At 40.0% G+C, this 269730-nt stretch overlaps 7 protein-coding genes and 1 long non-coding RNA gene across 27 annotated transcripts; 6 read left to right on the forward strand and 2 right to left on the reverse strand.

The window, feature by feature from the left end:
- Nucleotides 1-15384: 15384 nt before the first annotated feature.
- On the forward strand, nucleotides 15385-110726 carry smarcd3b (SWI/SNF related BAF chromatin remodeling complex subunit D3b). 11 transcript variants are annotated; one of them, XM_088643123.1, is made up of 16 exons: nucleotides 15385-15631; nucleotides 73394-73587; nucleotides 74134-74223; nucleotides 79376-79418; nucleotides 79701-79739; nucleotides 87599-87721; nucleotides 88380-88502; nucleotides 90994-91089; nucleotides 93881-93901; nucleotides 99692-99793; nucleotides 100299-100460; nucleotides 104077-104174; nucleotides 104921-105056; nucleotides 106427-106549; nucleotides 107271-107372; nucleotides 108243-110726. In XM_088643123.1, the coding sequence occupies exons 1-16, from the start codon at nucleotides 15620-15622 to the stop codon at nucleotides 108294-108296; spliced, it is 1518 nt and encodes a 505-aa protein (XP_088499249.1). In that variant the 5' UTR covers nucleotides 15385-15619; the 3' UTR covers nucleotides 108297-110726. The 11 variants fall into 11 exon arrangements, with proteins under 11 accessions (XP_088499249.1, XP_088499241.1, XP_088499242.1 ...); XM_088643115.1 differs by lacking the exon at nucleotides 15385-15631 and adding an exon at nucleotides 56482-56825; XM_088643117.1 differs by lacking the exon at nucleotides 15385-15631 and adding an exon at nucleotides 56485-56801.
- Nucleotides 110727-124079: 13353 nt separating this feature from the next.
- On the reverse strand, nucleotides 124080-143620 carry chpf2 (chondroitin polymerizing factor 2). The gene is made up of 4 exons (XM_088643127.1): nucleotides 141616-143620; nucleotides 132732-133296; nucleotides 128795-128977; nucleotides 124080-125690 (listed from the first exon to the last, which is right to left on the reverse strand). Exons 1-4 carry the CDS (start codon nucleotides 141891-141893, stop codon nucleotides 124419-124421), a joined length of 2298 nt encoding a protein of 765 aa, XP_088499253.1. The 5' UTR covers nucleotides 141894-143620; the 3' UTR covers nucleotides 124080-124418.
- A 2847-nt stretch (nucleotides 143621-146467) lies between these two features.
- On the forward strand, nucleotides 146468-161987 carry LOC148657197 (ATP-binding cassette sub-family F member 2). Of its 2 annotated transcripts, none has more exons than XM_088643128.1 (15): nucleotides 146468-146609; nucleotides 148962-149156; nucleotides 150055-150267; nucleotides 151257-151439; nucleotides 152855-153026; nucleotides 154015-154110; nucleotides 154977-155079; nucleotides 155466-155561; nucleotides 156134-156253; nucleotides 156731-156820; nucleotides 157321-157431; nucleotides 157854-157916; nucleotides 158171-158299; nucleotides 160768-160971; nucleotides 161479-161987. In XM_088643128.1, the coding sequence occupies exons 2-15, from the start codon at nucleotides 149003-149005 to the stop codon at nucleotides 161593-161595; spliced, it is 1851 nt and encodes a 616-aa protein (XP_088499254.1). In that variant the 5' UTR covers nucleotides 146468-146609; nucleotides 148962-149002; the 3' UTR covers nucleotides 161596-161987. The 2 variants fall into 2 exon arrangements, with proteins under 2 accessions (XP_088499254.1, XP_088499255.1); XM_088643129.1 differs by lacking the exon at nucleotides 146468-146609 and adding an exon at nucleotides 146806-146958.
- An 11816-nt stretch (nucleotides 161988-173803) lies between these two features.
- Nucleotides 173804-183184, forward strand: LOC148657198 (E3 ubiquitin-protein ligase TRIM39-like). 2 transcript variants are annotated; one of them, XR_015940893.1, is made up of 7 exons: nucleotides 173804-174186; nucleotides 178735-178830; nucleotides 179441-179692; nucleotides 180016-180038; nucleotides 180278-180414; nucleotides 181237-182249; nucleotides 182422-183184. XR_015940893.1 is itself a non-coding variant. In XM_088643130.1 (6 exons), the coding sequence occupies exons 1-6, from the start codon at nucleotides 174019-174021 to the stop codon at nucleotides 181863-181865; spliced, it is 1305 nt and encodes a 434-aa protein (XP_088499256.1). In that variant the 5' UTR covers nucleotides 173804-174018; the 3' UTR covers nucleotides 181866-183184. The 2 variants fall into 2 exon arrangements, 1 of the variants encoding a protein (XP_088499256.1); XM_088643130.1 differs by having other exon boundaries at nucleotides 181237-183184.
- Nucleotides 183185-185793: 2609 nt separating this feature from the next.
- On the forward strand, nucleotides 185794-218618 carry faim2a (Fas apoptotic inhibitory molecule 2a). 3 transcript variants are annotated; one of them, XM_088643131.1, is made up of 12 exons: nucleotides 185794-185896; nucleotides 198545-198749; nucleotides 201774-201907; nucleotides 202394-202458; nucleotides 202864-202917; nucleotides 203443-203493; nucleotides 206671-206710; nucleotides 207948-207985; nucleotides 208681-208768; nucleotides 211156-211251; nucleotides 212173-212226; nucleotides 212699-218618. In XM_088643131.1, exons 2-12 carry the CDS (start codon nucleotides 198593-198595, stop codon nucleotides 212843-212845), a joined length of 924 nt encoding a protein of 307 aa, XP_088499257.1. In that variant the 5' UTR covers nucleotides 185794-185896; nucleotides 198545-198592; the 3' UTR covers nucleotides 212846-218618. The 3 variants fall into 3 exon arrangements, with proteins under 3 accessions (XP_088499257.1, XP_088499258.1, XP_088499259.1); XM_088643132.1 differs by lacking the exon at nucleotides 185794-185896 and adding an exon at nucleotides 196698-196783; XM_088643133.1 differs by lacking the exon at nucleotides 185794-185896 and adding an exon at nucleotides 196796-196916.
- Nucleotides 218619-230158: 11540 nt separating this feature from the next.
- Nucleotides 230159-256177, forward strand: LOC148657200 (uncharacterized). 4 transcript variants are annotated; one of them, XM_088643134.1, is made up of 23 exons: nucleotides 230159-230580; nucleotides 232747-232885; nucleotides 233239-233305; nucleotides 233915-234061; nucleotides 237412-237537; nucleotides 237770-237910; nucleotides 240824-240949; nucleotides 242137-242169; nucleotides 242670-242792; nucleotides 243911-244033; nucleotides 244692-244814; nucleotides 244943-245065; nucleotides 245203-245325; nucleotides 246214-246339; nucleotides 246567-246695; nucleotides 247410-247502; nucleotides 248216-248311; nucleotides 248611-248706; nucleotides 250271-250366; nucleotides 251134-251235; nucleotides 253087-253192; nucleotides 253468-253584; nucleotides 254196-256177. In XM_088643134.1, exons 2-23 carry the CDS (start codon nucleotides 232757-232759, stop codon nucleotides 254272-254274), a joined length of 2424 nt encoding a protein of 807 aa, XP_088499260.1. In that variant the 5' UTR covers nucleotides 230159-230580; nucleotides 232747-232756; the 3' UTR covers nucleotides 254275-256177. The 4 variants fall into 4 exon arrangements, 3 of the variants coding, with proteins under 3 accessions (XP_088499260.1, XP_088499262.1, XP_088499261.1); XR_015940895.1 differs by lacking the exon at nucleotides 230159-230580 and having other exon boundaries at nucleotides 232264-232885; nucleotides 254196-256009; nucleotides 256059-256177; XM_088643135.1 differs by lacking the exons at nucleotides 230159-230580; nucleotides 242137-242169 and having other exon boundaries at nucleotides 232266-232885.
- On the reverse strand, nucleotides 233180-242534 carry LOC148657201 (uncharacterized). Its single transcript, XR_015940896.1, has 3 exons — nucleotides 242443-242534; nucleotides 241300-241405; nucleotides 233180-233317 (listed from the first exon to the last, which is right to left on the reverse strand). It is a non-coding gene; the product is annotated as an uncharacterized LOC148657201 (long non-coding RNA).
- A 1289-nt stretch (nucleotides 256178-257466) lies between the features above and the next one.
- Nucleotides 257467-269487, forward strand: LOC148657202 (alanine aminotransferase 2-like). Of its 3 annotated transcripts, none has more exons than XM_088643139.1 (12): nucleotides 257467-257606; nucleotides 257916-258061; nucleotides 258595-258684; nucleotides 260198-260306; nucleotides 260449-260582; nucleotides 263299-263542; nucleotides 264342-264421; nucleotides 265148-265284; nucleotides 266379-266427; nucleotides 267487-267642; nucleotides 268246-268358; nucleotides 269095-269487. In XM_088643139.1, the coding sequence occupies exons 2-12, from the start codon at nucleotides 257939-257941 to the stop codon at nucleotides 269183-269185; spliced, it is 1326 nt and encodes a 441-aa protein (XP_088499265.1). In that variant the 5' UTR covers nucleotides 257467-257606; nucleotides 257916-257938; the 3' UTR covers nucleotides 269186-269487. The 3 variants fall into 3 exon arrangements, with proteins under 3 accessions (XP_088499265.1, XP_088499264.1, XP_088499263.1); XM_088643137.1 differs by having other exon boundaries at nucleotides 257470-257606; nucleotides 266379-266553; XM_088643138.1 differs by lacking the exon at nucleotides 258595-258684 and having other exon boundaries at nucleotides 257469-257606; nucleotides 266379-266553.
- Nucleotides 269488-269730: the final 243 nt, after the last annotated feature.

The raw sequence follows: 269730 nt of genomic DNA on the forward strand, positions 1-269730 counted from the left end.
ATTCAAATGAGCACATCAGATTGGCAACAGGCTTCCAAAACTACCAAACATTCCAGACAGGCCAAAAGGCTTCCTATAATTTGTAACTTTCGTGATCTTTTCTATACTCTATTTCCTTGTTCTTCAACATGCTTTCAAAAGCAGTTCCCTGGAGGCTACAGTGTTGTTACGATGATAGATCAGGAACCTATGCAGACGGCAGAATCCGGAAGGGAGTGAAACTGACACAGGGAGGAGACGACGTGGAACTGGGCTGGTAGACGAACAGGGGGATGTGACGACTGTGCACCGGTGCTCTGGGGGGCGTGGTCCAGGCGAACAAGTCTGAGGGAGTCAAGGGGGGAAATCTGGGGGAGTCTACAACTGGGAAATCCAGACGAGACGAAAACAAGACACAGTTGAAAAATGGAATGGGATCTGGTGCAGGGAGAGGGAATAAAAATGGGGATAACGGGACCAGGCACTTTGAGCCCCGGACTCAGCTGGGTCAGGACACCAGTAGGAGGCCTGTGCCCTCAAGCTGCGGACGTAGGGAGACTTGGTGGTAGGCAGGCCTCCGGGTGTCTGTCTTCCAATGCAGAGCCCGGAATAGTGTGAGCGTCTGGGCTTATAAGGAGGGGCTGGATTGGTGGCAGGTGCACATGATCAACTAAAATGTGAATGAGCCGGAGTGCCCTTAACAGAAGGGATTACAATCATGACAAGTGTTACTTGTCCTTTATTATGCAGTTTCATGATTTTGCCTATGAATTTCCTTTGACCTGCTTAATATCTGCATTTACATAATTTACAATTGTTTAATAGTATTATCATGGTAATGTTATCAGAAATGTGGGAAAAAATCTATTTTATTTGAACAGATAAGCGATGTATTGTAAGACCTTGTTTAAACACCAAGGGCAGGTGTAAAACAGGTATATAAAACAGGTGATAATTACCACGCTAAACCCTTATATGTCTATGTTCTTTTAAAACACAGTCAGGTTAATGTGATAATTTACACAATCCTAAACAACCCTGATTTAAGATAGTGGCGAAGTTGATCTATGTGAATTTAAATCAGGCCTGCTTCATTTCATTAAAATGGATGAGTTTGTTAGGAATAAAAATAATAAAAAGAAAAGGCTTATGGAAAGAGAGGAGGAAATGGCTGGAAAATAGAGAATTAGAAAAGTGCCAGTTGCTAAGATATACAATAGTACAGAGTTCATACATTCTAATTCAAGACAAAAGGCATAATATTACATTAAATTCTTAAGAAGATAAACATTTTCCATTATCCCTATCAAGTATTGAACACAAGCAAAATGAAAATGCAAACTATATAAGTGTGCAAACTAGAAAAGTTTGGTGTGTTCTTATTGTTTATATTCCGGATAGCAGAGAAGTAAGCGTTGCTGTGGAGTACAGGTAGAAGAGTTTCTGGCTGGAGCAGAGTATTGGACTTTGCTTCCCTGGTGCAGTTGAGCTCTTTGCTACCTCTTCTCCTCGACATGCTGGCTTCCCTTAGTCTTGGCATCCAGTCCTCTTGGACTAACTTCCAAGGGTTCAGCGTACCCTTTTGGAAGAGAATGATGCTAGTGATGTGGCAACAGATCCAGCACTTCATGCATACTTTTACCAGTAAGGACTGAAGGATGCTATTTTAATGGGTCAGAATTCGGATTTGCTATAAAAGCAATGGGAGGGGGTTGTATACTTATTTCTCCACTAGAGGGGTGACTCGGTTTTCCAAAACCTGGACCCTCCGTCAATATGGATGGATCAGAATAATCTGTGCTCTAAATTCGAGATCCTTTCAATAATGCTTGTTGCAATCAGAATTCTGATTGGTTCATTTGTTTTATTATAAATTGATCTTTAATTCAAGACCAGACAAGTGATATTTGCTTGGATACCCTTTGTTTATTGAGGTTTAATGTAGTAAGTTATGTTTCTATTGAGTATAACCATGTGATTTCTTCATTTAATATCAACAGAAAGGTAAAACATGCTGTTTGTGGTACATAGGATAAATATACCTGGCCTCGTAATAATCATTATCTATGGATTGACTTCTTTACTCTGTTCATGTCTTCACTGATAGCTGATGTGTGATAAGGGCACAATTTCATATTCATCAGCAAAGTGTATACAATACAGTATACAGTATAGCATGCTTAAAACAGACATTACAGATTTGGAGGAGGAACATGAGCAGGTACTTTATCAGTTAAATGTAAAAAATTGAATATGATATTTTACCATTTAAGACTCATTTATAAAATAAGATCACTTTATTAACCATATACAATCTCTTGCACTAGGAATTTGTCTTTTTGCATACCCCAGCTCACTCTCCATGAGACTCAGACAGGGAGAGAGAAGCTTGGGTTCAGAGCACAGGGTCAGCAATTTATACAGTACCCCTGGAGCACTTGGGGTTAAAGGCCTTGCTCAGGGGTCCAATGGAGTAGGATTTCTCTGCCAGCAACCTTCCAGCCACAAGCACAGATCCTTAGCCACAGTGCCACCACCCTGCTCACTAGTTATAGTTTGCATGAAAGTGATGGTACTAAAACAGAAGAGGTTCTAGAGGCTATTGCATGTCTGCAAGGAGAACACATCTCCTGGGTTAGATGGATTTCCAATTGGTCTTAGTTGACCTGGGTTGATTGGCCTCCTTGCGGACATGTATAGTGAAACATGGGTCACGACCGCCAGCCAGCAGAGATCGACTCGTAAGCGAGCTAATCAGCACCAGCAGCGGGTTATTATTAACAAGCGCCGCCGCACGAGTTAACACTACCGTGCGGCACGCCGGGTTATTTATACCATTCTAACCTGCTTCCCGTTGCTCGGTATTGAGTTAACTTCTCGTAAGCTCTACCTAGCGGTTCTTTACTTGCTTGTTTTTTTTTTCCTTCCTGGAATTTTGGACTACGGATCTCGCCATGCCCCTCGGATTGTTTGCTATCAATGTCTATATCGGATGTACTGTACTACCGCTCTCTTTTCGACCTCGATTCTGTCTCACGTGTCTCTACCGGATTTCGACCTACCTTACACCTTCTGACTATGATTCAGCTTCTAGTTTTGGTTTGTTAGCTTACTTGCCTCCCTACGACTCCTGCATCTGCATTGGATCCTTTTCACATCTTCAGAGCAGCGTTACAGAAATCGGTGCGGGAGCCGGCGAAACGGGAAGAAAAAAAGCCAGTCGACCTGGTTAGTGAGCTGTTGGAGTGAAGATTGAAGCTGGGTGATAGTTACGGAATGCTGAGGGAGATGCTCATTTTCATTTGTCGATACTGGGATTACATGGGTGGGGGCTTTAACTTGCACCATTTCATTACATGCAGAGAACATGATGCTTTATCTTTTAAATCCTGAAGAATTTCTTAAAACACTCGTTGAAGTACTAGATCAGTATGCAGAAATATCTGTCTGGTTACATAGTGAATAACTGAAATTGTGATTATGGCTGCAAAGAATATAACACAATTGAATATATCTTTTGTGGAATGATTACCAATTTACTTATTGGGGACTGCAAATAACTAATATTTGTGATAATGCGTGGGTTTTAGGAGTGCGTGTTCTACCGGCTTAGTGGCAGTTAGCTCCGAAAGTTGTCTTTTAAGTATTTTAGGGGCAAGCTTAAGGCTCGATTAACAGAGAAAAATATTCTCTTGTTAAAGAGAGAATAAAAAATTCCGTGCCTGCGCTATGGAGCTTGTGATATGGTTCTACGATCAACTTCCAGGCAGCTGCTTGTGTATTTGTTACAGGACTCTCAATTAAGAAACTTAATCTTCACGCGGATGTTAGGATATGAAAGCTAGAGGGATGTAATTGCTGGTGTCTTGGGACACCAGCTTAACCAAATAACCAAACTTATCCTGCAGCTAGGATCACACCTTCCCCCTTCTCTTAACGACAGACTACTATTCTACTAAATTTTCTCCATTCATTGGAAGTTTCATTTCACACCTCTTGACACCTATTCTGACTTCACACCTCTTGATTGGCCTCTCTTTCTGTCCCCTGCTCCTGCCTCTCACCCCTCCTCCCTCCCAGCCTTTGTTCTCCAACTACATTACCTTTGTTTACCGCCTTGTCTCTCTCAAACCTGAAGAAGGCTCCATGGCCAAAATGTTGTTTTTTCTCTTCTTTTTTTCAGCATGGAATAAACCTATTACTTGTTCCTGTATAAATTAGATACAACAGCTCATGTCTAATAGCAATTTTATTCCTTATACAGAATTAGCATTTAATATAAGGTGCTGGTGCATGGGAGTGGATTTCATTTGCAAGTAATAAATTATATCTGCATCTCTGAAAAGGTAAAGTAAGGAGACTTCTATAACATATTTTTTTTTTTTCAGTTTCAGTTCATTTCTGTTCCTTTGACCTTGTGAGTCTCTTGATTTTTTTTTTTTAAAACGGTCTTTTGCTTGCCTCTCATTTAGTCTGCGTACCAATCCATTAAGAGCCAGCACTGTACCTGTGCAGTCCTGAACAACCTTGTTATCAACAGGGATGAGTCATCTGTTCAACCTTCAAGACATTTGGCATACTACACATTATTGGACCAGAGCCACAGGACAGAGAAGGGGCACTGTTATGAAGAACTGTCACTTTTAAAAAGATGGTGATAAAGAGTTTTCTTTAACGCACCCTTACATTTGCTTACACGACATTCTCTGTAAACCCGAATCCCCAATATCCTTGCTTTCTCCTGAGATACACAAGCACAGAGCCCCATTACAATACAAAATACAACAAATCTGTTAAATTAATCCCCAGATGTGACAGAATGCATGTAAAACTTACACCCTCTTTAAACATGTATTTCTTTAATTTCAATTCTCTTCACTCCTCAGGATATCTGAAAATTCACTACTACATTCTAAAGACTCTACTGTACATGCTATTACAGCTACTAATAAACATAGACATTAAACTTCATTATTGATAAATTACAGTTTTATTAATAAAGACGTATTAAACAAGGGAAAAAAGCAGTCATGATGCTCTTCGCCTTTGTACTGCAAAAGGCAACACAGGTAACTTCCAGTGATATAACACATGCAGTAATATAGTAGATGGAGGATAAAATAGTAAAAGTTAAAGGATAAATGAGTATAAAGTCATGATAATCACTTTTGATAAGATCCCCAACTACTGACCACAGCTCTCGCCTTGGCACTAAAATGTTTTTTTCTCACAGAGGATGTAAATGTTATACTTTGGAAAGACAGATGCAATGAGAGGCATTAATGCAACAGGCATTAATGGAACCAAAGAAGCTACAAAAAGTACAAAGTGCTGGCACATGATATGTAGGCCATTATGTATCTGGGTTTTCTGAAAGCTTGTGACTTTTCCATTGAATGACTTATTAAACTTTAAGCTGTGGTGTAACAACATCACTCAGCACAAACAGAGTATGGGTTTAGAATTTCAGTCAAAGACTAAGGCTAGGTATGCATTTTTCAGTTTTTTAAAAGCGTATGATGAACAAATTTAAGAATTAAAACAGTAGGTGGTGCTAAGATAAAAATAGCAGAGAAGTGAGTGCAGGGATGACCAGGCTCTTAGTTTGCCAGCTAAACGGGGTATTGTGATGTCTACCAAAAAGCTATAATGTTGCAAAGACAGCTAAAACTTTTTTTACTAGGGTTTTGAAATTTCAATCAGATTTTGTTGGAAATATGGCTGGTCAGCAATCGTGCAATGGAGCAAAAGTCCTGTTAATTTCCAGACAGTCTGTCCTGTTATATTGAATTAGGCTCTCAGTATTGAGTTACCTTATTACGCTAATTATTAATTGCACATTGAAACTTAACTTCCCCCAAAAAATATTTCTCTATTCCAAATCATTCTTTCTCTCTTCTGAATGGTCATCATATTTCAATTTGCCTAGCATCACAATACAAAAAAATATTATACAGGAGCTGTTACAGTATATTATTGCTGTTATCATTTTTGTAGTTTATGATATAACAGAATGGCCAAATTATGTTTGTTCTTAAATCACTGTCACAAAAAGGAATCTATATGAGCTGCTTGGTGATAATGACTTTTAGATATGAGAATATCTAAAATAATATTTCACACGTATCCAATAATTAATAAAAAATAATAATTAATCTGAAAGGGGGATTACAAAAATTAAATTGAGATCATTTTAAACCAGCAGCCCACATTGCCTTCGGTAAGATAACAAAAAATAAATACAGGTATCCCTGGATTTAGGAACACATTTTGTTCTATAAACACTGTTTGTTAGGCTACGATTTATTAAAATAACATTAGGTTAAAGTAAGATTATACAGTATGTAAATTTCTCCAACTGGTTCTCAAATATCAGAAAAAACAGACATAATTTCCAAAGCTACACAAGCATTACAATGACTTTTTATGTTAATTACACATTGTTACATGTATTACATAGTAAACAAGAAGTGGATTGTACAATAACAGTTTACTATTATTATTAATTATAAAACCTTATTGTAAGAAATAAAAAAAGTATCCGGGACTATGGCACTAAAGTGTATTCTTCTACCTGCAGTACCTAGTAAGATGTTCACCCATAATGTTTGGTGTTGTAGTGAAACCATGTTTGCTTTTTGAAAGTGGGTCTAAGCTTGCACATTTCATTATAGAGAAAATTAGTACATTTGTTGGTTATAAATCAAGGGATGCCTTTTCAGTATTTCAATTTACAAAAAAAAAGTGAGAATGAAAAGCTGAACAAACTGAAGATACTGAACTTGTTGTCATTTTCACAAAAAGGTAGAAAAATTAAATGATAAACCTTTCCAAAGCTTTTTCTGTCTGATTTGTATATTTAACAGTTACCAGAATTCTCACCTGAATGTTTCTTATTGTTTGTCAGTCCAGCAGAAATATTTCTGAATATAGGAAAATAGTATGTGTTCTCATCAGGCCTGGTGGCTGTCACATACCGACAGTATCCTGTACTGAAAGTATGCAAACATGAGGTTTCTCTTCGTATAAGAATTTCTTTAGGCTCATTCTGAAAGTCAATAATCTTGAAAGAAAAGATGACGCACTACATCAGCATTTTAGCAAATAAGCAATTGAGATGTTACTGTTGAATAACTATACAACACAAGATATGGCTTATTTTTGTGAACTTACTGTAGTTTTGTATGTGATGTGAATGAAGAGATTTATGATACGAGATATTAAAGTCAGGGCTTTAGTACAAGCTAGAAGGTAAAAGGACAAATGAACATCCAGACTGACAGCCAACACTGGCCGAACAAGAGCAAGTGTCTGATACCCAGAAGGAATGTTTTCACTACTTCAAAATACACATATTCAGCACAAACTGACTTTGGGTTTAGATTCATAGTAGGTATATCCTTTTCAGGTTTTTAAATGGAAAATAAGAAATAGGTTGTTTGAGATCAATTATCATTGTGCTTCAGATATTAACTCATAAGCACACAACATACACTTTCAAGTAAATTGAATATAGTATGATTGTAGTTGTTCATTTCACTATCAATAATTATTATTTAAAAGCCGAATATAGCATCTTTTAATACAGTTCTTACTAAAGGTTCCAATGTGGTGTGCACATTCAAATTTGAGGATCATGTATCCTCATGTACAGTATGTAATAGAAAAACAATAGGATTAAAGTTTGTTCAAGAGTTGATAAAGAAAATAATCCATCTGGTTTTTCCCTTAAACTCTCAGGTACTGCCCTCAACTAATCATTCACTCAGCTGCACATGCAACTTTTATATGGGTTAAATACTTACAGTATCACCTTCTTTTGCAATCGCTGTCTCTTGAGACTTGAGGTTTACAGTTGACAGAATGACCCAGATTTTGTCAGATGAGGGATCCGCTTCCACTTCGATGATGTATCTAGTCATGTCTTGAGCAGGAGTTGTAACAGTGTTGTTCAAACTGAGATGAGAGAGCAGTGCAGCACACACCTGTGACCACCCTTTATACTATCTTGGTCTCGCAAGTACTGTATGCTTATGACATTTTTCTCAGTTACCCTGTTGCTCAGCATTGTTTTGGCTGCTTTCTATAGATTGTTAGTCCGTTTCATTTTTATCAAATCAAGCACAAATTATCACATATGAAAATCATCTAGTAAGTGACATTACTGAGATCGTGGCTTCCAGGAATAACAATTACTGATCACATGTCGGCATTTTAAAGAGTATAGTGACAAGGAGTAAGAGACAGGTCCACCCTTCTGGTGCAGCTTGTTGCTTGTTGCAGTACATTATCTTCTCACTCCACTCACTATCAATGTTTCTTTTTCCTTCATTTTCTTTCACACTACGCACAACTATCAGCCTGTAAACATAGTTCACTCACTATTTATCTTTAATTCTTTTAAGAATATTGCAGCTCTCAGTCTTACAGTCTGGCAGGTGCTCACCCTGTTACGGTCACCATCCTCTCCTCCAGAGGGCCCTCCAACCTCCTCATGTTAGTACTTTTCTGTGTCTTGTTTTAGCTTCCCTATTTATGTTTACGCCTTCCTGCCTTCGGGGCTCAGCTTCGGAACATGGTAGCCCGATGGCCCGCCTACTACCAGGCTTCGGGAGGAAGCCTGGGGGCACAGGCCTGTTTACGCTCCCCGACACACTGAGCCCGGGGCTTGGAAGAGAGCCCCGGATTTCCTGGATTCTCATCTCATCATGTGTTCCTGTTTGTCTGCGTCTCCTGATGGATCTCCCGGCAATGGACTTATGGACTGCTTCCTGACTCCCCTTTAAACTTCCTTGGATATGTTTGCCTTCGAATTTTCCCCGCACTTTTGCATGAACTTCCCTACTTCACTGTGAGCACCAATAAACCCCGTGTGTCCCCCTGAACCCTGTCTATGGTCCTTTTTTCGGTTTTGTCGCCTTGCATACGGTCTAAACATCATCCTCCCTGGGAGACCATCTCGGCTCCCGAGACACACCCCTCCCAGATTCCTTCTTGATCCTTACAGTAAAGATACAACAGAGAGCCAGGAATAAGGAGGCATCCCCTACAACTCTTATGACACAAGGTCAGACTCATTTCAGCCCCATTTTCTGCTCTCTGAGGTTTACTGCTGCATGTTCACTGTCAGAAAAACTCCAGGCTTCTTGATCTCACACATTCTTTCTCCTCTTGGGAAGATTGTGGGTCTTCCTCACCTGTTGTCTTCCTACCCACCAGTTGTCATGCAAGATCTAGATATGCAGTATAATGTGTTCCGAATATTGATTTCATTGTGATGCACCCTTCACAAAGCACAGTCACGCTTAAGTGTTAACTATTTTTCACAACCTCTTGATACCACAGCTGGATGCATGGGCACTTCTTAGGAATTTTCTATCTAGTAAATAACTGCTTTGTTTCTTCTTACCCATACCTGATATCATATCACTACTTAACCATTTATTATATTACGCATATCATATTGTGTAATAATGTATTGGTAGTGCTAAAGGTTAATTGAAACATTTGGTATTTTAAGGAAGGTGATCCTCCTCACAATGTGTGTGTTCCTGAGACCAGTTCTCAGTTTGCTGCCTTATATTAGCTCCTGAACCTGAAGCTGTTGTTTTTCACCACTAGATGGTGCTTCCACCATATAAAGCATCATATAAAACATGAGACTTGAGGAATGGACAATGTAACAATTCATATGAGCACTGCAAATTACATTATTATTATTGTTATAAAAGCTTTTCTGCTCCTTGCTATTGACCAGGGATCCACTTAGGTTCCGCTATTGTCCAATGGTCAGTACTTTGCGGAGTATGTGGGCTGTTCAGAGGAGAGCGATTTTCTGCACCTGAGCAGCACTCACTTTGCCTGGCATCTCATCGAGGTACTCCAACTACGACTGAGATCACATGTGCCTTTGTGTTCCACATGCGCTATATCTCAATCTCAAGGTCCTTGTATTTGCTTAATTTTTCAACCTCGTTAATACAGACATTTGCGTAATCTGAAACAGCTACATAAATAAGGAAACATCGCTTCTTGCTCAGATCATGAAGGATGATGTCCGGTCGGTGTGCTCCAGTTGTATGATTAGTGTTAACAGCCATGTCATACATGATGGTGATGTTCTCCATCTCCACAACTTTTTCGGGCTGGTGATCGTACCAGTGATCAGGCACTGGTAGACCAAGTTCCTGAAGCATTGACCAGTGCAGGTAGCTAGCTATTCTATTGTGCCGATGCGTATATTCTTTCAGTGTTAGCAAAGAGCATCTAGCAACAATATTGCTGATATGCTCCTCTTGTTGGTGACACAACCTGCATTTGCCATCCACATCTATTTTGAGGATATTACTCTGATGGTAACGAGTGCTCAATCCCTGATCTTAAGCTGCCGTGATAAGACTCTGTCTGTCCTTTTAGCCCAGAGTTTTGTAGCCATCCAAATGCAGTTTTCTATCAACATAGATAGAAGGCAGTGAGGTGGCTCTATGGCTAAGAATCTGTGCTTGTGGCTCAAAAGTTGCCGGTTCTTATCCTGTGGCTTGCAGAGGAATCCTACCCTGTTGGGCCTCTGAGCAAGGCCCTTAACCCCAACTGCTCCAGGGGTACTGTATAAATAGCTGACTCTGTGCTCTGGCCCCAGGCTTCTCTTTCTGTCTGTGTTTCTCATGGAGAGCAAGTTGGGGTATGTGGAAAGACAATTCTTAATATAAAAAATTGTCCAATGAACTGATCTTGTCTAATATAATTGTTAAAAGTCTGTTTGTAAAACTGACCGTGGAGTGGCTTTGACAATAGTATGTTGATTTTCTCTTCGATGAGTGAAGCCTTCATCCTACCCTTGATAGACTCCCAGCTAGATGTTGTTGTATGGGAGCTGATTTCAGGCTTGATGTATCAGCTCCTGATTTCCTCGACGATGTTGACCATAGAGTATTTCTTCTTCATTTTTTCATGTTTTATTATGAGCCTGGTGTATTTGTTGGATCCTCGCTTGATGTACTTGCTTAGGCCATCAATTGTGCTCTTGTATGCGGTTTTCAGCCGAGTGAGCCCATGGCCACCACTTCTCCTAGGTATCTATATTAATTCTACTGTACATCGGCTTTTGGGTGCAAGAGACCATACTTTGTTAGCAATTTTCTGGTCTTCCTCTCCACGTCCTGGATTTTCTGCTTTCTCCAGTCAATGATTCCAAAGCTGTACTGCGGCATGGGCTCTGCTTAGCTGTTAATCACTTGCATCTTGTTCTTCGAGTTAAGCTCAGTGTCATTATTATTATTATTATTATTATTATTATTATTATTATTATTATTATTATTCCTTACACTTATATAGTGCTTTTCTGGACACTCCACTCAAAGCACCTTACAGGTAATGGGGACTCCCCTCCACCACTACCAATGTGCAGCCCCACCTGGTGCTCACCACACATCAGCTATCAGTGGGAAGGAGAACAGAGTGATGAAGCCAATTCATAGGTGGGGATTATTACAAGACCATTAAATTTTTCTAGGACGCCGTGGTAACACCCCTACACTTTTCAAGAAATGCCCTTGAATTTGTAATGGCCACAGAGAGTCAGGACCTTGGTTTTATGTCTCATCCGAAGTATGGCGCTTTTTTACAGTACAGTGTCAGTGCCATCACTATACTGAGGCATTAGAATCCACACAGAGTGAGTGCCCCCTACTGGCCCCACTAACACCTCTTCCAGCAGCAAACTTAGCTTTTTCTATGAGCTGTGCCCACGCAAGTACTGGCCAGGCTTATACCTGCTTAGCTTCAGAGGGTTGCTAGATGTGAATTGCAGGGTGATATAGCTGGCAACAGGCTCTCAAAACACTAGGACTTTAATTTTGGATTCCCCATAGCTATTTGGTCTGACTCCAGGCTTGTTCTCCCTTTCATGATGCTTGCATGTTAATGATATTTGTGTTAGTTTTCTCCATTTTCCAGTTTCCTCTCACCTTCCAAAGACATGCTACTGTTGGTAGACTAATTAGTGTCACTGCGTTGTCCCTGTGTATGTGTCTAAAGATGGGCTGGCATTCAGTGTTATCCCACCTCTGGCCCTTTGCTTCTGGAGCAATTGCCATGACACTTATGGTAATAAGCAGTTTCTGAGAATAGATGGAATACTTCACAGTTTTATGTCAATAATAATCAATATCACCAGATGCAATGCCCTGGCCTATTTAGTGCAGCATATTGAAAGTGTGTTTGAAGTCGTGAATACATACACATTTTTTTCTATATTATTGTTGTGCTTATATGCCAGTGTGTGGGCTGTAGTCAGTGAAGATGGGAGATAAGCCTGTGTCAGCTCCTCAGTAGTTGAATGGGTGTCAAATGGTTGAAGTGAGGAACTAAGATTGACTAAGACTTATAAGTACAGGAGCCAGCCATTTCATAGAGGCTCCTCTGTATATGCTAAAAGCTGGAAGAAATGGCTATGGGACTGCTGTTGGGAAAGACTTACGTTTTCATTCACCTCTGATATTGTATTCAAAGTCAAAGTCAGAATGGACTTCTTCAGAACGAACATTGAGGCACGAACCAGAGGACACAAATGGAGGTCTGTTTAAAACCAAGAAAAAGAAGCACTTCTTTACTCTGAGGCAGGTGGGTGTGTGGAGCAAGCTACCCAGTCATGTACTGTAGTTGAAGCTAATACCTTAGCTTCTTTTAAGAAACAGCTGGGTGAGATCCTGGTTTGATTAGCTACTAACTACCACACAGTTGAGATGAGCCAAAAGGCCTACTATTATTTGTAACCTTCAAGTTCTTTATTATGTTCTTTTTCCTCCTTCTTCAACGTGCTGTCAAAAGCAGGACACTGGAGGTCACATTGTTTCTTTGCCTTTATTACCCAGTTTCATGATTTTGTCTATGAATTTACTTTGACCTACTTAATATCTCCATTTACATATTTTACAGTTGTGTTAGATTATTACCATGGGAATTAAATGAATGTCAGCAACTAATAAGAAAGCTATCTAAAAAGTAAGGAGAAACATCTCTATTACTATAACAGCTGAACAATGCAGTATAACAACTTGTTTACATCTCTCATGTGTTGTTATCAGCCAGAGGAGGTGTGTCCTTTTTGATTTGGAGATGCTTTCTGACAATTTTTTATTGGTCACCTTGACTTGGAAAAGTAGTAAAGACCGTGAAGTACAAGTTTAACAAGATGACATGATTGTGTTTTTTGAAAGTAATAATTTATAGTGACATGTTTCTACATTTTTTTCTTTTTGTGTTTACATGTGCTTTCTCTGCGTGCTACAATTTATTTTTCCTTCCAAATACATGCTGGTGAAGATAGATATAAGATTTGAAAAAGGGGTTAACACAAAGACGTCTTGTGACACAAGACATTTCATGCTTAGGCACCTTTGAGTTATGGCAGGGATGGGAGTTAATTGATATGAAATTCCAAGTGCAAGATAAAGATTCACTAACTAAGGAAAGATAAAACCGATCATTAAAAGTGTTCAAAGTCTTGGGAACGTCCAAACACAGGTGGCCTCCCCATTACCATGGTAACAATTTGTGTCAAAAGCGACTGAAATTTGCTATATAAACTGGAAATTTTGTACCTATATTTCGAACAATACTTGGGTCTTATTGTTCCTTGCATGCAATAAACTCAGTTGTTTAAACTCCATCTCGGGTTCCAGAACTTATTTGTCTGTTACTACACTGGTTAGTTAATTAGTGTTTCTTAATTGTGTCTGGGTGCTTATATGGGTATGTATATTCTGTACATACTGTAGTGTCAATCTAGGGTGTAATCCTGCTTTGCACCCAATGAATTCTTGGGTTACATATTGTAATCCATTACATGGTATCTGTTGCAACTTAGTTTCCAATTGCCTTTCAGATAAAACTCATCTAACAAAGTTCTGCTTATAAACATGTACAAATATTTTTTATTTGGTTAGTATTCCCAAGACAGAGAGTGGTGGTCATAAATTACTCCAAAGGATTTGTAAAGTTAAAGTAACTGCAATCATGATTTGGACTATGTCGCCATTTTTAATGATTCATTTTCAAACAATTTCTCATGGGTAGGCATTTCAGATGCTTTTATCAGCCCTATAACAAGCTCTGGCTACAACTGACTACATATCCTGTTTGCACAGGACCGGCAGTGTCAAGAGGTATTCCAACAAAGCAATACATTTTGAAAAGCAGGGAACAGGGCTCTCTTGCTATCTCTGTCAGTCCTGCTCGTCTGGCTCCATAAGCCCATTTTTTTGGAAGTGCTGGAAGTGAAGAAGGATTGAAGATTGAAGAATTGAAAAGCTACAGAAGGGAGTCTGTACAATCAGGACAAATGAACTCAACAAATCTATTACCCATTTGTGTGCATCCTCACTATGCAAATAACAGAGCACATCTGGGCTCACGTAATGACAAGTTGTCTCAGGAATCCCAAAATTAGATGCCTATCAAGGCCATTCCTAACAACATAAGAATGGCTACAAATAAGAGAAGGCTATTCCACGCTTCTAGCTCCTTTCTGTAGCTACTTCATCCAAGGATCTCATCAGGAAGTTTCTTGAAAGAATCAAGGATATTGACTGTAATTGTGACTGGAATTGCTCATTCCAGACTCCCACAACTCTTCGCTTAAGCATCTGCCTGCCGTTCTTGGTTTTAAATACATTTCACCATGCGTTCCTCTTGTGTCCCCTGGTGGGTGTTTCACACTTGATTCTTATGCTTAGAGTCAATCAGTTAATAACAGATTTATCATTCCCAAATCACCCATGCACCACTTGACTGAGCTAAAATCTGAAGTACCAAATCTCTGATGCAGTTTGAAATTGCCTTGTGGAAACATACATATAAATTATCGGTTTAAACGGCTGTCAATTTTTCAACTAATATGATAAATGAATGTAGCCCTCCCTACACCAAAAAGACGCTTTCTAATGTTGTAATTCTATAAATTATAAATACATGTTATTTTTTGGTTGAATTAGTGTTTCTAATTATTGTTATTCTATTTATATTGTCACAAGAATAGTTTAATAATGGTGAAACTAAAAAGTGCCTTATGACCTGTTTATTTGAAAGGCCTCTGCCTAAACAAAGCACTGTGGAATAAAGTGAGGTCCTTTCACGCTAACGACCCTTTGCAAACAGTGCATTCCAGACACTTTGTACACACTCCCTAATTTATTTAATCTCTCAAGTCTCTGAACATGTCATTCATTAAATTGAACTTCATACTGTTCTTCACACATCAACTTTTCACGCGGATCCCCTGTCTCTGCGCCCCCTTTAACAGAACTGTGTGTGTGTTTTTAACAAGCTCCTTTCTGTCCGGGGGAATTTGACGACGCTCCCTCTTAACCCTCTTTTGTATTGATCGTGTCTCCAGCAGCGCCCGCGCCTGCGCCGCTGTCTCAGCCGCACTAAACTACACCAGACCCGGCTCCATCCTCTAGACTCAGCCCCTTCCGAGGCACCAGCCATCCATCTACCCATACAAACACCCAGGGGGGAGTGTGTGAGAATCGCAGTCTGGAGCCGTAAGGAAGTTCAGAACTAAGCCGTCGGACAGAGACTCTTGTTATTGTAATTATTATCTTGCAGCAGCCTCGAGACAGCAGACTGCATTGCAGCGATGGAAAGAAAGGTAGGCTTTTCTGCCGCGGCATCACGTTATCAGTATTACTAGCTATTCCGCGATGATACATTTTTTCGTCTCTGCAATGCAAATTGTTTTCTGTCCACCATTAGAAGCCCATGCTGCGCAGCCCAGCCCACCTTGGCACGACTAGGCTGACTGCCAGCCAGAATCGAAGGCAAGGGAGTCTTTCAGCTGAATCTGTCAGTGTTCAGCGCAAGAGAGAATTTCTTTTAAATAAAAAAAAATCAAGGAGCAAAAAAATTAAAGGGGTATCAGGGATGCATTGAAATAGTTACTCTGAAAATAAGAATGATAAATATTAGTATGTCCTGTATTAATCATAAGAAATGTAATAATTTTCAATACAACCACCGAATTCATTTCTGTAAAAGTACCAATACCCCCCCCCCCCCCCCAACCTTCCTCCTGAATTCCCCCCGCCCCGTTTCTCCCCATATCTCCCCCCACCCCCACCATGTTCCCCTCCCCTTCTCTTTTCTGTTTAGCGCTGTAGACACGGGGGGCTTGTTAACCTTGACTGGTGAGAAACAGACACTTGAGGAGTAGAATATACTGTAGACATCCCCCCCCCCAACCTCCTCTCCCCTCCCGTCTCCTGAGCTACTGTAGTCTGCAGGCAAGGCAGCAGTGGTACCTGAAGAGACTTCACTCCCAGGTTCTCTATTGCCATATTGTTTTCTGCCTTCACGTACATAAATAAATTATACATTATGGACGCATTTTTTTTTTGCGGCCGTAATGTAAACGGAATTTCAAATTGCATACCTCCCTTCCTCGTTCCGTCCCTTTTTAAATTAGTCTTTTCAGCGGCTGCTGCGTGTAGAATTTAGAGATGTTCAGATTCTGGCAACATGAGTGCGCTGAATGCTCTGTGGCATCTTCGTCAGGCTGCCGACTATAACACCCGAGCTGTTATAAAAATGCAGGACGAAAACCTAGAACGATACCAGACAAAAAAACTTGGCAGGCTGGAGTGGAATGAGGATTATTGATTAACGGCCGAGTGAATTATTCTGGTCTTGCAGAGACTGGTTCATAAATCAATAAATAAAATGGGAAAAGCTTAATCAACAAGGCAGGATTGCATGTGCATCTTAGATGCCTCTGTGTGTGGAAATAAAGCAGGTCAGGAGGGGAAAGGTTTCATTCTTCCTTTCATTTGGGCCCTTAACCTGACAAGGTAGATATGTAGTAGATGTTTCAGTGTATTAACTGGCTATCTGAGGCACCCCTCCCCCTCTCCTGTACATCACTGCAAACTGTCCAGAGCTACTGTACACAGTCTATTAGCAAGCGTCACAATAGCATTCTTCATGTGCGTTTCCATTCGGTTTCTCTGCAGACCTAAATTTTCCATGCTCCTACAAATACTTCCTTGATGCTTATGGTTGAAAGCGTTTGAAGTTACAGCAAAAAGAATCTCATGCTCGAATGCCAATCCAAGTTTTTATGTTTCTGCGGTCTTCTTTTGTTACCCATCTCGTCTGGTTGGTTGCTAGGACAAGTTAATGAGACAAGGTGGTCCTTTTCTCAGCCTGCACTACCTCTGGTAATGCATTTTATGGATAGGTGGGCTTCCAGATTAATTTGTTTCTCTGACACCATGACAGTACATGCAGCAGAAGGAAAACTAAATGGTCTCAAACTTGGTTCCATGTTGTTTTTTTGCAGGCATATGTGTTATAATCTCACTTTATCCATCAAGCAATTGCATTCCCTAACCATGAGTAATTCTTCAAGTAATAATAAACATTAATGCTCACCAAATAACATCCCTACTACTTTGAGCACAATTGTGTGTCTACAGGCTTAGAAGATTTGCTTAACAATGCCTGTCTGTAGGCTTTCCCTGGTCGTCAGTGAAGGTAGTGCTGTGTTTCAGGTTTGGAAGTTAACTGTTAGGAACAGGAAATGTGACAGTGATCCAAACCATAACTGTTAACATGTTACCTGAATGACTGTGCTCAGTCGATAGCACAAGTACAGGTATGTGAATGAGAGAAAAACCATATATTATTATCTTAGTGCTTTAAAATCCCCTTTCTTTCCTCTCTAACTGAGATGACATTTATAATTCCAGGAAAGAGGAAAAACAGCCATAGCCAGTGATGTGGTTTATTAGTGTTATTAGTGCTGTTATCACATGGAAAGCAAGGAATGTAATACTGGAACTGCACTCAGGAATGCAAGGAATAATATTGAGCAGTTTACCATGATTACTACTTACTCTAGGCTTGTGGTTGTACTTTGTTATACATTATCTTGCTTGTAGGTCTTTTTGCTTTCTAAGGCATTGGTTATAAAAGTCTGGGCTGTCTTAATACTTCTGGTACGAGCCACTGCTGTTGCCTGTTATTCTTACATTCTTTTTTGTTTCAGTTCATGGAAGGAAGTCAGTATAGGTATTCTGTGCTTTACTGGTCATGTTTTCACGGTTGTGATCCATAGATTGTTAACTGCATTGCAACTGAGCATTTGAAATATTTTAAGATCCGTGGAGTCACCAATCCAAATGGACACACCTTTTCCCTCTGCACAGACTAAATTATGATGTGTGAAGTGATGTCAGTTCTCCCCATGCACAATTTCCATTTAGAAAAAGCAAAGATTTCATGCAGTTGCAGGTTGACAAGAACAGACAACATTTGTGGTTTGTGGGATATTGTGGGATTGTATGGTTCTATTGGAGGTGTTGCTTTAGGACGTTTGTCATTGTCAGATGGTCACATATCCTTTTGAGACAGATTCCTTTGCTTTGTTGCATGTCACAAGGCGGTATGATAAAAAAAAACAACGAATTTTGCTTGAAAATAAAAATAAATCATCAGGCATATTTTGAATCACCATATTTTGGTGATATTCTGGCTGTTACCTATATGTAGTTTACGGGTGCTCTCTGTTAATATGTAACCTAATTTGCTTTGACTTTTACCTATTCTTGGATGTAAAACCAACTAGCTGTTTATGTAAGTTCCAGTCAAAGGAAGCTTTGATTGGCTGGAAGTGAAAGAGCCAAAATAGTTAACCAACAGGCAGACAAACTAGTATGTTTTGTCTTTACAATGGATCAGTTAAGTGTGAGACTTCTTTAAACACCGGTCTTTTCGCCAACAGGACTTTTATGATAGAAAAAGTAGTCATTGTAGTATTGTAGGTGCTATTAATAGGTTTATTCCATGATGAAAAAAGAAGAAAGAAAACACAACGTTTCGGCCGTGGAGCCTGCTGAACATATCTGCTGAACACATCGCTCAAATAAGGACTTCAAACATATAGCATTTCCCCTCAAGCAGACCTGAGAGGGTAATTAATTCAGTATATGATATTGGAATTGTTACTGTGCACACCTGAAGAAGGCTTCACGGCCGAAACGTTGTGTTTTCTTTCTTCTTTTTTCAGCATGGAATAAACCTATTACTTGTTCCTTTGCAGCCTACACATGCTGATGCAGCTACCCACCTGAACTTGTAGGTGCTATGTAGAACTGAAAGAATATGTTCACAGTTTGCTCATCAGGTAATTTCTAGAAGATGTATTTACCGATGCATATACAATGATGTATAGCATCTTGTGATGAATAAGAAAATGTAGTGTCAATGTCAGTTTCTGTCGGCAAGGCCAGCTTCCTGTTCTGTGAGAGATAGGAAATGTAGGAAGCAGACTGGCTTTGGATCCTGCTGAACACATCGCTCAAATTAGGACTGCAAACATATTGCATTTCCCCTCAAGCAGACCTGAGAGGGTAATTCATTCAGTATATAATATTGGAATTGTGACTGGAGTTTTTGTAAAACAGAACTTACAGAAGCAATGCAAAAGCATGCTGATTGTATAATTTAGCCTTTTGACCTGACCAAACATTACTGAAGAAATATTTAAAATATGTGTAAAATCTTCATTTAGTGGGGAATGCTGTGCTTTTTCAATGTGCTTTGCTTTTTCAATGTGCTTTGCCTTAGTGTTCACCAAATAAACGCTCAGGAACACGTATCAAAGTGCCTTACATTTGACGTGACCTACAGTACAGTACATCAGACCACCTTGCATTCTCAGAAACTTCATAGTAAAGGCCTCTCTGTGTGTAATTATTCAAATTTGCAGTTTGCTTCTTGATACTCTCTCCTCCCTCCTCCCTCCTCCCTCCTCCTGGAGTTACACAATGTGCTCACTAATTTAGGCTGTGGCTTTCTGCACAGTGTGTTTGTGCATTTTCCAAAAAAGGGTGTCTTCAAAACTCCCCTGTTTGATATGTAGTGTAGCTTTCCAAGCTGTATAAAGTGAAGTTGACCTTTAACAGTGTTTACCTGGAAAGTTAGCTAGGTAGTTTTGTGCATTTACTGTCCTTTTCCTCTAAATTGTATCTTTCCTCCACTTTTCTTTGCTATAGCATAAGCTTGTTTTCACTGTTCTTTACACATTAGTCTAGGCTAGAGTTATTTCAAATATTCATTAAAGCATTGAATATTTTACCACACTGATATGGCTGTCTCTCCTCTCTCTAATTACATCTCTGACATAAAAGCATGGATGATTTAATCCTTCCTTCATCTAAACTGTGACAAGACTGAAGGCATGCTTATTGGAGTGCCCCATCAACTGCCAATGTAGTAACCCTGTGTGGATGGTGCTTTAATTGAGCTTCAGTGAAAACTGGAGGATGTGGGGGTGAGTTTTGATCCAGGCTTGACATTTGACCCACATATGCAACATATTGTCAAAACATCATTCTTCCACCTCAAAAATATTGCCAGACTATGTCCTATGTTGTCGCTAACTGTTGCTGAAAAGCCGGTTAAAACTTCAATCTTTTCCCATATTGACTATTGTAAAGCTGTACTCGCTGGGGTATCTAAATCCACATTGAACAAACTGCAGTATGTCCAGAGCTTAGCAGTCAGAATCCTGACCAAATCTATTGCAAGTGATCACATTACTCCTATCTAGGAGTCCATGCACTGGTTTCCTCAGAGATTTCGTGTGGACTTCAAAATCCTCATGCTCACCTATAAGGCTCTGCATGGCATGGCACCTCAGTACCTGTCATCCTACTCCCCACCTCAGAACCTTCTCTCATCTAATTCTGGTCTCCTGTCTGACACCCAAGCCTGTCTACACTCTTTGGATGACAGGGCCTTCTCCTGCTATGCTCCAAAGCTCTGGAACTCTATTCTAAAAGATATCAGAGAGTTACCTTCCCTCAGCTCTTTCAAATCTCAATTCAAAACCTTATTTTTTAGAAGGGCTTTTATTTAATTGGTTCAGTGCTCCTTTGCTCCTGCTGTATTGCATAGTTCCTTCTAATATCTCCTCTCATGCAGATTCAATACATATATTTTGTGTATTTTTTTGTTTTGTTGTTCTGTAAAGCGCATTGAGATGCCACTTTTAAAGCACTATGTAAAAATAAAGTGTATTATTATTAGGGCCATAATACACCAACCATTATTACATAGTGTATTGCAAAAAGGCTGAGTCACCAATGCTTTGAGTTTTTCTTCTATTATTTAAAAAGGACAGGTCCTTTCCTGCAAAGTCATGAAGGGTAACACTGAGATTTTATTTTCCATCAGGAAAAATAAACATGATGGAATTCCATGTTTAAATCGGTATTCATTCAGATGTGGTGTCCTGGAGCTCCAAATAAGTAATAAATGTATTCAGAATACATTTATCAATAAATTAATCAAGTAAACTGAAAATCTGTTATTAGTGTTTCCAAAAAGGGGCCTGAAATTGCATGTCATATAGGGAGGTGGATCTTAATCTCAAGAGATATCACGGCAGAAAGCTCTGGAATGGAGTGGTCGTAGTTGCATTCTGAATGCCAGTTTCCTTGAGAAGTAGAAATTAGAGTATGCCTTGGGACGTGTAACATAATGAAGTCAGTCGTATGAAAAGGAACAAGTCCATGTGATGATTTGAAAAGCGAAATTAAAATGTTATCATTGACCACACTGGTAGCCAGAGAAGTGTCTTGAGAGCCTCAGTCAAGTGTTCAGTGGGATTAGTGCTTATGAAAGCCTCTGGCATGCATTTCTTTACCAGTTCACAGTCCTGAATAACAAGCTGTCATTGTATCCAGAGACAACTGCAGTAATGAAGACTTAGTATAATGAAGGTATGGGTATGAAGCAACATTTTCGATTCAAACTGAAAAAAATCATCACTGATGCCAAGAGGCTCTCTTCAGTTCAGCGATGCAAATGTATTAACTAGAAAATACAGCAAAGAAGAAGGAAAGGTGTTGTTCTTTTCGCAAGCCTTTCTGCACAAGGTGAATCCAAACATTCAAACAATATCATAGGCGCAGTCCTGCGGTGTTTTATCAGTGTTGATACTGTACGCTGTATTTTCAAGGCTGTTAATGACATTTTTGAAACAACATGAGCACAAGTAAGGACCAAACGTTAGGTTGTCAGGAATGAGAGCACAACACCAATGCTCTCTCAAAATGCTGCCATTTTTGTATGTTTCCTTGTTTTGACTCAATGGAGAGTGTTAAAAGCAGTTTGTATTTTTCCCCCCGGTTTTCTTACACTTCTCTAAGCTGGAGCTCTCCCTTTGACAAGCGTGCATCAGGGAGGGCGATAGGAGGCAGCCAGTTCCTGTTTTCACTCTGTCAGTCTGGTGTAGATGCTGATGTCAAGCTGTCATGCTGTGGAAAACAGAACTGATATGAACCTGAGCAGTTTCTTGCTGGCTTGGCTGCCTGTCAGCTGGGGAACACATGTCTTGAAGACAGGAGGTGAATCCAGGACTGATGATCTTCTGTACAAATATTTAGAGTGTCTCTTTTGAGCTCTGCAAAACTGGTTAGTGGAACCAGTGGCATCAGCGATCTAATGCTGATCTTCACCAGTTTACCTTGGCCAGCACTCTCTGGTTACATGGTATTCTAAGTGTTCTTTTTTCTAATCTCAGTGATATCAGTATTCAAAGACCTAGCTTTCCATGTGTCACACCTCAGCCACTTCAGAAAACAGCAGTTTTATTACCACAGTCTTGAGACAGCAACAGATGTGTCAGGGATAAGTGAGCAGCAAAGACGTGATCCTTCCCTTCCACAGTACAGTGGTCTTTTATCGAGCTTCCTGGGAAGAGACAACAGAGATAACCTGCCATCCAACATCCGTGAGAGGAGTCCCACTGGGCAAATCAAACACCAGTTCACAGCCTGGGATCAGACGGATTTTTACAAGGGAAAAGAATGCAAAGAGAAAAGTAGTGAAAAAGAGCACAAGCGAAAGAGGCAAAAAAGAAGCGGAGAGAATGATTCTGACGATAATACGGGAAGAAATCTAGGGCAGCATAAGCAAGATGAGAATAATTGAGGAAAAGGAAGAGATTGTGAATCTGTGAAGCAGGAGGAAGCTAAAACAGTAGAAAGCACAGTAAAGAAAGCATCAGAAATAGAAGAGTGTAAAATTTGGTTATGCTCTGAATAATAGCGTTGCCAACATTTTTTAAAGGCGAAAATTTGCTTTGAAATGATAAAACCGTTTTCAATGAAACATGGTGATCAAATTTCTTAAATGAAATGCTGAATATGCCATGAGATCTTCTTGTCATTATATTGGCAATGTTACACTAGAGTGCAGTTTGAGATTTCAAATGAATTTTAAAAAAGATGAGGAATGCATTTTTACAACAGTGAAATAATGAATGACGACTCAGAAATGTTGAGCATTAGTTCAGTTTCTTTAATAAATACAATGAACATTAAGTTTGAAGTTAATAGCATAGCTGCAGCCTACACCAGGATGTGTGGACTGATGATTGATGGTTGATTAGTATTACTTAAAAAAAATGTTTTTTTGAGAGTTATGGTTACACTTTTTTTTCTCCTGTTTCAATAGCATTTATCACATCTTTAAATCTGCTTCACTCTGGGTTAGAAAAACTAATAAGAATGTTTTCTCCTTTTCTGACCTTTGGGCTTCTCAGCTTAGTCTTTCTTTTCCAGAGTTCAAGAGCTACCTGATATCCAGCAACCTAAAGTGACCTCTAACCTGTATCTAAGGACTCAGACAGGATCAGGCTGTGAAGCGGGTACTCACAGAATCAGCACCTAATCTACACTATTGCTGAGTTGCCAGGATTCTGAATTAAACACTTAGCCATGTTTTCAGTGTGCAAAGAACAGCGCTGAGTGTTAACTAAATATGCAGGTGATGTAAAGGAGAAAGGGGGAGATTGAATTTTCAATATTATTGAATATTAAGTATTAAAATGTTCTTTATAGTTAAGGAATCTGTAATTTTGAATGGCATTTTGCAGACATTACTGACACCTCTTATAAGATCTGAGAAACTTTATTTTATTGAAGTCGGCTTTTCTTCAAACAGTGTGCAAAAGAAAATGACATTTTTGTTCTAATGGGTGAATTTAGTATAAGGGCACCCTCAGTAACAGTATATTTTGATTCTGTTGTACGTTGTGAAAATGCTTGCATACCTGGTAAACAAACATGGTTACCTATTTAAGCAATCAAATTATTATGGAAATTTTGGAAACTACTACCCTAATTCAAGCACGATTCAAGTATGTTCTTGCACTCTTTGTTCAGTCACAATATGAAAGAGTACATTTGAAATATCTCACCTCACTGTGGTGTGTGTCTGGTGAAAATACATCTTTTCTCAGATGCTCCCTGTGTAGGGGTAAGGGTTGACTCCTTTAGGATGCACCATGTTGACTCAATTCTGTTAATGGTGTGGCCTTGAGCCAAGATGGCCACATTATAAGACGCACCAGAGATGAACAACTGTATGACACCCAGAGTGAATGGAACTACATATGAAGGAAAGGAGAGGTTAAGGTAGGCTTCCGTGAAATTATCTACACCTCAGATACTAATGAAGAGCCTAATGAGCGAATAACCTGATGAGGGAATCCGTCTGTGTTTAGATGCCAGCAGTAAATAAGTAATATACCAAACTGCACCTGTGTTGCGGGTGCCGGTATATGTTACTGAAGCACATCCCTCACTGCACAGGATCAGCCTAGAAGGAGAGTAAGTGTTCTGTAGTTAAGAGTTCTTAATCAGTAGGCCTGTGAGGCTTGGTGATCTTTAAGGCAACTTGTGAAGATAAAGATATAGCAAATGCTGTACTGAGGTTAGTCACAGGTCCAAAACAGATGTGTAATTTGCTAGAGTCAGTGTGGAAGAAGTCTGCTGCTGAGGACAGGAGTGGCTTCATGGACCAGGGCTGCACCTGCATGAGTGAGGCATTGCCTTGCAAAGTCGCACCAGTTTTTCTCACATCTACAGACGAAGAAGAGTAATAAAGTCAAAACATCCACCTGTTTTCTTACTGCTTCTTCCAATTCAGGGTCTCTGGGGAGCTGGAGCCTATCCTGGCAAGCAATGGGTGCCAGGCGCAGTACATCCTGGATGGGACGTCAGTCCATCACAGGGCACACACACAAACAAAGATACAAACACTCACACTCTCACACCATGGTCAATTTTCCCAAAAGCCCATTAATCACACCAATCTGAAGCTCACAGGAACATAACTCTCCTCCAAAACCAACAGATTTAACTTTCATTCGTACCTGTAGCCATATCGTTACCTAACATTTGACCTTCTATGCAAATATGTATATGTATATTGTTGATCCTGTCGTTTCTTTTTCTTCTGTCCGTCTGTACACCAACACTGCTGCTGTAAAACAACTCCACCCCCACCCCGGGGGATAATAAAGACTCTGGGGAAAATGTACAATCTCAACACAAGTAGCACCTCACATCCGGAATTGAACCTAGGGCCCCAGCACTACAAGGCAGCAATGCCACCCACTGATTCCCAATTCAGCAGAATGAGAGAAAGAGCTGGGTGCTGTGGAGTAAATCAGAACGAAGACTGTTATGCCTAGTGAGCTAGCGTTAGTATATATTAGAAATATAATAATAGTAATTGCTTACACCCCTACTCTTTTCAAGAAATGTCCTGGGGTTTTTAATGACCACAGAGAGTCAGGACCTCGGTTTTACATCTCATCCAAAGAACGGCGCCTGTTTACAGTATAGTGTCCCTGTTACTATACTGGGGCATTAGGACCCACATGGACCACAGGGTGAGCACCCCCTGCTGGCCCCACTTACACTTCTTCCAGCAGCAACCTTAGTTTTTCCCAGGAGGTCTCAGATCCAGGTACTGACCAGGTTTACACCTACTTAGCTTCAGTGGGTTGCCAGTTGTTAGTTTCAGGGCGATATAGCTGCCGGCCATATACTGTATAAAGGAAGTGTGAGTGTCACTGGTTGAATTGTTGGGAAGACTCTGCATCAATTAAGAGAAGAGTAGAGAGAGCACACAAAGGGAAGACCTAGAGAAGGAAAGATCCCACTCAAGTCTTCCCCAGAAGGAGTCCAACGTGAGAGCTTTGATCCTGGAAGGAATCTGTAGAGAGTGAAAGTCTATAGAATCAGTCTAGCATCTAGCAACATTTAGCATGAGTCATGTGGTTAGGTCACAATGGTACAGTATTAAGGGCTAGAGTTGCCAAACTGCCTCTAAACCCTCAGTAATGCACACATTAACCTGGAATTCTCAAGGTTTCTTCAATATAGATTCAGGCTTATAGTGAGTCCTCCACGACAGATATGATGAAAATTTCACACAGCACTGTATCTAAGGTCAAAATGCTTTGAAAGGTGCAAACTTTTCAATAAATAATGGGGACTGTAGACTCTCTGAAAACTGCTTTGCAGTCATTCTGATAATCATTTTCCACAATGCTGAATGAATGCTTTTTCTTTCAAGCTGTTTGACACCATCTTATATAACGGTTGTTGTATCTTTGTAATCTTTTCTTTTCATTTACAAATTGCTGCCTCTCATGCTTCCTCACAGAATCTGTCATTGTCCCCTTTCTGCCACCATTTTCACCTTTTCTTTCCTTTTGTTTTCACTGTCCCACTTCTCTCCTTCACATTTCTGTTTGCCTCCTCCAAACACTCAAAGGAAGCTGTACAGCCAAAATATTGTGTATTTCTCTCACTCTTTCTTTCAGGCATGGAATTAACCTCTGTTTGTTCTTTTTGCTGCCTCCATGCTGACACAGTTCCCTGCTCCCTAAGCTTTATGGTTTCCTGTGCCTTTTCCATCTTCATGAAAAAACTTTACACATTACAAATATGGACATTTACAATACTCCAGTGTGTAAAAATGCCAGCCTGTACCATGTTGGAATGATTGTGAGCCATGTTTCAATGTCCAGAGATGTGTGTTGGGGATAAACGTTTTATAAACATTATGCAATAAGTATCCGGAGTATTAGGTCATACTATTCAGTAGCTGTTGCTTTTGTATTTGAGATTATTTGCAAGGAGAAGCTCACAATAGTTGACTTCCTTATTTGGTGGGCTAGGGATTTTCAGACTGCAAAACAAAGCAGTGCTTTGTGAGTCAGGAAGCATCCCACAGAATAAAGGCCAGGTCACCAGGACCTGTCTGACTGTACTTTTTGTACATTATAATTTCACAGATCAAGAAACACTGCTTAACTTGTGCAAGTGCTATTAATGAAGCCTCTGATCGTCTATGACATCTTTCATTTCTAATAATTTCCCGGGAGAGTTTAACAGCTAATTGTCTTTGTTGTTAATTAGCTGCAGCTGCCTTTAACTCATTTCCTCCACATTCATGTTATTTGTTCGATATGCACATTGTTAGTTAAAATTATAAAATTGCCTTTTTTATACCCACTGAAAACCCAATGAATATTCCTTTCCAGAAAATCTATCCATCCATTTTCTAACTGATTCTTCCAATTTAGGGTCATGGGGGAGTCTTAGCCTATCCTAGTAAGTAATGCGCACAAGGCAGGGTACACACTGTATGGGAATCGACACATGGACCAATTCACACCAGGGCCAATATTCACAGAAGCAAGTTAACCTACCAGTTTTTTAGACTGTGGGAGGAAACTCACACAAATATGGGGAGAATATACAACCTCCATGTGCCTTGTTAGGCTTTATTAACACTGCTGTACGTCTACCACAGGATCGAATTTGAGATATTGACACAACATATGTAAATGTAGAAATGTTCTTATTCATGTTTGTGGGACAGTTTGTATACTCTGATATATCAAAGTGCAATAACTGCGCAATATTGCCTATAGATTAATGTATAAGCTCTCAAAAAAGTGTTAAATAACTTAATTTTATGAAAAGGAAAATCGAAGGAACTAAGGAGTAAACATTATAAGGGCATGTTACTTTGTACAAAAAGCTCAGCACTAGGGAATACAATGAGTTGCCATATTGCATGCTACAGTATATGTTAAATGTCCATGTGATAGCACTGTATAAGTTCAAATTTTACTTTATTTGATGTAATTTATATTTTTAAACTTTTGTGTAATATACAGTAGGTTAGGAGAACACCCAGATAAGAAGTTGTGCAGTTCTTATTTTCTTCTCTTTTGTTAGCTTGTTGCTTCTCTCAGCCATTAAAATGTAATGATAGTATTTTAATCAGACCAGAATGCTTCCTTTATATAAAACAGGCAAATTAGAAAACAGGGCAAGCTAAAGAAAGATGTTCTCTCACTTTGCTTTTTATTAATAATGTTAGAGCCACCAGGATACATTTCTAAAAGAAAGTGCAAATGAATTACCCAAAATGTGTCTTCTTCATCTTCTTCACCTCTGTTTATCAATTGGTTGTTTTGACTCAGATCAAATCTTTCTTTGTCAAATAACGGTTTTTGTGTTAGCTGTGTTTCCTTTTCTTATATGGGAAGTGCTTTAGTCAAATAAATAGCAATTGGTTCAAAAGATATTCAATTTTAAAAAAAAACTGGAATGCTTGTGAGAAATACAGTGCCCTTGATAAGTATTGAGACAGTGAAGTCAAAATTGCTATTTTTGCTGTATACTCAAGCAATTTGGCTTTGAGATGAAAAGGTGAATATGAGGTAGAAGTACAGAATGCCATGATTTGTTTCCTGTTATTTCTGTGCTTATATGTTGTACCGTTTTAGAATAATGGCACTTTTTGTGTTCAATCCCCCTATTTGAGTCCCTATTTATGCTAGGTGAGCATAAGTATTGGGATAGTTGACTGGCATGTGTTTCTTATTGGTCAAGTGTTTCCTGTTGCATTGATTATGAATGTGTAGTGTTGGAGTTGGCCTCTGCTCTCCTCTTAAGTGTCGGCCTTTGGAGTCAGTAGGCCTTAACCAACATGAAGACTAGAGAAATGTCTATGAAAGAAAAGCAAGTCATTTGGATGCTGAAGGAAAAGAAAAATTCAATCAGAACCATAGCACAGAAACTGGGCATAGCGAAATCACTACTTTGGATGATGCTGAAAGAGAAAAAAAACACTGGTGTACTGAGCAGTTGTTCGAGGAAAACAACTGCTGTTGATGATAGAAAAATTATCAGCTGTGAAGAAAAACTCTAAAGTAACTGCTGATATCACCAACAACCTCCACAGTACAGGTGTGGAGGTATCACAATCTACTCTTCTCAGAAGACTTTGACAGCAGAATTATAAACGTGACACCGCAAGATGCAAACCTCTCATCAGCGCCTTAAATAGAAAGTCCATGTTACTATTTTCTAAAAAGTACAGGGATGAGCCAGTAGAGTCCTGGAACAAAGTTTTATGGATAGATGAGAGAGTGATGGTTAGGTGAAAGTGTGAATCAAGAACTGAACTGCAGATATTCCAAAACATACCACTGCATCATTGAAAGGTAGTGTCATAGCCCACTTCTGGAACTGGCTCTCTCATCTTTAATAATAATAATAATAATAATAATAATAATAATAATAATAATAATAATTGCTTACACTTATATAGCGCTTTTCTGGGCAGTCCACTCAAAGTGCTTTACAGGTAATGGGGACTCAGTGGGGAGGAGAACAGAGTAATGAAGCCAATTCATAGATGGCGATTATTAGGAGGCCGTGATTGGTAAGGGTTAAGGGGAAATTTGGCCAGGACGCTGGGGTTACACCCCTACTCTTTTCGAGAAACGCCCTGGGATTTTTAATGACCACAGAGAGGCAGGACCTCATTTTTATGTCTCATCCGAAGGACGGCGCCAGTTTATAGTATAGTGTCCCCATCACTAACCCTAGCCCACGTACCCGAGCTTCTCTCCCTGTCTGTGTGTCTGTGTCTCATGGAGAAAAGCTGGGGTATGCAAAAAGACGAATTCCTAATGCAAGAAATTGTATAGGGCTAATAAAGTAACATTATCATTACATTATTGTCACTATACTGGTGACAATAGGACCCACATGGACCGCAGGGTGAGCACCTCCTACTGGCCCCACTAACACCTCTTCCAGCAGCAACCTTAGTTTTTCCCAGGAGGTCTCCCATCCAGGTACTGACCAGGCTCACACCTGCTGAGCTTCAGTGGGTTGCCAGTTGTGAGTTGCAGAGTAATATGGTTGCTGGCAATAATTTTTATTTTTTCACCATCAATTTTTATTGATGGTGTACAGTAACTAATGACTATAGCAGCAGAATGACTTCAGAATTGTATAGATACATCTTCTCTGCCTATGGACAAGTTAATGCCTCCAGACTCATTGACTGGCACTTCATTATGCAGCAAGACAATGACCCAAAACACACTACTGACACAAACAAGGAGTTCATCGGGGGAAAGAGGAAAGTCTTAGACGGCCCAAAGCAGTCTCCTGATTTAAATCCAGTTGAGTATGCATTTGCTGGAAAGGAGACGGAAGTCAGCATCTGAAAATGGTTGCAGCAAAGGCTTTGGAAAGCACTTCAAAAGATCAAACCAAGAGTTAGTGGGTTGTAGTTATTTCATTCCATTTTTTAAAAAATTAAACAATTCTTTAAAATATATAAAAAAATATTTACCCCAATATTTACACTCACCTAAAATGGGGGCTATAACATACTAAGTGGTATTATTCTAAAACATTAAAGCATACATTCACAGAAATACCCCAAAATAAAAGGTGACATTCTGTGTTTTGGGCTCAAATTAATCTTTTCATCTCAAATCTGAATTGCTTGAATATACAGTGGGGGAAAATATAACAAGAAACATCTTGTTCAAGTGCTGAAGGAGGAATAAATCCTACTTAAACAAGGCTGCTGTTGTGTTATTAAATATTAATATAATATAAAATCCTAACTTGCTACTTCCTTTTCAGTGGCAGGATAACATTGTTCTAAAATTTCCTAAGTCAACCGTCCTATCCCAATTTTAAGTAGAAGATCTTGGCCTCGACTTATGCTAAATAAGTCTGTTAACAACTGATTGATTCTGAATCCAGAGGTTAGCTTTCTAGCTCTTACTCAACTGCTCTGTGTATGCTCTTACGTCACAGGAAACCAAGTTTTAACAATGTATCATTTTTGTATTTCAATTACTGTAGGGCATTATTTGCAAAAATAAACTTGAGTGGCAAAATAGTGAAGGGTTTTGAAGTTCGCAAGAGAAATACTATGGTTTTGGAAATGGAAGAGAAATAAGAGATTTAATTCAGGAACATCTCTCCTATCATTTCTTTATGGTAAAGGAAGAGACTGGGGTGGGTGTAACCTTCACTGTTTGTAGTGGACCATAGTGTACTGGAAAATACTGGGCACTAGTTTCTCACTTTATACTGAACATACACTCCAAAGAAGTACATCAAACCCCATTCACCCTAAGGTAATTCTTGTATTTTCTGTATCCATTCATTTTGACAACTGCTGTAACTTAAAAGAGTGACAGTGACCTGGGGCCTCACCGGGCAGGCAGAGGGTACAAGTTTCTCCTTGTGTGGGACCCCTGTGTATTTAGATACATTGTTTAACCTAGGTAATATTTTTATGGACTGGGAGGAGAGTAAAGTACCCAGGGACGGATCCATGTACACATTTCACATAGACAGAGACAGATTTTGAACTAAATAAATGGGAGCTGGGAAGTAAAAGCAATACCCACTACACCACAATGCTGTGCTATATTTTCAATACCATTTTAAAGATGCAGGTTAGTTAGTGATGTACTCACAGCAATTCCCTATTAATACATCATTACATGCTGTATAATAAAAACATTAACAATAAAATGTACTTCTTGTATGTAGAATGCCATCCAAAAGAGTTTAGACAGTGAAGACACTTTTGACTGTAATCATATCTCATCAAACTCCTCTAAGTATAATATAATACAAATATAGCTCCTTAGTATTTTATTTTTAAACTCAATTCACTTTTACCTTCTTGGATCAAGTAAACAAACGAATAATGCTGAAACTCTTCAAAATTATTGGGGCAGTTGGCTGATAGGTGTCTCTTGTTTGTCAGGTTTTCGTTGTTGAATAATTAAGTAAGAGGTTAGGCAGTTAGGCACTCATAAAAGAGAGTGTGAACATCCTGTCAGTCTGTCTTGCTTTTACTTCAGTGTTTGGGAGTCTATAGTTGAAGTCAAAGAAATGAAAAACAATCAGAACCACAGCACAGAGATTGGGTGTACTAAAATCAACAGTTAGGAATGCCCTGAAAACAAAAGAAACTGCAGGTTTAATACCAGTCAACAACGAGTGGTAGAAATCTGTAGCTCCCATTGAGAATCTAACATATTTGTTGTTTTGAAACCACTACATCGGAAATCTTACATCCATCCATAATATTATCAGAAATGCTTAGAAGTGCATTCTGTAATACACCCCCAATAGAATTATTCTCTACCGTTAGACAAGATAATTATTACAATAAATATTATATGTAGTTAGTTTTCTTAATGTATCCGAAGGGAGTTCCATCTTATATCTAAAGGTAAAAGATAAGATGAGACTGACAGTGGGGATCTTTCTATATTATGGCCCCTGGTGACGTGCCGGGAAGGCTGGCTTGTGTAGGTAAGACTGGAGCAGTGCAGAAAACTAGAGAATAAACCAGACTGCAGCTTTAAGGCTCCTGCAGCGAATGTCACACTCCACAGCACACAGCACCAGTCTTGGGTCAGCTGCTTTGATGGGGAGGCCTCCGGAGGGGGAGCAGGGCTGAGCCACAGAGTGTTCTTGAAGGCTCCCAAACAGCTTTCGTCTTTCTCCTCATTATTATTAAGCTCTGTTTTCAGCGCAGACCTCTCTGATGACTGGACTGTAAATGCTCACTGACAAATGAAAGCAGGAACAGTAGGTGCTAAAGGTGCCTTGATTTAAAACACAGAGAAAGGGTTCTCTGTGCTTTGAACTGCAACCCATAGGTACTCATAGAGCAACTAAACGCCGAGCTCTTTGTGAAAGTAAGGCATCAGCGCTGCACTTTGAGACTGAGCCCTTTCCAGGCTACTTGACTCACATCAAGTAACAGCTTTAAAGCTATTCCCGGTAAAAGCTGCTCTTTTGGTTGCTCAGCTGCCACATGTTTTCAAAGTCTCCAAATCTGTGATGCGTGCAATCCACAGTTTCAACTGGAATGCACTGCCAGTGTGAAATAAAGATCTTAATCACAACTGAATTGCCGTGCTGGACTATGCAGATATTGTGTGCTGAAAAGAAGCAGAGTTTGTTGAAAGATTAAATGAAAGAAGGTTTTTAGCTTTTAGCAAGTGCCCGAGAGCAAGAGATTTAAACTTTTTGGGAGGAAGTGTCTGTTTCCTGATGTTGCTGTTCCAGCGGCCTAGGAGTTATGCCTTTCTGTGACCTGAGACTTTGCTCAGTGTGGTGTTCCCACCTGTCTGGTGTTTCTTATCTTCTGGTTACAAAGAAAAGTTGAGCGAGTGTTGAGAACCAACCGATAAAAGGCAGCTGCTATGTGCTGAAGTGTTGAGGGGTTTTCTGTGGTCTTATGAAGATACAGTAGAGCCACCACAGGGTTTTGGATTCGGTTACAGTTTGTGCTGAATGGCGGGAGAGGACTGTAGCTCACAATGGCAAAGCTGGTTTGGGTTTTTAAATAAATGAACTGGTCATACATACACATGAACAGTTGTCCATACAGAGCTTTGCGAAAGTATTTACTCTCTTCCACTTTTTCTGAGTTTTGTTTATTACAAATGATGTATGCATTTTTTTTCCAAAGTGAATTTTGTCACTTTTCTGGGTCTTGTGCATGTGAGTCTCTACATGGCTTGGCACCTCAGCACCTGTCTGACTTACTATCATTCTACTCCCTAAGTCATAACTTTTGTTCATCTAATTCTAGTCATCTTCTACCAGACGTCCCCCAAGCTCATTTACATTCTATGGGTGATAGGGCCTTCTCTTGCTCCCAAAGCTCTGGAATTGTATCTCCAAGGATATCAGACAGTCACCCTGAGCACTTTCAAATCAAGACTGAAAATCTCCTAGAAAATTATGTGGGCTTTTATTTAACTGGTTCTGTGTTTGCCCATTTGTTTTCCTGCTATATACTCTCATGGGGTGCTTTTTTCTTACTGTGAAACACTTTGAGAAGCTACTTTTAAAGTTGCTTTATAAAATAAAGTTTATTATTATATTAATATTATGTATTCACCCCCTTTACTGTGGTAAACCTAAATAAATAAGACCAAACTTATTGTGTCAAGTCCTACACAATATGTTGAATGGCTTCTGTGAGTAAAAATAGTGGTTCAAATAATTTCAGAATGAATACACAAGGTATTGAGATGTAAATTAACTCAGGATAGAATATAATGGCGTAAAACCTTCCATGGCAAAGGACATCTGTACAGACTTGATTGATTACATGTAAGTGATATCATCTGTCTTTACACAAGAATCCACAGAGAAAACCAGAAACATCTAAATTAGAATGGAAAGTGTGGGGGGAGAAACCAAAGATAATCAAAAAGGAAGTTACATGGGGAACAAGGATAAAGGGAGAACCAAAGGACAAAATTAAACAAATGCTCAGGTGAATAAGTACTTATACCTAAGTGCTAAGACCATCAGAAACAAATATGATTATATAAAAGCTACTACATTAGCAGGCAATTATGACGTTACTGGAATCACAGAACCCTGGCTAACTAAAAATGATGGCGTGGAGTGTTATATGAGTGGATACACTCTGTTCCAGAGAGACAGGAAGAATAGAAGAGGGGGAGGTGTAACATTATATATTAACAGAGTATTCAGATTAAGGAACTAAGCCAGAGGAATCAATTTAGCTCTGAATCTATCTGAGTGAGACACCAGCTCATGATTAGAGCATAAACTACTATTATCAGGTCCCACCCCAAATGTATTGTACTTTAGAACATTTAAAAAAATATATTTTATAAGTAGAAAAAAAACAGTTAACCAGCTTTGAAGACACATGATAAATAACTTTCAAACAAGAACAAGTTACACGTATTTTACAAAGATAAGATGTAGTTTAACATTGAAAGTAATAAAGAGAAACGTGAATCTGTTCATTTCTAGTAAGACACTTCAAATAGTGTATGTGTCTAGCTAGAAAATGTGGCTGATTTGGCATACCTCTCTGGAGATCGCTTATCCTGCTCTTCTTTTCTGTGCTTCCTTCTCTCAGTGAAAGATTGTAATCTTTCATTAGATGTAATAAAAGATTAATAAAATCGACCATTTACTAGTTTCTGAAACCAAAAGAGCAGTATTCAGTGTACCAGCAGCTAAAACTGCACTGATATTGTCATTTTACAGCAAAGATAAGAGCCATTTACTATATTAACAGTGAAATAAATACTACACTTACATTAACAAAAATATTATATTTTATAACAAATAAATATTAACAGGTGAGATTAGCACAGCATAAACAGAAAGAGCCAATAGAGCTAATTTTTTACTCACATTTGGACTAAAAAAACATGTTGTGTTGCACATTGAGTCCCCCTGGTGACTTCAAGGCTCTAGGCAGTCAACTAGTTTGCCTAAGCCAAGGCCCAGCCCTGTTTTAGGAGTATGCTTTAGGTGACAAAATAATTAAACACTGTATAATCACATTAAGAATTTATTTGCAAAAGAAGAAGTAGTTTTAATGGGAGACTTGAACTTTCTGCACATAGGCTGGGAGAAACCTATAAAAATGTCACCTGTGGAAAACAAATAGACATGATAAATGCACAGCATTTCTTAGCCAGTTTGACAGAGCACCTATAAGACTGCCTGTCATAGATCTTGTCTTTTCAAGCACTCATGACAAATCAAGTGAGACAAATGAAAGTGAGAGAACCATTGTGATCGTTATGTGTTTTGAGTCATATTCTGAAACTACAGGTTGAGTGTAAAGCAAATGTTCACAGTTTCTGTTAAGCACTTTAAAGAAATGAGACAGAGTTTAATGAAGAAGTCAAAATATACCTCTGGAATCAGAAGGACAGAATTCTGAATTGAACAGTGATAGCATAAAAATGGCAGAAGTGTTTCGGGTACTATAAACCACTCAAGATTAATAAATCCCCGAGCCTGATGGTATCTCACCATACATCATTGCCTTATGTACCAACAGTTCATAAGAAAACAAGATATGTTATTCAGAACACATTAACACAACTCTTCCAACAATCACTCAAGACAAGGGTCTAGAGGATTTGTAATGTAGTGCTGACATTAAAGAAGGTGACAAAACTGATACAAGTGATGATAAACCAATAAGTCTGGCTTCTATGACATGCAAAGTTATCGAAACAATTAGAACCAAAATGGAGTACATTCCTTTGAGCTCAGGTATCTGTCTGGTTACTCTTATCTGGACTAATTCCTGAACAGAAGCATCCTTCTTGAATATTCTTATACACAATATTCAAAATGATGACTAGTGTATTGTATAATCTTAACACAACATCCCTTGTTTTAAAATATTTGCTTTTCACTTTATACAGTAAAAGTGATATGTATACAGAATATATAAACACCTGAGTCTTTTTCCGAGTCCTTTTAGCTTGGTATTGCCTATGTACTTAATTACTTTGCACGCTAAATCATTTATGTAAATTAGGGAGAGCAATAGTCTTCTCAGAACATTGAGGTACTCCGCTAGCTACATCACTTAGTTTGAGCATTTATCCCCTAATGAGTCATGTTTCAACATGGCATTATAAAGTATAGTAGAAAAGCATCAATAATTAATCCTATAGTGTGTTAAAAAAATAATTTACAGTGCATGTGAACTAAAACGAAATACGGGACAATATAGCAAAGTACTTAAGTTTGGGTGTCAGACTCAGATTCTTAAAGAATGTTGAGGCATGAGGCATGAGTATTAGGTATATTAGGTAAACTGCAATTCTCCATCCCACATAAAGACCATATGCGAGTGCTGTTTTCATTTCTAGGTTTAGTTTGGTGTTATTGTTTACATTCAACAAACAAGGGTTGTCATGCCTGATTGGTAATGGTAAGCAGTCGAGGTCAATGAGATGTCATGACCTGAATGGACTTGCCAGGGTCATGCTACAGCCTATTCTATGTAAGACAGGACTATGCAGGAGTTCCAGATTGGCCTTATCTAATGCCCGGCTCCCTCAGAGTGTGACATACAGTATGTCTCAGATTCTGACATACAGAAATTAAAAGGAATCTGTAGGATTGGTCTAGAAGGGTAAGTGTAGAATTCTAGCCAGTGTGATTCACAGAGGGGTATATGATTTTTTTTTTTATTCTGAAAGATACCCATCCTTTCTATCCTTCAAATACACTCAACAGCTCAAAGATTTCCAGGAACGGGAAATGAAAAAAGTCAAGTTGCCATGGATACTGCAAACAGGAAATGCCTTCTAGGCTAACTTTTCTAACATTCCTGTCTCTCAATGGAGTCAAGCCAGCTACTTAACCCATTGTGAAAAGTCTCAGTAACTGCTAACTCAACAATAACTCCATTCAGTGGAAAAGGAATATATTGAAGGATCAGCCAAGGATTTGAATATTAAATTTACACTTTGTCCCACCATCTCCTTCAGTATTACACTAAATGCCTTATTCTGCTACACAGCATTCTGCAACCAGATCTAGAAAAACAGAATCACCAGTTATAATCTGTAGTCTACTTTTTGGAAATTATATCCAAAACGTAAGATGCTTAACTTAATAAAATATAAAATTGAACAAGTTTAGAACCTTTTTAAAACTTAATTTATAGCAAACAAATTATTGGTGTCTTTGCCGTTTCCTAATCTATAATATCTGATTCTACCTCAACCTGAATTCTTAATATTTTGATGTTTCAGTCAAGGAAACAAACTGAACTGTGTAATTTCCAGAGCTCATAATAAAAGGCATATTTTTTTAAAAAGGTGGAATCTAAAAATTCTCCCACTCACCTATTTTTATTCAAAATTGTGGGAGCATGTCAGCCTGTGTATTATAACAGATTATAAACATTATATATGCTGTTAATTTTACAATACTTTATTATGTTAATTTTCTTATGTTTTTTATTTGTACATCTTCATTCAGTGACAAACAAGATGATTTCATGTGTAAATTCCTTTAAACTTCATTTGTTTATCACAGCAGCCTGATCTGTGGGACGACCAAAGTCTGTGTCCTTTTGGAAAGTGATGACTTTGTTGTTTATGTAGCATCACCTTGTTTACTGGGACTTGTCATTGTTTAATTACCAAGTCAATAAGGAGAATGTTTCCAAAACGTTCTCATTTAAAAAGATTTTTAGTGGAAGGCACCAGTACAAGTAACAAGTAACGTGTGGCTTGGACAATCCAAGGAGACATCTAACCAAGCTAATGCTTAAGGAGGACTCAATGTCCTGTCATGCTAATGTCACACCAGGTCTTTGGTTAATATAAAAAGTGAAAGAATTATAAAAGTGCCAAAAATGCAGAATGCTTTCCTTTTATATTCTCCATTGGGGTTGACTGACTCACCGATCCAGACGCTGCTTGGGATCTGTATTCAGAATGAATTATCTCATTGATCTCTTTGTAGCTGGGAAGGGTGGAAAATGCAGTTTCACTTCTTCATGTGTCAATCTAACATTTTTCAAGAGCAATTTCCCAGCAACTCCAGCTGTAGCTGTGGCTTTAGTTAAAGGTCATGCCTCCCTTCCTCATGCGAATCAAAGTTACTCTTGAGTCAGGAAAGCTTGATAGTCTTGTGGTGCTGATCTTTTTATAATACTTCTTCTGTTAAAAAGGTACTTTAACTTTTTAGTTAAAGTAAATTACCTTTTCAGTCGATTTTCTTGTTTTAGACTTCTGTCAGTATGGGTGCTGTCTGAAAGTGCTGTAGCAGCACTTTCTCATCTTAAAACAAGGCAGTGTTTGACATTCCCGATGAAAGTTTTGTTAGCAGCTATCTGGGTAAATAAAATACTGAGGGGCCCATGGTTAGGAGCAATTTAGGCTCTTTTCTGTGTACAGCCTTGCCCTTTTGTAGTTAAGAAATTCTTAACGAAGCTCAAAGAGAAACTAAAGATGTGAACTGTCTGGCAAGGAGCCTTCTTCAGAATTTAGTGTTAAGATTTAGTCTGTTAGATGATTTTGCTGCTTGTACTACTGATGCCTGTGTTTTGTGGGGGTTGAGACACAAGTAGAAACCGCATTCATTCTCCAGGTGCCCAATGAGTCTTAAGGCCTTATCAGGAAAAAGGTTTAATCAAGGCATTGTGCCATCAAGGTGCTCTGGCATTAATACAGGAATCATTTTACCCTTAACCAGACCTCTCTCCGTGTTTGGATTTGAGGGAGCTATTTGCACACTGGGCTGATCAATCAATGTCAGAGGTCCAACCAGAAGTGGAATCTGGAAGCTCCTGTAGTGGTGGTTGCAGTAGCAAAGTCGGGCAGGCTGTTCATAAATGTCCATCTTAGGGAGTGTCATGGCACAGTCAGAAAAAAAGGGAAGACTTCCCTTGTACTGAAGAACATTATGGAACACATTTGGAGAGAAAACACATAAAGTATAAAAATATTGTGAAGCTGTTCATTAGCAGCTCATTCAGATCCATGTGAAGTAAATTTGGCTCTGTGTAGTATGAGGCGCGATATGCTGATACAGTAAGCCTGTTGACCTTCCTAAAACAGAAATGTTTAGTTTTAGATGATGCACAGTTGATTTAAGGAGTTTTTTTTTAATTTCTGACTGCTAGGTTCAGTAGACTCTCCAAGTGGGGCTGTTTTTATGTCTAGAAAGTTCTGTTGTGAAGTTTTTTCTACTGAGCCTTTCCAAAAATATAATCAGAAATAGGGGTCCACCCGAAACATATTTTTAAATTATTTTACATTTTAAAGCCGTTTAAATTCTTCTTGTAAATGTTGTGCGTATATTTGGAGGACCAAAATCAGTGCCCCGGTGTTTATCTTCTTATCAAATCTTCTTCAAATCTTCTACCACTTCATAAAATTCCAGCAGCCCTTCAAGGGAATCAGAGGATAATCTTTACCCCCACCCTCACTCACAGCTTCCTTTTAAAACTAACCAATCATGATGTCTCCAAACATTTCACAATCAACACTTCACACAATCATCTGTTGAAACAGGAGTAATGCCTGTCTTGTCAAGTTTGGTAATGCCTGTATGTAAAAAGGGAGATACAACCTACACAGATAAGCCTTTATTGATCCCGAAGGGAAATTGATGTGTTACAGCAGTCCAGCCCAAGACAAGCAAAAAAAAAAACAGACATCAGACTAGACTAAAAATTAAAATACGTACAGCAATACAAAATAAATAAAAATAAATACATAGGTATGTGCAAAATATGCTCATAGTTACTGTAAAAACTAAATGAAATATGTGCAAAATGTGCATAGGTATATACAGATTGAGTGTCCAAAAAAAAGTACAATGGAGCAAATGAAGGGCTAACAGTCTTAGCCTAGGGCAGCGTTATACACCCTGACGGCCGCCGGGAGGAAAGACCTGTGGAAACGTTCCCTTGAACACCGTAGCTGGAGCAGTCTGTTGCTAAAAGTGCTCCGCTGCCCAATAAGAGTCCCATGAAGCGGATGAGACGTGTTGTTCATGATGGCTGTGAGCTTGGTCAGTATTCTCCTCACAGCCACCACCTCCAGGGGGTCAAGGCTTATCCCCAACACAGAGCCAGCCTTCTTGATGAGTTTATTGAGCCTATTTGCATCTCTTGTCATGATGCTGCTGCCCCAGCACACAACAGCGTAGAAGATGGCTGCTGCCATCACTGATTTTAATGATTGCCCCCCTTGATTAACACAGCATACACCAACCATTTAAACCACTGTCAACCAATTGAACTGACCACAGGTGGACTCCATTTAAGTTTAAGAGTGGTATTATTAGGATGCTAGGTGCTCCTGGGCTCAATTTAGTGTATCATAGTAAATGGAGGACATACTCTATTTGTGAAGGGGGGAGGGGGGCAAATTTAAAGGGGAAACATATTTTTATTGTGTAACAAAATTCATGAAAAAAAATCCAGTGTCTTATTGTCTGTATGTTTCGGTTTGAAGTCCTGTTACAACATTAATTGTTCCAATATTTTGCTGACTGAAACAGATTCTCCTCAAGAATGTGCCTGTCTTTGGCTTCATTCATTGTTCCCACAATCCTGGCAAGAGCCCCAGTCCCTGAAACTGAAAAGCACCTCCAAAGATGATGCTGCCGCCACCCTGCTTCATGGTAGGGATGGTGCAGCACACGTTATGAGCTGTGTTCTGTTTGCGTCAGGCAGAGCGCTTTGCATTCAGGTGAAAGTGATCAATTTTTGTTTCATAAGACCAGAGGATGTTTTGCCACATGGTCTCAGGTGTGCCATATGCTTGTTTGAAATCACAAGGCATGCTGTTAGCTTCTTCTCCCATACGTCTGTGTAGAGCTGCAGAGATTGTTGTCCTTGAACAGGTTCTCCCATCACAGCCATGGAGCTTTCTAGTTCTGTGAGGGTGGTCATTGGGTACTTCCCTGACCAAGGTCTTTTTTCCCTAGTTGCTCTTCCCCAGTTGCTCTGTCTGGGAGCTCTCAGAAGAGTCTGGGTGGTTTTATTTTCTTCCCTAAATATGTAATTGACTGTGCTTCTGGGGACTTTCTACATCCTACACCTCCACAGATCTATACCTTCTCATGACTCCATCACAGAGTTGTACAGACAGTTTCTTCATCTCCATGGTAGAGTTTCTGCTCTGACATGCACTGTCAACTGAGGAGCCCTACAGTATATAGATTAAAATCATATTAACCAATTGAACTGACCTTAGGTGGATTCCATTCAGGTTTTAGATTGATCTCACTAGGAAGTCAGAGGCACCTTGGCTCAATTTAGTGTCATAGCAAAAGGAGCGAATACTTATCATATTAAGATATTTCATTGTTTTCATTGAAATTACACATAAAAAATCCATCATTTTCATTCCACTTTTACATTAGAGAATAATTTCTATAATCACATAATCACTGAAGATCAGTGACAAAAAATCCCATACAGTTATATATTCATATATTTCATTTTGAATTTGCAGCATAACAAATTGTGTGAAAAAATCCAAAGGGGGTAAATACTTTCTGCAGGCACTGTATAGACAAATAAGTCTCACCTTTTTTACACATAAGGTTATGGGAATGAAAACCAGAACTAGTGGATCACCTTCATAGGAAAAAGATTCTGTCTTCAGCCCAAGAGTGAAGGTTTTATTGGCTGGATGTGTTTAATAGTGTGGCAAGCTGTTTGTGAATGGCAACAGGGTGAAGTACAGGAGTACAGAGCAAGTAAGACACATGGCTGATTGTCCCCCAGTTGTCTTAGTGCTGCCCTCTGGGGGTAAGCTCTGTAAGTAGGTAGGTTAGGTCACCATTTCTGGCCATAAAGGCCCATGGGGGAATGGGGGGCGAGGGACACCATTTTTCTCAACCAACAATGGAAGTGGAGGTGATGTGGTCAGCATCACGCTCCGGAAGCTCTGTTAGTACTATACTCAATTCAGCTTTGTTTTAACCCACCTACTTTTCAGTTCTTATCATCCTAGAAAAAAAACACTCAACTGGGGCAGTTTTAATGAATAAAGCAATTACATTTTTAATTCATCACTACGAAGAGCTGACCAGTGTGACATGTTGTAAAATGGAGCACAACAGAACTTGGACCTGACTCAGGCTCTCTGCTGTGCGGTGCCGTGACCCTCACCAGGGACAAGAGGTTTCCTGATTATGGACAATCAAGTAACCAACAAGTTTAAAAAAATGAAGTAAAATATTTTAATTTACCAGAAATTACATGCTGCAAGTCAGGTATTACAAACCAGATCCGGATCTTTACCTGTAGGCAGGGTAAGTGCATCACATTATGGGGTAAAATAATTAACACCTGAAGGTGATACATAGATTACTTTAGTACCTTGCAGTTTGTGTTTGTAATTGCAAGTTGCTGAATGGAGAGACAGATACTAACTAGATGTTTGGCAAGCAAATTCACAGATTGTATAGTTGTTGCTAAATACCATTAAGGGTTAATAACATGTTTGGTTGCTGACAAATATTGATTTGTAAGACAAATGTTGATATTATTCTTACTTTCTGTGTGTATTGTTCATATTGATCAGTTTGTCCCATTACTTAGGATTTCTTTAAAAAATATTAGTGGCTGTGGTTTACAGTATGTCATCATAGGTTTGGATTACCAGCAGGGAGGCATGGTGATGCAGTGGTTTAGCATTGCTGGGGCCCTGGGTTCTGTCCACAACTTGTTGTGCTATCTGTGTGGAGTTTGTATGTTCTCCCTGTGTTTACGTGGGTTTCCTCCCACAATACATAGACAAACTGGTAGATTAATTGGCTTCTGGGAAAATTGGGCCTGGTGTGAGTGTTTACATGTCTATGTGTGCCCTGTGATGGACTGGCATCCTGTCAAGGGTGTACCCTACCTTGTGCCCATTGCTTGCTGGGATAGGGTCCAGCTCCCCGCCACCCTGAATTGGATGAAGCGGTTAGAAATTGGATGGATGGATTATCAGCAGCAGCATGGTGTACTGCTCAAGGCTCAAAATTCAGACCCGCCAGCTTGTGGGTTTCAATCCAATTTTAGGGGCACAGCTGTGAAACACAGCTGTGATTCTGTAAGATGCCTGATTGGATAAGTGGATACAGTTGTAAGTAGTATAAAATCATCATCCCAATAATGACTAAATCATTCCTAAAACTGTTTTCGACTGCCCAGTATCCACTTGTATCCTGTACTATAGGCTTTTTTGCTGGCATTGCTTAACACACAGAGCTCAATGGAAAAGCACACTAAAGGTATCTAAGATTAACAGCTCCTCTGGGAGAATATACTGTACAATACATAAGGATTGAAGTTAACATGTAACTTTTATGTTAAGCAGTCATGTCATATTGAAGAGACCTGAGCATACACACAGTAATAGGGATATTCATAAAACATAATTCTTTTATTCTACTTCTTTTTTCACGTCACATTTTGTCAGTGCCACCCATGAGCTGTGGGGCTCAGAGTTGTTGCTCTCCTCCCGTCCACAATTGCTTCTGTTAGGCACAAGAGGGCACTCTAATCAATTCTAATGGACTTTGCTCTCCTTCCAGCTTGATTCACCCACGTTCCATTCCTTTTTATAATGCTCTCATATAATAAATCTACAAAAGTGATTGTAAGGAAACAGAAAACTCAGGCTTACACTATTTACAATACATCTTTTCATATGACTGTATCTTAAAGAGTACATTGTGGGTTACTGTGGGACTAAAAAGACTCACATGGAATTCCACTGAAAGAACCAGTTTTAGCTGTTTGAATAATTAAACAACTACAACAGAGTTAATTATAAGCACTTTGCTAATTAAGGACTTACATTACAGATGCTATCTCATTCTTTAACCAGATGAGTCCGTGAGAACAGAGTCTCATTTAAAACAAATGACCTGGCAAAGAGGGTTAAAGCAGTGTTCCGCTGCAGACCAAGCATAGAAAGAGAGGAAAACCAGGACAGTCAATAACAAATCACATAAAAAGGAAAAGAAAAATAAGCCATGGCAGTGTTAACATGTGCGAGTGTTAGGCAGAAAAGATCACACAACAGAATACTCCCTGAGATAAAAGGTGAACCACTTTCAGCTCACACTGCAGTTTGGTCCATGCATTTGTTTGCTTTGCAGAGAAGGCAGATTGATCAAAGAATAGAAATAATGCAGATGAGCACAGAAGGGGGCTTGGTGATTAACCTTAGGGCTGAACAGTGTAAGACCTCACATAGCGTAGCTTTAGAAGTCATTCTGTTAACCACATGAGCAGTGTGCAGGGTGGGGAGTTCAGACATCTGAAGTAGTGTGTGTCTGGAGGAACACGTAAAACAAGACTTGTCAACGAGATATTGGTCTAGAACAATAGCTCGACTCAGCATCTTCAAGGAGCCAGAGGAGCTGCAATGGTTTCCTGCCTCATTCAGTGGTCATGATTCTGGATTCCCTTATTTATGAAAACATATGCCATCTTCCTGTTGGTACTGCACATGAACAAATATTTAATCTGATGGACATCTTGATGGAATGAAAACTTTGGGGATTCCCCCCCCCCCCCCCCCGAAGGAAACTGTTTTTCAGCAGGTCTTTCAAGGATCTTTTGTTGTCCAGAGTGGAGCCGTAATATTACTTTTGAAAGGAATATTAATGAAAGTGGAATGAATCAAATAAAAACATTACTTTTTTTAATAATTGAGTGCATGCAGTAAAGTAATCCTTTCTGCTAATAGGAAGAGGATATGGAAGATCTTAATTATAAAAATGTGGTATACAGATCATAGTTCTTTTGATTCACATAGGGAATAGTCTCTCATTTCAATTTAAACAGATAAGCACTTATTAAGCTCTCAAAAGCACTGCTCCTCTGATATGATCTAAGAGGCTTTATTAGGTAGTAAATTTTTGCTTCATCTAAGACCTTAAAGAGAGACTTCTGTTGCAGGAGAACACAAATAGATCATATCAGTTGTGAATTTGTCGGTCTGCCTCAGGGAGGCCAAGTGGAGTCATTTCAGATAAAGTTTTCTTTGTAATGCGCTGTAATTGTCTTCATCTTAAAGGAACTTCACTTTTGGGCTTCCTAGATTGAAAAGCAGTTTGCTGAACTAATTAAAATTGGTTTAAGACGATAACAATGGGAACTTAAAGAGGTAGTAATTGTGATTCAGATGGCTTTTTTATGAGCCTCTACAGACTGATTTTACTGTCAGGAGTTCACCGCGGAAATGACGCTAAGTCTTGACTGTACTCTTGTGGGTGTTTTGTTGTGTCGTTCAGCTGAGAGCTTCTGTCATCAGAAAGGACAAAGTTTCCCACAAGACTGCAATCATACATGTGAAAAAGTAAATCTCAATTTCACACTGAAGAGCAGAAAGAAGAAACACCATGTTTCGGTTGCCACCTGAAGAAAGCTTGAGAGCCACAATGTTTAGTTTTTTCACTATTTTTAAGTGTGAAATTTACTTTTGCTTGTTCTTTTGTGGCCAACACACTGACGCAACTCTTCACTCTTACCTCAATAAACGTATAATCCACCGTATTGTGACATAACTCTGTCACTAAGTTTTCTTAGGATGTGTTATTGTTTCCTTCACTCCCTTTTAGTTTTTCTTATACTTTTCTTATACTGTCTCAGGACAGTGACATGAAATTAAGTTGATACTGGAGCTTTTCTTGGTAATTGTTATGATCTAGTAAAACCATCTGACACTTTTATCTTTGTCTCACACAGAGAAACATACTGTTTGTCTCTGCGGCATATTATCAGTTTGGCTCTTTAGATTTAGTCTTGATTGGCTTGAAATATCTTCCCAGTAGACATTCAGTTCTCAGAGGGATGGACAGTTTTTATTACCCAGTGATCCATAACAGAAGTAAATCCTCAGCCTGTCAGATTCTGTTAGTGACATCCTGACAGTATCCTGTCTTGGCAACATGTGGGTGAATCACAGACTAGCAAACTGTGATTCTGCCACAGGCAGCCAGGACAGGGTACTGTCAGGATGTCAGGAGCTGCCCCAGCTGAGCTGGAGAAAAGGAAATCATTAGGTGTTCTTGCACCCAACAATCTGTTAGTACAATAAAAATACATTATCAGTTAAAAATAAATGACTTTATGGGATCATCATATTTATACCTCTGACACCAAATTCCCTTACCACTTTTTAGTTTTTATTACACAGGCCGGGCTAAGCTTTTGTTGTGTTTGTTAGTAGCATGCGTGTGGAGACACAAAGAAGCAACGCCCATGATTTGGGCTCTTTCAGTTTGAGGGCCTCTTTATTGTGCCACTGAAGCTGCGGTATGAATGACATCTCTGAGTGTGATCTGTAAAAGGAGACCAGGTACAAATGTACAAGCAAAGCCTGCTTCCTTTCATGTGACATGTAGCACAGGAAAAATTGAAGAAGAGGCAGAAATGTTAAAACTGTTGCGGTTTTGTCTGCTGAGCTTGGCTATCGGTGAGCATTTGTACTTCTGCGTGTCTGAAGTCATTTCACCTGGGTAATTAATAACTTGTTCCTGTTTTGAACAGGCTCATGCTTCTAATAAATAAAGGCCCCAAAGGCAGTAAAGAAGGAAGCTAGATATTGTCTAATGATAAGAGAAATGTGAAGTAGAAAGTCAGAGAACTCGGCAACACCACTAACTCTCCTACATAAGCAAACCCTCCCATCGTCTCAAACACCCCAAAAATGCAGTGAAACCCAACCAGGATACGACCTTCATCACACTGACCCAAACCTGCTCTTTGCAAACATGCACAGATGAACACAGAGACAAGGAGGGCACTGCATGAAGGATACCCCTAAGGATTTGACCAGTATGCAGACGGTACACACACAAGAGCTAAGCGCTGTGTCCTGCTGGGATGGAATGTGCAGATGAGGACCAGGCTCCTTTCCCCAAGCAGGCCCTAAAGTCGCCAGATAGCTGATTACAGCTGCCTTTGACCGCTAGTCCCTTTGAAGCCTTCCTTTTTTTCTCCCCTCACTGAGTGGGACATTACCATTTGGTGCAGTTGCTTGGTTGAGAGAGGGGTGCCAACAAGGGGGTTTCCGACACACTGCACGTTTTTTCATTCACACCAGCTGTATCTTTTGTCAGAGCTAGACTACAGCAGACTCGTTTGATAAAAGGGAATGCAGTCTGTTTCTTATTATTTGTCTATGGATTGGTATCGCTTGTATTTAAAATTTGCATTATAAACACTTAGTGCAGGTGGATGTAAAATGTTATTGCATAGCTGCAGTAATAATCCTTAGTTTTTGCATTTTACTTTTGCTTTTTGTTTAGAGACATATGAATGCAAAAATGATAAAAAAGAGAGGAGCCCATCCCTCCGGTCTGGCTGGTTTGGTAGTTAGTAGTTAATTGATCCCAGGATCTTGTCCTACTACTTCTTGTAAGAAATAAAGAAGAATTGACTTCTACAATATGACTGGACAGCTTGTTCCATACTCCCACATCCATTTGTGTAAAAATCTTGACCTATTGTTGTCAACTAAAGAAATAATTCTAATAATACACTATTTCCATGCCCATGCCCATGGATGGGATGGCCAGACACATATCAACGGGTTTCTCTTTTTTAAGATGCACACCATTTCTTTTATTAATCCCAATATAAAACGGGCTACCAGAATTTCAAAAGGTGTGCGAAAAGGTTTAAAAGCTTAATGTGAGAGAATGATCTCAACTTTAAAGCGTTCTTACAGTATACAGAGGCCTCTTTTTGAGTGTGATGAGCCTCTTCAAAGAGAAGTGCGAGGTGGAAAAGTACTGTCTTTAGACAAAAGTTCTACGCCTCCAGCTTCCACCCACTTTACTTTACTTTACTTGATTTTGTCCTATTTGGATGAATTTGCACTGTGAAATTGTATAAAGCAAGCCATCTCCTGTTCCACGCTCTCCCCTGATGTATTTGAGACTTAAAGAATGGGCCATTTACAGTTCTAAAATACACACAGCTGTGCAAATTAATTTACTTTCTAATGTCTGTTGATCATGGACTACAGCCTTAATCCTCAGGAAGAGTGAAGGCCCTGCACATGTTCTTTAGATCTGTTTCCAGCTAGGCTTCTCAAAGCTGTATCTGAGCGCAGATTTGTGCTCTGAGATATGGGCTCATACATTAGTTAGATAAGCACTATATAAAGTAAATTATTTGCTGATGTCACTGATAGGAGTGAATTCCAGCATAAGCATGCATTTCTCAAACGGCTCTTACTTCTGTGAATGTGCGGCAATGCAATGCTTGCCTCCCACTCCTGTATCCTACTTATCATCTCTCTGGAGTGAAACAGAAACGATGAAGGTTGTCTCTCGTCATGTGCAGCAGGCAGCTGCCCGGCGTGGCTGTAGTTGGTCAGGCAAGGTGAAAAGGAAGTAGTTATTAACCTCAGGAGCAGTCCGTGCCTGCTTCAACTGGTCCTGCAGGCACCTGGAATAAGAAATCATCCTGCTGGGCAACACTGCTGACACTGTAGAACAGTGGAGGATGAAGTCAGTCTGACCTGCGGTTTGTTTGAGTTTCCGTGATAATTTCCAGTAAAGCCTCCAAGTCGTATTTAGGCTTTATTTGTTCTTTGCCTTTTTATTATGACTTCAGTAAAATTACTCAAGAAAAAAAAAAGACACAGCATGCGCACAAACATCTTTGTCTTGAGCCGTTCAAGTGCTGAGTAGGAAGAGGGGCTTTCTGGAGCTGTTCGGTTCAGATCCAAGACGGTCTTTTTGAGTACCTGTGTCTGTTAGTGCACAGAGCTGATACTAAGGATTTAAAACCTCTGCCCGACACCAGCCCATTCCCCACAGGCCAACACTTCAGCTCCTACTGTCAGGAAAGAGGAAATAAATACTGAGTTCTTGCTCTAATAAACTTTTCTGTACGGTGGTCTATATATACCCACACTCAAAAAACCCTGAAGAAAGTGTCTGAAGGAAACATGTAGGGTTTGGGGAGAATGTTATTACACCACAGCCTTTGCTTGCTAGACCACTCATTTAGTGTTATTTGGTAATATGTAGGTGTGACAAAGGGAGGCCATTCTGATGATCGAGCTCATTTGGTTTTTAGTAGTTAATTGATATTCGGATCACATCCAGGCATTTCTTGAAGGAAAACAGGGTATTGGCTTTGAAAATAAGTCTGGATAGCTTCTTCCAGACTTCCACAACCCTTTGTGCAAAGTAGTACAGTAGTGAGTTTGAGGCTTGATAGGATATTTATAGTACAAACATTTCAAGAAGAAAGAAAATGAGGGGAGGAGGGAAATGCTACCTAACACCTGATACCTCTGTCAGTACTACTAATTCCTTAGTTAGCTAAGAAGGAAATGTCAGCTCCTAAGTGAAGGACCTATGTCTGTGTCTAAAAATCCTATGAATACCACACCCAGTGAACTCATGAGCTAATTTCATGGTCTACAGAGCAGACAAAACCCTTGACTAGGCAGAAATGTACACTTTTTCTGCAACTGGAAAAAGAAAAAACAGAGGATTCAACAGATGCTGACTTTTGCCATTTGCGAGGGACAGTAGAATTACAAGCCACTGTAAGTGTGGTAAAGCCCTATGGGGAAACAGGAGGAACTTTCTCTGTAAGCTGTCAAACAGTACATATCGTACTTGAGGAATGCAAGGGAAGGTCATTGCCAAGTGCAGAAGAGAACTAGCAGAAAATTAACTTTCTTGGCTAAGCTGTTAAAAATATCAAACACATCAAAAGAGCCAGACCATTCAGAGGAAGGAAAATATACAGAAATCTTCTAATTTAGTTTGTCCCGGTGCTTGGCCAGTTGGCAAGGAATTGGACCAGTATCGCTAGTCTGGGAGAGCAGTGCTGTCTAATTGTCAGAGAAGAATGACCGAATGTTAAAAAAGATCCCGCAGAAATCAAGTGAAAACATCATTACTGTAATTCTCAACATTATAAAATAATAAATCATCCAAGATTTATTAAAACCTTGAAGAAATGATCTTTTTGCGACTTTCCTCCTCTACACAATGTGAAGAATTAATAACAAAGGATAACGCAATGTTAGGAAATACAGATAAAAGTGTATAAATCAGGGGAATGTTTGTTAAAATTGCACAATGTACTAGTATTCATCTAGAATACTGTATATAATTTTGGTCTCCATGTAACAAGGAAGAAGATTGCTGCTCTGGAACGATTCCAGAGAAGAGCAACCAGGCACATTCCTGGGTTCGAAAGAATGTGCTACTCTGACAGACTTACAGCACTGAAACCTTTCAGTCCTGAGCAGAGACGACTATGAGGGGATCTCTTTCAGATTTTCAAAATTGTTGACATTGACATTGTCAAGCTATTGCATGTCTACTGAATCCACAATGAAGCTTGAACCAAGACACAACCTCACCCACTGCCCGAGTGTAGCCCCCCTTGGATGATGCTCCGCTGCCCCACTGCACAGCTGTTTAGGCAATGATGTGAAACTTGGGGAATTTAGATAGAATGTTGGCTGTGGGAGCAGCTTCCTTTATTGTTAGTAGATAGGGCATTTGCTTTGCAGGCAGGTAAAAGACAACACAATACACAATACATTTAACATATGAACCCACAACATGAGCCCATTACCAGATAATAAACATACAAGCATTCTGTGGTTAACAAGTTCAAGCTGATAGCTGTGTCAGCATATGTAGGCTGCAAAACACCTGAAGAAGGCTCCACAGCCGAAACGTTGTTTCTTTGCTTCTCTTTTCAGCATGGAATAAAGCTTTACTTGCTCCATGCTCTGGTTTAGCCTTTGAACTCATGACTTACAGGTTGTGGGTTCAGGTTCCTGCTGAAGACACTACTGTTGTAACTTGAGTGAGGTACTTTATCCCAGTCCACCCAGCTATATAAGTGAGTAACAGCATTATTGTGGGGTGATCCCTGTGATGGGCTGGTTTTCTTTCCTGGATGGGTAGTGCTCTCTAGACAGAAACCAGGGTGAACTCTGCCCCTGCTTTTTTTTAAGGTAGGTAAAAATATTGGGGGAGCCATGGTAGCTCAGATGGCAAGGGCGTCTAGCTCCTGACCGGAAGGTCCTGGGTTCAATCCTAGGTACAGGCAAGTAGCTGATGTAGCTTTCTCTAATTCCTTCCAGACGGCTCCCAGGTCCACTCAGCCTGCTTTCCAAATGAGTACCGGGGGTTAATCCTTCTGGGGGTAAGAGGCCAGCCGGAGTGTGATGCTGACCACCTCACCTCCATTTCCAATGTCAGATGGTCAAGGAAAATGGTGGCCCTTGCACCTCATTCCCCATGGGCCTTTATGGCCTGAAAAGGGACCTACCTACTGTACCTTAGATTATTGGGGCTCAGAGTGGAATTCAGCCAGGACATCTGGGCTAACACCCCAGTTATTTTGTAAAGTGCCATGCGGTTTTTAACAACCAGATAGTCAGGACCTGGGTTTTACATGCCATCTAAAGGACAGGAGCTCCTACAGCACAGTGTCACTTTGCACAATACAAGAGCACGACTGCTGTTTGTTGTCGTAGTGAGGACCAGGAGCTGTGGCTTTGTCTTGTGGCACACACGACAGGAAGAGAGAGTTCACTCTTGAGTTGCTAGAAAGAAGACCTTCATGTGCTTAAACAACAAGAGCACTGCTTTTGTCACAAGATGCTCTTCAGGCTTTTTTATCACAGATAAACAAAAGAAAACCATGGAAGGCTGAGAACAGATGAATAAAATCACCTTTTCCTGAGACTTTATGGAGATCTTGTCTCTCGCACACCCACACCAGCATTTCTCCAGTCCTCTCTGAAGTGCAGAAAAGATCTAATTTGCACACTAAAGCTTTTATATAGTTACACATTATGTCATTTCCAAGTATTTAATTTGTAATCTGGGTCCCCAGTGGAATTTCCTGTGCCAGTTGTGACACCTGGTTTTTCTTTTTTACTTATGGTGAAGTTTGTATTGTGTTATGAGTTTGTAAACCAGAAAATGTATACGGTACAAACTATCGCTGCCATCTGGAGGCCAGATCTTGGTACTGTAGAACGTGAACCTCCTGTCCCAAGGTGACTTGCAGTGACAACCTCCTAATTCCACCCACCAGGGGTCTTCGGTTATTCTCACTGGATGCTCTTTTTTAAGTCACTGGGAGATCTTCAGGCGATTGCATGGTTCTTGCTGTGTATGCATTATTTCATTTGTCAGGCAATGAATACACTTTATTAGTTTGTGTGGTGGGATTCTGAAAGAATATTGATCTGCTCCAATTAAAAGTAGTCTTAAGTATTTGTTGGATGTGAGGACATCAGACGTGATTCTTATGTTCTGACCATCAAGTAACACAGTCGCTTGGGCCTGTCTTCAGAATTATGATTAACTTCACTTAGACTTACAGCTCGGCAAGGGGAAGTTTTCTTTTTACACAGACTGGGGAGATTTGTCAGTCTCAAAGCTAGAGTGGAGTTTCTCAGTGTTTGCGTGGAAAACTATCAGTGAACCGACACTACCGAGTTCCTTTCCCAAGACACGGGGTCACCCGCAGCCCCGAGACTCCTGAGGAGCCTGGGCATGACCATTGTGAGAACAACTGTTGTGAAACAAAGAGACTTCAGATGAGGAAGTGTTCACAGGCATTCCAGCCAGCTGTGGGCTCAACATGCAGTCCACAGGGGACGCAGACTGTGATCATGTGCTCTTTTTTAGTCTGTGTACATCTCTATACATCTGTGTGCATCTTTGTGTCTCTGGTAGCGGTGTACATTTGTGCTTGTGTGTTTTGTTTGTATACAGTATGTGAATGTCTGTGTGCTCAGTCTTGGTGTGTGTATGTGAAAATAGTAACCTTTTCTTGAATTGGATATTCCTGGAAATGTTCCATGTTGTAATTATCCCATGACAGAAAACTTTCTTTTCCCAGATTGGACATTTGGCAGACATACGGTATGTAGTTACAGTATAGTACCCCTGAGTAGCAGTCTGTCAGCCAACACACTGTGCTACTCTTTTGTCACGAGGAGCTCAATATTATTTTCCATGAAATACTCAGTGTCTGGTGTGCATATATCACTGTATTAATTTAACATGTATTTGATAACATACTACAGTTGGTATAGCCCATTACAATTCTCATCTGCAAATTGTTTTTCTTGCCTCTCTTATGAAGTAATATGGAAGTAAAGGGAACCTGTGTACAGTTACGTCTTATTAGCAGAATAAGGAGAAAGACAATAAGAAAGAGCAGTAGACTCTCATGCCAGTCCTGTGTAAAGCCAGCAGACAAACTGAGTGGGAAAAAATAGCTTGGGATCAACTGACAGTGAGTACCTGTCACAGAGGAATGTATTATTCCACAAAACTGTGGTGGTTTTAACAGGCTGCTGTCTTCACACGTGTGAATTAAATTTATTGATAAAGAATGTATTTCCTGATGTCAAGCTGTTTAATGTATTGTAATGAAAGGCTCTGTATAGTTAGAAAATAATCTACAGAAGAGTTGTACAGTATAACTGTGAGGCTGCCTTTCTAGTAAAATGTCTTACTACAACTGTTTAAGGGGAGACGGATCACAGATGTTAAAGTATTCAGGAAGTCAGGCATCGTGGGGCTGAACAAGGAGGAAGAAAATGTGGGAAATATAGACAAACCATAGATTGGGGGTTTGGGGAGGAGGAGAGTCAAACAACCTCTTACTTACAAAGCATTTTTAGTACGGGTAGATTACCTGTTTAAGATTTGCTGAAAGGCTTTAGCTCACTCAACCAAAACCTGAATCAGAGTTCTACGCTGCTGGAAGTGTATCGGAGGTTTTCTGAAACCATGCAGGAAAAAATGAGCCTGGCTCCGACACTACAGTTTAAACAGGGAAGTGACTGTCTGCAAGTAGAGCCTTGGAAATACAGTTGTCAAATTATTCAAGGGGAGATTATCCCCGAAATGAGTGGTAAGACATCCCTCAGACATCAGTGCGAGACACAGTTAATGGGTCCTGACAGCTGTTCCCCCAGAATTGGAAATAGACAATGAGTTAGAAAACAGGTACTGCCAGTGAAGATAGCATATACTGAAGTAATTGTGGTCAGGCTGTTGCAGGGATTTAAAAGCATCTGTCATAATGTACTCTAATAACTTTAAAGGATATTGTAACCAACCATTCAATGTAAATTTAAAAATTCTGTAGATCCACAAATTTTATGTATATCTGTTGTGCTGGCGATGATTCCTCAGATCTTTGACGTTGGTGTTGTGCCCTTTATTAGGTCTATTAGGTCTATTAGGTTTCAACTCATATATGGGATAAGTGTGAGAGAATGCAGACTTCATGAACATTATACTTAAACCTTAGGCTATTAATGTAACCTGAAATGGATAAGGGATACATTGTAAACTTAAATTGCTTAATTTGCAATAACCGATTTCTTAACCATAAGAAATCATTGCCTCTGAACAGTTTACTGTGTATAAAGAACAATTTGTTATTCAGCAGTGCCTGGTGAAGTTCAACTGTGTTGCAATCTTCTCGTTTCGCTGAAACTGTATTCGAGGTCTGAAGTTATTAATGCTACAGTATATCCTGTTCTGACCTGCTTGCCCCTGTACATCCCTTGGGGTTTTCTGAAAGGCTCAGCATCGCTGTTATTGCCACACTTTAACAACTAAGCACTAGTACTGGACTCTGGCTCATACTGAATGCTGCTTAGTAAATATTTCTGATTGTCATGGTTTTGTAGTACGTTTTTAATGTTCCCTTTCACTTACACTTACCTGTGCTCAGCTGTACCTACAGTATGCTCAAATCTTTTTTCTTAAATATTGTTCTTACTATAGTTTACTGCCCTCTCAGCTTGAAGTCACCATTTGATTACTCAATTGGCTTGCCAGTATGGACCCTGCACCCTCACAGGACTGCGGATGGTCACCTCGGATGCTCACTTGTAAGCCATGTGCCAAGCCAGTGAGTCACAACGCTTCAAGAGACAGTTGGCACCGGTTGACTGTCAGGACTGCAAACTCACGGGCAGGTCCCAGAGGCGGCTGCTGTTGACTTTTCATTGGCTCAAGACCATCCAGCAGTTGGAGTCTGACCAGTCGTGAGCTAGTGCCGAGAAAATCCCAGTCCCGTTCAGATGGTTCTGGGCTTAATCCAGTGCTGTCTTGACGACTGGACTCGGATGTCGCATCGGGTTCATGGGTGTGAATCTTTCTGCAGGGGAGCATTTGAAGTACAGAAACTGCCAAACAGCCCTCAGGTGGTTCTTTCGGCTCCCCTTTTTCCTGTAAGGTCCCAGCAGATCTGACACTTCTGGAAAACTGGAGATGGGTTTCCCTGCAGCATACAAGTGGAACTGTTCTAATTTAATTAGAAAATAAGACACTGAGATGTAGAGAACTGTACAGGATTGATTTGTCTATCTGGACATAAGAGCTTTATAAGACCTGGCTTTCTATGTTAAGTTCTTTGGACATGGCCGTACAGGGAATAAGAGTCCACATTTTGTTTCCTGTGATAATGAGGTTAAATGAAGTTTTCTTGGTTAAAAGCGCACCCCTTGCTAGCAGCTGAAACCCATGCTTAAGGTTTTGTTTCTTTGTTTCAATTTTTTTTAAATAGCTTCACTTCCATGTTTGATTTAAAGCAATCTGCTCAAGTTGGTTTGCTTTGTGTTTCAAAACGCACAAACTGAACATTTGGAAAGAGCTTTAAAAGCGTTTGAGAAGTCGAGACGCAAAATGAAAGCTGGGCCCTTTAAGTCTTCTTTCTCCTTTTTGAGAATGAAACCTTTCTCTTTGGTCAAGCTGTAGCTCTGCACATTTGTCATCAGTGATTGGCAAGGGGAATGGGTAACTGTAAAGCAAACTTTTCCAGCCAGTGCATAAACACCAGAGTGCAGCAGCCAGTCACACAGCATGCCCTTATCTACCAATGGAATGCAACAGCTGCGTGGGGGGCCCTGAGGGTGGGCCTGCCGGAACCCCCCTGTCAGACCCCCGCCCTCCCTCCACGGGCTTCTGAAATGCTGCTCAACTAAAAAGTGTGAGAGCCAGAGAGAGGGACTTGGCTTGGCTACACACTTAAAACACAGAGAACAAGAGAGGGAGAGAGGGGGAAAGAGAGAGAGAGGGAGTGGGAGAGAGTGCTCTGAAAGGCAGGAATAAAAAGGAAGAAAGTGAAGTAGGGGGGGTTGAGTTGGAAGGGAAAGAAAGAGAGCAAGAATAAGGAGGAAAACAAAAGAAAAAGGGGGCTACCAAATGGCTACAGAGGAGACTGCCGGGGGAGCCCGCAAAGCTACGAAAAGCAAACTGTTTGAGTTCCTCGTCCACGGTGTGGTGAGTAGGTGCTGGCTGGCTGGGGTAAGAGCTGGGTTGCTCTGTGTGTGCAAAGCTTGGCAGTCTGCATGCGTGAGATAGCTGGGAAAGCCGTGTGAAGGTTATTTCCAGCCTTGAGTCGCGTACCGTTTCTTTTTAAAGAAGAGAGGGGAGGGAGGGAGCTGTGGGGAAGCAGGGGAGGTGGGTTTTGTAGTCATTAAAAAGAGAAAGAGACGCTGCTCCTTGGTCGCTTCCAGAAGAGCATGTGGAGTGCCTACTGCGACTGGCCTCCACAACTTGAGTTCTGCTGCTGCACGCAGCACACCTGGACAACTGGGGAGCCCCCCTCAACCTTTTAACCAGTTTAGATGAGACCAGTTCAAGCCCCCTTAATGGTTCAGTCTGGGAAGTGCAGAGGAAGGTTTATTGCCTTGAGAGGCTTATCAGAGCAACAGAAGTGCGCACAAAAGCCTTGTGCTTTGTAAAGAGTAGGAAAGTTTAGGAACAATACAAGTGGAATGCTGGAACAAATGGACGTCAGCTCTTAAGATCTGGCAGTCTGGCATATTGTCTTTTTGTTTGTTTTTAAGAGAAAAAATAATAAACTGCGTGGGAGAAGGTCAGTATACAATATGCTGTAGTGTGCTACTGTATGCATACTGTGTCAGGATTCAGGAGCCGTGTCTTCTAAGAAAACATGCCTAGTATGTTCCAGATTGCCTGACAGATTTTGTACAAGATGAAAACTCTTTTGCTACAGTAAGAGGAACCTGCTTAGTGCAAACACTCATCCAGCAAGCCCAGCAAACAATGTTGAGAGCACATTGACTTTATTTGTGGGCCACCTTGGTGCTTGTCTTAATTAATTATGATAAACAAAGTCTTGCAAAAATAAACGTTGGTTTCCACCATGCTGGACCTGAAGAGCAGGACATCCCTGGAGGCAAAAAGATTTAGAGAATCTCTGAGTTTCTTACACCCAGATGTCTCCTGAATAACAAATCTGTTCTGCTGCAATAGAAGCAAATGAAATACAAACCGTCTGGCTGTCTGGTTAGAAGAATTTAGAGACAAATTAGAAATTAGAGGTGTATGTCTACAACTTGCTATTGGTTTCTGATGCAGTTCTTTGTTTGTTCTTCTTAGATTGTTCTGTGCTGTCATAAATATTTCATTACAAACAGGGTAACACCTGAAAGAGAAAATGAGGAGAGGAGGTACAGCATGTTAGGCTTACCCTAGATATAGACCACCTCATAGAGTTCTCAGCTTCGTGTGACACTAATCAGCCGCCTCTGTGCATATTCCCTGACACTGTAGTTTGAGAAGTCTCTTCAGATGCTATTTTTGCTAGAATAAGTAGTCAGTATGACACATGGTGTGTAACTTTTACTTTTTTATTTTGGAATCTCCAATTATTTTCTTATTTATATTCTCCTATGTGAAATTGACAGAAACCAATATCCATTGCCCTGGTTCAGCAGATCTTGGCAGGTACATTGGTTTCATTGAGGAGAAAGTAGGTGGATGCTTTTGACATCCAAGTGACAAACCTGGAGACCCTTGTCAGGATCTTGCCATCCCACTGTTTCAGGTCGTAATGCGTAATCTGAAACACCACATGTAAATCACAAGGGAGATGATTAGTCATCTCTGTGCCATTCTCAATTTGAGTTCTATCTCATTGATGCTGAGCCTTGGCAATACCAGTCACTCTGAAAAGATCAGGTTAGTTTTTTGCCGATGTAGGTCGTTTAACTCAGGCGTTGGCCTTCCAATCAATGTCACCCGCTGCTTCTCTGGAAAAACATGTTTTGAGTTTGAGAAAAGCTTTTTTGGGATATAATGTTAACTATTTTCAGTATGGTTGGGGATCAGTTTGCTAGTTCGGCGTGGTTAGCTAAATTGCTTGTTTAGAAATGGTTACACCAATGACACGTCACTAAGGGCAAGGAAGGTCAGTGCCTTTCCTTCAGCTTTTCATGGCATGCTTTCAGCCAGTATGCATGAGTAAATAGGACCTGTGCACTAAAATGAGTGAAGTCAGGTGAACCACTAACGGCATTGATGCCCCGTTCTTCTTTCTCACCTTTCACTGAGTCTATATGTTTGGAAAACACTTGTGCGACTCGATGGTAAGGAAAGACAGAGCACATCGCTGCTTCTTGTCTTTTCATTGTGCTATAAAAGAATAGACAAACAAAGTTTTGGCTGTGGAGCCCTCTTCAGGTTACAGCATTCCTTTTCCTTTCAGCACAGAATAAACCTTTACCTATTCCTTTGCAGCCTACGCATGCTATTCATAGTTGAGCTATCCATATTTTGCTTTGTCTACATTGACACACAAGTTGTTTATTTTAAAGTGTGACAGGGTCAATAGTGGGACTGCGTGTCACAAACAGCACGGAGGCACGCAGACACCGTTGCATTCCCATGCGCACCCGATCACTCACTAATAAACTTCAATCACCTTGTCTATTTAAACTTCCACTCTGCAACTGTGGAACATGCAGCTGTGGCCCCTCCAGTGGGTGTGATAGTGGCAGCCTGCCACATAGTTACAAATATTACGAGTTGGTCATCTTGTGTGTGGCACCATGTACATTCAGTTGACCTTGTGAACTTCAAAGATGAAACTTTTGAATCCAGACCCCTGTATTCATAACTTTTATCTTTGTTAAATTAAGCAAATCAAAGAAAAGACGAAAGTTAAAAAAAACCAAACCAAAATAAAATCTCTTCTCTGTTCTGTACATCATCATTGCCATCTCTGCCAACCACATGAAGACTAATTATCCTAAATGTCTTGGGGAATACAAAGTCAGGATTTCAAGAACCAAGTCAGCCTGTGATATCCCTGACATAATTATCCCCAACAATGCAAAATCTAGAACTCAGGTTTTATTAACAGTCATAATAACTGTTAGTGGAGTGATGTTTTTATCATATTCTTCTATGTTTACAGTAACTGTAGCATGAAAACTAAAACTTCCATGGAGAACAATCTGGTTGTTCTTTGTTAAAATGTTCTTCTGCAAGAGTTCATCAGTGGTTCATGAAGAATTAGTTAAGAATTCGAACACAGCTGTGTAAGCCATTAAGTATGGGATTTTCCTCTTGTGGAGGATCTTCTTTGTATTTATGAAAGGTCTCTTTGCAGTTGAGGTTTCTTTGGAAAGGTCCAAAATAAACAGCGTTCTGCATTGCTCCCTGTTGATAAACTTGGCCTCTCTCCTGGCTTTTCATACTTGCTCTCGTCTCTGAAAACTAAGAAACATAATAGTAGATTGAGGGTGTTCCCCTTGTTGTGGCCTTGGCTAGGTAGTGCTATGTGCTTGTTGTGTGGTCAAGTTGGCATTGCTCTCTAGATTTTCCTTGTGCCAGACATAGAAGGCATATGTTTTTTGGTCTGGAGTGTTCCTCCAAATCCATGATCCTTTGCTTAGTCTGTGTGAGTTTTTTGATGCATGTCTTTGACAATTTAGTTGTGTGTGTGTTTGTCTTCAACTTTCAATTTTCAGCTTATGTCAGCCATTTCTGTTTTGATGACCCAACACGTCAGATGTGATGTTGGTCCGGCTGTAGGAAGCAGTAGTTAGTTCAGAGAAGTTATCTTAGTCTTAGGTTGTGTGTTACTAAGATGTTCATGCTCATATGAGGAGGGCATAGTGGCACAGTGGTTAGCATTAGTGCCTGACAGTGCTTGGCTGCTATCTGTGGGAGGTTTGTACTATATGTCCTCCCCATGTTCACGTGGGTTTCTTCCTCATGCTCTGGTCTCCTCCCATAGTCTAAAGACATACCGTAGTAGTAGGTTAATTGACTTCTGGGAAAACTAGGTTTAGTTTAAAGTTTAAGTGTGTGTGTCTGTGTGTACCCTGTGATGTACTGCTGTCCTGTCCAGGGTGTATCCCGCCCTGCTCCTGTTGCTTGCTGAGATAGACTCCGGCTCCCCCGCAACCCTGTATTGGATGAAGCAGTTAGAAAATGGATGCAAGGATGGATGTTGTGCCTCAAAATCTGCACCTCAGCTGCACTCAAACTTTTTTCAGCTTTAGATTTTCTTTTTTTCTTGAGGCACTGAAAGCTTTTTTAGCCAGTTTTGACTTTTTTAGGCATAAAATAAATTCTCTACTTTATTGTCTTTAGTGTTTTCCATCCAGCCATTCCCAAAAAGCAGCTTAATTCCTGGTAAGGGTACCTGATTGCGTCATAATTTTTGAATCACAACTACATACAGTAGGATAAGTCATTAAAAGTATAAACTGGAGGGAGGGAGACATTTCCCAGATGTCTTACTTCTGATGTTCGATCAGGTGACATCTTTTTGCTATTTTGCTGTCTCTCTGTCTAAACTCAGGTTTATGTCACATCCATTATGCACACTGTAAGAAGCTGCCACTTTGTTAAGGACTGTAAAGTGCTGCCATTTTAAGATACATTGTCTTGACGTGGAGATACTGCAGCCACAAGACCAAGCAGAAACCAGAGCAAACACAAACATCAGTGTCTGGTAGCATGCATGTGCAATGGGTAGATAATTGTATCATGGGCTTAGAAGTACTGTAGGAAATGCATACCATTCCTCTGATTTGGAAAGGAGTTTTTAATGTGACTTTGCCCAGTAAAATCAAATCAGCATCTATGATGTTTAGGCATATCATTAATTTTTGCCATATTACTGTTTACTGTTTGTCTGTAATGATTCTTTTAAAAATGATACCTTTTTAATCAACATAATGAACTGTTGTGAAATTGTCAGGCTTTTAAATTAGCACGGCACTTTTACTGGTCTTCATTTACTAGCCACTTAGTGCTTTCTACTTTTTACAACACACATCTGTACCATAATAAGAAGTGCTTTCATTTCAGCAGCACTTTTCTTTATTGAGAAGGATCCTGATTTTTTCCTCCATTCTGAATTAGGGCACCCACCTGGGTGATGCTTAACTGTCATTTAGTGCCAACAACTCAGTGCACAACAGTTCAGATGGAGAAGTGAGGCAATTGATTCACTGTTTGAAATAAGAGGCAACATTAATAATAATAATAATAATTGCTTACACTTATATAGCGCTTTTCTGGACACTCCACTCAAAGCGCTTTACAGGTAATGGGGACTCCCCTCCACCACCACCAATGTGCAGCATCCACCTGGATGATGCGACGGCAGCCATAGTGCGCCAGAACGCTCACCACACATTAGCTATCAGTGGGGAGGAGAGCAGAGTAATGTAGCCAATTCATAGAGGGGGATTATTAGGAGGCCATGATTAGTAAGGGCCAATTGGAAATTTGGCCAGGACACCGGGGTTACACCCCTACTCTTTTCGAGAAGCGCCCTGGGATTTTTAATGACCACAGAGAGTCAGGACCTCGGTTTTACGTCTCATCCGAAGGACGGCGCCTGTTTACAGTATAGTGTCCCCGTCACTATACTGGGGCATTAGGACCCACATGGACCGCAGGGTGAGCGCCCCCCGCTGGCCCCACTAACACCTCTTCCAAATGATACCTGCTTTAAGCAAGCCTGAACTGCAATTTTGCCAATAAAGGGCTTGGGGTATAACATGTAATAAGGACTTCAGTTTAATGGCCTAACTAAGGGAGCTTACATCATACAGCACTGTATTTCCTGGCTTGGGTTTAGTCCAGCAGCACCACTCCAATCTGATTTTCCTTGATTTCCCATCCCAGTATAGGTTAGGTCCAGTTACACTTAGCATCTGAGATCTGATGAGTTTAGGCATCTGATACAAGATATGAGGTTCATAGAGGAGTTATATAATCCAATTTGTTGGTTAGGGGCTGATATATATACATTGTGGTCAAAAGTGGCTATCCTTAGACTGCATAATATCTGGATGGCTCTTTATAAGATCTATAGTGCCAAATGCAGAGGACAACACATCTCTGGGGACATGTGTAGGTGTTGGTTTGCGCAAGTGTGTGGGCCTGCAGTTTTCATAGATCAGTGAAGGAACACAGTGGAAAGTCAAGTTGAACAGCGATTGCCTGTCCTGTAGAATAACAGAGAGGAAGCACTGGCCAGAGTAAAATAAGAAATTAAAGCATTTTCTTTTTGCAAAGGGCTATTTTTAAATGTATGATTCACATAACAATTTGTGATGATGATGTGAGATGTGAGAAACAGTAAATCTTCCAGTTACCCATTTAATAGGATAGAGAGCTGCTGTAGTTAGCATTGAGATACAGTACAGCCTCTGCTCATTACTTTCCATCCCTCTCAAAATGTAGCACGCCGACTAATGCATTTTAAAATTGTAGAAAGACAGTATGGAACACCAGGCCAGCAGCTCCAGATGAAGATAGCTGCCGACCCTATCCGTCACAACAGTGCTCAAAGAGGACCTAGTACTTTCCTACGCATGTTTTTTTTTTGAGTGTCCTGTAATAGGAGGCTTTTGAGCATGCGTGAGTAATGTGCTTTCAAAGGCGAATGGTGAGATTGAGCCACTCAGCCTTTAAATGCCCCTGCCCAGTGACGATTCCCACGTAGCTATCAACCTTCTGGCATCACATATTTTGTGTGTGTGCCTAACTACAACCAAAAAAGGCTGTTAACAAAGCTGGATGGAGGCCGGGGTACCCTTAAATTGTGCTTGGTTGCATTTGTTTCTAGAATTTACTCTTCTGGAAAAAAATCAATTTTACTGATGCAAAAACCATGGTATTTCTTTTTGGATTGTACAAATTGTGTTTTAATATCCCCCTTTTATCTGTTTCTTGTCTGAGTTTCCAAGGTTGTACGCTGTTTTAATTATTTATTAGTTGTGTTTTTGTGGTTCGGTTTGCTTGTGTTTTCCTAAAGTTCATAAAAATTGGCCCAAATCAACATGGTAAGATAAGATGCATATTTGCGTCATTTCATATCACAATGTAACCAGTGCACCATTGACTATACACTGATAAATCTGTTTACTTGACTTTGAAGGCACAGATTTCCCACCTGTGGAACTCATTCATTATGGGTTTCCAAACTGAGTACCAGTCTGCCCAATCACGGGACCTCCTTTCTCACAAGTGGTTCAGCCTGTGGCTTCTCCACCACCTCAAGACTCTGGGTTGCGTCTTGCCTCCCTCACACATCTTCCTCAAACACCAGCTCTTCTCCACCCAGCTAGGCAATCCGATGTGTATGTTTCGCATTGTGTATGTGAGACTTCAAAGCTCTCTTACCTGTGTTAATTTCTTTTTTTGGTATTTGTGCTATTAGAAGTTAAATTACAGTCTGTTATTATATCTATTTCAAACGTTACCTTGTCCATCCATCCATTTTCTAACCGTTTTATCCAATACAGGGTCCCAGTAATGTCATCATTAAAAAGGCACCGTCCTTCAGATGAGACACTAAACTGAGGTCCTGACACTCTGTGGTTATTAAAAATCCCAGGGCATTTCTCGAAAGAGTAGTGGTGTTACCCCAGCATCCTGGCCAAATTTCCCATTGGCCCTTACCAATCAGGACCTTACCTTTACCAATCAGGGCCTGCTAATAATCCCCATCTCTGAACTGGTTTCATTACTCTGTTCTCCTCCCCACTGATAGCTGGTGTGTGGTGAGAGTACTGGTCACTATGGCTGCTGTTGCATCATCCAGATGGGGCTGCACATTGGTGGTGGTAGGAAGGAGCCCCCATTACCAGTAAAGTGGTTTGAGTGCAAAGAGCAGAAAAAGTGCTTTTATATTATTATTGTTGTTATATCTTGAAAAAGATTTAAAAAATAATTGTAGAATTGAAAAAAGCTCTTACTTTGTGCACTAAAGAACACAACGTTGACTTATTTTTAATCATCGAGTGTCACACAGAGGTTTCATGTCTCTGTAAACACTGTAGGTGGTTGGGACATGTTCAGTTGGACAGGCTGGTGGTTGTACACAAGGTGGATCTTGACATTTTCCTTTTTAAATTTATGCGCTGGTTCTCTAAATAGGGGCAGTGATAACTGCAATGCTGTAATAGCTCTGTTCTCCGGAGGGTTGGTCCTGGAGCTGCCCTCATGACTGTAAATTCTCAGACAGTGAGGTTGTGCCCTTGGTGCTTTACTATTGCATGTGTTTCCTTTTATTACACATTGCATGATATGCAATCAAAAGAAAAAACTTACTAAGGAACTACTTACTGTAAATCATGGCAGACGAAATCCTAATGTTGTCATTATTCAGCAGGCAGAGACTAAGATAGGATGCTCTGTACTTTTGTGACAAGAAATCATCGAACCTCATCCAGGAAAAAATGAAGCAGCAGACCCTGTGCAGCCTAAATAATACTGTGAAGGGGTGGTGAAAGCACTCTTTTCTTATCAGCCAAATCAAAATTGTTTACCATGTCGTATTTTGTTTTTGATTTTCCTATTCCTTTACCCTCCCTGTCATATGGAATGGCATATCGTAATCATCTCAGAGAATGAATAAAAACGCGTGTACTCCCATTATAATGTTAATACAGATCCTTATTTCACCCTGTGGTATTTGGACAATATAGCTGTGATTTTAAGGTTTACAGGCTTGCTAGGAAGAACTTAGTCTGGTTGATCTCTTGTCCTTGAACCAGACTGCTGTGGAACAGCAAGGAAAATCAACTGTCCAGTATGGTCAATCTTTCATAGTTCCTAAGCTCTCCATCAATACACACAAATCCTGGATTCTGTTTGTTTTTTTCCTGAGACATGAGTTTGTACAACTATTCAGAGAAAAAGAAAGGTTTTTGCTGGAAATCTATATAAGGAAATAGCTACCTTGTAACATGCACAGATTGCCAGGTGTGTTGAGCAAGTTGAACGTTATTTTGCTTTGTGAAAAGAAAAAAGAAATGTGTCGGAATCTGACCTTGAATGGCCTCATTTTCTCCTAATGAGCTCTTCCAAATGTTGCTACTCCAACCTTGTGTGAATGCCCTAGGCTGGGAGATATCTCAGAGACGGATAGCGTCTTATGCTGAGAGCTCAGTGTGTCCACATGTTCCGAGTCAAGGCTCAGTGGCCTGGTGATTGGAACAGAGCTGATCATCCTGGGGGCTGCTCTACTTTTTGGGGGTCAAAGGGGTTGTGAAACTGCAGGTTCCCAGCCAGCTGAAAACAGACACATGTGCAAAAAGTTTGCTGCGGATTGTTAGCTGAGTAAACCTGCAGTTTGCCTTGATTTCTCTGTATGTCCTGTACTTATGCTTGTTTTATAACGACTTTCTTTTCTTTCATCTCGTTCTCCCTGTACTTAAGTTGTTTGTCTATGTTATTCCAATGGTTTGAGCTTTGTCTGTGATTGCCACAGCAGCGTTCTGTGTGGTAGTTCTTTACAGAAAAGTTTGTCCTTACAGAAACATTAAGGGCAGTTTACTTTGCTAGTATCAGTTGCTGAAAGGAACTGCTTTGGGGACTGAAATCTTAGTACTTCAGTGAAACTCTGAAAGATAAATTAAACTTTTACCTCCATTTTAATTCTTATGAGCTGCTTCCGTATAAAATTGTTTAATGTCTGATTCTTTAAGTAGATTGCAGAAATCTAGGGCATCCTGTGCACATAAATCATGCCTTTTGAAGAAGCACTTAAACCTGAAAATGACAATGAGAGAAAGATCAAGGAAACCAGCTGATAAAAAAATGTTTCTATTTACTTATAGTTTTCAGCCACCTACTATTATCCCCTTCCTTCACTCTCTAATGTATTGAGTTAAGTGGGTGTGTAAGGTTGACTATATTATACAAGCCTAGATAAACTCAACCAGGACACTAACTGGGGCTAACACCTCTGGTCTTTTGAAAAGTTTCTTGCTGTCTTTAATGATTAAGCACAGGGCCTCAGTTTAACATTGCATCTAAAGGACAGCACCTTCCTATAGCGCAGTGGCCCTAGCCACCATACTGGAGAATTGGTTTGGGAAATTTGGTACAAAGGGAACAGAGTTACCTGCTGGTCCTCCAGCACTATTTGCTGGAGGTCTCCCATTCTTGTACTGACAAGCCCCAGCCTTGCTCAGCTCCTGAGACCTGATAAGATGAGGCTACAAGATGGCAATGTTGTTGTTTTGTAAAGAGATAGTATGTGCCACATATACTGTATTTATATATTAAACCATAATACAAGGAAAGCCGAAAGATTACATTTTAAACACGTATAATTTTTGCTTGAAACATATATTTTTAATCTAAAGTCATTTTTCTTGCAGATGAGGAATTGTTGTCATATATTTCTCAGAACTGGCAAACAGTTACTGTACCTCTGTAACACTGCCCAGTACTGGTGCTGTGTAAAGCCTTTTGGTCTTGCCTGGTAATGCCTGGTAATTTCTCACACGCAGTACAAGGTAGAGTAAAGTCACCAAGCCACATGTGGTTGACTTCTCACTGTTTGGGATGTATCCCTGGTGAAACTGTTGTCACCATTCTGTGTCATTCAGGGGCCTGTCTCTCAAGGCTCCGACTTCCACTTGTCAGTCCTGATGACAGGTTGTGACCCTTGGGTATGCACAATGGGGAAACTCAGCCTTGATTCCGGTTTGTTAATGTTTGTTCTCCAGTCCAACGATCACACATTGAAAACTTGGGCTGCTCTCTCTTGGGCACATCCAGTCTGCAGTGTGCCAATAGCCATCCATCTGCCTCTCTGTGATAAATGCCTCGCAGGTGCTGCATAAAAGCTGTCCAAATGCACTGTGTCTGTGCTGTCTAGTTGAAATTCTTGCTGTCTGTAAAGTCATTGCACACTTTTCTCTACACAAAAAAACTGGCATAATCAGCATGTGACACCAGCAACGGATTCATGAATGACCTGCTGTTCAGGAGACACACAATATAATGAGTTGTATAATCGAAAAGTTACAGATTAATGTCTTGCATAATAAAATTCTATGAAACACAAGGGTCACATTTATTTACAACTGTAAGTATTCCTTTAAATAAAAGCATCTGGAACTACACAGTGGCCTCTGAAGGTCTCCTGTTTCCCTGGGTTATAAAAGGAGGTAACACAGGAAGGCATTCTGTAGTAGCATGTCTTTATGGTTAAGGTCAGAGAGCTTGCTGAAGACTGCAGGCATATGGTTGTTGACAATGTCAAAATAGGGGTTTGAATTAAAGTATTCTATAAAAACCGTAATCTACCACTTTCAATTGCAGTGTTCATTATTAATTTTATTAAATTCCATTTAAGGCTGCTGGTTTAATGACAAACCAGCCTTGAAGAGGGTAAAATTGTATCTTGTCACCACAGGCTGTGAGACAAGTGGTTCAGGAGGAAACCATGAGTGTAAAGGGAACTGCTGGAAATCCCAAACACAGATGTTCAGATTGCAAAGTGTTGAAAACTACCACTTGAAACTGCACGAATGTGGCAGTCATAGCCAGGTTGCAAAGAAGAAGCATCATCTGAGAGAAAACCACAACAAAGAAACTGAGATTTTTCGGACTGCATTTGCATGACAATTAAACTATGTCTTGTGGTCTGATGAAATGAGATTCGCTCTATTTCTATGTTTTGTGAGCTGTAAGTGCTTACTTTATATATAAATTAACAGATGCTAGATTGTGAAACATCAGAAATTGCCTGAAAATTTTTGGAACGTTAAAAAAGTGCTCTGAAACAAAATCCCGCAAGTCTTTGTGAAGCATGTCATGTAAACCGATAGTGATATTTCAGTACAGAACTGGGCATCTTTACAAGATCATTGTTGATTATTTAATCTGTCCAGCCATTTTCTAACCAAGACGGAGCAAGGGTCTATCCTGGCAGGCCGGATACAACCAGGACAGGATGCTAGTCCATTGCAGGGCACACAGAGAAACATACATACTCACACTGGGGCCTGAGAACCTACAAACTCTAAGCAGATAGCAGTCCAGGATTTGAACCCAGAGTTGCCGCACTGTGTGGCTGCAACACTAACCACTGTGCCACCATGCCACCCTCTGATCTTTTCATATGAATATTAACTACAATGAGGAGTGATGTGCTGAATGTGAACTCTTGCTGGAAATTGAAGTCCTGTATCAAATATGCAAAGCAGCACCAACAGAGGCTACAATACAGGAGCCCCATTAGATAAACTGTCCACTTAACTGCACATATTAGGGCAAAACTACTATCAATGAACCTCTTCCCCTGAAGATAGCTGAAGAAGATAGCTGTGGTATGTATAAGACAAGCCACATAAGAAAAATGTCCTTTTCCAGCGAGTGTGAGGAAGTAGAATAGTTTCCCAGTGGCACCGGCTCTTTCTGCCTGGCCATTATCTTGAGAAACAGAACTGGAAAATCACGTGTGACCTGTATAACAGGCTAAACATTTAATAAATCAAATACTAGGCTTTAAAATCTACGTCACAGGAAGTCCATATGTGTGGTTGAAGTACTGAAGAGTTTCAGACCAGAGACTTGCTCCAAATATATATGTTGTTAGAAGAACGAATCTATGGCATCTATTTTTGCTGACTCTGATTGTCTGTCTCTCCCTGCCAGAGTAAAGCAGGTCCATTGCTTTTTAAGAGCAAGCAATTAAAATAGCTACTAAAACACTGCACAATTATCTATGCACCCAGTTACTCTTTTTGAATTAAACCTGTAGGTGATTATCTACACCCCAGACCCCCTGCCAAACAGCAGTACCGCAACAAACTGCATCTCAGCCACGCTGTTGGTCTGGAAGGGTTTCTCACCTGCCATTGCAAGCTACGCTTGCAGTCTTGAGGCCATGGTGTAGAAGATGATGTACCCTGGCAGGTTTCCCAGTCCATATGCATTTCAGTCTCGAAACAGACAAAACTGGGGTAAAAGCCAGAACCTTTTCAAGGTAAAAACATCAGGCCACCCCCCCCAGCCACTGTGGTTTTATCAAGTTCTTTCTGAGAGCTAAGACTGATATTCAGTTGAGACCCAGCAGCTGCTGTGTAAAATAAAGACAAAGATATGACTACGCACACTATATTGCTGATTGGTGGGCTTTTTTCCTGCAATTGCATTGTAGCTAGAACTGCTTTCCGTGGTGTTTTACTTGCGCATCACAATGGCCATTTAAACACTTAATGACACACTCTTAATGTATTGTAGAATGGGTGTTTTGTCATAATGTTAGAGCTTCCACCTCTTTGTCAAAAAATAACATTTGGTATTTCAGTGTACACTTTTAAAGAAAGATTAATCTTAACATTCACATAATTTCAATGTTGTCCCAGTGTGGGTGAATTGCATCAGTATTTCTAGTGAGAATTTAATCTAGGCGGCATGGTGGGGTATTGGTTAGCATTGCTGCGTGACAGCACTGGAGCCCTGGGTGCTATTCTGGACTTGGAGTGCTGTCTGCTTGGAGTTTGCATGGGTTTCCTCTGGGTGCTTTGGTTTCCTCTCTCAGTCCAAAGACATACAGGTCAGTCAATTGGCTTGTGGGAAAATTAGCCCTGGTGTGAGCCATGTACCAGGATGGGCTCTGGCTCCCCTGTGATCCTGTACTGGATAAAATGGTTAGAAAATGGATGGATGGATATAGTTTATCTTTGACTATCCAATCAAGGAAAAAACTGACTAAACCTTTCAATAATACTGATTAGTTTGGTAGACTGTCCTTTCCTTTTGTGGCTGGTGTGACATTTGTTTGGTATCTTACCAACCCTGTGACTTGAGCTGCTGTGGCCAGGTGCCTGTCCAGTCTCTCCCAGTCACAGCTGTGAAGGGGAATCCCAGTTGTCACTAGGCTCATGCCAAAATCTGTTTTAATGCCTTCTCATTCCCGTTAACCTACTAACTAAAGAGGTTTGAGGGTTTTACTCCAAAAATGGAGTAAATCCATTTTTAGGCCAGTGGAAAAGTGTTATGAGTGAAGTTTATTTTTAGTTTCAAAACAGGATTGTTCTACGTTTGCAATAGCAATTATTGTCTTTCCAATTTAGTGTTTGTTCACAACCGGATTTCACAAGAGTTTATAGTCCAGCTGAAGACAGCACTGTTCCTCTATAAATGAGATGACGGGCTTCTGTATTAGAAGGTGAGGATTTTCAGCCCTGTTGCAGTAACATATGTTTTAGCAGCCTTTGCCTTCTGACTTTCACAGACAGCTTTCCCCAAGTTAGTATCTGGGTAACTCAGCATACCAGATTTCACCACAATTTTGAGTATTTTTATAGACAGATTTTTTTTATAGGCTTCTCTAGGCTTGATACTGTTACACTGGATTGTACTGTATGTTTCTCGATTTTAATAATCTTCATGACACATGCTTTAAAAACGATTTCATTTACTTGGAGTCGTACAGCGTACTTAATACCTTCTGTAATAATAATAAATAAATGAATAAATGCTATGACTGGTATGAAATGGTGTGCCTGGTATGAATATATTCACTTCCTGCTTGTGTCTTCTGTAAACCTCATTTTACTCTATTAATAGATGTTTATGCTGCATGCTGCTATAGAAGACCATGGGCAAGTGTTTCCTGGAGCGTAATGTTCAAGAGTTCTTGTAACAGAGATCTGAGGTTCTTCATTTTTCAGTCCACTCTGATCTTAATGTTTTTTTATCATAAGAAGTTGGATAAAGGCATGTCCCCCGTGTTCTTTAGGTCAAAATAAAGTTAATTGATATAAGGAATGTTTTTTATATCATGTCCTCTATTATATTGTATGTTCCTAGCAGTTGGTTACACTCAGGTTATTTTTAAAGCTTTTGAAGCTTCTTTTAGAGAACCTAACCTATTTAGCTATGAGTAACTAATCAAATGTTTTAGTACCTTGTTGTCTCTTTCTTTTTCACCTTTAAATACTTTGAATGACTCCTAAAACTGAACAGTGAAATGCAAAGCCTGGAAAATCCCATTAAAAAAGGCTGTCTGCATTTCACAGGGAAGAATGAATTGTTGTAATATCATATTATGTGCGTGGCTAAATAGGAAAAATTGACAGTCTTGCACCCTCATAGTTGCTCTGTTCAAGAAATGTTGCTCGTGACTCTTTTAATCATGTTTTCCTAATAACATGCTCTGTGAAATTAAGTGTAACTCAAATCTTTCTACATGATGCTGTCTAAAGAGTTCCTATAGGTATTTGGACCATTTCTATATATTTGGAACATTTCTATAGCCTTCTGTGAGCTGTGGTTTTACAGAAGCTTATTAACACTAATCTTTGACTGCTCAGTGTTATTTTAGATCAAAGGGTATAGGCATACAATGGATTGTGGTCTGTCAGTCTAGCCCTGAGAGTTTATTCTTATGGTTGTAGGGTGGAATGTGCTTTAGGAAAGAGACTGGCCCTCTCAAGGCTGGGAGGGGAGTGCAGGAGCCTCTTTCTTCTGTGGGTTAGTGCAGCTGCTTGCGCTGGAGTGGCAGAGGCAGGTGTCAGACAGGCTTCCCAGAAGCTCCCCACTCGCCCCCAGCAGACAGGTGGTGGAGGGAGAGCGAGGAGGCCTGGGGCCCAGCACTTGTGACAAAACTGTAAATATCTTGAGCAGTGTTGTAAAGTAAAAACATAAAGAAGAGTTACGAATGAGAGGACACCATTTGGCCCATCGGGCTCATTTGGTAGTTAGTAGATACAGTAATTAAACCTAGGACCTCATTCAGATATTTCTTGAAAGAAGCCAGGGTATATGCCTCTTCAGCATGGCTGGACAACTTGTTCCATACTTCCACAACTCTTTGTGCCTCCTGCTTTTGGTTTTAAATGCACTTTCACCTGTGCCCTCTAAGAAGATTCCTGGTCTGCCATTAGTCTGAAGGAGGACACTTATATTCAAAGCAACTTACATTTGCACCCATTTTAATAGCTGGGTATTTGAAATATCTTGCTCAAGAGTACAATAGCAGTGTTTCACCCAGGATTGGAACCCTCTCCCCTCCAGACTCCAGAACCCTGTTCACTGTATTCACTGTACCACTTTGCTGAAGGAATTCTTATTAAAACCAAATGAATAACTCCAAAGCCAATCAATGCTGCTGCTGGATAGTGCATTTCCATTCTGTCTGTTTGGAAAAGGTACTTATTGAACTGGGCATTGAGAAGTAACAAAATCATCTCAAGGATTATTCCCTTAGGAAGCTATTGCTAAGAGCAATATACTGTGGAAACAAATGCCCCACCCCCTGCTCTGCCACCACTCACGTTTGTAAAAATACCTACCTCAGGGGTGTGTGTCCAAACTTGGTTCCAGATTGCTGAAGTCTCTAAAGATTTCAAGGGCTACGTGAAGCAGGTGCACCTGCAGAGTGGGGTGACTCTGTAAACAATCCAGTTAAGCCAGTAACCAGCAGGTTTAGCTCATTAATAGCTGTTTAGGAATCAAACCCTACAGCCATACCACCCCTCCAGGGTGTTCATTATTGTGTTAATTATCAGGTATTAAGACAGAGTACATGTACAACAGACATTACATGCAGGGAGATTTGATCAAATGTATTCACATGCTTGAATACACAAGATTTTTCTCTATCATTGATTTAAGACTTCATTTGGTTTAGCATAACGTGAGGATGAGTACATAGGAAGATCTGAGAATGCATTTCTCTCACGTGGTGGGTAGAGCTTGGAATGGCTTGACAAATTATTGAGAGAAATCCTCTGTGTTTTTATTTCATGCCAGTGAGCTTGGTTTCTCTCCTCTGCTTCCTGCAGCGTCCAGGAATGCCATCTGGAGCCCGGATGCCCCATCAGGGAGCCCCTATGGGTCCTCCTGGCCCTCCGTACGGGGGCAGCCCCTCAGTCCGTCCCGGAATGCCAAACGCTGTTATGGAGCCCTCCCGAAAACGCCCTGCCGCCTCCCAGCAGGTCCAGCAGCAGCAGCAGGCTGCCCAGAACCGAGCTAGAAAGTGAGTTCAGTCAATTTTTCCCTTCTCTCTTGTCTGCTTGGATGCTTGCATAGGTACCTGCAGCTGTTCCAGTCTGGAGCCTGTGTGTTTTACGCCTCCACTCACCTTGTTTGTTGCAGGACTGTTAATGCTTTTCTTTGAATTAAACTGTTCTTACCCATCCTTCGTTTGCTCTACCTGCCTGTCAGCCTGTTCCTCTGCCCGTGTGCTGTTAGTCTGTTCATCATCATCGTCTGCAATTCGGAAGCACATCTGTCCACCTGCATACGGTTGTTTGCCCGCTCTTTTACGCAATCTCTTTCACCCATACAGACTCACCCACTCTCTGTATGTCTGTTGGTGTCAAGTGTTGATCTAGAGCAGAAGACTGCAGCATGAGGCCCAAAGCTGAATAAGACCCTTCTGATGTAGGCCCACCTACTCCCTTCCCTGTGCACCTATGCACACACGTGCACACACAGTCTGACTGTGTTATTTGGCCCCTGCTTGCCCCTGGCGTGTTGAAGTAATTCTAATCGGAGAACTTCAAATCCCATCAACCCTTAGGAAACCAGTGGGATTCCCTGGAGCCAATGAGATCGCAGCGAGGCAGATGGACATGAGAGAAGCCCAATCAGATCCCACGCTTGGATCAAAGTAGGAGTTTATTGTGATGCATGTTAGTTTTATCACGTACTTTTATTTTTAATTCCCCCCCCGTTTACCAGCTAGCCACTACCAACATACCTGAAAAAACCCAGCCACTGAATTTTGTTTCCTTTTCGCACAAGAGGGAGACAGCTTTATCCATCTGTCATCTGAAAGCTGGACACTCTGAATAACGACTTTCTAGCTTATTTTCTGCTGGTGGTTTTGTTGTTCTTTTTGGACTGAGTAGATACAATACTTAAATACATTTTAAAGTTGTCAGTTAAAGCACCAAATAATGGCTTTTTCTTATAAATAATATAGATGCTTAGGATGATTTGAATTTGCAGAAGAAATGTATATTATAAGCCTGACCTAATGCTTTACAATTATGACACTCCTGAAGGATCTTTCAATCCAATCCTTTCAATTTCTATCCTACATCAAAAGTCACATGTTAAGTACAGTATATAAAAGTATTTGTTTGATATACAGTATATCATTCAATTCCATGACGCAGTCCTGAGCAGCACATCTGTTATGAGGAAGCCATGTGCAGTGTATAGGATCTTTGCTTTACCTTCTCAGCTTTGGTATCACTTTATGAAAGATTCAAAACCAATCTTAATAATATTGACAGCATTAAGACTGGAAATTTAAAGAGTGGCATGCCTGTCTAGCCCATTTGATGGAAGTTAATTAATCCAAGGATCTAATACAGCTATTTTTCCAAAGAAGCCAGAGTATTGGTTTCAACAACAAGGCAGGGTAGCTTGTTCCATACTCTCGCAGCCCTTTGAGTAAAGAAGAATCCACTGTTCTCAGCTTTACATGCACTTTCCATGTAGTTTCCACTTGTACCCTCTGGGCACTATATTGCAGTGTTCATAGTAGAATAAGAGTCCCGATCAGTTGGCCCTCTGTTTCCAAAGAAGGGCTCTGTGCCTTTGTAATCATGTCAGAGATTAGTCCATCCCCAGAATTTTATAAAGTGATAAGTTTACATTCTAGATTAGAATTTTTTAAGGTGAACAATATGTCATAGGTCATGAAGGTTCAAATAGAAGGGTTTTGTTTCACTCATTTTCTTTTTATACAAGGCTCATTTTATACAAATGACTTCTTTTTTTAATATTTTTTTAAAATGTTTGCCTTGTGGTTTATAATCAAAAGACATATGTGCCAGGTTAACTTCAAATGACAAAAGCCATCAGAAAACATGGTTACCATGCATGCCACCCATATAATATCAAGAAGACACTAGCTTGCCTCTGTTCTTAATTAACATTGTGTCCGCAATGTACTCACTGCTTTGCTGAGAAAACCTGGGCATGTTTACCAATGTGATTGGAAATGTCTAAAATTAAAAAATGTTTCCTTGGTAACAGGTTTTTGTAGCCTTGGCCAGCAGGTGCCACATTCTTCCTCTTGACCAGGAAGTAAAGAGTTGAAATATAGCACTGGATAATGTATTCTGTCAAATGTCCAGTTAGTCACAGGCACTTAGTGAAACTAGCGAACAGCCTGAGGACCTGAACATGTTGGTGGCAGGAGTGCTGCTTCAGCTTAGTTGGCATTAACAATGCAACTCCTTTCTTTTAAATTGTCCTTTACCTAATCTACCTTGGTCTTATTAAGTATTTTAACTTAAACAGTTCTTCCTTCATTATCAATTTTTCATAAACCACGGTATTTTGTATTTTAACAACATCTACAATTATTAGTATTTTTGTTAACTGTCCCAATTTAGAATCACTAGTGTATTTTTTACGTCTTGGTTAACAGCTATGAACACTGTAACCTGGCAGGTTAATAGGAACTTCAGTGATTATTGGAATCGGACTGTTCGGAATCAGATTCATTCTTTTGGATTTGTCAGTGTTTGGACATAATTTTAAGTGCTGGCACATCTCACTTGCAAAAAAAGCACCACGAGATGTTTGAAAATCTGATGGGGATCTAGAACAACAGCACATTCTCATCTGAAAAACATTCTACCGAAAGCAGAGTTCCCATGTCCTGAGCTGGAAGAATTGTTATTTTCTGGTTCTGGAGGAAGAGTGCCACCTTCTGGTGAGCCAATGCCACTTCCAGCTACAACCTAGCCTGTCTGACCGTGTGATGTCAGGGCTCAGCTTTGCTTAACAAGACAATTACATATTTAAAAAAGAGCAAAACTGTGATATTAAACGACAGTACTTAACCTCGCATATGTTAGGCTTTGGCTGATAAATACTTATTAGCATAACACATAAAAAAGGTTAAATTAATTATCGACTATTATTATTAGTTTAAATGCGTGATTCCTTTACCTTACAAGTAATGTGTGTTATGATTTAATAATAAGTGCCTGATGCTGACATTTTAAATTTCAGTGTTTTGTGGAAACCTTCCGTCTTCTTCTTTTATCCATATGACAAGATGTCTTTCATAACTTGTAGAAAAGCTGTGACCGAAACTTGTTTGGGAGAAAGATATTTTGTTAGTCAGAGGATGTAATGTGGTGTGTTCCTGTGGCATCAGATTCCATTGTTTCTCCAATGTAACTCAGCCACAACATGTTTAATGATACTTTCACAATTCTGAAATTGCCCGAAGTATGAATGAGCTCCTGTTTATTATACAAGGGTAGCACAAAAAAAAACGTAACAGCCACAGTTTGGAAGTAAGGAGATTGAGATATCATGTCACTTCAAGCGTAGAATTCAAAATACTGAGTCAAACCAGAAAAACCCAGACCATTACTGCCGGGTAAAAACATGCTTTTAAGTAGTTAATAAGAGCAAGCATTTGTTTGCTTTAAAGAGCCCCATGATACCCCATTAAAAGCTATTACCAAATGTATTTTGGCTGGAAGATTTTCACTATACTGAACATCTATGCATGAAAGAATGTGACATGATGTAGAAATTATTTATTTCTTTTCATAATTGTTCAAGTGGAGTTTCTTCATGAATTTGTAGCATTATTTTACTCATGGTCTCAACTCGCATTCTTGGAAAGACTCTCAAATACAAGGTTTTATGACACACATAGATATATGTTCAGTTAGATATATTAACTGTGAGGCTCCATCATCCTTTCCAGTAATGTACTGCTACTCACCCCTTTGAAAATTGGTTCTGTTCTTCCTGTTTCCACTCAGGCTTGACCTGTAGAAACTCCTAACTATAAAACTGGAAAATGTGCTGCGACATAAAAACTATCAAGGACAAGGATTTTATTTGGCATCAAGATTCTTCCTAATGGACACTACAACCATTCAAGAAAGCTCACTTTGCACAAATCGAAATGCCTTGAGATTGCGGAGATTGAGAGAGGCTCTGGAATGGAGAAAACAGGGAGGTAGTCAAGGTTGTACCAGCCCAGAAGAGAAAATGTTGTTTCTCTTGTTTTGGAGAATACAGGGATTCAGTATTCTCCAAAACGTTTCTTGTTAAAAATTGTTTTAGGCAATGGCAGTGCAATGTGCTTGTGAAAGAACGCTGTGCCATCACTATACTGTGATGTCGTAGCCTTACAAACCTCCGTATGCAAAACACATCACATCAGCCCTCAACAGACATGTCTCACGTATGCTTTCAGCTCTCTCTTTCCCCTTGCTGTTCATGTGCAGGTGATCTGGTCTCAAATACACCTCTGTACACCAGTCACCTCTTCAGTCTTCTCCTTGTCTCTCATTTTGCTGCTTCCTCTCCCTCGTCGTTCTGCCTCTGGCGGTTTTCCAGACGTTTTCATAGTACAGCGGGGCTGTGTTTAGTCTGGAGGCAGATATCCAGGTTCACAGTCCAGAGCATCGCAGCAGCCCTTGAAATCCTTGATGGGATTCACGCACTACAGACATAGCCAGCAAGGACCAGCATTCCCTTCCTACAAGTTAATTAGATATAAGATATGTGGTTTTACAGGCATAATAAGTCAGGTAATTGAGATATACAAAGTAAGAGATGATTTGTGTAGATGTGGCCAGATATCTCTCCCCACTATATATATACAACTATATAACTTCAATCCCCTGTTCTATGTGTCAAGAAAAATAATCCACCAACAGGTCCCAATTACAGGACTATACAGTGCTGTTGAAATATACAGTCTGTTGCAAAGTGGTGATCTACTGAGTCTATTTCCAGTGATTGTATTCAATCCTGCGATAATAAGTTTCAAAGGAGAGGAGGCCGTTTAGACAGCTTTGACATAATTTAATGTGTAGGTGGCTTTTTGGGGTCTCGCATCAGGATGTTAGGAAGTCTGGGAGTGAATAATGGCTGACTGAGGGCGTGAGGAACTAACCCGTCTTCCTCATCTGACTGTTCACAGTTTATTGACCAAAGAACCACTCTGAGTTTGCCGCCAGACTTGTGTGCACTCAAGCTTTCAAAACCCCATGGTGTTAAACAATTGCCCCTTCATTTAAAATTTACAAAATGATCCCCAGAACAGAAATGTAAATGATCTTGTAATATTCCCAGCAGCGAAATTAGAATTAAATCTGTAAAGTCTAAGAGTAGTTTGATAATTACATCCAATAATATAGCCTAAGTGCATTAACTAATTTTGATGCAGTTCCCTTACATTATCAAGACTTTTATAAGACTATAACTAAAAATATTGCCATGACACAATTAATTCCTTATATCATTTTGTTTATTGAAGCAATGAGATTATCATCGTAGGCTTTGAATTCTGTTTCTTTCTTCCAGCCTTGGTTTAAATAGGGCCAAAACAACTATGGCTCATTACAATCCTCTAAACTGCTTCCCTCGTGAAATAACAAAAAAAATGTACATAAATAAATTAATTTCCCTTTTTTAGATCCTGATGGCTGAAACTGGAGAGCTGTGTGGAGCAGGGAAGCACACAGACACACACACAAAAATCTATCAATTTTAAAAAGCAACATGCTGAAGTGAGAGTAAATTGGCTGTGCTTCAGCCTGTCTCAGACACACAGCACCACAGTGTGACAGCGTGGGTCCACTGCCTCCCTTCCCTCTCTCTTCAAATCCAAAAGCCTCGGCTGCCTTCAGTGGAGTCTTACAAACAGCTGGGAACAATGTCTGGATGTGTCCCAGTAATTTAGCAGATGGCCTGTGTACTCCGCTATCTGTCACCATAGTAACATGCTCTTTTTTTATTTCTTTCTTTCTTTTTTTCCTCCGTAGTGCCAAGAGAAGGAAAATGGCAGACAAGATTCTCCCTCAGAGGGTGAGCTATTTTTTTTACGAAAAGCACTAATTCTGGGGTTTCTGGTTTTAATTGTAGGGGTTCGAAAGGGGGTGGGAAGTAAGAGGGAGGACGGTGGGGGGGTTAAAGGGGGTGGGAATTGGTGGGTATTTAAATGTAATGGGTTGAGACTGGGGTTGGTGGGTTGGGAGGTTCGGGCGGTGGCGGGAGGGGGGGGTGGCGATGGTTAAGGGTCTGCTAAATGAAATCTTTAGTGGTAGACTGATGACTGCATTTTAGATTCTTAAGAGTCTGTCGTTTCAGATTCCAGGAGATGGCAGAAGGCACAGGGTGTTTTCCAAGGTATAGACATGCCTAATTTGTCCTAGCCGTAGCAAAGCCTCCTCTAAACGCTGTAGGATGTAACGCAACCTCTTTGAAAGTTGTTTGCACTGTTGAATTTCCCTTTCTTCAACGATTTCTGAGGTCGTATTTTGTCCCCGTCGGTTTTTGGCTGTAGTTGTTATAACCCTGTGTTCCTTCACTATGGGCGTTCGTATTTGCTCGCGTCTGGTTGTGCGCTGCGACCCGGAGATGGCAAGGCAAAGCCCAGTGGATTACAAAGCAAGGAGACAGGCTGTCCTGGGCTCCGTCTGTCTCTGTGGAGAGCATCGTCAACAGGCATGCAGGGAGAGGTGTCTTGAGAGATGCGCAAGGGTGTTGTGTGAAAATCCCTGGGTGTGAGCCCAGTTTAGAAACTGACACGCCACAATAGGCAGCGGTCGGGTCTCATTTGTAAATGCGTATATGAATCTGGGCACAATGTCTGGCATTGACGGGCAGCTGCCTTTATTTTAGTGTGCAGAATGTTTTAAACCATGCAGACCACACTGAAAGGGAGGGTTTGAGGTGCTTGTACAGTATGCTGTACTTATTACTGTGTGTGACATAAGTGATGTACAGTGAAGAACAGCACTGCATTATCATCCACATAACATGTGGCAAAGTAGTTAGGGGCGTATTCTAACAATAGATGCAGCTTTGTTTTTGAATCTTCCTTGGCTACCATGCAAATTGATTTGACTGTTGATTCTTCTTCATTTTCATGCCTTAATCTTGGAGTCTGCTGTGTACAAGAATATGGCATTCTTTCTCCTGATGCGCACTGTCATGTTCTGTCTTTTAAGCAATGCTGAGTTCTTTGGGGGGGAAAAAGTGCGGTTTCACAGTGGCAGGGCTATTTCTGGCTGTTCCCAACTGCAATTCCATACTCGAAGCTGCTTCCATCAGTGTTGAAGGAAGTCCAGATGTGGAGTTAGCTCTTACTCCTTCTTTGGAAACCTGGGTAGCTCACTGAACAAGAGTATTTCACATTTCCTAATAGTCTTTACTAAAGTGAGAGTGCAAACATTATCCTGGCTTGGCTGTACAATACGTACAATACCTAGTTCAAGAGTACACACCTGAGTCTTGAACTTGCAACCCTCCAGTGCTTCCACCTCAACTTCATGTTAACTCTGTCTCCTCATAACCAAAAGAGTTCTGACAATCCCAAGTTATTATGCTTAGGATTTTAAAGTACAGAGGTCTGAGCTGGTTTAGATCCATATTCAAGTGCCCCTTTTCTTAGCTCAGAAAGTACTGTTTGTTTTTCATGCCAGCTCATCAATGACCAATGTCAAACTTGTCAAACTTCACCAGCACAGCCCACACATGAAGACAAGAGACTGAAGTCAGTGTGTTATTGTCTGATCCTACTGCCATGTCATAAAGAGGCACAAACATAGCAGATTGAAGCAGTGTGCAGCCAGAGAACCAGAGGACTTTATAGTTTAGCTCATTTAAGTTGACCTAGGTAAATATCTTCTACAAAATTAACCATACAATCTGATAAACCTGACATCATGTATACCAACATAAATAAGTTTCTGAATAAGTTGCTTTTTAAGTATTATTTTGTTTAAAAACTGTTTTTTACTGTTTGCGGTTACTGTACATTGTCCTTGGTCCAATGGTGTCTAATGTCAGTGCAGTGAGGTTAAAGGAACCTTAAAAACAAGAAAATGTGTGTGTGCTACCTGTAAAAGGCATAGTAGTAAAATTAAACCGTAGTTTGCTGGAGAAGCTAAGTAATTTCAGTATGAATCACACGGGCACGATAGTCACTGGGGCTTTGCATTTCTTTATCGCTAACTGGCAGGCTGTTCATTTTCCAATTAGATTTTTCAAACAGGCAAATCAGCACACAGGAATAGTTCTTCACACAGCAGCAGGAAAAGAGAAAACAGACTTGAGACTGAATCCATTTATATGCTTTAATAGCTTTTCTTGGTTTGCTTACTTTATTCACGCTAGAAGTTTGGGCTGAGTGAAAGGAGCCTCTTGCAGGGAGGGACACAAGATGAGACTCTTCCAGGTGTTGCTTGTGACCAAGAAAACCCTGAAGTGGATTCTGCTCCCCTTTTACAGTAGTTATTGCTGAGCCTGTGATCCAACTCTCCAACTCCTAACTCCATTCCAAGAAGCCTCGTTAGCAGTCCAGATTTTTGATACAGCTATTACTTAGTCTTTTATTTCTAAAACCTCCTTCGCCTGGCTTCTGAAACCGTCTTGTGTTCTGGGACCTAAACTGAGTGTGGGTATTATTCATCGTGCACCACCAATCTAACACACACAAAAGATACAAAATCCTGAGTTGTTAGTGGTACTTAAGGACAAGCATATAGGAACATCACATGGAATCAGAACGCACTGTCCTCTATGCTCTTTTCCAGGTCAATACAGACTTGTGTCCCCAGCTGGGACCAAGTTTCTCATGTAAACAAGAGAAGGCAATTGAGAAGGTGAGGGCAGAGCTACTTTATACAAGAAAATGACATACAATACCCCGCAGAAATAATGAGGACAGCAAAGTCAAAACTGTTTTATTTTACTTTACAGTACAGCAATTTGTATTTTTGATGAGCCAACTTTGTATGCTAAATGATGTAATATGCACTTTATTTGGAATAAATCCATGTATACACTTATTAGTCATAGTAGAACACAAACATATTTTGTGTTCAACCCAAAAGTGTCAAGTGATCATATGTGTTGGGACAGATTCACTTTAAGTAATATCAGTAATAAGCTGCATATCCCTTTTGAGGCAATAATTACAGTGCAAGACTTTTTTGACCTGTTAAACTCACCATACTGTAGTCTTTGTGTATGAAAACAAATGCTGACTTTTACATTTTGAAATGTCAATGCTTCCTAAAACTTATACTCACCTGAAAAGCAAAAATAAGTTGTTTTTTGACTTTACTATCACAATGCTTTTGGAGGGCACAGTGTAACATGGGTAAAATACACCCACATTTTACCTCAAAATATTAATGGGTTTCTAATGCGATGGACTTGGTAGCATAAATATTAGACATCTTGCACAAACATCTACAATCCTTTCTCTTTGCTCTTTGTAACCATGGTGATCTGCTGTACCTGGGCTGGACAGTGGCGGTCTTGTCTTAGTTGTTGATGTGTTGGGAAGCATGATGGAGTGGCAGTTAGCGCCGCTGCCTCACATTTCCACATTCAGGACAGGTCTCCATCCTCCATCTCTGTGGAGTCTGCATGTTCCCTTCATATTAGCATGGGCTCTTCTTGGGTGCTCTGGTTTCTTTCCACTTTCCAAAGACACACTCACTAGGATCAAGTGAGTGTTCTAGATTGTCCATTTCTCCATACCCTGTGTTGGCATCCCATCCAGTTGGAATGCAGTGATACCTACCTTCAGGTCTGTCTTGATCCATACATTTCTGGGACAGGCCCTGACTTGCTGTAAGCCTCATCAAGATTTATGTTTTGGGGTTTGTCCTGGTCTGGCTTAATACATACCGAAAAAAGTACCATATATCTAGGCAGGGTTACATATACTGTTGTATTAATGTCTATTGACATCCCTTGCTTCTGAATCCCAATTATGTATAAAGAACATTTTGCTTTTAAACAGTTCCTATCATACAAAATGCCTTTTGACCACCATGAATGTGCTGGTGAGATTCTCTGATAAAAATTGTTTGCAACACATGCTTCTGAAAAAACAGCACAAGAAGAAGCCTTCCCATGGCTCATTTGAATTTCCACCTCATGTGTCTGCCCTCAGGTGAAAATAGGGTCTTCCAGCGCAGAACAGATTGAGCTCTCGAAACCGCAGATTAAAGAGGAAAATTCTTTCATCCTTCTTTAGCAAAATGACTAAAACAGAATTAAAAAAAACATCACATGGAAACTGTATGGGTTCCTCCATACAAATACAATAATGGTTTGCTTTTTTGCCTTTTACATATTTTAAACTTGGGATTTCTTCACAAAAAAAGAAATCGTTTTTTGAGGTGCAGATTTTGTTCTGTTCTTTGTGTGGACAATACGTTTAGTCGAGGGTTAGCATTACATTATAAATTAGCTACCAAAGTAAAACAGCTACAGTAGCCTCAGATACAAAAGCAACATCTTCATCGAAGAATATGAAGCTTTCTGCACTCAATTTTCTCTGATTTTTACCACCATTCATAGGCCTCAAAAGATATAATAAAATTAAAATATAATCAGCTTTACAATAACTCAATTAAGCCAGATTGAATAAATAAATGGATTTTTGAATTTACAGAAAGAAATGGAATCTTGGTTGTCTTCTTTTGCAGCATGAGCACATTTAAAACTCAACCTTGAAAGCTTCTTAACACATGTATATTAAATTAAAGCTGAAAACAGTTTCAATTCACAAATCTATCCACTCCATGTCATTGCTTTCAAGTAAAAAATTATTTCCACAGCCAAAGAAAGATGGAATCTCTTTTCAGACTTTCTAAAGGACATTGAACAATGGAGCAACTATTTTGTAAACAAACAAAAGCCAAGTAAGGGTAATTTACCAATAAAGGACTTGGATTATAGGGTGTTTATATTGCATACAGCAATATACCATGTTGCTTCTTTGCATTTAATGAGCTTTTCAGCAAAATACAATTTTATTGCTATATCACTAAAGAATTTCAGAATCACAAAAATATCATATCATATTGCCTTAGTTCCATAGAGTTTTCGGGATGCCTGAATAAACTAAAATTAGAATTCTTTGTTATTATTTCAGGGACAGCAGAGAGGAGTAGTGGTTAGGGCTCTAGATACAGAAGTGGAGGGTCATAGATTCATGAGTGGGTAGCTCCATTTGTAGCCTTACTCAGTGTACTTCACACACAATCACAATAAATGCCATGCTGTATAAATGGTTAAATCTCTCGGCAATCATTTGTAAATGAGAATTTATTCTCAAACAGACTATCCAGATGAAAAACAAGATGTAAAATAAAAATAACTATTGTGCAGGTAATCATAATTACAAATTATGTGCATGTGATAAGGCACAGAATGGTGGCACTTTAGTCAGGGAGATGAGACCTGTGTTCAAGAATTCCTGTGTTCTGTTCACCACTGGAAGAGTTATCGCAGCTGGATGTTGGACTCACTCAGTGTAGAACCCCTATGTGTATTTGAACCCTGTGCCTTTCCTGGTGTGCATATACAGTGCTGTGAAAAAGTACACCCCAATAAAAGGTGTGTGTTTTTCAACATATTTGCATGTATGGATATGTGATCTTCATTTCAATAATATTGATAGATAAAGGTGATCTAATTTCACAAATAACAATGAAAATTATTCTTTGCAATCATTTATTCAACAAAAAAAAAAGTCAGAAATGCAATTGCCTACTGTGGAAAAAATAAGTACACACCCTAGCTTCAGCAGCTGGTGTTGCCCCCTTTAGCAGAAATCACTTTCTTGTAATTGTCTGTTAGTCTTCTTCATCGACTTGGAGAAATGTTTTCCTACTCCTCCTTACAGAACTCCTTCAACTGTTTGAACTGTTTGAATAAACTTGATGTTTCGCTTCAAGTCCCCCCACAGTATTTCTATGGGGTTAAGATCTGGGCTTTGACTGCCATTTCATAACCCTCCATTCTTCTTTTTGAGCCATTCTTTTGTGGATTTTCTTGAGTGTTTTGGGTCATTGTCTTGTTGCAAGGTCCATTTATGGTTCAGCTTCAGCTTTTTGACAGATGGCCTCACATTCTCCTTGGGTACTCTCTGGTACAATGTGGAATTCCTGGTTGACTCTATGATGGGAAGCTGGCCAGGCCCTGAGGCAGCCCCAAACCATAATGCTTTCACCACCATGCTTTATAGGTCGTATGAGGTTCTTTTGTTCAAAGGCAGTTTTTGGTTTTCACCAGACATGACGTCTGGCCAAACAGCTCTACCTTTGTCTCATCCATCCAGAGCACATTGTTCCAATAGTTCTGATTTTCACCTAGGTGTTGTCTGACTAACTTCAGTTGTGCATCTTTATTCTTTTATGAGACCTCTCATTTAGGGCAAACTTGCGCCGTCTCTTTCGGATGGTTGCCTCATGCACTTTGACATTGATTGAGGCAAGACTTGCCTGTGAATCCCTTGATGTTATCCTGGGGTTCTTGGAGACTTCCTCCAGCATCTTTTGTTCAGCTCTTGGGCTGAATTTGGTGAGACAATTTGGCCTGGATAGATTGCCAGTAGTTTGAAATTTTCTCCATTTGTAGATGATCTTTCGGACAATGGAGTGATTGACTACAAATTGCTTCCTCTTAAGGGTGCTCCAATCCTTTCCTATTTTAGTTCATTATGTGCACCTGTCCCTTGTTTTCCTTGTTATTATTTAAAGACAAGTGCTCCCACTATTCCCTGCTCTGCATTGGAAGATGGACGCCCAGAAGCCCGCCTGCTTGCGGGTCCTGGGGAGACCCAACGGCATAGGCTTCATCATGGCGTCCTGACCTGCTGAGTTTCGGGCTCGGAGAGCCTGGCCTCGTTACTGTTTTTATCCTCCTGGTTCCCTTTCCCTGTTCCTGTTCCAGATCCCGTTCCGGTTTTAAACTTGTCTGTCTCGGATTAGATCTCCTGGCTCCTGGACCCTGGACTGCCCCCCGGTTTCCCCTTTGGACTAACTTAGGACTTATTCACCTGCGCCACCCCCCCTGAGCACCCGATCACAGCCGTCACGCCCCCCTGTCTGTCATCCCGTCCTGCTCCTAGTGTGTTTCCCTTGAAGTATTATTCCAGTCACTTCTGGATTATATCGTCTACATAGGGTCCAAAATACACACTACTCGGTAGTCAGTACCAGCTCCTGTGACAGAAATAGACATCAACAATCTTTCTTCTGAGGCCCTCAGAGAGCTGTTTGCTGTTTGTGGCACGATGTAGCCACACACCTCAATTGCTAAGACCAAACCAGACCACAGGTTTCTGATGTTTATATAAGGCAGCGCCCTCAACTTACTCTCTTTTGATGTTCTAATCATTTGCCCCTGTTTTGGTGCACCTGATTCTAATTTTAGGCATTTGATGCAATGATTAAGGTAGGGGTGTACTAACTTTTTCCGAACAAGAAAATTGGATTTCTGTTGATTTAAATAGTACCAATGAGTGCAAAATGGGATTTTTCAATGTTATTTTTTTTTAATTAGATCACCTTTATCTATCAGTATTGTTGAAATGACAATCAAATATCCTTTTGTCCAAAAATGTAAAAAGAGACAATCGTTTCCATGGGGTGTACTTACTTTTTCACACCACTGTATATCAAGATGTTTAATGTCCGCAGTGACTGATGATTTTTTAAAGCAATTCTCAAGTTAAAGACCACTTGAGAAGTTGTTTGTGAAGGTGGCTTCTGAGTGGCTTGACCGGTAAGGACACTTATTTGTAGTCAGGTTCAAGTCTGGATCATGTCATTATCTGACTATGACTGGGAGGCCCCACACAGCACCAGGTACCTTCAGAGTATCTGCAGCCTGCTCTGAGCTTGCAGTGGTGTCAGTGAGAGCTGCACCTGTCTTCATGTTGTTGCTAATTCTGCTGTGGGAAGTATGGAACTCACTGTGCGAAGGATGGCAGATTGCTCTGGGAGTGCACCCTTCAGAGGAGAATGTACACAGTCCTCATCTCTGCAGGTGGTACAAAGGTCGTGGCAGCAAAACAGAACTGAGCAACAAATGTCATATTGTATGGGTGTATAAAATGGAAAGTAGTTGGCGAATCCCTTTTTTTGTTACATGAACTATGAAATATTTTTTTATGAAATGAAATGCTGTGTACTCTCATCCAATATCATCCATCACTTACCTTTCTCCACCCCCAGATCCGTGAGTTGGTCCCAGAATCCCAGGCCTATATGGATCTCCTGGCATTTGAGCGCAAACTGGACCAAACCATCATGCGGAAGCGGGTGGATATCCAGGAAGCTCTGAAGAGACCTATGAAGGTACGGCTCCTGTTTCCCTCCATCTCATCCACTTCTGGCCAGTCACTGGTAAAAGCTGGTCAGGTCTACTTGACGAGTTCCTCATTAGTTTCCAAGTGAAATGCAGGGAGAGTTATGACGCCTGGGGACAGCAAATGAGAATGCTGCTTGTCAATGAGGGATATACCGCTGTGCTCCCTGAGCCAAAGTAATGAAATCAATCATTTCAGGCATGGTAATCAAGTCCACATTAAGCACCACTAGTACAGATGCACACTTCAAAAAGGAGAAGCCAGACTCCAGAGCTGTAAACAGACTGGATGGCTAAATATATTTAAAAAACCATTGTATTAGACAGTTTTTTAATTAACTCTGTGTTTTTGTGCTTTACCTACAGTATCACCAGTTTGTTCAGGGATGTATTGCTGTATTCAGAATGTTGAGAATCTTGGCAGTGTTAAGGGTTCTAAATGTCAGTCAGAGGTTTCTTTTTTAGGGAGTTACCAAAGAGTGCTTTCCTGTACCTCCTGTGGTTTTGCAGGCAACAGCAGCTCTAAGTATCATCAGTGAGAGCTGCGTCTAACTACAGGTTGGCACAGACACGTGGTTCAAGGCAGAAAAATGGGAGAGCAGATTTGTATTACACTGTAGATGAAGAAGTCCCTGTCTTTATTCACAGCAAAAGCGCAAGCTGAGACTGTACATCTCAAACACCTTCAACCCTGCCAAGCCAGATGCTGATGACTCCGATGGCAGCATTGCATCGTGGGAGCTGCGAGTGGAGGGGAAGTTACTGGATGATGTGAGCTGCTTATCCTGTTAGCCTGGCTGTCTTTCCATCTTTCTTTCCTGTTTATTGGTTTTTCTGTCTTTTAAAGTGTCTGAGTCTTTCTTCTGCATGCAAATGTACTTTTTTCTTTTCTTTTAAATTCACTCTTTTAGCTTAAGTATCTTTGTGAATGTTTTTCTTTTTTTAGTCTGTAGCTCTATGAGGTCTTTCGGGTATACTGCTGTTGTATATTGACTTATTCCATAACTATTTACTTTTGATTAGAAAGTCATCAGGGAAAGAAGTCCATATGCTTCTTCTATAAATCATTATAGCTGAATCACATGTGACAAAGTGAGACATCACATAGAAAGCAAAATGTTCTGTGCTTCTAAAAATGATATGCAGGAGTTGAGTGACTTCATTAGTTATCTACAGTGTTGATTAAAAAAACTAACTGTGGTAGAGGTCAGGTCTGACAGCTGAGTAAGATGAGAAGAAAATAATTTCTTAACAAGACTGTTGCAACGTCTGCTTTAAATATTAGATGGAAGATACAATTTCAAGTTATAATGGACTTTTTCATCCTGCTTTGGGTCCATTGTCTGCTGAATTAGGCTTCCTAGGTGCAGGTTATCAAAAATGAATGGTTGAAAGTAGTTCATTGAGCTCTTATGTACTTTATACTACCTATTATCAGTCTGAGTAATATGCTACAATATTATTAGAAATAATATCCTTTATGTTTAATTGCACAGTGAAGTGCATACTCTCTTAGATGTGTCTTTTTGAAATGTAAAGACAGAATGTATTGAAAAATACCTTAAGCTACCTTTTTATGTAAATATATATTATTCCAGTAAAAAAAAAAATGAATCGTGTCAAATTATACATGTTTATGGTTTCTAAACTCTTCCATCTGACCACAGAGGTAGCTTCATTTCAGTTTCAGACTGTGCTTCTGTGAAACTCATTGAAGATATTTTAGATGTGACAAAGACCTCCAAAGTACACACAGCACTGTGAATGTGGTGCTGTTCACAGGTCTGATATAAGCAGTGAAAGAGCCAACAGTAGTGTCTAAGGGAGAGAAAATGAAAGGGTCATTTGCTTGTTCACCACATAGTTTTGGCGCCGCACCATGTTGGCATGGCGATGATGGATGCAATTCTCCTTGAGGTATTTTGCTGTAGATGTGCACAACTTGTTTGTCCTAGTGAATATTCACTTCTGCCAGCTCTTCTGGCTTCATGTGGAGGCATTTCAAGATCTGTTCTTTAAGCAAATGTAAAAGCAAACTAGAATCAACTTAAAAACACACACAAGGTTGATGCAGCATACAGTATTCAGTTTATTCTAACTATGACCCAACAGATTTTAAATCAATTTTCCAAACATTGTTTGTAGTCATAAAACTGGGTTGGTTTTTGATGGTTATCTGATTAACTAGCAGTTAGCTATCCTAAGCAAATAAGGTTATTTTATAATTAAAATGTAGGGTTCCCTATTATTGACGTTGTGATTGGCATCACAGTAAGTTAATGGTGTTTCTAAATCATTTAGTGGTTCAGTGCTTTATTAACTAAAAGATCCGTTTAAAAAATTGCCAGTATTTGCCATTGGGACAGCATGTGCAGGAAGTGAGACTGAGCAGCCTGAAGACATGTTTGATAAAAATGTCCTTGAGCTGCATGTCAGACATATAACAGCATTGCTAGGGCTTGTCTTACCAGCTTTTCATAACCACAGAGTTACATGATCTGCTGCAGATCCAGTTGAGTCTTCATTGTCATGTTCAAGATCAGATAAGAGAATGAAACTGAGGATGAGTTGATGTTCTGCAGTGGAATATAACAGAAATGCCTAGACTGTCTAGACCTTGTATAAGATGAGTAAAAGAATCCAATAAATCATTTTACCAAGTTTCTAACCTGGTTAGATGGACAGCCCTGTTTAGCCTCCTCATTCCAACATGAATAACCAGATAGAAGCCTGCTGGGATTAGGCACTGAATCCATACATTCAAGTCCCTGCTTCAGGGTTCATTAAAGCAAAATAGCCAGTTCGGAGGAGGCTCTCAATAGACATAATACAGGGCTGTAGGACTCTGACTGGCTGCTTGGTAGGTATGGAGCAGTTTCTGGGGCAGATAGTGTGTTGAGCTGTTTGATGGGCAAAGCAAGTATATGGAGATGTTGGTTGGGTCGCAAGTATGTAAGATTATAATCAGGAGAATTAACACTGAGGATGTGTGGAGAGGATTTGTAGTTGCATGTGGACTCGTTGGAGTGTGACGTTTCACTGTGGTTGCGGTGTGAAGATCTGTCAATAGCTTCAGTAAAGCCAAGGTCTCTGGGGTGTAATAGTAGGTTGCTGGTCTGTGTCAGGGCTATAGGGGATCATAGGGCTATGTGGGGTGTATTTGGAGTATTTGTTATGTGTTAGAGGATATACAGTTCTATTTGTGTTCTATAGAGAGCACCAGTGTAGTATTCAGCTCACTGTGCCTCTTGTGATTCCCCAGCCTGGTAAACAGAAGAGGAAGTTCTCATCCTTCTTTAAGAGCCTGGTGATTGAGCTCGACAAGGACTTGTATGGACCAGACAACCACCTGGTGGAGGTGAGACTCACAACCATCTTTGGCAGCCTGCCCCTTCCACGTCTCCATCTGTCTTTGTATCCATACGTCTCCATCTGTCTTTGTATCCATTCCTCCAGATGTTTGTCTCAGTCAAAAAGTTCAGTTTCTGTCCACTAAAATTATTTATGTTTACACTTGCATTTTGATATTGTTCCATTAAGAGTCAGATGTACTTCCCTGTAACAGTACAATTACAGCTGTGAAATGGTAGGTGGTATATCTGCTGGGAGGAGAGCCTTCTGACACACATTGTGCCATTCAAAGACTCTCTGATGTTTTATCCATACATGGTGTGTGATCCCTCAAACTTGTAGAAAACAAAAATCTCACTAGTCATCACAAAAGCATCTAATAGAAAATACTGGTAGAAAAACTAAAAGTTAAACTTAACTCTATGACATAGCTATGCTACAACATAGAGAAGAAACATATTTTTAAGTGCCTCAATGAAAGTGAAGGCAGCAATGTGTTGATGTTGCTTCTTGGCCTTCAGTGCCTCTTGGGAATTTTCTCCTCTGGTACCAGCATGTGTCCTGAGCATTTCCATTGCAAATATGCCAGCTGTGCCAGCCACATGTTCTCAAATTTTGAGTAGAGGATGTATTCCAAAATTTATTAGGTTGCAGAATTGTAGTGTAAACTATGAGAATATCAAGATAGACCTCCTTTCTGTCTGTTCTACAATATTTGTGCTTGTGTCAACACACCTATATAAGATCATTTAAATTTTGTTACACCAACATGGATGGTTTCTGGAATATTAAGGGACACTTGGACCTGTACTACAGATTTGGAAAATTGGCTTCATCACTTCTGCAGTATTAAAAGGGTTGTATCTGATCTGGTTTTAGTATATTTCGTAAGGGAGAACAAGATCTGATGTAAGTTACATAGTACCACTGAATCTTAATATATCAGGGCAGTTAAGGTGATAGACTGAGTTCTTCATAACACTTTTAATCAGATTAGGCATAATTAAGGAAATGAGTTCTGCCTTTCCTATTGGTTGACTTCAGGGTTTGCTAAGTTTATTTACTTGTGCAATATATATTACCACTTATAGTTTCTCCATAAAACGTTTTCCTAAGTTTTAAATATACTGCACAAGGAATCAATTATAGAAACCAAAGCTACAAGCTGCACTACATGAGGGTTTAATGCAAGAGCTCTATTCTCACATAAGTACATGATTTTCTTCCTCATAAAGTTTAAAAAAAATAAAAACAGCAACATTAGTTTTACCCATGTAGTGAAATATCTCTTAAAAAGATATAGGCTTCATACACAGAGCTTCCACACCCAGACCTAGAGCCCAGGGAGAAAGGCAGAGTATCGCTGCTCTGACGAAGGCCCCAGTGGTTGACTGGAGGTAATATCTGTGTGTCTGAGCAGGGCTGAGTGTACTTACCCACACAGACATCATGTCTGTTTGGGGTTTGGTTGGTGCTATTATAGCACACTGGTCTGTCATAATCACTGGTAAACTAATGACCGATCATCCTGAGGCAGTGTTTAAGGATTTCGGTACAAAGCACACAGCACAATTATGTTTATTCTCAGTATTCTGAGAAGAAGAAAAACACAACAGACCATAGAGAGGCCAGACTTTGCAAAGAAGCGTTTCAGTTTTGCTTCAGTGCTGTAGCAGTGTAATGGTATGAGTGTAATGGTATGATGGGCACAGAATTGAGCTTTACTTAAGCTTTTACTTACCTTGTTCAGTTTTACTAGAGTAACTTAAAGGTAACCTATGAGTGAGGATGTAGAAGAAGAGAAAGGGGTACTGATGAAAGACTGTATTCGTATCTCAGACATGCCATGCAGGACATATGAACAGCACCAGCCTTTCTAACCAAAATCATCAGTTGACACCTCATATGTCATCATTTCCTTCATAGAACATTATTAAACTAATAGAGTGCAAAACAGAATTTGGAGAAGGTAGCTGCAACAGCATGCATAGGCTGCAAAGGAAGAGGTAAAGGTTATTCCGTGCTGAAGGGAAAAAAAGAATAAAGTAAAAGAAAAGGAATCTGGAATCCTTTCAGCATGGAATAAACCCTTACCTGTTCCAAATCAGAATTTATCCAGTCTTAGAATTCTGTACAGGTTATAAAGCATGTTGTTTTTTTTTATTTGACTTGCCTAAAGACAGTAGCTCCATGTTAAACTGAATTTTAAGATCATTAGATAATGTTGCTTTCCAAAAACTGAGTTCTGGCTAGCTTGTGACTTTACAGATGTATGGAATGGCGATGTTAAAATCAAGTTAAAAGTCTCTGCTGTCTCAGACTTTAAACTAATAAATGACTTAGCAATTTTATAGTTAACCAGAAATGGTGCCAAATTAAACTGTTGATCAAGCTTTCTTTTTTAATCAATAGCATCTTCAGATAAAACACAATCTTCTAAACAAGTGATTTCTTCACTGTTGTGAATGGAAAATGTTTTTCATACCACTGTTTTCCTCACCCTACTATCTGTAAAGAATGTACTGTTTGAGGGATATATTACTGAACACAGTATATATCAATGATGTCTATTGTAATAGGATTTGTGGCTTGTAAATATTAACCTACTGTACAAGGGAATCAGTTTTTAATTTATCCTAAAGAACCATTAGTCTCTAGAAAGTCAGTGACAGACATTGCATGACGTTTGCAAGAGAAGCAGCTGTTAAGCTTTTAAGCTTAGGCTTTTTTTTGTTTTAAAAGTCACAATGTGTAACCGAGTGAAATCCATTAGAAAGAACTTCGGTTTTTCTTTTCAGTTGCTGAGCCGCAACAAAAAGGTAAGACTCAATCTCACAAACTGTTCACAAGCTGCTTCTTAAAGGTGTGTGTGTGTTGAGGGAGTGTGGGCATTGTCAGGTCTTATGGGCAGCTGGATCCTTTGCAAAAGACTGATAGAGGCTTCAAACAAACAGACTCAGAGCTCGAACCTTACATGAAAAATATGATATCAGTTCTACAGTGCCTTTGGTGGCCCTGAGTTGGTCCTGGATGGACTATTTCTGGGTTATGAAATATGTTACACCTGTAACAGGAGGGAGCAGACTCAGTATTAAAACATACAAAGAATGTGTCACAGTCTGTACTGGTTTCTTTACAGTATGTTGATTCATTTTTAGTACACATGCATTAAAATGCTTTTGCTTAAGACTTAAGAATAATTGGGTATATTTAACTGACTTTACTTTTTTAATTTTCCATTATAATTTATATTCTATTTTTTTGTTATTCTGAGTGCACCATGTTGCCAGGGTACCTCAACAAGGTCTCTCACAATTGGAAATATGGTATCCTAGTAGGTTCGCTTGGGTAGGACACTGTAACAGCATTACCTGATTCATCATGAGCACACAGGAGTGCTCCACCTGTCTGTAGCAACATGAAGTGTCAGTCTAAAGAAGACAGGCCTACAAACATAGTCAAACATAGAGCTGCTGTCACACAGGATCAGTTGCAGGAGGACATTTATGGAAAAAGTTGCTCCTCCAGACCATCTTGTCTGCTGCATGATAATGACAGGCCTCAAGTGTTGTGGAAACTACTTTGGAAATGCTGCCAACTAAAGCTACAAGCAAAACCATAAAAAATGCAGTTAGTTACATATAAAATGTTCTCACTGAAAAAAGTAACTAGCTATACATAAAGCTATTTTAGAAATATTTTAAACATAGCTAATTTTGAATAATGTTAAATTTAAAGAAAATGCAGTATTTATATTCTAAGCAAAGTATTTTATATGCTGTATAACATACAGTATGTTGATGTGTCCTGAAAGTAAGATTTCAAAATGGGAAATTGAGGAGTTATTTCATTTGGTATGAAAGATGTCATCCGCACTGAAGAGATTTACTATCTGTACTGGTAGACAGGCTTCATAAAATAAAAACCTGCTTAAGCACTGGTCAGGACATATTATCTGAAAATGATTAGAATCTGTCGGTTTCCTCAAGGCAAAAAATGAAGGCCTTATAGTTAAAACTGTTTTGTTGTTCTTTTTGATTTCAGTGTGGCATTCATCCTTCGCAACTCACACACTGATGCAGCTTGCCACTGAAACCACAAATTAAATTGAACTTTTTCTAGGTGCAAAGTGATTCACGCAGGAAGTAGGAACACACATTGAGCATATCACACTGGTGACTTTGAGCTGCAGAAAGCTATGAATGAAAGTAACCTCGGTATTTAGGCAGATTTTTCTCTGTCCTCCTCAAGACAATGTGGGAAAGAATTAGAAATGGTAAAAAATAATATTTAGCAAAAGGTGTGGAATTTAAATCAAGGGAAGTTAAGCTGAAGTTTTTGAATTCACTATTAAGAACACATTTTGAATATTGATTTTAGTTTTGGTCACCACAAAAAGGATATTCTTGACAAGAACGATTCCTGACTTGGAGGGTTGATGTATGATGAGTTAAAGAGATCAATATCTTCAGCCTGGAGCAATGGAAATTTAATCAAAGGGTATGCAAGTTTAAGGGTGTAGTAGAAATTAGAAAGCACTCTTTGAGGTCTAAACTCTAGGCACCCTCAAAAAAAGGATAACATTTTAGAATCAGTTATTAAACAACCAATAATACAAATGGCTGCCTCCTCTCATTTGCAAAATGTATGGTCTAAGATGACTTTCCATGTGGTTTCTCTATAGAAACTTTTCACGCGGTCTCTACCACCATCGGTATGAACATACTGTTTTTATACTGCAATTTGTGTTAATATATGTGTGTAAAACACTTGTTCGTTTTAGGAGAAGTTTTATATTTCTGATTTTTTAACTGACCTTTGAAATGTCAGTTTGATCAATTATTTCATTTCAGATGTTTCTGATCTCCAAATTGCTAATTCTACATTCTCTCATCCTAGCATTAATCCCGCATCAGCAGGGTCCGCTTGTCGGCATGCCCGTCTCCATTTGGTGGTTTGAACCAAATCTTTGACCTGACGTTGCCATTAAATGCGACCGAGAAAAAAAAACGGAGGGGGGGGAGAACAAAGTAATGTAGCCAATTCATAGAGGGGGATTATTAGTCATGGGAAATTTGGCCAGGACGCTGGGGTTACACCACTACTCTTTTAGAGAAACACCCTGGGATTTTTAATGACCACAGAGAGTCAGGACCTCAGTTTTACATCTCATCCAAAGGATGGTGCCTGTTTACAGTATAGTGTCCCCATCACTATACTGGGGCATTAGGACCCACATGGACCGCAGGGTGAAATTGCTAACTCTACATTAAACAACCCATATAACCTTTTCATTAAAATAGAAAGAAAATAAGAGTAACTAGGGCTGTAGCTAGAGCTAAAGCATGCACACTGATCAATATTACATTCTTACCCTGATGTCATTAGAAGAGCAGCAGAATACCCTGAGTAGATATGATTTAGAATTTGTGCCCAGATCTTACATACTGCACACGTTTGTCAAGTTGACCATGAAATGTGCTGCAGGAATATAAGTGTTAGGGTTTAAGAAAATAATAAATTCAACCTATACCAAATGTGTCGCAACTCTTCCAGCTCATTTGAGCTGTTTCTCCCATAATTGGTATTGTTTCTATCAGTGATTCACACTTTTCATATAGATGGGAGATATCCTACAAAGTTACCAAATTAAAGAATTCAAGATTTCTGATTCTGAAGCAGACTATGTGATTGATGTGCAGAAAAAAACAACATTTCAGTAAAATGCATTTCTGTTGGAAGTAAAAAGACAAATGGAGACTTCTGGATTTACATTAAAATGGACTGTAATGGATGAATAATAGCATTCCTGCTTATAAATTGCCTTGGCCTAGTAGTATAATAGTAATTCCGTCACTTATATAACACTTTTCTGGACACTCCACCACCACCAATGTGCAGTACCCACCTAGATGATGGAATGGCTGCCAAAGTACACCAGAACACTCACCACACATCAGCTATTAGTGGGGAGGAAAACAGAGTGATCATCTATGTGGCCATAACTGGTAAAGGCCAGGGGGGAAATTTAACCAGGTTGCCAGGGTAACACCCTTTTATATGTACCTTACATTACATATATACTGTATCTGCGCCTTTCTCCCTAAGTATGGAGAAAACCCTAAAACAATGTACAAATAAGACTGGGAGATTTCATTATGAATCTGGTATACTTCATTATGGATTGATATAGCTGTATTGAAGAAGGATTGGGAGTTCAGTGCACGCTTAATGTGATCTGGGTTGAATGATGATGTTTGTGCGGAAAATAACACAGTTGAGTTGCACTGCAACTACAAAAATACATCTGGTAAAAAAGTGGTAGGAGGTGCTAACTCGAAAGTTGTAGTTCTCTACTTTGAAATTAAAATAGTTCGCTAGAGCAAAGCTACTGAAAAATGCTGCTCACTCTGTTCGTGTTGCTGCGTTTAGCAGGTTACAACCCAGCACTGCAGAGCACACAGTGCCACCTGCACCAATGAGTATTTAAAGAGCTACCGGTGTGGTAGGGATGTGTGAGTCCCCACAGCCCTAACCTGGCAATAAATAATTTCCTTAGAGTCACAGGTGTCTGGCAGCTGATTCAAATGTGGTGTTTCTTTGTCATGGTGAGACAAGTAAGTGAGCAGGTTGGGAGCCAATATAGAGAATTATATTTGCCATATCATTGGTAAAAGATCCCATGGCGCTTTTTTTTAAAAGAGTAAGAATGCTAATCCCGGTTAATTGTCGTAATTCTGCTCTGAGCTTCTTCAAACCGGCCTTCCTAAAGTTTCCCCTTCATTTAAATTACACTAGCGAAGCAATGTGCCATTAATCATTTCTCCACCTGATCTACTGTGTAGTAGGGCTGGCTGGCACATGATGGCAGCTGTATGTCACCCTTATGGCTGTTGTAGCTGAGTGATAGATAAAGTGGGTCCCCTCCAATATAAAAGCGAGGAATTATTATTCCTTTATCTATATATGAATAAATGCCTTGCTGTGAGAACCCATTATTACCAAGTTAATTGAGAAACTCTTATATTGCTTATGATTAAGTGGTACATTTCCCGATCTCTTCCTTAAAACCTGTCTGCGTGGTTAGGGTTGAAAGATCATGAATTCCATCAAAACAAAGATTCAAGGTACAAATCTGAGAGAAGTAAACCATTACAGTACTGTCCAGACACTGACAAATACAAAGGTCTAATGAAATGATAGAAATAATAGGAAACAAACCAAGCAGGAGCTCCTCTGGCCTGACTGTGAGGATACCATCTTGTGACTTTTAAGCAACAATATGAAGTTGGGCAAGTGGTGGTGAGGATCTTGTCTGTGGGCAAAAAACATATTACTACAGTATTAATATCCCAAATTATAATAATATCAATAAGTATGATAGGGTAGGTATGGAATATATTTTAATTGCCTTGGCATTTTCAAATTGCTTAGCTACAGAATAATTTGAAACATCTCATAGTCCTTTTCGAATAAATGAATATAAATAGTTCTATTTAATGGCATATCTTTAAAGTCTCTCACAACCCTCCCTAATTATCTGATTCATTATTTTGTTTGACTCTTTTGGTTTTCCAAGGTTCTAAAAAGGCAGTTTCAGCCATTGTGCAGCAGTCCCATGGTGTACTAGAGAAAGTCATGAATGTCATGTTAAAATCTGCCCCCAGGTTTACCCTAATCTGAATTTCCCTTTTTCTCACTTAAATACACCGGATTGCTGCTGGTTTCCTGCTGGGATGGTCTATATAACAGTATGGCAAGGTTTGTTGGTGTTATGATTACCTTTCACCTCACTGCCTCGACTGCAAAACTGATCGCTTTCTGAGATTTTCATTTTTAACCAAGATGTAGTTAATTAAGTGTGATAAAGCGACATCATATTAATTGTTGGAAGAAATGTACAGAGGCTGTTACCGATGAAGCTGTCTTTGAATCGAGAACTGATAATGTGCTTTCCTCGAGAGCAATTCAAAGGGCAAAAAAAATGGTTTTGAAGGTCTCTGCCTGTTAATGGATATTAATTTCATTACATGGCAAAGCGGTCTGAACAATGTCATCTCTCTGTATGTGAAAAAACGTAGCAGGAGCACATACCTGTTTCCCCAGGTTATTCCATCAAATCCTTTCCGAATGAGGTTCAGTCTCAGCCTCACCCAGGGCCTGTTCTCAGAGATCATATAGTTCAGTTTCACAAACACAAGAGGGGCTTGAAAGAAAGATGTGCGCTCTGTCTGCAAAAAAATAAAAGATTTAAGGAGCACACTTTACTAAGACAATTACGGCAGTTACCTTTCCAGTCTGACCTGTGACTGATTGAAGAGGAATGTTGTGTTCTTTGAAGAATGAATGAGGATTTTTTTATTTTATTTCTTGTGAGAAAGAATATGCCACAGTACTTTTGTTGCCACCAGCCTGATTTCTCAAGGCATGCTGTGAAGAACGCAGGTGTTTTGCAGACACACTTGTGCGTGAAGCGAATGGGTGATGCTGGGTAAGGAAAGAGATCGGGAAGAGTGAGGATGACCCAGGGAATGAAGGCTGCAGAGTAACGGGCTCCGATGCAGTTTCCCTTTAAGGCACGGATGTGTCTGTGTGTTGTGTCTTGGCAGTGGCACCGCACCCCTACCACGCAGGAGACAGATGGCTTCCAGGTGAAGCGGCCGGGAGATGTGAGTGTGCGCTGCACTCTGCTGCTGATGCTTGACTACCAGGTAAGGGCGCTGTTGAGCTACACAGGCTGGTGGGCAGCTGAGCTTCAATAAGTAATACGTTAATAGAGGGAAAGTGAGGCTCCCGATGAGCAGTAAAAATCAGGCTGTCCAAGATACCACAACTGCCTGTCAGCTGACTGTATCACATGAAGCAACTGTTGCTTTTGAGGTTTTATTGTTTAACATAGAGATGCACAGTTATAATGTGGCTTTTCATCAGAATTCTTAGTAACCGGAGAAATAGTTGTCTGGCACTGCAGCTAGTAGTTTAGCCTTTATTGGTAAATTGTGGTAAACTTCAGGTGGGATGAAGTGGTGCCCTTGTGAGCCTTTCCTTGCCCTGTCTTGCCGTCAGCTTAAGAAGAACGTTTTTTTGCAATCCAAACAGAAAATTATAATCCCTCAAATGTTTTGGAGTGGTTCGATTTCCCCCAGGTTCAGAATAAAGATTCATCTTTGTTTTAGTAAGTACTGCTGTGGGGAGCTAACCTGTTCCTTCCCCTAGCCCCCCCAGTTCAAACTGGACCCCAGGTTGGCACGGTTACTGGGCATCCACACACAGACCCGCTCTGCCATCATCCAGGCACTCTGGCAGTATGTCAAGACCAACAAACTGCAGGATGCCCACGACAAGGAGTACATCAACTGTGACAAGTACTTCCAGCAGGTATTCCTCTTCTTTTTCTTCTTCTTCCTCTTCCTGTCCTACTCTTCATTGTCACTCATCTGGCTGAAGACTTTATCCAAGCTGAGTTACAAGGTAACTGTCCCTCCTCCCCATTCAAGTGCCCTTATTTCACCCAGGGGAGATAAAGTGCACAATGCGGCCTTTTCTAATCAAATTTACTTTTGCTTGTTTCAAAAAGTCTTCCGTTTTTTTTTTCCCTGTTGTCTGCATATACTCTATAGTTACCTGAATGTACTTAAACATTTAAACATCAGCTTGTCATTGGTGAACTCTTCTGCCGTCTGCTTTTTTCCCCAGTTTGTTTTCTGATGGTGTGCCTCTTTCATCAGCCATTTGTTTTATACCCTTCAATACCTCAACTCTCTGACCCATCACCTAATTCCTGCAAACTGTGTTTTGAGTCTTCGTTGTTTTTTTCTCTTTTGCTGAGATAACCTTTTGTCACGATTTTGCTTATGCTTCCATTTTCTGTTTTGACCTGTGTTCAGAGTAAAGACCATTCCCCTCACATTATACTCATGCTGTCTTTGATGCTGAGCCACCTCAAATTTCACACTGTGCTGACTTTTTATTCTCAGGCATTTCTGCTATTTAGAAGGAAAGCTTTTACAGCTTTGTGCTCGTGTTTCAATTTCAATCAATTATCAAATTACCTTATATCTGTAATACCAGAAAATGTACCAGCTCAGGGGTTCTTAACCTTTCAGTAGGAGAGTGTCAAGAGTTAGTTCATACAACTGTAATTCAGTGAGCTGCATTTCAAAATCCTCAACACACATCCACTGGAACAGTGTCAACTCCATTTTGTTGGTATTAGTTTTTATCAGGTTTTATCAGAAAAGGTAAACATCAGGCCCAAATTTTAGTGTGGATGGATCTTCTATGGAAACGAGGTGTCGCTTTAATGTTTAAGATCATTTATAATATTCACTTGTTTTATCTGGATCAATTCTTAAACAACTTAATTCACTCATAAAAAATACAGATCTCAAGTTATAAACCATCCACCTCTACTACTGCAACATTAACTTTATTTAGTGAACTAAGTACTCCTTATTTGAGCTTAGAGTTTATTTTCCTGATAGATTTACATTTAGATATGAAAAAATCTGAGAGCATTTAAAATAGTTAAAAAGGCAGTATGATTCATTCAAATTATAATTGGATTACCAGAATTGGTTCACCAGATACAGTAAGTCTTGTTTGACATCACACTCACTTTGCTACTGACAAATGCCACTTGACTGTATTTCATAAGGATCTTAGTGATCATTGTTTTACAGCCTGTGTTAGAAGGTTGAAAAAGAATCCTCCCCTCTGGTTTTATCCAAAAAGAATTTAAACAGCCTTTTCTGCGTGATCTGGTTTTCATGTTTTTTTTGGTATCCATCAGCTGAAAATGACATTTTTAAAGACTGTTTTAGCACTTCTGCACTTCTGTATCACTATAAATAACTGGCTCAGGCCTTTACCCCAACAACACATCTAGACCCACTTTGCCATCTGTAATGGCCAATATGCAGCTCATTTTCAATAGAGCTATGTCTTCTGCTAAACAATTAAAATAATAATTAAAAATACATTTTAAAAAATAATTAAATAATTAAAAAATACATTTTTACTATATACATATACATACATAAATGCTTTTCAATGAAAAAAAAAATCCAAAGCCTCTTTTCATACAACAGTTACAGCTATTCATAGTTAATAAATACCTAGGCATTTAGCTGGAGGGTCTTTAACTTTAACTCATATTAATACATTCTAAGCTAATATCAAGTCTAAGCTTGGTTTACTTTACTGCAACAAGTGTTGTTTTAAAACATTTTTCTAGACAGATACTGGTTCTGATGTCCAAACTCCCCATACTGGACAGTGATCGTGTGGCTTACAGAATGACTTCTAAAGCTGCTGTACTTCATATCTTACATCTTTCTTCCATGAGGTTTACTGGTGCCCTCTATGGTACTCATCACTGTGATCTTTAGTCATTGATTGACTGTCCCTCTTTACATACAGTGCCAGACAAATGCTTCACTGGCTCATGATTAATTTACACATTGATTGTTGTGAAATCACCATTGCCACAGATTACAAAAAGCAGTACTTTTATACAAGGGTAACTGCCAACTCTGGGGCCGGTTATTTAAATTTGCCACTGCTGAAGACTGGAATAATCTAGAGGAGTCTGTTGAAATTATCCACTTGTTAACAGTGTAACATCGCGTCAATGTCTGTCCCATTTAGTTTTATTGGCTGTTCTTCTCTTTTTTATTCTCTTCTGTGCAACAGTGGTGGAAGCCTCTTGGCTAGGATGTCAGTGGAAATGAAGATGTGTTCTTAACCAATTCTAGCTCAGTAAAGGTTTATGAAAAAATATAGGTACCTTTTCATAGCATTTCCCAACACAAAAAGACAGCTAAAACAAAACTTGTTAATAATGAGCAAAAAACATCAGCAGCAAAAAAAAAAAGTTATTAGCCGTGTGCAGTGTTGTAGTACTCTATGCACTGTTTTTAATTTTCAACCAAAATGTCCAACATTTCTCTTTTTATACAAAACACCATGAACACAGTCTTACTGTTCTTTTACATATTTCTGAATTACTATGCTAAGGAAAGCTCATTGCATTCGACACGTTCCCCCCGTATCTCACACACCCTGGAAAGCTGTAAGCTGAAATTTCAGGCCTGGAATGCCTGTGGAGAAAAATAGGGAATTTTCTATTAAACAAAGTGACTAAGATGCCGCGCCACTGGGTGTTCATAATATTTCAAAAACAAACATTAAAAGAAAATGGAGGTGAGGATGAAATGGTTGTGAGGGGTGATGATCAATCAATACTTAGAGTTTAATAAGTCTATACTTATTAAGAAGATACCATAATATAATACATTGACCAATTCACCAATTTTCAATTGAGGATTGTTGGCACCCTAACTAAATATTGTTCATTCCTACTGAAGTTGAGGTCATTGTGAAAGTGCAAGATGTAATTTCCCATATTTCTAATGTGCTATTCTGAGAAAGGTCTTTGGGAAGCTTTTAAAAGGCTTCAGTTTTCTCTGCTGTCACCCCTCTTAACAAAGTTTTCAGACACAGCTTATCCATTTTTTGATGTGGGGCCTGACAGTGATGAGGCCAGGGCAGTACAATTGTACGAGTATAAGCTGAATCTGTGTGGATGTGAATTTGCGTGATGGACCTGTACTTGACTGCCAAATGTAGTATTGTCCCTCAAATAGAAGACTGTATTCATAGACACTGAAATCACTTTAAAAAACTGGATCTGGATTATTGGCTTCCTTCTGTAAAGCTGTTTTGAAATGAGCGGTTGTGGCTATTATTTCAGTAATCCTTTAACATTCAAGCTGCAGAAAAGATTCATTCTAGATGCTGATATTTCATAGGTAAAGCAGAAAAATGTTTTGCTTTCTTTTTTCCTAAACAAAATATTGACAGCCAGTTCTTTTGAATGGACTACATCCAAGCCAGAGCTTTGTAAGTTTTAAGCAGTGACACCCATGAATTGCACTGTGTAAGACATGGTGGTGACGGAGCTGGTTGACATGTTGTCTCTTTCCCTGGACAGATCTTTGACTGCCCCCGGTTGAAGTTCTCAGAGATCCCCCAGCGACTCACCAACCTCCTGCTGCCTCCTGACCCCATCGTCATCAACCATGTTATCAGGTCAGATAGGCGCAGCTGGGGGGCAGGTTGGGGTCAGTGCTGCTAGGGCTGAGCTGGGCTTCACTCCCTCGAGCCCCCCAGCACACCAGAACCACACTAACCGAACTGTGCTGAATCACATCAATACATTATCTGACCAATCCAATTGCTGCATATCTATGATGACTGGAGGATTAAAGAATATTAGCGACTGTAATTATTCAGCTGGCTAAACTCAACCCTTACACATTGATCAGTGATAGCCTTTTGCTTGCATTTCGCCCAAGCATGCAGTGTATTTTTAAGTGATAGAGTGTCATACAAAATTTCTATGCCGCCTGAGACTGATCTCAAACACTTCTGTCTGCTTAGTTACAGTAAATGCTTGATAAAATGCATTCAGGCAAAATCCTTGCTGGGTACTGTTTTAATTATTAAATGTGTACGGTCATATAAAGTTCTATAGATAGATACTTTATTGATCCCGTGAGGGAAATTGCAGATAACATGTCAAACAAAATAAATTAATTATGTTTGAATTGCTGAATATACATATTGTATAATATATTGGTCAGATTTCTATTACAATTGTCAGTGTAACAGAGATGGGATCTTGAGGCAGGCAAGTGTCCTTGAACTTGACACAAGAATAATACCAACACCAGAACTGACTAAATGCCCACGCAGCACATTACACTGCTCCTGTAGATGTACCTTATTACAGGCCCAGTTCAGCCGGGCTGACTCCCTGTCCATTCTCTTTGCAGTGTGGACCCCAATGACCAGAAGAAGACAGCCTGCTATGACATCGATGTGGAGGTAGAAGACCCATTGAAAGGCCAAATGAGCAGCTTCCTGCTCTCTACAGCCAATCAGCAGGAGATTGCCTCCCTGGACAACAAGGTCAGCCAATCAGAGATTTCACTAAACCAAATAGGGCCAAACAGAAGACACTGTTATGCTCAATGTTAACCTACTTATTGGGACCACCACATTTCTACAGGTATTACAGATACTGTACAGAAACAGGTCATTCTTAGAAATACAGATAATCCTGGCTAAAAAAAGTCATTTTAGGAGCTCAGAAATTCTTTGCATTCCAAAACTGTATCTTAAAGCACTCATCTGTCATTAACATTTCCAAAAGAGAGATGTCAAATATTCAAAGGTTATTAAAGGGTTAGAATTGTATTGGAGTCCATTTAATGTTGTTAATCTTGTTTAGCTTATAGTTGTAAAAAAACATTAAAAACAGATAAAGATTGAGAGAACAAATATGACATTGCACATCACTAGATATCATCACTAGATGATAGTATGTACACACTCAAATTACTTTCATACTTTCTGAAAGATGCAGAAGTGTTATAACTATGTTTTGGGACGATTCTTACATGTGTTGGCATTATCTATGCTATCAATGAAATAACACACATACATATGTAAAATACCTGTAATGACACTAGAAAGTTAATGAGACTGAAGACATTGTAACCTGGGGGGTCCAAGTTTTATCAAACAGATGTGAACTGACTCATCTTATCCCAGGGTATGCAGTCATTCAATTGATGTATCTACTGAGATACTGTAATTGGATGTTCCATTCAAATGTTATACATCTATTGGCAGAAATCAGAACTTAATTTAAAAAAATCAAGTCTAGCAGTAGAAAGATGAAAAATTTAGCATCTCCAGAAATGAGAGAAAAAAAAAGTTTTAGAAAGAAAAAAGCATACACAACTTACTTTTTAAATTGTTTTCCACTCACATACATACTTCTCTAAATGGCTTTTAAACAAACATCTTTGATCATTTTTTCTCCTTTACGGTCACCTTAAACTAATTATTTTCTGTCACCCTCTTTATATCCCCTCTAGATAATATTTTGAGAAGGTGTGGTTATAATTCACACACACCTCTAGCCCTACAAACACCAACCTATCTCTCAAGATTTATATCTGTCATTCTCCACTTGCTCTCCTTGTAATCGAAACTATCTTCAGAGGTTTCTGTGATGTAAACTGCAGCTGTAGTGAATCCTAGAGGTCACTCTTCATGACTGAAGAACGCTGGTTCTTCTGTGACAGGCACTACCCAACTTAAAACTAGAGGTTACAAAAAGTGGTTAGTGTCACAAATCTGTATTTTAGTGAAGTTCTGTTTACAAAAGGATTGGACACTATCGGAAAGAGGAATGTATTGTTACCTTACCTTCGGTATTATTTTAGCCTTGCTATTGAAGCTTGCTTCTCCCTCTGCTGTACCTTTCCCAGATTCATGAGACCATTGAGTCTATTAACCAGCTGAAGATCCAGAGGGATTTCATGCTCAGCTTTTCCAAGGATCCCAAAGGCTACATCCAGGACTGGCTAAAATCCCAGAGTCGAGACCTCAAGGTAAGTAATGGATGTGCACAAGAAGTTTATTTTAATGAGATTGCTTTAGTACAGAGAGGAAGCAAAGTGTAATGGTTAAGCCTTTGGACTCATGACTGATAGGCTTAGGTTTAAGTCCCTGCTGCAGACACTACTGTTGTAGCCTTCAGACAGATACTTCATCCCAGTTGCTGCAGTACACCCAGCTGCGGGCACCAGTATTGTTTGGGGCAATCCCATCCAAGGCAGAAATCATGTGCTCTTTAGTCTGCTTAACACAACAGAAACACCTAGTAGCCTCTTTGACTCTGGAGGGAATCTTCTTGTAGGAAAAAACAAATGGCTTTTTGGTAGACCATACGTGAGCAGCAGTTTAATGAGCGCATGAAGGTCTGACTCTACGTGAATTAAATACATGATGTATTTGATGATGATAATAATAATAGTAGTAGTAATAATAATAATATTAATAAAATACCATTACTAGATTGTAATAACCACAGTTGTACAATCACTGTTGCATGATACCTGTTATACTTAAGCATGGAAATATATTCAGAGTACCACAGTAAAGACAGTAAAAACAGACCAGAAACCAGCATGATATTGTGCAGATGCCTGCTTGTTGCATTGGATACAATCCAATTGTGTTTCTACTAACGACTCTCAGAAGGCTAAGAAAGGGGTGATTCTGAAACTGAGGAGTGTGCTGCTCTGAGTGCTGTCCTGTGATTGGCTGTAGGTGATGACAGATGTGGTGGGCAACCCTGAAGAGGAGAGGAGGGCAGAGTTTTACCACGAGCCCTGGTCCCAGGAGGCAGTGAGCCGCTACTTTTATTGCAAGGTATTTTTGAACAAGGCACAGCATCATTTGACACTGCAGGGATATAGATCCCCTCTGTGTCTCAGGGGATCCACACCCATTTATGTATGTATTTCCCCCCGCAGGGCGTATGAGGGGGAATAATGGGGGAGCAGCTGTACTGATATCATGATCTCAAGAGTTTCCACCTCTCTGCCACCCAGAGGTTTTACAGGACCAAAGGCAGAGTAAAATAGCAAAAGATTTACCTTTTTATAGCATTTAAGTAATGGGAATAGCAGTTGGTTTTGTAGTTTTGTAAATTCAAGACTAATAAATGGAAGCCAAGATGCTATATTCCTGGCTTTAATGATGTATCAGTGCTTCAGATTTCTCTTGGCTCCACACGCCAAGAGGAGTAGGCATTCTTGCCTCCTCCGTTCATTTCCGTTACAATTCTTTCATCTGACGTATTTCAGTGACCACCAGCGGGGTGCGATATGTAAGCATCTGTGATTATCCAATGTAAGTTTTGGTGGAGGGTGGCATGGTTGCACAGTGGTAACCATTGTGGCCCCACAGAGCTCGGACCTGGATTCAGTTCCTGGGGTGCTATCTGCGATATGCCCTGCGATGGACTGCCGTCCCTATCAAATCCAGAGTCTGTCCCGCCTTGCACCCAATGCTTCCTGCGATAGCCTTTGGACCACCGTGACCCTGACTTGAATAGGCAGTTCCTGAAAGTGCTGAGATGATGTGATGCACATGTTTCATGGAATCAAATGAAGGGCTGTGAAAGTCAATTAAACAGCTTCACTGATAGTACAGTCCCTGGGTCATTTGGGTCACAACTCTACAGTTTCCTATATCAGGGATAAAGGACAGGCGCTGATCTTTCTTCCTTTTCTACAGATCCAACAGCGGAGACAAGAGCTAGAACAAGCCTTGGCCGTGCGCAACACTTAAACCCTTTCCCCAGGGAAACAACGGTGTGTCTCCCCTAGCCCCTCTCATCTCTTGTGCCCAGTTCCTGCCAGAGAAAATCTCCCTTTTTTGTGTAGTGACCTGCTGTGACCTATGATCAGTGAGAGGTTTTGTGTGTCCTCTGTGCCTGTTTGTCCTCCTGCCACACTAGGATAGGACTGTGCCAGGTCTCCCTAAACCCTCTCTCCTCTCTCAGACTTTGCACCCTATCGCCTGACCCCCAATATAATGGACTGCTACTGAACAGGCCTTACCTCCTTTGATTTCATGGTTCCAAACCCAAGTTACAGTTAATAAGTGTTTTTTAAAACTGCCAGCCTACAGTAGGGGCTATGCTTTAGCCATAAAGCTGATGGGAAGTGAAAGCAGTGTCTGTATATACTGTACAGTTCATTACTTCATTAGGTTCAAAACACCGTTCTTTTTAAATACACTTCCTGAAGCATTCCGGCCAAAATTCTACTGGATGAAAAATTATCTCAGCTCCTCAAGATGTCTGTACAGAGGCTGGGTTATAGTGGCTACAAAGCATTTTATGGAAGCTGTCGTGTGCTTCACACCAGAGAGCCAAGGTCGCCAGACTCCTTTTACAACATTCATGCCTGTGAGTCTTATACTTTCAGTACTAACTTCTCAAAGTAGCCTTGCTGTCCTGTACTGCACCCTTAAAAAGTCTTCTCACTCCCTCAGCTTCACATAGACGGCGTCACCTACAGTTAGTAAATAGCTAAATGAAACTGGTGTTGAGTACTTCTGACAGCCGTCTTCAGTGTTATGAAGAAATTTATTTCTGATTTCCGCTGTTTGGAACTGAACTGTGAGCAGGACCACGCAATCTTTGAAATTATGATTTTACATTTTTATTATTTTTATTTTTCAAAGTTATTCTTTGGTTTAAGGACATACCTCAACCCATATATTTTGCTCCAGTTTGGAGAGAAACATATGTTAAATTATTACACTAAATTTTGTTTGCTAAACTAATGTTTAGTTTGTAAACTGCTGTTGCTTATATTTTTTGCATTTCTCTTTGTGTGTAGACAAAGAAAATGTTTTCCGAGTTTTAATTACTACTTAAGGAAAGTTAAAGCTATGAACACAGGTACTGTTGTTTTGGGTATTGCTGCATTAAGGTGTCTAGTGATTCTGGAATCAGAATTCCAGCCTGCATGACTCATTTTCTATTATTGTGGCAGGACCACCCAGCTCTCACTGTTAGAATCAGGACACATGCTCCCTTTTCACACTTGGCACTGAGTCACCCTTCATGTTTTTTTTCAGTTCTCTGCAGCAACAAAAGTGCCAAATTGGCCCAGAGGTAAAGACTTTGCGTCTTTTCATCTGCAGTAGCAGGGTGAGGGGTAGTTAGATCTAATATGTCTTTCAATCAGAAGTACAGGCTTGCTTTTAGTTACCAATTTAAAAAAAACAGGTTTGGTTTGCAGTTTTTTCATATGTTCTCTTGTATACAAAGGGCAAAGAATGTTCAGTTTTTGCAGTTGGACACTTCAGATGATATTTAGCTTTTCCTTTTTAATCATGCATCTGTGAAAACAAAGGGACACTCACTGGTAGTCTGAGTAGATGTTCTTTCCAGAGAAGGCCTGGTTGGAATGTGTTTTCACATATCTATGGACTGCTTGGGGAATTATCTTCCATCATTGACCTCACACTCTCAGTTCATGGAAAACTTGGTACACCCACACATCTAATACATGTCCAATGGTTTCATTAACAATCAATACTAATTACAAAATACAGTAGTACATCTGTATATATGAGTACTTCAGTTATACCCGAGTATAGCTGTGCTATTTATGAAAAGTCCTCTTCTTGCCTTTAATATTCAGTTATGCTAAGAACAGTTGTGTAACAGTTTTATTTAAAGTACCAAAAAACACATTCCATTAAATCAGCAGCCGTGTTTTAGTTGCTTTTTACTGTGTAGAAGTCTTTTTTAAAAAGTGGGAACCGGAGGCTCTTTTATGCAAAGGATTGTGGGGGTTGGGAATGTCTTTCGAGAAACAGCTGGAGATTTTCTTGGATTCTTCCAAGCAGTAAATGTGCCAAATGGCCTCCTTCTGTTTGTAGACATTCCTATATTTTCTCACATTATTTTTCAAATTCTGCAATGTAACATTATGCATAAAAGATAGTTACCCAATGTATTGTAATTGTGCTCAGATTAAGTGTTTAAAAATTAGCTTTACCAATAAATATACAATATACAATATTTCTTAGCATTACTGAAAACTTCAGTTGTGGAGAAGAGTCTTGCTCGATTACAAAGATTTCATAAGGGGTAACAAAGCCAGCCTGGATTAAAAGGTGTTTGCAAAGAAAAGATTTGTGAGTCTGGAAACCTTTATCTACAACTCCTAAAACATTTCAATACAGGAAAAAAAAACATAATGGTCACTGGGAAGGAGCAGAGGTTCAGTTACTGTAATTGAACCTTGACAGTTGTTTTAATTCCGATTTTCCCTATATATAGCCAAGCTTATGGCTCATCTGGACTGAGAAGAAACGCAGTTATAGACATCTAGAACTTTATACATAGTCAATAAAAAAACAATATTTGTTTCCTTTCTAAAGATTCTCTACTTTATCACTATGTTGACCTGGTTTCTGGGACACTTCAAGGTTTCAGATGACATACATGATATGCTGTGAGGCCAAATGCTCATCTGGAGAATTGTTTTACATTTTCAATGGCTCAAGGCAGCACATTCAGAGCTGCAGGGCTGTCTGTCCTGGAGGTGCTGTAATTACTGTTGACCACAAGGTGGAGGCAATGACATCAGCTGGCCTTGATTCCTAGCACACCATTTTCAAAGGCATGCTCATGTCCTTGCACCAGCGAGCCAGCCCATTTCCGTCAGGAGCAGGTGCTATTCTTCCAGCTTACTTACTGCTTACAACGGTGTTTTGGCAGTGGCCATTTTACCCCTTCTCACATTTAGAAAGGGATTCTGCTCATTTTATCAAAGTGAAAAAATAAAATCAAAAATATATCCCGGGAGAAAACAGAACTACATTTTGTATTTGGAGATGTGATAACCTATTCTTCATCTGTGATATGACAGGTTTATTCGACAAAGTGTACTAGCCAATAGAGCCTGTAGACCTGGAAACAAAACCTGCCAAGGTCACTAGGTCTCATTCTTAATAGTCCATATCAAAGTAACACATTAAAAACAAATGCCTTACAAGGGGTTGGGTATTAAATGAGAGGCCTAGGCACTATTGTTTCACCCTGGGAGCACTGGGGAGGTAGGTCAACTGAAGAATGAGAGTCAAAAAGGACTGGCTTATATTTAGCTTCAGGGCTCTGGAGTAGACTGCTTTTTCTGTGGATTGAAGTGATTTTGTGTTTGTGACAGTTTATTAACGCAGACACAAGCTTAAGCTTTTGTCCTTTTGGTGCCTGTGACTTGATTCTGGAAGCGTTAATTCAGTAGGTGTTTGATTTAGTAATGACTTTGCCTGAACTGGAGACTATCTGAACATAACTAAAGGAGACACTGTTTTAAAGCAATTTCTACTTAGAATTTACCTCTTCCAGAAATTGCTCCTGGAGAAAGGTCTGAAAGTAGTTCATAGTTTCATTGAGGCTTATTTTTTGTGTGCCTTTAAAAGACTTTTACTGACTTGGCTTTGTTCATTTTAAGCTCCCTTTCCCTTATAATCAAAGACCTTTTTGTAAAATTCACCAAACTCCATGGCCTAATATTAATTCAGTCCCATTCTCAACCTGTCGGTGTCTTAACATGCCGACTTTGTTCCTGCAAACCCCTTTTCTTTCTGAACACCTAGAACAGAGCCCAGAAGGACTCAAAGAATGTGCAGCTGTCCTGGTACACAGTGGGGAGTGGTTGCAGTTTACACAGACACTTGGAATATTAGAGGAAATTCTGCCTTTCTAAAGGAGGACAGAATACCTCAAAAGCCAAAATGAGGACTCATCTGGCTTTTCATTTTCTTTTTGTTTTAGTTTTTTTATCAGTGTCTGCCTTGCTAAAGAATTCCCCATCAGTTCCACTAAAAATAGATGTGGTCATCAGTGTTAGAACATATACAGCCTCTGTAAGCCGGCAGAAATAAAGCAGTCTGACCTGACCCCCCACTGTTCTTGTGTCAGGGTTTGGCCTCTTGATTTTTGAAGTTTTGGTACGTGTCACTGTGTGGAGCCTCCAAGCATCACAAGACGTGTAATCTGTTCATCTTCATGTGGCTTTAGCGCAATAAGGACCAAACCAAAGACTGTTGCTGGTGGTTGAAAAGTCATGCTGCCTAAGAGAAAAGCATGTATGATCATGACACTGTAAAACTGAGCCTCTATGTTTTTTTGTACTTTTTGTATATTTACCCATACTAGGTTGTGTTATGTGCATTTGCTTTAAAAAAAGGGAACTGGCATCGATCTTGCCTCTTTTGGTGTGACTGCACTATACAGTAGGCAATTCTATCTGATCACATCTGAAGTTACCATCTGCACTTCATTGCTGTACATTTTGAGATAAATAGTAGTTTTGCATTCACAGAGAAGGAAAAGGCTGTGTGACATGTCATGGCCTAAAAACAACCGTTAACACTTTTGTTTTCTTATCATTTTGTCACTCGACTTTTTGAAGTGCAACACACACAGAAAAAAGACTCTCCAGTGTCAGTGCGAAGGGTGTTAATGAAAAATAACACAAGTGTTTCTTCCTGACTATGTCTTGTTATTGGCTACAAACTACTAGCTGCCACTCTATGGGTCAGTTTCAACAGCTCAGAGTCTGTCTTGTAAAACATGTCCTAATGGGAATTTCTATCAGTCTATCATACTGTTGAACTACTGACAATGGCAGAAAATATAGTTTGTCCATTGTAATTCAACATAAGTATGAGGGAGTTATTCCTGTATAGCAGTACTATTTGGATGTACATTACTGCCACGCTGGCAGTCTAATAGAACAATTTCACCCACTGCAACCCTCAGACATATGAGGCAATAAGGTGCCTATGAATGCATCAAGGAGAAGAACAGCAATCTAGCCCACACTGTGCTTAAAACAGCTCTGGCACAATAACACCAAATACACCCTTAAAATGCACTCAGCCTTCTAAAAACACAGAGTGCATTCATGGTCTGGAATGACAATGGACCATTTTAATTATCACATGAAATCTTTCAAAAGTTGTTTGTCATTCGAACCTAGGTGCCAATTTGTACATTCCTGTGTACACTGATGTTATTCAAGTTGTGAAAGTGGGTATGGACTTCATTCTGCTGTTCTAGAAGTGCTGAGCAAAACTGACCTCTGTTTTATTTTTTTTAAATCATACAGTATAATCTATTGAGAAAATACAATTTTCCTTGCCAATTAGCCATTAGGCATTTTTAATATGGAGAGTGGGATGCAAAGAACTGAACTCTCCTAAGCTGGCCCCCTGGGTTCTGAGATCTCTGAGATCAACACCAGATGTGGGCATTGAGAATTAAAGGAATCTTCATTGGAAAACTGCAAAGCAAAACGTCAGCTTGCTAAACTTTCAGATCAGTTCATAAAGAAAGGAAAAAAATAAGTTATATTTGAAAAAAAGTATTTTAGGTGTAGAGGAAAGACGTCAGGAAGGAGCTTGTGTTTTTTACAGAAAGCTGCGCACCAGAGCGCACATGACACTGAGGGGTAACAGTAGTGGCACAGTAGTGGCACAGTAGTGGCAGGAGTCATCCCCTGGGGAAATACATCAAGGTACTGCTTTGGGACACCAAGGTAATCTACAATTATCAGTAAGAGGAGGACATCTGGGTAAAGTGGGACTGGCACTGGCCTTTGCCAGTTACCAAAGCGGAACAGTGTTATAGCGTCTGAAGAAGATTGCCTCGTTTTGTGTTTCTTCTGTTTTGTCTTTTGTTAGCCTTATGCACACAAATGTGTTCAAGAGGGAGGTGCCTCGACTGCTGCTGGTGCCTGATTGTATTTCGTAGTCTCTGTGTGCGTGCTTGTTTACGCTGTTTTCATGTAACGGTATCCACGTAGAGACATAGAATCGTTTTCTAAAACTTAAAAATGTCTGTGAAATGCGACTTTTAAAACAAGAAAACCCAAAGCTGGTACTGTAAATGGTGGAAGATTTTCTTTTGTAACTATGCATGCCGCATGGACATGTTTTTTTTTATAAAAAACGAAAACAAAATACTTGTTTTCATCAAATGAAGGAAAGAATGAAGGGAGAATTATAGTGGTCGTCGCTATGACAAGGAGCCTGGGGAATGGACATCTATTGGACTTTGCGACTTGCAAGCCAATGGGTAGTGTGTTGTTGCTGTAAAATGGAATGTTTTGAAAGAAAGTCAGCTTTAAGAGGCCTGTTTTTAATTAAGTCCATACCAGCTGGCAATCCAGAATATGCATCAACAATTGTGGAGCACACCACACTAATTACTTTTGAACACTCAACTTTTGAGTTAAAAAGTTAAAGTCCTGATTCACAGGAGGGAAAGAATGCCTTTGGAAAGACCTGCGTTATACTTTCATTTGCTGGATGAGGCCATGACTTTGTCTTTGGTTCTGTGAAGGTCATAGTTTTGTTTGTACCCAGACAATTTTGTTGTACTTGACCAGCAGTCGGTCATCTGTGACAAGGCTGCAACCAAGGAACTTATGTTGGCCTCATGGTACTGATCCAGTGCGGTCAACTTTACTGCCAGCTACTGGCACTACTAAAACATACTGTGCACTGTTAGTTATGAAAAAGTAAAGCAACATATCTCTCACTAAGTACAGATGCAAGGCTTGACTTTCAGCTGTAAATTATTCTTGACCAGAAAGATGAAAGCCAGCTGCCATGAACACCAGGTTAAATCTTCCCTTCATCACAGTGGCTGTTTATCAAGGTGGTCTAACAGTCCTGTTCTGTCTGCCTGGAAGATAAGACTAAAAAAAGTTCCTGAACCCCAGCTTCTGGACAGTACCCGTCTTTTTACTGTGGGACTCCTGAAATGGAGAAACAAGGGAATCTGATTCCCTCCGACAGCTTCCACCACCCCCAAGAACCCAGGACTCTAATCATGTACAGCGCCTTTATGTGCAAAGAAAGAGTTAAAGGCGCTATATAAATCTTAACTGTATTATAATTTAATTGTACTAGGACACTGTGGGGATCAAGAAACGTTGTGGCTGTGACTTGCTGAGACAGTATGGATGTAAATGAAAGTAGCGTTTGCCAAAGCTTGTACCTGCAAGACTGTCTAGGTTTTTTTTTAATGTGTGTAACCCTCTGGCTTCATCTGAAGTGGTCTGAGAGCCTGGTTGACTTCAGTGAAAATTACTTAACCTGCCTTCTCTTTTGCATCATGGTGTTGAGATCAATTGATCACTGATTTCATGTTGGTCAGTTCACTGAGGTCTTCCTTGCTTTCCTGTCCACCTCTGCCAACTTCAAAGTTCATTAAAAGTGACTAAAATGCTAGACTAGTCCTAATTCTTCCTTTGTTGACTAATCTAGTGTAAATTGGTCTGTTGCATAAAACTACAGACATTTAATGTGTAACCAAAAATGTTAATGTCTCCTCTAGGCTGATGTGTTTACTTGTGTCTATTGTAGCAGTTCTGAAAAATAAAACACTAGTCTAATCATGATCTCAGCATCCAGTGACTTTGGATGGCTCCACTCTTAGCTGAAGGATGCCCATAGGAAAACATGAAAACTCATCAATTTACTATAAGCAGCAGTGGTGAAAAATTCTGGTTCTCGAAAGAAACAAACCAGTGTGTGGTTTGCAGGGTCTGTTAAAATAACATTGGTCCCCTATTGGAAAGACATACTGTATGTTTGGTGTAAATTAGACGATGTGGTTACATTCAGAATGGAAGGCAGAATGAAAATAAGGTAGCAGTCTAATTTGGGACTTAAAATTGTGAGTGCTGTTTGTTTTCTGGGCCTCCCTCAGGTTTAGTGTGATTTAGAAGGGAAATCTGTAACAAGACCAAAAAACATTTTTAAAGTAGGAGACGTCATCTCCTGTCCTTGATAGCTATGACAAGTATTATTAGTGCATAAAAACTCAGCTAATGGGATTAATTCAACTAGTATTTTTTCCAGCACATGAGTTCTGTGTATTGCATACAATTTTTCATCACAGATTAAATTTCATTCATGTGCTGTGTAACACATGTGGGAGGAAATATGTCGTCTATATCCACATATCCACGCAGTATTTCAGTTATGCAACTGAGACCATATGGCCATCAAGGACTGGAGCTGAGCCATCACAACATTTCCAATCAGTGTTAAGAAAGAAACATGTCCTTAATCTTGCAGGAGTGTGTTTTGTTTCATGCGAAATGTACTGGTGATCCAGAACTGATAATGTCCTGCTGGTTGTAAAAAAATAATGAAAATAAACCATTTCTAGGCATCCATTACTTGTTTTCCTTTTCTACTATCATCCTTTTCCGAAGGCACTCCATAACATTTTTTTTAATGACAAGCAAAAGACAGTTTGTATACACATTTTTTCATGGCAAACAGCCATAGTAGTGTACAGGTACCTGCCTGTTGTTACAGAGCTTAAGAACTACTCAAGGTATTTTTTTTTGTTTTATAATGCTATTGTGATAAAGATTTAATGCATATTTTGAACTGTATAATGAAGTAATTATGATAAGTGACTTTCAAGTTCAATTTTGAGTTGACTCAATTGATACACTTCCAAGATGTCCTTGTGTTTTAAAACTTTTGGTAACTTAGTAAAACATTTATATGTTAATATAGTAATTTTCATAATTCAGGGGGTTGTCGATTTAAGAAAGCAGGTGATACCTTTTTCTAGTGAGAGAATGCAGAAGAAAATCCTGCCAAAACAAGGAATTACTTTCTCAGAATGACTCCTTTCATGGACAGTACAGTGGTGAAGCGGTTAACATTGCTACTTCGCAGCACGGAGGCCCCGGATTCAAGTCCAGACCTGGGGTACTATCTGCGTGGAGTTATTTATGGTTTCCCTGTGTTCCCATGGGTTTCCTCCCAGGTAAGCCTTCCTCCCATAAGACATACTGGTAGATTCGGTGACTTCTAGGAAAATTGGACATGGTGTGAGTGCATTTGTATTTGGTGTCTGCATCTGCTGTCTGATGGATTGGCATCCTGGCCAGGGGGTACCCTGTCTTCCATCCATTGTTTGCCAAGGCAGCGAGCACATGGCTCCTCCATGACCCTGAATCCAAAGAAGCAGCTAGAAAATGGATGGATGCACGTTTTTATCCCCAAATTGAAACTTGCCTACCTGCTGAGACCATAGATGAGTTTCATGACCTTTTTCCTGCATCCTAAGTAACTGTGAGCCTGGTTAAGAATTTTGTGAGCTAGCCAAATGAACATGATGGTCTGAACATGTGGTCTTTAATAACATAAAAGGATGTAAATAACTGAAAAGGGCAAGTTAAAATGAAAAGGTTAATGAAAATGTTAAAAAGGTCCTGTCAACAACATTAGACAAACCCTTTTACTGATAAGGAATAATGTACAGAACCCTCAAAGGAATGTGATTTCTTTGTTCCCCCGCACAGTGAGGTAACAATGTCATAAATTAGGTAGCACATTTTAAAAAGACATACATTTACAATAATGTACAAACACAAATTTAATGACGTCATTCAGGTGGGTAGCTGTGTCAGCATGCGTAGTCTGCAAAGGAACAAGTAATAGGTTTATTCCATGCTGAAAAGAGAAGAGAGAAAACACATAGTTCAGGTGTGAGAAAGACAGAGCAGACAGCAAAGATTAAATAGCACAGAAGAACAAAAGCTGGGAGAGGGGAGAAGGCAGGAGAGGCAGAGAGGCCACTCAGGAAGTGCGAAGTGCAGCAGGGTGAAGAAAGGTGTGAAGTCAAAACCTGCATACGAATAGAGAAGATTACATGGAAATAAATCGGTCATTGAGAGAAGGGGGATGGTGTGAACCTAGTTTAAGGATGAGTTTCGGGTCTGTTGTTTTTCTGCTATTGGAGTTGAGAAACCCTTCTTTGAGAACAGAGACAGAGAGATCAGTGTGATCGTGGCTGGCTGAGGTGAAATGAGAAACTATTGGCTTGGAGAAATCTTTAATCTTCACAGCCCGAACATGTTCTCTGAAGCGGTCTCCTAGTCTCTTCTTCCAGTTTCCCCAACGTAGATAGCTGGGCATTTTTTGTAGGAGATACAGTAAATGAGGTTGCTGGAGGTACAGGATGTCGTCTGTGTGATCCAGAATTGACCTGAGGGGCCCTGAATGAGCTGTTGTTAGATATGTATTTTGCAGCGAGTTCTGTTGCAGGGGAAGTTGCCTGGTGGGGGTGATTGCCGAGTGCGGTCAAGGGAGCTGAGAACCAGAAGTTTACGTAGATTGGGTGGTCGGTGATATGAGATGATTGGGTGGTTAGAAAAAAGAGTACCGATGGAGGGATCGCCCTGTAAAATGGAGTAGTTGTTAATAATGGTCCTGGGGATAGAAAGTGTGTTAGTGTGGTAGGGAAGCACCAAAGGAATGCGGTTGTGAGACCGGGAGTTCCTGGTCGAGTTGATGAGCCGAGGGCTGTTTGGCCCGGGAGAGGGCCCGATCGATAACATGGGTGGGGTATCCTCTGTCGATGAAAAAAGAATACATTTTGAGTGCTTGGTTCTGGAAATTCATGTCGTCACCGCAGAGTCGACAAATTTAATGACTACTCCTGTTAAGTACAGAGATACAACACGCAGAGTATCAGGGCCCTGCCTTCTATAGCAACAGGAAATATATCTCAAACCTGCAACCGAGCCAAAAATACAAAGTAGGAAAAATATTCCCCTATTCCAAATAATGTATCAAAATTTTGTATTGGGTATCACAAATAGGAAATAAATATTTTTACAACTAAAAGCTAACAGTCATTTTATTAAAGCAAAGAATTGCACCCTTCAGTGCTCAACTTACCTGGACATATTTTGCAAGTGTATATTTCTATCTAGATCTAATATTTAGGCATTTTCATCATTATATGATGAAAGAACATGTATGAAACGTTATAAAACATGGGGAGGCAATTTGGCTAATCTAACCCATTTAGTTGCTACTAGCAAACTGATCTGAGAGTCTCATGCAGCTGTTATTTAAAAGAATTCATCTTCAACAACACAGCCCGATTTCTTCTTCCATACTCCCACAGCTCTATGGGTAAAAAAGTCTTTCCAGCTTTCAGGTTTAGATACTCTCCCACACAGTTTCCACTTGTCCTCTGGTTTGTGTCTCACTGTTGATTCTAAAGAATTCTACTGTATTGAATTTTGTTCATGTCATAGAGAGTTATGAATACTTGTATCAGGCCCCTCTGTTTAAGGTTTAATTTTTTTTCAACTTGTTAGGTACAGGAAATTCCTTTAAGCATGGGAAGGCATAATTTCTTCCAGATTCCAATACATTTTTTGTAAAGTGGTGACTAAATTATGCACAGTATTTTAATGAGTTCTTATCAGTGCACTGTACATGACATCCCTTAAATCCTACACTTTGAACTATAGAGCCTAACATTTTGTCTCTTTTATTCCTTCCACCACATTGTCTAGAAGATGTAAATGTCAATAAAAATACATTCATAAGTAGTCCCTTCATAATCAGTGTTTACCATTTTATACTGATAGTTTTGTTTTTACCACCTGCATGTACTAATCTATACTTGTCTACATTAAATGTCACCTGTGATCTGGTGGTTCAGTCTTGAGTGTAAAATATTTTCAAATTTCCTTTCAGCCTCTTATCGAATCCTTCTAATTAAGTACAATTTGCACTAATTGACTCATAACAAAATCTAGCTCACTGATTTAAATTAGAAAGAGCAGTGGTACTCCACACCAATTAGGGCACTAACACCTTATTTATACTCTCTTTTTTATTAACTAGTTCTCAATCTAAATACACATTAACTTGAATGAGAACTAACTGGAATTTGAGAATTAAGTTTTTATGAGGAAAAAAGCCTTCTAAAGATGTAAATAAATCATGTGCTTTGTGTGTCAATACTGTTATCACTGCAATTTCATAAGACCTAGCTAATCTAAAGCTATACTGACTGACTGTCCCATCCATCCATTTTCTAGCCAGTTTTATAATAATAATAGTAAAAGCAATAATAATAATAATAAATGCTTACGCTTATATAGCACTTTTCTGGACACTCCACTCAAAGCACTTTACAGGTAATGTGGACTCTCCTCCTCCACCACCAATGTGCAGCATCCACCTGGATTATGCAACAGCAGCCAAAGTGCGCCAGAACGCTCACCACACCTCAGCTATTGGTGGGGGGGGGGGGGGGAGAACAGAGTGATGAAGTGAAGGAGGCCATGATTGGTAAAGGCCAATTGAAATTTGGCCAGGACGCCCAGGGTTACACCCGTACTCTTTTTGAGAAAAGCCCTGGGATTTTTAATGACTACAGAGAGAACATCAGTTTTACGTCTCATCTGAAGGATGGCGCCTTTTTACAGTATAGTGTTCCCATCACTATACTGGGACATTAGGACCCACATAGACCGCAGGGTGAGCGCCCCCTGCTGGCCCCACTAACACCTCTTCTAGCAGCAACCGTAGTTTCCCAGGAGGTCTCCCAACCAGGTACTGACCAGGCTCACACCTGCTTAGCTAGTGGTTGCTTTATCCAATACAGGCTCGTGGAGGAGCCAGAGCCAACTCGAGCAAGCAGCCAGTCCTCTGCAGGGCAGACACAAACACAGACATGCACACCAGGCATTCATTTTCCAGAAGCCAATTAACCTACCAGTATGTCTTCGGGAGAACATAAAAGCTCCATGAAGATTGCACATTAGGAATTGAACCCAGGACCCCGGTGCTGTGATGCAGCACAGCTAACCACTGTACTCCTGTGCTGCCCTCTTTCCATACAGATGATTCCCTTGTTTACAGTAGTTTTGTCATTTCAATAATCTTACATGTCATACAAATAAGACATTGGTCAATAATTTCTAATTATTAGTCAATAATTTTGTCACCATTTAATGGGTGGGCAGTACATCAGTAATTTTCCAGTCAATTGAGTATTACGTTCATGGACAATGAACAGCATCTGTTGTTTTCCTTAAGTACATTTTCCTCAATACTCTCAGACTCAGGAAATGTATTTAATTATATATAGAAATACACAATTGCCATGTGGTTAACAGGGGAATTCACGGTGTACATTTTTCAATGTTGTGTTTTCATGCATTGCTTTCTGGTACAAGTTTAAAAAAGCTGGGGAAATCTACTTTCTTATCCAGTGCTACCAGGTGAAAAATATTCTGATAGTTTCAAAGAAGGCAAAGCTGTGGTACAAAAGTTCAAGATCAATCGGGAGTAAGAGAAGGAACAGAAAATTACATAGTCCAACAGCAAACCTTAGTTTCAAGAATCTGTAATACTGGAAACATCTACATGTCATGCCGGTGGACACAAGCAATGAGAGGCATTTGTCTGCTCAACTGAAGCCCTTGATTTTAACCCTTTTTCCATTAAAATATTTAATTATTTCTACATTTCTTATTTTAATTATTTACATAAGGTGTAAAGCAATTTGAAATTAAAATTTAACATGACATGCACTTCATATTTATATTTTTGGTGTTTTCATTTCTCACATTTGTTTCCAAAGATAATATGACATTTTCTACCAGTCTGAATAAAACACCCCTCTCCCTGTACTTCGGCTGGTTTCTTTGATAATATTTGTAATAATGGTTTATTACTGTTACACATCACTGCACCTCACACACTGCCACCATTCATCCTCTAGAATGGAGCGAGTTTGAAGTAACCCTTTTAAGCATTGCAAGGTGATTAACAGCAAATAGAATGTAGCAAATAGAACAGCAAAATAACTTTTTAACATAATGTTTTACATAGAATAAACTCTATAGACACTATATTTACTCTTTATAAACTACTCAGACATTTTGAGATTCATCACCCATAAAGTCAAAACTTTTTTGTAAAAAGAAAAAACCCTCTCATTTTCACTTTTGCCTGATCAGTTCTAACCCTTTAGTTCTCCATAGTAATTATCTTACATTAAGAGCAGAGATATCTAACTCTTAATCTCACTTAAGGAGATGAATGACTAATAGAGTATGCTCAGAAAATAATGGCTTCAGATAACAGGACTTAAAATAAACTTTTAATCATCAGACCTATAATACAGAGGACATACAGAATAAGGTTAATTTCATGATTTAACCAGCAATCCCATTTTCTAAATATTTTAACCTTTAGATCTACACACTGCTTATCTGTAACTACCGTAATTTTAAGCCAATGCACTCCTGAGCATGCACTACATTGTACCTCACTGCAGTGCCCCTTAAAAATGTGGTTGTGGGCAGCAAGCCTGCATGGAAAACCACAAAAGGTCTTGACAGAAACTTAAAGGTGCAAAGAAAAAAAAGACTTGATCCCAGGTGGGTCTCTTTTCTACTCTTATAAAGTATTTGACCAAACAAATGCAGCAGGATGTTCTCTCTTTGCTGTGCTCTGTGTTCCTATTCTCCTGCAAGGACTGCGTGCATACAAATCTATTGTCAGAGTCACGGCTGACCTTAACAGTGACGAAAACAGACTTTTTATCACACTGCTGTTCTCAAAGGACAAGAACCATCCTTACAAGAATCTGGGCTATATAATAAAGCAATGCTGTTCTCAGAAAAGGAGTATCTTTAACGGGGCTTACAAAGAAAGTTTGTAGGTTCCCTGCACTACGAACCCCCTCTCTCTTCATGTGGGTCCCAGCCTCCTCGTCCTACAGCTAGCACGTTGGCCCTCAGGCAAGCAGGCTGAGCCAAATCTTACTATGAATAAAACAGCCAAGGACTTTGCAATACATTGAATTCTTGGGTGCTTATTCGTTGTTAACATTTGTTAATCAAAATAGTATGGTTCTAGCTATTTATTGCAAGTTGTTAGCCATTTTGAATATATACAGTACATATAGTGTTAGTTATCTAAATAAAAACTTTTACACAACCCGTGTGGAAATGTATACTATTCTTGAGGCTCACTGATGGGGATATACAGGCCCCACTATGGCCTGCACTCACTCAGTGATACCGCAGTGATACCGCAGCATTATTCAGAGGAATTTTGTGTAACTGACCATCAACATTTAACAACAAACATATGAACAACTTGCTGTATATCTTATAGCTGCTTAAGACATTCCATTACCATTGCATGTTAGGTGCATAGACTGAGTTCAAGAGACAACTGTTTCGTCAAGATTTTTTTACCCTGTGAGCAGATCCAGTCCTTAATTCTAATTATTTTGTCTTTCCAAGGAATTCCACCGAGCTGCAGCATACTGATTAATTTTCTTTTAGCCACTGGCATTGACAAGCTGAGCAAAGTCTTAAAAACAAGTTGTTTATTTATTTGGCTGACATGTTTGTACAAAGTGACATGCATTTAAAACTTGAACATATGGGCACTGTTATTTATCTGAGTGAGAGAGGCTTGAATGACCTCCCCGTTATTAGTCCAGAGCCCTAACCACTACTGCCAACACCGTTTAATACTTTTGTTTTTCTAATTCAAATTCCTATTTACTAAAAGAAAAGTGGTCAAATCCCATTTGTTTGGATGAACCCACTGTGTCAGTCTAACACAGAGAAAAAAATATTTTAGGATTAATTTAAAATGCCAACCATGTTACCACTAAATTGCTCAAAAGGAAACCGTAGTACACAAAGGGAAACATAAAAAGATCCAAGTTGTGAATTGTTCAGTTCCATGTGTTTTTATTAAGTTTATTCCATCTGTACATCTATAAAATCAAGAGTCAAATGTAAGGAAAAAAAACATATTGAACCAACCTCTGTTGTTTTCAAAGTTAAACCGCACAGAAACTTTCTGCGGTTTGTTTTTTCCTCTATGAACTCCTTCTAGGGAGACAGAAGACGAACACTGTCTCACAGTTTCTTCAACTCAAAATTCAGAAGCATGGCAAGTTAATTAACTTGATTATTTAGGAGTTAACCTTATAAAAAGGCTCATTACCTACTCTGATCCTCCAGTCAGTCATTTTCTGTTTCCCAGTCAGAGACAGACCCATAGGCATCAAGTACTGTTGGCCTGTTCCTGTTCAAAGAGAGCCATGGCCAGGTGAGAGCGGGAGGCCAGCCCCTCCAGGTTGCTCAGCACGCACCGGTGATAGATGTCTTCACTGAAGCGGGGGTTGCAAACACGGCGCACGTACTTCTGCACCAGTGCGGGCTCAACAGCACGGAAGACGTGCAGGCTTGAGTAACGCACAAAGATCTCGTACACATCCATGCTCTCCAGCATCTCGTCATTGTCCAGGATGTCGGCTGCCATCTTGGTGCGGGCAGCCATGTAATCTGCATTGTAGAAGCAGGCTTCCTCGAAGACGTGCCGGTCGAAGCGCCCATCCTTCAGGGAATCAGCAGCAAAAGAGGACGCGGAAGAGGGCTGCTGATCACGGTACACGATGGCTGGGCTGTACTCCTGGAAGTGGATGGGGAAGAACACTTGCCAATTGCTGATGGCATTCATGCGGCAGCGGTTTAGGAAGTCAGCGTTGACCTCAGTCCACACGCTAGCCAGGAAGAAAAGGGTATCCACGGGGTGTTTCTTCGAGATGATGTCCATCAGCTTGACCTGGGAGGGCACCTCTGTCTTCACACTGATCCAGGGGATCTTGACGTCAGCATACCGCTTCTCCACCTCTCCAATCATGGACTTGATCCCCGCAAAGATGTCAGCCTGGCTGACCCTCTGGGCATCAAAGGGGTCATAGATGAAGAGGAAGGTGAGCAGCACATTGTCATGTGTGTCCAAAGCGTTCATCACATACATGTCCAGGAAGTTGCTCACATAGTCCTGCTCTCGGGCGGTGACAGGCAGGATGACTTGCACGCGTGTGGCTTCAGTCACATAGGGCATGGGGATGATCTCAATGGAGCTCAGGGGCCGCAGCAGCTCCACGCGCTTGGCGATCACCTGGCTGTGGCCCTTCTGGGTGAAGGCCTCCAGTGCCAGGTCCAAGGTATACTCCATGCCTCGCGTGGGGTCGAAACGCCGGTATCCGTTCAGCAAGCGGTGTTTGCGGAAGCGCACAAGAGGCTGGTAGCGCTCGTTCAGCTGCTCCACTGCCGTCTCCAAGACTGCGCTGACGTCTGCCCGGTCCACCCCCTGCAGCTCGCACTTGGGCGACCCGTCGATACACGAGTAGATGTGCTCCTCAGTGAAGTAGTCCCAGTTTATGACTTCAAAGCGCGTCTTGGGGTTGAAGGGGGGGTTGATCCCAATGGGCCATGTGGCACCAGCCTTTCCCTCTGGTGTCAGCTCACTCAGGTTGTTGATCTGGACCTGCCGAAAGAGAGAGCAGTTTAAAACACAGGCATGATTGGTTTAGCATGGTAATCCACCTCTGGCTGCCTTTAATCCACTGTGCCCCATGTGTTGCTCAGTTAAAATGTCTGCTTCCTAACAGCAATTTGTTTATTAGCAACATAGTAGGATGTAGGCAAATAAATGTAATATTTTCTTTCAGATTGGATAAAGAGGCTGATATTTGAATGATACTCTTTAGGGACTTCTTTCTTAGTTTAAATATAACCTGCATAAGAACGTGGGAATCTTCTGGGTTTTGGGCTGTCTTCTGTGTCACTATGTGTTTCTAAGTGTTATTTAGTTATAGTTATAGTTATAGTTTATAGAATTTGAAGTAATTCACCATTGCCTTCAGTAATAAAGTCAAAGACAGTTTAACTAATGCCTAATGAAACTTCACAAGTGTAAGCATGCACAACCTAATCTTCATCAGAATCTACATTAATATGCTATACTGCTGAGAAAGTGTACAATGTAACAAGCACAATCCCTGTTGTTTCAAATTTGGTTTAGAGCTTGTCGATGTGGCACACAAAGATCTGAATGTCATGAACACACGTGCCAGGCTCTTTAATGATATGGTCTGACCAATCTTTCTAAGGAACCTTGAGAGTCATTCACAAAATGTACTCTGAAAAGTGCAAAGGCACCATCCTTGTGTTAGTGAGGTTGCTGAGTATCCTGATGGTGGTTTTTTTCCTTGCCTTTTGCAGCCTGTTGAAAACTACTTAAAAATTACTAAAAGCCCCTTTGTAAGCCCTGAAAGCTTCTAACATAAAATACTTAATTTTACTGTGTGGTTTGTTTATTTTTCTACTAACATCTTGTAAAGCTTCATCTGTGAATTGTAGAAATCACAGTTGTATGGAATTAACAGAGCAGAGTGAGCAGAAGGAGGTTTTTTTTACAGCACTATTACAATTACTTATATTGTAAGGCGTTATATTACAGTAATAGTGTATAAGACTATTGAAAGTGGCCACCAAGCACAGTGACTGTCCAGCTCTGCACAAAGAGTTCTGTTGTTGTACCTTCAGCTCATTTGTGGAGTCTGCCAAGACCAGAATCTTTCTGTTCAAGTCTTTCAGTTCTATTTACTTCTTAATCAGCTATTTCCCAAATCCCTATTTTATTGAAGTGCAGTACATATCACAGAAGTAAAGAACTAGACTTCTTTCATTAATTTTGAACTGCTTTGGTGCCAGTTATATATAAAAATTTACTTAATGCATATTAGCTTTTGGAGAAAATATTTTTTTTTGTAACACCCACCTACCAGACATCAGCTGCCAAGTCATACACCTTGCTCAATCTCACACTTCTGACTGCTCCTTTTAGGCATAATATCCTGTCAGCTCAAAGGGCATAAGAACCCACAAATCAACAATTCTGTACTACAGTAGAGGAACTAATGCTAAACAATACTTAGTACAAAATCTGGGAAGTGATCTCAGTACTGATGTCATGCAGAACAAACACTAGCACTGTGAGGAGAAGGGACTGTAAGTGTTAAGTTCACGTACAACTATTAAGCATTAGAAGAAAAAAACTCCATATACTGTATGTTTATGTGTTGCTTGTTTATATAGTTGTGTAATTTATCATTAAAAAATATGGTATACGTTTGTGGCTGATAATTACTCTATTACCTATTTCCTGACTTTATGGGATGAAATAATTAATTTTAATCTTTATTATTTGCAAGCTGGTGTCAGAATCTGAGAGTTGTCTAATTGAAATTTAGTCATTTAAGCCCCCCTCCTAATTTGTAAAACATATATTTATATTATTCACTAATTAAAATCAAATTAACCATAAGTGGCTGTTTTTGCTTTCAACGGTGGAATACTTCCCTATCCCTTCAGACCATTGAACTGGGAGCCTGGGCAAGGAGGAAGCACTTATTTATCTGTAGAGCAGAGCTTGTAGTCATTCCAAACGGAAACACAGAGAGCTCTGTGCATCTCAAGATGACCCTGGTGACTGAATGAAATTAGGTTTTCATTGTGGATAGTTTAATACTCCTTGTTTTAAAAGGAGCTGTAATAGTAATAGCCAGCAGCCATATCACCCTGCAACTCACAACTGGCAACCCACTGAAGCTAAGCAGGTGTGAGCCTGGTCAGTACCTGGATGGAGACCTCCAAGGAAAAACTAAGGTTGCTGCTGGAAGAGGTGTTAGTGGGGCCAGTAGGGGGCGCTCAACCTGCGGACCATGTGGGTCCTAATGCCCCAGTATGGTGATGGGGAAACTATACTGTAAACAGGTGTCGTCCTTCGGGTGAGATGTAAAACCGAGGTCCTGACTCTCTGTGGTCATTTAAAAAACCAGGGCGTTTCTCGAAAAGAGTAGGGGTGTAACCCAATTTCCCATTGGCCCTTACCAATCATGGTCTCCTAATATTCCCCATCTATGAATTGACTTCATTACTCTGCTCCTCCCCACTGTGGCTGCTATGGCGCACTATGGCTGCCGTCGCATCATCCAGGTGGATGCTGCACATTGGTGGTGGTGGAGGGGAGTCCCCATTACCTGTAAAGTGGAGTGTCCAGCTAAAGCTAAATACACAAAACAAGTCAGAAGATGGAAATGATTTTCACGGGGATCAGCACTGTAAAATTTTAAAGGAACGAGAATTAGACACAAGATTGTGTTTTCTCTCTTCTCTTTTCAGCATGGAATAAACCTATTACTTGTTCCTTTGCAGACTACGCATGCTGACGCAGCTACCCACCTGTAAAATTATAATGTTCCCTTCAAGTACAGAGATGGCGGCAATCTCAGATCTCTCCAGATTTTTGAAAATATCAGAAAACAAAGATTTACTAAGATAAACTATATTTCAAAAGGATCCCCAACGCATTGCACACTCTTGACAATATTGTACCTTGGACATGATGGCATTAAGCCACAGATCACTAGGTCTAACCCACTATTATCTAAAAAGTTCCTTATAAGTTGCTTAGCCCTTCTTCAGAGATCATTTTAAGCCATTAAATGTATTTGCTAGACTTAGTACACAGAACGATGAATGAAGAGGAGAGCTGCCACGCAAAGCAGAGAGAGAAAGAGTGCCGACCTGCAGCTGCTGTATCTGCAGGTAGGTCATGTCCAGCTCTATCTGGCTGAAGCGCTTGTGAAGACGGTACATGAGGCCTGGCTCCGACACAGGATGCACGGTGAAGGCGTTTTTAAACTCCGGGCTCTCCTCGCGCTCCGGGTCAGCATTCTTCCCCAGTTCAAAGTAGCGGTACTGCATCTCCTGCAGAACAACACAGAGGGAGCACATCACAGCTTGAGAAAGGCTTCCCGGCGAAACTCTGCTCACCCAAAAAGAAACTGTTCTTCGTAACGGGTATTAAACCAGGTTTGTGAAGCTGTCCTCAAAGATCCATAATTCAGAATAAGTCAATTACATTCTACTTAATTTACAGCAGCTGGAAGTTCACACTTAAAAAGGATACCAGCCTATTACCTGAGCAGTATGTTCATTTTAGCTCCATAATTCTGACATTGCTGATAGGCTAGTAGTGTCAGCCGCCTACTTCTGTGAATACATATGTAATGCAGTACTAAAAATGGCATCACTCTTGTGAAATGTCAGTTTTGCACACATCACCATCCTGTTTCTAATATGAAACCTCCTCCATAACATTTCAGATATGCTGCTTGACCTGCTGAACATACAAAACAGTAAACAATAAATAGACTCCAGTCTTCATTTAAAAAGAGTCTTCTGCATTAAAAAAAAAAAAATTCTCTCTGCAGATAAATTTTGTCCAAACTCAGCAAGAATACAGAACACAACATGTTTAATTCAGATCGCATGGACCTGGTATTTGTCAAGAAGATTACATCTGACAGATCTTCTTTTTACAGATACATTTAATCAGGAAGTGAGTTTGCAACGTCAAATTATTCTTGTCCTCCAGCTGTTTATCCTTGAGAGGGAAGATACAGTGCAGGTGCACATTGCTACACCTACCCATACACCCTCATCGGAAAGCTGACAACTTTGAATTCTATTTATTCTTTTTTTTCTGAGAGCCCTGCCTCTGACACACAGTGTAAATGCAAGTTGACACCTCTGAATCACAAGAAAGGGTGTTATTATTAGTGCATTTAAATCCACAAAGCCAAGCTGTGGTTTCCAAACTTCTGTCATTTGTGCTTAATCTAACTATCAAGAGAGCAGCAAGATCAAGAACTAGATCTTTCAAAAACATAAGAAAGGTTACAACTGAGAGGAGGCCATTAGGCCCATCTAACTTGTTCAGTAGTGAGTAGGAGTTTACAAATCAATATATATTAACTGTATGTAAGAGATTACGCACATAGAATTAACATAGAAGTTGTTACAGTAAGTATTATTGGGAGGGAGTAAATTACATTTTCTCATTTTCTTTTTTTTAAACAGACCTGAACAACATCCTACAATTTTTAACCTTTCTTTTATTCTCATTTTAAAATCTTGACATGTCTTGATATGTGGTTTGATGCACACAAATGTCATTTTCTGCATACATTGTTACTGAAATGCTGTGGAGGAAAAAGTCAGTTCTGGGTATTTTATCAAATCAAAAACAAATATTAATCTTCCTGTGACCTCTTTGTAAAACAGATACTTAATGAGCAAACCTTTATCAGCTCAGCCATGACAATGAATTTCTTAACATTTTGATATGGTTCTCATAACACAAAATATGAGAACATTTTCATGGTAATACGTAAATCAACAGAAACCAGTAAGACAGTGTTCTGTAATCAAATAAAAAAAAAGAAAATCCAGTATTTGCAATCACATACAAGCTCTTGAGTTACAAAGAGGTACAGTTGAAGCCGTGAGCTCAATGCAGGGCTGTTGGCGCTGAGAAGAGGTGAGGTCACATCCTTTCACTCTGCTCAATGACATGTGTGTGTGGCCTCATTGTCTGCCTTTTTCTGCACAGGAAAGCATCACAACCGCAGTTACAATATTAAGCAGAGCACTGTGGGCCATCAGGGAGTTTCCTAGAGAGCTTATTAATCTGTACTACTTCAATCATTACGTCTTCAAATGTCTACATGAAGATATGGTGAATTTTTCATATTACTAGTTTTATCAGCCTTTGTTTCCAAGCTTCTTTAAAATGTGAATTCATTCTTTTCCAGAAGGCGGAACAAACACCACCCAGCAAACAAGCAGCTGAAGGCTTTTTGTTTTACCTCAGGAAGCTGCGAGACAAAGCTTTTTATCAAATTGTATTAGCATAGAAGGAAAAGAAGTGTTTCAAGTACTAAAATACCGTAACACAAGTTAATAAATCTCCAGAGCCCAGTGTACTTTACCAACTGCACTTAAGGAAATTGACATAACTCTTCCACCAGTCATTGAAGACAATGGTAGTACCTACTGTATGTACTGTACTTGAAAATTGCTATTGTATTGTTTAACCATAAGGGCAACAAAACTGTCCCAAGTATGTATAGACCCAGACTGATACATCTCCAATAATTTACATAGAAAATGAAAAATATAAAATTTCTGGTCAGTTCAATATATATAATTAATAATATAATTATTATAGAATAATTTATAATATATAATTTTTCTAATAAGCTACCGTTACCTTTTGCTTTTTCTGCTCCAGACTTAGTTTACTGCAAAGTATTCATCTAGCACTACTGCAGTAATGCCAATTAAAGAAAGTGATGTTATAGTAAAGGATTTGAAAAGCCTCTTTGAGTGATGCCCAGAACTGATCTGAATTGTACTCGTATTCACCTGCAGAATTGAGCACTGATAACATGCATGAGCAAAATGTATTCTTAACTATAACAGAGACCATCATCAACACCTCTGAATGTGTTAAACCAGTATTTACAAATTAAATTGAACTTGATTGTAAAACACACACACACAAACCTGAAAACCTGGTTTAAAACACTTCAGTTAACCCACATTCTCTTAAAATGTAAAACTGGCAGGAGAGAAGAATGGTAAAGTGTTAACCTTTGTCACCAGATCAGCGTCCAACTCCAGCTGAGCTAACATATGGATTTGAAAGCAGTTTTCTAGCAGCCAGGGAGCTGAAGGAATTCCAACCCAATCCCCCACCATTTTAACTCTCTCTCTCTTTTCAGAAATTGTCTGTTTCAAATAATCACTTTAGGGTCTCTCAATCAGTTGTCATCCATTACATTCATTTAAAATAATTTAAATACTGTGGTAATTTAAAAAACGTCCAAGTCTGGCCAACAATCTATGGAGACAAGAGTAACTGAAGTAAAAAAAAAAAAAACAGCCCCAGCAGAATGTAGATACACGAGTATGAGCAGTTCTGAAAATAATTTTCATTTAAGTGACCAGAGTGTTCATCCACATTCTCTAGCAGCAAATTAGCCATTTAGGCAGTTTTATAGCCTGAGCTTATTTTGTTTTTAATATGGGCCTGAGCTTTGGGACAACTCTGAAAACAGTGACCATTTCATAATCACCGAGAGCACAATAAAAAGTAATTATGTGGGAGACAACTGGCTGGAGGTTTACAACCACCCATGTCCTGAAACAAAAAGCAGTATGTAAAGACAATAAATTAAAAGGCCTCGGGAAAAGGCCCCTATATCCAGCGTAAATCACTTGTTCCCCAGGTTTCTCCTCAGAATCTTGTAAAACTGCATCACTGTTTCTGTGGAAGTGGGACCTTGTTAGTTCATTACCGAAGGTGACTGAAAACACAATGTTTATTGTAGTCTTCTAAATGTAGATCCCAAAATACCACCTCACTTGGTTGAAGACAGGCTCGGTTTTCCTATAAATCCCTACAATGAACGGGAGCATGTGGGAGGATGCTGATTGGGAATATGGACCAAAACCCACATTGTTCAACCCAGCTTTCTTTCATAGAACACCTGGAAGATATCTTTGGATCACCTCACTACCATACTGACCAAATGGCCTTCTCTTGTTTCTAACCTTTCCGACGAAGACGGACATTGAAAGAGATAACGGGAGGGAACGGGACTGTTCGGTGTACCTGGTGCACCTCCACACAGCTGAGCCCCAGGTAGTCGATGATGCAGCGGCCCAGCCACTCGTCAGGCCGCACACTCAGGATGTCGTTGCGGCAGGTGTCCAGGTGGGGCTGGAGGCGGGACAGCACGCTGCGGGACAGCAGGTAGCCATATCCGCCGTGGCAGTACCGCGCACGCTCCTCCCCACCAATGAACTCCTCGGCCCGGCCCATGTACAGGTCCTGCCCGGCACTCAAGTGCCCCACCAGCTCGTTCAGCCGCTCGGCCTGGGTGTAGGTGTCATCCTGGGCCAGGTAGAACCAGTCGTAGTCGGCACCGAAATGCTGGTGCAGGTGCCGCACCGTCTCGTACATCAGCCAGACAGGCCGGTCGTCACCGTGAGCGACCACCGCCATGCCGTGGGGCAGCTTGGGGCTGCGCAGGCCCGTGAAGAAGAAGGTGCGGTGGAAGTGATGCGCCACCGTGCGGTTCACTGCCACTGCCAGCGTGTTCAGAGTAGCGCGTGAGGTCAGGATGCCCACCAGGAGGCGCTCTCGAATCCCCAGCTCCGTGTGAATGTACCTCGTTCTGAAGAAGGGGGGGGGGGGGGGATATAAAACATTAAAACATTAAAACAAAAACATTTAAACTGAGCACTTTTCACTTTAATATGACTACACTCCCCCTCATTTCTCAATCTGAAGCAACCAGGACATTCCAAGCCTGCAAGGAACACCAACTAATGAAACACAACTAAACCTCTCAAGGCAGTGAAGCAGGCAAAGTAATATTGAGGATTATGATCTCTGAGGAACTCTAGAGACCAACAAGAAAGAGTCTAAAATGAAAAGCTAACTGCCATAAAATATTGGAGACTCACCATAAATAATATATATACATAGGGCCATAATGACCTCCATTCACTTTTTTTTCTGACGCTAACAGGATTAACACAACCACATTCTGTCATTTCCTCCCAGCAGAAAAAAAAGCTTCTATTTTTATGATACAAATAAAAACCAAACTGGAAATTTGTCATCCTATTGCTTTGAATGCACATCAGTCCCCGTAATCACACAGTAGAGCTTTGTCAAAATGATCATGTTTCAAATACTCCCTTTAGAAAAAAACAACAGAAAAAATGCAGAACCAAGCTTTAGAAGAGAATATGTGTGTGGGCTTACTGCTATAATGAAAATCTACAAATGTTTCTTTGTTATGTTTGTGAGCTGAGGTAACTATCAAAATGATCTCACTGAATTTAATTTCAGTCTTAGGTTTCTACAAACCATACTTTGAGCTTCTAAACTACAGCTGGGTCACAAGTTAACCATTGCATTCATGAGCATACACATTAAAAGTTTAGTTGCTTTTTGTTCAAATTTACTGAGTGAGATTTAGTATTTCTTTCCCTTCAAAACATTTGGAGACTTCAAAAACCTTTTCCTTGCTCAATGTACTGACCAGGTTTCTCTGCCATATCCAGTTTCAACATAGCTTGTCATACAACTAAATGTACAATGAGATTTTCCAGAATGGTTTAAACCAGAGGGAAAAACCCTTTCTTCAAATAAATATTCTATAAATGACATGTCATATGTTTCTCATATAGCGACACAATCTAGACTTTGACTTCTCCATTTCCATTAAAAAAACTGTCATTTAACCCAAAAACAAGTGGGTTTATAAAGTAAAATGTAAGCTCTGTACCACAATAGCCCACAAGAGATGTTAAACTCTTCCTCATCTACCATGCCCACTACCATACAATGGATGCATTAATGAGACAAAATTAATTTTCACAAAATTGTCCTGATATATGTTTTGACAGTAAACAGTTTAAAAAGTGTACAATGTACACTTTCTCGTGCAGTGTATTGAAAATACTTATCTAACAGGACACTTTACTTCTTTGACTTGAGTTGATTTTTTTAAACATCTTTAAAGATGTATACATAATACGTAAGATTATTTTTTATGCAGTAGCTGGCAAATAGGGCCTGCAGGAAGTTTGAACAGGATTCCCAATAAATAAAACATCTTAGAGCATGAGGTATATCCTTATCTGAACTCAGTAATTTCATTCAGCGTCTGTACTACAACTCCGTAGAATCCATCAGTATTCGACGAACTGAAAATGTTTATTTTTGAAAATGTGTATATATAAGATGTGTATTGTTTAACTACAGTATATGCAGAAAACATTCCTTCAAATTCCCAATTTAAGTAAAAGCATCAGCACTTAACAAAACTAAACAAGTTGGGTGCTCCAATTTCCTCCCACAGTCCAAAAACTTTGTATTTGCTTAAGGGAATTCTGGCTTTGGGGATGAGTTTGTGCGTGTCTGTGTCTGTGTGTCAGTCCTGGACTGGTGTCCCGTCCAGAACGTACCCTGTCTTGTGCCTGCTGCTTGCCGGGACCGGCTCTGGCTCTCCCCTGTGACCCTAAATTTGAAGAAGCGATTAGAAAATGGACGGATACTGCCATCACAAATAGCGAAAGACTAAAAAGACTAAGGAATTAAAAAATATAGAATACAAAAAATCTTGATTATCTGAGCAAATAATCAGTTCAGTTATGCAACTGAAAACTCCAAATGAAAAGCGTATGGCTGAGGCTAAAGGATCAATAATGCTCGAGCTGGCTATCTCTGAAAGAATCACTCACAAGCAGACAGTAGCTGCAGCCGTCTGCATTTCTATTTTAGTGTCAATATTGTGAGGCAGCATCTAAGTTCTGGTCTGTGTTTAAAAAGCAGTCATTCTAAATGCATTTTATACTGCACACTACATGGAAATTCTGTCTTAAAGTATTAGTACAAAGAGAAGATTAAGTATAAAACAGACCAAAATGGCAAGACATGCATATAGAGTCTGTATGCTGACTGAAGATCCAAAAGAATTCACTGAACACGTGGAAAAATACACACAGCTCTACTGCTCCCTGATATAATAAATCCCTAACTGGAAACTTCCCCTAGGAGTTCCTCCAGAATTAATGTGGATTCCAAATGTTACAAATCAATGAAGAACGTAGCCATAGGTGAGAAAAGCCAATGGGAAGAAAAACATACAGTATCAATGAAATATTACTTCAAATTTAGGGATCAAACCCCAAAACATTCCGAATTATTTTTATTAAAAAAACAGGCAACTAGCTTCAGCATGTACTTCTACATACATCAAAAGTCTACATACAAAAATCAGATTTTGAGCTTTGCAGAACCGCACAAGTGAATAGGTCCAGTGAGTGAACACTGTAAATAAAGCCAGCTGTTGTTCCTGAAGAATACTTAATTTACAACCCAACTAACACAACATAGCCCCTCAATGGAATGCTTGGTACGGACCCTTGAATGTTAATGTTGCTTCTGCATCACTGTTCAGTGTTTTCAGTGTTTCCAAACTACCATAAGTCACTCTTTCACTGCAATAGGCAGGTGCATGATATAAAAATAGCAAAGCTTACTGCTACATTTGTCATCAGGCCCTATAATTCCACTCTGAAACTATTCAAGTTTCATAGTTCACCTCAATATTAATTTGATTAATGAGCAAGATGTTTTTGGTACACAAGGTAAATTATGTTGATGACAGATACAGTGCCTTGCAAAAGTATTCAGACCCTTGACCAATTCTCTCATTTTACTTAATTAAAAATCCTAAGGTACACTGAAATTTTGTTCTCTGTGATTTTTATATTTCAAAGCACTGAAACTCAAAATTAATTGTTTTAATGTGACATTGTTTTATGTTAGAAAATCTTCTTTAAAAAATAAAAAATGAAATATGCGGTTTGCATAAGTAATCAATCCCTGTGTTGCGGAAGCTCTAAGTTTACACTGGTGAAAAACAATTGCCCTAACAAAGACACAATTGCCTTACAATTGGCCTCTATCTATGAATCATTAAAATAACTGCCACATTTTCTGGATAAAAAACCCACAGTTAAGGGCTCATTATTCAGGTTGTGAATCTGAAGGACCTCTGTGAAAATGAAGATTTTTTATAGTTATTTCTCTTACATGTAACTGAAAGAACAGTAAAAACATATTTTAGATAGACTGGATATATTGTAGATAGACTGGAAGAACAGTGCTTTATGCAAATACTGCAGCAACTGCAGTATTCTGTAAGGAAGGACAAGACACCCTAGTGCGTTGTGCTACATTTTTTATTTAAAGATGTTTTATGTGTTTAGACAATTTGAAATGTGAAGTTTTGACTTGCCTCTTGACATGCAATGAACCTTAGTCCCCATCATCAGATAGTAAAAACCAATTTTGACAGAAACGAAGAAAGAATTAATACCCCGAACAGTACTTGTATCTTGAACAAGAGTACTGTGCTGTCTCCTACTCAGAAAAATGAAGGCACAAGATTAATTTGCACATTTAGCAAGAAGAACAATATAGTAATCTCTGTCACAGGAGCCAGTTGCTAATGGGTTTTAATTTATAATGTGGTAGCAATCATTTTGCTTTATAATGAAATCTGTAAAACAGAACAAGCAAGATCTATATCCTAATATTCATACAGGAAGAAGAAGACATTTTTGTTATTTTTATAGAAATTAAAATCTTTTATGGATTTCAATTTTTTATTTTTATGGAAGTAAAAATAACTTTAGTACTTGGCCTTTTTTGGAACCAAATTAAAAGGTAACACAAACATCGGCATTCTCACGATTCAACAAAGATGCTAACCCTTCAGAGAACTGGGAAAGCCAAGTTTCATTCTGGACAAGTATACAAGTGTCTCCTTTAGTGCTATACTGGAGCTCAGCTCTTGTGTTATTTGTTTCTAGCAGATGTGGCAGAGTCAACTGTTACAATTTAATGCTATACTCCAGGATTACGAGCAATTCCTAAGGCTTGAGCAAAAGAGGATGTGAAACATGAAAGGCAGGAGGACTTCTTCTGACAAATTGTGTGTCATTTTGAAGTCAACGGTTATTACAACACTGGACCTTGAAAGTAATGTGGTTGTTTTACTTGTGAAAATATGCAGCAGGACTATGTCTTACTAATTCTTGGTTATCTACATGCAAGAACCACAAAGATTCCTTATTAAGATAAAACGGAACTAAAGCACGACATATTTAACAGTTCACTTGTGAAAACCTGAAAAAAAGTGGTGAAGGCCTACAGTGCAAATGATTTTAATGAGAAGTAGACATACTATATGCAGAGCTGCAAACAGCAGTGATGAGTGACCATAGCAGGCTGATGACATTTACAACTCTGTGAAGATCTGTGTGTTCAACAGTCTGTGGAAGATAAATAGTGTAATACAGGCAAACTACCCATTGCTTAACTCTGAGTGGCTCCTAGAAGCCATTTTTTATGTAACTCCTTGCCTCAAACATCCCTGATAGACAACCATGACAAGGTTATGTGTGCAAAGTTTGGCTTTATTGACCATTAAGAAAATAAGCTGTTTTTTTTACAAATCCTACCCAAAACCAATCAGCTTCTTGAACTTTATCTACAGTAGGTTGTAAGGTCCTGGATTAGTCCATCACCCAAGTTTCTCTGCTACAAGAAGATTCAAGGACGACTTTTTAAAATTAGTTCAAATTGGAAAAGACGTCCTTGAACCTAATACAGATAATCTGGAAAACAGAAAATCTCATAGAGATTTCTTGGGGTCCTGGCACAAAGTAATTATTACAAATATTACAAAGTATTTATTTGTAATATTACAAAGTAATATTTGTACATAAAGCAAGATACATTTTTTTGCTTCTATTACTTGAGGAAGTTTTAGAAGGAATATTAAAATATTTATACACCCGTATCAGAATGCAACAAACCTAAATAATTAATTACATAGACAGAGCTGGGTAATAATGGATTACATAAACAGGCAGCAACTCATCAACCTGATAACCAATACGCATCATGACACAAACTGTAGTACAGTTTGGTTCTGTACTTAAACTGATGGACCTGCAAAATTATATAAAGTGGGACTTCACTATAATGAACTTCCTACAACTTACAAGACAGCATTAATGCTTTGTTACACCATTGCACAACTGTATTGCAAAGTATGTAACCAGTGACCTTTATTTTTGTGCTGCATCAACTTCATATTGGCTTCTACAATCGTGTTACAATGTGCAATTGTCTGTCCAATAAGAAGGATTTTAGACATTTGGATTTTAGGTGGAATAAATATAAGATAAGATATAACTTTATTGTTTGTCCAAAAGGGTGGAAATTTGTCTTTGGCATCACTATGCAAAACTACAAAAAGACCAATAACACAACATAAATGAAACACACATTAAAAACAAACAATAGTCTTAGACATGCAGCAATACATACTGTATACACACATCTCGCTCTGCCCATAGTACACTACCATTACACACAATCCGAAAGCTCCATACAGGAAACAGTCACTTAGCAGCCTTTAATATACCACTTACACAGGGAACAGAGGATTTCTTGTACACATTTTTCCTAGCCACAAGGTTTTTAAAATGCCTCCCCAAGGGCAGCAGTTGGAAATGGGAATGAAGAGGGGGGGAGGGGCCATTAACAATAAACTGAGCTTTCTTTTGAACTGCAATATAATACAGCTCTTATTAGCACACATTAACAACACTTCAAAGTATTAAGGCCAAGGTATAATATAACTCTGCATTTAAGAGAAGATTAGAATATTGCTCACCAGCCTGAGGGAAAAAGAGTATAGTTTTAGGTTTTCATTACCACTGTACTCTTAATGCTAAACCAGCTGGACAGAACTAACACAGTTTCTCACAGGTCTAGATTCCAATTAATATAAAGAGACCTTGATAACCTGTAGGCACACCAATCCTCCAGAATAAGAACATTCCAGGTCTACAGACATAAAAGATTATTTGAAAGAGTGTGTGATGAGAGAAGATGTATTTGTTAGTAAATCTGTACATTTTAGAAACACTGGGAGCCAATGCAGAGACACTCACAGATTTTAGATTTTGTTTTTGCTGAAATTTGTGCTACCGAATTCTAAACATACTGCAATTTGTTAAAGGTTTATTTATGGGCGCTTTGAAAAAATATATAATACAGCAGTCTATTCAAGAAAGTCCAAAAGCATGATTTAGCTTGTCTGTATCCATTTGGGAAAGACAAGACGAGACACAAGCGGTACTACAGAGACACTTTAGTAACATTAAAAATACACTCAAAATTAGGGTCAAAACAACACTTTTTGTTTCTTTACATCTGTGCTATGCTAGATCTCTGTTAATGAACATTATGAAAACGGATCAGTAACAAAGCTCATACATGGAACATTTCCAGCATTACCTTAGTCAGATAACATTCTGTTGTATTTTGGGACCCTCAACATTTGCGATTCCAAATTATATCAAATCCACTTACTTTATATAAATCACCTGTTAAGCTTATCAGAGTTAAACTGTTTCAGGTTATTAGAAATTGATGATTTAATTGGGTGAGTGACAGCAAGTTTGGGCAAGATGACAGCTCTGACCTGAACTACATTCCCCAGAAAGCTGTGGGGAATGTCCTCCTACTTTCTGTCACCTGCCCAACTGGGAGAAAGCAACTGGTCATGTGAAACCAGGAAGTTGAAGCTTCCAAAAGAGAGAACAACAGGAGCTGTGTGGAACCAAGTCTGTTTGATGGGTATTTTGAGAGGAGTCTCAGAAAGAGACTTAGTTTTGGAGAAGAATGCTTGAGTAATGTATCAGCGAGGGACTTTGTGTGAAGCATCTTAATTGCCTGGTGACTATTAGAGATAAAAGTTGAAGTTGTTTAGCTCAAAGAGGATTTTATTTAATTGTGTGTGTTGGTGTCGTTTTCCTGCTCTGCAAAATAAATGATTGATTATTGTTGCATTTGTGTCTGTAAATTATGTAAAATAGCCTATTTAAAAGGGGTTTATGGCCACCCGTTAAAGCCTGCTGGATAGCAATTCTCCAAGGGCAACCCTAAAGTCTCCTGGTATACATTTAAGCCATAGCATAGATACATAGGATTTAGCAATCAAGCATTGAGAACTTGAAATTATGTTTATGAATGCAGAATACTTACACCTACTGATCTATGAGCCTGTATGATGGTCACAGCCTAACAGTATAATGTGTTCAAAGACAAAGCAATGGGTGTGTTGTTTAGAATGTCTTGTGCAAGACTGCAAGAAGGCATCTTCGGTAACTCAAGTAGCTAAGAGGACTGACACAGGTAATGTGTAGAATGATGGAGATGTTTGGGAGCTTAGAATTATCATACAATTACATCATACATTCTTAGCTTGTTTTTTACTAGATTAACCCTTTAAGTAACCTCATCAGTATTATGCACACAGATAGTCAGCAGCAATGCTGGAGTTTATTCTAGGGAGCTGCAAGTAATAATACCATTTTTCAACCACTGGACCATGCAACCTGCTTCTTGTTACGCACTGTCATTAGTACTGCTGCACACTCCCAGCTAGAATAGGAATCCTAACGTGCTTGAACACGAGTTCTCTACCAAAGCCATTTCACAATTAAAAAGGTAAGCAGGCATCATTCAATTGATTATAATTTTTGGATTTTCTACAAACCTATCTTGAAACCCATTACTGTGAATACAAAGGATTTTTAAAACTTTACTGAGCTATTGTTGCTGAGCACTGGGAGTCAGTATGAGCAGAAATGTGTGTTGAACTCCAAAGGAGTATCTATCAGGGAGTACTGGAATCTACTGTACATGCTGCAGGTTTAAATGAACATGTGAATAATTCATCCATTCATTATTAACCGCTTCTTTCAATTAAGAGCTGAGGGTGAGCCAGAGCCTATCCCAGCAAGCAATGGGCACAAGGCAGAGTAGACCCCTGACAAGACACCTGTCACACATGAAAAAATAAAATAGAAATTGTGAAATGCCACCACCTCACCTGAGGACTTTCTTATGAGGTTTGTTGGGGTCTTTGTGGTACGGCACAATGCGTGGCTGGAAGTCTTCATTTCCAGCTTCGGCCCCGTTGCTGCCTTTGGGGTTCCCTCTCTGGCTACCAGGAAACAGCCCACCGATTCTCATTTCTTCTCCACAAGGCTCGTCTGCATCGCCCTGGCTCCAGGACACCATGAGCAGGCTCAGGCTGCAGCCCAGGGAAAGCCCCAGGATCAAAGGTAGCGCAGGCCTGAATAAGGCAAGTAAGGAGGACAGACGCATGGCACACGCAGAGAAGGCTCCGAGATTGAGAGCAAACAAAAAAAAAGTAATAAAAAAAGCCCTTTTGATGTTTTCAAATAAGGGTGCTCATTAGAAAAGTCATTTAAAATAGGGAAAAAAATGAAAAATGGCAGAGGTTGACGCAATTTTTAAATATTAAAAAACTCATTTCAAGTAACAACGGTTTGTTCAGCTTCAGTCAGAACATATCTTATTGTTTTGTAGCTGTTGTTTTTGTTTCTTGTTCCATCAAAACTCGTTTATTTTGCTGGTTTTTATTAAAGACAACCGTCAGTTTCAGAGTCTTAACTTGAAGCCAGCGCACAGTCGTTCTCAGATCCAGAATTTGTTCTGGAATAATGTCGAGGAAAAACAAGTTATTTGACTTCAATTATAAAACAAATCAAGTTTATTAAGTCTTTTGCTTACACTGTATGATGTTTCGACATCTAAGTAAAAGAAACCGTTGCCTTGGGCACATTCTTACTGCCAAGAAGAAACTGCAGGAAACTGCCAAGAAGAACTGAACGCAGATGTTTGGATCTAAGATTGAAAAAGTTTCATCTTAGTTTTATTTTCTTACTTTCTAGCAAAATCTTCGATCATGTATTATTAACACGCGAATGCAAATAGCAATTTGCCTTCCGAATTGAAAAAAAAACTAATTTTCATAAGCGCACTAACGATTTTATGACTCAACAACACTGTAGGGTTAACTAAATACATAAAATAGCGAGGACTACAGCATCGTTTTGTGACATGTTACAATGTCAATATAAACTACGGAAATAAACAGTGTCATTTGTTTTCAAGAAACGTCGACTATCGTTATCAGTATGTGATGCACACAAGTTCCCAACATCCGCCGTTATAATAAAATGACTAGTCCAGAATGTATCCAATTACCGTTGAGCACCACCGATCATTTTTATTTTGCGGTTATAACCTGTCCACTCTAACACAAATGGATATTTCGCAGAACACAACGAGTTTAACGTGTCTGCAGTAAAGCGTCTATCCATACATACAATCATTATCACCGAGAACAAAATGATTGTACATTTGCCAATAAACGATACATACGCCGTATATAAAACTAATCTTTTTCAGGACGATAAGCAAGAGTTATACTGTTCAAGTCCAACTTATTTGCATTATATTACTTAACGAAGTCAAATAGTCAGCAACTGACAAACGAAATGCGGGAAATTGACACAGTAGCGAAATGGAAAAAAATCTTCAGTGACGACAAATATTAAATGGCATTAAACTCCTAAAAATGGCGTGCAAAGCGTTCAAAATCCCCGTAGAAAATGATACTTAAACCAGCTTTTCCGATATCCCTTAATTTTGTGTTATTGTTTAATTAATAATCCCAGCGACGAGCAGTTTCTCATCTTCCTGCCTTGGGAACGATGGTTTTCAACTAAATCCAGTATTTGGTGGATGAGACATTTTTTCCACCTTTACGCTGCTCCCCTCGATTGTCTATAGAAATCCCCTGCAGAGCTGAGCTCTGTTGAAGCCACCTCACAAGACTGACAGCCTCGTACGCTGGCCGGGTATGTCTCTCTCCCTCACATACTTTCTCCAACAGTGTATTTTACATATGACAATAAATCCCTTTTTTGCACTTCCTCCCTGAAACCAAATCTACAAATCAGACACTTGCACGGCCTCTTAATACAGAAAAAAACGTGCAGTTAAAGACCCGGAGGAAACAAGCTGCACAGAGAAATCGGTTCCACTATGAGTAGTACATCTGCCAAACCTTTCTTTAAAAGTCTTTCGATTCTGAAACTGTTTAAATCACACAGAACTTCGTTGTTAGCATTTGTAATAAAGGAATAAAGGCATTAAAGTGGTGAAACCTTGTTAATTTCATTAACATAGTTTCTAACTGGAGTTCTTGAAGCATACTGAAAATATGTAAGTAAACAGATATTTACGTTTTCATGTTCGTTATTTGTAGATTTCTTTTCAAACGTTTTGCTGTAGGTCAGGGGAAAATACCCCTATTCAATACGCACCAACATCTCCGCCAAAGTTGGTGTCAGAGCAGGGTATGAATGAGTTGTGAGAATGTGCTTGAGAGGTTTTCCTTTGTCTCTGCAGTCTTCCTGGATAGCATATAGAACTGTTGACCCTGTTGTTAACCCTGGCTGTATATAACACAAACGTGCATTATAATTCTCCTAATGCAGGTAATTAAAATCCAGAGTTTTGAAAGAGCATACACTTATTACATAACCATAGCGCAAATGTCACGATTGGCATCCCGCCCCTAGAGGGCGCTCAGCTGCCCTCTCCACATCCTAAAGTACCTAATTAGCTGGAATTCAAGCTGACACCTTTAGCCTATCTGGGTGTGCATGATTCTCACATTGTTTTGGTTACCTGTCTATTAAGCCTAGTGCTCCCTATGCTTTGGGCTCAGCATTGTCAGATGCATGCCTGGGGGGGGGGCAAGGCCTACTCCTAGGAGTCCCCAGCCCCCTGATGTGAAGGATGGATCTCCTGGTTCCTTAGATTTTGGACTCTATCCTGGTTGTGCTTGTGGATCTGGTATGGACTGAGTATTCCTTTGAATCATTATTCACAGACTGTCACCTGTACACTGTGTCTGCACGAATAAACCCTTATGTCTGATTCAAGCCTTGATATCTGATTCAAGCCTGTTTCTGCCTAGGTTTGGTACTCCCGCCACACATAGGGTTCTACCTCCGATCACTCCATGATCTGAATTGTGACAGTAACATTCCAATTCTCCAGCGAATTTCCAAGAGCAGCAGATCAACAGTGTGGGTTTTTGGGCAAAACAGTTCCGTCTATGGTAATGTAGGGAGTCCCAGTCCCTGGGGCATAGGGCAGTCATGGATGTTAGCTCACTGAGGGGACTGTGACCCCTAAACCTAAAGAAATTAAAATATTACTGTTCAAAGATGGCTTTGATCTCTTCCAGGCATTGTGGTGCTATCATCTGGCCATGGCTCTGATGTAACACATCGACTGTAGTGTGCATGATCGACTTTCACTGCACTTCATGGTTTGTGAAGACACAAAAACTTCTGCTTAATAAATTAATTTTGGTCACTGGCCTGCCTTCACCTATGATTATCACTAAAGTGAAGTATGTTATATATGCAAGGAAACATATGCCATGTCACTGACGCAACACTATGATAAAAACATTATGGGCAATCTATCTGTATATCTGTCCTCTCCCCTAGTCAAACTCAAGCACACATTTGTGGATTCAATTATGCTGGGTACTCCTTCACCGTATCCTAAATCTCTGTCAATAAATAACTGGAGCTAAAGTAAAGTCCAGTCCCCAGAGTTGTTAGGTTTCTTAGGTGACATTCAACATCTTTGCTGTCTGGTCCTCAAAAAATCTAAAAAGATTAAATTAGTTTAAATCTTAGCATATCTTCAAATATACTTTGTACATTTCAATCAGAAAAAAAATACCGCTGCTATAGGTAATGGTTTTAAGGTTCGTTGGAAAGTTGGTGTTTTTTTCACGTGTCTTCAGAAGTTTGTACTGCTCTCGGCTTGGTCAGGTGTCTTTTCTGGAAGGTTTAATTTGTTCAACTCGAGGAACTACCTGGCAGAACCAAAAAAACAACAAAAGTTTGACCAATTAACCACATAAAATTATTATCAGAATTGTTCATCAAATCTTAAACTATGTTGCTATTTATCAACTAATCATCTAATGTATCAACTCTATGCATCTTAAACAGTTTTGTTAACAGAAAGGAAGGAAATTCTGAAGAAAAAAACTAAAGAATCTTTTATAATTTCTTTGTTTTGTACAATATGCTTATATAATACAAGAACAGCACTCTTGGTATTTATCTGAAATTATTAACTTTAGTGTATAGTTATTTTAAAAAGGAATATTACCTTACAAGAACTAGTGGAATTTAAAGTAACTGATGTTCTTGATGTGGCTTTCTATTTGAAGATATTTAAATGAACAAATATTATACTCACAACGTCTCTATATCCCTTTTCTCTGCTATTTCACTTTTCCTTGGGACTATGCAAGAGCAGTACAGGTTCCGTCTGGTCTTCTAAATAAACATTGCTTCAGGGTACAATCACAGAAGACTTCTGAAGCTGAGCTCTTAGGTTTCCATACAAGAAGCAGTTATTCTTGGACCAGTCTGCACTGCAGGGAGAGAAATTTAAACACTACCGCATTTGTAAAAAATCAGTATTACACACAGTACGCTACCGATTCCTTTCCTGTTCCTGCAAATGGGATATGTTTAGTCAGTGTAATCTCAAAGTGAGCATAATTAAGAGTTAACAAATAATTTGATTGTGAAATTACCATTTGTGTCAGCATGATTACATCAGCGTAATCATAAAAGAACAATAATTACCTCTACTGAGGACATATTTAACTGCGACACACAACGCATGAATGCTAACCACTCAAAGCACGCTCCCCTAGAGAACCTAGTTAGCTCAATTTGCGCAACACTCAAAACTAACAGTACCACCGATGTGGTTTATGGGAATTGTAGTGAATGTATCCACTTTATCACGCTAGTTTGCCTTCGAGTAAAACTACAACTCCCAGCGTTCCCTGATCAGGGCGGCGCTTGGCTCCTAACCGCCCTTGTCCAAATAAGGTCCAGTGCCTGATTCGGCAGTGAGCCGGTGTTGTGGGGGCGCGCAGCACCGCTGGTGATCGGAGAGAAGGTAAGGAATGAAATGCGTTGCTTTTAAAAAGAGGGGTTTTGGGGGGGGGCAGGTAAGAATAAGGTTTAAGGCCCGATGGGCAGATGTTGGCTCGGTTGTGAGTGGAGAGCGGAGTTCGGTCGGTGGAAGTTGATGGTTTCGGTACTTATCCTGCGCGGATGACTAATCGGCGTCGCTCTGCTTGAGCACGATGCGGCGCTTGGACACGAGTTTGGCGATCACGGATAAACCGGGTTCCGGTGGATAAAAAACGCGAGTTCGGTGATAACGGCTAATCCCGATCATGTGGATAGAAAACAGATCGGTGTCTTTACATCTGGCACCTTGGCGCGTTGTTCGTCACGGCGAGGTAGGTTCGTGGCTTGAGATATGATCCAGGGTTTAGTAACGAGGGCATCTTACTCTTGGGCCTAGTTTTCCGGATAACCGGCTTTTTGCGTGCTGGGTTTAAAGCGGGGATTCATGCTTTGCCACGACTCTCTTTAGTCGCAGATTTGTATTATGACAACGGCGGGTTTTAAACGAGAATTTAAAAAGACATCTCTACCGACAGATAAACGCTACGCCAGCTTGAGGCCCAGGGAGCAGAAACGGTGATTTTTTTTTTTACGGCGCCTTGGGGGGGAAAAGTGCAAGGGGGAGCCGCTCTCCGGTTTTGCAGGCGGCACGGATCTCGTCTCGGCTCGTGTTTCCCTCGGGCCTTTTTCTCTTGCCCTTTCCATTATCTTTGTTTTTTCAAATAAACGATCAGATGCCGGTTGTGTGTGGTTGCAGTACTGGAGAGAGAGGAGTAACACGGGGTAGGGGTTATCTCCCGGCGGCTCAGACAAGAGGGACCCCGGCAGGAGTGCGGGGACCGGCCTTCCTGTGTGATGCCAGGGCAGACGAGAGACTACCTGGCGGCTCGTTAGTATAGCCAGTTTAATTGACTTTGTACCGTTGGGGATGTTGAGTTCCTCTCTTTTTCTTTTCGACGTTGATGTATTTGAGTCAGTGGAATATCTCGCGTCCAAGTCTTTGAGAAATGGGTAGGGGGGGTGGCGAGCACGTGTTTGTGCCTTTGTCTGATGTCGTCATCATCAGGTTTTTTCACAGGCTCTCTGACGGCGAGGCCTGTGCTCACTTGTGAACACGGAGCCTTGGATACGAGCAAATACGTATAATTGTGTTAGGTGTGTCTAAGATGCAGACTGGTACACATCAAGCTTCCCAAGTACAGTTCTCATGTTGCATATCAGTTCAAACATCCTGGTGAAGTGGTACAGCGTATCCACACATGAGCCCCAAGCCTTTCTGGCTTCTGTTCAGTGTCGTCTCTTTTGCGAACAGTCTGTTCAGTTTTCTGCATGTATAACATGTTGAAGTATTTTTATTGGCACCTCAGGTTTTCCCCAATAGGTAGGAGTTTTGGCCCATGAAGCTCACTTTGGTTCAGTTTCCCTGTCGTTCCATAGATGTATTAGGAACAAACTTTGCTAGCATAAACACAATATAGAATAGGCAGTCATACCTAATTAGTCTCCAAGGAAACAAGACAAAATACGCAGCTCCATATGTAAGTGCAACATGCAGGCTCCACACGGTTAGGCACTCCAGTTGATAATAGCACCCTGGAGCTTTGAAGTAATAGTGCTACACACAGTTCCCTAACTGTATTTTATGTTGTACATGTAAATCTAATGTCTAGTCTTGGATATGACAAGATTTCGCATTGTCCCTTAATGTTGTTCTAGGATCAGTTGAGAGAAATAACAAGATCACTTGAAACTTGAGGATTCCTTTTTATTATCAAAAATGGCCTTGCAATGAAAAAGCAAGTGTTGTCGGTCCCGTGTGGCTTATTTTAAAGTATTCATTTATATCATACATCTATTTATTGTATCAAGTTCCCCCATGACTCATGACCTCATGATCAGTCAAGTATTTAAAATCTTCTAAGGCACAGATAGTCAACCTGGTTTTTTTCTTTAAAACAAACAGTGCAGCACAAATGGAAACTATGGAAGTGGATTTAAAACTGAGAAAATGAGGCGCATCTTTACCCAAAGGCTTGTGGGGGTACGGAACAAACTATGTATTCAAATAGTTGAAGTTGACACTATGGGTTCCTTTAAGAAATGTCTGTATGAGATCCTTGGCTCAATTACCTACTGTCAGAAGTGCAAGATGATGGATATATTACTCTTGGGTTAAATTCTGCTTTGATGGGTGAATATGATGTTGAGTGCGGGAGAACAGGTATTTACCCCCGTCCCCTGTAGTATTCCGTGTACTGACCAGGGACTGCTCCCGATGCACACACCAAATCCCACCAACAAACTTAGGTTCTCGTTCTGTCCTCCCCCACCGTAGGCTGCTTTCTTCCCAGTGGATTGTCCCCGAGGCCTGCAAGCATGCCGTCCGATCTGGCCAAGAAGAAGGCAGCCAAGAAGAAGGAGGCAGCCAAGGCTCGGCAGCGTTCCAAGAAGGTGAACGAGGCAAACGGGGAGGAGAGCGAGGAGAGGCTGGAGAGCCCAGAGAGCCAGGAGAACGGGGTGGAAGACAATGGTGAGAAGCAGTGGGTGATGGTGCGCCTGTGATGTGTGCAGCTCTCTCCTCGCGCCTGCGGGGGTTTCGAACCCGGACACTCGCAGGCTGCGGGGACTCCCAGCGCCACTCCCAACATGGCAGATAACTCCGCCATGCATGAAGACCAGCTCCTCTGGCACGGCAGAGTTCTGCACTGTGTAAATTGAGGATGCGAGGTGATGTCCCTGCTGTAACCTGCTCAGTGCTCTGAGCCCTGGTGCCCATTCACAGCTTCCAGTTCCTGTACATGCAGTGTTATTTACACAGGCTCTTACAGTTTTGGTCATAGAGCCATGACTGTTTTAGGAAATAGTCACAGCAGTGCAGTGTGCACCAGAGGCAAAGTCCACAGTCATGTGGAAATGCTATTTTAGTATAAGGCCTACAATGGAGGATTTGGTCTTACTGATTCTGTTTTTTTCCCTTGTTTATTGTAATAACTCATTCACTGCCAAACTACATTATCTTTTTTTTGTATGACTGAAATCTTACACATGGCTTTAAGGCTTCTATTGATCCTGGTTATCTAATCATTTTTACTGGTGAATAAAACATGAAGTGAAGAGATGTTGTAAAATCCTGGGTTTTGGTTTAATACTTGAGGCATTCATATGAAGCAAAACTGAGCTTTCACTGGCTTATTATCAAACTTTATTGGGAACCAAAGAAAAGACTAGAAGAAGAATAACTGACATAGCGCAAGCTTGTGTTCTCCCCTCGACCATCCACAACGCACTTTCCCCTGGGTAGGAGACCAAATGAAACTTCTCACACTTAAGAAATTATCGCAGTCCAAATAAGAACATGAAATACAAAGTACTGAATATGTTCATGCATTAAATGTCTCACAGTGGGTTTTTTTCCCCCTTTGCTATAGAAGTGGCACAGCTGACCAAGGAAATTGACGAGTTTGAGCTGAAGAAGACTGCGGCTCGAGCCGTGACCGGTGTGCTGGCTTCCCACCCCAACAGCACGGATGTGCATATCATCAACCTGTCCCTGACCTTCCACGGGCAGGAGCTGCTGAGCGACACCAGCCTCGAGTTGAACTCCGGCAGGCGTTACGGCCTCATCGGGCTTAACGGCACAGGTAGAGGGAGGGGTTGGGTTCTGGGATGTGTGGGTTTTAGACGAGTTTATGCCGAGGCAATGCGGTACTGATCTGTTTATAACGTGCATTTTTTGAGTTATGGGTAGTCAGTGCTGCTGTTTGGTTTTCAAAACTGGAGAACTGAGCTCAGAGCGTTCATAATTCTCCATAATTTCGCTTAAATCTCTGGTTGCAGTTGAGCAAATTGTAATTTAGGTATACATAATTTGCTCTAGCTTTGTATGTTTAACTTGGATTTACGAGCAGTGTTTTACTGTAGGCTACAGTCTCCATATAAAAGACAGGTTATATCTCTCCTTCTGATATATAATCTGGACTTTTCTGGAAAATAGCGGTTGACGGTTTTCAAATTTTTTTCCATGGAAACAAAAAGGGCTGTATTCCTTAGACCTCATTTATGGCTCCAAAGATGCCAAAATGAAAAATTTCAACCAAGACTGTTATAAAAACATAGTTGACATTTAGTTGCATAAAAAACTACTTAATGATGCTGGATGTGATCATTGAATCAAACTACCAGCTATCAGAGGGGCCCAACAGCCTCTTGTTTGTAACCTTTTTAGTGGGTCTGTTTCCTAAGAACATTAGGAAGTGGGGAGACATTGGGGCAGAAACCCTTTTATACAGTTATTTATACAAGTCTAATGGGCTAAGAGATCTCCTATCTCAGTCTACTCAGTCTGCTTGTTTCTTCAGGCCCATACATCATTATGCATTTCTCAGTGTATGTTTCTCCTTGGTTGTTGATAATTTGCATAAATGTGAGACAGTTATGTAAAATGTGTGAGAAAGGAGAGTTTACCATTATAATGATGAAAGATAGATTTGTCCACTGTACAGCTGTAATGTTGTAAACTTTGAATGAGCTCTTGCACTTTCAGATTTTGTGTAGCAGTGCACTGTACATACTACTTATCATTTATAATAAGCGAAGGGGGGTTTTGTTGAAAAATATCTTCCTTTGGCAGGGAAGTCTATGCTACTGTCTGCAATTGGCCATCGTGAAGTACCGATCCCTGAGCACATTGATATTTACCATCTCACTCGAGAGATGGCTCCCAGTGACAAGACAGCACTGCAGTGTGTGATGGAGGTAGATGAAGAGAGGATTGCTTTGGAGAAAGAAGCAGAGAGGCTAGCACACGAAGATGGTGAGTTCCAGACACGACACTTTCTCCATCACGCGTCATTCTCACTCTTGGAAGTTCATGTTTCAGGAATTCTTAAGATTAAGTGTCTAGTTTGCCAATCCACTGTCTTTCAGTTAGTAGGTGTTAATTGGTTTGCTGGGCAGGTTAGACTTGGACTCTAAACGACAATGTTCATGTGGTTAAATTGTAACATTCTATTTAGGTAAAGGAAAAAAACCTTTTGTATACCTTTGTGGGTCCTGTACTTGAAAGTCAAATGTAGTTTCAGGTGTACCTTTTCCCTTAGGGGTATCCTTCTAGGGTCGGTTATAGTTATTGGTTAGTTTTGCAAAATGCAGTTTTGAAAAGTTTCATACCTTGTTTTTTTTCCTTGGTTTTGGGATTAAAATCTAGGATTGTATAAGTGACATGTCAAGGACCTTGTGATTGAATTATGGGATTTGTTTTCACATAATGGAAAATCCCTTGTATTGTCTCAGAACAAAGTTTATGCAGAACATGCCAGTGATGGTTTATACAAGATGTACAAGCGATCAGTGTCCCATCAGTCAAGTTGGTATTTCCAAAGCCTGTGAAAGCTTATTGAGAGCTTTAAAGCCCCAGATCTATGGGATGGTGTTACTCCCAGTATTTTTTTTTACCCTTTACCATATGTTATTTTAGGAAATTCATGCTTGTCTTATCTGAAGCATTCTTCCATCTAATTAGAGGGACCTCAGCTTATTTTGAATCTCGCACATAGAAATGTAAAACTCATAAGTGCTTGATTAAAATATGTACTATGTGGACATCTTTATACAGTGCCCTGAAAATGTATTCACAACTGCAGTGATGTGTACAGTTTTTAACTTATTGCCCACAAGCAGAAGCCATTCTACTAAGGTTACTTTGACATGTTTTGTGCTCCTGAACTAAATTTAAGGTAATTTTTTTTTACCTTAAGCTTCACCCTTGAAAGTGTTCGGTTTAAACATTAATTTGTAATATTTGCTTAAAAAACTGGAGATCTATGATATCGGTTACCCCTTTGGAGTTCACAAGATTCTGATCGATTTTGTCAGCCCTATACGATGGATGTTCAATGGGAGTTGCAGGATCAGGACTCTCCTGGGAAGCCTTGCAAGATATTTCTGTAATTTGATTTGATGATTTTCATCCATGCTGAAAAGAGAAAGTTTGGGCTGTGGAGCCTTCTTCAGGTATCGCAGCCAAAACATTGTTTCTTTTCTTCTCTTTTTAGCATGGAATGAATCTTTACTTGATCCTTTGCGTTTCTGTCAGTCGTTTTTGGCTGTGCCCCAGCGGACAGCTGATGGTGGCTTGCCGGATCGGACCCGGTTTTAATTCCTGGGCGGGTGTTGGTTAGCACTTCGGTGTGCAGGATTAGCTCACGGGTCTGTTCTTTCTTCCTCCAGCGGAGTGTGAGAAGCTGATGGAGCTGTACGAGAGGTTAGAAGAGCTGGACGCTGACAAGGCAGAGGTGAGGGCCTCCCGTATCCTCCACGGCCTGGGCTTTACCCCCGCCATGCAGAGGAAGAAGCTGAAGGACTTCAGCGGGGGGTGGCGGATGCGCGTCGCTCTGGCCAGGTAAGGGAAGGTGGGCTTTGCTCAGGTTTTTGTGTATAAATTGCAAAAACATTCATTATTGCAGTTTTTATGAGCACTAAAAATGTGCCAGCAGCTATGTCACCCCGCATCTCACAACTGGCAGCCCAGTGAAGCTCAGCAGGTGTGAGCCTGGTCAGTACCTGGATGGGAAACCTCCTGGGAAAAACTAAGGTTGCTGCTGGATGAGGCATTAGTGGTGCCAGCAGGGGGTGCCCACCCTGTAGTCTGTGTGGGTTCTAATGCCCCAATGTAGTGATGGGGGCACTATACTGTAAAAAAAAAAAAAGGCACCATCCTTCGGATGAGACCTAAAGCTGAAGTCCTGACTCTCTGTGGTCAGGGTGTTTTTTGAAAAGAGTAGAGTCCTGATGTCCTGACCAAATTTCCTATTGGCCTTTATAATCCCCATCTATGAATTGGCTTCATCACTCTGTTCTCCTCCACACCAATAGCTGATGTGTGGTGAGAGTAGTGGTGCGCAATAGCTGCTGTCGCATCATCCAGGTGGGGGCTCCACATTGGTGAAGGAGAGAAGTCCCCATTACCTGTAGAGGATTTCGAGTGTTCAGAAAAGCATTATATAAATGTAAGGATATTATTCATATAAAAATCTGCACCCAGATAATTTCTGCAGTGCTGTGTAGAATACTAGAGCTATGTGAATGTCGTACAGATCTGCTGTGGGATGATGTTAACAAAAGGCCGAATGACAGTGCTGCTGCCCAGCAGTATGTTCACAGCGCAGCGGCACAATGACAAAAATGTACCGAAGCGTTCTATCTGATCCACTGGCAGAGTCTGTACAGATGCGTAGATTTAATGTGAATTTTTTTCTGTACTGACGGCTCTAAACGTCACATGGCTCCACTGCCTCATTCTTTCATTTTGCCGGACCTTTTCGGCGTGCATCCTGACAGGCCTCAGAACAGTGAGATTTTAAACTAAGCTGCTGCTTCTTCTTTCCCAGAGCTCTATTTATAAAACCGTTCATGTTGTTGCTGGATGAGCCCACAAACCATCTGGACCTGGATGCTTGTGTGTGGCTGGAGGAGGAGCTGAGATCGTAAGTGCCTATGTTCATTTTTTAATAGGGGGGTTGTACTGCACTTTTTCCTTACAAGGTCTTTAAATACAGTTTGGGGACTCTGTTTGGCCGAGTTTGTCCCTGTTGTACTAAAATGAGATGGTTTAGGTTACAACAACTGTTACCATGCTGTAGCCTGAGCAAGATTGAAACTGGTCAGTAGTATTAAGATGGGAGACCATTAAGCAAAGTCAGACTGCTGCTTTGAATATATGTGGACCACTAGATGGCACTATTCTTCTCTGGTCCAGACTTTTTAAATCTGCCCCGTTACTGTAACGGGAGACACGACTGAAGGTGCTATCCCTCAGTTGAGACACTAGACCAGGATCCTGATGTCTCTTGTATGTGAGGTTGGGTATTAAGAGTAGTGTCCTGGTTTACTTCTACTCTATTCTTAACCATAGTTCTGTCAACTGCTACATAACCATTCAGCTATGTATTAGTTCACTCCCCGACATGTAGTGAAGGTACTGCATAGGAGTTCTATGTATAATAAATTCCTTCTGCATGTTATTCGGATGGGTGCCGCACATCACTGGGGATCTCCCCCGTATCCTGTACTTAAAGGTCTTTGGAATACAATGCTATAAGTGGAGAACATTCAACATCTTTTGGGGGGGGGGGGATTCATTAAGATTTAACACGTAATCAAACCTCTGAGTGGAATTCTCCCTTCTGTAACCCAATCTTAATTTTCAGTTTGAAATTGCTTTCTTCAATATTTAAAAATTCTGCAGTTGGTATCATACTTTTTTAATGTTTTCCACGTCAGAATATACACCTACTTAAAATACATGGAAGTAAAGTTATAATTTCATATTGTTAACTTTGTTTCCCTACAGGTTTAAACGAATTCTAGTGCTGATTTCCCACTCACAGGACTTTCTTAATGGGGTGTGCACAAACATTATTCATCTGCATCAAAGAAAACTCAAATACTACACGGTAGGCCTTTAGTTTGTCTATGGAAATTCCTAAAAGACCTCATGAAGTATACATGTTATTTTATTGAAGCTTAAGTGTGCAAGACCTAACAGTTGGTTTTAACTAGAAATAGTACATTGTAACTTGTTTGACTGTCAACAATATAACTGACAAAATATTTCCTTATTTTATTTAAATATTTGACCCTAGTCCTTTATTCCCATTTTATATTTGTTTTAATATATAAGCGGAATATTCCGTCTAAAATGTTTAGTTTTTTGGAATTGATGCTTTTGTTTAAGAATCAAACAAATGTCGGGTTAATTCTTAATTTGGTACTAGACTCTTTGATGCCCCAAGCAGGTTTGTGTAACTAGACTATTAATAACCATCTGTTTTTATTTTAGGGTAACTACGATCAGTATGTGAAGACCAGGCTGGAACTGGAAGAGAATCAGATGAAACGTTATAACTGGGAGCAAGACCAGATCGCACACATGAAGGTAAACACTACTACAAATATCCACAAGATGGCACTTTCCCAGTGACCTGCTGTTGGGAGTGTGTGATTAATGAGACTGCCTGGGACTTGCACCAGAGATCTCTGTTCACAGTCAGAATAGGGTAACACTTTAGTTTGAGCAGCCCCAGCCATGTTTACAGCTTTACACCATGTACATGTTGCACAATGAGTAATTTTGTTTGACAGTTGACTAATATTAAAATGACCAGAGTCATTAGGTCCCCACCTTAGGTTTTGACCAGTGCAGAAATGAAACATGCTCATGTAAAGCTTAAACTCTCTTTGCAGCTGCATCTATTTTATTGCAGTACCTTAAAATCTATGCATTTGTCACTGCATAATCGGTTAGAACTAAGTGAATTTGAAATGTGAGATTTGGAAAAGGGTCTGGTCTTTGGGTCAGTCTTTATTGCAAGATTTAAAGGCTTTGGTCGTTTTTCTGGGTTGTAGTCTTTGAACAGTCTTGCCTACAACTTTTTTTTTGCTTCATATTGTCCAGCTTTGGCCAGCACATCTTCATGATCTTAAGTGAGTCTTCTGTGCCCTTTGCAGAACTACATTGCACGGTTTGGTCATGGCTCTGCCAAGCTGGCTAGACAGGCCCAGAGTAAAGAGAAGACCCTGCAGAAGATGGTGGCGTCAGGACTGACGGAACGTGTCGTAAATGACAAGGTATTTCAGCAATGTATCTACAGACTTCAACACAATGAAAAGCTGGGGAATCCTGTGAGTTTATATTGAGAGATTTCAGTTATTTTAGGTTGAGTTTTTTTTCTTAACACTTGGTATAATACCCAACCCAGACATCTTTGGAAAGTGACTGTTTTAAACTTCATTTACATAAAAGTAAATATCCCATTGTTTCAAAGGATGAACCCCCTCCTCCTATGTTACCTTATAGGCAGTGCATGACCAAGGACACAGCAGTGACATGATGTTAACAAAAGGCCGAATTATAGCACTGCTGCCCAGCAGTTTGTTCTCAGTGTAGCAGTGCAGTGACAAAAAAATCGACCGAAGCGTTTTATCTGATCCGCTGACCTGTGTCCCTTGAGTCCTTTTTAAAACCCCCCAGGAAGAGAAGACGGTTTTGCATTTTCTCCTGCTTGGTGTCCCATGTATTTTGTAATTGTTTTTTTTATTTTGTAGACCCTGTCATTTTATTTTCCTCCCTGTGGGAAGATTCCTCCTCCAGTTATTATGGTTCAGAACGTTAGCTTTAAATACTCGGATGATGGGGTAAGTTTTCCCTTTTTCTACGCAGCCTTACTTAAAAGGGCAATATTTGCAAAATGAGCCTGGAGCCTTTAAATAAAAAGACAATGATTATGTCTGTTTCCTGCAGTAACATGCTTGAGCTTTGTCCCTTGTATATAAATGAATCCCTGTAGCAGGGATGTCCAATCCAGGTCTCAGAAGGTCAGTGTTTGAAGGTTTTCTAGGTGTCTTCAAAGCATTGGTGCCTGAAGAGTTTTTGGGGTTTCACAGTGCAAGGCAGGAGAAATACCCCCTGCATTTAGGCATCATTAAAGCCTTAATTTTGGCTGCCTCTGCCAAAGAGGCATAACTGAATTATTTTGTCATTTATATGTAGTTCCTGAAGCTGAGCTCCAGTTAACCAGCTGCTTACTTGGCATCACCGTTTTGGCCTGGCACATCAGAACTTGAATGGTTTCTTCCAAATGTTAAATTTTGAAACTGATTTATTGTTAAAGCTGTTTCTACACTTATTGTTGCAGCCACATATCTACAAGAACCTTGAGTTTGGTATTGACTTGGACACACGGGTTGCTCTGGTAGGGCCTAATGGAGCTGGAAAGTCTACACTGCTGAAGCTGCTAACGGGAGAGGTAGGTTAAGGTATTTTAAGGCACTTCTGTAAGAAAACGACAAATATAAAAGTTTTAGAATACGTTTCTTAAAATGCGTTTTTGTATATGGTAATTGAGGTATTTTGTGTGGTTAACAAGCTCTTTTCCCATTTATGAAAAGTTGTTTTTCATAGAGAAAAATAAAACATTCTTTGTTTTTTCAAGGAATATAGCCTTGTTTCTTTAATTAATTTTAAATTTGGCTAATTTTGTTTTGCTTATTAGATGGTGTTGATAACACTGAACATTACTGTAGATGCTGAAAATTGGCCAGGAAGGCCAATAGGAAGGATCCTATACAGTATGTTAAGTGAAGATTTTTGTAGGGGAAAAGAAGTTAAGACGCGTTCAAATTGTATTGCAAATGAAGAAATGTTACAACTTTTTGATTCTTTTTGCAGCTTCTTCCAACTGATGGCATGATCAGGAAACATTCTCATGTTAAGATTGGAAGATATCACCAGGTATGTTTCCCACAGCTGGATATAAATACAAATGCTGATTAGATAAGAACCTTATTATATGGGACTTGACATTTATTCACAGGTTATGCAATTTTAAATGGATTTTCTTGTGTATATAGTTTTTGACTAAATTAAAGTCACTTTTAACCTTGATGTAACTTTTTCCTTGAAGAGTAAGTTGTTTTTATTTGTGGTGTGTTTAGTAGTTTCAGGACTTGCATGTAGATTGAGTGCTGCTTTCTGTGTGTTCATAGCATTTAACAGAGCAGCTGGATCTTGACCTGTCTCCTCTGGAGTACATGATGAAATGCTACCCAGAGATCAAAGAGAAAGAGGAGATGAGAAAAATCATTGGTCGATATGGACTGACTGGTAAACAGCAGGTAAGTCTAGCATTATTCACAGAAGTCTACAAAGGATATTGTACTGAGCATACAAAAACATGTACTGCAGTATAAAGGAGAACTAGTTGAGACATCGAATCTACATGTGCAGCTTTGTGAGATGGATCTGCTTCCACATTGGACAAAACCAGATATTGGGCCTATTAGTTTGTTACTTCACAGAATTGTAAGGTTGGAATTGTGAATTTGACTAGCACTGAATATTTTTTAGCAGTTTGATAATGTATCACAATGGTGGTTTAAAGCTTGTTCTAGCAAAGCACTGTTATGTGGAAAGTTTAAACCTTTCTGTTTCTGATGTAAGGCCCTGTAGATTTAACCAATGGTATTTTAAACACCTTTACGTGCAGTAACCTGCAATATACAATGTGAAATGTTTGAATATCACAAACCTCATTAAAATGGCGTATCAAAACCTCTTAATACTTGTTAGATTTAATAAAATCGCTAGCTAAACACTTCTGCATATACTTATTAGCTGTAGTATAATGATATACATATTCCTTGCCAGTTAGAAGGTGCATAGGCGCTGCCCAGTTTCAACACCTTTCTGGAGGAACATCATAAATGATGAAAATTATAGGTAGAATGTTCGGTTTTATAGTTTGAAGCAGTGAACAGACTTCAGTTTTAATTCTGAAAACAGTTGACCAAGTAATCATAAATGTGAACGTGTACGTCTTTGCAGAAGGACCCTTTTCATTCTGGGTCCTTGCTGTTACTGTATTCTGGCTACTTGTACTCCTTTTAGTTTTGGAAGGGGGAATAGGAAGCTCCAAGGGTTTTGGCAATTTTCACATTAAGCCAGGCTCAAGTAAAGTGGAATGTGCACTCCATGCCCTTGCAAGCATTTGCATTCTGATTTACTTTTTTATTCCTGTGGTTTGCTTTGCCTACAATTTCACTCCACTACCGCACTATAGCTGCCTCTCTTCACAGCAGGCAGTTCATCTCCTCAGATCCGGTCCTTAACTTTTGACTCGGATTCCACTTCTACACTACAAACCAGTAGTAGAACCTTTGCATCCCTTTCCCAGTTCTAAAGTATCCCTCTGCCTCCTGGGATTTTTCTATTAAAGCTATTTTACCAGTTGCATAAGTAAAACTTCACTTCCATTGCTAATTCAGTTTCTCTTCAAATTTATTTCTTTTCCAATACTTTCTAACAGCTTCTAACTGGCTACTGGTTTGCAATGTGTTGAAACAGGTGGGAGTGACCATCGTATAGTGGCAGTGATGTTAATACTACCTGGTCATTTTAATCTGTAATGCGGAATATTAAATGCTACATCCCTTAGTATCTTGTAGCGTTAATTCATAGTAGTTTTGAACCGTGTCCTGCTATATACGACCTGAAACTATTGGAGGTTTAATGAGCCTAAAAAGTGCTGAAATGAACTGGGTTTTTCTCATGTCAAAATTTTAATCTAGGAATATTATCTTTCTGAAAACAAACAAAAACAAATTGTGTGGGGTTATGCACTGAAAAACAACACTGAGCCTGGAGGTTTTTCTGTTCGAGGTTCAGAGTGGTACTTGAACAGCACTACAATCACATGTAAAATCTGTAAAAATGAATGACATTACACTATTTTATATGGTGCTGGAAGCATGAAAGGAGTATACTAGCTTAAACTGCAAAGCCTTTCACACCCCGCCCTGAAGCACGTTTCACTACATACTTGATGTACAAAGTAATTTCATATGACCTGATTGCCAGACAAACAATGTAGTTAATCTCCAACAATGAGAAACATTTTAAAGCAGAGCTTTGGAAATAAAATAAATTAAAGAAAAAGGGTCATGGGTACTCACTAGATAAGGCTCTGTTCCCTTTTTTTGCATGCACACTGGCTCCTTCAAGGACCTGCTCAATGTGTTACCTTGACTGCAATGGTTTCCGTTTCAACTTTTAATAAAATGTTGAATTTTCAGCTACAAATGCCCTTTCTTGTTAAAACAATATCAGAACATTTTTTTTATGTACAAAATAACAGGATGGTCACGAATGGGAAATTTTATTCCATCATGCTTATTTTAGGTCAGTTTGTCTACAGTCTTGCGGTGGGCAACCTTTAGAACTGGACAACGTAGAGAACCCAACCTAAGTTATAATGCTTTGGGAGGAGGGTGCAAATTGACACAAATGTCTGGGGAACATTTTGACAGATAGCCCTGAAAGTGAAAACAGAGCCCTGCTACTGTAAGACAGTGTAGTACTAGTAACCATGCCAGCCCCCCTTTTTTAGTATTACTGATGTCTATCGATTTGAGTAACATACTGCATAGCAAAAGATCTTTTTATACAGATGACAAACTGGAAATTCAAGTGTTTAAACTAGTCGATTCGGTTTCTAACCCAAGACTCCACCAAGATGCCATGCTAGTTTATCACCTCCTGCCTGCATGACCTGATTTTTTGTTTTCCCTCCTTCCTTTGTCACCAGGTGAGCCCCATCAGAAATCTCTCTGATGGTCAGAAGTGTCGGGTTTGCTTTGCCTGGCTGGCCTGGCAAAACCCTCACATGCTCTTCCTTGACGAGCCTACCAATCACCTCGACATTGAGACAATTGACGCGCTGGCGGAGGCCATCAACGAATACGAAGGAGGAATGATGCTGGTTAGCCACGACTTCAGGCTGATACAGCAGGTGAGCAGCACGACTGAACTCTCCCTGCACTGCAGGACCATCCACACCTACAGAAAGAGCTGATGTTCGTGTTTTACAGAGCAGCCAGTAATTTGGGTTCGGTGCAAAGAGCTGAAAGTCATTCGCAGATTAAATGCTACATTATTAAAAGAGGCACTACTTTCATCTATGCCTCTTGTCTTTATGTGGGCTTTTTATTTTTAGTTGCTGCGAATTGTATTGGTGTTGTTTCTTTATTAAATATACTAATTGCTATTTCAAAGTGTCATGACTGAAAGGATTAAAGCAACAAATTAAAAACGGCAGAAGGGTCAATACAGTTTTGCAAGGTATTGTAAGTTGAGCTACCGGATATGAAAATCATTCTATTATGGACCTGCAGATATTCCCATATTCTCTCAACACTAGTGTTTGGAATCCTGTTACACTGCATTTAAACTTGGAATAACAACCATGAATCATTAACCAAATTTGTATGAAATTAAAATGGTTTCTGTTCTCCACTAGGTGGCTCAGGAAATCTGGGTTTGTGAGAAGCAGACGATTACAAAATGGAACAGGGACATCTTGGCGTACAAGGAGCATTTGAAATCCAAAATAGACAAACAGACACATGACATCTAAGCACTTCCCAGAGGTGATCTTCTGGATTAATTGTGGATCCCATCTTTACCATGGCCATGTTTAAAAGCATGTTGACAGCACAAAGGCTCCCTCATTCTTCCTCCCAGTTCGTGCTGCTTTGAAAGTCCCTGGTAGCTTGAAAGGTCAGCCGACCAGCAGTAGTTGAGGACTGCATCCAGTGTACAGTCACAGTAGACATTAACTTGGCTTCCCAAATAAATTGTTTCAAAGTGGTAACAGTATGTGCACTTGAGAATTCTATTTTTTATTTCATGTCCGTATCTGCAGCAATACAGATTGGACGTTGTAACCTCTATTGAGATTGGCATTTTATGTTCCCTTTTATTTGTCGTTTATTTAACTCATCTGCAATAAAGGATTGTCTGAAGAAATCGATGAAAGTATTTTTTTTGGGGTGTAGATGTGTATGAGTGAGTGATAGTGTGGAGTGAAATCTGTTCTCCTTTATGAAGAATGTATACTGATAGGGGAAAAAAGAAACGTGATATTTTCTGGAATGAGAATACTATAGTTATAGCTTATGTACTTTAACACAAAGTTGTTAATTTGTTTTAAGCCCTCTGACCAGCAATACAGTTTGTGCAGTGAGGCGTTGCAACTTGCCAATCACACGAAAGCTTGTTAGGTGCACTTTCACCCAACAAGGTCCAGGTGGAACGATGCCTGATCAGGTCACCTTTAAAAAGGCCTTAATTCAAAGCTTAGGTCACGGCAAGAAAAAGGCCACACTTACTCAGTTTTCTGTGCATTCCATAATGCCTCGAATGTCACCAGAAGCAAGGGAGAGGACTGTTGGCATGCTGCAGGCAGGCGTGTCGTGTGCCAGCATTGCTAGACACTGGAATAAGCTGCTCCACTGTGTCCCAACTGCAGAGAAGGCCCCCTGCTTGTCAGCAGTGGCATCGGGTCCTCTTCACGGATGATTTGCTCTTCAGCCTGTTCCACGCAGACTCCAGAGTGTGGAGGAGGAGGTTTTGTGTTTCTTTTTCCATTAGTATATATACCAAAGTAAAAGAAAATATATCCTCATCTGGAAGTTCTGAATACAAATTAAGTAGTCTCCTTAGCTTGTTTTGAAATTCAATTTGTTTTTTATAGTGCCTTTCACAACAAGGTTGCCCCAAGGCGCTTAAAGCAAGTGACCATACATGTTGTGAATACAGAAAAGACCAGAACACAAATGTAGTCTTTAAAGGGTTCTTCAGAATGCTGCAGAACAGTGCAGCAATTACAGCATCAATTTCCTGTGGCTTAACATTTAGATGTTATATTTTTATGGTGGTTTTAATGTCTTGCTGTAGAATATCTGCATAATCTGTTTAAAGATTGTGAATCATTAATGTACGAATGCTACAATAAATTCTGGAAGTTACATTTTCATTGCGTAAAATACTACAAAATGTAGGACTGCACAACCCTGAGGGAGCCTTGATTCCCATCGTCTAGTAGATAACTTCTGTTACTTTATTTTAGCAAAGTTTTTTTTTTACAGAGAGTGCTAAAATGATCAGATTGCACAGAATGGTGAAACACTTGTCTTAAACTTTAATTTTGTAAAAGTGGAGGTCTTCAGTTTTTTGTGCTTCTCTGTCCTGATAAATGTTCTGTGGTAGATAAAAGCTGAGCTGAAAGGTTTGTGGTGAAAACGGAATGGGGGTGGTAAAAGGCAGCAATACGGAGTAGTGGTCAGGCTTGTGGACTCTGATTCCATAGCAAATACTGCTGTTGAGCCTTTTGAGCATGGCATCTGCTATAGATTACTTTAGTAAATGTCCTACTGTAAAAACAGGTAACAGTTCACATTTTAAGTTTGAATTTGACAGTTGACTTATCCAGGTTTGTGATTAATGCAGTGACCACGTGTTTTTGTGGCTCATGATTAATGAGGGTTTTTTTTCCTTATGAAAGGAATGAGGAAGGGTAAGGACTGATATAATGGATAAACCCCAGTGTTGCCAAGTTTGAAGATGTCGTAAACAAGTGGAGGCTTATTAGCATGAATTGGGTGGAAAGGTTTCGCTGATCCCTTGCCCTCCAACTTCTGCTCGTGCTATGAAAACAGCATTATGTTCAGCCGATAATAATAATTGCTTACACTTATATAGCGTCTTTCTGGACACTCCACTCAAAGAGCTTTACAGGTAATGGGGACTCCCCTCCACCACCACCAATGTGCAGCATCCACCTGAATAAAGAGACAGCAGCCATAGTGCACAAGAACACTCGCCACACATCAGCTATCAGTGGGGAGGAGATTGATAGATGGGGATTATTAGAAGGCCATGATTGGTAAGGGCCAATGGGAAATTTGGCCAGGACTCCAGGGTTACACCCCTACTCTTTTCAAGAAACGCCCTGGGATTTTTAATGACCACAGAGTCAGGACCTTGGTTTTACATCTCATCTGAAGGACGGCACCTGTTTACAGTATAGTGTCCCCGTCACTATACTGGGGCATTAGGACCCACATGGACCGCAGGGTGAGCACCCCCTACTGGCCCTACTAACACCTCTTCCAGCAGCAACCTTGGTTTTTCCCATCCAGGTACTGACCAGGCTCACACCTGCTTAGCTTCAGTGGGTTGCCAGTTGTGAGTTGCAGGGTGATATGGCTGCTGGAGTGATGTGAGGCTAAACCAGTCAGCTCTTGGAGTTGCATCAGTGTTGGCTGCAAAGGAATAAGGATGGGTTAATTTTACTTTATCACACTGAAAAAAACTATTGTGAAATGTCTGAATCAGAGTTTTTTATTTCTAATTTTCAGTATGGAATTCATCATACTTGTTCCTATATAACATGGTAATGTCAAGTTGAAACTGGGGAAAACAAAGCACATGTTGAACTCCACACAGAAGGTTTCCCAATTAGGAATCGAACCCAGGGCCCAGGAAAAGCAAGGCATCTGCTGCTGGACCTTCAGTTACAGGTGCCTTGTTATAACACAAGTGACCAGAAGCTGTGTAAAGAGGGGAGGTGTCTGTACTTCCTCATTCTCTTCTGTTTGCAGTTGCAGGGTTGTCAGACACAAGAGGTGAGAAACATGCCATTGGTTATTTAAAATTGTATAATAACTTAAAATGTTGCCCATGTATGAGATCCTCAGCTTACAAAGGAGAGGAGGCTGTTTAGCCAATCTGGCCCATTTCGTAGTGAGTAGTTAACGATCCATGATCTTATCCAGATGTGTAGGGTTCAACTACATAGCCTTCAAACATCCCTTTGGGTTCGGACCTGCCTCCTATTCTAGGTTTTAAATGCCCTTCCAAATAGTTTCCACATGAATCCTGTTTGTAGAGATTCCCCTTTTCAGAATAACCATCCATCCAATTCCTAGCCACTTTAACCAGTATACGTTTGCAGGGGAATGCCAGTCCATTGCAGGACACATAAGGACACAAACACAGATGTGTACACTCACACCAGGGCCAATTTTGTCGGAAGCCAATTAGCCTACCAGTATTTCTGGGCTGTAGGAGGAAACAGAAGCACCTGGAAGAAACCCACATGACCACCGGGAGAAAATACAAACTCCATGTATCACCCCCGGAATTGAAGACAGAGCTCCAGTGCTGCAAGCTAACAATGCTGGCGACCTTGCCACTGTGCCACATCCCTTTTAAGAAGAAAATAGAAATTAATAAGACACCCCAGCATCCTGGTTAAATTCCATTGTGGGCTTATGCAATGTGAACAACCTAATATATTGTTCCCTCTTAATTCAGTTGGTGAAAGCACTGCAGAGATGCAGTAGTGGATGAAGCAGGTTCCTTCAAACATGTAATGCATTTTGGGATCCTTTGGGACTTAAAATGTGAAGAACTATTAATTATAGAAAAGGTTACAAATAAGTAGCCATTCAATCCATTTACATTGTTGCTCATAGTAGCTGACCTGAGGATCTCAAAGAACCATTTTTTGATAGAAGCCAGTACCAGCTTCGACAACAAGGCTAGTCTCTTTGCATTAGTGCCTCTTGTTCTCAGTTTTAATTTAACTGCTCCACAGTTTCCATCCAGGTGGCTCGGTTTGTATATGTTTGTTGATTTTGTCCATTGGATTGACATGAATACTTGAATCAGATCAACTTGTAGTCCTCTCTGTTCAAGACCAAAGAGATGTAGTTCTTTTTGCCTATCAGTGTGAGGAATTTATGTGAACTCCAGAATGTAACTGGTCACTCTTCTCTGAACTGATTCCTGAGCATGGTGACCAAAATTGTACACAACATTTTAAATGCTATCTTGGGACTACACTGTACAATTTTCGCATTAACATTTCTCAATTTAAATCTATAGTGACTCCACTTTCTAACATTCTGTTAGGCTTTTTTAACTGCTATCTCATATTGTCTAGACAAAACAAATGATCCATTAACATAAATATAATAAATACAGTATCTTCTTCATGTTCAGTGTTTTAAAACATTTTACATTTACAGTTATTTTCCTAACAGTTATAAAGATAGCAGAAACATTGTCTATAAATATAAGAACAAATATCAACAACTTGCATTAGAAATTAATTACTCATGGAATTTTGGTTAGCTTACCCATGCAGCTGTTTCCAAAACTGCTGTGAATTTTATTCACCATAGCAGTTGGCACAGTTCTGTCACACATCAGGTATTGTAGATTTATCTGAACTGCTTCTAGTACCTGTGTAATTTCTGAATCTTTTATGATATTAGTTAATGTAGTATGTTTCTTCCCTGGTAGTCTACTGACTAAAATATTAATTTAACAAATCGTTTCCCTTTCATTTTCTTGATGTTTCCCATTAATATCTCTGGGAGTCTTTTCATCCTTTACATTTCTTTTGCTGTTTGCTGTTGCTATACTATACTGTTTTATTATTATCATATCAGCCACCACATCATATCAACCACCAATATCAGCAGAGATAGCAGAGCAAGACCTTTCTAACACCCATTTTACCTGTGCTAACAATTCATTGCAACCCTTTTCTTTACCTGGATTCTGTTCTCTTTTAATCATTTAATGCACTTTTAATCAAGTGCTTTTTTTCAGCAAAACCTTTTTCTTCATTGTTATTTTCTATTCACTACTTCCTAGGCTTTGCTTTACCTAACTGTTGGGATGAATCTCTTCTGTGATTCAAGCTGAATGTCTTTTAACCGTTTCCATCCACTGTGCATTACAATTGTTTTGGACTTTGCCTATATACTATACTTTCTATATATAATTTGAAGCATATACCAGAGTACAGGAAGTATGTAAATATTATTATTATTATCAGTAGTAATAACAATAATAATAATAATGGTGCAGTATATCATTAATTGTTCCCCCACTGAGCCATTATGTTGTATAGAGATTAAAGACCATTAACCTGTCTGATAGTTTGTGCCAATCTCTTCTTTTGAAAGGATTTGAAAGTTAAAAGCACACATTTCTTCTGATTTCCTTAAAGGCTGGAGATCAATCATTTTTGAATCATTGCAATTTTATACCATAGGGAACAAACCACAAGACTCCAGGCTTGGCAAGAATGAAGGTCTATGACATTACATTTCCAAATAACTAGGTGTGTTCTACTCAGAAAGCCAGAAGTTCATATGAAATGATGAAACATGAGAAAATAAGGAAGACAGATACGAAAATCAACACACCCAGGGCAAACACTTCAGAAAAGAAAAGAAAGCATTCTTATCACATGAGCAATCTCTTCAATGGCTAGGAATAGTGAGACCATTGCGAAATGTCACTATTCTTTACACTTTATTCTTTATAATGTTAAATCACTTGCATCTCCAAGGACACACAAAACATAATCTGCTTCACTGACCTTTGTAAACTTGTATTTAACATTACCTTTTGTAAAATACATGGTGGATAAATTAATCCTAAATTGATTGTGAATTTATCAAATGCCAGCAGCTTTCAGAACAGTCAAATATGTCTGCCTTAAAATCACAGAATCCTCATGATTTTAGAGCAAATGCACCATGCTTGCCTTGGTTACGATGGGTGACAGAGTGCTTTGAAGAAAAACAGAAAAGGAAATTATTCCGGAGTGGGCAGAGCTCCTGAAATTAATTCCACAGCTTATCTCCAACAACAAATCAACAGCACCGTGGACTGCCCCAAAACTGCTTTATGTATCACATCACAAACCATCCTTAACTCTTTTACGTGATTTTTCTGACAATCCTGACAACAACTAGTCAGACCACTAACACATCAGAAACCAGTGCCTGTCTACAATGGTACCAACTTTGCCAGGCCAGACTGACACAGGCACCACCACATCATCTTCATAGACATGAAAGAGCAGTTTTGCATAGACAAGTAGGATGGTCATTTGCTTTCTCAGCAGTACTGGCCAGACTCAGCACCTGGCACCTTTATACTATCAACGTTTCTGAGTCAAAACAAAGGCCAGCAGCCATATCACCCTGCAGCTCACAACTGGCAGCCCACTGAAGCTCAGCAGGTATGAGCCTGGCTGGTATGTGGATGGGAGACCTCCTGGAAAAGCTAAGGTTGTTGCAGGAAGAGCTGTGAGGGGGACTGCTCACCCTGCAGTCTGTGTAGGTCTTCATGCCTCAGTCTTGTGATGAGGACAATATACTGTAAAAAAGGTGCCATCCTTCAGATGAGAAGTAAAACTGAGGTCCTAATTCTCTGTGGTCATTAAAAATCCCAGGGAATTTCTCAAAAAGAATAGGGGTGTTACCCCGGTGTCCTGGTCAAAATGTTCCCCTGGCTTTACCAATCATGGCCTCCTAATAATCTCCATCTATGAACTGGCGTCATCACACTGTTCTCCTCCCCACTGATAGCTGGTGTGTGGCGATTGTACTGGCACACTTTCCCTGCTGTCGCATTATCTAGGTGCACATTGGTCCCCAACACCTGTAAAGTGCTTTGTAAGAGTAAGGAATTGTTTTTATTTGACTAGGCAGCACGTTTAAGGTTGTGTTGTGCAACAAAGCACTATTTATTCTATTTCAATTCTGATTTACTAAATGATTTACTCAGAATATATTTAGTCTTTATGTAGAATTTAAATAATAAGTACTGAAAGAGTATTTGTATGGAAAAATATATATTGCACAATGTATTGCACCTTTCTTATATTTATATTTACATTTTCATCTTGCTTTTTACATACTAGTAAGACAGAAACTGGAGCTAGTGCTCACAGCAGAAGACCTAAATCATTTTAGTTGCTGTTTCCTTGATGACATAACTATGAGGTTCATGCACAGTGATACTGATCTCAGTTAAAGGGAATTACATTATTTTTACACATAGAGAATGCAGATGTGTTTTTAATGATCAATCAGCCAATGAAAAGAAAGAGTGCAATGACCCAGCTCATTCTATTTGTATATAGCATGTAGATGTGTTTCTAAGTCTGCATGTGTCAGGTGTGGTTTATGTTCAACTTTGTTTAATCCTGAAGAAACACAACCTGAAAGAGAAACCTCTTTCTTAATCTTCTTCCTGAAAATGCCCTCTTAGAACGGAACAACACAAGAATGGTTGCAAATGAGGGGGAAGACCAGTCCAGCCCATTTGGTAGTTAGACGCTAATTAATTCTAGGATTACAACATTTTTTTAAAGAAGCAAGCTTCGACAGAAAGGGACACTCCTTCAAACCTTTGCATAAAAATGTTTCCTGTTCTCGCTTTTAAATACACTCTCACACAGTTTGCACTTGTGCTGTGTCAACTGCTGCGTGTGTCATTCGTGATACTGAAGAAGCTTACTCCTTCTAACTTAATTTAAAGTTAGCTGCCCTGCCTTTATTTTATGATTTACAATACTTTTAGTGTGCTCTTAAGAATGCAAAAAGGTAACATAACTGAGATCACACTGAATAAATATAAAGTAAAGAATATGATGTAAAGTTATGTTAGTTTTTCCTGTGTTTACATGTAATGTATGTAAGCCATTCTAGTTTTGGATCCATGTTATGAAACAACACCACTCAACTGGTTCACACTATAGTCGTGGCCTTAACTTAGATCTATCTTGGTCTTAACTTGACATCTATCAGATACGTTTTCTTTCTTTTCTGAATTTGCACTAAGTGTTATGACAAATGGTAATGCGTGTTCTATCATCAATCCCTCAGTCTGAAACTTACTTGGGCCCTGCTTGTCTTTATAAGGGGGAGATTCTCTCATCTTAAGCTGGGACATTGACATATCATCTTTTACTGTCACTGCTAAAGTCATTATATACTTAAGAAAATAAATTTGAGCAAAGAATGTTTGCGGGTATTGCAGTGACAAAAGTGGGAGTAGAGCAGTGGCTTGGGGAATGTGTCATGGAGTGACAAAACTGACCTTATTTGACTTTATTATTTAATTTGCATATAGTGACCATTGTTGTTGTCGGTATCGGTGGGTCGTCCTGCTTCTTTGTTCTTTAAAATGTGCTCTATAAAAAGAGTGTTTTAAAGGTGGTAAGCAGATTAGTGGACCATCTATCTTAAAGAGAGTGGCTAACAAAATTAGCCAGAATTCAAAAAGGAAAGTAGGCTTTTTGGGGGCCCACGATCCTGTGGAGTTATATGGCCAGGGACAGTCCCATGTGCTGCAAGGAAGGCAAGGAGCAAATGTGTGTGTTTGGTCCCTTGATACTGCTCTGGCACACTACCTGGGAAAGCCTTTCACACTATAGGGACAGGTAAGCTAGGGAGTCCTGTGAAACTGCAATGGCAGACAGGATTTGTTTTTGGAGGCATATTTAATTTGATTTAATCGAGTCAGATAATCTAACGCTTTGTTGATCAAAGCACTAGATGGAATTATGTTCCTTTCTGCACTGTGGCTTTTTCACAGCCAGAGCTGTTTTCAGATAATAACATTGCAGGATTTCTCTTTTGGGATATATTGTTTTTGGGTAACTGTGGTCCATAGTGTTCACATGTTTGGGGTGCAGAATGAGATACAGTAACTGATTGTAGTTGACAGTGGAATAAAAACTATAAATATGAAGGATAAATTGACTGGTCTGTGGGTGCTCTAGTGGTTCCTGTTGGTGGGGGGTGGTCCTAGCACTTTAAATTGCTAGGTTGTATAGTTGACTAAAAGTTAAAGTATCCTGCGGATTGGGGTCACTATCTATTTATATACCCATAAGTTGGCAGAATCTCCCACACACACCAGTTACGGGGGTTAAATGCTGCAAGGAAGGCAAGGAGCAAATATAAGTGTTGGGTCCCGTGATACTGCTCTGGCACACTACCTGGGAAAGCCTTTCACACTATAGGGACAGATGAGCTAGGGAGTCCTTTGAAACTGCAATGGCAGACGGATTTGTTTTGGAGACCCGTGGTACTGCTAGTCAGATGGGTTTTGGAGATCTGCAGGGTGCGAGCTCAAACATGACTTAGTCTCTATTGTAACCAGAATCTAGTACATTTTCGGAGACTGAGGGAAGTTTAGGTTAACAGACATACAGGCAGGTAGAGGGTGAGGGTTACCTGCACAGGTCGGCTAAGGAGAATAGGATTACCTGGGAACCAGGAAGAGAGTGTGTTCAGGACAAGCACTACTGTGGTTAAAGGGTGTGTCACACAGTGACAAAAGTGGGGGTAGGGCAAGTATTTTACTTGCTTCTTACCAAAAGATATTCATCCGAAATTAGATGTAAAAGTTTTTATAACTATAGAGAAGGAAAAAGGTAGGCAAATGTACATTCTTAATTCAAGCTGGATTTATTTTGTCTCTCGACAAATCCAGACTTTAAAGGTTTAATGTACTTAAGCCATCTAGACCAATATTTGACAAATTTATTCATCTGTAATTTAAGTGAAAATGTTAATTTTTTCATTATATATATTTCATTAACTAAATACAATCCTTCGTTGCTGGTAAATCCAGGAGAAGCCACTTTCTTCTCTCAGATTTTGCAGGTAAAAAGACTATAGTCTATAAGAAAATATAAAAAATAATTCCAAACAGATATTCATCAGTACTACTCAAGTGAAAATACAAATTGCCAGATGTAAAGGGTAAATACCTTTGAAATATGTTCTCCAGGATTACATGTAAATCTTTTCCGAAGAGCCTTATTTTAGGGCTCTCCCAGAATAAATACCAATGATTACCTTCTTTGTTTCCTACATTTAGAGTTTCCCCCAGTATGGTGTGCCTACTGCCCTGGAGTAATAAACAATTGAACAATATTTTTCCAGCAAAACTCTCTTTTTTTGAAATCCTAACTTTACTTTCTTTCACCCATTTATCTTTTATATTCTCCATAGAATGTGATTTATTTTCCATAAAATCATTAAACAGTCTACATATAATACCCTCATATGATTCTGATTTGTAGGCTTCCATAACTATTTTCTCCACCACACCATCAACAATTTCTAGTTCTCCCTTCTTAATATTACTGTTGAAATAGTAGTGCTGTTCAAGACATCTATAAGAATTATGATTCTCCAAATGGTGTCTTTTAAAAACTGACAAATTTGTAACTGATTCTTATCCATTATGGTACAAAATACCGCTATTACTTTTGCTATCCACACTTTAAATCTATTATCCATTCTATTTGGTATAAACTTTGTATCATAGGTGCACCATCTGAGTACCTTCACTACATCTCTTAAGTGATACTCTTTTATACCTGTATTCCATACCTTTAGTTGGAGCTTTATCCATGCACTATTTATTTGTTCAGTAAATTTATCTAAATTCTTGTTACCTAATAATGCCTGAATAATAAGGGATGATTCAATGTCTTTCCACCTGATTTGATCATCTGGATTACAGGAATTAAGAATGATCAGAGTGTAGTATACATTAATTTCAAACGATTCAATTCTAGAACTAAAACTCCTGAAGGGGGGGTAGGTTCCATCTCAGTATATCTGCTTTTTAATTTTAGTTTTACAATGTCCATAATTGCTGATAATGTAAAAATTGTATTTTAACAAAAAGACTTCTAGATATAAAGTATCATTGGGTGGGGTTATACACTGATGGGGGTGGAGAAGAGTCCTCTTTACCTGTAAAGCACTTTGAGTGCAGTGTCCAGAAAAACGCCATATACTGTAAGTGTAAGTATTATTTAGTCGGCTACAAAGTATCATGCATTTTGGTTGCACAATCTATATACCTGTGAGATTAATTCTTTGTCAAACGTATAACAATATTTTTGTAATTACCTATGTAGAAACGTTATGATTCTTTCTCATAATCTGTTACTCACACATGGTTTTCATCCACTTTTTGTTAAACTGACTCTAAGTTTCCATATAGTAACCATTGTTCGGTGGTCGTCCTGCTTCTTTGCTCTTTAAAATTTTCCTCAATTAAAGCTCTTACAGTGACAGTAAAGCTGGAGCTCATGTTCAAAGATGCACCAACATACTGTTTGCGTAGCACATAGTCAAGACGTGACATGTGGGATTGCCTGACTGGTTTATCTAGGCCTTGGAGCAGGAGAGGGTTCTGGAATGGGGAATAGACAATGCATCATTACATCTGGTAATGTGCATACAGTCACTTGGTAAAATAGCCCCCGCCATTACCTCTGCCTACATCTAAGACTCCACCATGACACTCCCACCCTCCATTTTGAGTCCTGAGCTCTGGCCAGCAAGGGGCTTTAAAAGCCACAGAAAAATGAAGAATTTAGGGGGACACAAACTGCACCTCTGGGCACAGGAAAGGACTCCAGACACCAGAGGAGGGACTCTACAGAGAACAGCAGCAGAGGAAGGCTGAGGCATCGTCTTCCTCCCCTTACCCTGTGTTTGTTGTGTGCAAACAGGGTAGGGAGAGTGTAATGGGGCATATTTAATTTGATTTAATCGAGTCAGATAATCTAACGCTTTGTTGATCAAAAACAAGTATCATACATTTTGGTTGCACAATCTATATACCTGTGACATTAATTCTTTGTCAAACGTATAACAATATTTTGTAATTACCTATGTAGAAACGTTATGATTCTTTCTCATAATTTGTTACACACGGTTTTCATCTACGATTTGGTAAAAAAAAATATGAATATAAGGGAAAAAATAAATTGAAAACCTTAGGTTTAGAATTAATGAACAAGTAAGTGGCATGAAGAACAGAAATGTCTTTTGAATGTCGAAGTGAAATTATTTTTTATGTAGCAGCGGGAGGAGTTCTGACACACCTGCTTGAATTCCTGTTAAATACGCGTCAGTATATATGAGTCAGCCAAACTGGCACTGGCTAACAAGTGTACCAGGTTCTTGGCGAGCCAAGGTCAACTTTAGTTTGATTCTGCCGTTATTTGGCCCACAGAACTTTAAAAGTTGAAAACAACTAAAAAATACTCCTACCAGGTATTTTGCCCTGGTAAGAGAAGTCGAGAGTTTTATTTTTTTATTTTGACTTTCCGATTTCATTCGCACAGGACTGTGTAATATCAGGTACGATGAGCTTCACTATCCCGGATAACTCGGTGGCTTGCACGGCACACAACAAAGGTCTGATAATCTACTGCCGGACTTGTGATTACTGTGTCTGTGCGGACTGTCTAGTCAGTGCGGAACACCGTGAACACGAATTCAAGTCCCTCTTGGATGGCTACAAACAACAAATGGTATTATTATTATTATTATTGTTGTTGTTGTTGTTGTTGTTGTTGTTGTTGTTACATTCTGTTGGTGATTTGAGCAATTGTCTGACAGAGGGGTTCTTGATTTTGCTTTTCTCACCTCCGTGGCTCCGCAGTGTCCATTGAGTAGGGCGTTTTACGTGGTTTCATTAATCCCAAATATTAATGAACCAGACTGTGATATTTTATCATACAATGTTGAATAGTGATCGGAATAGTGACAGTGGTGGAAATTTATGTGTGAGCACATTCGCTAGTTTTCATTTCTTCTCTGCAAACCATAGAAGTTAATGCGCGTCTTATGTCCTTTGTACAAGACATCTAAAAAACCTGTGATAGTGTACTCACATTATTACATGGGAATATTAATTTATAAACCTTTAACCAGACTCATTGTAACATTTTGGCATAGAAACGTAATTAATATATTTCGTTTAAATAAATGTGGATACATTGTAAGTGAAAACTTTCCAATTTGCAGACGATTAAATTTCACTGGCAGTAAAGAAAATGGTAGCACGTGAAAAATCTTTTAACTAAAGCACTTATTTGTAAGAGGCGGACGACGTTTTTGAGACGAAATAAGATCAAACTGTTATATACTGAGAGAAATGAGAAATTCAATGATTATTGAAAACAATAGCGTCTGTTTAATCTTCAAAGCCTTACAATATAGAACATCAACAGGAATGCGTAGAGTCAGAAGCACACAGTAGCTAATGTGGTTAGTTTCTGATTTTTGTTCCACCTCAGCCTGCAGTTACATCATAGAAAAACAGTTTTCATGTTAACTGTTCAAGATACGTGCTTTTCTAAAGGCACTGGTTAAAATCCAAACTAAATGGAAGCTTTCTGTTTCATTGGCATTGGATGTTTCTGAGAAAGCTAGTGGGTGGGTTGGTCAGTGTTAGAACTGAAATAGCATGATGATGAAAGTTTTTAAATGTTTTTTTTAAATCTCTGTAAACTCTTAGGTAGAATGACTTGTTCACACCCAGGGAAGATACAGTGCCTTGCGAAAGTATTCGGCCCCCTTGAACTTTTCAACCTTTTGCCACATTTCAGGCTTCAAACATAAAGATATAAATTTTTTATTTTATGTGAAGAATCACCAACAAGTGGGACACAATTGTGAAGTGGAACGAAATCTATTGGATTTTTGAAACTTTTTTAACTAATAAAAAAATGAAAAGTGGGGCGTGCAAAATTATTCGGCCCCTTTACTTTCAGTGCAGCAAACTCACTCCAGAAGTTCAGCGAGGATCTCTGAATGATCCAATGTTGTCCTAAATGACTGATGGTGATAAATAGAATCCACCTGTGTGTAATCAAGTCTCTGTATAAATGCACCTGCTCTGTGATAGTCTCAAGGTTCTGTTGAAAGCGCAGAGAGCATCATGAAGACCAAGGAACACACCAGGCAGGTCCGTAATACTGTTGTGGAGAAGTTTAAAGCCGGATTTGGATACAAAAAGATTTCCCAAGCTTCAAACATCCCAAGGAGCACTGTGCAAGCGATCATCTTGAAATGGAAGGAGTATCAGACCACTGCAAATCTACCAAGACCTGGCCGTCCCTCTAAACTTTCAGCTCAGACAAGGAGAAGACTGATCAGAGATGCAGCCAAGAGGCCCATGATCACTCTGGATGAACTGCAGAGAACTACAGCTGAGGTGGGAGAGTCTGTCCATAGGACAACAATCAGTCTTACACTGCACAAATCTGGCCTTTATGGAAGAGTGGCAAGAAGAAAGCCATTTCTCAAAGATATCCATAAAAAGTCTCGTCTAAAGTTTGCCACAAGCCACTTGGGAGACACCCCAAACATGTGGAAGAAGGTGCTCTGGTCAGATGAAACCAAAATCGAACTTTTTGGCCACAATGCAAAACGATATGTTTGGCGTAAAAGCAACACAGCTCATCACCCTCAACACACCATCCCCACTGTCAAACATGGTGGTGGCAGCATCATGGTTTGGGCCTGCTTTTCTTCAGCAGGGACAGGGAAGATGGTTAAAATTGAGGGGAAGATGGATGCAGCCAAATACAGGACCATTCTGGATGAAAACCTGTTGGAGTCTGCAAAAGACCTGAAACTTGGACGGAGATTTATCTTCCAACAAGACAATGATCCCAAACATACAGCAAAATCTACAAAGGAATGGTTCACAAATAAACGTATCCAGGTGTTTGAATGGCCAAGTCAAAGTCCAGACCTGAATCCAATCGAGAATCTGTGGAAAGAGCTGAAAACTGCTGTTCACAAACGCTCTCCATCCAACCTCACTGAGCTCGAGCTGTTTTGCAAGGAAGAATGGGCAAGAATTTCAGTCTCTCGATGTGCAAAACTGATAGAGACATACCCCAAGCGACTTGCAGCTGTAATCGCAGCAAAAGGTGGCTCTACAAAGTATTAACGCAAGGGGGCCGAATAATTTTGCACGCCCCACTTTTCATTTTTTTTATTAGTTAAAAAAGTTTCAAAAATCCAATAGATTTCGTTCCACTTCACAATTGTGTCCCACTTGTTGGTGATTCTTCACATAAAATAAAAAATTTATATCTTTATGTTTGAAGCCTGAAATGTGGCAAAAGGTTGAAAAGTTCAAGGGGGCCGAATACTTTCGCAAGGCACTGTATGCCAGTCCTCTTCATTCCATAATTGACCTGTTTACTTAACCAACTTAACATGGTTCATTATGTAAAGAGGAAAGCAGTGTGTAATATAACACGGGTGTCAGTTTCAATAGCGCAGCACAGAAACAGAAATCTCTTGATCTCTCACCTCCTATAACTGATCTAAATATTGTCTCAGGTGAAGAGAGTTTATACACTTTTATATCTCATGCAATAGGACAAGATGTAAATCTTTTTTAGGCTCAAATGCAAGTGTTAAATTGTTACTGTCATAGTCATATAATTTGCCCACTTAAAATAAATGGATCAGAGTGGATCAGAAATGAAGTCACAGTGGTTTTGGCTCCAACCCAAGCCAGAGGACAATGGTAGCTTATTTTGTAAAATGTGCTATGCTGAAGAGTCCTGTTTAAAGCCAGGGGTAGGCAGTGTTCCTTCTTATATTGCTAAATATATTGCAATATAAGGTGACCTAGCTAGCACTTCAGTATTGCAATTGAACTTCAATCACTTAGTTGATGCTACTGCTGAAGATCATTTAATATCATAGAAGAGTCAAAGTTGTCTGCGCTTGACCTATACCAACGTTTTTTTTAAATGAAACATTCCCATCAGAAGAACCTGATTATGAAGAATCATTTCTTTACACTCTGCTTTCATGAAATCGTGAACCATTAATAAGCACATCAGTTGTATGATCACAGATTTATAACAGTTCAATACCTGAACCGTGACATTCTTCTAGAGAGTTTAAAGACCTGTTCTCTCTTGCTGGAAAGTGAAAGAGTCCTCACTAGTTCACACCAGTGTAAAGCACAGAATGGTCTATACAGTCAATCCCCAGCAATATTATATTGATCACAATATTGTAGTGCCATAGTAGTTCTGTAATTCCATTGGTAGCAATGCAGGGAACTGCCCTGCACTCCCTTTCAGCAGCTGGATGGCAGAGGAGGCTAGACTGAGAAGATCAGTTGCAACATAAAGAGGTTTATTGCCCTCTTCTAGTATAGTAGTATAGTGGGCATGCTACTAGGGGAGAGAGAGAAAGAGAGATATGTGCAAACGCCGTTTTCCATAAGCAGGACAATTAAGTTTAAGGTGATAGGTAGTTATGAAAAGCGGACACATTGGGGACAGAATTATAGCACACCTGGTGTGTGGTGCGGTACGAACAGATCACTCTTGTTGATTCTGCTGAGAGGGCCTATAGAGGCTACAAATACAGGTCATTAGCACTTGGAAGCTACAATATTTGATTTGCCTCCTTTAGGCATGAGAAAGGAATGCTAGATTCTCCCATCAGATGAAGACTAAATCCCTGTGCTCAAGTCCAGGAATTTGCATTTCGGTTCATTGTTTGTGTGAATGACATACAGAATATTTTTCTGAAGTTAAGTAATTTAAATAACCCAAGTACTACAACTGAGGGTTGGGTTATTCAACCTGTAGTTCTCGGAATCCACTCCATCAAAGAATTTCTTCCGATTTCATTAAGGCACTGCAAAGGAAATCAATACAAGCTGTGGGTCTTTGTGTGGGATAAACATTAGTCTTTCTGTATTAATTCCTTACACTTGTATAGCGCTTTTCTGGACCCTCCACAAAGTGCTTTACAGATAACAGGGACACCCCTCCATCACCACCAATGTGCTTCCCCACCTGGATGATGCGACAGCAGCCATAGTGCACCAGTACACTCACCACAGATCAGCTATCGGTGGAGAGGAGAACAGAGTGATGAAGCTAATTTATAGATAGGGATTATTAGGAGGCCATGATAGGTAAAGGTACTTATGGACTTAAAGATTGTAAGGTAAATGATATTGACGATATTCTGATATTACTGGTGACAGTGATGGTAACAGTAATTTCTATAATGTGATCTTTTTGTAGAATGAGTTGAAGAAAACCGCCAAGCAGCTGAAGACTGACCTGAGGATCACGGGAGATGTCGAGGCACAAATTGTCAAGGCAGAGAATGATGTAGAGGTAGGTGGGAGGCCTAAAAGTTGTAGCATGTCATGAATTTTGAAATGTGTCACCTCCCATACTGATGGAACTTAACTAGGAAAACATATTCATTCCTGAGAGTGGATATAGAAACAACATATACTAACAAGAACAGACTGACAAAGTCTGCAGATAATCACAAGCATTATAGTGTTACAGGTATTGATAAATGACCAGTATCAAAGAGCTTGCAGGCTGTGGTTATGTTGAAGGGGGGATGGACTGGTTAATATATTGAGATGTCGTATACCGTAAGTGAAAAACAGAAGACACCTGAATTCAGGAGGATGGGATTTTAAGTTGTGTATATACTGTAGGTATTTGGTAAAATATACACATTTTGAGATGAATGCATGACTAACATTATTGATTTATTTAAATGTAATTTTGTTAAATCTGTTTCTACACATGAATAAAAAATAGGAAAAAATATCCAATTTTAAAATTTTCCTAGATGTGTTTACTATCAGAGATGACAGAAGAATGAATGTACATGTCTGTATTATACACTGTAGGTGTTCCTCTGTGCCTGGCACATTGGTAATGTCATTGGGGTGTTCTGATGGCCTGCTGTGCTTTATATTCGCAGGACATGGTGGGGAAAGTGAGAGAGTCTGTGGCCAATAAATATCTGGAGCTGCGGAAGTTGATTGACAACAATGAGAAGAAGACCTTTCAGCTAATAGCAGCCGAGCACAAGAGCATTCGGCTGCAGCTGGAAAGATGGAAAACGGACTGTAATGCCTATCAGAACAATGCCACAGAAATTGCAGAGAGTGCCGAACAAAAGAGCCAATTGGCAGAGAAAAGCAATGACTGCTCCATTGTCACTGAGCTGATGGTAAGGCTTCTTCAGGTCATCAAGACCCTCCTCTCTTACTGAGCCACAGCTCTCATCTTCTGATGCTCTGTAAGAGGAAATGAATGCAGAAAACAGTTTAAAACTTCATCAAAGCCTGTGCTTAATATCACATAAACTAGGTGTGGATCAGCAATAATTTTATAATTAGTTTTAATGTGCTTCTTTATCTTAGATTATTAGAAAATAAATATGCACTTAAGACTTACATGCATATTCTTATTCTTCCTTATATTCGATATTAATGTCTTTACCTTGAAGCAAATTGTATTTTATAATTATATTATCCTCTTTTTTTTCTGCAGGACATCAGTGCACTCAAATTAAGGTAAGATGCAGCCTCAACTCTGAACACTTATGCCTAAAAGGCTAAAACTCAATCAGAAAATCTGAAATATGCTGATAATGACCCATTCATCTTAACATCTTTACACAAACTCCTGTAAATAATACATGCTTTTGTATACAAACTGGAGCCCAGAAGTAAAACTAATGTTCTAAAAACACAGCAGTTAAGAATATAATCTTCAGTATCCTTAGATTGACTTATTGTTTCTCATTCTTCAGTGTCAAATCTTTGGAGTTCTTCATTCAGCGCCTCAAGAAGGAAATGCGCTTTGACCACCACAGGCTGGCAATTCTGGAGAAGTCAGTGGAGCACATTGTTAGGAAGAATATGGAGCTCCTGCCGCGTCCTTGGGAGTGTAAGTGAGGAGCCCAGTGGAGAGTACTGCCAATAATAAAACCACACAGAGGACTGTTGCCTTAGTTAGCAAAGCTGCTGCAGAGATACTAGTTGATCAGTTGTTTCATCTGATTTGGGCAACAGCTGTAAATTCATTTTTTTGTAGGATTAGTAAGTGGAAATAGCAGGATGAAACCATCAGTCACGCAACACAGAAATCCATCTGCAGTGTGAAAATAGCAGTGAGTTGATGGAGGATTGGGCGTTTCCTGAAAGAGTTTTGCACTGATAGAGTATAGCTCTGCTGTTTCCATTCCAGTGTCAATCTGCGAAGGAAAATTAGAGGATCTCTAGCGGGTATCAGAGGATACCCATGTGCTTGTGTTCACTGCTGCTTTGTAACATGCAAGTACAATGGGCAGTCTAGATTTCTAGTTATTGACAGTCGCAAAGTAGAATTTTTCAACAAATAGTATGAAATTTGATTGCCTTTGAACTTAATAATCTTTACTTTAAACAGCATTATTCGTGTCTCCTCAAAATTCTTTATAATAAAACAGGTTATGTTATGCAGAAACTGAAGAAGAGGTGGTTGGTAAAAGTCAGTTTTCAATAAATCCCTAATTGGCCAACATTTGGGTCAAGTAAATAATGAAGGGTGAACTATGCAATTTAAACCTTGGTGGAATCAACATATTACTATGGCATGAACTGATGACCCCCCCCCACCCCTAAAATTATACCAAAGCAGTGCAGGCACAGAGGTCTAGTAAGAATACTCTATCTTGGAAGAAAAAATGTGTTTTTTAATTTATATTGTATATTTATAAACCTTCTTTAGATGCTGTGGACCTCATGTTTGACGAAAACACCGCTCACAAAAACCTCCAGGTTTCAGAAGATAAAAAACAGGTCTCCAATGTCTCTTCGCCCCAGAAGGCCCGAAATACGGACGAATGGTTTGACATCAGGCCATACGTCCTTGCCACTAATACCTTCTCCAGTGGGCAGCATTACTGGGAAGTGGAGGTGCAGGGCATGGCAAACTGGTGTGTGGGAGTGGTGTACGACCACAGAACATGCAAAGGAAGCGAAGCAGCCCTGGGTCTTGACAAGAATTCCTGGGGCTTGCAGATGTTTGATGGGGATTTCTTGGCCATGCACAATGGGGAGAGTATCTTGCTGGAAAAGTGGAATGTGTGTTACCGTGTGGGGATCTTCCTTGACTATAACAATGGGTACCTGACCTTCTACTGTATTAATAAAGCACAGCCCATGCATACCTTCAGGGCCAAGTTCAAAAAGCCTCTGCGCCCAGCCTTTGGCATCAACTCTGATTCAACTCTGCTTCTCTGTAACCTTGTGCCAGAGGAAGACCCAGCTGGATCAGATCTGGGCTTTGAAGAATCCATGCCTGAGCTTGAGGAGACAAATGACTCCTCTAGCTATTCAATGGCCGGTAGCCAATGACATCAGTCCAGCAAAGCAGAGCATCATGATGCAAGGACATGAGATGTCTTATGTCCTGCGTCCATGCTCAGGCCAACTTGAGTGGACTTGAGTACTCTCAACTTGGTATGAAGTTTGCAAAATGTATGCTGGGGGTCAACTCTGCATTTCTAGAATTCGCCGACTTCTGCAAGTTATTACATGGACTGGGAGGTTGTGATTGGTTTTGTTGTGGGAGGTGAACAGGATGTACTGTAGGTAACCAGTGTAAACATCACTGATCATCATAACATTGTACTGTAACCTGCTGTAATAATATTATAACTCGCTACTTTAAATTTAAGCACTTTGGAAAAATTGGGGAAAAAAGCAGAAGTAAAGAGAGAGAACTGTTTTGATAAAGAAGTACAACAATTATGAATGTGAGAAGGTGATTGAGAAAGAAGGTCTTTTTTAATTTAAGGTGTTGTAAGGGGTAGTAGTTTAGTTGTAAGAATGATGTATGAATTTGTTTTTAATTATTCCTATTTATATTCTTCATGTCATAGTTAGAAGTGATAACTGTTTTGATTTTCAGCATATAATCATACTCATACAGGCTATCATATACTAAAATAAAATTGTATAATTTTATGAATGAGTCTCAGACAAGAAAGTTAAAATGGAACATTTGGTATGAGTCTCATTGTGTATTTAACTGAAGTACCTCTACATAAACAACCAATGCTTGGTGTTGGCACCATTCGTTCAGACACAAGCAAACAAACATTGTAGCACAGACTTATGGAAAAGAAATAACTACAAGAAGAGAGGTGTTTTTATTGGTGGGTGATGTTCTCATACTCGCCTACCCAAGCTTTCCAACGGTTGCTTGACTGTACAGAGATATACAGTACAGTACATAACTGTATGCAACATAGGAAATTCCTTACTAAACAGTGTTGAGTATGGAAACTACTTATTTGATTGTACAGAAATATCTGATAGTTCCTTATTTTACTCTTGTATAAATTGATCCTATGAAGTGAACAGACACAGACTGAATTCACAAATGTGTATCAATACACCCATCCAATTAACAGCAAGCAAGTACTGTAAAGTGTAGTGTTTGTAATGTATTTTGCAAAATGAAAGACTTGATAATATCTGTATTGAAAAGGTTAATGAACAATGTATTATTGCACTTCTTTACTTTTTTCTTCTGTGGTTTCTTTTTTCTATGTTTTATTTTATTAAATACAATATGACTCCTGTGTCAAAATAAATAGAAGAACTTGCTGTCTGATTTTATTTATTTTTTCTAATATCAGTTATTTAATAAATAAAGATTTAAATCACCACTGTGCTTGTTTTTCAGTTATTATTATTATGGACTGGTGTCCCAACCAGGGTATACACTGCCTTGTGCCTGTTATTTGCTAGAATAGGCTCCCTAAATTGGATGAAGTGGTTATAAAAGGCACATCTATACATTTTTTATGTCATGATATATAGACTCATTCAGGAGTGATTATATCCTTATCAATATAATTTTCTATGTACAATATACTGCTCTGGGAGCTGATATGAGAAGTGTCAGCAATACCACTATTAGCAAGATCTTCCTGTACAAAGAACATTGATGACCCCAGTTACACATTTACTTATAGAGCTATATCTGTTATCCACTTATTAATTTCTGCATCCTACAGATAGTAGACATCAATCTGATAACAGCAGGAAGTATAATTATATTACAGTATATTAAAACTAGGAGATGCTTTTATAATTCTGAACAAAGATTAGATCAGAACTTCCCATACATAGTGCAGTGTTATTTAATTCTATCAATAATTAAAATTACTAGTAAATGCACTACAAAGCGCCACATGGAAATATAATTCTGAAATTTCGCAATTTAAATTTTTAAGCAGGTTTCATATTCCAAAATCTCCAGGTGGGTAAGGGGGGATTTGAGGAAGGCTAGATTGTATGCCTGTATGGTGTGTTAGCAGCTACGGACATCTCAGGACATCAAGGGCCTGTTATGGCTCAGTCTCTTGCAGCTGAATGCCAGTAGTCCTTCGTCAGTTGTAAGAGTTGAATTTAGCCAGGTCACCAGTGTTAACACACCTGATCTTTTGAAAAAACATATGATCCTAAATGTCCAAGTAGTCAGGACCTTGGATTCATGTCTCATCTGGAGGACGGCGCCTTCTAAAGCATAGTTTCCCCAGTCAGCATACTCATTCATTGGTTTGGAAATTCTGGTTCAGAGAGTAGAGCACCCCCTACAGGTCCCCAACACTGGTAGCAGCAGCAACCGGTACTTCCCTGGCAGTTTCCCACCACAGTACTGACAGACCTCACTGGGCTTCAGGTGAAAAGATCGGGCCACAAGACTAACCATACAATCTAGAGCTTAAGGTAATGTCCTGCACTGAACTCTTTTAGTCTTGAGCCAAGAAGATTACTTGGGGACCCAGTACGAGTATTCAAGATCCTCAAAGGTGTGTATAAAGTCAACCCAGCAGGTTTCACAGGGTTGTGGGACTTTAGAACAAGATACCCAGCCATGTTGTTGAATCTGCCTTATTTCAAGAAACAGCTTATGAGATCCTTCAATGAAATAGTAACTGCCAGGAGTCTCCTCTTGTTTTTAAACTTTCTGATGTTCTTATGGGGTGAAAGAGCAAACATGATTTACAATGACAAGAATGAAAAAGTGGTGCAATTCCAGACCTGGGATGCTATCTGCAAGGAGTTTGGATGTTCTCCTTGTGTTCATGTGGGTTTGTGCTTGGTGCTCCAGTGTCCTTCTAGAGTCCAGAGACATACTAGTAGGTTAATTGGCTTCTGGAAAGTTGGCCCTGGTATATATGTGTCTGTGTTGTGCCTGTGTGTGTCCTGCAATGGATCCATGGTATATCCTGCCTTGCATCCAGTACAGGCTCTGTGACCCAGTATTGGATGAAGAAATTAGAAAATGCATGGAATGTAATTTAACAAAGTATATTGACAAAAGAAGCTGACCCTTTTGATAATAATATTTCAAGACATTTTTGCAAACGAATTTGTTTTCTAATTCACACTAGAAAACCCACAGCATCCCTCACTCTGTTAAATGAGCACTTATTCTCTGCCCTTAATAGTTAATGTGATATGTGATAGTATCAGAATCTAATCGCAACCTAAATATTTTAAACTGCTATTAATTTTGTATTTCTTTACCTCGAAAATTCTTCATGTGGGCTTATCTCCACATGTTCTCGAAATGCAAAACCCCCCAAAAAGGATCTAAAGTAAAACACAAACCTTTCTAGCACAGTGCTGATGAGATTTTCAGCACAGCTCAAGAATTTACAGGCCTGGAGCTGGGTTGAAAAAGGTCAGTAATTCAGGCCAAAGGGAAGCTGCTGGACCTGTGTGTGGTGTCACACTGGTGTTGGCTGCTGTCACCATCGATTCACAGCTGCATTTCTCTCATGTCCCAAGGTGCTTGTGTTAAAAGAGACTACATCAGGTTTTAATCAAACTTACTTCTCAGTCATTTAATTGATGTAACTATGTACTGAATTGGTGAAAATGTCATTTCCTCCCATTTTTTCTAACAAACAAACAAACAAACAAACAAACAGCTGCTCACCTGCAATTATATGTAAACCCTACAGGACTACAACACCTGAAGGATTGAAGTGACCACGCAGCTTCATGTTTAGGTACTGGAGTGAAAAACAATGTCACTTGGCATTAGTACAGTATTTTATCTGACTTTTGAATAGTTTTGTGAACAACACATTCTATTTCTGTAACTTTTTTTCTCAGGGTATATCTGAGCTAGAACTACAGTAACCCATTTGACATCCTGGCAGTAGAGAATGGGTCGTGTATATAAACTGTGTATATACTGTACATAAAAACCCCACTTCAGATTCAATCCACTACATTTCCCATAAACTAAATGTGAGACGCAGCTGCTAGGATGTGCGTCAGAGCTGGGGGTTGGGCTCGTTGTGTTGTGGGTTTCAGAGTAGAAGTCACCTGAAGAACTGTCACGGATCCGTATATCGCAGGTAAGCGCGTTTGTTTTAAATCGCTATTATTTATTTGGCTATAATTGTGTGAGCAGCATCACTTATGCAGCGTTTTATTTATTATTGACCGAAATCCTATGCTGTTTTATTGAAAAAAGAGCAGAAAACAGATAAGCGGATGTCGTGGTTCTGTGTAAAATGTTTTACAGCGGTGCGATTTATTTGTAAAACAAACAATAGCAAACAGCAATCCAATCGGTTGCTTTTCCTCTATTAATTGACAGCGTGAGGCTGTAGCGCTCAGTACAGTGTTTTAAAGCAACAAATGATTCATGTCCTGGTACATGCAAAATAAAAAGAATGGCGCAGAGAGAGAGAGAGAGAGAGGTGCTGTTCGCCCATCATATCCAACACACACTTACGCTACTATTGTTTCGGTCCGCTTTTGCAGTAATGTAGCATGCAGGACATCTTTCTTATCCGCTTGCAGAATGCGCCTTTATCTAAAATGCTCCGGGTTACACTTTGTCATTATTATTTATTTAGGGCAGGGCCAAAGACATGTTGCAACCTAGTAAAAAAAAATCTTACAGTAGCCTAATCGATCTTTTTAAAGACGGACACAGTCAGGAAACGTGACATCTTAATTAGTTTATTGGAAAGTTCACCTCTTCAGCCATGTCTTTGCAAAAAGACAGATATGATCAGTGTTCTCAGGTGAGATCTGATAGGGCAGTTTTGTTTGTATTTTCTTTTGCAAGTCAAGGACTGAGGGGCTTCTGGGTGTTCATTTTTTGGTGAACAAATTATTTTTGACTTTTTAAAATTTTTAATCAGGTACCCAAACTCTCACACTGACACCCTTCTCGTCCTTGCCCACCATGCATATATTTTTCCTGGATGTTGAAACTGTCTTTGCCAGAAACATTTCCTATGTGAATATTTTTTTTAAGAGAATAATGTCACTCTCTAAAATACATGCAGCATCATTCATGCTGGAGTGATCGTTTGATCCTGTGATCTTTGCAGCTCTGGAATACAAAGTTTAATCAGAAGGTAGGGGTACCTATCTTCCAGTGCTGAGAACCATATGCTGGTTGTCTTCTGCTGCTTGACTGTGTGCAACTACTTCTGTCTTAATAAATACATAATAATTGAGAGTAGGAACAGGCTGGCCCCGTTATCTCGTTAAGACCCCTTCATAGCCCTAAAAGATGCTTATGGTTTCTGTAGTTTGTCTAATTCTTAGTTTTCCACATTTTGTTGTAGTTAGAAGGCCCTGTGCAATTACTTTATTACTGCAATGCTCAACCTACTGTAGGACTGGAAATATTTGATATTTTACATACAGTACATGTAATGTAATGTGTATAGACAACTAGACAGCTGAATTAGTTTAATCAGCTAGTTAAAATGTAACACACAAACTATATTCTAAATCAGTGGTACTTGTGATTGAACAGTTAGTCTTTTGGTGTTTAAGCTTTTAATGACTATTGGAAAAGTTATTGTCTTAGTGATGCATATTGTCTTTGTTTCCATGTCTTCAATCACAGTGAATTTTAACATTCCCGTGAAATCTGCAGAGTTGTGACTTTCCAGGCCCAGGAATGAGTATCACTATTGTAATTTCTTAATTTAAAAGCTCTAAAAGAAGAAGTAATAGAACAGCATTTTGTTTGATGGAGGACTCTAGTTTACCCTTTGTACTTCTGTGTCACTGTCTGATTGATTTCATATCCTGTTCATCTTTTTTGTGTTTATGCAATCATTTTTTCTGAAAGTTTAAATCAATAAAGTTTGTGTAGTGTGCTATAATTATAATTAGATTGACACAAGAGCATTGATCAGTCACAAATATATCCATCACAGATAGCACACCTTTCTGACCTTCAGCTATCCTGTGAATGACCATATTACAGACAAGCAATATTTTTTTCTCTTCTCAGTTTTTGTAACAACCTCAGTCCAGAACAAAATAATTTTGACTGGCACAAGGTCTAAGAGTAATACAGTAGGTAAGCTCAACTCTGCTAGCCAGGGAATGCAGACTTTTCTCATGTTTCTTTGGTCATGCATCGCTTATCTCTAGGAAAGTTTATTCATTTTGCTGGGTGACCCTAATATTTGAATCGGAAAATGTTTCTGTCATAGCTCTGAGAAAAGCGAATTTTTGGTTTTCATGGGGCTATAGCCAACAGTTATTTTTTGGTGTTAAAATATTCTTCCATTTTTGTTTTTGTTAAAATCTTCTAAGTCACATGTTAAATGATTATGATATTCTAAGAATTGCAATTAAAGTTATAATTTGATGAATTTCCTAAATATCAGTTCAACTTAATTCAAATAGACAATAAAATGCAGATGATTTAATCAAGGAATGTTGTGCTAAAAATATATAATGCGCTGATAAGGCCTCATTTAGAATATCCTGTACAATTATGGTCATCGTGTGCTAGGAAAGTAATTGCAGCCCTGTAATCACCAGAGAAGAGACACCAGATACATTCAGGGGCTTAAGCCACTGTCTTACACTGACAAGCTGAGTGAACTTTGGGAATACAGAACAGGTTATCTAGTTGGTTGCTGAAGTTGATACCCTGGCTTCCTTGCAAGAAAGCTGGATAAGATCTTTGTATTAATTAACTCCTAACAGTCAATAAAAAGTGGATGGGCTAAAGTGCCTCCTCTCATTTCTAACCTTTGTTAAGTTGTGGTTATTGCTTTTTCTTATTTCTAAGGTGCAACCAATCGTTCCTGGAATCATTCTTGGCCTTTGTGATACTAAGTAATTAAAATGACTAATTAACCATCCGTTCATTTTCTAGCCCCTTTGTCCAATAGAGGGTCGTGGGGCAGCTGGAGCCTTTCCTGGCAAGCAACGGGTGCAAAGCAGGATAGACACTGCCTGTCCATCTCAGGGCAGACTCACACAGTCACACAAGGGCCAGTTTTCCCAGATGTCAGTTAACCCACCAGTATGTTTCTGTACAGTGGGAGGAAACCTGGAGTCCCCGGAGGAAACTCACGTGAACACAAAGAGAGCATACAAACTCCACACAGATAGCACCCTATGTCCTGAATTAAACCCAGGGCCCTGGTGCTGTGAAACAGGAATGCTAACATCTGCACCATTGTGCCATATTAATTAATTGATGTGGGCTTAAGAACATAGGGAAGTTTGACCTAGTTAAAATGTTACCAATCCCAGGGTCTCATTTGGCCATTTCTTGAAGATTGTCATGGAATCAGCTTGAAAAGTGTGGTTGGGAAGTTTGTTCCAGACATTCCATGACTCGTTGTATAAAGATGTCCCTTTTGTTTTTCGACCTGCATGCATTTACCTGTTATTTCCACTTGTGACCTAGGGCCTTTGTTCTGTCTGTTGTGAAGCATGATGTAGTCTATTGGCTTTATCAATATGCACTGTGGCAAGGCTGTTCTGAAACTTGCCTTCAAGCTTTGATTCCAAGATGGATTCCTCTTCGCAGCGCCCCTCCTGTGTTGATCAGGGAGGCTCTGGAAAGCCTCATCCCATTGCTTTGTTGATTTCTTAGAGATTCTGAACATTTACTTGAATAGGAGAGACAGTGGCCTCCTCCTTTCCCAGAAAAAGAAGACCAAACAAGGAAGGCAGACATGCTTGATGGCGTTTTGTATCATGCTTGTATCCAGGACTAAGTGCAACACACATCATTTTTGGCATAATTTCTTCGCACAAGAACTGTAACTATACTTGATGCACAGGCTGCCCATCTGCTTGTTGTAAATGTCTAAAAACAGAGCAGTTTGAAAGGTAATTTTTGAGCTGGAGTAACTGAAGTAATGTAAAACTTAAATTCATAGAATCAAGCTGTTAAATCTGTAATACCTGAGCAGGTGAAAAATGTTTGATCCTTCTGAGTGTTCTATTTATGCAGTATGTAGCTCTATGTTGGCAAAGTTACATTGAATTCATCTTCAAACATTATGAGGTGTTTTAAGTGGTGCTGCCAGTTAACTTTTGTGGTGTCCCTGTGTTGAACAAAGAAACTGTGACACTGCAGTGGGTTTAAATATAGACCACGCAGAAATGAAGGATCCTGGGAGAAAGCCAGTGGTGTGTGAAGTTATTCCCTTGTTGTATTTGACACTGAGGTACTGTACTTGGAGTTACTAATCATGTAAAATAAATCTGCCAGCTCTTATTTATATAAAGCTTTGCACAGTGATATTTCAACAGTATAAGTCAAAAGAAGTCAAGGAAGTTAGAGATTTCCATTGCTTATAATATTTATCCTTTTCAAGTTGTCAACACTGCAGGGTATCATTTACTGTAAGCTAAGATAGGTGCTGCTTTATTTAAGCCTTTTTAGTCTGTGTTGAGAATTGCATTGATAGATAAGTTAGAGTTTAAACAGTTTCTATATATGTATACCTCATCCAACTAAATGATAGTGTTTATTTGAACAAAGCTAATGTATTAGCATTGTTTTTACATTGGGGAGTATGGAGATGCAGCTTTAAATGAGGAAATGGTTTCTTATATTTCATAAAAGGCAACTGTGGAACTGTGACCAATGTGTGCATATAATAACATGTTTCGATGTGGTGGTGCATTGTTCAGATAATAACATCACTGTTAACTAACAAATTGTTATTTTTTTTAAATTAGGTTATATTATAGGCCATGGTGTTTATTTTGTTATTAAGGAATAGTGCTAGTCTGATTTATGAATTTATGTTGGTAGATGAATGTATTCATGATTTTCTTGTAAATAGAAAAAAAAAGAAAAATCTTTTTTCAGGAATTCATTTGCATGTGGTACAGCGTTGTTTTACTGAACAAAAAGATAAATAAATACTCTTGAACTGACATTTTATCCATTGGTATTAAAGAAATGTAAAACAATGACACTGCTGGGAATCACAATTTCAGCTGAAATGTAATTTTTGAATTGGACTCTGGAGACGTTGATCAATGTGCTGGTCCAGAAACAGTTTCTTTGATTTATTTAGTCATATATTTTTTTGTGCTGTAGTGTCCATTTTCTTTCATGATTCTGACACAGTCTGCTGCAGTTGATCATGTTAATGTCAACATGATAAAATACTCTAAATGTCTTAATAGTAGATAACATTGTTTACTTTTAACCTTTATGTAATAAACTATCACTGTGAATATAGCATTATCCGAATTGATGATGGGCGGCATGGTGATGCAGTGGGGAGCGTTGCTGCCTCACAGCGCTGGGTCCCTGGGTTCAATTCCTGAGGTACTCTCTGTGTGGAGTTCGTACGTCCTCCCTGTGTTTGCATTGGTTTCCCCTGGCCTGTCTGGTCTCCTCTTACAGACATACTTGTAGGTTAATTGATTCCTGGGAAAAGCAGCCCTGGTGTGAGTGTGTGTCTGTGTGTCCACCCTGTGATAGACTCCAGACTCTGCTTGCACCCAGTGCTTGCTGGGATAGGCTTTGGCTCCCCCACAACCCTCTATTAGAAACGCAGTTAGAAAATGGATGGGTGGAAGAACTGATGATAGGTACATTATGACTTCTGTAGATTAGTCAAGATCCAAATGATCATTCACCCAGTACCCAGGAAACAATGAGGGTTGTCTGTTTCTAAAGTGCAGTAGCACGATTAGTAGCAGGATCACATCAGCATCTTGAAAATTGAAATTAATGTAAATTAATGTAATTTCACAACTGGCAACCCACTGAAGCTGAGCAGGTGTGAGCCCGGTCAGTACCTGGATGGGAGACCTCCTGGGGAAAACTAAGGTTGCTGCTGGAAGAGGTGTTAGTGGGGCCTGCAGGGGGCGCTCACCCTGCGGTCCATGTGGGTCCTAATGCCCCAGTATAGTGATGGGGACACTATACTGTAAACAGGCGCCGTCCTTCGGATGAGATGTAAAACCAAGGTCCTGACTCTCTGTGGTCATTAAAAATCCAAGGGCATTTCTGGAAAAGAGTAGGGGTGTAACCCCAGCATCCTGGCCAAATTTCCCATTGGCCCTTCCCAATCATGGCCTCCTAATTCCCCTCTATGAATTGGCTTCATTACTCTGCTCCTGGTCAGTCTCTCATCAGGTCGTTTAGCCATCTTCATATCTGGCTAGTAATGTATTGCAGGCTGTTACAACTATTCCCTCGTCTTCTCTTAGCAAACCTTCTTGATAAGGGTAGAAAGTAGGTTTCCTGGATTCTTAGTCAGCTAGCAAGTTCTAGTAGTGCATTTGTTACATTTCTCCTGTGACTCAGTGTCACCCAGTTCATGGGTGGTGTTACTCTCTGCTGACAGATTGTATTATCTCTCTCAAGATCTCTGAGATACTTTGGCACGATTAAACGGCTTAAAAGGAATAATGTTGTCAAAAACTGGCTTGACTTCTCTTGTTTTTTTTATTTCCCCTTCGTAAGAAATGAAAACATTGTCCTGCCGAACAGATGAGTGATTTTGTCATTTCTCAGGTTAAAGCCCTGCTGTTTTGCTTTGATTTTCCTCAGCTCAAAAGCTGACCATATAAACAAGTACGAAAAGCAACAAATCCCCTAACTGGCAGATGAACCAAGCCGAACAAACCATTGGTAGCTCCTGTAGCCGAAGGTCATGGAAGGAAAATTTCCAGGCAGACTGACAGTGCCGATCAGTCCAAAGAACTTGACATAATCAGGTGTTCAATACGAAACAATCAGGTTTAAAAAGATCAAATAAATTATATTGCGGTTAAAACACCTTGTATTGACTCTGGGCCCAAATTAGCCTTTAAAGTTGGTATTCAAAATACACTTTAAATTATTATGAATGATCCTTCTGAAATGAATGATCCTTCTTCTGTACAATTATGTGCTCCTCAGAGACACTTACAAAGAAGGCGACAGCAATAAGATGTTCTTGAATAAGACACATGGGGTCTTTGACGCCGGTGAGAAGTTAAAAAAAAATTGTGATCAACTTTTCTGTTTTGGAGACGCTAAATATTTTGACAGATCAAAAATGAACCGCTCTTCTACAATGTCAAGCCCCACCTACAGTATGTAGTATGTTTGAAAGGGATGACAAAATAGCACTTTTTGAAAAACAAACTGCACAGATAAATAAACCAAATGAAATAATCACATCTGTTGTTGTAACTGTGCGCACCTCGTCCCTGTTGGTCCCATTCATTCAGCCGAATGGGTCCGTGTACAAATGTGTGTGAGTGTTGCTGGGCTAACCCTGCTATGAACTAGTGTCCCAGAGACAGTGAGCAGAAAGTCATTGGCTCTCAGTCTGCTTAGTTGTACAAAATCCACAATATGCTTTAACCTGAATAACGGCTTTTTTAGTGGGATTACTGCATGACATTGTTTCCCTGTTGATACAGTATGACTTCCTCAGTGTGAAGATGTGCTTTTTAGATTCTTTAGAGTAATTGACATAAAAGTCAACATCAAGCAGAGTAGAAAGTGTAATTTTATTTTCTGTTTCAGAGCTGTTAAGGTCATTCAGTCGTCCTTTTTTATAATCGGTGTTTTAAAAACTATGCCTTTGACATGTGTGGCTGTGTAAGGCATGATATGTAAACACACACTAAATCCTAAAATTAGGTCTGTTTATTCAAAGGAGCACAAATATAGATTGGAAAATCACAGAAATTCCAGTGGCTGTTTCAATCAGAAACAGCAGGCAAAGGTAAATCGTTATTGAGCAGGTTTCAGGTGGGAGATATGCAGGTTGCATATAGTGTTTCTATTAAGTGTTTTTACAGCCTTTTTCACAACACAAAAGCAACTAATCCCGGTTTTTACTGCTTTCCTTGAGTGTCTCGATGACAGCTTTGACATAAGCAGAGCTTGCAGGCCTGCCAGATGACGCAGCTTCACTGTATTTGGTTTGGCCTGGCTCTCCATGCCAGAACAGGAGTGTGAGGTGGAATTGGAGGGGGCCACACCAGGCTCTTCCACAGTATTTGTCTTCGAGCTGTGTGTTCTGGCTGCTGGTGACTAGACAGGGAACTGGCATCTAGGCGTAGCTCTGTGGACAGCAGTGGGGGCGATCTGAGGTGCCTTATTCACTTCATTGTATTAGATGAGACAATAGTGATGTTTGAATATAATATGATATCATGTAATTTTGACTAATCTGTGTGATGGACTGGTGTCCCGTCCAGGTTGTATCCTGACTTGTGCCCGTTGCTTGTTGGGATAGGCTCAGACTTCCCTACTATCCTGATTGGATAAATATACAGTTTTGGTAAAGTCCTGAATAGTGCTTTTTTTTTCTTTCAATTGCAAAACAGGAGATTTACTCAACTAACATTTCAGTTATTAGTCCCAGTATAGAACCTGTCATCACAGAATACAAGTGCAAGAATATTCTTTCACATATTCCACTTTCTCAAGATCAGTGATCAGATCAGTTATTAATAATTCTATAATGTGTATATGTGAAACTAGAAACAGGCCCTAATTCTAGTCTTGACAGCAGTCCCTGTGTTTACCATAGCAAGCTGTAAAAGCTTCTGTAACCTTTAGATGTTTGTAATAAAGGACTCTTGTGTTATGCTGGGAACCTTAATGGAAGCAGCTCCATGATGGACAAAGAGATTATCCAATTTAAACAAAGGGGTGAAATATAGACTTCTTTAAGCAATGTGTTTTTGATTTAAGGGGCTTAGTGGGAAGCATAAAAAACTATGTTAAAGTTTAATGCTCAAAGGGCCATGCAGCTTTTCTTGTTGTGCAGTGTGCTACACTATAGGCTGCTGTTTCCTAAGGTTATTTGAAGAATTTGTGTTCATGCTTAGGGTTGTGATGTTTCCCGACATCTGTTGGTGATCCACAATCCACTGGGCAGCATTGAGATTTTGGAATCCCCTTTCATGAAGATCTCTTCAAAGAACTTCATATCTGAACACAAAATTCTTATGTCGTGTTTCTAATATTTCTAGGAAATTTGGTTTGAGTTCAGAAACTTAAATCCACAGAGGCACAGGAATATACTGACAAACAACAGGTTTACCTGTAGCCACATATTTAAAAATAATGTGAAGTTATTCAAGTTTGAGGGGGAAATCGAAAAAAGCAGCCTTTTTTAAGAGCGGCTTTTTGCAGTGAAAGTGATTACTGTCATATTGCAGTAATCTGACTTTTCTGATACAGCTGACACTAGGTAGAGAGCCGGAGGGTCAGTCTTTGCATGCCAAACCCAGTAAACCAGGCTAACTCCACCAACCCTAGTGCCACTCTGCCAATAGCGTGGCATGGATTGGTTAATCCTGGTCACGCTTGACTGAAGGCAGCCCAGGACTGAGCTGTCAATTCCTGGACTGTAGGACATGGCTTCAGAATAGCCATATTCTCTGATTGGTTCATTTGAAATCCCCCCATGACCATCTGTGACAAGCAAAAATGCATTCCTTCCATAGCATTTGATTTTGTTCCATATCACAGCTTAAAATGGCAAAAAGTAGTTGTAGTTGTACTTTTGTCTTTGAATAGTTAAAAGAGTTAACATATTGCTTTCAATATCTTAATAATTTCCAGTATACATAGTGCTTGGCCAGGTGATTATGTATAATTAGTATAATTACTGTACTATGCTGCATTCATTGTCTGATCTATATGTGGTGATTTTATCCTATTTAAACCGCAGTTTAATTTGTGGTTTTTCACTTGGGTATTAGAATGTCTGTGATTTCCAGGTTTCTACTATACATTTTAGTCCATAATTGCTTATAGGATCACAGTTCAGCAAACATACAGTAAGTCATTATATTTCGGGATAGATGACTGACTGGAATGTGTAAGATGGTTAGAACTCTGTTGCTCTTTCCAACAATGTCACCTTAAAAAATATGATAACAATAAGAGTTATTAATATTATTAGAGCCCAGATTCCTCTGGTGTTGTATTTCAGTCAGACATGACAGTTATTTCATATTTTCAGTAAACAAGTTTGTGTTTGGCAACTTTTTTTTATATCTAAAGGTATAGTAAAGTGCACTATTGTTTTACTGCTTAAGTAAATAAATGCAGGTTGTCAGGCAATAACAAAATTGTGGTATAACTTGCACTACCAGTTAACTGAATGAATGCCAGGAGCTAGTAGCAGATATGCACACCTAGATGCAGCTTTTCTTTCAGAGAAGAGAATCCTCAGAATTTTTTTAAACCTTTTTGGTTTATGTTTTATTGTTTTGTAGACAGGTTTCAATCATTGCTTGAACTTGTATTCCAACTCAAGCTACTGAGCTGACATGCCCAACTAAACTCATCATCTCTTAAGTAACCAGGTGAAAGTTCAATGTTAGTTATGTTTTTAATATTTTACTTTCATTTCTCTATTCTTTTCTTATTCCCTTGTGTGTTATGTATCATCTCAGATGCTAGGCAAATATGGTTTCTCTACATCCTGCCCAGAAAAAAGAAAAAAACCCAAGAGAGCACACTATCCTAGCTTATTATTATTTGCTATCTATTTTTCACTTAACTAAGATGTTTTAATTTATTGAGACCCAACACTGTTTGTCACAAAAGGATTCTATTTACAATAAAGAAATAGCACGAACAGCAATCAGAACAAAAGTTTGAAATTGGTAGAAGCATAAAAATGTGCATCAAAAATACACAGTAGAAAAATGACACTGATCAAGCATGAAGGGTAGAAATCTCTCTATATGTGTCTTCTTGAATTTAGGCTGTCTTCAATGTATTTTTAAAATAAAATGTCAGACATTTGTGAAGGGACAACAAGTCCTGTCAGGATGGGAGCTGTGGTCTGAACTGTATTTCCCAGGAAGCTGTGGGCCATGTCCTGTTACACTCAGTCATCACCTGACCAATCGTCTTGTCCCAGCTGGTCAGGTGATGAACTATAAAACAGGAAGCAGACTCTTCCAGTGGTCATTCGGAATCTGCTGGCTGGGGGAGAGGGGCAGAACCACTTGACTGCCCTGCTGGAGTGAGTGAAAGAGCTGAATCAGTGCCTGATCCCAGGAGGTGTTCTTATTTGGGAGAGTCTCTGAGAGTGAGAAAAAAGGAGAGATTTGAATTTTTGAGTGTTTTCTTGAGTTTCTTGGAGAAAGACTCCGAAGGTGAAGTTTGTAAGCAGCTTATCTTCCTGGTACATACAGTTTATTGAGAGAAGAGAAGAAATGTAGTTAGTAGCTCAAGAAAGAGCTTGGACTTTTGATTTGCTTTATGTTTTGTTGTGGACTTTTTTAGTGCTGTAAATAAAGAGCACTGGTTATGGACCTTGTGGCTGTGTGTGTGTCTGTTTTCCTAAGAAATGCTAGTAGCTTGCACCCCAATCTCTGGGTGTGTTCAAATAAAAATTAATTTATTGCTTTCTGATTCACCTGAAAATACCAGGGACTATTCACCACTGAGAGATCTACATATTAGGTACAGGAAATTAAAAAGTCACATGAGAACATAGATTAGAAGTTAGATGAATGGTGGTTTCAGTTTAACTTACTCTTAATATGTGTTGTATGGTATACAGTATATTGTGATATGGCAGAGACAAATAAAAAAGTCTTATTCCTATTCCAAAGTTCCTATTGTAACCAAATACTGTATATAGGATGCTATATTAACGTATAAATATCAAATCAGCCCATTTGACTGTCATTTTCTGTGCTTCAGCTCTTGGCATTGGTGTATCACCTTATTGCCTTATTGTGTTGCGCTTATTACTGCAGATAAATGTTTATTGTCTAACAAGCAAGCTGCAAGTTTCCTTTTGTTAATTTAGTTCTGCAGAAAATGGAACGCTGATGTTCCTATAGCCGAAGAATTGTATTCCGAGTGACCTTGACTGTGTGTTGTCACTTCAAATCTCCCTTGGGAAATTTTAAGTGAAGTAGCATCTGCGAAGGCAAGGCTAAATTGCTTATTTGTTAAGAAGAATGCGAAAGAACATAACAGTGTATGCTGCATGTGCAGACGGATTGGAAATAGCAGCAAGTGACTTGGGAATGGGCAGATGAGGGGAAATGATTTCTAAAGAGAGAATGGGGCCCGGGTTGTTTTTCCAATGCAAGATGGTTATTTATCTGTTTCTCTTTGCCCTATGTAGTAAAACTGCAGTTAAAAAAATGATATTTTATAAATACTGTTTGTTTTTTAAGTGTTTTATAAATATCTTCTAACTTAATTTAAGATTTACATTATTTGCAGTACAAAGGTGATATTCTTACATTACCTGCTGCTCTTGTTTTCTGATGTTACTTGTGTTGTGACATTGCAACATCAGTTTTTTAACCCAGCAACAGGATGGGATCATTCACAGCAGATTTAATGCTTCTAAGCTCTTTAAGGTATTTATCAGGACCAAAATACTTCAAACTCAGCACTAAGTCTTTTTTGACTAGTCAGTGTGTATTAGGCCAGAGAGTCACCTTATTATTAGATTTGCTGGCCTCCTTCCAGGAGTCTCTTGATGAGAGCTCTTCAGCCAGAGGAATCTGTACCTGCATTGGACGACGACACTTTGTTGTGTAATACCATGGAAAAGAGCTGATGTGTATCACAAGTCTGTTATAGTGACTCACTTTTCTGGGTGCTCAAGGGAACTTAACTCTCACCTTCTGCCACCAGTGGTTTTCAGTGTGCTGGGATCGGGCACTTGGAGGCACTTGGAGGGGGTTGACTTTATGCCTGTCAGCCAGCGACTGTCCTGTGTTTCAGATGCTGACAGCACTCTTCTCTTCCCCTCCAGCCCATCAGCCTCCTGCTCAACCCCACAACAGGACTCAACGGCGCCACCATGACTCTGCCCGCTGCTCCCCCCAGCTACGCTGAGGCCACAGCCGGGGACAAGGAGCCGGGGTTCGCAGCCCCCCCCTACGCCACCCCGCCACCCCCTCTGCCGCCCCCTACTGTGCCCATGCACCCGAGCTGGGCTTATGTGCACCCCAGCCCAAGTGAGTGGCCAGTCCGTTGCTACAGATTGTTTCAGTCAAACAACTCTTTCATTCTTTACTCACATATTCTTTTTGAATGTACTCTACGTCAACCTGTTTCAAGATTAGGCTTTGCTGTGCTGTGTTAACCCTTGGGATATGTCTTTCTATGTGTCGCTCACTCTGTGAAAAGTATCTTTCTTATATTTGCCTCTCTTCTTCGAGCTGTGTCTGTTTTCCACTGTAGTACTGGTCACCCATTCTCTGTCCAGTTAAAGCCAGCCTCACACTACAGGACTCGACATGACTTCTAGTCAGAGAGCATGTCAAATGAAGTGTCTGCAGTTGCTGAATCTCGCTGCCTTTTCTGGCCTAGAGGGTGTCAAGTTATACAACTAGGAATCGCAGGAGGTGACTAATTACAGCCTGACTCCTTTCCTCCTGACTTTTCATCGTGGTTCCAAATCTCATATGGCGTCACGAAAGTACCACAAGGATGCCTCGTTTTGGCAGCCAGTCAATGTGGAGCACAAGAGGAAAACGAAAGTTCAGTAAACAAACAACATGGAGATCAAGCACGTAAAACATCTTGAAAAGTGTAACACAGACATTGGTATCCACAAATAAACATCTTCAAAAATACAATTCTTCTTTATAAATAAAGACTAAATTGACAAAAATAAAACACCTTTAAAACAAATATTGTAAACAAATGAGTATTGCACTATAACATGTAATATAATATATCTCACAAGTACACATCTGGCTCACTGCCCACCCCTACAACCTGCGACTCGCTACAAGAAAATCAAACCAGTTGTAGGGGCAGTTAGGGGACTATGAATGAGTCGCTGGGGGTGTCACACTACACAACTGATGGTAACCGGGGCACGCTGCAACTCCACAACTCGCTGTGATTTTGTTACGATTATGTAAATGAAGGCTACGACTGAAAATCAGGCATAACCCTCTACTATAGCCACCCCTTTCTTTCAGGGGTTCAAGTGGTTGATTAGATCTTGTCCAGGTCCAGTGGCTATCAAAAGTATTCCCCCCCTGGGGTTTTTCACATTTCACTGTGTTACAAAATACAATCATACTGTATGTATGTGGTATTTTTTTGCCATTGTTCAACACAAAATACTCTATAGTGTCAAAGTGAAACAAAATTCTACAGATCCTCCTAAATTAATTAGAAATATAAAACAGAAAATTAGTGACTGCGTAAGTATTCACCCCCTTTACTACGACACACCTAAATAGGCTCTTGTGTAATCAGATGTCTTTCAAAGTCATATAATTTGTTGAATAGAGTCCAATTAGGGCGTTTCACATGAGTGTAGGATAAATATATCTATCTCTAGGCAGCAGTGGTGCTGTACAGACGGACTGAAGAAAAACAAAGTGTTGAGTAACGATATGGCTACAGATATGAATTAGAACTTAAATCTGTTGGTTTTGGAGTTGGGGAGTCGGTATCTCCGTTTTGATGGGAGTAACTGGAAATTATTGAAGAAGGGGTGTGAAGAATCGTCACAGATGGAGTTTGCTTTACGCAAAACACGTCTATGATAGATGGAGGAGAGGGCAGGAAGACATGCAATGACATCTGACATTTTCACAAGAATACCCAGATTCAAGGAAGGACCGATAGAACAAAATCACAATGAATCATCGACTTTAAAATACTTAACTTTCCTTAAGAACAAAACATGCTGTTGCAATTTTTTGAGGATCGGGTCAGTATTGGCTTTGACATTTAGCTTGGAGTCCAGAACAGTCCCCAAGTACTTGTATCGTTCTATTAGTACAGCTCCCAACAAATGTAAATCATGAAGACAAAGGAACTTTCAGAGTAAATCTGGAATAGGGTTATTGAAAAACACCAATCAGGGGAAGAGTATAAGAAAATTTCCAAGGCATTACATATCCCCCAAAGCACAATTAAGTCCATTATAAAGAAATGTAGAAAATACAGCACAACTGTGAAACTGTGAAGAACAGGGTGTCCTCAAAAACTGACTACCCAGGCGAGAAGGGCACTTGTCAGGGAGGCCACCAAGAGGCCTTTGACAACTTTAAAGGAATTATAGTCTTCCATGGCTGAGATGGGAGAAACTGTGCATACTGGGTGCCATCCAAATTTGGACTTAAGGGGAGAGTGACAAAAAACTAATGATAAAACTCAACTACACTTTTCGAGAAGACACAGTGGACATTCTGAGACCAAGGGGAACAAGATGTTATGGTCCGACAAGAACAAAATTGAGCTTTTTGGCATCTATAATAGGCGGATTCTTCACTGCATAAGGGCCTGGAAGACTTGTGAAGATAACAGGAAAAATGGACTTAACGAAGACAGGGAAATCCTGGAGGAAAACCTGTTGCAATCTGCAAGAGACATGGGACCTGAGAGAAGATTCATCTTCCAGTAGGAAAATTACCCAAAACATAAGCCATTACCCGCTGGAATTGAAAAAAGTCAGTGTTCTGGAGTGGTCCAGTCAAAACCCAGAGCTCAATCCAATCAAGAATCCATAGCAGCAGTTTAAAATTGCTGTTCACTGACAGTTCCAAACATGTGTCCAAACAGCTGTTAGAAATGTATTTAAGAAGACTGTAGTTTCTGCCAAATATGTCTCTACCAAAACATGTCTCAAAGGGGGAGAATACTAATGCATTCAGTTATTTTTCATTTTATATTTATTTTTAATTTAGGTGGATCTGTAGAATTTTGTTTTTACTTTGACATTAAAGAGTGGTTTCTGTCAATCAATAGCAAAAACTCCCAGTTATATACACAGCCACTGTAGGTCTGAATGAGTTGAATGGATGGTAGTTTATGGAGGTGTGACTGAAAGGCGTTATTTGAATGGTAAATATAATCTTTAAACCGTGTTTTTTAAAGTTTGCAAATACACTCAAGCCCATGTCTGGTTAGGGCGGGTAGAAATGGTGCCTGAAATGTGTGTTCCAACTAGATCCAGTCCACCTGGGTGAGTCGCTTACCAACACTAATTCCTGTTTTCTGTCCGTCTCACTCAGGTCCAGGTTACACTAACCCCTATGCCTCGGACATGTCTTCGCCGTTCTCGGACCCCAGCACCACCGGCAGCTGTGACGGCCTCAGCGGAGATGGCTGGGAGGACAGGAACATCCGCCGCATGTTCATACGCAAGGTGAGACAGAGAGGGAGAGGAGCTGGAGCTGATACAAGGGGAAGAGAGAGAGAGGAAGGAAGAGGAGCTGGTACAGGGAGACGAAGAGAGGAAAAAGGTGGAGAGTGTTTGTGAGAAATGTGGAGACCGGAGATGAACAAGAAATAGACATGATTGGACATCTCACTGTAGTTCAATAACTAAAAACGGAAAGTAAAAAGGCTTTCCTCTCCTGTACTATATTTTAGAAAATGTAAATGTTTGATACTGTTGTGCTAAAGAAAAACCTTAATCCCTAGTCTGTAAAAGAATGTAAAACTGTAGGCAAGGGTCAATTCAAATATATAGAAAGAAGTTTTATTTAATTTCTGACCTGGAAGCGAGCGTTTTCACAACCTGATAGTTTCTTGCTATACTGTATATTGCAGTAAAAACAGCAAGTGTATGGCTGTATTGCAGTGAACACAGTTGTTTCTCTTTGACAGCACTGTTGTCTCTGTTTCACAGGTCTTCACCATTCTGATGGTTCAGCTAATGGTGACATTTGGCATTGTGGCTCTGTTCACTTTCTGGTGAGAAACCTTGACTGTTCCCCCTGGCAGGTCCATTGTCTGTGCACTGTGGCTGATCATCAGGGGGCATAATTCAGTCGTGTGTTTCTGAGGTTACAGTAGTTGTTGCGCAGTGCAGCTTTCATTTAGAAATTAGGTATATGAATGCAGAATTCCTTGCTTCATCATCTTCTTTTGTTTTGTTTCCATTTTGGTCTGTCATCTCTTATGGAGTCTAATCCTCTCAGACCCCCATCCAATTAAGTTCAGTGTAAAGTCTGAATTTCCTGTCCTCAGGCCAGCAGCTCCAGAGTTCCAGTTCCTCATGTGTATGAGTCTGCATGGTGCAATTCAAGAGGGAACATGTGGCTGCATCTGCAAAGAACGGAAGACGCATATCTAATCGTTTTGTGGTTTTTCTTGCAGCGAACAGGTCAGACAGTTTGTGCAGTACAACCGTATTCTCTACCTTGCCTCATAGTAAGTAACCACATCAATCTGATCAAGTGCTGTCTGCTTGCTCTTTGTAGAAAATAATTCATAAAGCATTTATAAAGCCAAAAAAACAGAGAACGCAAAGCTTATCTTTTGCTTGTAGACTGAGATACCCTAAAATGACAACTGGTTGCGCTCAGTTGTAGAAATTATTCTTAGACAAAGCTGTGCAACTGGCCTACATTTTGCCTGCACAGAAGCTGTGATAGCAAGTGTCGATCATTTCTTCTCATCTTCAGAACTTGTTTAATTTGTCAGCTTCTGCCCCCTTCTTTGTGTATTTTGGTGTATTTGTAAAATGAATAAAATTATACTCAAAACTGAAACTGGAAAAGAAGCTGCACCTAAAGAACTGTCTAGCAGTTTGATGGTTATTTGGCAACAAAGTCTCGTAAAGGGCTGCTGGCAAAAATAACGATACCACAAAATTCAAATTCTTCAGTGCAGGTTTCACTGTTTCACTTTCTCCTGGTTGTGGTGTGTGTTTAAGTTGTCCTCTGTTCCTTTCAGCATCACCTTTATGGGAACATACCTGGTGCTGGTATGCAGCACAAGTGCCAGGTGAGATTAAATGTCAGGCTTCACTCAATCTGGGTTACAGCATGAATACAGTGCAGCGCCTTGGTAATTAACCAAATCCCATTTGTCAGCTGTACTTATTCCAACACTTCAAAAAAGAGACTGTTTTAGTTCAGGTGGGTAGCTGCGTCAGCATGCGTAGGTTGCAAAGGAGCAAGTAATAGGTTTATTCCATGCTGAAAAAAGAAGAAAGAAAACACAATGTTTCGGCCGTGGAGCCTTCTTCAGGTGTTCCTTGACTGTTTTAGTTGCTTTCTTGAATTATTTTATGTAACCAGGTAAGTCAGTAGAGAACAGATCCAAGATGAATACAGCATACACAGTACAGTTATACAATTTTAACATAATATCCCTTGATTTAAACTCTAATAGTTAAAATCAGAGAATTTAAATTTAAGGGATGTTATGTCAGAATTGTATAAAGCACTAGTAAGGCCTCATTTAAAATATTGTCATTTCGGATTTAGAATAATTTAGAGTAGTGTCACCACATTATAGAACATATATTGCTGCTCGGGAATCAGTCCAGAGAAGAGAAAGCAGATTCATTTTTGGGACAAAGCAATGTGATAGCCTGAAGGATCAAATTGCTTTGAATCTTCAACACAGGAACCTACAGTATGATGGGACCTGTTACAAGTATTCAGAATCTTCCATGGCACTGACAAAGTGTAACGGGCAGATTCCTTCAGAATTAAAAGTGAAACACGAACCAGAGGGCACAAGTGCCGAAAAAGCTACCCAGCAATGTGGTTAAAGCCGATACTTTGGCTTTTTTTCAAGAAACAACTGGATGAGATTCTTGGATCAATTAGCTGTGAAGTACCAAACAGGCCAGATGGCTTTATTATGTTCTTATCAGCGTTATAGACATAAAAGAGTGAAAGAATAGGACAGTAAATATCAAATCAGATTACAAGGCAAAACCTAACAAGACATGACACTGCTAACAAGTGTGAGTGTCAGGCAGAAAAGATCATACAACTGAACCCTCAGATAAAAGATGAATTATTTCAATTTTACTTGATTCAATATGACTTGTGCCCCTCGATGGTAGTTTCTTATGGTATGATTTTGAATCTTGGCTAAGGTCTGAACAGAAGGATCTTTTTAAATTGTAAGATGGCACAAAGACCTTCAATAAATTCTGAATCTAGTAAAGTGTATTCCCAGGTCAAGTTCTGCACAACAACTTAAAACAGTGGCATATTAAAGAACCCTTGAAACATTGAAGCAGTTAAAATCCATTAATGTTGCACCTTCTCCTCTCCTGATCTGACCACAAATAATGGTCCCACAAGCACACAGTTGGAAAGGTGCTCAAAATCTGAAGAATGAAAACTCGGAAGCACAGCTTCATGGTACTGCTAATATTTTTCTGAAACATCACAATCTGAATCTCGGCCAGGCTTTGAGCAGAAGTATTTCCAGTCATCTTGATGTTGAAGGAAGCGTGTTTTAATAGGAATGTCTTGCAGGTGTTCTTGGAATGAAGGAAAAAAAGTGTAGAGGTGCATTTTATTTGACTAAATCATTTCCCCTAAACAAGAGGCTTTGTAAGGAGAATAACCACTTCTGCACATGATGTTTTGGGCTGCTAGTCCAGTGCATATTTTTTACTCTAAAATGCCATTTATTATTAATGTGAAACATGGTGACTACAATATTTGTAAAGTTGTAAAGTAAGGAAAATATATTTAGAAAAAGGGCAAACCAATGAACAATTCTTTTTAATTGAGGTAAATTGTAATCAAACCAAGTGTTTAGTTTTTTTTTTAATTGAGATAAAAATAAAATACAATTCAACAGATTGTGGGATACTAGTTTCTCCCATTGATTAATGATCAGTTATTGTTTTCAGGGTCATTATCAGTGTCACACCACTCAGCCTAATAGAGTTTTATACCACTGCCACCCTCTTCCAGAGTGTACAGTGGCAGATGTGCTCCCTGAAATGTTTGAATAAAGTACTTTGTAAATGTTTAATTAGTCCTAGAAATGTTGCCCTGTGGCCTGTATCCTAAGCCTTGTAAGTTAGCCTTGTGTGTTCTGAAAGACTTTATAAGAAGTTTAAACATTACCATCTCAGAAGCTAAACCTGGGCCTTGTCGGTAGGGGGATTAGAGACCTCTAAGGAAAACCAGGCTGCTGCAGGAAGTGGTGCTGACCCTGAATTTCACATCCGTTGCCCTTGGAGACACAGTGGTGTTGGAGGTGCTGTCCAGTGATTAAGAGCCCTGGACTAAAGTCTGGCCTCCCCAAGTTGTTCCATTAACTCCCTTAGGGAAGCTGTTTCTCACTTCTTTACCTGAGGTGCTGTGCAGTGGGCCTGCTGGTGTGGAATGGCTGCTGTGTATCACCCAGGATCTGCATTCAGTGATGGATGAAGTGGTTCTGTTTTATATGCAAAACATATTGGGATCCTTTGGGATGAAAAGCACTGAACAGATGCCAGTAATTATATGAGTCAGTTACGGGATGAGTGAACCAGAGACACATCAAGCACACAACACTCTTCACGCTGCTAATGCTGTGATCTCATGTGATCCTTGTGCAGGGCTGCCTAGGGGAAGCCAGAGCTGCTTTGGGTTTTGTACTCCTAACTGGGCCACAGTGACCTCTGCTGGCAAAACAGGCATCTGAATTTTTTGGAGGCAGGATTTCATCATTGTGATGCACTGTAGGAAGAGGTGCTGAGTTTTCAAAATTTAAAATTGCTGGATTGATTCATTGATTGGGAGGAATTAATTAAATAAGTTGCTGAAAAGTTACCCGTATAAAATGTAATATTTTTTTCTTCCTTTTGGCTATTACAAGACCTTTAACTTTAATATTTGGAATAAGGATTTTCATTCCCTTTGCAAACAATGAGAATACATAATAGCATAGTCATATACTGAATTTCACACAATGCCTGAATACAGAAATACTGAAATGGCAATAAAATAAAAAAAGAACAGCAATAAAAATCCCCTGAAACACATTCAACCCAATAAAAAAGGAAAAAAAATACTTTTTCCATATCTAAAGTCTATTATTAATAACGCTAATTATAAACAATTTCTTAATAAGTAACAAGAAGATATGGTGTTGAAAATCAACAGGACTGGTGATATTGATTTTTAAAGAATAAATAAATGGTTGTTCTCCTCTTTTCAGGCGGCGGTATCCCACCAATCTCATCCTGCTGGGCATCTTTGTGAGTATTCCATGAAGGGAAATGCATCATCAGGCTCCACCCTGGGCTGCTGTTTTTTGATGCAGAAGTGGCCTTAACTGAGAGTTGAGTAGCTTCCTCTCAGCTCCCCTGTGTCCTATGTAATGGGATCTGGACCTGCTGGACTGACAATGAGCTGTGTTTCAGAGTGGTCTTTTTCTTTCCTCTCTTTTACTGGTGATGATGGCATCCACCAACTACTCTCTTCTTATATACTGTTTATTTTATTTGGCTGGTTATTTCTGTCATCTTCCAGTCACGTATTTTGCTTTGTCTGAATTGTCGTCTGGGTCATTTTGAAGTGTGGAAATGGTACCGTACACTGACTCAATAGCAGCAAGTTCAGACTTAGTGATTAACAAAGATCTGAAGGGGCAGTACTGTGGAGTAGTGGTTAGAGTTCTGGCCAATGCTGTTGTACCCATGAGGCAGGTATTATTTGCTCCAGTAAAATACCCAGATTTATTGATGGGTGCAAATGTCATTAGATAAAATCAGCATCCAAGCAAATAACTACTGATGTGCAAGGCCACCTTGAGAATGGAAGAAAAGTGTAACAGTTCAGGTACAAAAAATGCACCATATCAAGGCTTTGAGGGTCTTGAAGTTGTACTGATGAGTCGTAAAGTAGAATTATCTATATACATCTCATTCTATATAATTCCTTCTTGTTAACTATCAGAAAGCACATTTCAAAAAGCCATCGCAAAAAATGTGGCAAACCAGCTAACCAGGGTGGTATACAGTAAAAGCTGGAATGCCACCCTCTAGCGTAAGGAAAGTTCACTTAATCTTTATCTTCAAAAGAATAAATCCACTATTCTTTTATATCAGGGGTGTACAGTCTTGGTCCTGTAGAGCTGATGTGTCTCTTAACGTGCTGGTTACTGTACTAAACCGGATCTGTTTAACAGCAGCTCCCAGCTCGTCAGGTGCTGTTGCCTTGAAGAGACCTTGAAAACCCTAAGCCTCACGAACATCCAGGACTGGGACTGGACACGCCTGCTCTGCATTTTCAGTCTTCTTTATTCCTCTCATTGTGACTGAAATACTAAACCATTTCATGTTGCTTGTGAGGAAAATTCTATGATTCTTAAGTTTTCAGACGAAACAGCAGTGAAATAAAAGAGCAAATAAGAAAGACAGTTTTCCAGTCCCGAGGTACCTTGAAATTAACTTTCCATGCAGTGACTGTGCTCTCCATTTCTTCTTGTTTCAGACCCTGGCCATGTCCTATATGGCAGGAATGCTGGCAAGGTAAGATATACTACCTGGGAGTCAAGAAATGGTTTAAATATAAATGAATGAGTTAGGAATGACTGAGTGGTGGTGCCTGAACACCTACTGTAGCTGCTGGAGTGTGAAAGTCCCTTAGCAATTAAAAAAGCAAGAGCTAAGGCAGTGATTAAAAGATTATGACAGACAAAGTGTGAGAGTTATGAGTGACAAGATAATGAGAGAAGGGGAGTTAGTTGCATAATAACTGTTACAAACTAAAAGAGGTTGTCCACCCCACCTGGCCTCTTTGGTAGTTGGCTTATTAATTCAAAGATCACATCCAGCCCTTTCTTGAAAAAAAAAACCTTGTATTGGATTCAACAAGGCAGGGCAGTTTCTTCCAGACAGCCACAACTCTATAGGTAAAGAAGTTAGGTTTCTCAGTTTTAAATGCATTTCCACCTAGTTCCCCCTTGTTCCCCCTTGTGCTCTCTGGTTCATGTTTCGTTGTTCATTTGGGGAAAAAAATGAAAGAAGAAATCTGTGAGCTTTCTAAAATATTACTACAAGGAATGACTAAGTAATACAGGAAGAGTGAATGAGATTAAGTGTTCAGATAAGAGAGTGAATGAGTAGGACAACTCATGAACTCAGACACTGAGGGAAGGACTGTGAACTGTTTATCGGATTGTTTTTGTTCTGACAGTTTGTAAGCATGTGTTTTGGTTTCGCAGCTACCACAACACCAAAGTGGTGATGCTGTGTGTTGGTATTACTGCCCTCGTGTGCCTGGCAGTCACTCTCTTCTGCTTTCAGACCAAGGTGAGCTGACTGGGTGCGTCTTGAATGCTGTGATATGGTGCATTGGAGCTGTGGGTGTGCTGAATGGCATTGCAGATCCCCTGAGAATCCCCTGGGCTTGCTGCCTGGGGTTTACATGCCTGGTTCTGCCAAAGTAACCTTATCATGCTGAACACTATCTTCCCTGGTACAGAATGCTGTATTACAGCAGTTGGAAAAGAGAAGAGGAAGAGGATACTACAATAGAGAGAACATGTCTGTTTGTCAGACACTCAGGCATAGTTTTCAGTGCACTTGGATTGTTACAGATGGCATCCTATCATTTTGTCAAGCACTTTTCATCAGCAGATTGTCATCACCAAAATTTCATTGAGTTAACAACTCGATGGCAATTTTGTCACGTTCTTACATTCCACTTGCCATTTCTTTCAAAGCATACCCATTACTAGAGCTGTGGTAAAATCATATTTGATGTATATTTTCATACAACATAAATAACAGTCTCCGGAAAAGAAAAGAGGTTGCAGACAGCCTGTTTTGAAGACCAGTTTCGTCTAATGTCCAGGAACAATTCCAAAAAAACAAAAAAAAAAGTTTCCAAAATGATTGCCAGTTCTAAATCTCACAGTTCCTCTAAAGCAGTTGTAATCCAAGGCCTGTGTTCATGATCAGTAGATTAATTGATCACAATTATAATGCTGTTTACATTTCAAAGGATCCTAAAGCACTTTGAACATAGTTGCAGACCTACTTCATCTACCACTGAAGTGGTACCTGTACATGACACCTCAGTACAAGACTTGTGGCAGCCATCCAACACCAGCAGCCCCACTACACAGGTAGAGAAGTCAGAAATTGTTTTGCTAGTTGGAATTGAGGAGGAGTTTCAGGTAGGTCTGATTGTACAAGAATGCAGTGAAATTCAAATAGTTTAGTTCCAAAGGTAAGAGCACCACTTACATGGTTCGTAAGTCCATAGCTTAAACCTCTGGTTAGAAGGACACAAGAGACTGGAAATAAGAATGTTAAAAATTAAATGCACTTTATTATCAAAATTGTCTTCACTTTAAAATATTTTTCGAAATAAAATCTTAGTACTTGCATAATATAGTTTTAGTGTAAAATAGCAAATAAATCTAAATATCTAAAAAAATTTCATTATGGCAATTAGCAAGACTTATTTCACATTTTCAAAAACAGTGTGAGCTTTCAATGATTCAACATACCATAATTTGAGTTGTTAGGTGTGTAATCAGTTTGCAACTCACGTGAATAATACATAATAATGCATAATACATAACGCCATTCATTTGCAGAATACACCGTTCTGCCAAACCCTTGTACTAAAACAGAAACGCCCAGTTTTTTGGGGGGTGTGTAATTTATTTTTAGAAAATTGTTTTCCCACGTTGATAGTAATACTTGCATGCCCACATACAAATTTATTTTTCTTTATTTGGGTGGATGTCTCCTTCTCGTTTATTTATATCACAGCACCAAAATGAAAGTCCACTTGAACGTAGACCTGAAAGAAACAGTTTTGGCACTCTTTGGTTTAAAAGAAGATTCAGATTGTTTTTTATCTTGTGATGACCTTTTCCATTCAGCTGCTGTAAGGAGCTATTGTATTTGTGAGATAGTCTCTTAAACTTAATCCTTATTGTTATGGTAATACCTGCCCCCCCAACTAATCTCACATATTTGTTAAACTATTGGCAATTTTTTACAAAAATGATGCTAGCCAAAGAGAGGATAAGCAGCTCTGGATTTGCTGAAAACTCCAGTTGATTTTCTATAAAGTATACAGTATTTGTTCACATCAGTGTAATAGACAGGGCAGTCAATGGGCGTTGGAACACATACTCATAATGTTACAGCTGAAAGGAGGCCATTCAGCCATCTACCAAGGATTCAGCTGCTTCTTGAAAGAAGCCAGGTTGTTGACTTCCACAGCATGGCTGAACTGTTTGTTTCTTCCTTCCACAATGGTTTGGGTAAAAAAGTGCCTGTTCTGGGTTCTAAATGTACTTCCATCTAGTTTCCTCTTGTGCTCTCTGATTTGTGTTTCACTGCTAATTCTAAAGAAAACACTGCTTTGACTTTGGCTTACTTGTGGTTTTCGATGTTCAAGGCTAAAAAGGTTCAGCCTGTCAGCCAGCCAGTTCCTGGCCTGAAGCCAGGGAACATATGTTTGCTCTTCTCTGCAGATTCCAGAGCAGTAATATCTTAGTGTGACTAATATACTACACAATGTTCTTAATGACGTCTTATTTGTGTGTTGCGGAATTTTAACTTTTTAATTGCTTCCTCACATTGTCTAAAAGATATAAATGGTGTGTCAACATATACACCTAAGTCTTTTTCGTGAGTACATCATTACATGGCAGTGAGTCTGTCTGTCTCTGCAGTTTGACTTCACCTCGTGTCATGGCCTAATGTTCTCCCTCATGATGGTGCTGCTTCTCACTGGCCTGGTGCTCATCTTCACTGCACCCTTTGGATACGTGAGTAGCCTTGGCAACCACTGCCTCTTTCAGGATAGCCCCCCCCAATATGAGTTTTATCCATTTTCCTGCCCTCTGCTGGGCTTCTCCCACAGCCCATGACTCTGATATTCCCAAGATAAACCAGTGAATATTCATGCAAGCTTTCTAAAAGGAAAAGAATATTCTGTCCATCTAACTTTATTTATTGGACTCAAAGAATACTACACTATTTAATCTCATTATCTTATTTACTAAACTAGGCTAATTGCTTTCTTTAGGTTTGAAGATTGCCAATATTTGTAGCACACAGAGCTGTTTTGGCAGTTTTGGGTTTTATTTTTCAAAACAGTTTTTTTCATCGTTATAAATGTACAGAACATTTCAAAGGAAGACTCAAAAATCAACCAGTCCGTTCCAACACAACTTTATGTTACAAGCACTGGAGCCTTATAAAAGGACCTTGTGCTGTGTTAACAATGTCTCCTTTGGTCCATTTTATACCATTTAATGAGCTTGCTTGAAACCAATGACTTAAACGTACCGTGTGACTTGTGGCAAAGACGATTAAACCACATAAGAGAACATTATTGTAATATTGCTTACAGATAATGAAACAGTTTCTCAGCCAAAAAGTGAATGTACCTTTTTTCCCAATTAGCAATTATCTTGAATCTGGGGTTGTGCTGTATGTGTACAGTATATAATGCTACATAGTGTGGGTCAAAAACATGTAGGTAAATCATGATGTGCACAAGCACTGATTAGTGTACCTATGTCAGAGTAAAAGTAAATACAGATAAAAAATAAAATATACAGCCTGGGGTAAGCACAACCGGACAGTCAGAAGATGCTGTGGAATAAGAAGATATTGATGGAGGTTCTTCAGAAGCACTGGCAGCAGTCACAGTGGTGACTGGGAATGTGCTTTCTGTCCTCCAGATTCCATGGTTACAGACTGCCTATGCAGGACTAGGAGCCCTTGTCTTCACTCTGGTAAGCATGTGAAGTGTCATATGAATTGTTGCATCCTGTTTGTTTATTTTTTATGCTTTGTAAATATCTCAGGATTGAAATGTATTACTGTGAAACTATCTGATTATATATTATCACACTATATCATATAATTCTTGTAAGATGAAAAACAACACAAAGTAGACAGCAAGGAATAGCCAGAGGTGAACTGTGAGTGAAAGACATAGACTCGAGGTCTACGGTAATGCTATGTAGATATAGCTGGAATAAATTCCTTTATGATCTCTGTGTGAATACATTTACATACTTAATTTTTCTAGAGAGCAAAGCCCCCCCAGGTTAAAAAGCTGGTTTCTAAGGGTGTCCGCTCTGGCAGCTCTTGTTGGTCCTGGAGGATATGTAGCCAAGGGAACAGGGCACACACGTGCTGTGGCACTGAGTGAGATAGGCTGTCCTGACAGCAGGCCCTGCCTCACTGTGTCTGTCCGCGCAGTTCCTGGCCTTTGATGTGCAGCTGCTGATGGGGAACCGGCGTTACTCCCTGAGCCCCGAAGAGCATGTGTTCGGAGCGCTGTGCCTCTACATGGACATCGTCTACATCTTCTTCTTCCTGCTTCAGCTCTTCGGCAGTCGCGAGTGAACCCACAGAAGTACCCCCCTCTTCCCCCACCCGTGACCTTCTCCCGCTGACATTCCGCACACCCGTCCGAACACACAAACACACACTGAGATGCAGCCACAGAAACAAGTTCCTGCCCTCACAAAACTCCCCCCGCTCCTCGAGAGTCTCTCACCCCCTGGGGGTATCAACTTTCAATCTGTCTTCCCTTGTACTTTATAACACTTTATGACTCTTTTTTTCTGTTATTGTACAACACACACGTTAAAATATTTGTTACCAGATAGTTTCCTTGTAGTTTTCTACAGCTTTTGACACCGTCCATATGGGACAAATGAGTGAAGGGGATGTAGAGGGGCAGGAAGGTTTATGTTTTAATACTTTGTGTGTTTTGTTGTTGTTTTTTACTTCTTCTTTGTACTCAGGCTACATGCTGTACTGCAAACACTCTTAGCTTCTACCGTATACAAACAAGGTCCTGTGTTGTTGTGGTGCAAGGCAGGCCTGTCCTGTTGTCTGAGTGTTACAGGTAATCTCTCCCTAGTGTTGCCAGTTTTAGGGTGACTGAATGTCTCCTCTGATATCCCCCTCTTTATCTAGCCTCCCTTCTTGAGAGGAGGAAAGTGACATGAAGGGCAGGTTAGAAACCAAAAAGCATGCTGCATGCTCAAAGCAATAATAGGCCCCCTGGCCAGGAGTGTCTATGCAGATATGAGGGCTACTCCTTGTTTGTTTTATTACACAGCTTCACTTTGGGTGAATACATGGCATAAAGAATTCCCTAGTCTTCACAGAGCCCATCAAAGCCTCTGTACCCAAGGCAGACATGCCACAGTCCTGACAAAGGGAATATTCACTCATGGGTCCTCTCACCACTTTATGGAAGAAAAATCCATTCTCTTCAGCTCCCTCATCAGTTGAATGATATTGAGTTTGGGGGCACATTTCTGAATGATTCTCTGTCTCAAGAACCGCAGTGCTCAACATCAATACAGAGAAAAATATCAATAATTGCTTGGTGTCCCTTTTTTATGATTTGTGTAGTGCGAGTACCACAACAGACTTTCTAGTCTGGCAGTCACCCAAGCTTTGGACAGCACATCAGAAGTACTGCTGACTGTTGGATTTGAAGTCTCATAGCAAAGCGGCCTTAAGAGCTTTAAAGCATCTTTCAGGTCGTAATACTTGTTCCTATGCAGCCCGCAGGAGTCAATCTTAAGATACACAGTATATAAACAAAACATCCATCTTAAAGATTGAACCTGCATTTACAAAGCAGTTGGTGCTAATTTAATCTCTTATCCAGTGGGATGGGCACCTGACCATTTACTGCTTATTATAATTTAAGATACAAGACAGTGGTTAATTGTTAGCATCATTGTATTTTTCATGTTTGAAGTGACTGTGGTTTTAGGCCAGATTAAAGATATTAAATCCACTTGACATATTTGTTAGTTTTTAAGAAATGTTTGTGCCAATCTTCTAAGACTCAGCAAGTAGCTTAACGGAAAGCTGCAGGAAAGAGTGTAGTTATAAAAAGTTGGAATTTCCTGATAGGTAAATTTAATTTAATATACCCTATACACAAATATACAGAGACTATACAGAGTACTGTAGTAGAGTTGTATTTTTATTTCTTCGCTAATAGTGCTGATGCTAAGGCTAATTTTAAGGCTTATTTTAAGAAAGTTAAAAATACACTTCCCAGAATCACACATCTTTTATATTTTAATTGGAATAGGAAAGTGTACTTTTTATACACTTTGAGCTACAGATTGGCCTTACGAGGTGCCTTGTATGCAGGAATTACTCTTAGTTGGAATTACTCTTAGGATGATACCCTGGCCAAATTGACCTCACCCCATGCCTGATGACATTTGGCCAGTTGTGTGCTTATAGTGACATGAACAGTGATGCCAGTGATATATTAAATCATGACCAGTGATTTAATATAGGCTCACAATGACGGCTCTTTTTCCTTTCCCCCCTCTTCGTATTATTAATGAGATGTCTCATGTCTCAAATTGGCCACAGTGACTCTTGCATTAGAGTCTTCAGATGGTGTTACAGTATAAAGCCATTTCTAGGAAAGGCTCTGGGTTGCCACGGTCCTTACCAGTAATTAGCAGCTACTGTATCTGATAATTGATGGATAATAGGTGAAGTAATGGAATAAACTCTAGTTACTTCATGCTACAGAAATAATTAATCTAAGTACTATATACTGAATGTTGAAATATACACCAGTTGTCTGTTGCTGACAGTCCGCTGTACTATATAGATCACTTATGGATGCCCATAGTTTCCCTTGACAACTATCCTTGCTGACAAGGAGTAAAACATTGGGACAGTGAAGACTAAACTGGCATTTCATTATGAATTCTGAGAATAATTTTTCAGGAAATATAAATATAGATAAGCACATCTCCTGAATATTTTATTTCTTATACAGTCAATTCATTTCTAGTCTCTTGGGTCAACACATTTATAGTGTTAACTTTATTTTGATTTAGCAAAAAGTATTTGTAATTTTAGCTCACATAGGTGTCTCTTTATGGTAATTAGGCTATTTAGTGGACTAATTAGGCACTTATAAAAAAAAAAACCTATGAACATGCTGTCAACCCACCTTCATTTGATTTCAGTCTTTTGAGTCCATAGTCAACATAACATCAAAACCAAAGAATTATTTAAAAGAGAAAAGGGCAATAAGTGTGAAAGAAAAACAGGCAATTTTAAAAATTGAAAGAAAAACTACCAAAATTTAACCCTAACCCTGTTGGCCAAGAACACCTTTGCAGTTGTTGACAGAAAGTTGATTAAAACTGTTAAGGAGAACCTAAAACAGCTGTCAGAGAAATCACCAGCAACTTCCAGAGTACAGAGGTACTCTGCAGACAGAGACAGCAGATTTGCAAAGGCAACAGTATAAGGTGTAAAACCCATCAGCACCAACAACAGAAAAGCCAGGTTAAAAGTTGCTTGGAAGTACGAAGATGAACCAGGAGGGTTTTGAGCAAAGTTTTATGGTCCGGTAATGCATGATCACCTCTGGAACTGTCTCGCTCATCTTTAATGATGTAAATAATGATGGCAACAGCAAAATGAATTTGCTGCTTGTGTAGAAGATAATTGTTCCCACCTTATTGAGTTCACCAGGCAATATGATAATGACAGGAGGTCTTCAAGGGAGAAAAAATGGGAAAACCTTAGACTGGCCAAGTCAATCTCAATCCCTCTGTGAATGTATTTTGCATGTTTAGCATGCATTTCACATGCTAACAAAAATAATAATAAGTCAGAACACCCCAATAATAGGCTCCAGGAACTCCAAGTGACTTTAGCAAAGGCCAATACACAAGAATCAGAACAACAGCTTAATGAATCACAGACATCATTCAGGTAAATCATGCAAGGGATATGCAGTCAAATCCTGCCTTTTACACTCTGCAAGTTAAAAAATACAGGAATTGTCTCCCAGTACTTATGATCCCTTTTAAAGGATTGGGTTGAACACAAAGTAGTTCTAATATGATCTAATGTATGCATGAAATTATTAGATAGCATATATTAAATTGTACTTGACATTCATATCAGTCTCATGGTTATAAATACAAATTGCTTGATTTTAAAATAATAAGTTTTCACTTTGCTTTCCTGATAGTTTTGGTGGGCACTATAATTACCAAGTTCATTTAAAATATATATACAGTCTATGAAGTTGGACCATAGCGCTACATCTGGGCAGCCAGAGTATTGCAATGTTGAGAGCACAGGTTTGAAAATGAAGTAAGTTGACTAGCATGCTCTTAAAATGTTAAATCTGCTAGTGTAATAATATGGTGATTTTGGAAAGAGATTTTATCTCAGTATATTAAATATGCATTTCTGGGGTATTCAGAATAATGAGCTGTTCTGATGTTACTATCAGTACTTTAGAAGGTAGCCTTGCTTGTGAAATATGGTCCTGATGATATTTCACTGGAAATGTTGAAATGTATTTATATTTGTAAGAAAAAAAACTGAAACTAGCCTTTGCCTTCCTGTTACACAACAGTTCTGTTTTTTTTCATTTCTGCTTTACACAGGACATGCATTCATTGAATAATCACCGATGAATCTGTAATATATATGATGACGTCTTAAATATATTCCTGAAGTAAAGAAAATAAATCTTCTCCTTAAACCTCAAAATGATCCAATTTCAATCTGACTTTGATAAGAAAATCTTTGTGAAGATTTGCATACACATTATTCACTATCTCAACTTCTCGGCCAGCATCAGAGACTTTTGGGTAAGGCCCAAAAGAAGGGTAATTCGCATTTTTGAATGAAATGAGACACCTGATCTACTTCATTCACATCTTCAGAGATCTGCCAAAATCTTATATGATTTTCCTATTAATGTTGCTTTTCTGTACCCTTGTGCTGTAGTCTCTACAGCCTCAGTTATTAATATGAGCTTTACTAAATGGAAACACTTCTGTATACGAAGGTCTGAGCTCAAAGTGGAAACTATAGTGTTATAGACTGCATTTTAGGTCTTATTTTTTTCCATCCAATTACTTAATTTGTAGTGTGACACTAGCAAGTACAATATCCTTTAAAGTACATCAGTCCCTAATATATTAGAATACTAAAATTTGTCAGTTGTATTCATGAAGAATTTTACAAATGTGACAAAGTGGGGGGAAAAAGGGCTAAATTATCTGTTCTCATCTTGGCAGTAGTTATTGAACGGCAGTTTTTAAAACTACCATTGTGTAGTTGTGTGAACAAGCTATAGTTGTTGGACTCCAGTTTCTCACAACATCCAGAGACATGCTGGCCAGGTTAATTGGTATCTTAAATTGTCCCCGTGTGGGCTGTGTGGTGTGTAGGGATGCGTGTGTGTCCTGTCTCTCACAAGGTGAGTGTAGTCTCACCTTGTGCCCTGTGCTTCCTGTTTTGATTTTACTCATTCCGAATAGATTGGAAGGTTTAGACTATTTCTTAATGTTCTTTGTTACAGCTACAGTATGTACAAAAGAGGAAACCCTACATGTAACATTTCCTGTGATCAAATAAATTGAGCTACTAGTGTTGATGGCGTATTAGCATGATGTTCTGTAACATTTTATTGTCCCTACCCTTAATATGAAAAGAGAGTAATCAGAATATTGTCTCTAAACAATGATGTCAACTTGCAACAAACGCATACATGAGAGACAAGAAGCTAAATTTTAAATAATTTTTAAAGGTGCCAAATGCCTGAATTGTGACTAAACATGTAATTCAGGAGCTGGTATTACGTGTTCTGATCTCACATAGTGATGGGAATGGCACAAGTGGACATAAATAAAAGTTTCTTTCAGTTCTACAACTCGAAAGTCAAAGCAATGAAATCGTTTTGCAGCGTGCAGCTGAATCTTTTTGACTATCCACTTCTTAATTTTGTCTGTTTTTAACTTCAGCTTTTTATAAATAGTCTTAATTTCACGTTCTGCAATGTATGTATCCATGTAAATTAAGTTGGGACTCTTGACTGCTTTTTCCATTCTTTTTAAGATGACTGAAACCTCGATAAATAGTGATGTACGGTACCGGTGATGAGTGCATGAACTGGTGTGGCAGCCATACTGTTCTCTTCTGTGTGCTGTGGGTCTGTGCTTTCAAACAGTGACATTTCAACCCTCTGTATTTTTTTCACAACCTCCAGATTATGATAACGGCTGCCACCAAGATTATTATTTTTTTATGTATCCTAACCTGTTGATTGAAAAATGAGTCAGTTCAATAAAATAATATGAATCAACGCTGGTGTTACTTTTTGAAGCTGTGAAACTGGTTCAATTATTGATTCAGGTTGTCATACTGTTAAGTGCAAGTGGACTGAAAACCTGTAGACACACCATCCCTCCAGAACCAGAACCAAGGTTGGGGACCCTCTGTTTTTAGGACCTTGACAGTTGTGTTTAAATGGTAATTTGAAGGATTTAAAATGTTTCTTATCTTATGTAAATTTGAATTGTCTGTCCCCTTTCTGAGTTATTTGGGCTTTGTCCTACATTTCTGGAATTTTTGCCATTCCAGCATATTGCTATAAAGCATATACATTTTAATCCAAATTTATAAACATTTGCATTCACATTTTTGGTTTAATTATTTGCTTTTTATGAGTATAAGGTTATAACAAATCACACTCACCATCCCAGTGGTGAAAAAACATTAAAAAGGGCGTTCAAGAAAAGGAATGATCATATGGTCTTACATCACATTAACAATTAACACAAGATCTCCTGTATGACAGTGCTTCAGTGTAAAAGGTGTGTATAGATGTATGGGTGGGTATTTTTCTGATGGAAAAATTTAATCATATGAACATTTTATGGAGAAAAGCTGGTTCACCCGAAGGAAGATCTCATTGTAACATTTCATGAAGGATCCAAGTTAATCTGCTTTAGCTTTTTGCCTGTGAATCTTTTTTCCAGAAAAACTATTACTTTGTGTATCATCAGTCCTTAATGGACAGCCTCTTTTTTGGCATTAGTATCCACAGGTCCCTGTTTTCAGGGGTAAATCAGATGTAATCCCCTGGGTTTGCTGTCTCAAAAGCGGAATATTGTATTCCTATTGCGGTCTTCCTAATTACATGCTAGTTAGAGTTGGTGTGCAGCAGTGGTTCAAATCCTAGCTGAGGTACTGCTGTTGCATCCTTGAGCATTGTACTTCACCCAGATTGTTCCAGAACAATAACCGTCCATCCATTTTCTAACTGCTTTATCCAATTCAGGGTCAGAATTCAGAGTACAATAGCCAACAATACAAATTGACTTTGTTAATCCAAAATTGGAAATAATTTCCTTGCAAACATTTGTCAGGTGTAAGTAAACCTTGGTGAAACAGTACCCTGCTTACTTTCCTCTGGTATACAGAGCGGCAAGGGTGACCAACCCAACCCTTCATATCGGTGGCACCAATTGACCAAAATTCCATTTGGTACCTAAATATTAATCTGATTTATTCCAAAAATAAAGGTTTAGTGATGATCTGTTTTAAAAGCTATAACTTGCAGAAATTAGTATTGTTTTGAAATGAATTTTTGACACAAAGCATTAAAAAATTGTGTCACAGCTGTTGTTTTTTCTGTTGGATTGTGATGCTTTTTGGAATTGGCCCAGTCACAGAAGTCCTCCTACAATGCTGAAACTAATGGGAATGCCAAGTTTCACATTCACCCCAACAACATGTATTCCTTTATGTTAATACTACCACTCCACTTTTATCTACATTTTCATTTTTTTTAATTTTAAGGCTAAGGTTAGGGTTCAGAAAAGTAGTGTAGTGGAAAGGATACAGAAAATATTATTCACTGCAGTTGTTGTAGTGGTAGTTTAAGTGGCTTTCACCTTCTGGTTTCACTTGGAGTGATTACTACGTAACAACCTGCCTACAAACCTGAAGGTTTACAGTGTCTTGGGAGTTACTGCAGCACAGTACTAACTGTACCAAATAGTTTTCTGCATCAGATGTATATTTCTTGTTTATCTGAAATCCTGTTGAAAAGCTGTATTTCTTAAGGTGGATAAGGAAATGAGATCCATATTTGGTCATTTTCTGACTTGTCAGAACTGACCTCTAACCCGCTCTGGCTCATGGTTTGACACCAGGAATGCTTGTGTCTGCTATCTGTCTGAGACGGTTTCTCTGAACAGTCATAAATGTGTACCACAAGGTTGAATTTAACCCTCAATCTCCTGCAAAACCTCATGTAGCAATGAAACGTGTTTTTGTATCTCAACCAATACCCTACTCCTTTGTTAAGACAAAAGGTAGAAAGTAGAGGACACAATGACTTGGATTGGATTCAAAACTGCATATTGTAATCAAAAAGATTATACTGATAGCTAAAATTCAACTATTGTAGTCGAATCAATCAATTATTTTTCAACAATGCAGTCCAATGTTACTCAGAGGCATAATATTTGAATTGAATGTCTCTCAGTGGGATGCATGTATGTTTCAATTTTAGATTGTTTTACACTACTGTTTTGCCACTTGCAAAAAATGTATTGCACCTTGTGTGACCAGGGGTAAAGGTTCTGCGGGCACACATATAACCAGCTTCTGTGACCAAGGAACTGAGTTCCAGCAATAGGTGCTTGCAGGAGCAGCTCGAAGACGAGCATGGCATTGTGCTTTTTGGACTTTCTGCAGTTGGAAGATACACCCCTTAAAGACAAACTCTCTCCAATAGACTGAGTGCAGTGAAGCTGGTGATCCCTAGTTAGGGCATTAATCCAGTCTCCATAGAAAAATATACAGTAACAGCGATACAGAGAAAGAAAGGGAGGGAGAGAAACAGATTAGGGAGAAGACAGAAACCAAAGAAGAAACATCATTATCAAACATCATCCTCCTCTTCCTCTAAATCTCCATACTGTAGGTGAGTCTCATGCCAATAAGACTTGTAACCAGTTTCTGACCAGGTAAAATGAATACTATAAAGATTTCTAAATTTCTTATATTGTGGAATCCTCGGGGTTAAAACATCTCTCCTATGTTAGTGATGTACTGTGAGAATGTGAAAAAAATAATTCCCATTCAGTTGTGAGCATCTGTGTTTTAGAGAGGGAGAGTGAGCCCATGGTAGGACACATGATTTGTTTTGGCCTTTAAATTATTTTGCTGTGTATTTAGATTACAGGAGCAGAATTATAAATTTTCTATGTCTTAAGTAGGACCCTGAAACCAACTGAATTGGTAAATATCTGTATTTTGTAGCTTTTGTATGGTTGTGTTATTTATCATAATAAATCTTTGTCTTGTGTAAGTCTGGGCCTGGTTATTACTCCATTAGCAGAGCTGTGCAGGAGAATAAAAGAACACAAGCGAAATTGTTTAACTTGCATAGCAAGCTGGCAATATCAACAGGACGTAAGCAAATGTTCCCTTTGCATACAAACTAGCTATAACATACTGCATGTATAGTACACGTAAAGATATATGGTTAATGTTAGCAGTATCATAAAAACTGCTAACAGCGGAACAGGATTAGGATTAAGGATGTAACCATATTTCAAATCACTAAATTGTTGACAATCTACTGCAAATACTGTACTTTGCCTAAGGGCATAACAGCAGTGTCCTACCAAATATTTGAACAGACAGCCTTCTAGTTATGAGCCAGGAGCCCTAAACACTACTCTACTACTGTCTATGTTACAAAGATAACAGTTTCTCTTAAGGTTCAATTATAAACTTTTTTATCAGTCCCTTATTATCTATTCATAAATGGTGAATGAATAACAAGATGAGAATGGTTACAAAAAAGAAGAGTCCATCTAGCCCATCTGATAGTAGCTTATTGATCCAAGGTGCTCATCCAGATATTTCTTTGACAGAAGTCAGGGTCTCATCCAGATACACAGTTATTTATGTCTACTTATGTTCCCTTCATAAAATATGTACTTTGAACCCCAAACACTCACCTGTGTTGTCTGATCACTGTAAAATCTCTGTAAAACCATTTCACAGATGCCATTTTACAAGTACTCTACTTGTAGACTAATGATTATGCATTTTTTGTCACGAGTTTATTAACACTTGATATTTTCTGTATTCATGATTAATTATTTATTATTGATTAATAAGGTTTATTATTTAAACTTATCTTAAAACGTTACCTTAAAATACTAACTCAAAAATGTACCTGAGTGGCACACTGATGCACTGTTCAGCATCTGCACCTTCCAGCGCTGGGGCCACTGGGGCAGGGGGTGATATCTGCATGTTGTTTGGATGTTTTCTCCATGTTCAATTGGGTTTTCTATGGATACTCCAGATTTGTCTCACATGTCCAAAAACACTGACAGATTAACTGGCTTCTGAGAAAATTACCCCTGGCATAAGTGTGTGTGGCTGTGTGCTTTGAGATGGACTGGCGTCCTCAGGGATGTTATCCCGCCTTGTTCTCAATGCTTCCCAGGATATGCTCTGGGCCACCGTGACCCTGAGTTAGATAAGCAGGAATTGAATGATGTGATGCGTTTGTTAAGTACTTCAGTCTATGTTTTACAGGTAAAGAAAAATAATCAAGAAGTTATAAATACTTGCAGTAGATAAAGAGTCCTGACGATGTAAAGGATTTGTTGTTGCCTATTGTATCTGTTTCACATTTCTGTGCTTATGTTCTAAGTGTCCGTGGCAGAGTGGGTGTGGAGCCACTGTGCGCGCTGACCCTAGAAATGTAGGGGTGCAGTGTACATGCAGCTGCCATGGGAGTGACAGGACATATCAGTGGAGGAACACCTGGTGCGCCCATGAATTCTGGCGAATGAGGGTCTCTCTCATACTTGAGGAGCTCTGACTCTGCAGTGTCATTGCATCCTGCTCCCCACCCCACCAACACGGCTACACTTGGGGAGCCAACAGCAGAAGCAATAGCTACCTTCAGGATCCACCTGTCTTAGAAATCTTCTTTTCGTGCTGTTATTCTGCTTCCTTTGAGCAGACCTCCATTATTAATAAACCACACACTCAGAACCCAAAAACAAATGTTATGCTTTGTACTATTTTGTTCAATGTTATTATTGCTAAAGAAATTATGTCTTATGGAAATATTTCCTTCCAACAACCACATTAGAAAAAATGACCAGCTAGTCTACACACAGGTGGAAAAACAGTTAACAGGCCCAAGTTATAAAACAGGTCAGTCTTTCATTCCTGAATGAAACAGGGAGCAGATATACTGGCATTGTGTGTTTAAGCCATTCTTGTACAGTATGTATAATACTTTTGCCTAGTATCACATAATACAGTATAATACTACAGTACATTATTTTATATTCAAACATTTTGCCACTTTATAGAGGATCTGAAAAACATTTAATAAAATCTGTAAAATACAAGTGTTTATAAAACAAGAGCAAGATATAAAATGAAACAGAGAGGAACCAAAACTTAAAATATTTAAATGCCTGTCATTATATGTGATGTTTTAGTTTTCAATATCAACTGAATTTGAAAGTGTTGTTTTTGGAATAAAGGTAGTTGATTTACACATGCAAAGTGGACCCGAAAAACCTAGGTATATGAAAAACTTCAATTTAAACCTAATCCCACATGCGAATGAATTTTAATAGAGGGTTTGGTTTCAGGTTCCACTCCCAACAAGAGGTTTGAATAACTAAATAAAAACAATTACTTTAACTTGTGCAAGATGCTTATGCAGTTTTAAAAGGAAATTTTAAGAAATTGCTTAGCAATTTCATGTAGACTGTGAAGGGAAAACTGTTGTACAGGAAGTGCTGGGTGGGAAAAAGCCCATAAGCAAGTCAAATATATTTATCCCAAAGATAAATCGGGATTGTACAACTATCTTTTACCATCATTGGTACTTTTACTATTTTCCTTATTTAGGGCTTTGACTGATTATTTAGGTTTATTCAGTGGTGTCCATAAAGAAGGTTTGGGAGGGATGACAACAACCAAGTTCAATCAGCCTCAGCTGTCAATAATTCATGGTCCATTCCGATATCATTTTCTCACCTAAAACATTATAAATACTGTACATAATCCCCTTCTCACCCTCACATACAGTACGTCTTTTAATGTAGAACTTGCATCATCGGCATCATTCTTAAACCACCCCACCACTCTTAATTCAATTGCAAAGAAGAAATGTGTTTGTGGCACTTATTTTTAACAAACTGGAGTCTTGAGTCTTGTTCTGTCCAAACAGATTTCACAGACACAGCCCCTTTCATTGGCTTCAGAGGCTATTATTGAGGCCAGTGGTTCACAGCACCTTGTCCTTTTGAGTTTACCTTTATCTCTTCTCCTGATCATCGGCTTTATTTGTTTCCAGTTGTCACAGCTGCTGCTTTTTTGGTCCACAATTAGAAACAAAATTCCATTCAGACAGCATCACCATTTATAATCAACAAAGGAAGATAATCTTCTCACTTTATCATGAAATTCCTCAGTTATTTCAATGGCTTTCTCTTATAAATATTATAAAACAATTTCTAATTGTTACAGCTGACATCAAACCTGTCACGGACGTCCAAAGGGATTAACCGTGGGGAGCAGGAGAGCGGAAAAAGACCCATATGCGTAGCGGCGAGACAGGAAAAAGGCCCGGGCTCATTAGTGCAAAGAGTTCAGGAATGCCGTATAGAAACCTATGCCCTCAGGGAGCGGATGTGGGGCGCCCTGGTGCTAGGCGGGTCTCAGGACATCCGAACGTCAATGCTGAGCCAGGATAGAGTGCAAGACCCGGAAATATATAGCCCAAGGGAAAGAGAGGGACAGGAAGGACAGCAGACCGGAAACTAGGGACAGGACAGAGAAGGAGCGCCCTCTGGCTGCAGAGGGCGTGACAAAACCTCATGCCAATAATATTGCCATTTCTATCTTTCTCACTTTCAATTTCAGAGGTTCAAGAATTTAGGCCTGTTGCCAACTAGTATCCCTCTCCAGCTCCTCCTTTTTCAAATCTAGTATTCCTCTAAATCACTCTTTCCATCTGTACCAGCTTTCCAGCTGGTTCAAAATACTATCTGAAGGTACACCTTGTACCTTCAGTTCCCACCATACTGCCTAGAGATTTTTTTAATCCTTCCATCTCCTTCAAATGTAAAAATAAATACTTCTTGTGATATAATCTAATCCTTTATCTTCTATTGTAAGGAAAATGTCATTCTAAGATTATCAACAATTAAGTCTACTTACAGTACATCAGACCTTTAGAATCTTGACTCCATTATCTCCAGATTAGCATTTTTCAAAAAGCATCTCCTACTGATTCTCTTTTTGCTAATGAAAAGCCTCATACTGTTTCATAACTGTTTTCTCTTTGATCTGCATGAAGTTCTCACAAAGCCTAAATTTGCTTCAGAGCAATTCTGTGGCTGCTCCTTCCAGATTGAAGCTGCCTCCTCAGCAGCCTGTCAAGGCCTTCCTTATTATCCCATAAAGCAACTCAGACACTGGTCATCCAAGGCCACCTTCATTTATATAAATCAAAACAAATACTCTTAAACAAACACTCCTACAGCTTTCTATATAATGGCTGAAATAACCCACAGTTCAAGCCGTACTGAACATCACACAACACTTCTCACCTTCTCTGTTCTTTTCCCTAATTCTGCATTGGTGATTTAGGGCCCTGATTACATTTTTTAGGCGGTCCTAGCCTCCTTGTCCTATGGATGGGAGGTTAGCCCTCAACCAAGCCAGTTAAGCTCAATTTTATTGCAACTAAAACAGTCCATAAACCATTCAATGTGATTAATTCATGGGTGTTGTTATTCCTAGCAAAATGGAGATTATAACGAATGTTTTGGAGGGATTACAACTGCCAAATATCAATCAGACTCAGGTGTCAGTAATTCGTAATCAATCCTGACATAATTTCCTCATGTAAAACATTCTTAATGCTGAACGTAATTCCCTTCTCTGCCTCACATATGTCTTCTTACATCCCACCTCCACCTTTGCAGCTGCCTCTTGGTCACTCCTCACTCTGCATGGGAGTCCCAGCCTCCTCATCCTGTTAGCCTTTAGCAGAGCGGGTTATTAAGCTGAATTTTATTGTGACTAAAACATTAAATAAACCTTTCCATATGTTTAGATTGTAGCGCTTACGGCCGACAGGCACTGTGTAAGAGCCGGCGTACCAGAGCAGGTGATGTCACCGCCCTTCCCTGTGATAGCAGGACTACAGCTACTGGGCTGTGGAGAGATCTCTCTTTAGCTCACGGGGCTAGGTCGCTGCAGAGAGACGTGGAAGTCCCGGGTTCGAGCCTCCAGTCGGGATGGGGCCGACCAGATGTGGCAAGGGCGCCCGCCGGAGCCCTTGTTGTGTTACATTGGTGTCAGAAGTGGGATGGGATAGCCCTTCGCCGGGGACGGCGATTTAAGCGGGGGAGAGTGTAACGCTTACGGCCGACAGGCACTGTGTAAGAGCCGGCGTACCAGAGCAGGTGATGTCACCGCCCTTCCCTGTGATAGCAGGACTACAGCTACTGGGCTGTGGAGAGATCTCTCTTTAGCTCACGGGGCTAGGTCGCTGCAGAGAGACGCGGAAGTCCCGGGTTCGAGCCTCCAGTCGGGATGGGGCCGACCAGATGCGGCAAGGGCGCCCGCCGGAGCCCCCGTTGCGTTACAATATCTTGAGTGTTGTTATTTTTAGTGAATTGAATATTAAGCACAGGTGCCAACGTTTCAAAATCATCGGGCGTATTAGTATTTAAATGTATCCACATGAACAAAGCATGTCTCTGCCCTGTCTCACATTAAAACAACAATAATAAAAATCTATTAAAGAGGGCTTCGTTGACAGTAATAATGTACTAAGGAAAACGTGTTGCTTGGTGTTGCGCGCTTGCTAATAGATAACAGTTATTTGCAGCGTCTTCAATATCTAGAGAAACAGAATATCCGTAAATGTGAAGCACCGAAATGCAGCAAAACTTGCCTTTAAAATCCGTCTTGCGCGTCATTTCTCGCATTTTGCTATTTGGTGACGGATTGTTCACGCTTGTTCATCTAACCTATTCATTCGCCCGATCAAATCGATCCAAAGTTTTTTTTAGGAAAAAAAATGGCGATTTTTATTTCACAAATTCTTTGCATTGAATTTATTTTATACACATACTAGTTTACTTTGTTTTACTATTGTATTAATATTTTTTAGATGTATGAACAAGTGTTTAAAAAATATTTATAAGGTACAGACTAAGGTAATAAAGACCATAGACTGATGTACTGTAGCAGCATGAAATACGGAAGATAAAGGGTGGTTAAAAAAAGACTGAGTCACCCAAGCGACTTCGCAGGGGCGCACAACTGGGTGCTTGCAGAGCAAATTGTCACGAATACACCGTCACGTTACCTGTTTCTGACCTTGGACAAGCGTGTAAAATGACAACTTATTTATCCTTAATAAGGAAGTATATATTTTTGAAGCACACTTTACCAAACACGTGCAAAATAAGAGCACGTAAATAACCTAATGAGCTTAATCAATAATGGTTACAAAGACAGTTATTAAAAAAAATAAGACGTTTTGAAAAGGTGCTGTATAAATACAAAAAATGATATAATAATCAGATTAAGGATTACACATATAACAACGAAATTCTGTCATTTGATTGCTCTTAACCACTCCAGCAACAGTTAGTCTCAGGAAAGTACTGCTAAAAGACCACTAATTAGAGTTACACTAAATTACAACCAAATTATAGTACAAATTAGCCAACAGGACCTCAACTTCTGGAACAATTAGTAATTAGTAGACTAGTGCAACACACATGTTTTCTAAAGTCCTTGACAATCACAGGGGATATAAAATGTAGGTAGCATTCTAACTGACAGGGCCTTTTCTGTGTCATTTTGCATTGAATGAGGTAATAGTAATCAAGTTCAAGTGCCCTCAGCTATGCACCAGTGTATCTCATGTGTCCTCAAGTGACACATGCTCTCCCCCACAGTGAGAGATCCTTACCTGTGGGAAGACATTTACTCACAGGGAACACATGAAGAAACACACACTGGTGAGCGCTGGAACCACACAGTGCCACATGCAGTGTATATCAATGACACCTTATGATGTCTGGCCACAGAAAGTAGCACAAGACCATAGAGAGCTTAAAGGAGATCTGGCATGTAGAAACTTAAAAGCTGAGAAAGGTTTTAAAGTGACACAATAAAAACTAGAATGTTACTCAGCCCTTGAAAGACAATACACACCTCCAGGATATCTGACCACAGCGAGAGGCAACAAGATAAAACAGCTCCCAATGAAATACAGTCTCAGTGATTAAAGTCAGGCTATAGAAATTGTGCATACCTGACTGCCCAGAGAGGAAAGGCTGCATACCCACTTTCTGCTAGACTGGAAAAATGAGACAGGCTGGTAAGGTCAATGAGGGATCACCATCACATTGCCTCCCCCTTCACAATCTGCAATGATGTTAGAGGAGCCGGTCATGTGATGAATCTGAAAATCATAGCAATAGAGCTCTGAGTTACACTGTGATATTACTCCCCCTTGTTTAATTTGGCTATTTAAACCTTTATGGTCCATCTCCAGAATAAAATGTTTACCTAAAAAATAATATCAAAGACCATTTACTAAACACTCCTCCTCTACAAAGTAACGTGTTAATTACAGTACATCTAAACAAGGCCCTTGACCTCCACAAGTAATTATAAAACAAATCCTCTCAGTATCAGAGGAACAAGTTTGAATGATAAAAACTTTTTTTTGAAAAAAAAAACACTGTCTCTGCACACGTGAATCTGAAAACAGTTTTACATTTTGTCCAGCAAATATGAACACATTACAAAAAACTAGTGTACGGAAACTGGTATAAACATAAGTATTGTGTTACTGTATGTATTCCATGATACAGCAGCCACTGTGTCTTTGTGTGAACTGTAGTTCTACCGTTAAACTATTTACTGCTCCAGATTCAGAGCATGTAGCAGCACATTACTGCCCGACTAGGTGGTCCAAGCACTTACCGTACTTAAGATACGTACTGTATCTCTGCCGGTGGCGCTGGCGATGTGGATTTACTTTTGATCTCTGACGTGCTGTCGTCGGGTGTTACAACGCAGTAGTTTCACTATACTTTATGCTCTGTTAAATTAAAATAGCGTAGTTATTAGTATTAGATTTACTGTTTTTTAGCATATATAATCTTTATAAGATTGTAGCAATGGTGTACCACAGTACTGTATTTTGTTATGTGGTTAAACTACCCACAGTACCTGACCTAATAATAGGTACACTAGTGTACCATAGTATTGTGATGGTATAGTCTTACAAAATGTTGAATGCTCTATAAAAACAACGATACAGAAATGTTATAGAAGTATATCTTCTGTACTTCAATTTGTAGCTAGGTTTACAAGTGTAAGATTACCAAAAATGCCGTTCCAACCCGTGTGTTCATCTTTTGGATTTATTTCATTTGACCAGCAAAGAATTTTGCGCTGCGTGTTTTAAAATCATTATGTAAGTTGCGATTTAAGATTTTCAGCAGATGGAATTCCGCAATGTCATTAAGGGGCTTCGAGTTGGTGCTCCCCCCGGACAAGGCTTTAACAAGTAGAACAAAAACGTAGAGGAATTTGAAGTTCCCACATCATTATGTCTTCAACATGCCAGGACAGCCTCAGCCGTTTGAACTGAGCGAGCTCCCACTGCCCTGTGTAATTTAGCCATCAACCGCAGACATTGTTTGATTTCAGTTCTGCCTCCTGCTTTTTCCCTGCTCCCCAGTCCCAACCCCCATTCCGTTTAAAAAATAATTCTCTGCCCGGACTGGTGCGCACAGAGGCCAAGATTCGGGGATACTATAGAGTAATGTGAACAACAGCAAACACACGCAGAAATACAGTCCACAGAAAACACACGGCTCAGACCAATAACTGGAGTAAAGCAGGGCGCTCTCCAGCTATTCAGCAGGGTTAATTTGGGTTTTAAAGCATGGGAAGTGCACAATGCCAAGCAGGATGTGGCTGTTAAATTACCCCCCGGGTGAGTGTTGGAAAGTAACTGTAAAAGGGGTTTTAAGAAGTTTAAGAACTTTCTAAGCAGCCAGCTACAGTACAGTACGTCTCTTCTCACGTGACGCGGTATAATTACTCCCCAATGTGCCGGGGGGATGGAGGGGCTTTTTGAGGCGCAGTCAGGCTGAGGCTAGACGAGCGCGGCTTGCACAACACGTACGAGGCAGAAGTCTCCCTTTACCCGTTCACAGGTAATTGCGATTTCAGCATTTAGAGCCCAGTGTTTGCTTTGTTTTAAAGTAATAGTATTTTAATAGGAATATTTAATAGACGTAAATCCAAATTAGATTCCCTGGTGCCGGATGCAGGTGCTTGCTGTTTGTTTGGTCCTTTGGGAGATTTCTATTTCACTGTTAAGTTGCTTTTCGTCATTACCTTAGTCTCGAAGTTTTCAAAAGAGTGAGTTTGCTGGGGTCACCGGTGGAGACTCGGGGTAACGCGCACAAAGAACGGCTGGAGGCTGGAAAGTCCCAGCCAGACAGAAGTTTTAATGTTTCTCTTCATCTACACTTTCTTCTTGTCTTTCTTCCCTTTTTCTTCAGTGCCTCTTAAACCAAAGTAACGCAGCATCAAAGAGGCGATTTTGCAGGTTCATATGTATGGTAGAGCTGTATCGTGTATATTATTGTGCGTGTGATTCGCAGAAGTATTACTAGTTGCACTGTCCGAACCTTTTTCCTTTCTGTCCTTCTTTACTTCTGTACGGACTCTTCCTGAGTTAATGACTCAGTCCGACTCAATGCAGTGCAGCTGGCTCTGTGAGGACATGTTAGGACGCAGAGCTCTGCAGCTCGTCGGGCGATGTGAAGAACACAGTCCTTACATGACAGTGATATACAAAGTCCTTGCACTGTGTTTATGATTTCAGTTGTATTCTTATGTCTCTGCATTAACAATGAAGTCATTAATTATACATTCCATACATTGATTAATATGTATGGAAAAGAAGCTTTCCGTAGTCAGTACCATTGCAAACCCTTTGCACTCTCAGTTTGGAGAAGGACATAGTAAATATAGTGTACATTATGAGACTAAAACATATATATCATTGGCATACCCTAGAAAAATATTAATGATTAATGTATGTTTCAGTGGAGTGACCCATTCTGCTCAAAGCAGTGTGAATTACCAGTTCATGGTGTGTCTAATAAAATACCAGTTCATGGTGTGTCTGATGATGACTGAGGACTAAGTAGGAGCAGATCAGACCTTTTCCTAAACGTGCTGTTCTGTGTAAAATTAGTCTGATATGAGTGACCTCACATATGACATGGCTGTTGGTGCATGTGTCTCCAGTGCATCGCTGAAGGAGGCAGTGGACAGTTCAGACAGCCCTAAAGGTTTACAGGACACCATCATGGAGTTCATTTAAACCTACTAACCCTCCACCCATATCTCATGTGAAGCTATTTCAGCTGCTGCCGCGAGAGTGGTCCTGTATCTCAGAGGCATAGCCAGGAATTGATTTTTGGGTGCGCCTGTGCAAAAGTGGGTGGTCCGGGCTCTAACTGACCGTCCTGCCAGCATAGGGGCACCCCTCCAACAATTTACAATCCCAATCCTCATGCGGTATAATCAAACAGTAGAATTAGTGGAAGCTTATATAAACTGTACATGCTGTCTCTCACACACACACAGGTTAAGCAACAATTACCCAGGCTGCCGAATGCTGCTGTGCCACGGCAGACACACACACACAAAACAATCAATCCCTACCTTTTTGGGAGGTTTTGCCCTTCTAGACCAGACGCAGGCAACGGGGTTTGGAATTGAATATGGCAATAATCTCATTACTGTCTAGAGAGTCAGCAAGTTCCCATTCAAATGTAGACAAGTTGTTCAGACGATCTAATGACTTTGAGGATCGCAAACGCGTCTTGATCCGATTGACCAAAAACCATGCATTGCCCCACTGCAATTTTCTTATTGGTCACAAAAGATACAGCGAGCCAATAGCAAATTAAAATCAAATCACGTAACATAAAAAAGCAAATCATTTAACGCAAACAAGAAATCACACAAAAAGAATCTTAAATTACTTTGAACTGATTGAACTGATTGGGTAGGCCTAGGATCAATCAGGGTGGGCCTGGATGACTACGCCCCTGCTATACCTCCAAAGACACTTTGTAAACATCTAGTGGAATTATTGCTGTGATTGCTGCTCTGTCTTATTTACTTTTTTTAGGAGGACTGTATTTTTGGTAAACAGCATAGGCTGCTATTTCTTTTGCTGTACAGGAATAGTGGTCTGGTGTGTTACTCTGTTGCTATGTTTAAGATATCTCTGACCATCTATACAAGATCATTTGTTCTTGTGCTTTTCCTGTCCACTTGTCCTTGTGTCTGTGTGCCAGTGGGCTGGAGATGACACTCTTCTGGGGAGCACCACTGGTGCTGCTGGTCCTGTTGTCCTGCACAGAGCCTCTGGAAAACCCCCCTGCCAGCTCCAATGAGGTCCTGAAGTCCAGTGAGCTGGAGCCCAGCAAGTCCCAGGTCAGTGTGTGAGCTAAATTAGAAAATGCATCCCACAGTTTCCAGCAGTTTTAGCACAGCCAAGTTTCTGGCACAAACTCTGGACAGTGAGTAAACAGAATAGTGATAATGATCAGCAGATAAAAGGAGGACAAAAATTTGTGCAATAAATCTAATTGTTATGTGTACTTTAGTACACTAACGCAAAACTGCAATATGTTACAAATATAGGAATGTACATTAAAAGTGAGGTAAATAAGACTTAAAAAGAAAACCCATGATAAAAGGGTACAATTGCTGGTGAAATAGAATTATCACAGAATGCTTCAATAATGCAACATTGCCCTCTGTAAGAGCAGCTGTTTCTTTGTCAGAACGTCAGCGATGTGATGAAGAATGCTATTGAAAAGCTGGGTGACTCCGAACAGGCTGCAACAGCAGGTCAGTGAGGATCTACAGAGGAGATACAGTATAAGGGTGTATAACACAGAAATATAAAGGATCTTGTGCAGTACACATCAACCACTGCCTAGTATTTGAGGTTGCTATGATCCTCAATGACTAGACAGACCATGAATGACTTTGATAAAATAACCATCATACTTTTTTCAAATTATTGTTGTTAGAAAATTAGTAATATTAATATTAGGGAACTATAAATAGCTTATAGTTGCTAGACAACAATGGACCAAATGTGTGATTGAGGAATTTCATTAATAGACATAAGAACATGAGAAGGATTAAAAAGAAGAAGTAGCCATTCAGCCCATCTTGTGTGGTTAGTAGTTAGTTGCTGATTCATCTGAGGATCTCATCTGGGTGTTTCTTGAAAGATGTCAGGGTATTGGCTTCAACAACTTGGCTGGTAGCTTGTTCCATATACCTACAACCCTTCGCGTGAAGAGTCATCACTTCTACCTATTCCTCCTGTGTTGGAATTTAATTTGCTTTTGGTCAAAAGGAATGAGTCCTGCTAACCCCCGAGCCTTGCATGACACTCTCCTCAGTTGCCCTTCCTTCTCTTTCTCCCTTTCCCCTTTCTGTCTACAGAGCCTCTCCCGGCCCGGAGCTGTCCTGGGAATCAGGTACTTCTGGAGGAGGGCAAGGGATGCAGTTGTCCTGGAGACTTAGTCAAGCAGGGAGAGAACTGCACATGCGATCCTGGTTTTACCCTGCAGGAGGAAGCACTGTGTCAGGGTGAGTCACATGCAAGTCACTCTAAATCAATCTGTATTAGGGATGGGCAATGCTGGTCCTGGAGGGCTGATGTGTCTGAGTAGAATTTAATTCCACTTCAAGTCTTAATGATTTAAATCACGTTATTAATGACTAACTTGGCTCAAAATTTGCATCTTTCCAGATGCTAATACTTTACGTTTGCAAATCCAGCCATATCACCCTGCAACTCATAACTGGCAACCCACTAAAGCTAAGCAGGTGTGAGCCTGGTCAGTACCTGGATGGGAGACCTCCTGGGGAAAACTAAGGTTGCTGCTAGAAGAGGTGTTAGTGGGGCCAGCAGGGGGCGCTCACCCTGTGGTCCATGTGGGTCCTAATGCCCCAGTATAATGACGGGGCCACTATACCGTAAACTTCCCATTGGCCCTTACCAATCATGGCCTCCTAATAATCCCCATCAATGAACTGGCTTCGTCACTCTGCTCTCCTCCCCACTGATAGCTGATGTGTGGTGAGCGTTCTGGTGCACTATGGCTGCCGTCGCATCATCCAGGTGGATGCTGCACATTGGTGGTGGTGGAGGGGAGCCCCCATTACCTGTAAAGCACTTTGAGTGGAGTGTCCAGAAAAGCGCTATATAAGTGTAAGCAATTATTATTATTATCTTTATTTTACACAGCACATTGGCTTGTGAGTATCATCAGAAACATTAATTCACCATCTTTCTTGACAAGCTCCATGGATCAATGACCCGCTTGCTACTGTACCAGAAAGTCAACATGGATTGAATGACCTCTTCATTCAGTAACAAAACTAGACAGAGAGCTTAAAATGTTTGCATATTTTGTTGTAGAGTATGCTGTGTATATAAGGATTGTCTTAACTAAAAGGATTGTGGGAGTATGGAATAAGCTACACAACTATGTTATTGAAGGCAATGCCCTAGCTTCTTTTAAGAAAATGCTGGGTGAGTTAACTCAGATTAATTAACTACCAAATAGACTAGATGGTCTGAAATCCTCTAAAATATACAATTTCGTATGTTCTTGTATAATTGTTTGGCTTATTTAGACAGAGGAATGTTACCAGTTCATGCGACAATACCAGTCCGAAGCATTGCTGAAATAATTACTGGGAACAGTTTAATTGAGAATGTGTACATAATTATTCAGAATGGTAAGTGGTAATTATAGGCTTTTACAGAACAATTTTACAGCTCTTAATTATCTAGTGTGCAGAGTGGAAGCAGGGGAATATAAAGAGAGTTTCTCACATTATGGCAGTGTGTTATATACAATTCTGTAAAAATGTGTCTGCTGCCTTTCAGAGTTTCAGAATCTCTGCATATTTTCTTTTTGTTTAATTTATTTCACAAACAAGTTATCCTGTTCAATCAATATATTTAAAGGGACACATAGGGCCAGTTGTGTGAATACTTTATGAAACAAAGAGATGTGAGAGACAGATCCCCAATTACAAGAAGCATTTGACTTCAGTTTCTGCAGCTTAAGGTGGTACAACCTGTTACTGAACCTAAGGGTGCATTTACTTTTCACACAGGGACACTGGATGGTGGTTGACTTTGTTTTTGAAATACATAAGACAAGCACCAAACGTCTGTGTTATATAGTCACTCAGGCTCCCTTTATATCTATCACTGAGAGTCACGTAAAGCTCTGATAACATTCAGTGGTGAAAATGACATGCAAAAAGTCATACAGTCATGCTTGAACGTTTGTGAACCCATTGCATAATTTGAGATTTTTTGTTTTTGTAACCACAAAAGGCATATTTAATCAGAATTTGTCACTTCCTAATTGAAATAAAGTAGAATTATTCACAAATTTGAGTGTTTTAAAAGAAAATGTCCATGCAATAAAATAATACACACAGTACACAGAAATTGTGCAGGTGCAAAAATAAGTGAACCCTTAGTTCTATGACTTACAGTACATCAAGGTAAAGCAGGATCAGGTGGGTCAATGACAGAGTGTTAACCAATTAACCGAGATAACCAATGAAATTGAAGATCTGAAATGTTGTGTTAGGAAGGAGCAAACATAAATAATTGCAAGAAAGCAGTTCAGTTACTCTTCCTATGGGTCTAGCATCATGCCTGGAACTAAGGAAACATCAGCAGAACTGAGGAACAAAGAAGTGGATGCTCATCAATCTGGACAAGGTTATAAAGCCATTTCAAAAAGATTTGGATTCCATAAATCAACTGCTAGGCAAATAGTATACAAGTGGAGGGCATTTAAAACAATGGCACCCCTGCCAAGAAGTGGACGTCCTTCTAAAACTTCACACAGGGCCACAAGGAGAATAATAAAGAGGTAAAAGGTAATCCTAAAATAACATCCAGAGATCTTCAAGCCTCCTTAGCTGCCTCTGGAGTAGTGATGCACATATCAACAATAAGAAGAACCCTGAACAGAAATGCCATCTATGGAAGGGTCACCAGGAGGAAGCCTCTTCTGTCAAAAAAGATCATAGCTGCCCATCTGAAGTTTGCCAGAGATCACCTGGACAAGCCTGAAGAGTTCTGGAAGTCTGTTCTCTGGACAGATGAGTCTAAAATTGAACTATTTGTGCACAACAAGAGGGCCCATGTTTGGCGAAGAGCCAACACAGCCTACCACCAACAAAACCTTATCCCTACTGTCAAGCATGGTGGTGGGAGTGTCCTTGTATGGGGCTGGTTTTCTGACTCTTGCCTAGGCAACGTGACATCATTGAGGGAATCATGAATTCTGAGAAATATCAAGGAATTCTTGAGAAGAATGTTAGGCCATCAGTTCAAAAACTGAAGCTGGGCACAAAGTGGATATTTCAACGAGACAACGATCCTAAACATTCACTTAAGTCCACTAAAGAATGGCTTAGGAAGAAGAGCTTCCATGTCCTGGAATGGCCAAGCCAAAGCCCTTACCTAAATCCTACTGAATTGCTGTGGCAGAACCTGAAGAGTGCTGTGCATGCAAGATATCCTTCAAACCTCACAGAGTTGGTGGAGTTTTGTAAAGAGGAGTGGGGAAACATCCCTGCAGCAAGATGTCAGAGACAGATAATTGGTTATAGGAGGTGCTAATTCCTTTTTTACTTTTGCACACAAGAATATCTTGTGATTTGTTAATTATCACAGTATAATAATCTATGAGTTGTTATTTAGGATATTAATTCTATATATTCATTAAGAGTCCAGGTTCATATAATATCCCTATAATATCTTAAATAATGACCACCTTTCAAACTTTCAAGCATGACTGTAAGTTCTGAAAGGAGGGGAATACTGTTTCACAGAACTGCAGTCCACCTGCTGTTCCAAGACACTCTTCATGTTGCTCTTTCTCTTGGTCACCTCCCAGATGTCAATGAGTGTGCAGTGGACAGGACAGACCCCTGTGGACGCCATGCTAACTGTACCAACACCCCAGGCTCCTTCCTGTGCCAGTGCCACAGGGGGTATCTATGGGGGCCAGAGGGCTGTGAAGGTGAGTAGAAAAGGGTGACAAGCAAAATGACCTAAAGAACAGAGGGGCATGTCTGCAGTGTTTTTATTAATTTATTCTTTGTTTAACCAGGAAAATCTGCCAAGATTAATTAAGGGAGACCTATAGATTGGCACTAGGGAAGTAAAGAGTAATTAACTGAGACACAGTTTTATTAATATGTGTGTGTTATCTTTTTGCACGTGTTGCCCCCTTGTGTGTTTGTTCCTCGCAGACGTGGACGAGTGTCAGCTAGCCCAGGTGACAGGGCTGCAGGCATGCTTTGAGGGGTCACAGTGCCAGAACTCTCCTGGCTCCTTCTCCTGCTCCTGCCCTAAAGGCTTTGTTCTGGCTCTGGATGGCAAGAGCTGTGTGGGTGAGTCTGACCTGGGTGAGGTGCTGCAGCTGCACACCAGTGTGAGTCTCATAACGGGACAGGGGCTTATAGTAACATACAAGAATGAAATGGACGGTGAATTTAAATAATAAGCCAATTATACAGGCCTCAAATGTCTTTCAATTCACACCATAACTTAAAATAAGTTACAGTATAAAGAAATCATTTGTGCACGTTCAATAGAATTACACTTTATTACCGTGATACCCTTCTTTAATCAAAACTGGTGTTCCAAGAAGCCCAGAGTAGCAGCTAAGGATCAGCAGACCTCTCCTACTGTAGCTAATGTCAGGGTTCTTGCCTCAACCATCAGAAGAGGACTGAATTGATATGGTTTTCGTGGGAGGGTTGCAAGGAAGAGATCATTCCTCCCTTAAAAGAACATTGCCACTCTTCTTAAGCTTGTGAAAGACCACCTAGATAATCCACAACTCTGCTGAAAGAATATTCTCTGGACAGACAAATCAAAAGTTTAACGTTTTGGCCGCAATGACTGAACTTCATTCCAACCATCAGGCATGGTGGTGGGAGTATCATGATTTGTGGCTGATTTGCTGCTGCAGCACCTGGACAGCCTAATCTCATTGCCATCATTGACATACAGTACAAGCAGATCTACAACAGAATGGCCAAAGAAGACTAATCTTTGCATTTTTTTCCCACTTTGCATGTGGCATTCTTTGCCATATCAGAATTCTGACCTAAATGTTATGGCATGGTCTGAATTGTCTTCATGTTCATGCAAGGAAATCCTTAAATATCACTGACTTAAAGCAGTTCTGTAAGGAAGAAGTGGGCCATAATTCCTAAAAGCTGATCTGAGAAACAGTTACAGGACATGTTTAAGTCATTATTGTTCCAGCAGGTACCACCAGACACTGAAACTGTGGATTCACCTACTGATTCATACAAAGATATTTACTGTTGGATCAATTTATTAATTAAATAATCCAAACATATCTTATGTCTTTATGGCAAGAACTTTCATGAATATGTAAATATGTTTTAGGTGTAAAGTTTATGAGTCTGGGGTGTTCACAAACATTTTTTCAGCACTGTGGAGTGATTTGTATTAGAAAACTTTTGTTGTTATATTGTCTGTTTTCCTTTGCTTTGAGAACTGCATTCAAAGTACACATCCATTTATCTCCCTACTTCCCCCACAAGTACAGCTCTGTGTCTCATCAGGCAGTGTTTTTGAATGACTCAGTTGCGAATGTGACAGATTGTTCTTTATATTCTCACCAAGAGATTGCTCTCCTTCTCCCACTTTTTCTATCAGTGTTAATGAGATGAATAGCTTACTGTAGCTTCATAGCTCCTAGAGCCTATCATTTACTGAATGCAATAAAATGACTGACTCCAGTCTTTATATAAAAGACCACCCATGGAAGAAGGACATATTATTACACTAATCATGGCTCTTATTAACTGAAAAAGTTGCTTTTAATGTTCAAACTAGTAAAGCCTCTGAATCTCATACAGTGAGATTCTGCAACATCTAGTTTGGCACTCACAGAGCCTATAAAGAGAATTTCCTCTGGTTATCATGGCTTCTCTGGCTTCGTGTTATATCCATGCATACATCCAGCCTGCATTCTGAAAATTGATCTAAGCTTTTCCAAATCTGATGCTAATGTTTTGACATATGGCATCTTCTATATTTGGCCCAGTCCCTTTCCTAGTTAAAAACATTCAAATCTGCTAATAATTTAAAATCTGTTGATAACTTTTGCCAGTTGTTAAATGAAACATCTGGCAACATTCTTTCAGAATGCAGGTGAACAGATTGTAGTAATGAAACTCCAACATTTCATATACATACGGTGAATTTTGATGCTACTGTACCCAGAGGAGAATTAAGGTTTTGCTAAGCTGAGATACAGCAAAAGTACAATGACTGCCATTCACCCATTAAAGGGAGATAGGTCGTAAAATAAACAACTAAACTGTCGAAAACAAATGTTTTTTGAAGGATCTGAGCATCTTAAGTAATGTTAAGGTTTTCACTCTATAACAAGAAGCCTTCTGTCCTCAGCTTTGTTCTTGTCTTCAGTAGTTTTCTGGGTGGGTAGCCCATCACCTAGAGAACTGCAGGGTCTTCTTGTCATTCCATTTTAGTTACATGATCATTGTCCATGTCAAACAGCCAGCAGCCATATCACTCTGCAACTCACAACTGGCAACCCACTGAAGCTAAGCAGGTGTGAGCCTGGTCAGTACCTGGATTGGAGACCTCCTGGGAAAAACAAAGGTTGCTACTGGAAGAGGTGTTAGTAGGGCCAGCAGGGGTGCTCACCCTGCGATCCACGTGGGTCCTAATGCCCCAGTATAGTGATGGGGAAACTACTGTATACTGTAAACAGGCGCCGTCCTTCAGATGAGATGTAAAACCGTGGTCCTGACTCTATGTGGTCATTAAAAATCCCAGGGCACTTCTCAAATAGAGTAGGGGTGTTACCCCGGCATCCTGGCCAAATTTCCTATTGTCGCTTACCAATCATGGCCTCCTAATAATCCCCATCTATGAATTGGCTTCATTACTCTGCTCTCCTCCCCACTGATAGCTGATGTGTGGTGAGCGTTCTGGTGCACTATGGTGGATGCTGCACATTGGTGGTGGTTGAGGGGAGTCCCCATTACCTGTAAAGTGCTTTCAGTGGAGTGTCCAGAAAAGCACTATATAAGTGTAAGCAATTATTAGTATTAAACAATGATAAAAAAATCATCAGCTCAGTTGCCCCTTGGGGTTTAAAAAGTGTATTGTATTGTATCAAACTACAGCCCTACTGTATCGCGTATCGTGATACACCACTTGTTTTCTTCAGCCCTCTCTCAGACTAAGTCTATAGGATCTATACGTACTGTGCTCATGCTGCCTGTCCTTGTCAGATGTGGATGAGTGCAGTTTTGAAGAGCAGTGCCGCAAGGAACTGGGCAACATGTGTGTTAACACCCCAGGGAGCTACACCTGCCAGTGCCAGCAGGGCTTCAGGGCTGAGAAGCCAGCCTGCGTGGGTGAGACTGTCGTTCTGTCTTTGGAGTGTACTATCTGCCTACATTACAGCGTATGTCTCACTCTCCAATTATGGTGTGTTTCTGTTCGTCTGTCCGTGGTCTGTTTGGTACTGGAGTGCCAGTCACTATTGTAATGCCTGTCTGTCCCTCTGTCTCTACTTTTCACTCTTATTCATTCGTCTCTCGGCTTCTCGTTGGCCCTGTTGCTCAAGTCTCCATTTTGTTCTTGTCTTCTCTGGCTCAGGGTGCATGTTTGTCTGTTCATCAAGGTCTCCATATCAATCTCCCTGTCTTTCTCGATGAATTTGTCTTTTGTCCTGTTCATCTCTCTGTATTTGAGCTGGACTTACCTTGTAATTGTCCTGTTCTTGTGGCTCTCTGTCATCTCTATTGGCCCGTGAAAACATAGGCCCAATACTTGATGGAAGACTTGTGTAGACCAGAGACTTCTTGCCTCTATCCATAAGAAAACCATCAGCATTAGAACATGAGAAAGGTTACAAACAAGAGGAGACCATTCAGCCACTCTAGTCCATTTGTAATTGGCTGATCCAGGATCATCATCCAGAACATTTCTTGAAAGAAGCCAGGATATTGGCTTCTACAACATGACTGGGTAGCTTGTCCCAGACTCAATCTTTTGGGATGCATCATCAAGTACTCGGCTCATAATGTGTAACTGGCATACAGTTGGCAGTTTTGATTTAATAAAAGTAGTTTTCAGCATGATCAATCTAGTGTGTCTGTAAATCTGGCTGTTAAAATGTCTATTAACCATCTTGTGCTTTCAGCCAGTTCTTACAGAGACTGCAGTGGCTTTGTGAGGTTTTGACATTTGTTTAAGCTTCATCCTTATGAGAATGTTGTCCTGCTGGCTATGTTCTGTGCTCGGAATTGTATGTTTGAGTTATCCCACTCAGTCCTACATGCATTGCTTGTAAAGGAAAAAGGCTACACAACAATTGCAGATAAACTTAAAGAAATACTGTCTGGCTTCTCTGCACCGTTTGTGCAAATGCATGCATCTCCTAAAACGTACATCGATGGAACTGCTGTGTCATGCCCCCAGCTCAACTTTCAACCCAGCTCTGCCCTGACATGCTTGTGTCTGTATTTTCTTCTTTGCATGTGTGCCCTTGCTCTGGCTTGCCCCCTTGCCACCTGCCCCTGCCTGTGCCACTTTATAGGCCCAGTGTGCGCAGACTACACTGTGTGTCAAGGTATAGTATCTCACTCCGTTCCCTCCGACCCTTGCCAGGACTGTATGAGACCACTGCTGCACATCACACTGCTCTGGAGCCTTGCATAGTAGTGCATGTAGCTATGTAGTGCAGCTATGTAGGTTCACATTATCCCAGTGATGTTATCATGTAGATTAATATATAATCTTGATGTCTGATCATTTTAAATAACTTTTTTTTATCCAGTTTTAATTATTAACCTGTATCAGTGCACACCATGAATACAGAAAATCACCATAGTTACACACTCACAATAACAATTCTAGTTTCTGTCTTTTATGGACGGGAAACCTTTCGCTCCCTCCTCTGGTGAGGCCTTCACACCAGCACTTCTTGCTGTAGTTCTAGAAAATATAGACAATTAAAAACCTAATGGGCTTTAAAAAAGAAAAATGAAAAGCTTAAGGTTATGGACCCATTTTATTTTCAGTCAGCGGACAGTAACAACTCCTCTGCCTCTCTCTCCCTGTCTTTTGTAGATGTGGACGAGTGCACAGAGACCCCCGATATCTGTGCTGGACAGGGGGTGTGTGAGAACACTCTGGGCAGCTACAGGTGTGTCTGCCAGCCTGGGTACAGAGGCAACGGCACACACTGCGAAGGTGAGCACGCAGACAGAGGGAGGGGCTGGAGCACTGATACACACACACACAAACCCAGGGAGCTAGGACAACAGGCACAACAGGAGCGACACTGAACAAGATTTGTCACAGGCAGGAGCAGAAGCCTTGAGAAGTTGCTACAGATGGCAAAAGACTCATCGAGACAGCCTCTGATATTCTCTCAGGGAGACTGGGAACTTACTATAGCATTCCATGGAAAAAAGCAGCAAAGTGCTTGTGTGTTTGTGTCAGAGGTGACACGTGAGGACAAACTAATAATAATAATTGCTTACACTTATATAGCGCTCTGGACACTCCACTCAAAGCGCTTTACAGGTAATGGGGACTCAACTCCACCACCACCAATGTGCAGCATCCACCTGGATGATGCACCAGCAGCCATAGTGTGCCAGAATCCTCACCACACATCAGCTACTAGTGGGGAAGAGAGCAGAGTAATGAAGCCAGTTCATAGATGGGGATTAGGAGGTCATGATTGGTAAGGGCCAATGGGAAATTTGGCCAGGACACCGGGGTAACACCCGTACTCTTTCCGATAAACACCCAGGGATTTTTAATGACCACAGAGAGTCAGGACCTCGGTTTTACATCTCATCCAAAGGATGGCACCTGTTTACAGTATCATACTGTCATCCCCGTCATCATACTGGGGCATTAGGACCCACATGGACCACAGGGTGAGTGCCCCCTGCTGGCCCCACTAACACCTCTTCCAGCAGCAACCTTAGTTTTTCCCAGGAGGTCTCCCATCCAGGTACTGACCAGGCTCACACCTGCTTAGCTTCAGTGGGTTGCCAGTTGTGAGTTGCAGAGTGATATTGCTGCTGTTAATTCAAGAGGTTTTCCAGCTGGTACCCTCAATGCTACTGAAATGATTGAAAATAAAGGGAAAAGCTGGAGGGCATGTCACCTTGTTATTGGTGTTATTTCCGAATGTTCTGAGCATTTCCTGATGTGCTCAGATAGGGAGAATAATTGAAAATCCCCATAAAGGGGCTTCTGCCTTCCCTCAACAGCTGCCAATAGTGGGTTTTGACCTTAACCCTTTTTTCTTCTCCTTTTTCTTTTCTCCCTCGCTTTTCTTCCCTCCTGCCCAGATGAGAACGAGTGTGCCTCAGGCAGGCATGGCTGTGACGTCAACGCTCGCTGTGGGAACATCATCGGCTCCTACTTCTGCCAGTGTTACCAGGGCTTTGCTGGCGATGGGCACTCCTGCTTCGGTAATGAAGCCTGCCCAGCTCAGGAACTAGCCTGGTGGGGGGTCTCAGATGCAAACAGCAATACTCATGTAAAATAGTGAACAGCAAGGCTGTGTTCCATCAAGACAAGGGAAGTCAGGAGAGAGGCTGAGAGCAAAGCTTTCCTTCTCCAGACAAGAGTGCCTCTGAGGAACCAGGTCCCTTTAGAAAAGATACATTCAAATATTGGAAACATATTTTAGATTGCAAACCAATTTTGTTTTATAAAAGGGCAATTGTGTCTCCAGTTTGAAGCACACTTCAAGAACTAAGAATGATTTTCTGGTACTGTATTTCTTAATGTCCCTCAGAGCACTCCTAATGAAAATGATAGAGCTTGGGCCTGCTGTATTCCAACATCACATTCCCCTCAGTGATGAAAGGGGGCAGTGTGGCACAACGACTGTTCCAAGATGTGTTCCCAGGGACACTGTGAGAGACTCTGGGGAATGTGAACATACTCACTCAATAGCAGTTCAAAATGAGAACAGAGGTGCCTAATTCAAATTGATGATGTAAAACAATGAAGAAGCTGAGACATAAGTAGAGATATTGAATTATTTGTAAGAAAAGAATAAGACATATGAGAATCTGAGAATTATTTTGGTCAGTGATGATGAAGCTGTGGTTGGGGTTGCAGATGTGGACGAGTGTGCCCTGAACAATGGAGAGTGCCAGCACAACTGCAGCAATGAGCCTGGTGCCTACCAGTGCCACTGCCAGCAGGGCTACCAGCTCTCCCAGGATGGCCACAACTGCACAGGTACATAGCCAAGTAGGGGCTCATCGCAGGCAGTCTCAGCCTGGAGGATTTGCATCTGTAACAATTCTCCTTACTTTTCCCTTTCACTTGTTTCCTGCCTGCCTCTCTGTGCACCTCTCTCCCTGTAGACGTGAATGAGTGTGTGTTGGTGAACGGAACATGCGATCAGATCTGCACCAACACGGAGGGCTCCTTCCTCTGCTCCTGCCGCCCAGGGTACCAGCTGCATGTGGACAACCGCCGCTGTGTGGGTGAGTCTGGTGGCTGAGAGGCTGTGTGAGGTGCAGGCAGATGTACAGTATGTGCACATGCATGTCTATGAATCCGCTTGTGCACTGTGTATCTCAGTGTGTTTGTTGCTGTGCACATACATGTATGTTGTCCCCAGATGTGGACGAGTGCAAACTGCAGAACGGAGGCTGTTCCCACAACTGCTTCAACACCCTTGGGGGACACCAGTGCGAGTGTCCAAAACCCCTGCTCCTCGACATGGACAACAGGACCTGCGTTAGTGAGTACTAGATCCGTCGCTAGATCCCTGTTGGGGTTGGGGTGTCCCTCTGCTTTTCATTCTTGTGAATCCCTCTCTCTGTATCTGTGGCGATTGTTTTGTGTAGTTTGTGGAAACATGAAGCTTCTTCAAATTAAACTTCCAACTGTGACCGTAGCACTTAGCGCAGTGGTTCTCATTCCTGGTCCTGGAGGTCCCCTGTATGTGTTTGTTTTTGTTCTGACTGGGCCTTTACTCACCAGTGTAAATTACAGTCAGTAATTGATCTACTTGCTTGTTTTTTGGTACTCAGGCCTTCGTTTTTAAAAAATTCCCAGTACAGTGGTTCTGAAGCCTGCTCCTGGGCTGTTTTTTAACACTTTTTATAAATTTGCTATCAGCTCTTCGAAAGCTGAATTAAATTTATGATTGGTGTGAGTGCTATTTAACACTTTTCAGGACTGCCGTCTTTGAAGTGTGTCAGCTGAATTAGAAGAATTTTACATAAGCAGAATGAAAAACATTGTGGGAAGCAGTGGAATTCCCACCTGTGTCTATTCCTCATCTATTAAGAGAAGTTAAGCCAGGAATAAAGGCGCAAGTTGAGGAGAGACTATGTGCTATGCTGTATGATGACATTGTTGAATAAAAAACAATAACTTTTGAAACCAGGGACTGAGTGCAAAAAAGTCTAAACCAGTAAGCTTATGATTTAGAGGCACCAGTAAGCACTGGTGATTCAGGGTCCAGTTGGAAAAAGAAAAAAAGCAGACACAGGGGGCCTTTAGCAAAAGGATTGAGAACCACTGACATAGTGCATAAGAAACTGCTTAGCTGTGATTGGGCGGGTGGAATTTACTCAGTGAAAAACCTTCTTTGTGTTCTTAACCCACGTTCCCTGTCCTCCAGATGTCAGCTCATGTGCCCTGAGGAACGGCGGTTGTGCCCACGCCTGCATTGAGCTCAGCGAGGGCCAGCCACTCTGTAGCTGCAGGGCAGGATGGGAGCTGGGCGCTGATCGCCGAAGCTGCCAGGGTGAGAGAGGAGTCAATGCCACGACTAGAGAAAGGGAAGTGAAATTGGGGGAGGAGAAGGTATATGAAGAAGGGGATGAATGAAAGGGAGGAAAGAGAGAGGAAGAAAGGTGGAGGAGATGAAAAAGAGGATACGATACACAATGGACAATTCCTTGTCCAGAGGGGGAACATACACTGGCTCTTGCTAGGCTTTGTCAAGCCAGCATGTGCTCTCGCCCTGTACAGATGTGGATGAGTGTGCTGACTTCACTAACGGAGGCTGTGAGCAGCTGTGCCTGAACCACCCTGGGGGATTCAACTGCAGCTGCAGAAAGGGATACGAACCTCGTACTGATGACCCAGCCAAGTGCCAGCGTGAGTCAGGCTGTTCTGTGTGTGATTTGCTCTGTGTCGGTTTCTCTCAGAATCAAAATCAAAACTCATCACATTGGGACAGCAAGATTATATTAGCTTGGGTACAGCCTTTTTTTTTTAGAAGCAGTGACAGCACATAGGATACGAACAATGCAGAGAAGCTTAATCAGTCACTGATTTTTGACTTGTCTCAATGAGAGCCATTCTAGAAATGGGAAGAGGAGGTTAATCAAAGTTGCTGATCATAATGACTTTACCCCTAAGCATGCAGTGAGGCTGAGAAGCTTGAGAAAATGACCCCAGCAATGAGGCTGGCTGAGGAACAGGTGAGTGGTAGTGGTGGGGGGGAATGGCATCATTAACGTTACAAGTTACTTGTGTAATGAGTTACTTTTTGAACTAATAAGAAGTAGGGGGAAATTACTTTAAATAAGTAATGTATTACTTTACATACTGTAGTAACTATACTCACTTTACATAGCTTACTGCAATTGCTGAATTTTTAAAAATACTTCTCACTAACCTCATGTTAAGTTTAAAGAGTAAGCCCTTACACAAAGTATCTTGGAACTTTGTTTTAAAAGTATCTGATTCTCAGTAAGGCTTGTCTCCCCCCACGTACGTTTCTCAAAATGTCTTCCTCTTCTCCATCTTCTCTGCTTCTCAGTCTTGCTCACAGCTAAAACAGCCCGATCTCTCTGTCTCTCCCCACAGCGGTGTGTGACCCCCCGTGCCAGAACTCAGGTGTGTGTGCTGCTCCCAACAGCTGTGACTGTCCTGCGGGCTACCCTGGTCCTGGCTGTTCAGGTACTTTGCTGTGCTTGTTATTGAGTGTCTTTTTGTGTGAACAGTGTAAAATGTTTTTGATTAATGAGTCAGTTTCGGTGTCTTGGTTTTACTAGATGAGTTACCAGGGTGGCACAGTTGTGCGGTGGTGAGCATTACTGCTTCAAAGTGCTGGGGCCCTGGGTTCAATTTCTGGGGTGCTATCTGTGTGGAGTTTGCATGTTCTCCCTTTGTTTGAGTGGGTTTCCTCTGGGTGCTCCTGTTTCCTTCCATGGTTCAAAAACATACTAGTAGTAGCAGTTTTAAATATTGATTCCCAAGATAATGGGTGTGGAAAAAAACAGCATGCAAGAGCTTGTCGGGAATTTGAACCCCAAACCTCTTGCACCCACAGGGAGAATCATACCCATAGACCAGCGAATCCCCTGTGAATCGCTCCTTGCCGCAATAGTTTCCGACTCCCCTGTATGGCCCTGGTCTGAGTGTGTTTGTGTCTGTGTTCGCCCTGTGAAGGACTGGAGTCCTGTTCAGGGTGTATCCTGCCTGGCGCCCGTAGCTTGCCAGGTTAGGTCTGCCACCCCAGCAACTCTGTAATGCGTAAAATCTGTTTTTTGTGTTTTTAATGTGTGTCGTATGAGTGTTGTCTGTATGTGTTTGTGTGTGTTACATATATACATTATATACATTCATTAGTCATCAGTTGTGTGTCTTATTATCATTTGTGTGTGTTTCAGCCATGTGCTCTCCTCCCTGCGCTCACGGAGGCTCATGTATGCGCTGGAACACCTGTCTGTGTCCCCCAGGGTGGACTGGTCCAGGCTGCCACACTGGTAATCCTTACTGCTCAGTTTCACTGGCTCTCACTTTCTCTCTGTCTCACCTCTCTTCTCCCACTTTTGCCTTACTCTCCCACTTTTTTCCTTTCCATCGCTTCTGGCCTTGTTGCCCTGTGATATCCATTGTCCTCCTGTCTCTCTGTCCCTCGGCTACCAGCATCGCCTCCTCTGTCAGCTCTACGTCACACTCTTCACTCTGCTGTAATCTCTCTCATTCGATGATTTTCTCTTCCAGCCTCTCAGGTTGCCTTCCCTGTCTGTCTCCCTTACTGCTGCCCTTCCTCTCCCTTCAGCGGTGTGTGAGCTGCCCTGCGCCAACGGAGGGCGTTGTATTGCCCCAGACACATGCCAGTGCCCCTCTGACTACACCGGCTCGCAGTGCCTGACTCGTGAGTACCTCCTGCAGTGGGAAAGCATCACTGATGTCCACATGCAAGGTCAAAGTATTTCTGTATCAGTCTTTGGACAGAACTGCGTTATTCCCAGAGAATAATAAATACAGGACCCTGAACAGTTCAAATGCACAGGCTTGACTCAGAAATTCAACAGTGCTTGATGAAAAGCCTAGTAAGTGCACATCTTCATCTTTATCAGGTACCCGGTCTTGTGCCAGCAGCACAATGCAGGGCGTAGGGTCTTCTGGTTTTTCGGCTGACCAGAGGAATCAATCAAAGAATTAGCCTAATTATTTTTGTTAACTAGGGAAATCGTTTTTCCTGAAGTTGTTTACAGTTGACTACTGAAAAAATGCACTTCAGTACCATAGCCTATAAAACATTGAAACTTGATTAAATGGTGTTTAACAATTGTTAGTTAATTGTTAGTAGCAGGGTTTAGTTGAATGATTGCACCAGCTTCTGAGAGGCTCAGAAGAAAGACACTGCGCGCCCAGGAGGAACTGAATTTGACACCTCTGGCCAAATCCTTCCCCTGTGTACAACAGAGTTACCTAATCCAAGTCCTTGTAGGCTGGAGTACCTATAGCTTTCCAGGTTATCTGACCTTATAACAACCGTACTCAGCTCTTTATTGGCATAATTGGAAAAGTTTCCAAGAACTTTCTGAGCTCTTTGGGTGCTGGTATTTTACAGTGTCCTAAAACACCTGGAGACATACTTGCTCTCCAGGATGTGCTTTTGAAAGATGATAGCATACCCCAGGTACAGATGTTCAGAGGCATCTGGACAGTTGCACAGGACTGAGCAGTGCCCCAATGAATGATGTCAGAAAAATAATAAAGCAAGCAAACATTCTTGCGGTAAACACAAGTAGAATGGCTTTGATTGAAAACGTTATCCAAAAGGTATCCAAGACACAATTTCTGCAGAATTGTTTTCCATGGAAATAATTCAGTAGCAAACAGGAAATTATTTTAATGTTAAACCAGCAAGGGATTTTAGAAATGATTCCGTCCGATTCAAAGGGGGGTGACACTTCGCAGCTGTGTGTTGAACTTGGTTAAGATGGGTGTTCAAAGTTCTCCTGACTTACTGCTGAAGTTGCACTGATATTGTCCGTCATAGATAGTCTGACAAACAGCAAGATAAATGAGCTGTTAGCTTTTTCAGTTCATAGGCTTTTGAAGATGTATCGCTTGTTTACAAAAATGCTGAACATGTATATTAATAAAGTGTTTTCTTGTCTAGGTCCTTTGTCTTGTACTTGCATATTCTCTGTTTCTGTAGATTTTATTGTATATTTAAAGTGCATTCATTATGTTTCCTGTGCATGAGTGTGAAAGTCTTTCTGGATTGTGTCCAAGGCTGTACTTGGCGAGGCACCAGTGAGTGTGTTTAGGATGGGTTCGCTCTGTTGGCGTCACATTGAGAGATGCACTGGGAACTGTGCAGCCCAGATAGCAAGAGATTAGAGTGAGTGGGAGAGGGACACAGAGATACTCGTTCAGGTGGATCAGTGTAGTGATCATAGTTAATCTCTCTCTCCTCTCTCCAGCCACCTGCACCCCGTCCTGTCTGAATGGAGGAAGGTGTGTCGATGTCAACAAATGCACCTGTGTCCGGGGCTGGCAGGGTGCCCGCTGTCAGATAGGTACCACTGTGACTAGTGTGGCCCCCCCTGCCATTGCTAGGATCTAATTTGATGCGCACTCAGCACCGCTCCAAAGGCAGAGGGGGTTGACATCAGTCCTGTAACTGGCTCGTCACACTGAGTCCTGTGATACTAACACAGTGCTGACTAAGGGGGTAGAGTGGGTTGATGGGAGACAATGAAAGCATCCCACTAGTAAAGCAGGAGTAAATTTTCCTTTCTACTCATTGCAACTTAAAATTGTTTAATCAAATAATGAGTGAATCATTACTTAAAGTAAATCATATGATTGACAGGACACCTGTCTTTTGAAGGTTTTGAAGGTTTTTAAGGTAACCTGAAATGAAGTACAGCCATTGTATAACAACATATTTAAAATTTATACATTTAAACAACACATAAGTCTTTATCATATCTTAAATGTCTTTAGATGTTTTTAAATTTTCCTAATGGCAGTCAAACAATCTCAAACAAGGAACAAGTAATAGATTTATTCCATGCTGAAAAAAAAAGAAAGAAAACACAACGTTTTGGCCGTGGGGCCTTCTTCAGGTGTGAGCAAGTAAATTGTTTAAAAATAAATAAAGTCCTCACACCTGAAGAAGGCCCCACGGCCGAAACGTTGCGTTTTCTTTCTTCTTTTTTTCAGCATGGAATAAACCTATTACTTGTTCCTTTGCAGCCTACGCATACTGATGCAGCTACCCACCTGAAACACTTGTGAAAGTCTGTCAAGGTTTGACTGTGTGTCTGTCTCCTTCTCAAAGAGCCCGTGCTGTGCCAGGTGGCCTGTAAGAACAATGGGGTGTGTGTGGGTCTTAACCGCTGTCGCTGTGCCAGTGGCTTCACGGGTGCCCTGTGTGAGACAGGTAAGTGGGTGACAGGCAAATCGCACAATAAGCCTGCTATCAGTTCACAGATTCCTTGGTGCGTCTAATGAAAAAAAAAACTGCAACCACTGACTCTGCAGGTACTCAGAATGAATAAGGAATTAATCTGAAGAAAGAATATTTTGTAGAATTCCTGTTGGTACACGTTTTAGCTACTGCCTGCATCACTCAACTGTCTCAGTTTAGTTAACTAAAGGTTTCTTACTTTTGAACCCTTCCTGTTACACAGATATTTTTCTTCTCAGGACACCTGTTGCTTTTTGACTGGTTGATTGCTGCATGCTCATCTCTCTGTCGGAGCCTTGCTCATCTGTCTGTGATAGTGCTGGAACAAAATAGGGGCTGTTCTGCCCCATCAGTCGTGTTCAGTACAGTTAATGTTTGTTCTTTTTAGCAAAAAAACAAACAGGACACCCCTGTTACACCCACTTCTCCAGCCAGTAATTGTCAGGACTGTACATTTCTTGCCAAAGCAATGGGGCTAAATAATATTGCTCTGCAGTCACTATAGTTTAGTCACATATTCTAGTTGAAGTTTACAGATATTTAGTGAACCATTCTGTAAAAGTAGCAAAGGGCTCTTGGTTACTGTCAAACTGTACTTTTAAACTCATACCCCCAGACACTATTTAGAACCTTATTCTTTTATGCAGAGTGATTGTAAGACACTCAAACGTTTATGATTATCTGGTGCTTTAAAAAAAAATCATTATGATTTAATCAAAATAAAACTGTGTCTAGCTGTTCTAGCTGTAACACAATCACACAATGAACTGAAAAGAACATAGTTAATAGTTCTCCTGTTGCCCTAATGGGACAAGAGGCTGATGAGCCTCCCCTCTAAGCTCTAAGCTCAACAGATGTTCAGTCTCTCTGTCTGGCCAGTGGTACTCTGTCCTGAGAGCCTTAGCCAGCAAAGAAAGGGGTCATAGGCCCCAGTTTTGAAAATTGCTGAAATCATCCATGCTGGTAACTTAATAAATCACACAAAGCTATCTGCTTGGCTCTCAGATGACCTCTTACATGATGTAAAAGTGTCAGCTGCTGGGGCACATTCTATGATTAACCAGGGCTCCTGAAAAAGTCAATTTAAATTGTTAAAGACTTTTACAGGTGTCAAGACAGAGAAACGTCCTTATTACGAATAACTCATTCATCTGCAGGGTAGCTTTAATTTGGGTGTTCAGTCCATTAAAGAGTTTATTGCACTGGGAGAGATGACAAGTGTTCTCAAAGAGTTTCATGAAGTCTTTATGTTCATCTTTGACAATATGCAGCACTCTAATAAATGTTGTCTATCTCTAATACATGCTTTCAGGTGAAAGCCTGATCATCACTCTTAATAGATTCATGGGATATAGTGTATTTCAGCTTACAAGCTTCATGCTCACAGTAATGGGAAAATAAAAAATGAATTCACTGTAGTGTCTGCAGTGTTTTACACACTAAAACATGGAATAGAACCTCTAGATTTGCATATTCTGCTTTTTGTTGAGTTTTGTACAGTAGATCATCCTCCATCAAAAAGCTTGCTTATTTCTTGAAAAGGTCATACCATAGACATTTATTTCAGAATCCTAGAGTGCAAGGCTGGGACTACCCACATGGACCCAGTCCTTTGCAGACTTTAACACTTTTTGATACCCGTGGTTAGAATCAAAGAGAATGAGTGTTCTGTACAGAATGTGATCTCATTGATAAATCAATTTGTAGTTTGAGAGCGCTGCTTTGCAAGTTATTTCTGCACTAATTAACCTGGGACACAGCAGGTGTTTGTGGACATGTTGAACCTTTGCAGGCAGTACATTGACCCACTACTGTTATTTGCAGCTGTGACAACACCCTGTGTGCCACCCTGCCAGCATGGCGCCACCTGTGCCCCCTTCAACAAGTGCAGCTGTCCGGAGGGCACAACAGGCATGCGCTGTGAGAAGCTGTGAGTACCTCAACCAAACAGAGCCTTTCACTAACATTAGGAGACACGCGTCACAGCACTCAGATGTCTTTACCAGTAGTGTTGTGGGTGTTTGGAACAAACACAACCTGTGCTGTGTATCATATATAGTGATTTATTTCTTGTACCATAGAGCTACTGTTGACATGATATGCAAGAAGGCCTGAGTAGTCTTCCGTTAGTAATTCTAGGGAACTGCATAGGTTGAATTCTGGTATCCCTTATCGTCCATCTCGCTGTTATTTCCGCCTGTCCAGGATTTGTCCAATTGTGACCACAGTGGTGAGCACAGCACGGGCAGTGCGTAGGGGGGTGAGGGAGAGCTATGTGGATCGCTGTGGACCCCTGGGAGTCCAGCTGTGCACCAAGTACAGGTACACAAACATTGTCCTGGCAGATTTAAGACCATGGTTATCTGTCATGCTTAGATCTGTTCATGTTGTTCTTTTCTTATCTGGATTTTTTTTTAACCTTGGTATTGTCATAATAGAAAGCTTTTCATGATCATGTTAAGCCCATGTTAATCAGTTAAATGTCATGAATCTTTAAATTGAGTAGCACGGTTTCGTTTGTGAAAATTCAGAATTGGTTGAGTGTTTACCATTGTCTTAGGTGACTTTGGTTCACAATTTGATTAACTGAGTTTAATCTTGACTTGCCCTTAAAACAGTGTAGGCAGCTGCCTGTGTGGAGACATTGTAGTGTTGTCAGTCTTCACAAGGTCTGCTGTGTGCTGACGTCACAGTATGTTGGTTTTAAGTAAGTAAGCAATTTTGTAATTGTTCCACAACTAAACATTGTGTATATTGTTGAAGGGGGTTGTGGGTAACAGTTTTCAAACCTTGACAGATGGTCTGTTACGGTCCTTTGAATGATAATTTTTGTAGACTTCAAATCACAGGAAGCACTTCTAGACACTTTTTTTACTAGATACTGTTTTACCAGTAAAAGCTAATTGCGATAATGAGCTACTGTTTCATTCCAGAATCAACCAGGCACGTGTGTACCTCCAAGCCTACAGGGTGGGTTATAAGATCCAGTGTCCAGAAAAGAAAAACAGCTGAGGAGTTTGCAGTCAACTTCCACATTCTCTTGGACTCCTCACTAGCACATCATTCGGGATTCTCCTCATCCTCCCCTCCCCTCAGTGTCTCCCAGCGTCTCCCTTCTCTCCAGGGGAGATTTCCCATCACCTCCTTCTTCACACCCTCCTTCCCCTCTTAGTTCCTCTCACACTCTCACCTGAAAGCTTCTAGGGGATCTGCCATCCCCTAGAGCTGAGGGACTGTTACATGACTCTCTCTACTCCTTGGACAGTATTTGACCTCAAGGGCCAGCCCAGAAATGTGTCATTAAGGAAAGCCAGAAGCCAAGACACAGACCAAGACACACATTCAGGACTTTAAATACAATCATTTGGCTGCTGGAACCTGTCTGATCTGAGCTAACACACTGTTCTGGAAAGGTCCCAGAGCACTGGATTCACCATCTCAGCTTGGCAAACCACTCTTAGCACCTTATGTTCAAAGACGCTCTCCAGTTCGTTTGAGGTTCCACTAAGCTTTGTATTTCTCTTCTCATGGAAGATCTAAATAGAGCTCTGCTGGAGTGGCCCCTGTTCTGTTAGCACAAGATTTTGAAGAAGCCTCAGTCCCTTTTCAGTCCAGCCACATCTGAATCCTTCAGTTTGTCATATGTAATTTGTGTCTGCTAAGGAACAAGTCTAATAAGGCCACCCCTGTTCACAACTTAACCGTGGTTTTAAACCTTCCAAAGGCTCGATATTCACATTGGTGTGATCATTCCTGCAGCACTAGGTTGCACTTGATTCCCCCCTGTCCCCACCTCCATAAAGCATAACCAGTCAAGTCCTGCTGGCCAAAACAGAACACTGAGTAATACTGAGCAACTTAAATTAGCTGTTCTCCTGCCACTTGAAGTGCTGGCAGTGAGGGTGGAAAAAACATGGAAATATGCAGACTGATTTCTGTCCCTTTTTTCCGAGTCAATTTGTTGTGTAACGCCAACGATTGTTGTGATGTACTATAGACAGTAATAGTTGCCGGGAATGTATTATTCTCTTGTATCCATGTTCAACTGTATCAATGTATACAATGATGTAAAGCAAAAGAGGTCTCATGTGTGTATAATAGCTGTATGAGGGGGTCTCGTTTGGCTAGGCTTCTCTACAGTACATCCCCTATTTCAAACACACATGATGCTCAAGTGCTAACACAAGTAAGGTTGTCATCTTATTACACCGGTAACTATGTTTGAACTAATACATGCAAATGCATTTGTCAGCAGATGCACAAATGGTAGCAGCACAATTCGAGCCCAGCCAGGAGCTCTTGGTTGAGATCTCTTACACCCACTAAGTTGGCACATAATTTTACAAACCAAAAAGATTTTCACTGAACATGCTTATTGATGTTTCCATATCTACAGTCTTAAGTCTTACATTATCTTAAAATAATGGCTATAAATTCATATTGGATTCACATGGAATTCAACAGGATCAAGCCCTGAGTACCTCAGGATTCACTCTATGGTTTCTAAAGATATTCAGATATCAAATAAGTTATCATAATGTTGGACAATGTGTTTATACTCATAATGAGTTAAATTCCCATGCTTTCAAAGAGTAACAACCTTACTATAGTTGGTTATCTGCTTTAACACAGTCACAGGGCTTGTGTAGACCAAAGAAGACTTTGGAATATCCCATGATTGAAGAAACTGGTTAAAATATTTTCATAGGTTGAAATAAAGATCTTAGGTTGTGGAATAACCTGCCAAGTAAGACTATGGAGGGTGATTGGTGGTGACTTGTTTAAAAGTAATGAAGTTCCTGGGCTACCAAGCCAGCTGAACAACTATGTGCTCTTCACCTTGGCAGTATTAAATCCTGTTTTCTTTTGTTCGATTTAATTACTGAAAGAAATAATAAATATTTTGGTGATTTTTGTTGGTGACAGTCTTTTCCTGGCATTCCCACCAATATCCTCTGTTTCTTCTCCTGCCACGTCCAGCTAGATAGAGCCCTTTCTTCACATTACAGGTGTGATGTTTTAAAAATTGAAGTCATGTTGTGTTCTTTGACCACCAGTAGTCTGTGCCTGCTGCAGCTCCGGATGCATCCTCAACCATTGTAGTGCCTTTGACAGAGTCAGCCACCCACTCCATCTGACAGTAGGATAAGGGTGATTGGGTGTCATTGACCACTCTCCTCTGTAAAACAATACATCTTTGAGATTATGTTTATTTTGCTTGGTCTGCTGCTAAAACGTAATAGCAAACTTGTCAAACGTGGAAAACAGGAGAAGAACTTTGTACTGGGCCTCCTTTTAAAGAGGCGGGAGGACAGAATGGACAGCAAAGATACTGTGCTACAAGACTTTAATCAGCAAAAAAAAGCCCAAAAATCTTTTAGGTTTTTAGGTTTAACCTACCAAAACCTTACTCTATACCAGTCCAACTTATTGCAGTTTCCCTTTATAAACCTAGCAGTCTAAATTATTCCCATGTTAATTTTGTGGCTCTCAGCCTCCACCAGTTAACTAATTAAGTCAACTAATTAAATCAATGTACTGTACCACCTGTGGACCTACAGTATATACTTACAATAGAGACCCTAATGTCTGCTAGTGGCTGGTTAGCTGATACTACTGTCCTCATTTCTGCCACAAGGTCATCATACAGGTCGCAATAGGAGAGCTTTCTTTTAACATTTATGTTTTATTATACTGTGGTTGTTTTCCCCTACATACCTTCTGCAATGGGCTGTTATTTCCACATTGTTCTATTGAACACATGTAAGCAGAAATAATATAGGTGTACATTGAAGCCCACAGAAGTTTTCACATGTTGACAAGCAGGCGCAGGAGATTTACATGGTTTTATTTATTTATTACCCAGAAAGTTTCTATTTTAGTCCCACGTCTTGCATTATTTAATTTAACATGGCTTTTAAAGTGCAAGCACACATTAATCTCAGTTTCTTTTTACCTTCATCATGTCTCCCATTTTTGTCTCCCTAGCTATATGTTCATGTTTATGTTTGTGAGCTTTCAAATAAAAAATCAGAAATCTTTAACACATTTATTAAACATGAATCAATTTTTTAAAAAAGATGGGGATTTTTGGTATCTCTTACACTGTCTTGGCTTCATTGCAAATGATAACTGTGGTGAAAGATTAACTAATTAGGTTAAGTGTTATGAGTTAAAGATTATATTAGTTCCACCACGGTTCCTCTAAGGCTCAGAGAGTGTGAGAGTGTGGATGAATTTATCACAGTGCTGAAGCCAGTCTTTGAGAGAGAAACCTGCTCACAGACAGGACAACAGCAGCAGACAGAAAGGGGCTTAGCTGGGTTGCAGTGTGCTTCTAACGGGTGAGTCACAGACTTTGGGGTGAGAGTGCGGTGCTGTTAATAATTATTTGGCCTTCATTTATGGGCCACAAAGTAGCTGGCTTAAATAAAATCTAATTATAAAATTAAATATTTTGAGGAGACGGGACTGAACATGAAGAACCGAAGTCAGTGATCCTTAGATGGTCACTTCATTTCTGGACACTTGAATCATTTAATTCTTATTTTTCTAAGATTTATATATAAGGGCTTTTCAGGACAGCACTTCTCATGCACTGAGAAGCTACCGATGGATGGTATGTGAATAACACTTCTTATCCTTTGACACAGGCTTCTACAGTGAGGAAGGTGAAATGGATTTCAAGGGCAAAGGTCTGACCCTGAATGAGGTCAACCCCTGTGCGAGGAGTATAAAAGTCCTCGATAAAGAATTCATAAGAATGCGAGCAAGAGAGATCAGAAAGGAGCTACTGCAGGTATTTTAACCTATGGTGGATAAATTATGGTATAAAGTCCGGTACCACAGAATACTGTGAGTACAGCTGAGGAGATTATTGTGACAGTAGTAGTAGAGAATTCAGTCAAATACAGCAGAGTACAAGAGTACAGTCAAGTCCTACAGAAGACAGTGGAATACTGTAGAGTGCTGTCCAGTCCTACAGAGGATAGTTAAAACAAACAAGTAAGCTAGAAATAAACAACAAGGAAAGGTATCCTATATTTCCCAGCTATTGGACTGTATATGAGATATACTGTATACTATACTGTATATATGTGCAAGGTGTACATAGTACTGTGAGGTACAGACAGCACTATGTGAGGCACAGGCTTTAATGTGCGAGGTACAGACTGTACTGCACGAGATATTGGCTGTACTGTGTGTGGTACAGTCATATACTGTGTGAGGCACAGACTGTATTGTTAGAGGTATGCAGTTGACAATACTGTGTGAGGTACTGTAGATAGTACTGTGTGAAGTACAGACTTTACTCTGTGCCCCTCTCTGCAGGGAATGAAGAAGCCTTATAAGAAGCTGATAGATGTGAGTTCAGGGGATGCTCACATGGCCGGGATGAAGCCCATCTCCTTCCTTCGGCAGGTCAGTCTAGTGATAGTTGAAGGCTTGTTCTTGTGTAGAAGTAGCAACCACTATTTGTTATACTGTATGCACAACCAATTCCACATTAAAAAAAACAAAAATGAAGTACAGTTAATCCATTTATACATCCATTTTTTAACTGCTTCTTCCTATACAGGGAGTGCAGGGGAGGTATCCCATCTGGATGGGATAGGATTTAGACCCCTGTTCATCACACAAACACTCACACCAGGGCAGGTTTTTCCGGAAGTCAATTAACCCACCAGTGTGTCTTTGGACTATGGGAGGAAACTAGAGCACCCAAAGGAAACCCACACAAACCTGGGGAGAACATATAAACTCCATACAGATAGCACCCCAGGTCCAAAATTGAACCCAGGGCCCCAGTGCAGCAAGTCAACTATTGTAACCATTGTGCCACTGTACTGCAAAGTTTAGGTAAAATATTAAATAAAAATGCAGTGTTCTGTAATTTTAGAAAATGGGACACAATAGGAACAGTATGAATACTTTTCCAAGGCACTGTAGCCAGTTCTAGACTTGAGGCCCCTATTGGCAAATAATATACAGTATATGTCTCTCTGAGAATCATGAATTTGTGTCTTTAGCTATATTTATCTTTAGCTATATTTTGTTGCTATGTCAGGGGGAAATGGGGGATAATAGTTGTAAAAGGGAAAAAGGACCTTAGCTCTTAGGGTTTACAAAGGGTACAATTAATAAATGTAAATGCAGGTATTATACAAGCAGAAAATTAGGTCATATTTCTGCATTGTCTCTGCAGAGTTTTGCTAATTGAGAAAATCTGGACTGCAGTGTCTGTGAGACATGGACTCTGGTCATAACAGGATAAAGCACAAAACTCACAGGGTTGTTTGAAGTGGCTGCCAGAGACCCCATGGATTTTGTCAGTGCTGTGACTTTGAGTCTTCCATGATAGACCGAAACCGAACACAAGTTGAACTTGTCAAAAATGAGAATAGTCTGTGTTTGAAGAGATTTATGTTTTCATACATTTTGCTACGGTGCCTGTACATATTCATCATTGTACTGTATGATCATCTGTAGTGCCTAGACTGCCACACTGCATGTTAATGGAGAGGGACGTTTTGTCCTTCGAGGACTTTCCAACTGTGAAAGTTCCCCAGAAGGAAGAAGCAGTTCGGAAGGAGATCAGGAAGCTTCACCCTTCTTCTGACAACGTGTAGCAGAGTTAGAAAAACCAAAAGACAGCGAATACAAAAAAAGGCAAAAAGTATATAAGGATTTTCTACATAGATAATAATGATAATAATTGCTTACAATTATATAGCGCTTTTCTGGACACTCCACTCAAAGCGCTTTACAGGTAATGGGGACTCCCCTCCACCACCACCAATGTGCAGCATCCACCTGGATAATGCACCATAAATCTCTAGATGGAGGACAGTTGTATAATACTGGGACTTACTACTGTACACTGGTAAAGGGTAACCCTGAAATTGTCCTCTAATTGTCTTTCTGTACTGTGCAGGTATTGGCTGTCTGTCTGTACCCCGAGCTTCTCCACAGTGACCGATTCCCTGCTGACGTCGAGCAGAGAGCCCAGAGATTATTGAAGAACTGTGAAGGAGGAAGTCTCGGTAACTACTGGACCTGCGCACAATGCCTCCCAATTCACACATCACTAACGGGTTGTGAATGCACTCTTTTTCAACACTCAATACTGACTTGCCTCACTTCTGTCTGTACTGGCGCTGTGCGTGACTGTGTATGTATTTCCAGGCTCGTACTCACCTCCCTGCGGCATCCTCAGCATTCGACGCAGTGTGTCAGAGTTCATCTCACAGCGAGACGGGGGGGTGCCTTCTGACCCCGATAATATCTTTATCACTTCAGGTGGACAGGATGCCATAAGGGTGAGACACATTAGATCAACATCTTTAAAAGTATTGCTTGTCTCAAAATGTGTTCACATTAACACCTCATTCTCTGCCATTAAGGAAGCCTTAACACTGTTGTTAAGGAAAACATGTTACTTCACGTTCTGCTCCTGGGAATGGAGTTATTTAAGGCATCTTCAACATCCGGCGAATATGAGGCATCGAGATACATTTCATTTTTCTTGGCATTGCCATGTAATTATAAACATGTTTTTGTGGTGTTCAGATTGTTTATGATTTTTCAAGCAGGTGTTTAAGTAGGTGAAAATACTGGGATTTCTCTGGTGGTTTTCTAGGGCTTGTTTTATATATTAAAATTGTGTCCATTTCATACATGCATATGTAGATACCTGCCAAAATAAAAGTGGAGGGACGTTGAGGAAGTAACAAAGAGGGTAATGGAATTTGAGGTGGAAGGTAACAGAAGAAGAGGCAGGCCTAGAAAGAGATGGATAGATTGTGTGAGAAAGATATGGAGGTATGTGAAGTGAGTGAGGAAGATGTGCTCGACAGAGCAACCAGTGGAGAAGAGCAACCAAAGCAGCTGACCCCAGGACAGTCTGGGACTAAGGCTGTGAAAAAGAAGAAGAAGAATAAGAGAAAATGCAGTCTCAAGCACTGCTCCAGAAAGTGTTGGATTGGGTTTAGATATGGTGACTGGGACCACCATGTCACATAGTTTGCATAATTTTCAGAGACCACTCTTGCCCTATGGATGGGGGCACAGAAGAGACTCACCACATGGTGAACGGGTTCACTCAGAATGGCTTTGTATTGATTGGCATTTAGATCAGATAAAATCACTTCATTGGCCATATAAAATTTATTGTATTAGGAATTTAACTTTTTGCTTACCCCAGTTTGCTCTCCATGAAACACAGGCACACAGACAGGGAGAGAGAAGCTTGGGGTCAGAGCACAAGGTCAGCCATTTATACAGCATCCCTGGAGCAACTGAGGTTAAGGGCCTTGCTCAGGGGCCCAACAGAGTAGGATTCCTCTGCCAGCCGTGGGATTTGAACCAGCAACCTCCCAGCCACATGAGCAGATCCTTAGCCACAGAGCCACCGCACCGCCCCTTTTACTTTGCCCTCTGAGGGGTTGAGTGGACCTAAACCATACCAGGAAAATGCACCCTACACCATAAGAGCCTTTCACTGCGGGAAGCAAGCACTCAAGCCTTTAAGCTTTACGTGTGCACACACACATACTCGTTAGCTTGTTGAGAACAGGGTGAAGGATGACTGATTTGACCATATGACCTTTTTCCACTGCATGTGTCTTTTGCACCACTTTACTCGCAAAAGTGCATTTGTTGGTGTAATAAATGGTTTGTGCACTACAGCCCAACCATAGTATCCCTCTCTGTGAAGTTCTTGATGGACTATGCTTGATGAAACTACCTCATTACGTCTTAGATTGACATCTGCAGTCAATTGATTCGGACTTGCTCGTCTATGTTCCCTTGCATCTTGAACCAATGTACGGACTTCACAGTCGAGGAGTATGCATTTTTGACTACAGTTGCTTCTAGATCACGATGTCTTTCCTTCAGACTTCCATACCAACACCACCTTAGCCACTGTTTCGCATGAAACATCAACAAGTTGAGCAGCCTTCATCACTGAAGCTCCAGCCAAACGTCAACAATCTCCCCTCTCTCAAAGTCATTGGGATCTCTTCTAGCCACGGTAGTCAAAATAATGTGCAACTGAGTCTACCCAGCATTTTATAATAATAATTGCTTACACTTATATAGCGCTTTTCTGGACACTCCACTCAAAGCGCTTTACAGGTAATGGGGACTCCCCTCCACCACCACCAATGTGCAGCATCTACCTGGATGATGCGACGGCAGCCATAGTGTGCCAGAACTCTCACCACACATCAGCTATCAGTGGGGAGGAGAGCAGAGTAATGAAGCCAATTCATAGAGGGGGATTGTTAAGAGGCCATGATTGATAAAGGCCGATGGGAAATTATACAGCATGATGGGAGTTTTAATTGCTTAATTAACTCAGGTATCACACCTGTGTAGAAGCACCTGCTTTCACTATACTTTGTATCCCTCTTTTACTCAACTGTTTTCTTTATTTTGGCAGTTACCTGTATATTTCCTGTTTAGGCTGCTTCTTGGCAGTGGCCATCCTGTGCAAACACTTTCTGAGATCAAATGTCAGTTCCTTACAATTACTATTTTATTATGATAATGTGATAGATTGTTTAATAACAAACCAGCTGAATCTTAATTCACAGATAAGTCGACTTCAGAGTCTGCAACAAGACAAAATAATTATTAAGCATTATGGAGTCCCAGTCCTATGATAATCTCACAGATGTGGGAGCGGTTTAAATGTTTTATGCTACTGTTTTAACAACAATTAAGGATAAAGACAATACCAGAGCCATGGTAGCTCATTTGACAAGAGCACATCCTGATTTGATCAAGCTGGATAAAGCACTGCACTGCTGGTGTGCTTAGAGCTTAGCTTGTAGTACACCTGTGTCACAGGACTAAGCAGCTATTTCATGTCTTCACCATCCATTCAGAGACTGATTTTATGACTTGTCACTGTATGAAGAGTTGTAGCCTTCAGATTACAAACAGGTCAAGGAAGAATAAAGTGATTAAAAAATTGTGATGTAATTGACGATTTGATTAATTGATGAAATTTTCTCTCATCTGCACCAGTGCATCCTGAAGATTCTGGTCCATGGAGAGGGACACGCTCAGACAGGAGTGCTGATGCCAGTGCCTTCGTACAGCTACTTCAAAATAGCAGTATTAGAGGTTGGAGGGGCGATTGTGCCATACCACCTCTCAGAGGAGCAAGGCTGGGACCTGCAGGTGAATGAGCTGCGCCGAGCCCTCCAAACGGCTAGAGGGCACTGCAGCCCCAGAGCACTGTATATCATCAACCCAGGAAACCCCACAGGTAAGCCTCAAAAACCTTAACTGTACACATCTGGAAGTGTTTCCTCCTTTGCCCTTATTGGATTTGTGTTTGAGGTGACCACATAAAGAAAAGAGCCACATGATCTAGGAGAAAGTGTTTTTAAGTTCAGATTTCAAAACAGAAGCAAAGCAAAACATTCACAAAAGAAAGATCATATGACCAGTCTTTTTATGATAATTCCTTCATGCTCAGTTATCTACGCAGTTAATACTACATAAAGAACCCTTAAATATTCCTTACAATGGGTAAACAATTGTGTGTACCCTCAACAATTAAGGTTGCCATCTTATCTTGTCATTCCAGGACAACATGACACAGTACAGGTGTTTACAAATGAATACTTTAGCCTTAAAGCTTTAAAAACTGACATTAATTCTTAATTATTCAAAAGGACCCAGGACCACATAATTGATTTCAAAGAAATTTAAAAAATAATGTATTGTACTGATTTGGTTTTTGCTTGTCTTAAAAGAAACCTACAGTATAATATACAGTCATGTTGCATCCCTAATAAAAAAAATAAATGTTTAATGCTGAGTTTATATTAATTTTATTTCAGGATTATGTTTTATTTCCACACCGTCTCAAGTTGTCCAGATATGACTGGGGCAGGAGGTACCTACGCACAATAATTATTGTAAAAAATGGTTCCAAGTTGTTTTCCAAACTGTGTTGATGGACCAACAAACAACTTTTTTCTCCTTTGACCAAGTGGAAGTCATCACATGATATCAGATCGTTAAGGTACTGACTCTATTCCTCTGCTCTGCTGCAACAGGCCACGTACAGAGCAGGGAATCCATTGAAGAGGTGATTCGATTTGCCGCGGAAGAGAAGCTGTTCTTGCTGGTTGATGAGGTGAGTTTACAGTATGACAAACTGTTTGGCAAATTGATGTGCTACTGTGCAGTCACTACAAAAGAACATACTGTAAGAAAGGTTACAAACACAAGGAAGCCTATCCTGCTTGGTAGTTTCTGGCTAATTGATCTGAGGATTTTATGCAGTTGTTTTTTTAAGAAATTAGGTTACTGTTTTTCAACAACTTGCCCTGGTTAGCTTGTTCCATATTCCTACTATCTTTCAGTAAGGAAGTTTCCCTTGTTTTCAATTAAGCACTTTCATGTAGTTTACATTTATGTCCTGTGATTTGTCAGGTTCCTTCATACACTTGTCTGTTTAAGGCTAAAAAGTGTTGGAAATTCTCTTAAGTCTTGGAAAGCATATTATTGCACTCTCTGGACTTATTTCAGTGCAGGAATACTTTTTTGTGATTGGTGATCGCAATAGCATACAGTATTCTAAATGAGGTCTCACTTGTAGTTATTTGTATTTATATATAGACATAAAAATTAATAATATTTTCCAAATGTGAACTATTACAAAAATATTATTTTTTTGCATGATTTTCTCAGTGCTGGTATGCACTGTTGATTGTGCCTCATCACAATCACAATTTTCCTTCGTTTGACACATTGTTTGTTGTGAGACACTTTATCTTCATTATTCAGACTTTTGATGTCTTGGTTCCAACTTTCTCACATATGTTCTCTTCCCATTTCTCTGCCTCTGTCTGTGTTACAGGTGTACCAGCAGACAGTGTTTGGTGAGGGCAGTGCATTTGTCTCTTATAAGAAGGTGCTGTATGAGATGGGGCCCTCGTACTCCGACATGGTAGAATTGGCCTCTTTGCACTCTGTCTCCAAAGGCTTCACAGGAGAGTAAGTGCTAGGGCAGTTTTGTACTGTATGTCCAGTTATTTAAATCTACAGCTATTTGATCAGAATAAAAATTCTCTCACTCATCCCTTTTGCATCAAATACCAGTGCTAATTTTGCACAGGGGTATCTGTTCAAATGGGATTCACTTCTTCCTTTGCTGCTAAGGATTCTGGGACTCCCCAAAATTGTGCTCTTTTCGATGTACCTTGGTATTTAAATACACCTGCCTTCAAGAGCTCCACGTTCATTGAGCCACCTGTAAGTGATTGTACTCTGTTACTTTGAACAGAATGCCTTTCCTGATTTTTTTTAAAGCTGATTGCATCAAGACTGGAAGGCTGAGCCCTAAGTAAATAAGATTTATTTCAGACTTTTCAATTTAGGACAGAAAAATGTCAATAAAATGCCAAAAAAGGTTACAACACCATTCCTTTCTTACTCTATATTACGAATTATCCACTCTGGATTAATTTGTGTAAGATTCCTTTGCAGTTGGATTTATGCTCTATAGTATATTGTGCATATCAGTAAAAGGTTTAAATGTCTTCCATAAGTGGGAAAAAGAACAATAACTAGCTGAGATTCCAAAAACGTAACAGTGTAACTAACAGTGTAACAAACTCCAGTGTAACTTAACTATTGCCACACAATGGGAGAACAACCATACAGTTAAGCAGTCTTTCATGTTTATGCATACAAAATTAAAACACCTGGCCCAGTAGAATGGAAAGAAATTTTATTCTGAAAAATACTGTGTGCATGAAAACGAATGGTTTCTCAAACCCCCAAAACTTCGAAGTAAACCCAAATTGTGAGGTGCAAGCAAAAGTAATTGTGTAAAAATTTCAAATTAAATGTTGACCCAATATGATAATTATACACTTCTGGTGTGTATTTTACTATAGTCACTATCAGTATTGTAACTCTACTGGTTCTAAAGTGCAAGGCTTTACAGTCATGTTACAGAATGACACTACAGTATATGTGTATATCATAAAAATACAAAATGCAGATTGATTGAAGGAATGTGAGTGTTTCCAGTATATGGAGTGAGACAGACTGGTTGTTAGGCAGGCTGCTCCCTGTCTTCGCAGGTGTGGGCTGCGCTGTGGGTATGTGGAGTTTGTGAACCTTGATCCTGAGGTGAAGAAGTGTGCCATCAGGCTTTTCGAGATGTATCTTTCTTCCTCCATCACTGGCCAGATCGCCCTGGATATTATGACAAACCCTCCGGGTCACGAAGACCCCTCCTACCCCATCTTCAAAGCAGTAGGCGCCTCACTCACCACTCCGGAGTCCATTGGTCTGCACCCAGCATGACTTCACAGACACGCACAGTTCTTTGGCATTTATGACCATTTCAGTTAGATCTCACCATGGCCTGGCTGAATGTTACACCTTCAGCCTAGGATATTAGCATAGTGAGTGAAAAAGGAAAAATACTGTAGTGTTGCATTTGGAGGTGAATGTCATCTAAATCTAATCCATCCATCCATTTTCTAACCACTCTATCCAATACAGAATCACAGGGAAGCTGGAGCCTATCCCAGACAACAATAGAAACAAAGCAGGATACACCCAGGACAGGACACTAGTCCATTGCAGCACACACACTCACACCAAGGCCTGTTTCCCAGATGCCAATTAGCCTACCAGTTCTTTATATCTTTGTACTATGGGAAATAACCAGAGTATCCCGAGGAACCCCAAGTGAACATGGGGTACAGATAGCACCCCAGGAATTGAACCCCGGGCCTCAGCACTATGGGACAGCAACATGCTACAGTGTCATCTCTAAATCTAGTAATCATAATCCAAACTAAAATTTAAAACACATTCAGATTACCAGAGTAGAGTGCAGTCCTCCGTCAGAGTTAGTGAGTGTAGCAGTGCAGCTGTGTCTCTGAACCGTCTGTGACAGATTGTGTGGCTTAGAAACCAGTCAGAACGAGAAAAGTACAGGGATCCGCATGAGACAGCAAGAGAAAGAACTGATCCCTGTCCGTCGTCGACTGCCAATGCACAGCCATTTATTTAGTATTTGTAATTTAGCACCATAGAGCTCCTTGTTCACTATGAAAATGTACTCACTGATCCCCAGAATTTATTCTTGCTGGACACGAGTTTAAAATGGCAGTGTAGATCGGCTTATTAAACACCTTGCAAACGTGTATACTGATTGACCCTCTGTTCTGCTCACAGGAGTCCCAGGCCATTCTGGAGACACTGGCCCACAATGCCAGGAGAGTGCAGGAGACTCTGGACAGCTTGCCTGGAGTCAGCTATCAGCCTGTACAGGGCTCTCTGTACATCTTCCCCCGCCTGCACCTCCCCCCACGAGCTGTAGAGCAGGCCAGGGTGAGCAGTTAAAGCAGAACAAGCAAGGAGTGAAGTATCACCACCTGCATTAACAGAGCTAGCATCCACAAGCCTTTCCACATATTACCGCTCTAAAGAAAGTCTTCAGTCGTGCTATTTGCTGTTATATGGGTGAAAGGCTGCATTTTAAATTAAAGTGGATGTAAAGGGACAGAGTATGACAGGCTTACTGTAGATGTTGACAATAGACACAAATTTTAGAACCTCAAAAGAATCGAACTCTTTGCAAACTGGATATTATGTCCTTTGAGATTAAGTCACATTTTAAGATGCAATTCATTTTTGCTTTGCAACTAGATTTGTTTTCATTGTTCATGGCATTTTACTGTATAATCTCCTTCTATATATCTTTTGCATTTTCTGTTCTGTTATTATTAAATATGCAATTTAATTACTACATAAATCAGTAAATAAAAATTTAAACAATTTTATGCACTGACTGCCTCACAAGGTCTGTAAGAGAGAGTGCTGTGTTAATGCTAGGAATTACTACAGTTATCTGTTTTCTTTACACAGCTATACACTGGCATTTGTGTGTGTAAAGGTTTTTTAATTATTCAAACATTTTGTACCTCTGTCCAGGCAGAGGGGATGGAGCCTGACAGATTCTACTGCAGCAGGCTGCTGGAGGAGGCAGGGGTGTGCTCGACTCCTGGCTGTGACGTGGGTCAGAGGGAAGGCACCTACCATATCAGGTACAGACCCTGTTCTTGCTGTTCACACTGGGCTGCCAATCCCAGTAGCCTGAGCGCCACATCTCACCCCAAAGACTTTCATCTGACTCAAGACATCACAACTTCATGAAATTATTTGGCTGAACAAATTTAATACAGCTCTGCATGTCCCACAGTATTTTATAGGTAATATAAAATCAAAAGTCAAAAGTTCTACAACCAGCTGTAACAGGCCTTAAATACTACATGTATTCATGAAGACCATGTTTGAACTTGAGAATCGATTCTGGCAGGAGGCACATTCATTTCATCACATATTGCATTTGCATATTTCTGATGGCAAAAAAGATTGCAAGACTGTTGGGGGAAAAAAATAATTTTAGGTAAACGTTCCTGGCCACAGTTATACCACCAACATTATAATTTTAGAAAGTTTGTCACTTTCGAGCTGTCCTCACAAACATCCTAGAGAATCTTTTCATGGTGCTTTTCAAATGCTGATTGGCTGCATTATCTTGTGGAAACTAGGATGGTCAGAGTGACACATTTTGCAGTTTGCACAGTACTGTAATTGACTGAAAGGTTATTAGATTCACTGCTTTAGGAATGCTTCTTTGATCATAGATTTTGTTATGTGCCATGTACACTGTAGCAATATACCAGTTTGCATAGCAATATGGATGAGCTCACTAACACAGCCCATGATGGACACTGTGCATCTAAAAGCTCTACTAATAACTCTGTTGTGTTTCCCCAGGCTGTGTAACTTGGTTCCCTTGGACACCATGGAGGACATACTGGACCGCCTGAATTCTTTCCATCCGAGATTCATGCAGGAATTTTCTTAATGACTCCGTCGTCCAGAGAAACATTTCCAAACCAGTCAGACACATTTGCCTTCAGACAAAGTCAGACAGCTTCATGAGAAAGTTGGGCTGAAAACCTAATCTCTCACCATAGGTCTTTAACTGGTGTGATATGGGAAGCCTGCATCATATTCTGTGATTTAATCATTCAACAGTAATTCCTTTCGCGAAATCTTGTGGTTAGCATTACTAAATATGGGCATCATGAGAGTGTGTGGTTTGGTACAATTGTAAAAACCATATTTATGTCTGATGCCATTAAAACTACATTTTTTCCCCAAGAAGCAACGTTTTGAAGTCTGGTTTTGTACTATTCTTTATAGAACTAGCTGTGGTACTTTTTCATATAGTTTGAGATGCTCATCTTGAAAAGGTGCCCAACAAAGCAAAACTGGGTTGAATGATTGCAGGTTGATTGATCCACCCAGTGCAGGGGACCTCAACCCCAGTCCTCAGACTGCTTTACTGAGTGTCTTTATTATCTCCTTTTGGTTACACATTCTAACATGCTGTGTTTACCTGTTTTT

This window comes from Lepisosteus platostomus, chromosome 8 (genome assembly GCF_059453375.1).
Source record: "Lepisosteus platostomus isolate fLepPlt1 chromosome 8, fLepPlt1.hap1, whole genome shotgun sequence".
Lineage (NCBI taxonomy): Eukaryota > Metazoa > Chordata > Actinopteri > Semionotiformes > Lepisosteidae > Lepisosteus > Lepisosteus platostomus.

Bases quoted from the DNA above. Each gene is read 5' to 3' on its own strand.
- smarcd3b (XM_088643115.1), top strand. From the start codon at position 56,724: ATGGCTACAGAGGAGACTGCCGGGGGAGCCCGCAAAGCTACGAAAAGC. The intron at 87,722-88,379 runs GTACGGCTCCTG...CTTTATTCACAG, and splicing joins CTCTGAAGAGACCTATGAAG to CAAAAGCGCAAGCTGAGACT. The intron at 107,373-108,242 runs GTATTTTTGAAC...CCTTTTCTACAG, and splicing joins GCCGCTACTTTTATTGCAAG to ATCCAACAGCGGAGACAAGA.
- chpf2 (XM_088643127.1), bottom strand. From the start codon at position 141,893: ATGCGTCTGTCCTCCTTACTTGCCTTATTCAGGCCTGCGCTACCTTTG. The intron at 128,978-132,731 runs GTACACCGAACA...GTTGTTCTGCAG, and splicing joins GCTGTGTGGAGGTGCACCAG to GAGATGCAGTACCGCTACTT. The intron at 125,691-128,794 runs GTCGGCACTCTT...CTCTTTCGGCAG, and splicing joins TGCAGATACAGCAGCTGCAG to GTCCAGATCAACAACCTGAG.
- LOC148657197 (XM_088643128.1), top strand. From the start codon at position 149,003: ATGCCGTCCGATCTGGCCAAGAAGAAGGCAGCCAAGAAGAAGGAGGCA. The intron at 155,080-155,465 runs GTAGGCCTTTAG...TTTTTATTTTAG, and splicing joins GAAAACTCAAATACTACACG to GGTAACTACGATCAGTATGT. The intron at 156,254-156,730 runs GTATTTCAGCAA...TTTATTTTGTAG, and splicing joins AACGTGTCGTAAATGACAAG to ACCCTGTCATTTTATTTTCC.
- LOC148657198 (XM_088643130.1), top strand. From the start codon at position 174,019: ATGAGCTTCACTATCCCGGATAACTCGGTGGCTTGCACGGCACACAAC. The intron at 174,187-178,734 runs GTATTATTATTA...ATCTTTTTGTAG, and splicing joins ATGGCTACAAACAACAAATG to AATGAGTTGAAGAAAACCGC. The intron at 180,039-180,277 runs GTAAGATGCAGC...CTCATTCTTCAG, and splicing joins ATCAGTGCACTCAAATTAAG to TGTCAAATCTTTGGAGTTCT.
- faim2a (XM_088643131.1), top strand. From the start codon at position 198,593: ATGACTCTGCCCGCTGCTCCCCCCAGCTACGCTGAGGCCACAGCCGGG. The intron at 206,711-207,947 runs GTGAGTATTCCA...TTCTTGTTTCAG, and splicing joins TCATCCTGCTGGGCATCTTT to ACCCTGGCCATGTCCTATAT. The intron at 207,986-208,680 runs GTAAGATATACT...TTGGTTTCGCAG, and splicing joins ATGGCAGGAATGCTGGCAAG to CTACCACAACACCAAAGTGG.
- LOC148657200 (XM_088643134.1), top strand. From the start codon at position 232,757: ATGACACTCTTCTGGGGAGCACCACTGGTGCTGCTGGTCCTGTTGTCC. The intron at 237,538-237,769 runs GTGAGTAGAAAA...TGTTCCTCGCAG, and splicing joins GGGGCCAGAGGGCTGTGAAG to ACGTGGACGAGTGTCAGCTA. The intron at 245,066-245,202 runs GTGAGTCTGGTG...TGTTGTCCCCAG, and splicing joins GGACAACCGCCGCTGTGTGG to ATGTGGACGAGTGCAAACTG.
- LOC148657202 (XM_088643137.1), top strand. From the start codon at position 257,939: ATGGATTTCAAGGGCAAAGGTCTGACCCTGAATGAGGTCAACCCCTGT. The intron at 260,583-263,298 runs GTGAGACACATT...CATCTGCACCAG, and splicing joins GTGGACAGGATGCCATAAGG to TGCATCCTGAAGATTCTGGT. The intron at 268,359-269,094 runs GTACAGACCCTG...GTGTTTCCCCAG, and splicing joins GAAGGCACCTACCATATCAG to GCTGTGTAACTTGGTTCCCT.